We start from the raw sequence: 219,219 nt of genomic DNA on the forward strand, positions 1-219,219 counted from the left end.
TGGTATTTTAACTAATTTAATTTCAAGTGACGTGTTTAAGTGTTTGTTGCTGGCGATGCCTCACTGAATAAAACATTGCTAGCAACTACTATTAAACAGAATGGTTGTTTTAGAATAGGGAACCAGAAACAATACATATTGCTCCATTAACTTTTTAATGAATAGGCAATATAATAGCATTTGGAAGTACATATCAACAATGAACTGAATTAGATTCGTAACACAATTAAAGTTTAGAAATTAAGTTTCAACTTTGAAATTGTAAATGTCAGTAATTCTAAAATGTCAAGTAATAATTAAAAATGGGATTGCATGAGCTGAGTAGTTATACACATGTCAATATTTTGCATGTTTTTTTGTTTTTTTTTGCATGATACCCAGCTGATAATTCCAGATCAATAAAAAAATAAGGCACAAGGACGACTAGAATCAGATTTCCCATTGTGAGCGAGGCAAAGTTTTACACGAGCATAAAATAATTGCAACAGTTTAAAACAAGTAAGAAACAACTTGCAGCTTCTTGCAACAAACTTTAATGATAGTTGTTTTTTTAATGGTTGTTTTCTCTCAGAAGATTATCCTTGGTCTTTGTTCTTGCTTCAAAGTAAGTTCCAGAGTGTTCAATATGAGATAGTGGTATATATTTAGCCTAGGCAGTTTTATGAGGCTAATAAACTGCCTTCAAAGAGTTATATGCATTATTATTTCATGCCACTTGAGTGTAAGCTGGAGAGCGCATGGTTTATTTTACTTCAAAACGAATGTAATGTTTGTTTGTTTATGCAGTCGCATTAGTGATAAAAAGTATATTCAAGTCCTTTGTTTACCGTAAACAATGCTCAATGCGCACTTAACATATACACTTATACTGAAATACACACAAGACAGTTAAGTGCCGTTTTTATTTATTTGTTTTGAGAAGTGTTATTATGTACTTGTTTTGTGAGGAAAAAGGCAGTGTCTGGTATGTAATTATCGCAAACGCACACTGGACTGGGGTAAAAAGGTTAGGTTAGGCATGATGTCATTTAGAATCATTTGACCAAGTTGTTTCTTAGAAAGAATGATTGACACACAACCAGAAAATTGTGATAGAAGCTGGACCTATGTCTGAATCTCATCTCATTGTGATTAAATCAGAAATATGTATGTATGTATGTATGTATGTATGTATGTATTATTATTATTATTAATAATAATAATAATATTATTAATAATATTATAATTTATTATTATTATTAGTAGTAGTAGTATTGTTAATAATAATAATAATAATAATAATAATAATAATAAATAATAATAATAATAATAATAATAATAATAATAATAATAATACATTTGTGCAGACTTTCCTTTTTTAAACCCTTAAAATATGGCACATCCTGTCTGGCCAAACTGATTACCTTATATTTGCACAGATGCAAGCCCACCAAAGCAAAGTTTTGTTTTTTTAAGTTGATTTCATGTTTTTAAAAACTAAAAGCTTGGCTCATCAAGTGAATACGAAGACTTACACTCACAGATTTGCAGTACATAGAAGAGAGAGAGATCACTACAGTAGGCTAGCATTGTAGTGAGACAACGTGCCTCACAAGTCTTTGACACCATCAACCAGAAAGTCTTAACTTTTTTGACAGGTGCTAAGCAGTGAACTCCTCTATCAGAGATGGAAAATGCCACATAGTTGGAACAGAAAAGGAAAGGAACTGGTTCTCATTTCTGAGTAAGCATGTCCTTGAAACGGGATCCAAATGTCTTACTGATTGTTTGATTAAGACTTCAAGCACCTTCAAGCACCTTTAGGCTAATTTGAAATGACAGTTTTTATTCTGAGGCAGGACTAAGATAGGCAAAAAAGAACCTTCGCATGAAGAGAACCTACTTGTCGGAATGAAATGCCAACTCACTTTAAGAATTAGTAAATTGACAAGTGTCAGTCCACTTGTGTATGTGTTATTTTATATATATCTGATGTTTATTAACAATTGCTGATGTATTTAATGCTATATATATATAGCACTTTTAGATGTTCTACAAGAAAAACGCTATAAAAATGATTGATAAACAAATATTCAGATTTATTTGTCTTTCTTTTTATTTGTTTAAACCTTGTTATTTCATTAATTTTATGAATCTGTTAAATATATATATTTTTAAAATTATTATTTGTTTATTTAGCAGACCCCTTTATGCAAGGTGACTTACAGAGACTATAGGTGTGTGAACTATGCATTAGCTGCAGAGTCACTTACAACAAAGTCTCACCCAAAAAACGGAGCACAAGGAGGTTAAGTGACTTGCTCTAGGTCACAAAAAGAGTCAGTGAGTGAGCTGGGATTTTAACCGGGGACCTCCTGGTTAGAATCCCTTTTCTTTATTTTAAGTATATCTTGGATCTTGTGCTTATGGTGATTTTGTCTCTTTCAAAGTCTCCAGGCCAGAAATAGTTGGGTGCGTCTTCACAATGGCAGTTATTGCCCCTCATCTAATGTGATCTACTTAATCATTCTTTTTTAGGGGAATTATCAAAAGATCTCAGAACCCATCAGAAAGCTCACATCACTGGCAAATAATCGATCTGGCCAGCACACAAGTTTGAATTTTTATTTCCTTTTTTCAGGCCCTGAAACATCACCATGACTACGTTTCGCTTTGGACAACATGTAGTAAAAGCATCAGCAGTATTTCTTCAGAGCGAATTGTCTTTCGCTCTAGTTAACAGAAAACCAGTGGTCCCTGGCCGTATCCTTTTTTAAAAGCACAGCTTAACCCGTGTCTGCTAACAATCAAGACAGCTAAATGCTGACAGGCTTTCCTTTCCAAACCATGGCTCAGGTAAGATGTTACTTTCTTGTTTCTCGAACAGTCACTAGAATTCAAGCAATGGTTGCTCAGCAACAGTTTCGTTTTAAACTGATCTTCTGAAAGGGTCCTATAAAAAGGTGTTTACAGAAAGTTGTGGAAGCAATCGAATGATAACTGTAAAATGGGTTTTAATTTGAAGTTTCAGATGAAGCGTTTTAATTGGCTTGTGTCTTGAATTCAATTGAACCATTATGTATAACTAGAAACTGGTTCAGTTCATGGAAACTAGCAGAACCAGTTCTTGAAAAAGCTGCATTAATTATTCACTGATGAACACCCATTTCTTCTGTTAAATTCACAAACAATCATAAATACATGATTTGTATTATTATTAATTATCTTCTTGTTCCTTTGTTATACTTATTTTTTATAGGTAATTGTTTTTTTTCTAGAACTTAATCCATTCTGTTTATTTTCCCAACCAAACTCTATATTGTGTGTTAATATGTGACATATCAAGCTGCTGTGAACACAGGGGTGCACATATAGCACTTTGGCGTTAGATTCTAGCTCCAAGGTACCTCATATAGTGAAAGCAACATTAAATTATTACTTGTAGGCATTTTTAATTTTTTTTTAAATTGATTCCTCAGCAACTGCAGTCTACTTGGGTCTAAACTACTCACATGACCAACCTATACTCATACACAGGAGACAATGCTTGCATTGTGTGGGAAGTTGTGATGGGGCTTGATCCCTGAAACACTGAAAGAACACCAGCTTTCATTTAGAGGTTGGTCCAGGGCTTTAAGAATGGCATTCCCATTGTACCCTTAGTGTAGTGCTTACAGAACAACACAGCATGCACTCACAATACACACCAAACTTTAAAGCCCTTTAAATGAGAAATGAGACAGTCAGTAAATTGGTCTTTAGTTTAACTTGTTGTGTATGTGTGATGGGGTGCCCTGCCTTTGGCATTATGATGTGTGTATTTTATTATATATATATATATATATATATATATATATATATATATATATATATATATATATATATATATATATATATATATATATATCCTCGTATCAGGAGAGGAGCTTAGGAGGATATTATTATATTGAACTAATACCAAAACAAGGTACAATACTATTGTAAATCAATACTATAATAATATACTTGATTATGGTTTTGTTCCATGTTTGTCTGTTTTGTTTTGGCCCGTGTGACCTTTTGTTTAGACTGTTTATTTTGTTATTTAATAAAGATACGGCTGCGGCCGTTTTAGCCCCGTGTCAGTGCTGTTTATACTGCTTCCTGAACTGATGTCACTGCACACGCACACCATTCTACCCATCCTGCCACAATGTGACATAAACTATGAGTTGTCAGGAAGCAAGCAGGTTTTATTTTGCCACAGTAATTCTAAGATATCTAGTTGGGAGAACAGAAAATGTATATAATCATATTGTTTTTTTTTTTTTTTAATTTTATTACTCGCTTTACATTTCATAAAAGTTTTGAGGAAGTTCTGATTAGTATAGAACTGCAAATAGTCTGTATTCTTCAAGCAAGGCCACTTAGGCTTTTTCCTGAAATTATACACTTATACACTGGTGCGTCTTATTCATCTGTTTTTACAGTTTGTGCTATTATATAATACTTTTATAATATCATACTTTATAATACTGTCACGTTATTAGAGTTATATGGCTCCCTTGGAAGTCGGAGATCCTTTCTTGTCACAAATAGTTTTCATAACTTTGTGTACTAAATAAATGTCCAATTATGTGTTTAAATTGTAGAAAATAAGACATTGGGGCAGGCCTCAATTAAATAATATTGTAGAGGTGAGGTGTCAGCTAGTCTTTAAATAGAAATTCCAGTCAATAGAATGTCAACGAGGAATACAAATACTTGGAATTTGAAGTTTCCACTAAAGCTTGATAGATGGGAGGAATGTAATATAATGCCATTGCAGAAAACACAGACTAAACAGCGCACAATCTGACTGTCATTTAAAATATTAATGCCCTTTTTAGCAAATAGTGTATGCTAATCTGTACTGTGACAGGCTGGGAATTGCTGTGACTTTGGTCTAGGCTGAAAGAGCAGCTGAATAAGAAAAACCCACATCTTGATTTAGCCTGGAAGTGGCTTTGAATGTGACAACTTGCTCAGATAAAAGAAGGGGATTGTGCTTATATTATAACATATCCAACCATTTGGGGAAAGAAACTCTACATTTCGAAGATCTTCAGGGCTTGCTGTTACAGTAGGGCTTTCATACTGTCGCTTTCTGAGCTTGTCAAAAAGCTGTGTCTCAGGTGATCCATTCCAAATCAGTCTGAGGCTCAGAAGTCTATAGCAGTTACATCTTTATAAATAAGTGTAGAACTGCTTCAGAACTGCAAACCAAACTGGATAAAGTGCAGTGAACCCAAAGCTATCTTGTCTTTTCATGTCCTGTTTTTATATGTACTAATTATATGAAGTACATTTAGATGATTTACCAGAGCTTATGTAATATATGTGTATTATGAATATTACCATGTATTAAAGTTAAGCTCATGTCCACTCATCAGAAATTGTGATGCATGTTTTCTGGTTGGTATGGCTAATGAGGTTGTTGCTCTTGATTTAACAGGATTGAATTTTATGTAGAACAGATTTTTACTTTGAAGTTTAATTGGAATGTATCACAATACAGTCACTGATCTAGATTTTGAATACATATGGGGCCAATAATGTATTTTTAATAGAAATATCAAAGAAAATAACATTGTAATAATAATTAAAAAATATTGTACTGCTTACTGTTGAGGCTCACACATACATAAAGGGAAGTGCATTTAAAATTCTGTTATCATGAGAAAACAGAAGATTTTTTTTTGGTTTGTTTCTGTATTCCAGGGAGGAATTAGCACATCACATAGAGGGTGCTATCTAATGAATGGTTTTTGAATTAACATTAAGATGAACAAAACATGAAATGCCTGAATTGAGTTTTAAGGGAACCCTGTTGTTATACTACACTTACAATCCTAGGCACAGACAACAAAACTATGTTAGCTGCAAAAGTTTGCTTTTGGCTGTGTTTAGTTTGGCTTTGAAAGAAAATATCAAATATAACTTGCTTTTCCAGTGCTTAGCCGACAGGCAGACATGTAAAGCTGTTTTGTTTTTATGTCATTTTCTAAGAACTTCCAATGACTGGACCTGTTGTCTTCTACAACAGTGGGATATGTAGGAATGTTATGAGAGTAAAAACACTTTTAGTTTAGCACATTGCTGTTAATCTATGTCATTTTTAGAGATATTTGCAGTTTTCACAATGTTGTGTATCTAAACCACTGAAAATAAGTAGTGCCATGTTAAATTAGCATATGGCAACAATTTTAATAAAGCGATCACATTAAGACAACCAGGAGTTATAACTTTGATATGAATATTTCCATGTATTAAATTCCAAATGGATATAATGTATTATGTTTGCTGCTTGGTCATCTAAACCAACTGCAGAATACACAGGATCTTGCAAGGACTGTACTTTTGTCAGTTGAATGTTATGCATGTCATTGTGAATTTGTTTTCTGTGTAACTATCAGAATTGTAACATGCATTCCTGGTTTCAGTTTACATGCATAGGTAGCATATGACCTGCTTAAATATTAAAGCGTAACCTCTACAGAAGTAGTTTGGCATTATGTATGACTATTTTCCTTTCCACTAGCAACCCTGGTTTTAAATCTCCAGTGTGTTTGATGCAATGCATACCCAAAAGTTTCTGCTATGCATTGGAGGCAAATTAGGAAGACAAATCGACAGTTGCTGTCAAAAGCTTTTTAAATTTTTTGAATTTCTACTGTAGTTTTTAGAACTTCAGGGGCATACATGAAAATAACCTCGTTCCTGTAATCTTCGGTCCATTTTATAGTACAAGTATATCTAAATGGGAATCTTCTTTCCCTGGATTAAAATAAAAAAAAGCCAGGTTAAAAAGGTGAGTGCCACAGGTTACCTTTGAAAGTGAGGTGCACCTCAGGATTGACAGCTGCTGCCATGATTAAGATAAATAACTTTGGTCTGATAGAGAAGCTAATTCGTTATTAGAAAATAAAGGCTTTCCACTTTTGATTTATATAATAATGGCAGTAATTAAATTGACCTTTTTGTTTGTGTGATCTAAATCATACTGTATAGTGCTTCACTGCTCAAACCACACTTTTAGTCTTGCTTATTTCGGCACTCTTGTTGGAGATGTGGACACTATTCAACAGTGTATAAAGATGCACAGGGCATTTTTCAGTGTGATTGAAAATAATTATTGTAATGTAATTAAATATAATAATAATTGTTGCAAAAACTGGAATTTTCTTTGATACTGGTGTTTTACGTATACTTCTGGCTACACAGGCCTCAATTAGCACTAATTATGGACCACCTAACTTTAGTAAATCAATTTCAAGATTATTGCTGAGAGACTCTTTAAAGATATTTTTAAGACAATAGACAAGGTCATACCTGATGACACCTGTTGAAGTAAAACATTAGTAGACAAAATATGTACTGAAATAAGCAATCAGATATCACAGACCTGCAACAATAACTTTGTTGAAGGAGAAAGTTTATTGCTATCTTTTACTAACAGAGCCTAAAGGCCCAATTTGAATCACAGGGCACGGTATTAAGACCATGGCATAGCCTGTTAGAACCTGATAAAGGGGCACTAGGAGGACCCAAACAGCTGCAATCAGGCAAGTGATTTTGGCATCATGTTTTTCTTAGAATTTTTACACCTGGCTACCACCAGCTGGCAGCCGTTTCTTTGGGGAGTGTCATTGTCATTTTCACGTAACAGATTTTGAGACAGGGGAAAGGTTTGACTTTGCAATCCAAATGAACATCCTCAAAGCAGGTCTTTTGAAAGAGCAAACACTAAGGAAGCTACTGAATATACAGTAAATAAGCCGCTTGTGAAGTACACAACCAAGGAGACAATTTAATGTATCTTAATAAAACAAGTTATATATTTGAATTAATTAAAAAATATTTATCGGTCAATTGTAATGTAAATGTGTAAAATTATAACATAACATTTCACTGTATTATATTTCTGGTACAACACACACATGGAATTTACATTACAGTGTCTGTTTTGTACCTTTCAGAATTATAGATTTCAATTTGCAGATAGATTGTGAATCTTAAGTACAAGAATACATACATTAAATCTATTTAAATATGTAACATTCTGGCAGGACTTTTAAAATTAAAACAAATAAACAACACAATTGTTAGCTTCCATTGCATGCCTTAAACTACCACAACTGTATAAGCATCACCTTGGCAACCTGCCATTATCTGTGGACTCACTAAATCAAAATTAGGGCAGTACATCCACCTAGAATTAAAGGATAAAGAATGCAACCAGAAGCATCTGTATTAAATAATTAGGTAATCCATGCACTGCTAAGTTTCCCAAAAACAAAACACAACTATTTTATATTTAAACAGTCTGTGTTCTATCTGTATTAGATTGGCTGTGGGGTGGTTCATATTCCTTTCTGCATGCACTGCCTCATTGTCCTTGCTTTTACCTGCATTATCTTGAGCAAGGATTGACATGCAGAGTAGGTTCTGTTGTCTGGGTAATTAGAGTTTGAGCATCTTGGCCGAGATGTGGTCATATATACACTGTACTGTACATAACAAATGAAGCTGAAAGCCTCTGTGTGGAGAGGCAGCCCTAACAAGTATTGTTCAATATTTTTACATTTTCATCATCAATGTTTTTCCAGGTTCTAGGGTTGTGTTCATGTATTTTCATTTTATATTAGATATTGTAATAAGAACATGTTAAGAAACTATAATACTGAAAATACTGCTCCTGTCAATTATATTATTCGTTTTCTGTAAGTATTTGCCATAATAATTAATGGATGTAGCTTCCACAATGGTCCTTAGGTAATACTATAACAGGCATTTTGTGAAAGGCAGAGCTTCTAAATTACATCTAAGGAATGACCTTCCAGAGAGCCATTTAATATACCCCTGTCATACTTGAACATAGTTATTATTCAAGCAGGACCAGTAAACATAGTTTCATTTACTGTATTTTAATTTTCTGTTTTCATTTAGTTTTTTTTTTTCAAAAGGAAAGGAAATGTCACGAGATCATACTTTTTTTAGTCACTTGCAATAAAATGATTGTCTTGTAATCAAAAACCCCTCTCAAAAATGGGATTTTGTTGCTGCTCAAAAAACAGAAAAAGAGCATGCGTATGTATTAGAACAATATGTATTTAAACAGAAATAACTATACAGTTAATTGTTTTTAAAACTGAAGAGCGTGAGAGTTGAAGAGTTATGAAACATGAAAAACAAATTCATTCTGACATGTAGGTTTAATGCATTATCTTTTTTTACAGTAAGCCACCAGTTTTCATTTAATATGATATTCCAAAGACATGCTTTCTTCAATTTCAAGTAATAATAAAACATGAGCATTTGACAGTATTCTATTTGACTTATATTTTTCCAGATACAGCTTTGTTTTTCTTTGTTTTATTGTAATGACTTTATTTGTATAGTATGAGAATTGGCCAGCAGGATTGGATTTTTTTTGTGGTAAAATGGTTCTCCAGTTCAGCTTCAAGCATTAAGAAATGTTGTGTAAAACCTTAATTAGCATTGTGCATGCAAACTAACCAATGAATACTAAGTCAAATGAATATTCTCCCTGCAATGACCCCATCTGAACAGTAGGAAAAGCTCACACATGAGAAGCACTAATAAGGATTGTAATTGAGTGTGACACCATAACGTTGAGTTGATTATTAGTGCATTATTGCAGTGCTGTGTTACTGTGTTTCAATACACTTGTATATATTTTATGCAAAGACTTGAAATAAAACCTTGTGTTATATTGTACACTTTGTGTATATATGATAGTTGACTAGTCTTTCTTTATGATGTACCAGTTTCTGCAGGTTTGCTGACAGGAGTCCATCTTAGCTCCATATTTAAAATAGGGATCAATGGTTCAAAAAGCACGAGGCGTTTTCTTGGTTATGTGTTACTTTAATGGGTAGGGACTTTGCAAAATCCAGCTGTGATAACAGCAAGCAATGGGTGATGCAGTTATCCCAACAAGTAGCTGTTCCCTGGCTACTTGAGTGTCTTGCTACATAGGTTTGATTGTAATTACTCTCTTAGATGACACCATGTTGCAGCATGTTTAAGATTGCCAGTTGTAAAAAGCAATTTTGATCAAAGTGTCATCCTTCCCTGCTATCAGAGAGTGTAAATAGGAGTTAGTAGTTTAATCACTGGGACTTTTAAGCTACCTACTTAAAAGTATTCAAATGTTTTAGGTATCCTGTTGGTCATCTGCTGAGCAAAAGAGCCTGTTCATACTAAACGCTATGCTGGATGAGACACAACACTTACTTTTGCAAATCAACACAATAACTTTCAGAATATTCCTTTACAATATGTGCAGTATGTGGTTCAGCTGTGTTTCTACAATTTGGCATTAACAGAACCTTAACAAGGTCTAAGACAGTGCTTGGACTTTGCTGACTGATTTGTTACATGGCTTACATGTTATTTACTACTGTATTCATTATCTTATTTTTAAGTGTAAAATTAGAATTGGCTGGCAATGCAGTCATAAATGGGTGAATTACTGGTGGTAATGATGTTGATTAAAGTTATATCAGTGGTGGATGAGAGTAAATGAGACCGTCTGATGCAGAAGCAAAATTAAATAAACAGTGATTTATTTTCTCAGTTGGGGATTATTAATTGCCTTGATGAGCTTGTTGACCAGGATTTCTGGAGATAACACAAACATCAGTTTGATAAAGATCCAGTATCTGTTGTAAAGATGAATGATTGAGCATATGTTCATGTTTGGTAGTTTAATATAGGGAAATCCACTTACTTTAGAAAGAAACAACCGAAGAAGCCAGTAAAGAAATCAGCTCAGAGGGTTTTAAGCTGTTACTGACAGAATATTTCAGAAAGTGTCTACTGGCATTTTTGTACCTTTCCAATGATTTATGATGCCTTTTTGCTGCAGCTTATCCAGTTGACAGTACAGTTATCAAAAACTGAACCTGTACTAAAACAAACAAAAAAAAGTTAATACTTTTAGTTTTCTCTAAATCCTGTATGCAAGTGTCTTGTATTGATATTTTTCGTATGATTAGGCAGAGGAGAAAACTATTTATAAAAAATTTTCAGCAGAAATAAATCTTATCTTATTGCAAACAATAAAGTTATTATGTAAATGTTTATGTTTCTGCATAACATCAAATGCTAACATAATGATGCATAAACTAAACCAACTAAAATGAATATGGAACTTTTTTTAATTGAATACATTTCCAATAGTTGTTTCAGCTTAACTTTCTGTTGACTTGCTAGTTAAAACAATATATGCAGTGTATGATAGGTAAACAGAATACAGATCTTTCTAATATTCTTGATTCAGTGCAAACTAAATATCCTAAGAACAGTTGTATTGTTGGTGTGTAACTAAAATGATTACAGAACATTCGAGAAGCATATAGTTCATAGCCCCGTGCACAGGAAATACACTCACAGCAACCAGGGTTTCAGTGTGGACCCAGAGAAGACACTGCAGTTGCTGTTGCCCCAAGTAGCCAATTATACAGCCCCCGTTGCATAATTAATATCTTATCTCTGAGTGTGTATGTTGTGCATGTACAGAGGACCTGAATCTAGAAACACATTGAAACATATGCAGTAGGTATGCATTAACTTTAACTGCCTTTGGGGGTGAAAAAAAATCTTCGAATGCATATAAATATTATCACCCTTTTCTGCAATGTTTCTTCAAGATTAATTATAACAAGGTGTGATTCAATAATCCTATTAAAATGTATTCCTGACTTTGAGTTAACCTTGAGTGAATTATTTTCATTCTTCCAAAGGTGTTGGATTTGGGCACCTTCAAAAGGCATGAAGAGGCTGCTGGTATTGAAACAAGCTTAACAAACATATTTCCGATAGACGGAAGCATGTATTGTTAAATTGATCCCAGGAGTGCATTGTTTCAATTCTAGTTCATGTAAGAGAATAACATGCACCTTGTTTAATTATAACAGGCATGAATTTATTAATTTATGTGTGGGTTGTGTGCTATTACAGTTACTTGAACAACACTACAAAAAAAACAATTAAACGGTTAGTTTGGAAAAAAAAAAAAAAAAAAAAAAAAAATATATATATATATATATATATATATATATATATATATATATATATATATATATATATATATATATATATATCCCCCGGTTTGGTCAGGCTGCAGCTTAAAATGTTCTTTGAATATCCAGCTGTCAAACCCACTCACTGCCTCCTCTCATTCTATTTTCGAGCAAGATGATATAAAAAGTGTAAGGTTTGACTTGCACTGTTTAAGCACTTTCTGAAGTAACGTGTTAACCCTAGTCACAATCAATTTAATGCGCTACCATATTTAGTTACCCGTCTGATAAAGGAATCATTATATTTGCAAGGTACTGAAAAATTTTACAATTAATGTGTTACTCGCCAACACTGGTTATAGTATTCAATATAGTGTACTGTAGTGTTTTTGGTAGGATAGTATGCAAGGGGTACCTATTACAGAACGTTGCATACCTTCCAAGATTCCAAGATTTGTTGCAAAACGTTACACAAGAAATGTAAAGCAAGGCTGCTCAGTCATGAAAATTATACACGAGATGAACATTATTCACACTCTAACCCTTACCAGATCCTCAACCCCAAGCCAAAAGATTATGGGTGGTAGCTATGGAGATTGAACGAACTGGGGTATAATGAAAGATCAATAATTTAGATTATTAGATTTCATTAAAATCATAGGCCCTTTGCAAAGATTTTGTAAAACAAAAATCTTATAATAGCTTTTATGGTATATTAAATATTACATGACTTTGAGGGCAATTTGAAAGTCACATTTGGTGCCAAGACAGTTAATAGCTCCCAGTGACTATTGAAGGACTATATTTTTTTTATTGCTATTGAAAGTGTGAGAGGAAGTCACAAAGAGATCATAAAAGATAATATGAACATGAAATGCAGCTATGTTGTTGAGAGAGCAGTGCAAAAATGTATTTACTGAGTCTAGATGTAAAACACAAGAAGAAAAAAAATGTTTATGATTCATTTGCATATAACATTAATGAAAAACCAAATCATTTACTATCATAAGTGTAGTCAAGTGAAATAAAGTGTTTATGAAGTATTTTGTGCAATAAAAATGTATTTTTCACATGTTTTACAGCTGTCTGGTCTACTCTAAATGCTTCAGGGTTGATTTATTGAACCTACTGTATATCACGCCAGGATAAGACATAATAACATCAAAAAACAAATTTAAAGGAACATTTTAAGCTATTTAAGTAGTATTAATGCCTAACCCTAAACATAACCATAATGCTGACCCCAAATTTAAACACATTTGTATCTGATCATAATCATTGGTTTCATAAATGTCAAGCCAGATTTTTCCATATAAGATGTCAAGCATAAAGTATTCTGCCCCCACAACAGCTTGAAGCGCTTGAAATGCTGTATCCCAGGCTGCAGAGATGTGGCTGATAATATGCAGGGCAGCTGAAACGCAGTACAGTGACCTGGTAATTCCCATTAAGTACCTTTCAAATAAAAAAACAAACAAACAGGTAGTAATAATTACAAAGTGGATGCCAGACTGAGCATAGGCAATTCATCATACACAACACACACACTGATCATTGGTACTCGCTTTGCCTCATTGGCTCAGACAAGAGATCCCAGTCTCGTACCATTGGCCAAGATCAAATAACGTTACGTTATTAATAACGTTATTTGTATGTCATAAAAAAAAGGTAATTTGCACTGGTACTAGATGACTGATGCAGAAATGATTAACAGGCATTCAAATTATATTTGTAACAATGCCGCCAATAAAGCCAAGCGATAAAGAAAATGAACATGTAACCCATTTGTAACCCTAACTGCCTAGTTAAAATAATTTAGTTTAAGTTGTGTTTATTTTATTTTATGCTCTACAGTGATACAGTGTTTCTAACTATCCGTTGGGTTTCCAAGTGGTCGTGACTGGCAGTAACACATTTAGCATAATGTCTGATCCAGGTCTTTCCTTAATCTTCTGAAATATTGGAATACAGCATTCTGTTTAAACCATGATGTACTGTTTGATGTGATATGATTTACATTGTGCTGTTACAGATATACACTCCACTGTGATTTTATAGTGTCTTCAACCAGGTGTTTTTGACATGTCTCACTTCTACAGTATGTCTCGTTCCTAACCCTAAATACATTTGCACATTTCTCCTATTTTAAATGTGTACACAATGAAAGTCATGTCTGCATATGTCAAACCTTGTAAGCCCATTGTTCCTCTCAGCTACACTTGTGGTAAAGCAGTGAAATATAGTGCTTTGAGTAAGCGGTTGGATGGATGGTTCATGGATCACTGTGTTTCTGTTAGAAGGAAAGCAAAGAAAAATCAGGTCATTAAGTATGCTGAAGGGCTGACCTTTTTATATTCTTCCATTTTTCTAAGACATGTAACTGTATGAAATGAAAGATAAACACAACGGTTTTGACTGATTGTGTTTGAGAATAATAGATTCATTATAGTGTAGACTTTAAATTGGATTGCTCAAAAAGTGGCTTCTCATGGGCCAACATGAAATCCTGTACAATTCTTGGGGGGTATCTTGAGATAAGAATATCATAATCCTCATTTGTATACGATGACAGCATAACACTACATATGATATGGAAAAAAATATAAAATCTATTATTGGTGCTTCAGTTAGTACTAAAAAGATTGATAAAATCATAGAGTGCCCCCTGCTTTCTGATCGAATACATTAGTATACCATAATGTTAGATTGGATTGATTGACAAAAACAGTAAATGTAGTAATGCCTGGCACTTTTTTTTTTTGTTTAAACAGCAATCAATAAAAGTTGGTGACCTGGTTTTAGTTTTTCCGTTAAAAGGAGTAGTTTGCCTCTGTGCTGAAGTACTGCTTTACAAGGTTAGTGCTCTAATCTCACGTCTGCCGATTTAGACTGGTATCATGCTGGGAAGACCAATAAATCAGCAACCTGTCCCTATTTCCCTGAACAATTTCATTTTGTTTCTGGAGTAATGTAAGATATTCAGAATCAGTCATGGTGCCTTTAGTATACATTTATATGCATACTCATTATCCAGTAAATAATAATTAGGGGTAATTTATAGGTTATCATATTCAGTATTAAACCTGATAACAAGAAATGGAAATGATGTAATTAGAAAGAGCATGAATTAAGTTATTTTACGTTTACTTTTGTGCAGATAGGACTTTTAGATTACAAAATTGAAATTAAACAAACCATGTTTGTTTTTGAAAAATTTAGAGCAGTCTGATGCAGAGGTTAGACCTTTAGACCTACAACAAACACCAATTCTCAAGGGCTTTATACAGTAGAATACTCTGGTAATGTTTGTGGTTTGTTCTGCGGGGGGGAATTGTGGCCTGTTTTACACCACTCAGACAAACTACAACCAAACAACTAAGACAGCACCCTCAAGTTGTTTGATTCTCATTTTGCAACATTAACTTGGAATGTTAACTCAAAAGTTATTTACTGCCTGGTTTAAACACTTTGAAAATATGCCCCTATGTTCTTTAAATATCTTGTATTGATGAATAGAAAAAAAGATTTTAATAAGCAAGACACCCCGCAAGTACAGTGTTACCCCAAATGTTATCCATTTACTTGCAATGCAGAATGATTAGATGGGTTATTTGTTTCAATAATGGTAACTACCAATTCTGCCACCAGTACTACATTCAATAAGATGCTAGTCCTCATTGTTATACTATGTATTGAGTTATTAAAACTATGTTTTTCAAGTAGAAAACTAGAAAAGATCTAAATGGTTTTCAACCTAATTAATGCAAAGCTTTATGCAACTTCTGCAACCAGATGTGTAGCCCGATGCACTGACGTGACCAGGATCCTTAGCCAAAAAAGAACAAAAGCAAGAAATCTAAGGTCATGAAAATTAAAATATCTTACTGTACTGATTGCTTAACCAACACAATACCATGACTCATCTGTCCTTGCCTCCTTGTAGTACATTCCATAATGAAGACTACTTCTACTTACAAACTCGTCCAGATGTGCCACTGAACTTGATGCCTCTGCTTTGTCATGAAGTGCCAACGGTGAGCTGGTCAAGAAGGGATTTTTCCAGATGAGCTATAGCTGGATTTTTCAAGGTTATACTGTTTCTATAAATTAGAAAAAAACATTGAACAAAACAATCGGAAACACAATCGTGATGCAGCCATTTGGCTTTGGAGACACAATTACAGTGCATAATGCCATTTAACTGTTTAATGAACTCCCAACAAGTCAGTTAAATACACATATCTGACCTTGCTGACAGTGACTGATGGATTGGAGCTGTGCGGCAGAGTGCTATTAGAATGTCAAATAACATCATTATTCATAATTACCAGGAATTATTCAGGTGAAATAACAAATCTAATAGAAAACAATTCACTGTGTGTGTGTATGTGTGTGTGTGGGTGCATGTGTGGGTGCATGTGTGTGTGTGTGTGTGCATGTGTTGGTGTATATGTGGGTGTGGGCTGCTCGCTGGGCTGTTTTCATCAAATGCCAGTCCTCCAAGTGACACCTTGAGAAGGCAGGAGATGTATAGGGCAGGAGAATGAGCAATTAAAATGGCAATAATGTGATTAATGTCTTTAAGCATTTGTCGCCTAAGATATAAATCATGTAACCGTAATCGCTGTGGTTAATAGTAATACCACATTCAAGGCTAGAAAACACTATTCAGTGTGTTTTGGGTTGAAGAAGAAGAACAAGAATTGTGTTCTGCACAATTAAATGTGAACTTTGGAGAATTAATGATGTTAAAATTTTGACTATACTAAAATACTGCCAAATTATAGCCCAAGGTATGACTTTTTTTAGTACCAGTTAAAGTCAAAACTGTGTAATGTCCGTTTTATGATGTGCTGTATTGCTAAAAATAAAAAAATAAAGCAACATGTAAAAAATAAAATAGAAACATCCTGCGATTTTAAGTTTTTCATTCAACATGGCACCTATGGGGAGAATTCATTAAAATCTAAGCAAGCTTTAATGTTAACAGATTTGTAGTAGTTTTGAGTAAGCAACTGTGTACTTGCAAGATGAATATTGCATTATGGTTTACATAGAGATACATTAACATGCGCTTGTTAATACTGAATACAACTGCATACTGCATTTAATTCTCCACAGTGTTAAAACTTATTGATGTTAAATATTTACCATTCATTTATATGCTTTACCATTTATTATCAAATTAATTTAATAACATTATTGCTGGTTCCCCATTCAAAGTGAAGAAAATCTGGTTTTCACTTAAATTGGTACGTTACCTAAGCGAGAACACTGAAGTGAGTTTCTTCTGCAGCATCTGTAGCTTAGATACCAGGAAGCAGCAGAAACTTTATCTGGAGTGGATTTCAAATCTTTGCATATCTGTTTTTATTACTCTCTGAAATGTACATTTATCTTTGCACAGGGATCAACAGAGTGTAAATGATATTTATTTGTGTCTCAGAGCAAAAATAAAATCTACAGACATAATAAGTATATACTAACTAGATTATTAAAACTGTTGAAAATCGGGGGGGGGGGGGGGGGGGGGGGGGGGGGGAAGCTGTTTTCATGGTATTTTGGATTTATTTGAGGAAAATGAAACAAAATGAAAATGACAGAAAATAACCGTGAAATAGAGCACACTGTAGTGAATTAGTGAGGAAAGATGTTTCTTCAGTGAGAAATGTACATTTAAAGTTAGTTTATCTCAACAGAAATGAGAAAAAAAAAAAAAGAAAGAAAAACAGCATCTACGAATATATATTTTATTTTTGCCCCTTTGATATTCACAATGTTCATTTAGGAGCCAGAACTAAGAGGACCTCTTCAATTATTATTTTTGTGATATTAATGTAGATTTCAGTATTCCATTCCTGCAAGTTTTAAAATGGGTTTTCAGAACAAACAATGCAAGCAGTGAAGCCCAATTAAAAGTTTCTTGTGAAGAGAAGTTAATGTCAACATAGAAGCTGTTCATTCTCTGAATGGACAGTACAAAAGAAACAAAATAACCTTGAAATAATTGGGGTCTATACGAATAAATAAACAAATGACTAAATAAAAGGAAGAGTTTTGTTTCAACCTCCGGAGTTTGAAGAAAAGTTGGAGGTACCAACTCAATGTCATATGAAATGTAGCAACAAGTTTAAATCTTGAAGACCTACTGAAAGTACATTTGCCTGCTGTTCCTATTGTCTTCACTGCTCCATTGATAGTTTCATTTGGTGCTTTTTGGAGTGTTTCAGCATCTCTGATTTTGGCCTCAACTCTCAAGAGGTCTACATGTGCCCAACTCAGTGAGTGAATGTGCTACTGTAGTTTATAGCTACATCCAGTGCTTAACACTGAAACTGCCATTTTCCTTACAGAACATTCAGGAAAAACACAAACTTAAGGCAAGTAAAACATTGACAAGGGACACACATCTAATTTAATCTAGTTTACCAGTTTGCAATAGCATGCTAATTATACATGCTTTATTCTTCCTAGGCTGGAGTCACTGCTATGTATAAACTACAATTTTCCTGGTCTGCAGCAAACTGATGGCAGTAAAATTAATGGCTTTTAAATAAATGGCAGCAAATATTGGGCAGAACCAAAGCACTTTCTATGTAGTCATTCATTAAACTGACACTTATTAACACATGATAATAGAATAAAAAAAGAAGATTACTGTATTCAGAAATGTCATAATATGAATTGTATTCAGTTGACACACAAAATAAATGTATTCTCTGACAACTTCCTGGCTGCATTTTTAGATAATGCAGTCTAAGATGATTATTATTTTTATATAATTCCAATGTCATGATTGGCTTGTCTAATTGTAGTCATCCATGTTTGGTGGCAGTCAAGAAAAACCTGGTTACCAGGATGCAATCAGAGAATACAATATTATTCAATAATTAAAATGCTTAATGAGGCCACAAAATGTAGTTGGATCGCTGGCCATTGCAATTAACAATCAGCTTGTGGCTAATAAGTAAAACTGCAAAGCTGTCATGCTTGAATTGTGGTAGCCGTGCTGCCTCTCTGACTGGTACTCAGTTATTGTGGTCCAGTGGTTAAAGAAAAGGGCTTGAAAGCAGGAGATCCCTGGTTCAAATCCCTGCTCACTTGCTGACTCACTGTGTGACCTAGAGCAAGTCACTTAACCTCCTTGTTCTCTGTCTTTTGGATGAGATGTTGTAAGTGACTCTGCAGCTGATGCATAGTTCACACACTCTAGTCTCTGTAAGTCTCCTTAGATAAAGGTTATTGCTAAATAGACTAATAAGAAGAAGAAGAAGAAGAAGAAGAATATAAAAGTGAAATCTCTTGAAGGCAAATGTGAAATTACGTTGACTGCCACGTAGTTACTGAAACCAGTGACAAGTGAGCAGAAAGCAGGGTTAAGACTCTCTTAGCCTGGCAGTCTGAGTATGAAGAGCAATGACAATTAAAGACTCAGAGCAAGATCAGTGACCAGCTGTCTGCCTCTGAACAATGCTGATTATGTACAGTAAGTATTTTGACCATTGTTGAGACAATATATTTTGTTTGTATTCTTGCATGTTTCGCGTTTTCAATTAATAGATTTCCCAAACACTAATTCAGGCTCAAATCGGTCCCAATCTGTACGGATTAATGGGGGTCTAGTGTACTCACAATTTATGTTCAGTTTCCAAATATATTGATAATGTTATGCTCACCAGGTGGTCTTTTATCCAGTGGCGCCAGTAATAAAGCAATATGGTCATTGTCCATTTTTCCCGTAGTATTCCACTGTCATTCTTCTTATAGGCGGAACACAAGTAACGCCATGTCTTCAATATACAAAGTTATAAACAGGGGAGTGCTGTAATTCTTTTAAATAATATTTTAGTAAATTAATTCCCTAAAAGATCTCTTTGAGAACATCTAACTATGTCTTGAAACTGTGAAAGCTGATACAGTTCACAAAGCAATGTTAAAATATACCATTGGAATGAAAATACATTTTTAAAGCTGAAAAAGCCTTGGCCTGTTCTTGCCAAACGAACTGAAGGTTTTGAGGCGTTCACTTAATTTAATGAGGGATCTTTAAAGGCATTCGTATCCATTTAGACAGGAACAGTTCTAGCTTTTGGTCAGCAAAGGTTAAAATGTCCTTGCTGGGTTGTTACAGAATAATAACCACAGCAAGAGAGGCCTGAAGCTTTATATGTTCAGCAGTGGCAGATCAAGTCATGTAAAGTCATGTAAAGGTATGTAAAGGTATGCCCCTTTCAACAACATACTAGCTGCAATGCCTTCGACACCTTCCAGAGTGCCAGGCAATATTAATTGTTTTTGGTTTGGAGGTTGAGAGTAAAATTCGGACAGGATCATTAGGAGGTGGTATAGTAAATGTTACCATGCCAGCCAGACAGCCCAAGGCACAGTTGGTGTTGCCAATGCTGAACTAATACATGTATAATGCAATTAAGGAAAGAGTGTCATCAAAATATAATCAGGACTGGTAGATTGTAGGAATGTGCAATTGATCAAAAAAAATGTCTTTTTGCCACAATCTCTGCTCTTAAATAAGCTTGTCAGTGGCAGAAAGAATGGCCAGAGAGTATAAATAATTGTGGCTGCCTTTGATTTTAATGATTAAAGGTAACATTTCAATGTTGTAAAAGAACAAAACATAAAGTAAACTTTACAAATAATTACGATTTAGTTAAATTAAGGTATTTTTATTTGCCCAGTATATGTAATTCTTTACTATAAAATATGCATTTACTGTGAAAGCTATCAGTCCTTCTGCATTTCAAATATTAATGCTCTTATGAGAGCCTGCACAGCAGAATGACCTTGGGTCATTTTCATTTTCACAGTTTAAAATGATGGAAAGGCTGTAATTTATCTTTTTAACTTTTCAAACCTGATCGTTTTACTCCTTTCTCAGATCCAGCGGGAGATTTGTTAGCCCTCTGGGAGGTCGCAGTACAGTAACATACTGCGAGTTATATAATGTAATTTTTGAATGAGATGATCACAAAAAAGAATGTGATCAAACTGGACATAAAGGCTGTCTGCGCAATTGAGAAATGCGCTCCAGGCTCTTTTGTATAGTTATTAAGATACTGTGATGGTAAGCTCTTGCAGTGCAGTTTGCATCTCGGCCACTGTCTGTGCATTAGGTTGACTCACCTTATTGATCCCAGTGTTTGCGTCTGATATACCGGCGCCAGCAGGGCTGCATCAGTGGTGTCAGAGAACAGACAGACACTCCAAACAAACTGAAAGTCCTGGAATGGACTTCAGACTTCCAGGTGAGAATGTGGAGTGCCAAATAAAGGTGTTGTTATCCATTGTAATTCAAAGATAATTATAATCATGTTTCAGCTGAGGTTGACAAATAAGAGCCAACACTCTTTTTGTGAAAATGTTCTTGATATGGCAGTGTGAAAATGAACTCCACTTGACTGTCCACTCACAAAAAGGCTATGTTATGCCGCAGGCTAATTTTAAGTATGCACAGCACGGGTCACAGAACTGGGCAGGAATATGTTGTGCACACCATGTCAAAAACCATATTGATGACGCACATTGACATACAGAGAAATACATTAGCATTATTATTTTACCCCCCTTTAGGTGCACTGAGAATATTTCAAGTGAAATATACAGCAGCAGCAGCAGCACTTGACAAGAAGAAATCTTGTCCCCTTAGGGTTTTTGCTCCAAACATAACACAAGCAAAGCTGGCCCAATGTAAAGACTGCCCCGTTGTCACACTTTCTTTATTGGATAATCCCAGAGGTGAGACACTTATATTTAAGGGTCACAAAATACATTTTCAGAGCTGTAGTTTTACATAACATCTTGCTTTTTATTTTTTACTGTACTGAGGGGTGATAGCAATTAGTGGAGCAGTATGTTGTATGGTTTAATTAGTTATGGTTGGTATGGTCTCGGTCTCAGGTCCGTGCTTACACTTGAGCTTTTTCTATCTGGAATAATATAGAACTAATGTTTCAAATGAACAGTTTTTCTAACATAAATCATGTATTTATTAGAGTAGGGTTGTGATGGTTTCGGGTGGTGGTATTAAGCTCTCATGTTTACAACATTGAGATTGAACCTATTATAACATGCATTGGCATTTTAATGAGAGAGTATGCAGCTTTGATAAAGCATTATAAAACATGCTATGACATGTATAAATGTTGGCTGGGTTTAACAGCAAGATTATACATTTAAAAAAAAAAGGGGAAACATCTGGGGAAAAAAACAATGGTACAGCCACTCTGAAACTTTATTATTTCATTGCCAGCCAATTAGAAATACGCTGCTTTTCTTACAGTGCTTGAAGTCCTTTATTAAGTATCAAAAGCAGAATAATTTTGCCTTTGTAAAAGAAGCATAGTTTTTAAGTGATGAACATTGATTATATTTCAAAGGTTCTGATAGGGAAACTTTTGTCTAGGAAAAAGATAAATTATGTCTGGATTTTAAGATAAATAGTTTTATGACCAGTACATTTGTAAGGCTGTAAATCATTAAGGAGACAATGCTAGAATATATCTAGCCTTTTATTTTTTAGAAATGAAAATATGTTTTTTCATTAAGCATTTCTGAAAGTAACAGTAAGCAAGACAACAATACCAGTATATCTGTTTACTAAATAATACCAATCATTTTAGTTGCTGTAAAGCTTTTATTTTAAAAGGTTGAACCTAAATTGAACCGTAAACTGATCACTATTTTTTGCAGCACTGACAATTAAAACAGGATATGCTAATAAGAAATAAGAAGCTGGTAATAGGCAACTACTGTCAGAGTATTTAGATTTTTTTTAAATGTAATTGTTATTCCTATGAAGCATCAATAGAAATAGCACTATATAGTATATTAATCTTACAGCTATAAAATCTTTGCCCGTATTATATGTAAACCAGTTTTAAAACAGTATTGCAATTCTACCGCGTTTTATTTTTCATTGCATAGATAATCTGTGTTCATTAATCTTTTCTTTTTTTAATTCTTCAATGGGAAAAACAATATTACACAATAGAGCAGATATCTGGCAGACTTGACAATGTGTGTTTCTCTTGGAACATTCAAAATGTACAGTTAATGTTCATCAGGTTTTTCAGATATCATTATTGATTTTATATATACTTTTAAATCTTTTTTTTAATTTAATTTAGTAATCGCCAATTATTTTTTTAGGCTCACCTCACCACTACCACCTCTGCGCTGACTCGGGAACTGCGAAGACGAACACACGCTGTCCTCGGAAGCGTTTGTCTTTCAGCCAGCCGCAAGCCCGCAGGCATCTGGCCAGACTACATGGGTCACTTGTGTGCGGTGAGCCGAGGACACCCTGGCCGACCTAAGCCCTCCCCCCCTGGGCAGCTCTCGGCCACCTGGGAGCACCTGTCTATGGTCAGCAATAGAATAGCCTGAACTGGAGTAGGCAGTATGGAGAATAGCTGACCAGTTTTACTTGTTTGCTGCTCATAAAAGTATATATGAGCCAATTTACACCTTCACAAGACGGGCAATTTTAAAATCACGTTTCAGAGAGTTGTGGAGTCTGTTTTCAACCTTAGTCACAAGTCGACACCAACAGTAACGCAGACTGACTGAAAGTATGACAGCTACGACCACTTTGCTACGTCAAAAAATCTGCAAACAGGGGTGGTTCAGTCCTTCTGGCGCACTTGTAGAAGTGCCTGCAGCTGACGTACGGCTTTTGTCTGCGAGAGAAGTATCAACCAACCTTTATACTGTTTGTGGTATTATCTTATTTCATATAGAAGTGGCTATTCCATTCTTGCTCTAAGATAACCTTGTAAATATTCAGAGAGAGAAAACTCTTTGCAAGGTTAAGACTAACACTATACCCATGTCGCCAGTATCCCAACCAGAATGCATGTATTTATTAATAAGATCATAGCTGCATGTAATTGGATTATTATGTATAGCATTCCCTGTATAACTTGGATCGCTGGATGGCAAAATGTTATAGTCTTTACAGTGTTTATTATCTCCTTTCCTTTCCCAACAGAGCTGTGCAAATTATTTATTTACTTATTTTATTTATTGGTAATCTGGTAAACTCAACTGACAATGAAAAGTAAGTCTACAGCCTCTTTGCGCCAATACGATGGTAACAATGTCAGCACACCGGATGAGAGGAAAATAAATAATCTTCCAATTGGCTTTTAAACACTCAGTGCGGAAGTGTTAAAAACAATAAGGAGTATGACTAACGAGTATTCTCAACAACCCTAATAAGCATCCTGGTGACAAATATCTTTGAATGTAAGTGCTGTCAAAATGTAGTTCAGAGCTTGTTCGAACATAATTCAGTTTTAGACAATCACATTATTTAAACACAGTCGATGCCAGGATACACAGTGGTGTGGTGGAAAGACGTCTTGCTGGTTTGAGTTTCAAATAGACTTCTGCCAGCCTTGAGTCAGCTGCCAGTGTAGACTTCTCTGCCATAGAATTAAACATCATGCCACCGGTTGGCCAAAAACATTCTAAAATCATAAGCTTCTGCTGCATGGATTCCTGTGATAAGCTGGTCATAAATGGAGGGATTTGTGATAGGTATTAAAGAGCAGAATACATTTGTGCATCTATTCTACTTGACATAATGAGCAGAAAAGACTATATTTACATACCGCAGCAGGAGTCAAAGTTTGACAAGATGCAAATAAAATGCTATTACCATAGTTTATTCTTAGCACTAAGCATTCACCAGTTAACTGCTGAACACATTAAAAAAAAAAGATGAGGGCAAAAACATAATAACATACTGGAGTGTTTCTTTAAAATTGTTTCTGTCATAGAGTCCTCTTGCAGTGTTACACTATAATTACCAATTTGATCTGATAGCTTGTCTTTACTGCAGTGCAGTGCTGGGAGTCTTGAAGAATTAGTCTTTTAAAATGAATTTTGATTGTATTTGAAAAATAGGATTATATTTACTCAAAGAAACGTTTACTCGTCTCATATGTTTGTTCAAGAAACAACAGTTTATCTATGGATATCTAGCTTGTTTAATCAGCAAGTTTAGGGAGTACATTTTTATGTACAAGTTGTTGCTTGTTTAATCTACCTTTGTAATTCAACATTAGTTCCTAGCCCTTCAAAACATGTGATAAATGTTTGGAAGACATTGGCAGCGTTTACATGCACAAGTCATAACAGTTTTCCTCACAACCTGTTTGCTGTACTTTTCAGTAAATTCGTTGCTATGCAGTTCTGATTTAGGAAAAAAATTGTCTGTACCCATGCAGATTACTCAATTCCTAGTCTTTTAGGGGAGGGGCTATTTAAATGTCCATGTCTGCTTACTAAATAGGAAAAAAATGACTCTGAATATCGTGGGGAGAGCTTCATGCATTGCAAAGAAGATGAAAAACATTTAACAAGAGAAATTAATTCACATATCGCGCACATTCTGAATTCATTTCTACAAGTTTTACTACTTAGAATTTATATTTGTGTATGCGTGTGTGTTTGTGGAACATCTAAAGTTACATATCATTAACACTTGAACTGCCTTTTACAATAGGAGATGATTAACATATGCAAAAGGCTCAAGATTGTAGCACAATGAGCATACAGTAGCACTGTTATTGTGATAGAATATTTAATTGCAATTAAGATACACATCTGGAATAACTGAGTGAAATCTAACAACTTTTAGATAACATTTATCTCAGGAATGTTACCAATTGGGATGTGCTTATCAAGCTCTGATTAGAATTTCAAGAAATATTGCCTTGTGTTTTCTTAACAGTTATAATGTTCAGAACCCAAACTTGATGTTGGCATTATGCAATACTGTGCTTATCTTTGTAAAAGAATAATGTATGCTTTGTATTATAAATATATGTCATATCATACCAATCTATAAAGTATATTTGGTTCAACAGATTTTTCAACTCTTCCATAACCTTGATTTTGAAGGCAATTTGCTCCCAGAGCCCCCTCTAGCAAGGGGTTTGATAACTGTCAGACTTAATAGCAACAAAGCAACACTGTTTGTGTGCGAGTCCAGCCATTGCATGTCAACAACAGCAACAGCCTTAGCTAATATCAAGAAGGTTGTGTTGACAGAAATAATAAAAACATGTTTTTATTTACACTCGTTTTAGCTGTTTAGACATAAAGAACTCAAACATATTAAAATACACAGTAAAGAGTAACTTTTGTTGATTAGTTAAACCAACCAGAAACACGTTTGTAAATGCAATGGAGAAGTGATCCCTATTATGACATAACCTATTCTTTTCACATGAATGAAACTGAATGATCACAAAGACAAGGTTATATTTAACAAAGAGGATTTGTCCCTCTAGGCCAGATTTAAGCCATCGTGGCATAGCAGTATTTAGGGCATCTACAGCATTCTTTCCTCCTGTTTCTGACCTCGGCATAAATGGAAGGTTTCGTTCTGCATTGCTGTCAGTCCCTTACTTTGTAAGAAAGTAATCTACCCTTCAATTTTTTTTAAAAGAATGATGGTAATGGTTACCAGTCTTAACTGACATTGTAACCCATCTGTCTTTTGATGTGGAGCATCTATACACATCGGGATTGCCACTCAAATAAAAAGCTATAGGAAGAGAGAGCTGTGTAAAGGACAGGATTTCTCGATGGAAAAGAGTGAAGGACAGAGTTTTCTCAGCAGAGAAGTGTGAATGACAGGGTTTTCTTGATGGAAAAGTGAAGTACATGTTTTTTCAAGGATCTGAAGGATCTGCTATACCCGTTGCCTACCTAGTTTGATTTTTCTTTTTTTTTTGATCGTATACGTTTTTGATTTATAATAAACCAGCTAGAGTTAGAAATGTATTTTCATGTGCAAAACTTGTGATTTAAAATGGAACCAAGGGATCTTCAAAAGAGAATATGGCAAAAGCCAAAAGTAGTTTTTGTCTTCTTGAGATGCTTGGCAAGGGTAAATCAGAAAAAAATTGTGTTGGATCCTAAAGCTTTGTGTTTGCAGTCTAAAGAGACAACGTTCCTAAAAAAATGAATGGAAAGATTTCATTTTGGATTATGGCAGGCATAAGGAGAACCCTGCAGAGCAGTAGCAATTTAACCTTTATAAAAAGTGATTATGGGTGAGCTTTGTGTTTACTGAAACTAGCTTCGGATAGCAGAGCTTTCAGCAGAGGTAGCAGCAGGCTCATCCTCAACAATGCAGGGTCTTGAGGGAGGACTTTATATCAATTATTTGAATGCATTTACTTCCGCACAGAGCTTCAACTTGAGTATATAAAACCTACTGAAGATGATCTTTTTCTCATTGTTTTAACTGGGACCTGGTAGACAGAGAACACATATTAATGGAGCTGACTTGCAAGACCGCTGGGATCCGTTACAGTGCAAGATATTGCTCACAGATAATTAACCTGAACTGTTAATCAAGTTTAACAGGTTGTGCTTAATGAATCAAGACAAGGCATCTGCTGTGGCCAGCCAAAATCTAATCTGGTTAGGGACCTTAACTCCAAGTGTAGCCCAACGCACAGTGGGATGTGGTCCAATGCATTATCTTACTGGTGCTGCATCAGTCTTTGATTGTTAGCTTCTGTTGACAGGAGAGTCAGGAACCCATAGGGAAGCTGTCTTCAATTCCTGGGTTAAATAATGGTGCTGGAGACAGTTGCTGTTCTTCTCTTTCTAGTTTTGTTCTTTTGCTTTTTACTTGTTTAATCGGATCAAACTTTTAGGAATAGTGTTCTTTCTAATAAAACACATGCACGCACCCACATACTTTCTAATTTACATATATTACAGTTGTGTTATTTTGTACCGCAGTCCCTCAATGATACTTTGGCTGCTGAAATCTGCTTAACATATGACTTCCAATAATAATAATAAACATCTTTATTTTTATATAGTGCCTTTCATAGTGGACCACCATCACAAAGCGCTTTAAGATACAAGGCTATGGTGTGTGAACTATGCATCAGCTGCAGAGTCACTTACAACAAAGTCTCACCCCAAAGACGGAGCACAAGGATGTTAAGTAACTTGCTGAGGGTCACACAGTGAGTCAGTGGCTGAGGTTGGATTTGAACCATTGACCTCCTGGTTAAAAAACCTATTTCTTTAACCACTGGACCACACAGCCTCCTACTGTCAATTTCTGATCACTAGTAACCCCAGTATATTGTACACATTTCTGTCTCATAGAGGATACATGAAAACAATTAATAACAAAATAAATACATAAATGATTAGATCATTTTGTAAGTAATTCAATATTTTCTGTTAAATCTTTTTGTTAAATACTAGTAGGTTTTAGGAACAACTAGAAGCTTTTTGGTAAATACTGGTTAAAGGATTTGGCACATTTCATTTTTATTTACCTATATTTTGGATTTTCTTTAAAAATTGTACTTTGTCTGTAACCATTTTGTGTATTAGCTTGCTAAAATATTAAAATAAAAAAATAAGTTGCAGAGAAATTTGAATGCCTCATTAAGAAATCAAATTAAGAACCAACAGTGTTTCTAATTATTTTGTTGGAAATGTTTGTAGGTATTCAAGCTGTAATTTCTATTCGATAGTAATCCTTGTAACAGTTGCTCTGATTCATTTCGCCCTGATGAAGGCTCCACCCTCTGAAATGGTGGCTGTCACTAACGCTATACTCAGAGGAATCAAATGCAGTACTATCTGGTCATGTTATACTGCTGTGGACTGTGTCTTAATTTCTTACTTACATTTCCTTGGAATAATTAATTTCAACAATGATGAGGTTTAAACTGAACAACTACCTTCAGTATGTTTTTCTTGGTATTTTTGTGTCTGTTCGTAAAATAGATTCTTACCGAAACACATTTTCCTCAGTTTGATTATAATTACCACCCTTGGTGGAGCCATACCCTCGACAACAAGTATATAGTAGGATCACCTGCACATATGAAATATGCACATTATGTTTTTGTTTTGTTTTGTTTTGTTTTTCCTTAGCAAAAGGTTTTGAGGTTTATAATGTAGTATGCTGGGTCTTATTGTGGTCCTGTTAATATAAATAAGCGAGCAAGTGCTATAAATATGTTTTTGGAGATTGACTTTCAATCACTGGAAACACAGGCATAGAAAGGGGTTAAAACCTAGAAACACAAACAATTAAGCTAGGATTTACAAAGAAATTATTTTAAAAATCGTTTTTGCATCATTGTGATTGCAATTTTTTCCATGGCTCCTGTTCTGCCTTCCATCATTGCTTTCTTAGACAGATGTAAGGATAGACTGCAAGGTGAACATTTTCTCTGAGGAGCAGTTAGGGGCTCTTGCAAACATTATACCAGTCAACAGCTGTAGGGATTTTGGCATGCCATCAAACTCACTGTCCTTTTGGCCCACTGCATACCTGAGACATGCTAATTATGCTGTTGTTTAGGCAATAGGTTTAAAAAGGGCACTGGATCATAATCAGTTACATCTTGAAAGGCTTCCTTTGACAGGCGTTATGAGATGTGAATAAATTATGAAAATAGCTGTCATAATGCCTGTTTACTTTGGATGACAGATATTAGCAATATTGGTGCTTAGCAAGCACTTCCAAAAAAAAAAAAAAGAAATTAAAATGATACCAATGCTGAAGGGCCAATTTATTCATATAATCTAATAAGCCAGTGACAGTTATGAAAATGCATACAGTGTACAGTTACTCTGTCAAGACAGCCATTTAAATAAATGACTAAAGTACATCAGGGTTTTGACCAAATGACTATACAAAGTAATTTGGCCAACTGACTAAAAGGTATAGTTGCTTGGTCAAATGCCTGGTTTAACAGAATGACAGTTATCCAAGACAAACACACACAACTATGAATGACCTCAAAGTGGAAAAGTAGCGTACAATATTTTACAATGGAATTGTTTTTTTAATTCTTTTATAGAAATAGTATTTTTATTTTTATTTCCATTCTTTTTTTCCTCATTCCTAATTTTTTTTTGTGGAGTTTTATTGCTTGACAACATAAACAGTCATTATTTATTCACATCTCATAACTGCTCTAGAAAGAGTGCAAAGAAGAGCGACCAGAATTATTCCAGGTTTAAAAGGCATGTCATATGCAGACAGGCTAAAATAATTGAATCTATTTAGTCTTGAACAAAGAAGACTTTGCGGCGACCTAATTCAAGCATTCAAAGTTCTAAAAGGTATTGACAATGTCGACCCAAGGGACTTTTTCGACCTGAAAAAAGAAACAAGGACCAGGGGTCACAAATGGAGATTAGACAAAGGGGCATTCAGAACAGAAAATAGGAGGCACTTTTTTGCACAGAGAATCGTGAGGGTCTGGAATCAACTCCCCAGTAATGTTGTTGAAGCTGACACCCTGGGATCCTTCAAGAAGCTGCTTGATGAGATTCTGGAATCAATAAGCTACTGAATACATATCGTTTGTAAACTTTCTTATGCTCTTATATGGAATTGAATGGCAAAAGACAGGAACTCAGCACAACCTAAAATCTACCTTGGATAAGCTGATTTCTATTATACATATTGGTAGCTGTGCTTTTTAGTTCAGTTTCGCAGGAGGTGGCATATCGACTGTCACATAACCGCCCTGATCAATTAACCGCCTCGCTAAATAAATAAATATCAAAAGTAGGCTACGTGGCAGCAAATGCAGCTTCCGCGATGGAAACAGAAAGAAAGCGTTATAGCAATCAGCCTTATGGTGCGTTCCCCTTTAAGAGAAGCGGGCTGTGTGCGTGTGTCAGTCAGCTGCGTGTAGCAGTGACGTTTCAATACACCAGTCGAGAAAGCTTTTTTTTTTGTGCAATGCGTTTATATGATGGAGCGCACGCTTGCAGATATTGACAGGGTGTAGCTTTTAAATGCATTTGAATTAGACAAAACAAGCATCGTAAGCGCAATGCTTACCGACCGTTTGTTTAAAATAGCCGAAGCGATATTCAAACTGAGCTGCTGATCGGCTGTTGGCACTATCCAAAAAGAGCGCAAAGTACCGTGACAAAGACTTTAAGAAAGCACGACCATGAGCTAAGAAAGAAGCCGTCAGCTCCACCCCCCTTTTCCCTTTTTTTACAGCTTTGCGTGGAGATGGTTTACAGCAAACCGCATAGCAACACTGTGTATTTGTAGCCTAATTAATCTCGTTTTCGTTTGCTTACTTTTAAAGCCAGAACTGTCCCCATTTTAAAGCAGTTTGCGTGTTGTTGTTGTTCACTAACCTATTTATGGATGAGTAAAAGCTTTTTCTATAGCTGTTCGCAAATCCGACTTTTTCACATACCTCAGTCCACTGGGGGTCGGATATGCGATGTTTTACTGTACCAGTAATTTTTAATCTGGACAACACCAAGCCAATAAATCAAATTTCTTTTGTGACTGAATCAAGATTCAAACCTCTCTTCAAGAGAGTAATAGCATAGATTTAGTGCAGATTGCTTTTTAATACCTCCCTTAGAAAATAATGTTTTTATATATATATATATATATCTTGCTACTGCTTTTTCAAGCAGGAAGTTGAGCCAGAAATTTGAACAAATCAATTTTAATATCAGTACTGAAATGTGTATTTCTCAATCCTTTTGGATTTGATTCATAACAATAAAGTTACAACACAGAGATTTCTAAAGTAAAAAATACATGTTTTTGGGTCATTGCAGTATTTTATTTTATACATTGAAAGTGAAGAACATTCCTAGTAATGTTAATAAGGGGTTCAGTAAGTCCTCAGGATCAGTGATTTCCTGGGGGTTGCAGGAGGCATTTTTAATTGCACAACAGTTGGTTTACTGTCTGAGGGTCGGTACTGTTCATTTGTACTTGGAGTCGAAGTTATTGTCCCATGACTACTGAATTTGAGAATATGGGCTAAACATAACCATAAAAAACTGCCATGGTTCTACAGGGCAGAGCAGATGGGGAAATGGGGTAAACTATTAGATAACTTAGAAGGCAAAAAATGAAAGATAATAAGAAAGTACTGTCATTTTTGGGTTATTTCTACATGCTACACCCAGGATGTGTGTTAAGTATGACACAAGCGGTATGTCTGAGTGCATTTTACATGTATATCATTATTCAAAGCCACATGAATACTACCATGTTTTTCTTGCAACAAAAGGGGTGCATTATGCTGTTGTGTTTGTATTGTGGACCTGTTAACATGTCAGGGTTTTGTGTGCACATTGTCGAGACTCTGGATTTAGTTCTGGGTACAGTTATTCAATGCATGGCACCAAGTGCCACATTGTTCCGCTGGTGCAGAGCAGGCATTACAAGAGCATTGTGTAAGCTGTGGATACTGGTAATCGCCATACTCTTTGTTTTGCACAAAGTGGATTTTGTGCACTGTGTCTCATACAGTACAGTGCTTTTTGTATTCCTCAAGAGCACTACATTGTTTAAGAACTTTTGGTAGTCTTTTGGTAGTGTGTCAGTATTCTGATGAATGCAGTATATGTTAATGCCCCCTGATCCTCTTCTGGTCCTCGGTTTGGTTTATGTTGTGAAACGAAGGGTCTGCTACTATGGTCTTACAGCAGTAGCTTGTCCCTTGATATTGTCATGACCCGATCACATTGATTGGCTGTTATCTGAGTGCTGTAACCTTGATTGATGAATGTATTCAGAAGGGCATTTATACGGTGGCCCTTATCAGCAGTGCCTGAGCTGATGCAGTTGTAATGGAGTGCTTGACTAAAAGTGATGGACTGTTTGATGTGCTTCCCAACCTCTAGAAGTGTGAGGTGCATTTGAAATAGGAATGCCAGTAAGACCACCCTGGTAAAGAATTTAAAACCTTGCAGCTGTCTTGGTGTGTTTGATAAAGACATGTAAGCTGTTTGTAGTCTGTCAGTAGTTGACTGTACTATAACCTTAATAAGTTTGGAATTTCAGATGAATTGAAGTAGGACAGTTAAAGAAATAAAGCACATGAGATTACTGTAGTCTTTCAGCAGATAAGAGAAACTGCTCTTATTTTAAATGTGTTAGGATCAAGTACAATTTACAATTTGGATGTTCTTTTACATTAGTACAGTGCTCTGTTTTCATATTGAAGTAACACTGAAACACTGCATTTGGTTGCTGAATCAGTTTTGTAATGAGACACAATAAAACATTGCAGATGGCTTCTACTTTAAGATATTGTAAATCTGTCCACTGAATAAGCTTATTGAAATAATACAGTGTTGCTCTGTACTCACTTAGGAACCTCTTTATTCCCCTCCAGAGACTATATTGATTAGATATCAGGAGTGTTGCTGGTGTGCTAGACTTGTATCGAAGTGTATAGTGAACGTTGAGAAGAATGGGAAAGTAATTGACTGCGACAAAACAAACAATTTGTGGATCTGTTTGAGAACATCATGATTGATGGCTGTTTTTCGTGCAAATTCAATGGCCGTCCTAAATCCTAAATGAGCTTTCTTAGTTTTCTAAAGTGGCAGATACTGGATACTGTACAGTGCTGGATGCAACACGTCCTTATAATTCATCAAGCAGTGTCTTCTGAAAAACCTGTAGAGGGCAGAGCATTTCACACGTGCTGAACATTTAAATACATTTAACAGTGTAAAAGTAAAGTATTACTGAAAAAAGAAAAAAAATACATTACAAATAGCATTAATAGGATACAAAAGTTTTAACATTTTATTAACTGTTTTTAGCATTCAATCTGGGTACATTTTAAAACGGTCATAAGTTAAATGAATGTATATGTTTCCAATATGTTTTCAACACTGTATTTATTGTACCACAGCAGGCGGCAATATCTTATAAAATCTTTCATTTTGGGTTTACATATGTGTGAACTTTCTCATTATTTGTATTTATTTAAAAAACTGCATTTATGAAACACTGGATATTAATATAAAAAGAGTTTATCTTTAAGAGAATGGCTTGACAGTTTAGTGAATGTAAACTTTTATTTGTTGTTTCATATTGACTGATAAAAATGCAATTACCCAAATATTGGTAATGATTTCTTATTTTAGAGACTAATAATTGTGTTTGTTTTACATTATTGTACACTATTGGCATAGTAGCTAGCGGGTGATCAGTATAATAATGTGAAAGCAAAGATTGACTGGCCAAGTAACAAAGTGTAAAACCATATTGGGCTCATTTATAACATTGTACTGAACATGAATAACAAAGAGGTCACAGTCGTGTTAATGAAATATCAATTCTCTTTGTTATTGGTTTATGTTGGTGTTTGTTTAACTACAGTGAATGGTGTATAGCTCACAGGACTGTCCAGTGAATATTTGTACAAATAACCAATTGCTTTTGACTTTTATTAGTTTGTGAAAGCTGAGGAATGAACAGCATGAGAGAATGAAGCACTTATGTCCACAAGCACAGGCTATCACAGTGTCTGAACCCGTCACACCAATGCCTGCCATGTTCCATTTTTAACTCGGCATGTTCTGTTGTGATAAATTATGTTATTGTAAACTAAAGTATTATTCAACATTGGCACAACCCCAATATATTGTGTAGATGGGATTCAAACTATATCAAATACAATCTGGGAATAAATGGCAGATTGGTATGTACATGTTACTATTTCCAGGTAATCCATTACACGTTAAAAGCAGTGATGAACCAGTTAAAACTGCATCCACTGCTGACACCTATATACTCTTCAATCAGCAGTTGTGCTGCTATTTCTAGTATTACAAGTAATAGGGAAAACACAAAGCTATTTCATTAAAAAAATATATATATTTTTAAAATTATTTATTTTTATTTTTTCAAAATGTTTATTTCCAAATGTTGAAATTATTACACCTTGCAAAGCTTCTGAAACCAATAAGTGGTTAACAGTAGGATAACAACTTTAATAAAACTTGTTGATTTTACAAATTCCACCTTGAACAAGTAAAAATGGTGTGACTTAATTTTGCTTAACAATTTCAGTGTTAATTATCACAAGACCTACTCTCTGAACAGCGAAATCACAGATTGGAATGTGTTTTATAAGTAGGACTTCTGATTTTCGGTTTTAACTGATTAAAAACCCCCGATACAAAAAAGAAAAAATGAAATCGTGGATAGCCAATAAACACCAGAAAAATTCACATTGACTTTACCCTTTTCCCATTAAAAAATAAAACATACTACAAAAATAATAAGAAGTACATTTCCCAGTTCTTGTTGTCAACGTCCCACCTTTTTGACTTGTATCTGTCATTGATTCGTTCTGAATACTTTAAACCCGCCAACTACTGAGTGACAGCACATTCCTACATTTCCATTGTAGACTCCGCTTGCAAGATTTAAAAAGCGATTACAATCAAATGGAGACATGTTAATAGGTTTAAAGCTGTATTATAGTTAAGATACAGAGGATTTAAAACAATTGTGGTGAAATGTAAAAATAAATAGCTAAAAATAAGCACAAAAAAATACAATGAACAAAAAACAAAAGCCCTATTCATAACTAAAACAGCTTTTTTTTCACATAGTTTTGTGCCATCAATGCGTTTCTTAGTCATGACCAAGAAAGAAATAAACAACCGTTCTCTCTGGATCCTGCGAAGGGTGAGGACAGGGCAGGCTGACCTGCTTTAATGTGGCTGATGGAAATCATAAAGGCAGTTAAACCTGCTATGAAGGGCAGACAGAATAACTCTGGTCATAAATGTGTTCATTGAAAAATGAATGGATCTATTGCTTTTGTGTTTCACTATTAATATTCTGGATTGTGCACTTGTGTGTGTGCAACAGGGTTCTGCTGTGAATAAACAAACACGGCTACTACTTTGCAGGGACCAAAAAAGCTATTGTGAAACATGGAACTCAAAATGGTTAAATGAGTTTTGTGAAGATGTTGACCTTGATATTATTGGTCTGAAAAAACTATGTGGATTTGACAGGTAGGCAGCATTTAATTGGTGCATTCTACATCAAAATGTGTGCATTATATACACAAGGATTTTTTATTTTATTTTTTATTTTGTTCTTTATTAATATACAATTGAGAGATCTTCATTCAGCAATCCAGTTGATTGGGTGTCCTGTTTTGTAAGAATGATTTACAAGGGACTATACTTTTTTTTTTTAAAAGCTTTGCCACTGTTTGTAGATTCTGAAATAACAACAGGAAGAGTGACTAAATGTGCATTAGTCGCATGTCCGAAAGCAGGTCTGTTGCCTTCGGCTATGCTTGTTAAACTTGGTGCGAGTTAAAGAATTTCAATCAGTCTGTAAAGCTGCTGAATGGTTATAAAGGCCACTGGGCAAGCAGTGTATTTCTCACATTTAAAAACTTTTAAGGACTGCATGGGCTTAGTCTTTGCCATAGTAGAATGTGAGGTAAGGCACAAGGTGAAATTAAAGATCACTTCACTCACAAAGTTTTAACCTCAGAACTGACCTTTATTATTTACAGATGGTCAGAGTAGCATTAACAGGGCAGATTTTGTCTGTGGATCCCTTAATGAACAACAGTTAAGTGTAGTGGTGGATGCAGGAAAGACAGCAAACTAAGCCAAACTTTTCTGATTAAAATACAGGAACTTTCAAGGAACTGTTTAAAAACAGTCCTGTCCTGGATTACCTTTTGTTTTAATCTGTTGATCACTTACCATTCATCTGAGTTATTAAAAATACTGTACGTTGAGTCAAGATTTTTTGATATAGGTATATAATAAAGCACAGTGAACTGCAAAATAACCTTGGGAAATCCGTGTAAACTGTGATTAGGTTACCATAAATATAAAAAAAAAATCATAATATAATAATGATTGCATGGTTGCCTTTTTTAATGTAGACCACATTTAACATTTTGGTGAAAGTCCCTTTAAAAAAACATATAACATTGAAACATATCAGAGTTAAGGATGCATGTTACTGCCTTGTCAGATATCCATGGTGGATAATTTGTTATCTGCCTTGAGGAAAGGCTATGAGGCATGCGTTATCCAAAACACTTCTTAGCTTCAATACATGCATGCTTTCACGTAGTATTTTTGTGTTATAATAGGCACTATTTTGTTAAACTAACGTTGTGTTTTGGTAAAACAATATCTAGCCGAAAGAAACATGTATAAAGAAAAAAGAGAAAGAAAGAAAGAAAGAAACTTATCAGTACTTAAAATTTATAGACTTTATATAACTTTATAGACTTAAAATAAGTACTAGATGCTTGGGGGTTGTTATCTGTTTGTCTGAGAGTGAGAACAACAGTGTTTTGGTCACTACAAATCTACCCTTTATAAAATGCCATAACAGTGGGACAAATAATTAGAAAACCACTCAATTCCCTAACTCTGAATTGTGTTCTTGTCATACTAACTGCATTTTTCATCCTTTTAACTCAAAGTAATGGCAACCAGATTAAATGCCGCTATTGAAGAACATTGTCTGTGACATTGATAAATAGTTATTTCAAATTAACTTCATATAGTCTTCTATAAAACAAACACAAAAAACTTGTCAGAAAATGGAGACAAAATTAAAGTAAAAATCATGTTTCTTGTTTCAGAGATTTTTTTTTTTACTTACAATATGTACAAATATTGGATAACTACATATTTTAATTTATAAACTGTTTTTATACACACACAGGGTAGCATTTGTGGGAAATAGATTAATATGGCTTAACATATTATTTTGTTTTAACACAAAACATTTTGCAGATCAAGTTAGCATTCAATTAGAGACTTCATGAACTGTTGGTAATATTGGGCTCTTGGTAAGCATACAAAAAAGATAAAGTGATAGAAACAAGTGTTTGATTTACTTAAACTTATCATTTTCCAGAAAAGCAGGTAACGTAATTATCTTGCCCAGAGACGCTAGCGGTTGTCTAATGGAAATGGATACTGTTTTGATTCATTATTTTGGTCTGTGCATTGTTAGGATCTTTTTAAGATTGAAGGGATGCAGGGATGTGCTGAAGGAGTGCTTTATTGCCTAGCAAGTGAATACTTGTCTCAGAGATATCAGTTCTTAATATGCTGTGAATACTGGGGTGGGGTGGGGGGTGGGGGGGTTGAAACATTAGACCTCATAGACAGAGCATGAATATAGCAGATATAGTGCATATCTAGTATTCTACCTCATACAAATACCATAATAGGCTATAAAGAATTATTATAATCTAAGAATACTGTGCATCTCATATATAATGTGCAACCTGTATAAAGCATGCAGAAATTGTGCTGAAATTTGTGAAAGTGTGTGTGTAATTTATTCCAGTTACAGTATTTGTTTACTTTTATAAGCAGATTTAAGCAGGATTGTTGTTTGCAGAGAACATCAGTTTATATTTCCTTTTATTTTCTTAAAAAGAATAAAAACATATCTTTCTGAGCAGTCAATGCTTCTAGAACTACTATAAACTCAGGGGCATATTATAAATAAAAGCATTTCAATGTATCCAACAATAACACGTGAATAGCTGCACTGGTCAGGTGTAGTGTAAATAAGAAAAAAGCCATCTTTGATACACACAATGTATCTCATACACTTTTAGACTGTAATTTACCAAACACTAGGGTATATTTTATTATGTCTTAAGTTAAATAATGTTGACTGTTAATCACATATTTTCTTCAAATAAGCATACGTTGGAATGTAAATCTTCTCTAGTACTGTATATGGCATCTTTCTGGGTATTTTGCACTGGGAATTAAAACACTATAGCATAGTCAATCTGAATCTGTTTCAGTTTGTAGCTTGCCTTTTCTTGCTGGCAATGCACTTGAAAACATGCATCTTGACTTATTTTAGGGTATTTTTGTTCAGCCTCATTTATTTGCAGGCAACTGGCTGTCTTTCAGATCTTTAACTTCCCATCTCTAATGATTCCTTTCACATTTTATTTTAATGAAGCTGCAAACCACATCATCTTATTCTTTATTTTGTTGTTGGGTTACTAATGATTCCCATCCATTAAGTAAATCGTTTTTGTAAGTAATAAAAATGCAGTACATCAAGGTTGTCAGTCCTGCTATGATGTCTTCTTGTCTTTAAGGGGTGTGCCACATACAGGGAAAGTAATGTTTCAAGGCTAAATCACTTAAGTACCAATATGTGGTGTGGTAGCTATTCCCACAAAAAGTACTTGATGATTACCCACCAAGCTATACCTTGTACATTTAAAATGGCAATTATTTAGATGTTTTCCATGTGGTGGGCTTTAAGCAGAGGGGTTCCAGTTACTCTGCCATTAAGATTAATAAGTCATTATGATCTCAGAAACTATTAACTAAACAGAGTTAGGCAAATAGTTCTTTGGGTCAGAACTCAACCAATGTCTCACTGAACATTGACAAACATCATATCATATCATATCTTCATAGTGATACAGTATTTCCCATTTGCTTCTCTCAAAGTTTCCTTCATCACATGTTGTCGTTTCCACTACACTGGAATGTCAGTTCAGTTCTACCCCAGCTGGAATTAAAGCAGCAGTTTCTCTGATTTTCATGAACAGAAATTTCCATAGTTATTGAGTTGTCATAAAGATTTTGTTGAAATGTGTCTTTTTGTGCATGTCATTAACTTCCCAACAAATTCCCCATCTATGTAGCTGAACTGAAGCACATTTACTAAGATTAAAACAGTTCTGGGTGGCGAGTTAACATCTGAAATCACAAACAAATTACTTCAGTTGCAGTTCTATTAGGATCAGATGAAATAGGTTAATAACAACCAATCCCCTTCAAGTGTATTGGATACATCATTATATTAGTATAAGAAAAGGCTCCTTATTGTATATGTGGAAAACAGATTTGTTCAATAAGAAATGCCGCTATTTAGCATACTATTTTTTTTGTAATGTGTTTTGGATAAATGCGTTATGTAGCATTAGAGGAATAAATCCCTCTGCATGTAAAACTTGAGAGATGTTAAGTGCATTTGGGCTTTTTTATTTATTTTATGTTTTTTAGGTATAAAATACAAATGGTGCATGTTGGAGAGCTGACATAGAACTTCCCAAATTCCAGTAAATAATAATATTTAGGTAACATGTTTTACAGTTTCAAATGAGTATGTTAGTAACACACACCCACTTCCATGGCTGCATAAATATCAACTATATATCAACAATATGTACAGAATAGTAGAGACTAAACCATGTCAATGAATAGTTTTATAAACATGGGATAAGTGGTAATTAATAACTAGATGTAAATATTAGTACCATGGTATAACATCTATTACATTGTATTAAAAGCACTGATTTTACGTTTTTGTGTTCTCAAGATGCATGTAAAAATCGAAGTGTGAAACATCCATACATCCCCACTGTCTGATATGGCCAAAAATACATGTTAAACAATGTTAATAACAAGTAGCATAAGAAATGGACACACGTGGGACTTTCTCCACTATAGCCCGGTCGATTAGGATTGCATCCCCTGATAAGGATAGAAGATATGTGACTATAATAGTCTAGATACACCTGCAATTTCAGTGTATATTATGTGTAATGTAGTGTTGCAAAGAAGTATAGGTATCTACTAAATTTGGTAATAACTAGGTAACTGCCAATGGTTCTTGCTATTATATGGTACATACTGGTGTAATACGTGTGTTATTACATGGAAATAAACTGTACCATGCTAGTGCCATGTAATTACATCTGTAATCTAAAGTGCTACTAAAATCAAACTTATTTTAGACTTGGCAGCAATTTGTAAAATTAGGTTTTATGCGTGATTGTGAATAACACCTTGTGTTAAAGATTTCTTTAAAACAAAGCGCTGTCTCATCGGTTTGATATACGCTTTCATAATTAGAACAATTTCAACATAGTACAGTAATAATGACAAGAACAACAGACCAATACAAAAAAAATACTTTGTCAAATCAAAATTGCCCTCTTTTAACAATTTGCGGTCCATTTATTCAGCGCTTGCTAGGCGCGTCAGGTCTAATGTATTTTCACATACGCTGTTTAAAAGATTTTTTTTTTTCAGAGTATAACAGGTTTAAAATGCACTGCATCACAAAAGGACACTCAGTACTGCATTTCCAGCCAAGCCCCACCACTTGTTCGCTGTATTTTTCACATACCTCTTCATAGTCGTGCATACTGATAAATCGTCTCCTGATCACTTGTTTTATCACCAAACTCCTCAATAATGCAATCCAAGTCGTTATTTTATTAATATAAAAAAGCTCTGCAAATGTCTGTGATATTCTTTGAGTGCTGGATGCGGAAGCAACTATCTCCTTTGTTTGTGTCCATGTTATCTCTGTGGTGTATTGCTCAGGCTCGCCCCTTTTTTGGGGGGGTCGTATCGGTCTCACTCGGCCATTGAAAGGTTTTCTCTGCTTTTTCCGGAGAAAAAACAACTAGAGACCTGTGCCTGACGTCTTTTTGATAATGTCAGACAGGGTCTGACATCGGACTGGAAAGGGAAAATTGTAAAGCATTCAAAGTGGAAACTGAACTTGAATTTCGGGTGAAGGGGAATGGGTACTTCCTGTTTGCACATATGTGCTTTTAGCCCAGCTTCTTAATCTGTGTTATTCTACTCCCATCTAGCACCTGATGTAAATTGCAAGCCACAGAGAAACTTCTGTAGAAGTCTTTTCCAATCTATAAATGGTGATATTGCTGTCATCCAAAAGTGATTTACAACCTTGCAAAGGGTTTGAATCTATCAGCAAATATACGGTATGTATTGGAAGAAGAAAACCAGTGTATCTCCACTTGATCTACTACAGTGTTTATCAGAGGAATTCCAATCAGGTACATGTATTTTGGGGGAAAACATGCCATCTTGTGTCTGCTCAAGCAAAACTAAATCCATGAAAAATGCATGCAAATTACCAAGACCTTAAACAAGTGTTTTAACTCTGAATCAATTTACTTGAAACAGTGCTAATTCTTTCTCACTGCTGGGTATAAGAAGTACAATAACAAGTGCACACACATACAGAGGGTCTTTGTAATTGCAGGATTCATTCATCTGATGTAAAAATCTGTACAAAATGAGAGGTTTGATTATACCCAACGGCAACCCTTGTAGTGCAGCATATGAAAGACAACTTTGTTAAATTACACATTCAAATCTTTACCCCATTGCCTTCCATGGTATTAAATATTGATAGACATACAAGTCTATCCTGTCGATATTGGATAAAAGATGCAAGAAATATTTCATGGTGTGCTTTTTCTTTCTAACTGTTGGTGATTGCACACATACTACTATTTCTATAGCAACAGGATTCTTCTCTGAACAGTTTCTAATGAGAAAGGGAGAACTACAGTATCTGTTAGCAAAGCATTGTCATATTTTGTTAATGCACTTAAGCTTTTTTTATATATAGTGAGGAGCTTTGTTTACATGCTGTTATATTACACATTACATTGTGTAGTACTTGCTACATTTGGACTGTTAAATGCAGTAAACACATACCTTTTCACTAAAAACCTTAAAATAATAACAGGTAGAAATACAAGAAAGGCTCATGTGTTTTTCATACACTAGGAAATCCTACAACCCTGTTTTAATGTTGCGTCATTTGTGTTTTATCATTTCATCAAGACTGTATAGTGTGTGTGTGGCTGTCGTGCAGCTTGTTCAGAACACCGCCGCTAGAATTTTGACTAAAACAGGAAAAGTGAACATATTACCCCTGTTTTGGCCTCTTTACACTGGCTCCCTGTGCAGTATAGTATTGGTTTTAAGATTGTGTTGTTAACTTACGGCCCTGAATGGATTAGCACCTACTTATTTGCAAAAGTTACTGACCCCATATCGTACAAACCGCATTCTGAGATCACAGGATGCAGGGCTGCAGGCTATTTCTAGGGTTAACAAAAGCAACACTGGAGGTAGAGCCTTTTCTTGTAGAGAAGAGAAATGATCAAATGCTCTGCCTTCGTTTGTCAGGGAAGCTGAGACTGTTACAGTTTTCAAGTCAAGACTAAAAATGTACTTTTATAAAATGGCTTTCTTATCTTAGTGGGTTTTAGTGTAACTTTAAAATGGCTGCTTTTGTATTATTATGTGTATACTGTTATTTAAATCTGTTGTTTCAATGGCAGTTGTATCGTGATTTGTTCTATTCTTCTGCTATGTACTGCACAGTGCTTTGCGATACGTTTGTATAAAAAGCGCTATACAAATGCAATACATAAATATAAATAAATAAATATAAAAGCACCATTATGATTTTCTTTTTCATCTCTGTCTATTCCTTGCAGCTCCAATGTCCCTCCTCTCACTCCCATAAGCATTTTTTACAGAACAAAATCGAACTAAGCCAAATGAAGTGCTTCTGAATTTTATGTAATACAAGATAATATTTTATATAATATAGTAAGTGAGTGTGATGGTATAACTGCCAATTTCAATTCCATGGGCTCCATCTAGACACAGTAATGATGGACTCCACATCAAAGTAAATGGAGTGGAAAACAGGCCCTAGCTTAGCATGGATAGAGTGAGACTTAGAGCAAACTGACAAGTTGAAAATGTTCACCTACAGCATTACCTAAATGAAGCGTCAATAACATGTGGTCCTCTATGCAAACTATTTAAAAACGGAAGAAAAATGCTTGTGTAATGGAAATATAAATACATGCATATGAAATAGGATATGATGAAGGCCTTCATAGACAACCTGTGGCCCAGCACGTTGCCTGCAAATATGCCTGTGGTCTTGTAATGTCATTAGTATACTGTAGGCACATATGGAATTTAGCTTAGCTAGTGCTCAGTGCTCACTTCAATTCATTTCACAGAATGGTTCCAATAAGCAGAACATAAAAAAATAAAAGGTAAATGTCTTTAGTCAGATTATTCTGAAGCAGGTTTTATTCTCATCAGAATATACGTTGAGCATTTTGAACTCAGCTCAATAATGTACTGAAGCAGAACTCCTTTTAACTCCTGCACAGGGACTCTTCAATTGATAGTTATATGACTGATATTCATAATGTTTTAACAAGGGGGTTCAGTAATCCTCAGAACAGTATCATGGTTTACCAAAACAGCGGGGCAAATGGTCTTCCTTTTAAAAAAAAAAAAAGATTATCCATTCAAGAGAGTACATTTCTGAAGAAGGCGCGTCTTGTTAAAACTAAAGCAATCAACACTACATCAACAATATATTTTTAATCAAATATGCTGGGTCCTAAGTTGCTCAGTGTTCAAAAGCAACCCCTTAGAGCTACCCTGAAACATACCATCCCTTATACAAAGACTCCAAATGTATGTATGTATGTCACCGTCGTTAGATATAGTATGTATATATCAATCTTTTCCTTCTGGGAAATAGCAGAACTGTGTGCTGTGAGACAGGTAGGGCAAACTGTACATTAGTAACTAGGGGATACCCTGACCCTTTAAAGTTCAGGTTACCATGATAGGATGCTGAAAAAATGCAGGTTAGCTAAGAACAGATTAATTGCAGGCCTAGATATTAGTGATGCCATGTTATACATTGTGTGGCTGAGATAATTTGGAAATAGTTGTATTTGAAGAAGATTTTAATTTCCGATGCCCAATTTGAATTTTCTGTCATCATGATTGCTAGGGTTTGTGAAGATGGAAGCACAATTTTCTCTTTTACCAAAAACCTGTTGAACTTTTTTTGATTGAAGCTACTGTATCAATCCTATAATTTTAATTGTATCCAGAGGTTTGATGCATCATTTTTTTTTTGTCAGATTGTAATTTGTATGTGCTAGCTCTAAGGAATCCACTTTTAAAGAATTTGCATTGTTTATATGAAATGTATAAGAGAATATTCATTTTGGTTAAGCCTGGAAAGTACATTGGCAAAAAATGTATGACGGATTGCCAAATCAAATAACTTTGTAAGAAAATGTTCTGTTGTGATATATATTTATACAAAGCACAAGAAGACATAAGCATCTTTTTAAATTACTTAAAAAAGATTGCAAAGTGACAAAGCAAAGTTGTCTGTGCCCGCTTCAGCTCTCCTGCTGGCCAGATGCTGAAGCAGACAACTGCAGGTCTGGCCTGGTCCTCCACAGGCTGTATTTGTTGATAAAATGGAATAGTTAAGGAGAATAATGCAATGGCAGATTGCTAGAGTTGGAGTTGCTAGTTACTTTTTGTTGTGTTTTTTTTTTTTTTTTTTTTTTAGGACCACACTGCCACTTGTGATTAAAAAACAAAACGATAAGATGAAAAACGAAACGAAAGCCTTTAATATATATCAGTGACTGGTTCATGCTTATGGAGATGAAGTCACAGAAGGGCTCTCAGCTGGAACATTTGCCTACATTTCTATTCATGTCTTCAGTGAGAAAACAAACAAGCAGATTGCCTCGGATGCAAAGCATGTGGGCTAAGTCCATGGAGAGTGTTTTTTTGTTTTGTGATTGAATGCCGGAACTTGTTGTGTGAAGAAAAAGTCTAATGGAGGCACAGCTGGCACAACTTAAAAAAAATGTAATGATATAAATCATGCATTCTTTAAGTTTCCCTGTCACAATCACTCTGGTTTAAAACAGCAGATATATTTCATGTGACATTTTTAATCCACAATTAGCAACATTACTATGCTGCTGAAAACATGTTTTGTAGACTGCCAGCTAAAGGCTTGTTGACATATCTTGTGTGTTAAAGAGATCTGCTTATAGACAATGGTTAAACTCCTGTTAAAACCAAATAGAAGCTGTAAAAAGAATTAAAGACATATCTATATTTGTACGTTAAGATATGACATCAGAAAATACTAATAATTTAACAAAAAAGTTAATTGTGATTTTTTTTTTTTTTTTTTTTAATGCACCTGATAAACATCCGAAATTAACAAAACTGTTACTTTCACAGCAATTTAAATTACTGTCAGTGACAAGCTGATGTTTATGAAGTGCCTAATGAATTTTAGCTGTGATCTAAACCTAAACCTTCCCTTGGGCCTGTGTATAAAATGGAGGATAAAGTTAGACATCTGTTAGTGTTTGTTTTTGGCATACGTTGGAAAGCGTGGGTACAAAGCAGTAGTAGCTGGCTCACTCATTTTCTAGAAATGAATCAGTAGTACTGTACATTTTCAATTCAAGGCAAACTGAGCTGATTATTACCTGATTATTATCACTTTTTTTGAAGGTCACACATGTTCTGACTATGGCCAGCCTTGCTTAGCTACTTGCTTAGACAAGATCAAAATCCAGGATGGTATAATGCAGGCAGTGCTTTTGTAGACTATGTATAGCTTTCAGTAAAATCTGTATAAGCTTGTTTAGGCCATAATAATGTTTTGATCATTGTTATATATATCATATATATATATATATATATATATATATATATATATATATATATATATATATATATATATATATATATATACCACCCACTTGATATATTGCGGGTGTCAGGGTCCAATATAAATCCGCTGTATATCAAGGGCTGTGATATAGCGAGAGACCCATAGAAAAACAAATAGGCTAACAAATAAATACTGTACAACCACTGCCTTGTTTTAGCATGGGCATCAGGGTCCAATATAAATCCTCTACGCAAACCCACTTTTTCTCATTTTTCGTATAAAAAGCAGCACACTGTTTTAATTCATACTGTGGAGGGTAACTGCTTCTCATCAGCTTAAGTCTCAAATTAATTTCATGACCCTTCCTCTCCTTTCTCAAATGCCCAAACCGCTGCATTGAAAGAATCCATTCCCAACATAGGAGGCTTGTTGCTAGGGAGCCGACGTCACTGCCCTGTGACTTTAGCTTGTGCATTGCTTAAAAAACTGCTTCAGCAAGTAGATATTTAATTTGCTTTGTGTTATTGTGCAGTGTGTGTGTATATGATAACAATACGATATTAATGCTTGGTTTTTAATTGTTCTGTATATTTTTGTTTGTGATGTGCAGTGCAAAATAAAATGAACAGTAATTCTAAGGCTTGTGTAGTTAGAGTGTAAAAATGGGGAACCAACTCCAGGAGCGCAATATATCCAAATCCGCAGTATATCGAGGGGTGACATAACGAGAGGTGTGTGTGTATATATATATATATATATATATATATATATATATATATATATATATATATATATATATATATATATATATTACACAAAGGCTAATACATTTTCTGTGCAGGTGGATATATCAACCAAAGGCTTAAGTGTATTAGATCCAACTAATTTGTTTTTTTATTATTAACTTTTTTTTTTTTTTTTATTTTTTTTAAAAAAAAATGACACCAATTACAATTCTACTGTACAAGCCCATAAATTTGGAGAAGATTTGGAGTAAGCATTACTTGGACAACAGTACAGCAGCATGTCATCAGCAAGTGAAGCATTTTACATTTAATGTGCATTTTTTTTTTTTTTTTTTTTGTGTAGCAAAATGTCTTGGTTTTTTGGGGTTTTTTGGGGTTTTTTTTTTTTGGTTTTAGCACAATTCATCTTCTACTTTTGTTGGTCTTTCTGTTCTGACAAACACATTTAGAAACATGCCGGCTCAGAAGGCAGTTATTGCACAAACAGCTACACCCTGCACATGCTGATTGCACAGTGAGCAGAAGCCAACACAAGATGTCAGCTAAAAGGAAGTGGTTTAACATTAGATTTCAAGAGCTTAGCATCCTGAAGCGTTCTAATTATTCTGCCATGGTTCGTGACTGGCAGTGTTTGTCATAGCCTTATTATTCCAAGATGTTAACAAAAAGTATTGGTTTATATGAAAACATATATTTTAAAAAGCATGTTTCTGAACTAAAAGTGTTATTTTACTGTTTAGAGCAATTATGGCCAACAGGAAGGTATTTGTGTGTTTATATGTCAATGGAATGCATGTTGGTTTTGCTTTATTTTCATTTTTGATGCAGTACATTTGCTTCTGCTTTTTTCCTTGTGTTGCGTGGGGATATTTTACAAGCCTCTGCTGAGGAGGTCTCAGGCAGGTTATGAGGGATTACGGTCAAGCTTTAATCTAATCAGTTTGCAAAAAAATGTATACTTTGCCCAAACTGCTAACAAGGGAAAAAAATGGAATTATAGCATTTCAGAATTCTATCCATTTGCTTGGTATTTCTTTGTTACTCAGCATATGCAATATGTGAGCAGAGTGAGACTTGGTGGCAGAAGTGCCCGGGATTGACGGGGAGTTTGTCTGTGATGACAAATGCTTGACTGTAGCAGGAAATGATGAGGTGCCCCAGGGAAACAACACCACCCTCTTGAGCGAGACCCATGAAGGGTTTATGACCTATTTGAATCCTGATGAATCATCACTGTCTTGACCCTCAGGGAATCAATTGTCTGGAAGACTTGCTTCATCAGTCTTACCAGTGTGCTCGGAATCTCTCTCATACATGAAGGGCTTAGTTGTTTGGGCTAAGAAAATTGTGACACATTAGAAGCCTAGGTCACATCTTAAGTAACTGAAGACATTGCCCTGACCAGTTTCTGTGTCTGAAAAATCTAAGTGCAGGTGATTGACTGACCCTTATGATTCTAGAAATGTAAAATTATATCCTGTAGGTTCACATTTTTGTCTCTCTAATGAATCACAGATTGTTAGAAGAAGAAGAAGAAGAAGAAGAAGAAGAAGAAGAAGAAGAAGAAGAAGAAGAAGAAGAAGAAGAAGAATTATTTCATAAATCTACACAATGGCATCTGCTATATTAACAATGCTCACAGTATTCTTTTCTATCCTAGAATGAACATCTTGTTTATCTAGATTTCTGTCCTTGGGCAGACATTTATCTAATTAAATCCATGTGGCATTCAGCTGCCACTATAAAAGAAGCAGTAATTTTCCCTGGTTGTTTTTAATGTCTTCAAGATGAAAGAAGCATCACAGTGACTAGATAATAGATGGATCCCAACATTGTGTGTTAAGGGCTTCAATTAACTAATCACCCCATGGTTATTAATCAATGTGTTATTTTTATAATTTCAAATTAAAGGCTCTGTTCATGTTTGTAGCCGACACTGGGTATTCTTGTACCTAACCTTTGATTTGCCTGTCTAATAGACCTGCTAAATATCAACAAAATGAAAGAAAAAAGAAATCCAGGAGAGATTAGATCTTTAAAGGGAGGTACAATTCTCTCAATGTCATTGATGTGTTTTTTTTTTTTTTTTTTGGTTGGTTTTGCTTTGTTTTGAGAAATGAATACTATTTCACATGCAGTATTTTTTTGAAAAAATGAACGCCATTGAATTTGTATTTAAAATGTAAGTAATTATTTGTTATGCCGACCATAGTCTTACTTAGAGGTCATGTGGCAGATTCATGATAATACTTTGAGGTTTTTTAGACTGTGACCTGCAATAAAATGGAATACAGTATATCTATTCTAGGAAACAGAACATTTGGAAATCTCATTGCAGTACAATTTTGCTGAATTGCAGGTAATAAAGATGCTGGGAAATTTTCTTAGCAAATATGAATGAAAGGATTCGGAACCACCAGAAAACTGCTTTTCTTTCAATTTGGAATGGCAAATTTTACTAGGTATGAACCACTAGAGGATTTTCTTTAATTGTCTTTAATATGATTTTATACAGGTACAGTTATGGATGCATTAGCAATTGCACACGCTAAGCTGTGACATGCATACCCATTTTCTTTTTACATTTCTTTACAGTTCTTGTTAATCTCCATCAAAGCTCCTGTCTTCATCTTTGCAGCTGTTGGTCTTCAGAATTGTTTGTTGCTATTGACTAGAAATTGGTTGGTCTGGAGTGGATAGAATCAAACCATTCTGGTTTCTCTCACGAAAGAGCATAACTAAAAAACAAAAATCCTGAGAAGTCAGATTTGGTTTTGAAAACAATCAAAGCTTACTATATTGGAACAATCTGTTGTTATTTAAACGAATACCAAAACTATTCTTCTGCATGTGTCCAAAAATGGTCATCTGAGTTGTACTTAAATACAATTAATATCTTATCTGTTTTTTGTCAGATAAATTCTGAATACAAAAACCTGTAAAAGAGAAGGAGTCTATTTAAAGGAAATATTGTCAAATTTCATATGAGGCTATTCTAAAATGAAATGTCTCAATACCAGCTGAATATTAGCCTCACTGTATAAACACATTCAGATATAAATACTGGGATGTATGTGTCTATCAAAATGAAATTTGTCTGTGTCCTTAGCTGGGCGAACAATGGTGTAGCACCTAATGTTTAATGGTGTAATTATTATTGTTGTTGTTTTTTGTTTTTGTTTTGTTTTTTAATATAACTGCCTCTTTTCCTGATATCATGCTACAGTATATGAAAGGCTACGGTATACATCATTGGACAGTTATAGCTGACACACTAACACTCACGCGCAATACCCCTGTAATACATAGACTTGTTTTGGTGAAGCTAGACGTTTACATATCATTTACACACAATATATTAATATTTAAGTTTAATAACTCTTTATGTGTTCAGTGTAATTCTCTATTGAAATATTTTACATTTTTAAGTTGATTCATTGAATACAGATTTGATTTTGGTTAGGAAGTTTCAGCAATAGGAATCTGTATGGAAGTCCCCGCCAATCATCAATCTTAAATATTTTTTAGGAACCCTATGTTTTCACTTGTATGTGCTAGTGCCATTTTAGAGTCATGCTTAGAGACTCAGCAACATATGTTACACTTGCAGTTTATTTGAAAAGTTTTGGTGTCTTACTGATACAGTCTCAGTTGAAGCCCCGTGATTAATGCTCTTCCATACTAGATGAAATCACAAATTTAACATGTACTGTAGGTTCTGTATCTCAATTTGGGAAGTGTATTTGTTGAAGCTTGATAATTGGGACAACATGAAACGCATAGCTAAATTGGAGCTATATTCATTTATTTTCATTAGTGCAATGTTTTCGCTCTGTTATGAGACTCCCTAGGAATTGAGACAATCAGATTTTAACATCTGCATACTTCCTTGAAACATTTGTTTTCATTTTACTGTCAACTCACGCTGGTTTTTCACAACCAGCACAGCCAAACCAAATTAAGAATGTAACAGTATTTTGTAAGACTTAGACTTATTATCACTTTAGTGTCAGGATTATAAGTAATATTGCCCTCCCTCACGCCCCCCCCCCCACCTCCATGGATGAGCGTTCTACCGTGTGGCAGTTGTCCGCAAAAAGAGTTAACCGAAGACAAGAGTGCTAATGAAAGTCAAGGTCAAGTACCATAGAGCCTGCATTGCAAGGGCACTATTGCTATTAAATAGTTTTCTCATTATTTTCTTTAAAAAAATCTTTAAAGCCTAGATTTATCTTGAACTTCTAATGATTCGTCGGGTACAAACATTTCTATTAACTGGTAATAGATGCACATACATTGTACAGTACATATCCAAAATGTAAAACTAAAATAAAGGAATACAATAAGATGGAAGTCAGCAGGATCTTAACAATGGGCTGATTCACACTGTTGTATTTGCATCATGTTGTAACTCATAATCAATCAAAATTATTATTATTATTATTTATTATTATTATTATTATTATTATTATTATTATTATTATTATTATTATTTTATTATAAGAATGATAATCTGAACAGTACTATTGTCGTGTGCCAGGACCTATGAGGCAGGATAAGAAATACAGCTCACACTAAAAGCAACAGTCAGGCTGACTGGGCAGTGGCAAATACTTGATACAGAGCACACATCTGTAAACAACGATACACTAAACAGCACCCACACCGAGATCTCCCACCTGTCTCATAGTATGTGACCTGCAATCCTCCTGTTTACAACTCTCCTGAGTCAACATGCACGCTTAAAACTTTTATTAGCTTAGTACTTAACACACTCTGGCTTCTTGCCATATGTATTTCTAGCCCATTTCCATAGAACCATCTTTATTGCCAGTACACACCAAAGCACAATGCTTTGATTTTAATAGGAGTGTTAAGTGCAGACCCCTAGATTATTACAAAATCTAAAGCACTGGTAACTGTACTTGTATATGGGTTAAATTGTGTGAGTGTCTTTGGACACAACAGAAGCAGTATGCTATAACGCAACCCATTATAGTGCGGAATTGGTTATAACATGGTAGGGTTGTGGCTCCCATTTCCCCCATACAGTATTGCAAACTGTTTAGAAAGTATAAGTTTGCCTCAATTTTCATAAAGGTTGTCTCAGGTTGATGAAAAATGTTAACTCCTCCACCTATTCTCTAAATTCCCACATGAGGCTAATGCACCACAGTTCTTAACAAAAAGCATTCTTCAAAGCCATTACTCATTTCAAACACAGTAATTTGAACAGTAAGCTCTGAGCAACTATGTATCTGTCTATTTCTGAATGGATAAAAGCATACAGTGTTGCATAATATATTTTAAATGGCACAAGAAATTGTATGAAAGTGCCGTACGTAAAATAACTTTTCTTGCTTAATGGAAATTATAGTTTTGTCACCAAATCTGTTTGATTTTCCTCGAATTTCACCAGTCACACTGCTTGGTCTGCTCCTTATGTCTTCAAAATGCCATCTAAACCCATGTAAAGCATACTGTAGACATATCTTTGCAGAAAATAACGTCACCTGAGTAAGTAAAAAGTGCAATATTACTATTGCTGATGTTTTAGAACACCAGTGTTCTCAACTTCATTTGTTGTCTAATTAGAATTCATTTTGAAAGATGTGCAATCAAATTATTTTTGTAATATGCATGAGACTTTCCCAATTACGACATTCTTATAGAAGAATAAAATGGGGAATGGTGTAATGCGCTTTTAAGATAAGTAACAGCCTTTGGTGCTGAAGCCTTGCGTCTGCTTCTCAACATAAAATAAGAAGCTTCTCTGATTTTACACCGGAAAGGTTTTCAACTTTTCTAAATAAAACCAGAAGACAATAATAATATTGAGCCTAAAAGGCATACTGATGCAAATGAGTATGTGCGGTTGATGTTTTTAATTACAGGAAACTAATGCAGGACCAGCAGTACAGCATCCTGAAATGTAATATTTTTGAAAGGAAGCATTGTAATTGGTCTACTGGGCTGTTATAATTTAGAATATTACAAAGATTTAATTGTCTTTTGTAATAAAAACAAACATCAGGAGTTTGGCAGTTTTTTAGCTGTTTATATATTATATATATATATATATATATATATATATATATATATATATATATATATATATATATATATATGATATATATTATATATGGAAATTATTTATTTTACTGATCTATTCCAGATTTTACTGATTTTACTGTGGAGATAAACAAATACAATAAAATACCTATGAACTTTTAAGGGGGCATTTAAAGTTACAGTACCATATGGTAATGTTGTATGGAAAACATATTATTTTTTGTATATATGACATATTCCTACAGGATGTTGTATTTTAAATAGATTTTGTTATAACATTAGCATGGAACTAAAAAAAAAATCTATAATAGAATAGCCAGAGATCAATTTAATAAATGCCACTGTAGTTTATCTGTATCCACAGTGAGAGGAATAGGGTTGGACACTGATTTTAATTGACTTTTTTAACGATGAAAATAATTTATCAAAACTTGGAGCCAATAATGAGGACCAGAAGAAGCACTCCCAATATTGTGTAGCAAATACAACCGACTGGTCAAGCTAATTCAGTTTCAGACTTTCTTGAACTACACCAGGGAATGACTGCAAAGCTCTTTGTGAGAGAAACTAAGATACATTGAGATTGACAAATGCAAATGACATTGACTGGTTTCAAAGCATGCTGATTTGACTTTCAAAACCAAGGATTTGAGACTACAGTAATTTGTCGTGCATCCGCCCATCACATATCGGCCCTAACCATTTATCCTCCATGACCACGCTACTTTCAAACAAACCCACATTCAAGACTTTTTTTTGCTCCAACACATTAATGTAGGTACAGTATTGTGCATTTAATTTCTATTGTAACTTAAGTTTTCTACTTTTCTGGGGTTTTTTATTTTATTTTATTTTGTTTGAGCAAATTGACACTACTTGCAGTTTTTTTTTGTAAACTTATGCATTTTGCCACTGTAAGTGTATACATTAATGTAAGTGTGTACAACACTAATACCCTGTATCTTTCTAAACAAGGGATATAGGGGATCCTCCTAATGGAAGCTGAATCTCAAAACAATAACTTTATGAACATAGTAATTGTTACAGCTGTGTATAATGGTATTTAAAACTGAATTAATTTATCCGCCTTTTACATGGCTGCGCTGACTGGTCTGACCGTATTTGGATATACAATGGACTACTGTATTAAAATCAGCTGAAGGCTGTCATAGCCATAACCAACAATAATACAACTGCAATGCAAACTCTAATGTTGTGTTGATAGTTGTTCTGCAAACACAAGTATAATGAAACTACAGCTAAGACCAAAAGTTTTGCATCACCCTATAGAATGAACTAATTTTGCATGTGCATGTGATATAAAGCAAGATTCATACATTGTCATGTCTACTGTAGAAAGTAGACCATCTACCCAATTGTAGTGTATCTGCAGGTGAAGTTTCTAAGGAATGAGGCGCAAGCAGATATGGAGGATGGACAGCATAATTAAAAGGAATATATTGGGTAGGAGTGAGAGGAAGTAGGACTCTTTGGAGATAATGGGAATTATGTATATAGGTATTTTAACATCCTTTTATTTTAATTAAACAAACTACTAAATTCCAGGTAATTGGTGTAACTGAAGAATCAATGAGTCATGCTGTTCACAGACATTGTGCAGTCTACACTATGGGCTCTGTCAGGTGATTTGAGCAGCTTCATGAATGATAGATGTTTGTTTCAAAGTTGTCACTGCCTTTCTGAGAAATGATGTGTCATAATAGAAATGATTCTCCATGTTAAATAATAAATTGGCAAAAGTACTTTGCTGAATCTGTCATTAATATATCCTTTACTTTCCCTTGAAACGGCCTGTGATGAGTCAAAGGGATTTCGGTCTGTGATTCAGCCTCCCGACAGTAAATATCATCAAACCAACTCGGGACTTCCCTTACCAAGATCTCGTGACCATGGCAAAAGTTATCTTTTTGAAGGGCGGCACCTTGGTGAGGGGCGGAAGTACGAGTATGTAAATTCCAGCCACTGGAGTCAGGTGAAGGATAAGGACACTTGTCAGTTGGGGATCGGTGTTCCACTGACTACAGAGGCGGGACATTACATACTAAAGAAAACGTACTATTGTGTTCGGGGTTGGTCTGAAAGTAAAATAGGCGGAGTAACGGGAGGAGGGAGAGACTAGTTTGATGCAGCGGGATTTTTTTGAAAACACTAACATTTCTTTTGTCTTTTTTTTGTTTATGTATGGTTCGCCACGAAGACGATTAAAGACGAGTTCTCACGATCTGTTTTGGATTTCACCCCTGCACTCCTTCCCTCACACCATTTTGTTTTCTTTTGTTATTTAATTATTTTGTTGTGTATAGATAATAAAAATAAATTATTTTATTTCTGTACACATAAATTACTGTCTGGACATTCCATTTAATACACTCTCGCCTCACACGGCCTAATAATTAAGAGGAGGTAAATGGCGTTATATGCAACTCAGCTTACTATAACCTTGAGGAGCGGCTCTTGTAAATAAACCATTTATTATATGTATTGTTGATTGGCCACCTCATTCCACTCCATTGTGAAAAGCAAATGTTTTAGCATTTGAACAGAACACAGGACGATATTTATGCACTAATATATATTCTTTTTTTTTTTTTTTTTTTAAAGCATCGTGCTAAATGAATATTATGAAAACATTTCTTATTAACTTTTCCCCACATATAACGTGATATACCAAAATGCCTTTAACGTTGCTGATTGCCTCTGCTTAAAATGTTGCTGCTCTATTAACTAACCACTGGCCATCAAGCAGAGATACCATTTTCCAAGAGGCACTGAGAACCCAATGTATTAGTATGCATATCAAACAGGGAAGCAACCACATTGTTTCAAACTCCATGATAAATGGATGACTGGAGACAGAGCCCTGTTAAGGCACCAGCTGTGAGGAGATATTGAATGCATGGCAATAACGCCCAATCCCATATGGAGCAATGTCATTACAGCAAGTCTTTAAGTGATCTTAGCAGTCAAGAATAACACATTCTGTAGAAGCCCATTCCTCAACTAATTCACCTGCTGATTTTCGTAGAACTTTAAAGGTATACTTTTGATATGCTTTGGGAAGTCTAATTGACAATAAATACGCACGTGCCATTTTACAGTTGTACTGATTGCCTTGTTTGGTGAATATTATGCGTCTGTAGTGCATGTAAATGCTCATTGTGTTTTACTAATATGTAAGAAAGTACAGTTTAAACTATCTTTGTTCCACACAAGGTCACATTGATTAGCTGTTGTAGAACGAGACTTGAAAGGGAATCTAAAGATAATGCAGTGCATGCTAATTGGATTGTAAAACGAAAATTTTTAAAATAAACTGTAGGTCAAAACCTACAGAATACTTGGATAATAAGTTTTATACCATGCTGCTTCTCTCCATCCACTTACATGCCTGGCTATTAAACTACTGATACTTTCTTCCATTAATATGTTTGGACAGGGTTATAGACACATTTTACTGCAGGTCAGCTAAGTATTACATTATATGTGTCTTACTTTTGAATCTCAGCAATCAGATTATATCACAGACCAACATGTCTAGGCTGTCAGCTTTCTCAGCTTGTCGGTGTGGAGCGACTGCCTAGTCTCTGCTTGCATTTGAAATGAAAACAGTGTGCCATAATACATATTTAATAACTGGCTGTTTATGATCATAATGCCATATGTTGACAAACAATAAATCCTATGCAGATCTTCTGGCACAGTAGCAAACAGTTTACAGTCTACCAATAAACAATAGACTAATTCTACAGGTTATATAAAGGCAATATTGTTTTGAAGTTTTTACCAAAGCATTGTAAATACAGCTGGGCTGGCTGCATTATTGAATGATGATTTGAAATTCATAGAAACTGGCTTGTATAAATATAAAATAAGTAAGAACAACTATCAAAATAACAAAACAAAGGAACACATGTATAAAGATAGTTATTATAGTTATTTTCTTTCTTGTATAGTTTGTTTTGGGGGGGGTCTGACAGACATCTAGTTTCTAAATGGTATATTCCAGCACTAACCACAATTTATTTTTCTTTTGAGTGAGTATATTAAAGAGCTAACCCAAAGTTAACTGCCTTTATCTAAATGATTTTGGAGTAGTTTGCATACATTTTCATTTCAGTAGCATTTTTTCTATTGATTTCCTTACAACACCAACTATATCCTAAAGGTACTTATTGATAAAGTGTCAGGACCAAATACCATGTTACCTCTTTAGAAATTGAATTGGGATTTGTGGTAGTTCAGTGTTTGTATTACCTGCTGCCCCTTTTTAATTTTATTTTTGCAACCATTTGAATTATTTTAACAATGTTGATTATAAAAACATTCCTTCTTCTTCTTCTTCTTCTTCTTCTTCTTCTTTCTTCTTCTTCTTCTTCTTCTTCTTCTTCTTCTTCTTCTTCTTCCCAAAACCGGACTACTCAGTGGAATAGATGTTTTGTTACAGTATAATGTAAACATTGATAACAATTTAAAACATTTCTATAATGTCTTTTATTTTTCTGAACAGCTGAACACTGAATTCCCCAAATAAAACTCTGAGAACTGTGGATGCCTCAGACTACTATGGATTTATCAAAGAAAACCAATGATTTGTCAAAGAAACCACAGTAATCAACTGCTCCTAAGCCTATTTCAGAGTCAGTTTTATTTTTGATACATCACATGATTTGCTAAAAAGTGGTAGACAATCCGTAACATTTTGGCAGGTGGCAGTTGCATTGTGAATGATTATCAGCTAAATTATTCACTACCCGCAACACCTAAATAACGTGCGATCAACATGCTTTGAAACTTTGTGATTGCTATTCACTTCATTCATAATCAAAATGCGATGATCACACATTATTTCGGTAGTGTGAGGGAGAATTTTTTTTTTTTTATGTGTGTGACAACTCGAAGTGATGAATCAATGTTCAGATAATCAAACTTAAACACTGTCTGTTTTATTGTCTGTTGTTATTGATGGCACCTGTACTGTATAATCATGCAAGTATATGAGTATCAGCCCTGCACGACTCAAGGTTAGTGCATGACATGGAAGCTAAGATTTGTGTATATTTACTCTAGTATAGTATGCTGTCATTGTAACAGTGATAAAACCTTGTAGGTGGATTTCTAATACATTGTTAGGTTTTATTTTATTTTACTTGTTTTAAAATAGTCTTATTTATAAGCACATATGCCTCTCAGCATGAATATACAGTAAATGTCTAGAAGATGTTTGGGCCTGTCACTGAATAAGTAGTCCTTTGCTGCCAAGTGAAAGGTAAAGTAGCATCCCTAGTCGGTTTCCATATACCCTGAGGTACCAAGTATAATTAATATTATTAAAGTGACTGCCAAAACACTTCTTCTCAACTTGAAGATGTAACCATGCTTTTTCAGGTCTGAAAGAAGCATCAGTCTTTTAGTAATTTATAGGCAAAATGTGAACCTCTTAAAATTGTGCCTGGTGATATTTGTTTTAATTACTCCCAACCAATGTTTTGATGAAAAAAAATATATAGCTTGAAGTGGAAATTTGAACCATGACTTACTTTAAAGTTAAAACAAATCAATTTAAATGATTTATCAGTGGGTTTAACAGGCTGCTTCATGGAAATACGTTGTTATAGCACATTTATTTTATGAGCACAGCAGAGTAGTTACTGATAGCCTAATGACTGGAAAAACCTAGTCACTGCAGACCGATGTAACTTGTCCCTAGGAAAGCCTGTTGAAAATGATGACTTTTTAACATGAAGAGCAATTGGGAACCACATCTATAACTTTACAAAAACAGCTAAATAAAAGTGAAATATTCACAAAACGAAAGACTGTAAAATGTATACACTACATGCTTTTCATTCACTGCAACTTTCCTAGTTTGCAAATAACATGTTTTAGTCTGTTTGGTGTACTATTGCATTCAATATTACAATGACTTCTACTAATTATACTGAACTTAAAATAGGAATTTAAAGTACATGTTTTGTCACAGGATTTTCTATTGCCCCCTATGATGTAATCATTCTATGTGGATCGGATGTTCCTTCTAGAGTATTAATAATCCATAAACAGAAAACATCTTGAGATTCACAAGTCTTGTTTGGCTGTAACTAAGGGACACTATTTGTTCTAACTGGATTACAGCCCTGAGTATGCAGTAGGAATTGTTGTCTAAAAAACCCTGCATATCCTGTTTATGTTACGAAGGTGATAGTTATCATCTTATGAAGCCTGGAGGCTGTTAATGCAAAATGAAAAGCGATATAAGTCTTTAACTCTTTTTACCCGTGACCCACCTTGAATGATGTTGGAAATTTCATGACCCATATTTTTTTAAAACAAATCTCCCAGCAAAAACCACCAACCTAAAATTACCCTATTCACACTGTCATAAATATGCTATATTATAAAGGACAAGAAAACATATGAATAAGTAGTTATACCTTTATACAGAGAAATGGGTTTCTTTCACTGCTACTGAAGTTACAAGTTAAAGTTACACTGCTACTGGTGACACTAATGCTACAACTGGAACTGGTAAGACTGGTGCTGACACTGCTGGGACTGGTAAGACTGGTACTGACACTGCTGGGACTGGTGCGACTGGTGCTGACACTGCTGGGACTGGTATGAATGCTGATACTAGTACTAATACTGATCAGAGTGCTGTGACTGTATGATGCCATGACTAAGAAGGCTTTACTTTAAATATAGAGTTTGCCAATCCTCCTATGACCTGATCTATCGAAACACTGTAACACTTCCTCCCGGGACACCTCCTTGTGTCTGTGGACATAGCAGGGCAAGGCCATTCAGTCTACTTTCACCCATACTGCTGCGAGACCAATCAAACACATTGAAAGGATGCACTGTTAAACTCTTTCTACGTCAATTATGCTACTCTTAAAAATTAAAATAGGTACATTATTTTAAAATAAATAAATAAATAAATAAATCTTTACATATGTTGTTGTACTTTTTTTTTCTTTCAAAAAAATGTACCCCCTTCAACTGCCTCAATGTATGCTATGCCCCTGGTATGCCATAGGTTCTTGATTACGTTTGCATGGTCATCTTGTTTCTTCAGTTAGAATTCCCAGTAGAGCATTGACTTGTTTGCATAGGGTGAATTTAATAATCATGATAAAGAGTAATGTATTTGGTGCAACCAATTAGATGTCATGAAGCCTAATTGCTAACAAGTGCTGTAAATAGTATGCAATCCTCCATCTGTGGTAAAAGAGCTCCCTGTTTACCCTTGCAACCAACCTTCGTTGAATACAAAGTGTACAATTCTAGATACAGGTGTGTTTCTCATATAATGCACTGCAGACACACATGTTGTGGTTGCTAAATTATTCAGCATGTTGTAATAAATCAGGCATTACCACCCACCCACCCCCACAAAAAGAAATTATCATTGGGAAAATAGCTTTTAAAGGTTAACTGCTGCAACATAATAAGAGGGTGGCAGATGCTGTAATTCCAAAATCTGTCCACTGCAGTTTTCTGCCACATTGTTCATTGGAAAAGTGGTTCCAAATTTATTGACCCATTACATTTAAAAGTAATGGATGACTTTGTCATCATTTACACCAATGCCTTGTTGGGAGAGTGGTAAAATGTAATCTGTCTCTCCCTCCTTCTCCCCGTCTTTCTCTCAAGGTAATAAAATGTGAGTCTGCAAACTGCAGAGACTAAACTATTTTTGGTATACAAAAAAATGTGAAATAGTGCAGGTTCTTTATTATTATTATTTTATTTTTTTTATTGTATTTCCCCTAGAGTTCAGATTACACACATGAGAAACCCTTTTTTAGTGTTGAGGTGATTTGATTAAAATATATTTGTAGAAGACTATACAGGTTGAACCAAGTATTGACATTTAGAAAGTGTTCGATCCGTGTATTTTTTGATGATCTTAGGGATTTTTTTTCTCATCTGTAGCTCATATTTTAGCCAAACATAGTGAGTTAGTTACAGCTTTTTAATTAAAGAGATGCGATAGCTAAACACTTTAATTATTTAGTATGTCTTAGACATACTGTCTGTCTACACAGGGTGAGTATTAAAATAATGAAAAAAAGAACTGCTTATTACACAAGTGCAGACTCCTGCAAAAACCATAACAAATGTAAAACATCACAAGTTTAAAACGTACTGTAGTTGGGCATTGCATGCATTTAGGTTTTTGTTGTAATTGTTCAAACCAGTTGCATTCTTTTTTTATGGCAAAATTATGTCTTTTTTTTACTTATTCAGAGGTATTTGTTATGAATCACTATACAGTAGTTTTGTGCATTAACATTTATTGAGCATTGGTGAATGGAGCATACACAGCAAGGAACAATAATAAATCCAAACACATTTATTGCATACAAATGCAGCGTACAGAAAAGGCAAACCTACTGCAAAAAACAAGTTTGTCAAGTATAGTAGTCCCTCTAGTTACAGCACTGAATGTTCTAGAACTATCCATGCCTTGAGCTTCTGAGCAATCAACTGAATCACTGCATATTATTTTTTAACCCTCCCTGCTGTACTTGGTTGGAAATTGACCCTATTATTGGTGAGCCAGCAGGAGGGGCTGGTATAGTTACAACACAGTAGTAACCACTAGCATTCGGAACAGTATCAACTGTGTAAATACAATTTCACAAAGAGGTAAACTGGCACACGAGTTAAATGAAAACAATCATGCATCAGCAAAAAAAAGCATATGTCAAATTCCCTAATACTCAGGTGAAAACTCTGTACATGTAAACAACACACATTTGTTAATATCAAAATTGCTTGAATGAATGACTCCAGGCCATTGCAGTGAATAAACTGTGGAATTGGTGGCTGTGATTGTTTTTACAGATTAATTTAAAATATTACAGAACAAGATTATGCAGACTATTCCACACAGTTTTTTTTTTTGTTTTTGACACCTGAACACACAAAAGCAGGTGTTCAGTTCCCAAACTCAAGTTTGATGATTGCATTTAAAGTATGTTTAAAATCATTGACAGTGCAAGACATTTCACTTACTTTGGAAAGAATGAATAAAATCCTGTTAAATATATCACACTTAGCAAAAAAAAAATAAAATGCAATTAGATCGCACGTACGTCAGTAGAGAGGCAAAGGCATCAATAATACATCGTTAATGATTTGAAAAACTGACGTCCATTTGAAATACTTCCCCAGAGACCAGGTTAATATCTCAATGTTGCTAAGTATGCATGTGGGAATAAAACAACAAGCAAGTAATGACCCCACGTTAATATTGTAAGTGGCTATATTCTCCTATTGATAAAAATACTGGACAGGTTGTTGGAACTATACTTAAACAACAGAATCGTGATATGGGGGCATTTTCGTCTAGTGCTGTAGTTGACCGTGTGAGAGGAGGTCACTACTGTACAGACCAAGGTAAGGCCAGATGCTTTAGAGAGTCATTTTGGTTAGAAACTAGTATGACTATTGTAAACATTTTAAATAGAATTTACAAATCTACTTTACCTTTTTGAATGTTCTGCTTTCTTTCCATTTCATTCCATATGATTTAGAAGCGCAAAAGGAATAAAACATCCAGAATGGTACAATCATTGCTAAAGTAATACTGTTAAAGTTGTATTTATTGGCGTGGGAATGCACTTTTACTCCTGCAGGGATGCTAGCGGTTTTTAAATGTTTTTTTAAATATAATTAAAAATTACAACAGTAGGGACATGCTTGTAAGCCAGGTTTTCATGTGTATTTGAATGAAGCCATACCCTACGTTGTGTTGTATCGAGATATTTTTGAGAAACCATGGTATTCATCTTGCTGTTGTCGTGTTTCAGAATATGCTAGATACGACTACAAAATAATCTCTGTGATCATTTTCCACACATCCCTGCAATGCAAATGCACATACATTTCCATCCAAATACCCGAAAGGTGTCCATTTTCCAAACGAGAGATCAGATTGATGACAATGCAAATCACCATTTTAATCACACACATATATCTACATTTAAACATTTAAATAATATATTGAGAAGCATATACATCTTAATATAATAAGATTCAAAGCAACATTGCTGATTATAAACCTGAGCCCCGACTGCTTTCTTCTCATTTTTTTTTTTTTTTTAGTCTACAAAAAGGCATTCGTCAAAGACTCTTCTCACAGTAAAGGTCTGCCTTTGGAGGATTTAGTTTGCATTAATCATTTTTAATGGAAATGGGCAGGAAATTAAGTCTTTAATTCAAAATGTTCTTTGAAGTCAATTTTTTAATGGTTGTTTAAGTGTAGTGTGTGACCACTAAGCTAATATTCTTATATAAACATAACCTATTCTTCCCTGAATAGGTTTCCAGTGAAAGGTTAAGTTTTCCTTTCTCATTTAATTAGTAATAGCCATGCAAATTCATATACATGTGAGAGAAGATAGTATGGTTATATTTTTACATAATGTATTTTAATGAATTATTTTTTTATGTGTTGCTTCTTAGAGCTATACTTGTTGAAGTTATGGATGTACTAGTTGTTGAGATTGATGTGTACAGACCCAGTCTATATTTTGTTGATCTCATGTGAAAGAAGCTACAGGGCCAAAAGTGCTGGTTCTTCCTACAGGCCTCTTATTGGTCAGTAATTACTCATTTTGGTAGCTGTAATTCCATAAAGAAAACATTTCCCCACAAATAAGGTTAAAAAAAAAACAAAAAAACAAAAAAACATGTGTCTTCTATTTTCCGCATAATGTATGAGCATACTCACATAAATTAGAAGTACTGGCAATGCGCTAAACGTGTCAGTTTTAACACCACTGACACATGCCAACAATATATTGAGATGGCTTATTTTTAGTAATGGCTTCCTTCTTGCCACCCTGCCATACAGGCTACATTTGTGTTCTGGATATTGTTGACTGATTCACATTTTCTCCCATCTCAGCCATTGAACCCTGTAGCTCTTTCAAAGTTATCGTTGGCCTCACAGTGGCATCCCACTCCAGTTTCCTCCTTGTCCAGCTGCTCAGTTTTGAGGGTCGGCCTGATCCAGGCAGTGTCTGGGTGGTACAATGCACACCTTCCATTTCTTGATGATTGAGTAGACTGGGCTCACAGGGATATTCAGAGACTTTGATATTTTTTTGTACCCTTCTGAAGTGCTTTTCAATGACTTTATCCCTTACCTGCTTTGAAAACTCCTTGGTCCTCATGGTTGAGTCTTTGCTTGAAATTCACTAACTGACCAAGGAACCTCACAGAGTGTCTTTATTCTGAAATCATGAGAACCACTAATATTGCACACAGACAGAGGCCATTCAACTAATTGTGTGGCTTGTTAAGGTCATTTTGTGCAACTGAATTCATTTAGGTTTGCCACAGCAAAGGGTTTGAATACTTATGCAATCATGACTTTTCCATTTTTATTTCATATTAATTATCTATTTACTTCTTTCTTTTTGTTTTTGCTTTGAGTGTGTGGAGTAGGTTGTGTATTGAACACATATTAATTCCTACTTCAAAGTGTCATGACTGCAAGCTTTAAAGCAACATAATGTGAAAACTGTGAGAGGGTCTGAATACGATTGCAAGGTACTGTATATTGTATGTCTTGATTTCTGAATAGGATCTTTAGTGTTTTAATATGATAACAAAAGACGCATAGAAACATTCTAGTCCATTTCTTTTGAGTTGTTTCGTGCTACTATAGTTCTTAAGCCTTAGTGCCTCAAGTTATGAATGATATCTTTGGTCTCTCAAAATTGAGAAGAAACAAATAATGTAATTTTTTGTATAGAACATACACCCTGTATATACCACACATGGCTGAGCACCTCTTGTATAATGTGTATCTCTTTTATAATATGCACCTTTTGTATTACCCTGTCAAAACACATTAGTGCTCTACCCTGTGTATATAATGTGCAAAGTAAATATAACATGCAGTGGTTCTCATATTATTTGTAAGAGAGTAAAATACAGGATTTCTTCTTTAACTGCAATTTGTAACAGAATCTGTTATAACGTCTTGTTCAGTAACTGTGGATGAAACTAATGGAAGTGGTTTGATTTCCTCAAAGCTTAGTTCCAGCTGTTTAAAACATAATACAAAACTACAGTTTATGGCACAAATGTGTCCAGAACCATTGACCTCTACAAAATCTACTGCCCTTGGGTATAGAAATCTCAATTACTGTAGACCACAACATAGAGGTGGCACCACAGGTCAGTTGCACTCAGCACAATCGCAAAAGGTTAATAAGTTGGCTGAAAGGGATAAACGTGCAATTTCTCCCATGTAATCCGAAAGCATGGATGTTTAGCCCAGAGGTTAGAAGCTGGGTGTCTTTTCTCCAAAGTTAGAAAGAGGAAAAAATAGTGGAAAACCATGATTATTTAAATACAAGTACAATATACTGATTGGATAAATAAATAAATATATTAAACCACAGGGATTACATTGCCATTACTCCTTGGCATATTTAAAATATGTCTTTAATTTTGGATATATTCTCTTTTGAGCCCAGGGTGGGCAGTACTGTCTTATAAGTAAAATCCTAAAGTTGATAACAGTGGCACCATAAACAAATGAAATTCTAATAGTATTATTTATTTTTACAGTGCTCATATCTCACTGTGATTGATCATTTAAAGTATACCACAAATTTGTATTCCAAGAGCAACAAATCTCATCTACTTTAATTTACATATTCTAGTTGGAAAAGAAAGATAAATATAAAACCCTAGGCATTAACAAGAAGAATTTTAAACAGAATTATGGATCTCTTCAACTGAAGAAATGTACATTTATCAGACACAATTACCCTTTTAAAACCTAGGTCCATAGACTAGTACACATAAGAGTCAGAAAATAATTTTATTAATGAAATCTGGAAGAGCTTGTAGTGTAGTCAATACTTGTGTTTGTTAATAGGTGCAAAATAAGTTACACATTTTAAATACATGTATATTATCAAAAAGACATGCTCTTTTACAGCAGTGTTGTTGATTTTCTTTCTTTCTCGTGTGTGTGTGTGTGTGTGTGTGTGTGTGTGTGTGTGTGTGTGTATATATAATATATATATATATATATATATATATATATATATAATATATATATATATATATATATATATATATATATATATATATATATATGTTACTCCTAGCAAAATCAAAATGTGATGGCTTTACCATATGATAGTTGACCGCAACGGGAGTTATGCATGCCGAAACGTGGCTAACGAAGGTCAAGGTCAACTATCACACAGTAGAGCCACCATCGAAAGGGCACTATCGCTATTAGAAAATTATTTTTTACTTTGGTTTTCTTTTTTTTTTTTAAAAAAAAAAACACCTTAAACCTACATTTACCTTGAACCGTGTACTGATTCGTCAGGTACCTTTCCGCTTAGTAAAGACGTTCTAAGAAAATAGTCCCAAACATTTTTTTTTAATAAAAAACATGGATGACATATTTATAAAGAGAAAAACAATAAATTGTTATTTTTATTAACTTGTTAGGGTTTTAAACCCCTATTTATAATCAACACATTGCCTTAGGGATGAACGGAACAATTACTGAACAGTCTGTGTACAAGTCTGAACTGCTAATACAACCTCTCATTAAATACCACTCTAAAATGCCTCCTAACTCACCATGTTGCTACCTTAAGTCAAAGCCTTTCTTTCCCGAATCTTTCTATGAATGGAGCATCTTTACTGAACTGTCCACGTCTCACTTTGTTGCTTCTTATTAAATTTACTATGACTGTGCTCCAGTCGAGCTGAAACTCTGTGATTGGCTGTCGACAGTTGCAGGTACAGGATTGGTTGCTTTCGTCGATGCAAAGTATTGATTGGCTGGTTTTGGTTGATAATAAAATTAATTTGGACCAATTCTGTCTTTGTTTAGTATTTACTGTCCTGTAGGTAGATGTGAATTGCTCTTACAAATATAGCATGTCAAAAAGAAAAAGGCAGCATTTGCGTATATTGATTTTAAATTTGATTCACAGTTGGTGGTGAGACGTTCCAGCGAGCTTCTACCATCTATTAGAGCCCGCTAGAACTGGAAGCTGATTAGCTGACTGTACCGAATCATTGTATATATATATATATATATATATATATATATATATATATATATATATATATACACACACTGTATGTGGAGTTGTATATTTCTGCCTAACGTTGCAGTCAAAGAAAATGTTTAAAAATAGTACAGGGTATGTCTTCCAAAGGCCTTACACATAACTGTTCTTGACAATGACAGCGTTTTTGCAGATGGTGTGTGGACAGACAAGAGGGGTGAAGTGATACAGATCTAATGAGCGCTGCGTCCAAGTCTTTGTCTGTTCCTGAGCTCTCTGTGGGATTGCAGTAAAAGGAAATTAAATCAGTTCTTGACAGTTATCTTCACCACATCACCTGGGAAGGTATACATGAGGTAGGACAGGCATTGATAATCATTAATCAGCTTCCAGAATAAATTTATTTATGAAGAGTCACAATCCACTTGTGAATACGTTTTAATTTACATATAATTTATATAGTATAATCACATTCCTGTAAAATAGGGCACCATCTAAATTAAATTTAAAAGTCAAATATATTCTTATGGTAGAGTTTTCTTTTAAGTGTAACTTAAAATAACTGAAAATGAAAACCTTGAATTCACACGATATTTATAAACAGGAAACAACTTTCTTTTAATTTATTTTTAGTTTAAGAAGCTTGGTGTGCAGGTTTAAGCCTTTCACCTAATTTAATTGCCATATTTTTCTCAAAAGATGTTCCAAACTGTTTGAACACTGCCTACCCAATCCTCAGTCCCTCACCCAGAAGAGGAACATACCCACAGCCAAGTTGTGCACGTGACCTGTCCATAAAGCTTTACTCACTAGTACTGACAATCCATCTACCTTTATCAGGTCTGAATGAAATATATTACGTTTTTCTTGAAGCACATAAATCTTTTTATTTGTGTTTGCTAGTTTAAAACAGCCTTCACAGCTGTAATTATTCTGTTCCATAAGACTAAAATGGTTTACACTCAATTCACAACCTTTTAGAAAACTAATCAGGATGGTAGGAGAATTAACTGGTTTCTATTGGAACGTACCTAGGACTGAGTAACATATGTATGTGTTAAGCAGACCATAATACGATTGGTGAGGTGAAGATTTATTTTACGGACACCAAAAGTTAAAAGAGGCGGCTGATGGTTTGGAAAGCAAATTACAATAGCCCGTACAATTTATTCAGAGGAAAAAATGGAAAAGGCGAATTTACTTGGGCAAAGGAGTTAGGATATAAACTAGCAGTGCTGCCCTTTTCCCCCTCAGCTTAGAAAATTGAATGGCTGTCAGATTTCTGCTGGCAGAGTAGTTGAGGATATTGCTCATGTATTTGACCTGTCACAGGAAAGGTCAGGCCTGATCAGAGAGTATATTTTTAACAGACAAGGGAGAGTAATAGAGAAAAATGGTACAGCATCTTTGGGAAAGAGAGACCATCAAGTGTGAGTTGCCCAGTGCAGCTGCCTTACAAAATCTTCATGGTAGACCTATTGGGTGCTTTATAAAGGCACATGCAACACTGTTAACTTTCTGCCTTTCTGCCAAATAGACAGCTTTACAATTAAATACAATAACAATTTTAAGAGCACATTGGTAGGCAAAGCCTCTCAAAACAGTACATTAACAAGCTAAAGAACTGCTCATTCAGTAGCGATGAAAATGTATCTTCATACATATATCTTAATCCTTTTTGGACATATCATGTCTGTTGATGACATTCTTTACACAATCCAATTGTTCTACAAAATTATGAATCACCTACCTGCAGTTATCCAAAGTTTGATAAATATACAGCCTCAAATGGAACGCTGTAGGGTAATTAGACTTAATTTGATTTAATTTGTAAGGTAATTGGTATATTCATTATCTTAAGACTGTTTTGCCATATGTTGTTTTGTTCCTCTGTTTATTTAGTTAGAATGATTTCATGTGTTTTTGAGTCTAACTACTAGGGTCAGGATGCCTGTTTCATAACCAAAGATGTTATCAGCCATTTCTGATTTGCTTAACCAAGTTAACAGCTTAACTAGTTGTTTTAAATATAGCGCACTGACATGCTTACTATGCTAAAGCATTGTAGGGAAATGAAAAAAAAATAGTTAAGCTTACCAGCAATTATTCTTTGCTGACGTTAGAATAATAATTATAACAATATTTGCTGATTTTTGTTTTTTTTACGCAGACTTGTCCATGGTTATAGCTAAACTTAAAGTAAATAATCAATGCTGTTCTTATACATTAATGTATCTATACATGGTGTAACCATGAATTATAAAATTATGAACAGTGGTGCATTCAGTGGATTGTGATGATGAAATTACATTTTAAGTTAAACAAGCATAAGAGTTTTGCTTGAGTCTGTTCTTTGATCTCTGAAATTGCTGTTAGCTTTTTTCTTTTCTTTTTTCTTTTTTTTGCTGACAGTTCATACGGATATGTGACAGAATACAAGTGACTGATACATGTACCAGAATGTTAAATATCACTACAAACTGGTGGGGTTGGTGGTTGGCTTACAATTGGGATTCTTTTGGGACATTGTGACTGACTTGCTTAGTTTCCTGACAAGTGCCTTTTAGTTACTCTTAATTGTTTGGTGGACATTAGAACTATGGTGATTAATAATATGATTCACCTTCATCTCTTGGGCTTGTGAACAGTGTGTGTTGATCATTATTTTCACAAGCAGTTAGATTAACAGCATTACAAATGCTAATTTAAAACTTACCATATTCAATTTTTAAATAAAAAATAATTTATATATTGTTCATTGAAGCAATTACAAAGTAAAAATAGGCACATTAAAAGGGAAGGACACTTAAACATCTGTTCAATGCCCTAGGTGCCTCCATTAGTACACCCTCACCTGTGTGTTGAATATGCAGACATTAGAAAGGAATTGTCAAAGGCATCTGCCTTGTTACAAGTATTTACATGCGTATAATTAATCAAATTCCTGAGATAGAGTTTGACCGATATGTCCTGTCATAAACATTGTAAGCGTTAACACATGCTTATTATAATTGCATTATTTAACAGGATACTGTAGATCCACTGAGATACAGCTACATTATATTGTCAGGGATATCCTATCTTCTACATGGCTTATAGACATTGAACATGTTTTGGAATCAGCCAGAGCATGTCTGAATGTTTAACTGTATTAAAAATGACCCAGGCCACCTGTTATTCTTTCAATTATTATTTAAGTAAAACTATTCTGGATCATCAATAATATATATGTTTATTCTCCTGTTACATAGCACATCTACGACACCGAAGTGATTTCATTAGAAAGTATGTGGTGTTGTTTTTTCTTACAAATAAAGCTTGGACTCTCTGCTGTGACATCCATATGCCTAATTCAATTCTAGCCCAGCGAAGCCACGAACACGTCTTCCACTCTACCTAATCTTGCTGAAGGTCTAAAATCCAAGTACAGGTCAGCCCCAGCTGTGCAGTATCCAAACAGGAATGGCTGCATGGCAAGTGGGTTATTAAAACGGAAAAACACAGACATCTTTAAATGCATCAGTATAGCAGAATAACACCACATTTTAGTTTTAATATTAGTAGTTAACAGATTGTAGTTAGGCTAGATAGGTGCTGTTGTATCCAGATAGACAATTAAGTATATTTTAAAGAAGTTGAAATCCTTATTTTGTTTTAAGTAGCTGTGTGGCTTTATACAAAACTTCATTATTAAGCAGTGACTAAGAAAATAGTAAGGCAGGAAAACAGTCCTTTTCTTGGTATTAAATCTTGGCCATACTAGAGATAAGAGGGGATTAAGCTAGTCCCTAAAGCTAAGTGTTATTTTTCTTATAATACAGAAAATAGTCAGGCTGTAAATTCAGATATATATCTCCATTGGAAAATTCATGTGGCTTAATGTGAAATGCAATTAGCATTTTTTTTTTCTCTTTCAAGGGGCAAAAAAAAAAAAACCCCATGAGCCTGAAAATGCAATCTGAACGAATTTTAGTAAAAATCCAGACACTACTCCGCAAACATCAAATGTGATTCCTTTCTTATTGGATTTGCTTTAGTTTGAAATGATGCATTGAGATTGAAGCTCTAGTAACATAATAGGTTTTGTGCCGAACTACCTCTATGTTATAGCCTTAGGTAATCCCAGCTCTTTACAGAATACTTAAAAAAAATGAACCTCACAACACATTTAGAACTTTACATGTTTTTTTTTTTATCTTGCCCAGATCAAATGCATTTGAATTTAATTTCACACACCGTAAACCAATGCTAATATTGTGCATTTCATAATTATCAAGTGAAAGACCATTTGTCCTGAAAATGCCTGATACAATATCTCGCCTGTTTTCTTATTTTACACTTTCCCCCTTTTTCCTTGGCCACGCTAATTCTTTGTTACTATTCCAGCACAGGGGACTCAAGTTACGATATTACTAGTAATACTTTTTTTTGTGGTTAATTTTAAATACTTTTTTGTTTTTCTATCATAATAGGATCCCTTGAAACAGCCGCTGAGCCAGAAAGATAAAACTCTCTTTAAATTCATATGCATATTTTACATGTCCCTTTACATAACAAAAAAACAAATTATGCATTCATAGGATATGTGCATGTCAATTTATAATGAACACTATTATTAAACATCTCCATAAGCCTGTTCTTCAACAGCTGAGTCTTTAAACCCAGGGCCAGATTAACCCATCATGGTGCTCTACGCGAAGCCAAAGTATTAATGGCAAACCTGGCAAGTGTAGGAAAACGAGGCTCTCCACTAGATGCAGACAAGAGAGCAATTTGATTCTAGTTTTTGTCAGTTGCCAGATCCCGTCTAAAATCCATCAAGTCAGTCACTTTTTACTGCATAAATTCCATCTAGGCTATGCAGAATATTTCCAAGAACAATCTCTGGGAAAAGCCTTCCAAGCTGGACCATGTCTCCCAAGCTCGCTGTGCTTTGTCTACTTGGCTACAGAACAGTATTGTTAATAGACATTTGTGTTTTGATGCTTTTCACTGCCATCACATAAGGTGTAGGTATATGTCATTCAAGCTGATTGGGAAAGCCACAGATGAGTAAAAAATAAATAAAAATACCATCCTTTATTTTGATCCAAAATCATGGAAATTTTTAATTTTATTTACGTTTTATTGCTAAAATGTGCCTTTTTTTTAAACGACTGGCCTTAAATATATGGACAGTTGGCAACCTTAAGTCGAATGCAGTGAAAGTGGCTTACATCTTTCTCAGTCACCAATACAGCAAAGCCAGTGAGCTTTCCTTGCGTTACTGTTGGTCGGAGATGGTTTATCACACGCTTCATTAAGAAAAGGGTTTTCGACAGTAGGGGGCTTTCAGCACCGATTTGTAACTATTTCTAATGCCCCTCCCCTTTGCCGCTTGCATTCTTTTTCTGCCCGTTTTGTGTGTTTATGGTTTGCTGCCCCCGAAAGAGTCGTTGTTTTCTGTATTCAAGCGAAATCAAACTGACTGACCTGGAATTTACTTGTGTCGCCGTGCGAAAGTGAGCAAGAGAAAGTTCCAGGTCATCCAATTTGATTTTGTGTGAACACAAGTGAGATACACTGGCCCTGAATATCAAAGCTTTTCCGACCATCGGGGAGCGCTTTTGTGGCAGGGTTGTAACTGTCCGACTGTTTTTTGTGTTCCGAGCAAAAATCGAAAATTGCCAGGAAGTAAGAGAACAGTTGCAAAATCCCAATTCCGACAGCATGAGGAATGTTATGCAAATTAAGTGTGTACCTAATTAAAATAGTCCCCATGCTAAAATCTAAAGGGTGGTCGTAACCTATTTCAATCAGGCTCCGTCTAAAAAATAGTCTGATATAGGTGCAATGACTCTGACTACTGTGCCAATGGAGCCCAATGTGCTGCTAGAGATTGCTGCAATGTTAGAGGACAAAAGAGATAATGTAGCTGCTATAATACAATGAAAAATAAACAAATATTTAAATGACTAAATAAACATATAAATAAATGAATAAATAAGTGTGTGTGTGTGTGTGTGTGTGTGTGTGTGTGTGTGTGTGTGTATATATATATATATATATATTTTTTTTTTTTCCAACATTTATTTATTTCTATATTCATTTATTTATGTATTTATTTTTTTGATTTTGGCATACAATGTCCTCAATAAACGAAACTATAATTTAGTACAGAACACATTAAAAAAAATGTGGCTTCATTAACTATTTGTTTTAAATATTGCGCCTTGACATGCTTGCCATGTCCTGATGTACTTGCTTTATTATTTGCCTACGCCTTAACCTGACCCTGCTTAAACCATAGCTTTGTTTGCGTTGGTTATGGTGTTAGAGAATATTTGTTCCCCCTTATTTTTTGTAACAAAGAAATCTTTATTTGCATGCAAGTCTATGTTCATGCACTTTCAACTACAACCTTAATTTTAAGACCACTTTCCCGAACCCTAACCCTAAACGTAGCTCTAAACTTGCACCATCCGGTCCCTTCTGACAGGTCCAGTCTCACCTACAATAATACATGACAATACTCGCATTTACTCCCATTACACATGCATCATTTACATAAGCATAGGATACATAACAAACATGCATGCAACAAATCTTCACTGGTGGGAACAAATATCAGTTTCCCTGGCGGTACAAATATTCACTGAATATTGGTTCCTGGGGAAACAAATATTCGGGGTAACCAATATTTGTTTGCACCTGGTTTACAGGTGTTGTGGAAAATGTAGAACCTACCAATAGTACAGTCAGATTAAAAATACTACAGCAGAAGTTGGAAAGAAAGACAAAAAAAAAAACAGTTGGAACCTTTTTTTGAAAAATAACAATTGTTCCTGTTTCTGCTTATTCCAAGAGTTGTCTCACTGTGAATATGCTGTCATTATGTTCATATTTCACAACCCACACATTTCTGTCTAGTGTTTGTGAACACATTTTACCAGGGTGTTAGCCACAGGTCAAGATGAGCAAATTACAATGTGTTAGTATGATTGAAAAACAGCTCCATCTGTGTTTAAAATCACAATATACATGGAAGTACTGTATATGGTGAATATTTATCGTAGAATTCATCTTTTGGTCAATAATAAACAGTAAAGGTAGTTTGTCTTTGACTATGGCTTCTCTGTATGCACAGTACTTTATTTAGACTATATGCAGAAACACAAAGACTGATGTTGCTCTTGGCTGTGTTCCATTCGGTTTATCTTTTTAAAGGTCATGCTATGCTTGCTAAATAGACTGCCTTTGCTCAGACAGAATTAGGGCTTTTAATCTTGACATTTTTCTACTGATCGATTAATCATCCGATCTACAATTGGTTAATCACACCTGTTTACTAGTGATGTAAAATTGTATTGAAAGACAGTTACAAGTAATACAACTTATTAACATAGTGGTATTTACTGCCAATGTTTTATAATGCCAACTGATGTGTGTGTGTGTGTGTGTGTGTGTGTGTGTGTGGGTGTGTGTGTGTGTGTGTGTGTGTATATATATATATATATATACACCCACACACACACACCCACACACACACACACACACACACACACACACATACTGTGAACAGGTCAGGGGGCCTGCACGGAGAAAGGTGAGTTTGTGGCAGGGATGCGGTTAAATTCCCTCCTGCCAAACGAAATTTATTTGTTAATTATAATTGCCAGTTGGCAGTTATTGTAAGTTAGAGCCAACTGGCAGGTATAAATAGTCAGCAGCCAGTCTACTCGAAGCTGTTGAGTAGAAGGAGGCAGAAGAGGCATTCTCTGTTTCAGAGTAGCCATTCTTTTTGTAAGTACTGTTCTACTGTGTTACTAATTGTGTGTGTAGACCATGTTGTTGTAATCCGGGAGATGGCTTAGCCGTCCGATTGTACAGTCTAGGAAACCTATGTTCAGTTTTAGTTTAGTGCTCTAAAATGGAGCTAGGTGTTTGTTTGGTTTTTATTTTTATTTTGTGTAAATAAAAAGTGCAACCACATATTTAAACCCAGGCATGTGTTCGACGGTCAGTTTTTGTGCTGGAAAAGAGCTCAGAGATGATCAGCTTCGTTATAATACTTACATATACTTACCGTACATGTAATTTTAAAATATTTGCAACTAAGGTAGTACTCCCGTGAAAGTAAAGCACCGGTGACCAAAGGCTGCAAGTTAATTCTGAGACATTGTGAAATATTGGGTATACCTTCCAGCAGCCTTCGGCCAGGTCTTTAGAAGTACCAAAAGATATTCCCTATAACCAATATACTCAACCTCGCTGATTACCTAAGCGGACTCCCTTCACACTGTGTGCAAAGGGTTATGGGATATAAAGAGAGGTTAGGAGAAGTTCTTCTATTGAGTCAATGGAGTGGTGTTGGACTGCACTGCTTTGAGCTGATTTTATCGATTATTTAATTATTGGAGCAGTGTTTTATGTAATTAAATATAAAGAGAACTGTGAATTTCGCAGTCAGTCAAGCTAATTATTTAATGTATTTCACATGATATTTCTGTACTGTAATATTAAAAATAGTGACTGCAGTAGCCTAAGTACATTTGCATTAGTACAGGAACATAACATGCTTATTACCATACTACTGAAGTAAATAAAGTATTTTGATACATGTAAATGTGATACTGCAATCATACAATGTTTTTACACCTGTTCAAGCCTTGCACTCTGCCATCAAGTGGCCAAGTAGTGTTTCCAGCAGCTATTCTAAGAACTGCATATTTTAAGGTTATAAATGCACATTGTACTTACAGTACTGTCAGTGGCAAACTTCACTTTATTTTACTTGAATGTACTGTAGGATTAAACTTTTTTTTTTTTATAATCTCAATTATAGTCCATAGTAATAAAAAAAAGTGTAATATAAAGAATTGGCTTGATTGAAAAAAGTTATTCTATGTAACTTTATTTTCCAAACCAAGCCCAAATCCATAGAGCCCATCCACAGCATTTTTTTTTTTTTTTTGTATCTATCCACAGTCAAAGGAACACAACAATGTGTCTGTCTCCCTCCACCTGCCTTTTGATTTCAAGTATATAGTGAAAAGCTGACAGTCCCACTGGAATTGAGCAGGCTGTATCCTTATGAATTACACAGAAGCAAGCACCATGACATTGGACCTGATTCAATGAAGGACTGTAAATGGGAGAGCCAGTGAAATATAAAGAATTGGCTTGATTGAAAAAAGTTATTCTATGTAACTTTATTTTCCAAACCAAGCCCAAATCCATAGAGCCCAGGTTAAGCACAAATCAATTGTGTTGGATAGATCATCACATGAAACATCAACCATTCACCAGCTAGTGTTGGACCACAAGGAATTGTGACATGCTAAAGAATCAAGTAACATTGTATTATTATTATTATTATTATTATTATTATTATTATTATTATTATTATTATTATTATTATTATTATTAGTAGTAGTAGTATTTTAGCAAGGGAATAAAAAATGATTTTTAATATGTTTTATGGCAACATCAGGATTCTGGCCTCTATTCTGCAAGGTTTCTGCTGGGCTTGACTGCAAAAGCTTTTACACCCACTCTGTTTAAGACCACAGTACTTTCTTTAGATTAAACATTATTTAAAGTAATTGTAGGTAACAAAATTATTACATACATCTTAGCCATTTTACACTTCAGCTACATAGGTCTTGGATGTGCAGTTTTTAAATAAACACATGTTATAGTGCACGTGTATTTTAAGAAAAAAATATGATTTCGGGTACTGCTTTAGGTTAAAAGAAAGCTCTCAGTTTCCTTATCTTAGGATATCTGTTTGCCCTTGCACTCCCTGGGTCATTTCACCTTAGCACGGTATTCTAGGTCAAAGCCTATCAGTCAGTAGTGGAGCAGCTCATTAGATATTGACAGAAAAATCCAGTAAATGGGTCGGGATAATTCTTTAACTTCGTGTAGTACCAGGTGTCACATTTGTAAATGAACACATATCTTTGACATAGCATGTGTTTCTTTCAAAACTGCACATGAATAGATGTGTAGACGTGCATGGTGTAGCAATTCTGTGGAACCATTCAGTTACTTTAAGTGAATCTAATGATATCAGTAACAGAACCGTCATGTGTTCTAATTTACACATGTGAACAGAGTGAAAGATAATAGGCAGTAACACCTATCATTGAAACACTGCTTCTTTCAGAAAGCCACTTGTATTTGAAACCAAACTGTTTTACAGTAGGACCAATGCCTTCTAAAAGCCTCCAGTGAACAAACCCTTTATTAGATTAAAGGTAACACTGTCTGTTCTACATTTTAATTAATTAACCTGTGTAGACATGTTACTTAATGATCTGCTTCAGATAACACATTTATATTTTGATATAAGCGACATGTATTTCTGGTAGTATTTTCTACCCATGACTAATATTAAAGTAAATTTAAGTAAATGTGTGTTACATTGATAAAGGCATTACTTAGTCTACAATACTTATTGGCGCATTTTTTGTATGATGGAATCGTTCCCAGGATTTATTTTGTTCACTCCAGTACATTAGGTTGCTTTTAATGGTAAAAGAGGCATTCAGCATGGATTTTATTTTTTAAAGGGTTAGTTTGTAAAGATTATTCTATGTTGCTAAATTATTATTTTAAAAAAAAATGTACACTGCTAACCTCATTTTGAACTAATTGTGATAACCTTGAATTGTCAGTTTCAGTATTGTAATAAAGATATATCTTGTTGGTTTGGTGTGCTGTTATATGCTCCTTTTCATTTCAACTGATTGATTTTGCACCCTGCCTGTTACAATACCTGTTTGGAAGGTAGATACATTGTACTTGGTTAAGTCATATGGGGCCTAGTTAGCTTTTTTACTTGTCTTTACACTCCTGCTGCAGTGAAAATTTAAAGCATTAGGATAAGCCCACACGAAGTCAGCATGGGAAGCCACTGATCTCTTAAGCCATTCATTGTCAGATGGACAAAAAGCAAAGGAAATGGATGATTAGAGCAGTCATTATACTGTCCCGCTAAACTTGGCTGTGGTGAAGCCTACATTTAAATAGAATAAGAACCTCTTCATTTTTCTGATGAATCTTTTAAATACAGCTTGCACTGGAAAAGTCCTTAACCTCTAAATATTTTAACAACCAGTAATACAAATGAAATGTCACCAGTCTGCAAAGTTTATGAAGCAAGTTTCTACATGTTATTGACTGTGTTTGTTTCTGACCTGTGAGCGTAGTTTCACTTTCTGAGGGCACTGAAGTGCTCATCGGCAGTGCATGGTAGAAAAGGTTTGATGTATGTCTTGCTAACATAAAGAGAGTGCAGTATATCTCTTCAGAGTGTTCATTAAAGCATGTAGGAGACCAATAGGTTAATAAGTAATGTTAATACTCAATTTATAATAGATTTACAGACACGTCCTTGAACTAAACTGGTTCCAATAAGACTGTAGGTGCAAAGGGATAGGGCTTATTTAATACGTATTTTTTTTTTTTTTTTTTTTAATTGCTATTATTTAACTCTGTGATGCCCGTTGGAAAACCTGTTGATAGATGATTGATGTCCTCTGTACGTGTATTGCATTAAAGGGTTAACCAATTTTAAGCCTACTTCTCTCGCAATTGAAGTAGACTACAGGACCACACTTCATTTTCAAGGTGATTTAGTGCGGGTGAGCAAAGCGCACATTTTGCTCAGAAAATGTGTGAACTGTCTGAAGAGTCAGAGGCATTAAGTCCTGATAGAGGAACAGTCTTTACTTTAGCTGAACTATCTCTGCTTGGTATTACACAGATACCAGACTTTGCTTTATAAACACAAATTTTAAAATGACCTTCATAGAAAATCATAATTCTAAGGGTTTTATAGAATTCTTCTCTTTTTTTGTGCAATTTCCTTGAGCAATGAATGCAAGCCCGTTTCTGCTACTGACTCGCATGAGGTCACATAGGCTAAAAAGCTCTTAGTGGCTCTTTTTTCCCCTGCCTCTTTATCTAATCATTTTCTCATTGGGGATTAAGGCTTTATTTGAGGATGGATATGATTGAACACCTGGGAATTCGGAAACTAGCTGAAAAAACTTAAGGTTATAGTCATGTGGTCCCATGTTGCAGAAATTAAGCTGAAGTGTATGACTTTATTTTAAGTTTCCCCTTAACTAGCAGTTACAGGATTCAATTGGCTTTTTATGGGATGCTGCTTCTATCTGAAAAGGAAAAGAATACAAAGCTGCTCAGTGTTATAGGCATTGTCAAAGCATAAATTGGGTTTCTCACTCTAAGCCATTAATTTTCCTGCAGATTCCCAAGATATTTGTCCCATTCCATGGCAAAAAGTTTAAAAACACTTCCAGCTGTTGCATTTATCCTTTTGATGTTTTTCAGCATTAAGGATGATAATGGCAACTGGTTTGTCGGTATCATCCTTGAAATCTATTAGATATTTTGTTAATGGATAAACCGTCACTTTTTTTTAACTGTATGATTCAAGCAATTTCAACTAGCTTTGCCTTTGTGTCGTAACTAATATGAATCTGTTGCATGTAATCTTAGCACAGCCGGAGACAATTGGAATGGTTTTTAAATAGGCCTGTTGTGATTTAATAATGGATTTCTAATGTGAAAGACAAGAGGCCCCTCGGTTTTGAGAATATAGACCTCCTATTTTCAAGTCTCCTCTTTCTGCATGCTTTCTTGAGTGACTTTAGTGGAGGGAAAGTCATGACAACTTTTAGACAAAGGTAATTTATACAGAAATTAAAAACAAAGTTTTATATGGCAGGGGATATTTTAGTTTAAAAAAAAAAAAACAATATGAGACTGGGAAGACAGAAAACATAAAGATATTGTTTGTGTGGTATTATACAAAATGAAAATGCATTACTACCAACATAAAGTAATCTTGTGTGGTATTCGATGAAAATATTTTTGACAAGTTAATATACAGCAGTATAAGATGCTGCAAAATGTCAATCAGTTTTCACATAACTAATATACAAGCGAGATCCTAATGACATGTATTGATATATATATAGATCCTAATATATATTATATATATATAATATATATATATATTATATATATATATATATATTATAACACACACACACACACACACACACACACACACACACACACCCACACACACACACACCAGATTGGAATTGATTTATTGGTCATATGTCTGTTAAAATAACTAAATTCTTTTACTGAACAGCTGGGCATCTGTCTTTTCTTAATGTTCTAAACCTCCCTATTGCAGCACAACACATGAGCAGCAACAGCAACAACAAATAGCAATTTTGCTTTCTTCCACTACTTGCAAAGCATAATTAAATAAATAAATGTATGCAGAAAGATCATCCTACTTGCCCTAAGTTGTCTGTAAACTTCAAAGGCAGTCTTCTAAGCTGGTGAATGTTCTACAGCAGTATACTGTCTTAATACCAGCTGTATATTGGCTTTTATAGTTTTTTCCCTAAAACAGAACAAATGTACACCCCAAGACTAAATATGTTTAAAGAAGTAGACAAAAATTTGACTTCAACAACATTGTTTGAATGTGCCAGAATGGTATTATAACCTGTGCTTTGTACCAAATGTTATGCAAATTTGAGTGTTTTACAGTATACCCTTCGATGCCACAGTCCTGCCCACCTTAAACATAATTTTATGCTTTAAGCACTGTGCTCGATTGCAGATTGACAGCCCCTTGTTAATGTAAGCCTTTGATATTAAATATGTAAATAGAATACTTTTGTTTCAGAAGACCAAGTTTATGTACCTTTACTTTTAAATTGCTGCTAATAACAATAAGAAATCTTTTGTGACTTTCGTGTTGTCTCTTGTAGGTCACATATGGTGTTTGCCATCCCAAAGCCAATTAATGCCTATTAGTGTTTTGTGATTGTATTTCTGAGATGCATGCTTCGTAATAGATTTAATTATGCTTTGAAAGATGCCTTATTTAAATGGACATAGTAACTTAGTATGATTGTCATATGCTGTAATGAACTGCAAGAAGTAAATGAGGTATTTAATATACTATTAGCTACTAATCTGCATTCTTCCGAGACTGCACTTTCTCTTTTAAGTTCTATGTTTAAATATTGATATATTTTTTAACAATTTCAATATATCACTGCTGTCAAAATGCATAGAAAAGTAGATGAACTTGGGAAAGTGGCTTTTGAGTTTGCATTCTACTGACGACCAATAGAATGAAACCGACATACATTAACTGTTTCTTATTAAAATCATTCCAGCAATTTGCAAGAGGTAGTTAACCTTGACCTTAATTTATATAAGTAGTACAGTTTCATTGTATTAGTAAACTGATTGGTGAAATGTTGGCTGCAGTTATCTAGCCAAATGTAAATGTTTTTTTTTTTGTTTCACATAAACTACAGTAGGACCAAGGTGGAAAATTGAAAAACATGTATAATAGAAAAAAAAAATGTATTCACCACTGATTAACCTTTTAAGATGACAAGCACGTCCAGTGTGAGAGAGAGAGAGAGAGAGAGAGAGAGAGAGAGAGAGAGAGAGAGAGAGAGAGGCATGGGTTAGAAGGCATAGGCAGTGATCACTTTTCATTCTGTTAAGTATTTTAATTAAAAAATATTACCGTATCTCTATTTTTCTGTGAAGATTTATGGAACTATTTTGAGTTTCTAAAATCAAATGTTGTTTACACGTTCAAGCTGCGTGGTTTAAAGATATCCATTTAACTCAAACAGTGAAGATTTCATCTCATGAATTCTTCACACCACATGATTACACGAAAATCTCAAGCTCAGGCTAACACACAATTATGATAAATGCATGTTTATGTCATAAAATCAATAAAATAAGATAAATGTACATTTCCTCAACTAAAAATAAACCTCAACTTAAAATAAACCCACTCAACCAGTTGGCCTACAGTAGTTGATCAATACTGCTATTTATATTGTGCACTTTAAAAACAAAACTCTTAGAGTCATTTCTCTGAACTAATGAATCATGCCCTAAAAACTCAAATTCAATAGTCTTATTAATTTTGTATTTGTCCAAGAAATGGAAAAACAATGAAAATGTAGTTGTCCGTACCACTTAGCTTAGATTGCACGTATGGATCTCTACTTAGACCTTGTATAATAAACATTTAGCTCAGTTAAAACGTTGATTTATGAAATTGCAAGAGATATGGTGAATGCATGATTGTATATGTCAGGATCCTACTGTACTTTAAATCTGACATGTTTTATTGCATTTATATCACCCCCAGTGTACAGCTTATTAGGTTTACATAATTAATGCACTTCAAGATACATCTGTCATTTCCTACAATATGACCTTTTGTTTTATTAAGATTATTTAACCGTTTGATGATATTCAGATTAAATGCTCTCTTGGTTATTCCCAGTTCCTGTGCAAAACATGTATTTTTGTTGTTTTGCAGGATGTATTCAGCTGCAATCCAGACAATAGCAATTATGCTAAATAAGTTATTGCAGTACCTATAGAGCAAGATACACCATCAGCAAGTAATTGGATTGTTCTAACACTACACTATATGGGTGTTTTTTGGCAATAGATAGTTAAATAATAGTGAGCGTGAACCTTTGGCACAACAATAAATTCTATTAATGTCATCAATAAACCCTGTCTTACATAAAGAAGAAACTGATTTTTTCAAAATTGCAGCAAAATAATGAATGGTAAGATCCTATTTGGTGAGAAAGCTATTCCCAAAGAAAATCTGCATGTAAAGATACAATAAAAGATGCTGCATCCTGCTTTTTATAAAGCATTAGGTTGACTGCTGTTGCATACACCTGTCCCTGTTGTATCACTATGCCCTTGATGTTTCAATGAACAACATATAACGGTTCATAAAGGAGTGGTTCATTGTGTGTGCAATGAGACATGGAATAATTTTCTTTAAGGATACATCTAGGTAATTGAGTCAATGATATGTTGAACTGAACCTCAGTTATTCAAATGTACATTACCATTATGATAAAGGATCATCGTTTATGGCATTTGTTTTACACTTAGTTTTCTCACCACGGATCCACATCCTAGTTAGCACATTATGGTTATTCTGACAGCCAATAAAATACTCTAAGCAGCTGCTGTGTAATGTCCTAATGGCCTTTATGTAAATGTTTTGAGATATCAGTGTTAGTAAAGCTTTAACATCCATGAATTGGCTCCAGGAAACTTATTGAGATCCCAATGAGATATAGATCCAAAAAGTAGGCTGTATTTGTTATCCAGTTGAGTCGAGTGCTGTAATTCTAGGATACATTTACAGTGTCTGAGGGATATAAAATAAGACTTAGGATGTCTGAAATTTTCTTTTGGAGCTCTTTCTTTCATTCCAGATTGCACACAGCACATATATTTCTCGTACGTCACTGTAAAAAGAGTTAGAACATCTGTACTTGTAACCCAAAACAATTTAAATGGTAACTACTTTGGCTACCTAGTGTTTTTCTCAATTGGAAAACATAAATAAAAATCATAATTTCAGTGTTTCTGAAGCATCATCCATCCATCAGGTATAAGGTATTCTCTTCTACTGTTCTTTAATATATGTCTATGTTCAACAACGCATTCAACAATCAACAACGCATTGCACGTGCAGCATAGCATCTTCACTGAAGTGTTTTGCATTTGAATTAAAAAAAAAAAGCAGCACAACAAGTCCCCCCAAGGGTTTAGCAATCATAGGGACACAGAGTGCCTGTTCAGGGGTTGAATAATAGACTGTATGGCATGGGATACAATTGGAGTTGTACATTGCCACAGTTTGGTACGCAGGGTTTGGGTTGGGTTGCAGTGGTAAATCAGAGGTTCTAACAAAATCATACGCATGTTGTTTCTACTGCTTATAGGACTTAATGAGGATGCATGCCAGCAGATATCTATTGTGAATGTGGATTGTATGCTAAGTACTTCTATACCACGATGGAATTCTATACAGAAACTCCCTTTCTATACCTACAATATATCTTCCCGGAATCAAAGACGCTCATGTCATTTTTTATGAGCAGAATATGAAGTTGTCTGAACATTATATACATCCTTGTAGCTTTTCTGATATGATTATTTCTCTTTCAATTGCAATATATCTCAAGTGTATATTGCTATAATATATCACAGTCTGACATTGCGCTGAATAATCTCCACATTGTACCAGTGCATGTATTAGCCCCCCGTGTAATGCTTTACTTGCCCTTGTGTTCAATAAGGGTTTCTAACTAAAGTGTAATACACATCAAACAATGTATCAATGTATTTCAAAGAAATAGACAGCATGCTGATGTAACAGTCAAGCATGTTTCCCCAGTGGATAGTGATATAAAGAGTTCTTTGTTGTTGTTGTTGTATGTGTGTGCATACTGTATGTAGCTAGCTGTTCATGAACCATGAGAATGCATACACAGTCATAGTGAGATATTAAAACATTCTATTACACAAACTGAAGAAGACACAAAAACTCATCCAGAAATAGCCTTATGTGAGCCAGAAATTGCTATTATCATAACTGAATTGTATTTTTTTTCTTGGAGTCCCATGGTGTATTCACATTTTCAGGTTTCTGGGCTCCAAATACAAATCACGTTTCACTGCTATTGTTACAATGTGAAAACTGAAGAAGATCATTACACACCTAATGATCCTTCCAAACCTGTATGACCAAGGCCAGCAGCAGAAACAAACTAGATCAGGATGGTACTTTACTCCTGGAAGCATCTTGTACTGTGATGGGATGCACTCACAAGCTGCACCCAATAAAAAGGCTGAACAGATTGTAATGCAGGGTGTCTTCAGCAGTCCCTGGGACAGTTAAATGTCTAGGTTTTTGTTTCAGTTGGCCTAAATGTATATATTTTAAAAACCTGCACTGCTTGCTAGGTTTTTTCAACATTGACAGAAGCAAAACCCCAGGCACCAAGACATGCATCCACTGCTTTAGATTTTTACCTGCTCTTACTTTTTTTTTCTCTTGGTGGTGACATTTGTATTGTTATTCACACAGAAAAAAATGACCTATATGGTGAATTAGTTTTAGTCCTGAATATGAAAAGGGAAACAGTTTTAGCTAAATGGATTTTGTGGTTTAACTTAAAAAAACAAAAAAACAAAAAAACACTTCAAGCCAAAAATAGAAGAAAATTGAAGGAGGTCTGCCCCATTGGAAATATTGCAGTTTTCACAGTCTCAGTTCATCACCTGGGATTGTCCACTTCTTGTTGTCAACTGAGATAATCTCATCCTGTCACAGCCACAGTTTTTGCACACTGATGTAAACTGCTGCGTTCTCCTTAGTTGCTATGATATAGATTGTGTCACATCTGAGTGACTGACATGTGGATGTGCTTTTTGGATAACAGCCAGGCATGTGATTCGGTGTAAGAGAAGATCTTGTAGGTGTTGGTTTGGTGCAACAACAAAATTGAAAGGTTGCATTCGATCACATTTTAACACATTTTAAATAGGCTGATTCATGTCATGAATGGGTTTTAGATGACAGTTTGTGTCATGTTGCAAAATTGAAGACACAATTGGAAATTAACCAGGATAGGAAGAATTTATCTAAGACCTTTATTACCCAAAAAGCAAAGCTGAGCGGTACAAACTGTTCAAACTGATTTGCATAAAATAATGTTCTTCTAAACAGAGACTCCTTATATGTGTATTAACTTACTATAAATCACAAACATGGGTATACTCAGATACTACTATTAAACCGAAGTATGTTCTATGCACGGGATGACATCTATACACAGGGTAAGAAGAAAATCAGTCTCACGGATACTTGAATGTGGTTGTTTTACACATATTCATATTGCTGTATATTTAGTTTGTCTGGTGTCATTAAGTGACAAATTAAACAACTTTAATTGTTTAATTTTAGGTTCATTTTAGGATCAAGCATAGAGGACACAGCTTTCTAGGGGTGAATTAAGTATACAGTATAAGTATCGTCATACAGAAGGCTTTCAGATATCAATCCCTATTGTCAATACAAACACAGCTAAGTAGCTTACACAGATTAAAGGCCACACTGCTTTACTCTATTTGTTTCAGCTGATCCTAAAGTTGATTATTTTTCCCATTGGTTGCCATTAACCCAGCAGAAACAGCTTGGCGCTTGTTTTTCAGTATCAGGGAAAAGTCATGCTACATAAGTCCCCACATATCAAAAGATGTTGTGCTGTTCATAAACTTGATGGGCATTATAGTGAACGGGCTGTCAGTCCAAGTTCATTGGTCATTCTAAACAGTTACTTGCCTTCAATTACTCCTAGATGTCATGAGAAGAAAGAGAATTTTGGAGAAGTCTTATATCTAGTGGCTCTTGAAAGGTGATTGCTTTTGCCTCCTGTCAGTCTTGCAAATAAAATTATTCCTCAGCTCCTGATAATCCTGTCTTTTTTTGAAAGGAAGACAAAAAGAACGTCTGGTGCAAAGTGCCCTTAGAATTAACAGCGCCATTACACTGTGAATGTAATTTCTCTCAGAGGATTTGAGGTGATAGATAATCATTGTTACCGGGCTGAACAATAAGAGCTTGGAAACTGTTTGAGTGCAAAGTTTCTGTGAGGAGTTGGGTAGCAGGTAACTGTTTTACATTTTGCACTGTAATTTAATTAAAATCTCAGGTTGACAGGGAGTAGAAGACTCATTTCAAAGATACAAAAAGGCTTTTAGATGTTCTTGTCCTCTGTAGCTATAAACATCCCCAATCAGTTATCAGTCACCTCTAATCGCACGCAGACCAATCAGTAGTTGTCTTTTCGGTTGAAGGTTTTTGGTTTCCCAGTAGCAGTTAAATTCTAGGATACAGATGCTCTAACTAGTTAAGAATCCACTTTTGTGCCCCTTTAGAAACAGTGATAAATCTTTGCTGCACACTATTTTATGACCAACTTGCTAACTGCACTAGGGTCTTTACATGGTGCCAATTTATCTCATGGTTTGCATAAAATAATGTTCCTATTTTATTTTTTAATAGCTCTGGATAAAGCGGACACACCTTGTACAAAGAAAAGGTCAGTTACATTACCAGCTGGTTTATTATCAGAGAAAGTATTAATCTTAATATATAGTATTAGTATTAATATGGATCTGCTGACATGGCAGGAAATGAACTAATCCAACATACATTATCACTACAGTAAGCCAAACTTATTTTGGGGGGGGGGGAGGGGGGGGGGGGGGGGGGGGGGGGGGGTCTGTTTCTGTTAAGTAATGCCGGGATCCAGAACTGTTTAATGCAAATTAACAGAATGTCCTGTTGTAGGATCAGGAATGTATCTAAGATGTTCACATTGTCTGTAGTGTATTGATGTATGTTGCTAGTTTAACATTTATGTCAATCAGGCATGTTCTGTATTTAGGGACCTGTGAATGAAAGTCTTCCATATGAAGCCATACATAAAATCTCAATGGCCCAGCTTAAAAGGACTTATCTTGCCTGTCAGAGGGACTTTAACTATCAATTAACTTAATATATCCCAACCTATTCATATATATATTATATATATATAATTTTTTTTTTTTTTTTACCTAGGTCGCAGATCCATTTTAACTACACAGTTGTTACAGTCATCATAGAATGATCATCATATCAATGATCTCTTTAACGTCTGATTCATAAATATTGGCCTCATATGAAAAAAGCAGCAACGTTACATGGTAATGTCTGTGATTGGTTGTATTTCTTCCTAATATGTTAGCCTGTAACAGTGGTGGCTCACAAACTGAATGTCTTAGATGACATTCAAAAGAATGTCATCCTTCATGCTGTTTAAAAGGTAGACTGACAACAAATCGGATCAGCATTATGGCTTCATTTGTGCAAATGAAAAGTACTCCCTGTCCTCTTTTAAACAAGGATTTCAGAAAGACAGTATGATACAGTTGTAAAACCTGCATACAGTTTTTTTTTTTTTTCTTGGTCACCAGCTTCAAAATGGGTAAGCCTTGTATAAACTCTTCGGGGTCTCCAGTATTACCTTTCTTTATTTGAAATAACTCACATTCAGTGAAACTAAATGTTGCAAACATTTTGCCGCTCACAACCATACAGCTTGCCTGCGGCAGTGGGACAGTAACCTGAATTACAATTTTGTGTGTCAACGATATTCTGTGTTAATGGAAGAAAAAGGAAGATAGAGTAAAATGTGGCTACTGTGATACTTTGAATTTCCTGAGCGATGCCTCAGGTAGGATTTTTTTTCAAGCAGATATAGAAAATACAGCATGGTAAAAATTGCAAATGGTACAGCTGATGTTATGAATTGGTTGTCTCCATGGTGATAAAGCAGTCAAAACATTGGCTAAAAAGATCCTCAGCAGTCTATAATGACTGTATAAACATTAATGATGATTAATGAGTTGAATATTTTTTTCTAGAGTTATATATCTAAGTCAAAAAAGTTGTAAAGCCATCATAGGTTTGCTCTGTATTGCATATGTCATATTCTGGGAATCCAAAATGCTCTGCACTCTGAGACATTAAGAACCAATAATGACTCAGTCAGAACTAATGATCTGTGGTTTCAGTGGGAGGCCGAACTAATGGCTCAGTAATGTCAAACTCACCATGTGTTGCCAACACAGTAATTCATAATGAGAAACTGTATTATATAATATTTAAATAAGCTATTTTTTGTTTTCAAAACAAACTAACATTTTTATAAACTCAACTGCTGGCAGATATCACAAGGGGCTTGTGAGCTGTTGGCATAACTGTCAGATATACAGCATATATTATACTCTATATTATACAGTACTCTTATTATTATTGGTAGTTGTAGTATTAGTAGTAGTATTACTCAACTATTGCTCAGTACGCAGTCAGTACACACATTTCTTTTTTTAAAAACGACAATTTCCCAGGTCAGCAAGGGGGTAGTGCTAATAACTGTGCCCTTGCCCAAGGCGCTGGTCGTTATTTATGCACTGAAGGTACAAAATACTCTCTTGTGTCATTACTCTTTCAGAAAACCAACTAATTGCTCTTGATTTGCCTAATTGGGTTATTTTACTACCTACTACTGAATTGGATATCAGCTTAGTTTGGCAGTTTAATTCAGGTAATGACAGGAGGAATGGCATAAAAGTGAATGTGCCTAGAAAATTGATTTGTTGTAATGCTTAACCTTTTGTTCTTATATTTTTTCTCCCTCTTTTGTATTATGAGCAGCATTGCTGCAGTTGCATGAAGTATACCAGTATACATTTTTTTTATAAAGTAAATGTTTAATAATATATTATATTGGAACCAGAAGACAACCTAATATTCTGTGTCTAACAGATCCTGTTAATGTGTTTACTTGTTTTCAGGACATGTCAGCAATCTTTAGCATGTATTGGAATCAGAGAATTAAAGTGTTTAATAATAATATAATTATTTGTTGTTTTACCTACTCTATATAAAATAGAGTGTTAATTAAGGATTTAAAAAAAATAATAATACAAAATACAAAGCATGTGGTGGGGTTAAGGATACCATCCTGTTAACCACTTACCCAAGCGTTTTCATATTCATCAGATTTCATGAAAGCACTGCATTAGAGGTTCCTTTGTTCTAAGCAGATATTTACCTGAGGGGAAAAAAAAAAAGATTCAATTTGCAATGTAAAAGCAATCCTTCTGCCTTGTGTGTGTCATATGTCGTCTAACCTCCAAGTGGATTAAGTCAAGGAGGACAAATAACTTTTATAGCTAATAATGGAGTCACACTAGAAGGTTTATAATAGGGCACACAGGTGCATTTCTGTGACTGAGAGCTGGGAGTGACATGTACTGCTATATTAGTTTTAAACAATATATCTGTCTAGTCTTTGGCTGTCGTTTTGTCGGCCTATTATTTGACACAATATATTTTAACAGAATCAATATTGTGTTTCCTCTTTTGTCTGAAGCATTTCTGTAAAATGCTTTTTTTTTTGTAAATTCCATAAATAGTTAGACACACCAGAGGTGTAAAACAGACTTTTTTTGTAATAAATAATTTAGCCAGTGTTCGCTGAAACTGCTTGCTGAGGAACTCTTTTCAGTAAACTGTTGGACACAAAACAAAAATAATCTGAAAAGCACCAGAGTTTTTGTCACTTGGGATAATCATTGTACCGGTTTTATTTTTCTGAAGCACTGACTTGGGCTTGTAAAGCTGTACACTTCAATTTAAAACATGTGCTTAAATTCATTCAATTATTATTATTATTATTATTATTATTATTATTATTATTATTATTATTTTAATCAACAGAATTGTCTTCTTTATAAAGCATGTGTGCTGTAAAGTGTCACACCCTATACCATCCAAAATCACATTCCACTAGATTACTGAAAACACAATTAAACTGTGTTTAATCATGATGTAACGGTATTTGATTTATGACATAAAAGAATGTAGAAAATGGAATTGCGAGGATAGCAACTCAGAGAAGGAGCCCATTGTATTGAACAAAAGGAGAGCTGAAAAAACAAGAGGCATCTTCAGTAACACCAGGGTTCAAATGTTAATGTAACCTATTGGATTTTGAATGCATTTACCATTGATTATACCCTTTACTCATTTGCTGTCAAGTTAATTTTACACAAACAGAAATGCTCTGTAACCCGCGATATTCATCAGTACCTATAGCAGACTATATAGGGGAAACATTTTATTCTGTTTTTTATTCTACCTGTCTTGTTTATGTGGTTTGGATGTGGAATATGCTATTAAGTGTACAGGGCTTCACCTACTATGGTAAATAGGCTTAATTTGTGCAAGACAGGGAAACTTTTTGGCACACATGTCCAGAATATTGAACCACAGATTAAATCAAGATTTTTTTTCATCCATGCAAAACCCAAGCGATGTTATGACATGACTCATTGCTATAGACTTTTGATTAGATTTTTCTGTGATTGCCGGCAGTTGCTTGTGAACTCTGGGGTCGTGAAACCCCAGTCTTCCTTTCTTGCCTGGTGTGGTTGATTTAATATTAATAGAGCTTCCATCAATTCTGGTAATCAATGTTAAGTCACGAGCAATGTGAACAACGTAGTTCCAGTGCATTGCAGAAGCAAACCGAAATTCAACACATAGTGTGCATTACGTAATGCCCTTTTATTTTAAAAGGCCTTTATATCTCTTGATGAAATTGAGGAAACCAGTGTATGTCTAGGTGTCCCTTTCTTTTATATGACCTCCATTGTGGAAAAAACTACTGAGCTGGTATCTTTGGAGGAATGAATAATGTGAAAAAAATCACGTCTGCCACTGACAAGCCTTGGAGAAGAACATAGACAGTTACTACAGGTCTCAATGTGTTATGCGCAATGTGTGTTTTGAATTAGTTTTTTTTTTCAATGCCATATAGTATCACATTGTATAGCATGTGTAACATATTTTCTTGATGGTATAATGAATTTACTTTCAAACGTCCATGCTGTTCCTGTACATTTTACCCATCTGATAAATTGTTAAATGGTTTCTTTAGGAGCATGGTTGCTTAACACACAATTACACTAGCTCTCAATTACTGGCTCTCTTTCCCTATTGATCTTATTACCCAAGGCATTGAAACTAAAACAAGATAAACAGTAATCCTGTAGGTACAGTATGCGAGTCTGATGCAAGCCTTGTCCTTGGCTTTTTATTTAATGTTGGACAGCAAGTATTTGCATTTAATCGAAATGGTTCTACATTCTATAGCAAGAGCAATCGCACTGCCATTACTTTCACTGGGAGTCCAAATCCTGTTATCCTGAGATAAAAATGTATGGTGCAGTTGGGATAAACGTTCATTGATAGCTTAGCAACAGCGTCTGCCACGTTCCAGTTGACTGATTTGTTTGAATTCAGTCAGCACAACTGATTTTAAAAACCAGGACTTTAAAAAGGAAATGATGGGGTGCATTCAGTGTACCTGAGACATCAATCTCTCGGGCTGGTGTAACATTGTATCGACTAGGAAGACTTATCTCCTAGGACACTAGGTGTGCCCTGTAGATATCACTTAAGTATAATGTAATGTATTCTTTTAGATATCATCATTTTTATTTTTTTGTGGGTATGATTTTTCAATGGAGGAGTCTTCTATTTAAATGTTATAATAAATAGAAAGTACTGTATACTGTGTACTACAGTCTGACAACATATTTTTATCATTGGGCAAATGAAATTTTTCTGCATTTGTAAAGTTTCAGAAACCGAAACCCCCCTGGGATTTGTAGTTCTCTCTCTCTCCCTGTACTACAATTATATCTCTCTAAGGTGACCTGCATTCTGTACTGCACAATGTCCTGTAGAATGATTTGTTGCTGGAAATAGATTCTTGAACATATAAGTAGTCAATATATATAATATATATATATATATAATATATATATATATATATATATATATAATATCTATTTTAATAACACATGAGCACAGTTTGACCCTAAGCTTCAAATCAGACCAAATGTTTCAGCTTCGTCAAACCATTACCAACTTTAAGAGCAACGAGAAAAGGGCAAAACAACTGTAAATCTGACTTTGCTAGTGCAGTGCCCTTGAAGAAAAAGCAAGTAGATCATGTGTGTCACTATTTGTGACTGCAAGTTAGACATGGTGTTGAGAACACAGGCATTAATCCTCTACAGATACTATTTTGTTTGGAGGCAGACATTTTGGCATGATGTTTATTTGTTGTTTCTGTTTTCCATACACAGATGCACATGTGTTAGATGGCCAGCTACTGCCAGGTATACTCCTTGGTTTATATTTATATGTTGTGTCTTGTGCGTGAATTTACTCTTTGCTTATATTTCAAATCCACATAAAGAATACATTTTGGGCAGATAAACTCGTGTTCCCTTTGGTTCTGAGGGCATCTCACAGATGGTGAGGTCTTCAGCAGTGTGAAATTAGTGAAATGTCAGGCTACTGGAAATGTAGTGGTGTTGATTCCAATGATGTTTAAATGTTCCATGAAGCGGCCTGCTAAATCCCTTTTAGTTTCCCCAGAGTAGAGTTGTTGCGTTTCTTGCAGATAATGCAGTATGCTATTCTTTTAGCAGTGCATGTAAAATGTTAATTGATGTTGAATGATGATTTAGTGCTTCAGATCTCAGTTTGGGCGCTAATCTGTTTATAGGTAGTACATCGTGGTCTATTGCATAGCAATGTGCCTTTTAAAAGTTCCCAGAAGGATGACTCTCACTTACAAGTCTGTTTCAAAAAACGTCTTGAGAATAAACCATTTGAAAGTTTCAGAAGACAACTAGGTTTACATTTTTTAATCAAATGACATTTCTTATTTCAGAGGCACACAATGAAAGTTGCTAACTTGCTGTCAATAAAGCTGACATTGGATTTTGATGGTTCATTTTTTCCGTTGCTGTGAATGTGAGACATCAGATTCCTGCCACTGAAATGCCACAGCGTTTATAATAATGTGTACAGACTGCTGATAGGTTTTCTTTTCATTTCTTTTCTAGTAGCAGTGCCAATGACAGCTTGGGTGACAGACTTGCATTTTATCAATAAAATGTGACAATTCTTAACTTCTTCCAGAAAGAAGTTTTTCACAGTTCTGTCTTTCAAGTATTGTGACAAACGTCAGTATTCCTGTCTTGAATAGAGCTTCTCTTCAAAAGGTGAAACCTTATATTGCTTATGTCATTCACTGCATTTTTTATGATTCAAATGCTCATCAAGATTCTAATTATCATGACTGAAGAAAGGCATTTGGTTTATAGAGTCCATGTTTTTTTTGTATAGATGCATTAACATAAATACTGTTTTTTTGTATTTGTGGCAAAAGTGCCCACTTTTGTGTATCCTCCAGTCATTATGTATCAAAAAATTGGTTTTACATTGAACAAGTTCACTGTGTCCAGTTCTAACTCATTCAAATGTAAGTACGAACATCCAGTGCAGTGGTCATTACTTGCTAGATAACTGAGAGTGGCATTAGGTGTCTCAAGCCAAAGACAAATACCTAGACAACAGACAAGGCCATTTATCTACAGATGATGGCCACTGTGGATGATATTAGGCTATTGTGATTATGATGTGTTTTGGGGTTATATGTGGGTCTTGATGGCTTAGGCTGCTTTAAAATGAATTTTAAGACCTGAAGGATAATGACCACCATTCTGAAACTTATTGTCTGAGACAATCTGTGAGGTTTAAACATAATTTGCATCCAAGGGTTACATGATGTGTTTCTAAACCATTGGTTTATAATATTATATTGGTTTGTGTTAATGCAAGCTTATTTATATGCCTCTCTGCAGGATGAATGACATTTCTAAAGTAGTTCTTATCTTATAGGAAGATGCTTATCTAAGTCCTGGATTTATATTGATTTACTTGCTTTGTAATGAAAGAGTAATTCTTATCTAAACCTTATAGACATTTCCAATTCAAATGGGTGTATCTCTCCTTTATCAAAACTCTTGATACTCTGATAATTTGTGTTATCTCTGTGGGGCTTTTCTGTGCAGTCCAGAGATATACTTGCAGCAGCTAAGCTTTGTATTCAGATGCAATGATCCTTTTTAATACAGCGTAACCCATAAAATAGTTTTGGTATTCTGAAATGCACAACCTTTTCACTGTGGCTCATGGTCGGTGACAGGTTGGGGGAGGTAAGTAATGACTGTGAAGCCTTGAGACAACTGCATTCTTTTCCCTTGGTCTATAGTATAATGGCATTTTATTTTACCAATAACTAATACTATCTTTTTTTTTTTTTTTTTTTTTTTTAGATTTTTCTTCGTCAAACATTATTATTATTTATTATTATTATTATTATTATTATTATTATTATTATTATTATTATATGAAATCATGTACATTTCAATTATATCAATTCTATTTTTTCAGTTATTCCTACAGTATACTATACTACACTACTTAAGGTAATTTGAAACATAACTAACATAGAATCTGCATCGTACAGTTGAGGATGTGCCTCTGCAGTGCATATTAGCTTTGAACATTCCAGATTACAATCCCAGTTTTAACAGGGAGACTATGTAGGACTGTTCATGTCTTACTGTTCTGTGATGGCATTTCAGGGGTGGTACTCGGTCCTCCAAATGTTCTCTGAGTTACAGGCCTATCTCGTCAACAGGCATAATATGAGGCAAAACACTTAACTTTTCATTTGCTTTGAAAGAAACACATATAACATAGGTGTACAATAATAGAGTTAAATTATAAACGTGTTGTTTTTTTGTTTTTTTTAACAGTCTGCTCAGTTATCTCCTTATATTTGGGACAGAGAGAAATAGAAGCTTTTGGCAGTAGGGTTACTAATAAAATGTCAAATGTTAGCCACCCCTGTTCCACACCACCTGCTAAAGAATACACCTTTCATGATTTTTAAATTGTGATGCAGTGAGTTTTGTAAGAGCCCTCTGCTGCATGCACAGTGAAATCCCCTGCCAATTTAAAGGTGTACAGTACCTTCTGTTCACATATTGTATTTTTTTCAGTCGTACGATAAGATAAACCCCAAGAGAAGATATTACTCGCATTGCAGTCTGAAGAATGACTTTGTTCGTTTCTACTGTTGCTTGTTAAGTGTGATCCAATGTGTACGGTCTCATCGTTGCATGAAGACTTGCAGAACACAATTTCATCTGTTGCAATAACCCTATCCAGTGGTAAAATACTGAATCTATGTATCTATGTTACAGCACAACTTTACTCCCAAGATAGTTTGATCTGACAGGCGTACATTTGCAGTGTAACCAACCACAAAAAATAAGAAAAAAGTATTTTGAAATAAGTTATATATGTATGGAGATTTGCTGACCAAATGGTAATTTTCTACAACCCCTGGCAAATCCTTATATGGGTGTGTTAAGCAGACTTAACCATGTGTAGTTTGTTATTGTTAAACTTTAATTAAGTTGTTTTACAATACTGAATAGAAAAGCATTGTATATACAAATCAAACGGCTTGCATTTTGTATTGGGAGCATAAAACAAAGTTTCTCGATTTAAAAAAAGATAATTTATCTGTAAAGGTAAAACCTTGCCCTTGAACATTGATATAGTTTAGTTGGAGAAAAGGGGTTACATATTAGCAGGTGGAATGGCATTTGGTATTTTTAAAAGAATAAAGCATAGCCACCAGAGCCAAGTATGATCAATAATCCATCTTAAAATGTGGGGAGCGGTCAACGTCTTGTGAGTTTGACTTAAACAGTAAGTACATATTAAAAGAAAGACTCTTTTTGATTGGCCTTCTCCTTTTTGCAGCTCATTATTATATTTGCAGGATTTTTTTTGTCTTTTCGTAATATATATATAAAATATAGGATTATATATATATATATATACTATATATATATGTGTGTGTGTGTGTGTGTCATATATTTGTTCATTGTCAAAGGCATCAATAGACCCAGAAGTCTATAAAAAATAAACAGCTTCAGAACCAGCCATGCGGCTACACTGAGAAAACTAGGAAGAGAAAACATAAGTGGCAGATGATGGCTTTAGGGAGATATTCTCATACTTGGTTGAAATACCCAATTTGAAATTTAATGTTAGTGGAATTTCTCACAGTAACTCTTAACGTCAAACTGACGTTTGTTAATAGGCTAGATCTGACAGACAGATCAATGTCTAATATTCTTTGATCATAGCTTTCCTTTATAGAAAAAACAAATTCCTGCCATATAAGAAGATCAACAAAATTGGAATAATATGAAAAAATTACTGAATCAATCTCTGACTATTGCTGGAGAATAGGAAGCACAAGGAAGTAACATCGGTGGAGTCTAATAAATTGATCTAAACAGTAGCAGATCTCAATTCTGACACTGTTGAAATCATACAAATAGGAACAAACCTCCTCTTAAAGATACAAAATACACTTCTTGTAATAATATCAAAGGTGGTGATATTCAGATATGCCACAGTTTAGATCAATTAAGTACATTTTAGTATAGAAAATACACAATAGTCTTTATTTCTTTCGATACTTTGTTTCCCAGTGCTTTGTACTGCACTTGTTTCCTTTAACAAGCTTGGGTTCAGATGTGTTGGTGTGCCCAATCAGATCAGTGGAGCGTTTTCATGATCTTCGACCAGAAGAGGTGGCTGACCTATTCCAGACAACCCAAAGAGTGTCCAGCGTGGTTGAAAAGCACTTCTGTGGCTCCTCACTGACTATTGCTATTCAGGTATTTTCTTCATACATGTTATTAAAGAAGATATGAGAATGGTTTATTGCAAAGGAATGATAAAGCATTAATAAAAAAGTTTTTAACAAAGTTAGGCAGCACAACAAGGTAATCAGAAGGGGTATAACTAAATACATATGTAACTAAATCCAGTGTCTGATTCTTGCTGGCTGGCAACGGTTTTAACACTGGAATTACTGGAATGGTCATTTTGATCACGGTTTTTAAATATTTCTCCAGAGCAAAGCTCTGCCCTTTTAAATTGGCAGGGATGGGGTTAACTTCCCCTGCCTGCCTGGGTTTATTATGTTCAGGTGGCTGGGGTTGATTAGTTGATTAGGTTAATTAACGATCAATCAGCGCCCAGCCACCTGATATAAAAGGAGGCCTCTGCTTCTCATTTGGGAGAGGGAGCTTTTTTTTTTTGGTGTTTTAAATTTTTGAAGGCATTGCCCAGCCTGGAAAACTTTATTTTTGTGAGTTTTGTTTTTTTCTTTATTTATGTTTGAGTATCTGTTATTTTGCCCTTGTGCACTTTATTTTTGTGTTTATTTATAATAAAATTGTTTTTTTTTTTTGAACTGCAGTCTGTATCTGGGCCTCTATCCACTCGCCAGCCTGCCACATTTGGTGTCAGAAGTGGGATAGCGCCACCTAGAGGCTCAGAGCAGTATTTATTTTTTTTTTTGAAAAAAAAAAAATGGGAAAGAAGAGCAAACAGCGGAAAAGGCAGGACAAGCAGCAGCTGAAGAAATGTAAGCTGCTGCAGCCACCGCTGGAGGACCCGGCCAGCCTCTTCCCCTGGTGTTCCTGGTGCGGGAAGGAGGACCATCGTTGGCGGTCCTGCCCAGACGTGCCACCGGCAAACTGGTGTGGCCGGTGTGAGGAGGACGGCCACAACTGGGCAGGATGCCCCTACAACCAGGCCCAGGAAGAGGTGCAGTGTTCACCCGGGCATCAGGGGCCACCCCACTACCTCCAGCACCACCACCTTCACCACCGTCCCAGGAGATCTGGGACTGGTTGATGCACCCTGAGGCAGACCTTGTCCACGATCTCCCCATAGTTATCAACACGCTGTGGCGTCGAGATGGGGAGAGGTGGGAACAGTGGGAGGAACAACACCACCCACTCGTCCTTCCCAGAGGTTGCCCTCATGGTGGTTAATTACCTGGCGGTAGACATGGGAGATCCACCGGTCACTCCAATAAAGAGAGGTGAGCCGCCTTCCCGAGAGCCAGAGAGGGGTGAGCAGCCTGTGCCGTCGCTCCCAGAGCCAGAGAGGGAGGAGCCGCCGCGCTCCCAGAGCCAGAGAGGGGCGAGGAGGAGCCGTCGTCCCCAGAGCCAGAGAGGGGTGAGCTCGTCCCAGAGCCAGAGAGGGAGGAGGAGCCGCCGTCGCTCCCAGAGCCAGAGAGGGGGGAGGAGCCGGCGTCGTCCCCAGAGCCAGAGAGGGGTCCTGCCGTCGCTCCCAGAGCCAGAGAGGGGTGAGGAGCTGCCGTCGCTCCCAGAGCCAGAGAGGGGTGAGGATCTGCCGTCGCTCCCAGAGCCAGAGAGGGGTGAGGATCTGCCGTCGCTCCCAGAGCCAGAGAGGGAGGAGGATCTGCCGTCGCTCCCAGAGCCAGAGAGGGAGGAGGATCTGCCGTCGCTCCCAGAGCCAGAGAGGGGTGAGGAGATCTGCCGTGGCCTCCCAGAGCCAGAGGAGGAGGAGATCGCAGTCGTCCCCCAGAGCCAGAGACCGGGAGGAGGATAGCGCAGGGAGGAGGCAGGACCGCCGTCGCTCCAGAGCAGAGAGGGAGGAGGAATCGCCGCGCTCCAGGAGGCGAGGAGAGGGAGGAGGACTCGCCGGCACTCCCAGAGCAAGAGAGGAGTGAGTGAGGAGCTGCCGTCGCTACCAGAGGATCCTCCGTCGCTCCCAGAGCCAGAGAGGGAGGAGGATCTGCCGTCGCTCCCAGAGCCAGAGAGGGAGGAGGACCTGCCGTCGCTCCCAGAGCCAGAGAGGGAGTGAGGAGCTGCCGTCGCTCCCAGAGCCAGAGAGAGGTGAGGAGCCGCCGTGGCCGTCGCTCCCAGAGCCAGAGAGGGGTGAGCCGCCTTCCCGGGTGCCAGAGGGAGCCGCCGTCACTCCCAGAGCCAGAGAGGGGTGAGGAGCCGCCGTCGCACCCAGAGCCAGAGAGGGAGGAGGATGTGCTGTCGCTCCGAGCCAGAGAGGGAGGAGGGGCCGCCTCCGCTCCCAAGGGAGCCGGGCCGCCGCCGCCGCCTCCGCCAGGCCTCCGCCGCCTCCGCCACCAGAGGGAGCCGGGCCGCCGCCTCCGCCACCAGAGGGAACCGGTCCGCCATCTCCGCCACCAGAGGGAGCCGGTCCGAGTCGCCGCCTCCGCCACCAGAGGAGCCGGGCCGCCACCGCCACCCGAGGGAGCCGAGGGGACAAAATTGGAACTCTTGGGGGGAAGGGGGGTGGGGGGAGGGGGGGAGGGTGGGCCGATTGCGGCCGGTGTACGTTGTACATGGGGGGAGGTGTGTGGCAGAGCAAAGCTCTGCCCTTTTTAAATTGGCAGGGATGGGGTTAACTTCCCCTGCCTGCCTGGGTTTATTATGTTCAGGTGGCTGGGGTTGATTAGTTGATTAGGTTGATTAACGATCAATCAGCGCCCAGCCACCTGATATAAAAGGAGGCCTCCGCTTCTCATTTGGGAGAGAGGGAGCTGAGGAAGCAGGTTGGTGTTTGTTTTGTGGTTTTTGGAATTTTAGAGTCAGTGAAGGCATTGCCCAGCCTGGAAACTTTATTTTTGTGAGTTTTGGTTTTGCTTTACTACCGGAGCTGTCATTTTGCACCAGGGTTACAGAAACTTGTGGAGATATAATACATTATACCTAGTAAAAAACAGTGGGTTTGGCTTAGTGCACATGCGATCAATCACATGATCGAGCTACTGAACTGGAAAGCTTCACATTTATTTTGAATAACTACAGCAGGAGACTTTTTCAGGTGTAATTTATTTATCAACAACTGGACAAATATGCATTGTCTAGTAGAAATGAACAGACCAACACAACATAGGACTGCATAGCAAGTGTTGCAGTACTTTCAGGAGTTATCGGAAGACGAATCTGGACTCGAAAATGCACCAGAGCAAGACTGTGGTGAAACTTACTCTAGTCAGAGTGAGGTTAGTGATAATAATGACAGTGAAAGTGATAACGAAGTTGTATACATTTTGGGACAGAGACAAACACAACCACAGCTATGGCAAGTGAGTAGTGAGTGCACTGCACATGTACAGAAGCAGCATATCAGTGTTGATTGCACAAACTAGACTCCACAAGTGTTTTGGTTTTTTTTACATTCCACATATTAAACTGTTATACATTTCCATCTCTTGAACAGTTGTACATTCCATCTTTTGAACATTTGAACAATAAACATATAGAACAGTTATACGTTCCATCTTTTGAAGTTGAACAATCCACGTTTTGAACAGTTGTAAGTTCCATCCTTTGAAGAGTAAGTTCCATCCTTTGAGCTTTTGAACATGTTAATAAACCACTTTTTTTTAAAATTTAGTTCTGTTGTGCATCATTATATTATATTGAAAAACAAAAATAAAGTTATGGAATAATAATGTATCAAACCAGCTATTGCAAGACAGGAGACAGAAATTACCGCCAACAGAGTCGAACTCAGGCACAAAATAAAAGACTGGTAAACACAAAACATTGTATAAAATAAAAGTCAAACAAACAAATCTCAGGCACTGCAATTCTCTACTGCTCCACAGAGTGTCTAAAGCACCCACTGCATCCCAAAATTCAGCTCTGAACTGCTGAAACCACCCCATTTTATAGCCCAGCATTTGTATAAACATGCAACATTTTAAACCATGCAACCAATCATAACCCCTTCCAACACTACCCCAAATCTCATGCTGTAACAGGTGTCCCTCACGTGTACCAAGTAGGCTGTAAAAAACAGTGTCACAAACATAATCCTAAAGGAAAACGTATGTATATCTTGTCAAGATGCAAGGTAGAAACTTGAACTTGTTAGGGCACAACTTGCAACACAAGGTAGGAGACTTCTCATTCAAGGTAGGAAACTCAGAAAACTTGTACAATTAGTTTGGGGAAAAAAAATTTAAATCAAGACAAACGTAGGAAGTATATATAATTTGTTGTTTTTCTTCAATACCTTATTATTGCATAGTTTGGTAGTAAAGTTCGTCTCTAGCTTAGAGGGCGGTTGTATCAGCTTGAGTCCGTGTTTATTTCTGACCATTTGGTTTTGTAACATATGTTAGGTTCAAGTTTGTTTGTTTAGAGTCGTGACGTAAGAGAGGCGAGGTGTCTCACCGATTTCGTGGGGACGTAGGTTTTAAGTCGAGACTGGACGACTTTGGTCGACGGGTTAAAATATCCGGTCGTAAACATATTTGTACGTGTAAAATTTGGTCGTTGTGAGTATTGGGGAGGTTGTGATGGGGTTTTTTAGGAGTTTAACGACATGTCCAACAGGGAGGTGAGACAGTGGTTCATCCGACATTTTTGTCACAGTGTTGTATTAGGATTTCCTTTTGTCTGGTTTAACACAGAACAGTGTTGCAGCGTCCGACGCAACAGTAGTTCTATATGTATTTTAATGTAGAGGTTAAAAAGACCACTCCAGTAGTTCTAGGAATATATGTATGTCCGATAGTTCTAGAGCTATGCAGCAATGTGAGTCAGAAACATGTACTTGCCAAGTCTACTCGAGGAAGCCATTAAGTGCATAATGGATTTATTGTGTTACAGTACATGGCAGGGTTCAATGATGGAAAAAGATACCGTTGTGTGCCCCAAGCGCTAAAGAAAGAACAGACATAAAACACACATGGCCAATGAACAAAAATGCATTCTTGTTTTGAGTCATTGTGTTTTATAAGTTTTATCATCAGAGCACCTTCATTATTTTGTATTTGTTTCCCTCTGCTAGCACATATTCAAACCCTATGTGTGGGTTGGACCACACTATGTTGATTCTTGTAACATTTACAGCATCCGAGCAAAAGTGGGTTTCACAGAATGTGGTAATATGTGCGTCTATTAATCACACACAGCCGTCTTGGGGGTTTGCTATCAGTTGTACCTTTTGTCTTGGTAATAAGTTTTTTTTTTTCTTCTCAAACATTATTCACAAGAATGCTGTTACATGAACAAACTAAAATAGCTTGCTTGCCTTTACACATAATTATGTGTAATATCTGTAATCATTCTGTTCAGCTAATGACTTTTTTTATAGCCTAGGAATTAATTTAATTCTATGGAACCTAAATTGTGTCACCATTTAATTTTTTTTTTTTTTTAAGTACCAAACCAGTTATTTTTTTTTTTTTGTATTTACCGAAGGATTACATTTTAATTAGTATGCTGCCAACCATAAAATGACACAATGGCAAAACAACCAACCACTGTGATAATGGTAAATTCTAGTTTTATGCTGTGTTACCATTAGATATAATAGTATGCTATTACAATGTTGGTTATTTTGTGAGCGACAATAAAGATCGCAACACCAGACTGAAAATATCATCCTGCTTTGTTGCTTGTGCTATGTTTGAAGGACCACAGCAAACGTATGGAGCTACATTCTATGCAAGGACCGGGTAGATAGTTGCCACATTACGTCTCAGAAAGTGAGAATTACAGTGGTTGGTTTCAAATTGGGTTCTGATGCAGTATTGCCTGGAAAGCAACAAAAAAACACCTTGCTACAAAAAAAAAAAGGTTTGGATAGTTTTCAAGTATTTTTTCTTGTGAACATGTCAACCTTCTCTTTAGCACACATAATTCCACTTAATGTTTTATATATTTGATGTTAAAAACACCAAGAGGTGAATTTTAGCCTGATTACAAACCCAGATTAACACTAATCTTGGACTGCCTTACCTAAAATAACATTTTGTAATCCAAAATTTGGGATAATCAGAGCACTTTTTGGAACATTAATAGTCTGCATAACACTTAAAGTATATAAGAAGACAAATTTACACTACAGTTAGTATTGTATATATTTACAAAACGACTGATCAGTAAAATTGCTAGCCATATTGTCAACATTTATTACTTCAAATTGCTATTAGCACATTTATATTATTGGGCACCTTTGTCCTTTTTTGAAAAATGTTTTTATCTTTTTATAAAAGGACAATGTAATTATAACTTGTTCTAGCACAGCAAATAGTACATTGACTAGCAAGATAAATGGTGCTGCTAAAATTAAATTACTTGAAATGTTCATGGAAGATTTCAGTATTCCACTTCTTCCATTGTCTTCTCCTAACTTCATAGGTGAAGTCAACTATTATCAAACTGGTTGGAAACTTCTGTAGCTGTCAAAAGGGTAGAAAAGGTTTAACGATGAATATTAATAGAAATCCATTTGGCCCATTAAAAGCAAAGGGTCGCTTGAAAAGGTTTCCCTATCATGCAGTCTGCAATTCAAATGAATGTAGGAGCAGATTCCAAATTCATAAGAGCTCTGGGAAAGGGGTGTGATTCATCTATAATTAAAATGGGTTAAATTATTAGAAATATACCTGAATTCCTGTAGTATCTAATTAATCTTATCTTTTTGTCCCGCAGGATGGCCCAGAGGCTGGACAAACTGTAAAAGTGAGGACTTAATACTCTTCCGATACATTTATTATACATGTGTGCCATAGTTAAGAGAGTATTGAATAACCATTATATTCATACTGAAGTCACACAATCTTTGAGACACCATAATGAAAGTTTTTTTTTTAATTCTTTGGCTATAACTTTGGAATGAACTTGCAGGGTTTTTTCACATTATTTGACTAAAATTAACCTGTCCTTGTACCCAAAGGAGCAATCTTGTTAAATGTGAAATAAAATAATTAGGAATCTGTAGGACAGATCATTTATCTTGAAGTCTACGCACTTGACACCTCTTCATATGCTGGGGTTCATTTTGCAAAACATGAAATGGTGATAGGAAGACTGTGTTACTGGGTAATTAAATAGCATGGTTTCTAAAGTTATGCATACCATTGCCACTCCATGAAAGGCTATCAGGAATGACATTGATTTACCTACAGTTTGCCCATTAGTGAACAGAAATTGCCAATTGAGATGAAAACAAATTGAAAGCCGTTTAATCAAAGGCTTTGCTTGCTGGCTTTTAAACTAGGTTAGTATGGGCCTACTTGTGCAAGCTTACAACTGTTCTTAAATTAGGAAATGAATGACTGAAAATGATTTGAAAGGTTTGCAGGACTGAGTAGTCCGTTCAATGTGTACACAAAGATGAGAAGCAGCAACACACTAGTGTGTTTTACCTTTGTCTTTTTTATGATTTTTAAGCAGTTGTTTACAATGTTTGAATTAACATATTGTATTAAATGCCTGGGTGGGTTCTCTCAAAGAACAAAAGGTCTTGTTTTTTTTCATTTCTCAGAATGTAATCTTCCCTTCCTCTTGTGAACATGGGAAAGTCCCTCATTCAGCCTTTCCCATCTCTGCTCTTGTCTTGTTTGAAAACTACACCAAATTAAAATGTTCACATGCTAGTTTTAGGAAAACTTAGTTCTGTCAATTACGTAATGATTTTATAGCATACCTGATTAACAGAAGTCTTCAATTATAGAGCTATGTTACTGTTCATTTGAATAGAATGCATTAGGATAGGATATATTATTGCCACCTGCCTACAGCATAAATAACTTCTTAGCCAGTTTCTGAAGTGAGTCTGAAGAATAACATACAGGTTTGCTGGTAGTCCAAGGCTCTTTTATTAGTACACTGAGACACTGAGGACAGTACATAAATCTATATAAGTTAGCAAACGTACATGACATACTCATTTTAAATAAATGAATAGCTGTTTAGCCCAGTGTTCTAAAGCCTTTACATTTAGTTACCCTGCTTGCATCGTCAGGGAGCATTTGGGACACAGCAAACCTGTTATTGTAACTCAAAGTCTTGATATGTTAATATTCCCTAACATACATAAATCTATCAGTGTTTTGTCAGAATAACAACACTAGCCTGTATAACATTCCAGTAACTATCTACAGCATCATATATAGAAAAGTAAACATGATTTTTGAAATTTTTTAAAATGAAAATGCAACTTTTTTTTTTAATGAGCACAAGAAACCTACACACAAGCCTGACAGTTAAGATTAATTGATTTATTTTAAAACTGTTTAATAGCTTGTTAAAGGAGAAACACATTTGAAGATTTTTTTTTTTTTTTTTTGTGGGGGGGGGGGGGGGGGGGGGGGGGGGCGATGGCAATGTTTTTAAGAGTCCAAAAAGGTTTTTCTCACAGGGCCAAAAGCCTAAACCCAAATTAGTTTGGGGTGTTAGTGTTGTCCCAGTTGGGCTGTGATTCATATGCCAAACAGCTCTGACAGATACAGCCTGAATTAGCCATTCATCCCAGCCAAGGATGTACTCCTGGGGATGGTGCAGAACACTTTAGCACAGGCAGGCACTTCACCTACATGTATTTATTCTGCCTGATTGGGGCCATGATCTTCTTTTCCATTACCTTCCCTCTTACCTTTATTAGTCCTTGGCAACACTTAATTCAAAGTGACATTAATTGCTAATTGCACATCTAGTTACAAAATAATTAAATGTTAGATGTAAAACTACAGTGTATCGTTTGCCCTATATAAACACATGCTTATAAATTAAAAGCTCAGTGATATTGGCAGCCTTTCTTTTGTATTTGCATTTAACCATATATTACATTCCCTCTATGTGAATTGTTTCTTTAGTGTGTTAAGTTGTGTCCAGTGTTCCGGTTTTGACTGCGTGGACATATATCCCATCTAAACAAACTAAATGTTTCACCTCTCTCTAAATGTCAAGTATGTGCCTCAGTATTATACTTCAATGAGAACTGCAACACAGGACTACTGCAACACAGCTAAGAATTGCTTACAGGAACAAAGCTTAAAGCTTAATACAAATTAGAAATCATTAAACAAAAAACCTTGTCACCACAACAACACATTAATATTAATCACATGTCCTTGTTTAAAAAAAAAAAGTGTATTTATTTATTTATATTTTCATACTAGAAGTTCTAACCGCCCATAAACTAAGTGGAGTTTGTTAGACAAATTATAATTTTAATTGCAGCCATAATTGATTATACTCAATGTACTCATTAAGTTCGGAAAGATATGAAGCAACTTTCAAGGTCATTATAGTAGTAGGCTTGTAATTTGTGATAAGCTGGTTTATGAACATCTAATTGCTCATTCACGTCAGTCTAGCTGCCACTTGAAATCCTACAAAATCTCTCCATCCAATTTGCTAAAAAGCCCATGCTATTCCTAGGTCACATTTCTTATGTAAATCAGTGGCCACTGATAACATGCATATGTTTGCAATTATTATGTAAGTCAGGTGTTTAAGTTTTCATAAATATGCAGTGCTCTGAACACTTATTAACCTTAGGAAGAAAATGATTACCTAAACTATGATTGTCAGATGCATGCAATATTTAAAATAAGATTCTGCCAAATTCAGAAATTGAATACTGGGCACAACATCACTGCAATGTCTCCCATAAGGGGAAAAAAGCAATTTACTATAGAATCTAAATGTACCTTAAATGTGCACTGTATGTAAGAGGTACTGTACCAAGAAAACTGTAACACTGTCTATATATACAGATTGTAATCTCTTTGTGTCGTATGACCTGTACCAGGAGATTGTCACATCTTTAGTGTGATTAGACAAACTTTTCAACAAAGGTGTTTGTTGGTGTCTTTTGAGTTTAGTGGTGCTAAATATAATAAGAATCAATTTGCCCAGAGGGTGTAACCAGAATTTAAGGCTTGTGGACAAGTTAACAAATAAGGGCAGAAACTAGTGGATATTAATACTATCTTGTTTCAAAATGATAGGCATGGAACTCGGATTGGTCTGAACTAAAACAAAAAAAGATTATTTTTGTTATATTGTTCCAGTTGAGTAAAACAGATTTGGTAAAGGTACAGGTAGCAGTGAGATGGTCCTACATGTAGCTCGTAGTTAGGCAAGAATAAAAAAATAAACTTTTACCACATATGTAATGTACAGTATTTCCATGCTTTGTGTAAGACCTTGATTGACCTTGGATATTATTATCATTGCCAATTCAGATAAATATGTTTTATAACAAATAATGTTTGTAGGTCAAACATCATTTCAACTGTAAGCACAGAGAAAGACCAAACAACAATGATGCAGCTATTTGGGATATGCAAATGTCAACATTATGAGAGCCAGTGAAATCACTTGAAAATGAATACTAATATTGCAGAACATCATACTGCATGAAGGAAAAGAAAAATAATGTGAATGTTCATGTAAATGTACTCCCTTTAAATTGGATGCAAAAAATAAACATGTATTTGTATATTTAATGTACACAGGCAGTAAGTAGAATAATAGAAAACAGAACACAAGTTGTTTATATCTGAACTGCGCAGGCAAGAAGGAAAGCCTCAGGCTAAATTTATTTTCTTCTGTATTTGGAATAACCATGTTGAGCCTGCCAGGTTGAATTTTGCTTTGATAATGCACACCAGGGGGGAGGAACTGTTCATTAATTACATACCTTTTTTAAATTAATGTTTCTGCCTGATTGATAAATAATACAGATCAAATTAACAAGGAAGTTCCCAAGTTAAGGATTGCAGAGTAATTGTTTTTGCATTTTTTTTCCCATGGCATTCTTAATTGGGGGTGGTTGTTGTAGCCAAGTCAATAAAGTAAGATATGCTCCAGTACTGACAAGAGCTCTGTAATCCCCATTTCATTATGAATCCATCAGCAAGTCCATGGTTGAGTTCATAGCTAGAGTCCTATTTAAAATTCACAGTTAGAGAAAAGCAGTGTCTTTTAGAAGAATTACTCCATAAACTGCAAGACCTGCATTTGGTCCAAATTGCCAATGAATCACTTGGCTATGTTATATTTGAGAAGCATAGTCGATAACATATTCAAAAAGCTTTTTACACCCCAGTAGATAATCCAGTACACCTACAGACATGTTGCTGTTAAACTAGACCCTGTTTCATTTACTGATTATGACTTGACCTGGGCTGACTTGATAGAATTCTGTTTTCATTTTCTTTGTTGTCACTAATCCGATTTGAAAGCATTGCTCTTTTTAATGAAACAGTTTTACTTGTATATCGAAAATGAAACAACCAGTCGTGGTTTATACAGAATGTATATTCTGTAAATGTATTTTAATTTTTTCAATTTTTAATCTAAATGAGTAAGACATGGCCTCATTTTCAGATCACAAGTTAATGTGTTTGTCTTCATTTAATACTTATTGGACAGATCCGTATAAAAAAATGTTTTGTTCTTCTTGGTTCTTGGGATGGGCACAGGAATGAATAGCAATGAAGTTGGCCTTGCTTTTATGGAAATGCTTTAAAAAAACACTTTTAAAATGTTCTGAAACTACTGGTCAAGATTCTAATAAAAACTCACTGTGTATGCCATAGATCCAGATAACTTCCGTCATCACAAAGGGTCTATCAGTGGCCACTACCAGTAGCCTGTGGTTAAGAATCTGATCAGGAACAGCAAGCTGGAGCTTGATCTCCGAATGCATTTTAGATAGAGTTCTAAAAAAGTTACCTTCCAATGTTGTTTTAATCATTCTAGCAACATTTTACACACAAAATTACAAATCATGTACTACATGATCTCATCTAATGTAATCAAATCTAGCCACTCTGCTCAAAGAAGAAGCGATTCAAGCCATGGTGTGGTTGTGAAGCCTGCAACAGAGGCTATTACAAATGCAATATACAGCATAGGATGTGATTCCGTAGACCTTACTGCAAATGAAAAATTAACTCCACTGAGTTTCTTGAGGTCACTGTGAGATGCTTAAACTTTTCATTTTCGGCAGCTCATATTTATTCCCTTAAGACATACTAAGATTGAAAAATAATTACCCAGGAGAGTCAAGTGCAAATGCAAATGTAGGATTTAGGAAGCCACATAACCCCCTATAATCCTGTCAGTTTTGCTACAAGTTATGCTCCTATCAAACCTCATTTCCCTACACCTAATTACTAGAAAAAAAGAATACAGGAAGAATGTACCTGCAATATTGAAAAGAGGTTTTGCTGCTTTTTTCCCCCTCTGATCAGTAGAGCACTGCAGACAAAGAGCGTCACACTTGTTCCCTTGTAGACAGTGGTTTAAGAGAAATATTTTTAATTGGATTAGGGGAAACACTTTATAGATGTCTGATATGTTTTTTGGTAAAGCTTTATATTGCGTGGCATAAGTTAATATTACATAGATATGCAATTGAATATGAAATGAATGTTAAATTAATATTTAATAGATATGCAATTGATATTAAATTTACGTTCAATTATTCATTTTTACATTCCATTAATATTCAAATCAGATTAACTGCATTTTCAATTAAAAACATGTAAACAATGGGAAATAACTATGTATTTTCAAGGGTAACAAAGCATAATATAAATGGACGTGATATGCAAATTGCACGTTCAATCGACATTTGGCTAACATTTAGCAAGAAATCAGCTATTGCATATTTATTAAATATTATTTTTTTTGTTATATAAGTTTTGAATTAGGGTGCCAGTTGTGGTGGCTCAATGCAATGAGCCTTGCCATTTGTGGTCTGTGTCTATACTTCCACATAACCAGCATCCATTATCTTAAGGAAATGTAAAATATAAGTATTAAAGCTGCATAAAGTCTCTCACAGCCCTGTTAAAATTGCCAGTGTACTGCCATGCTGCACATACTTCTCTAGTTTTACATTCTATATACCCCTATCAGAAATTGTTTGTATCCGCATTGCCTTGGAGTTATGATACTTTAGCAGGTTTCTAATGATTTAGAATATGTTACATTGTTAACTTTCCTCATAATTGTGTCAGATGGAAGTAACATCATAAAAACCATCCAAATGGAAGTTAAAGGATAATCCTAAAAAAAAGGAAACTACCTAAAATTTAAATGGGCAGCAAAACTGTAACTTATGAACAAGAAAATAAAAACAGCAAATATAAGTTTAGTGACCCAAGTTAAGACATTCAGCAATGTTCACAGAAAGATACAACTCATCCAAAATTATATATATATATATATATATATATATTATATATATATATATATATATATATATATATATATATATATAATATGTGTTTTGTATTTTTTTTAAAACAGACTTAAGAGATCATAAAGCTTTGGTTTAAAAAGCTACAGTACATAGGTCTCAATTGTGCAGTTGTGTAAGAAACACTTTTTATAGCAAGCATGCGTTTTCATTTTTAATCATGGTATCAGGTATTGCATTAGCTTAAAGATGGCTCTCGGTTGCCACCTCAGAATCTGTTACACTTTAACTTTCTATGTAATTTCACCTCAGCAGTGTCTTCTGGTTCAAAGCATGTTACTAGCTGACAGGCTGTCAGTCAGCAAAGGAAGCAGCTTGTTGGTTAATGACAGGGAGGAGGACATTGAAGGCGTGGAGACAGCTTTACCCTTCAGGAACAAATTAGTGCAGTATGATCTGAAAGCATGGCTTGCAAACAGATATTTAATTAGCCTAGTGCATGCCAAGTATCACGTTTTCAAAATAAGGTTTATTATAACGCAAGACTTATGTAATGAATTGAAGTGAACAACAGGTATGATTCATTGAATTGTTTTGTAAGCCACAATCAACTTTGCAGGCTGTGGAGAACTCTAGTCTCTGAGTTGCATGAACTTGTTTGACGCACCTGAACTGTAAATCAGACACATTTGATGGCTGGATTTTTTTCAACAACAGTACAATGGTGTCGTACTAAGAAACTAGAAGAACCGGGCTACTAGGTTTTCTGAAGGTATTGAACGGTGTTGTTTTGAAAGTATTGTCCTTGAACTGTAAGTCATACATTTGTGTATGTGTTAGATTGATTCCAACACAGCAAACGAGACCCAGATAATGAACTTATCTCTTAGATGCTGTACAGTCTCAGTCCAGAGTACTGTGCTCTCTGTAACAAATGTTATCATGGCATTTTCTTATCGTGGCATCACCTCAACACAGCTGCAGTTAGCCTGGAAAATACTGAGCTGTGACCCAGCAAACCCACATTAAATTGAATTCCTGTCGTAAGACTGGAAATTAATGACCATTACGTTTCTTTCACAATATAAGGGGAAATTAACCATTCTTAATAGTGATTACAATTTAACTTTAAAAACGTCTCAGAGCTATGGTACTTCAGCAGGTTTCTGTTAAAAACCATCCTAATGATTTAGAATCTGTTTCAACGTTATAACCGTCCTACAAAGAACAAAAAATAATTATGGTCATCTTCGTATCTTTGGTAATGCCAATGCCTGAAAGCTCAGCCCCTTATATTTCTTTAACTTTATTTCCATTATACATTTAAAAGCCTATGTGTTAGTTAAGCTTGTTAGGTCAGTCCTCTGGTAACAACATTATTGTCCCCTCTAGAAGCCTTATTATTGTTTATAGAAAAATTTTTTTTAAGAAAAACACAGCTGTTCCTGACACAATACATTTCTCAGTCTGTCTTAGCAGACTTGCTCTAAACAATATAAATAGCAGAAAAACAGCTTCTCTCAGTTGTACAATGTCAAAAATAATTAATAGATCTGTTTGCATTAGCTTTGGTATATCTTTGTTTAGCCTGTTTTTATAAAAGACCGACAGGCCTGCAGTATTATTCTCTACTTTATTTCGTCTCAGGCAAAACCTGTAGAACTATTAGGCCCTATTCATTAAACAAAAAAAGAACAAAACACAAAATGTGATAAATTTCATCTTTTTGGGAGAATGACTTAATGATTTTCAATCATGCAGAATGACTGAAATGTTAGCTTCAACAAGGCTCATTTTAGACTCCCTCTAAAAACACCTGTGCAAGCCATTTAGTCACTCAGCTAGGACAATATTTTGTATAATGCTATGTAAGTGATTTCCTAGATTAATTGATCTATAGAGCTGTACATGAGACCTTCAAAAGTGGAAGATCACAAGTACATGTTATGCTTTGTGTCATAGATTTAAAAACATGTGTTAATGGCATTATATACTACTGGACTTTTTACGACTTGGCCTGGCTTTACAATGCTAACACTTGATCTAGGTCATTTTGAGCTGTATAACCTGATATTGTAATGAATTATTGAGGTTGTGTTATGTTAACAAGTTTTTTTTTTGCCTATCTCTTACAGTAACTGATTTTACAGATTTACTTCAGACTCCTACTTTGAGTTATTAGGATGGCTAGATGTCAAGAAGTGTTCGATGTCTCTTTAAATACAAATGATGATTTATTTATTGGGTGCAGAATATTCAAGTGTTTTTTTTTTTTTTTTTTTTTTTGCATGTTGCTTAAGGTAGGCTTAGCTAATAATGTATATATTATGTAAACCGAGTAATTAAATACAGATTATATTTTGACAATGAAGGGGCTTATAGACCACGTTATCTTTTTTGTAACCTTGGGTAAGCAATGTTTAATGAACAAATGTAATGAAAAATGAATGAAAGCATGTAATTATGCAAACAATAGGCTATACTGCCTACGCAGTCCAATCTTTCCCTGGTGGAAAACAATATATTAGTTCTGGCAATTATTTGTTTATTGTTGGTCAGTTGGAAATGCAGAGATATTGCAGAAGTACTATTATAATTCACTCCAAAGCATGACGATTTTTAGACATTTGGAGCAGGTATAAGTAGGGTGGGCGAACAGAGCGTGATCATCTGCATTGCCTATGGGAAGAACTGTGTGCTGCAGCAATTTTGAAATCAATGTAAAATGATCTCAGTAATCATCAATCAAAAAATATTTATGTGTGTTTGAGTAGTTTTAAGTTTATAGAGCTCTAAAGTCACTACATATTGCAAGAGACAATGAAACATATTAATTGTAATAATAATTTCTGAAAATATTACATAAAGCTCACAAAATATAATTCTTAGGATTGTACAATTCACCTAGGCACAAAAAAACACTTACTTGTCTAGGTGTATTTTATTGTATAGCAGTTTATTTAAGACAAGCTGTAATGGCATTTCCAGACTTGGCCGCGGTGCACTCAGTTTGGTTTGCGAGTTACATATTTAAAAAAAAAAAACACACCGACTTCATTGTACTGCACTTACAAATGGCATTAAAATAAATTTCATAGATTTTAATCTTTCTGAATCTCAGTTTTCACATTATTCTAACAGTCACAACATTAAAAAATAACAGTTTTAAATAAATGTTTTGGGCCGGTATTTAGAAAACGAAACCAAATTCGCACACATCCATGTAGGACCCTTTTCAGGTCCAGAAGGAAGCTATTCGTCTCATAGACCCCACCTCCTGAGGAGAGGGGTTCTACTCAAGATATTGTCTGGTACCCAAGAGAGACGGTGTCTTTCACTTCATCCTAGACCTGAGATTCCTCAACAAGGAAGGAGAGGAGGTTCCAAATGCTGACACACCATCACATTCTCCAGTCAGTCCGGCCTGATGACTGGTTTACCACCATGGACTTACGGAACATATTTCACATTCCCATTCGTCCGAAGCACAGTAAGTACCTCCACTTCGCCTTTCAGGGAAGCGTTTATGAGTTATACCTGTGCATTGTACGACGTACTTGGGGCTCCAAGTGCGCATTTTTTGGCTACCCAGTTTCTCAAAGGCACTTACTGGTTACGCCCTCCCAGGAGGGATGTTTTCCCCGAATGGAGCCTTGAAGTTGTACTGGAGGTTCTCACGAAGGCCCAGTTTTGAGCCTGTACACTCCATATAGTTGAAGTATCTGTTTATGAAGACAGCCTTCCTCTTGGCTATCACCTCCGCAAAGTGAGCCAGTGAGCTGCAGGAGCTCTTGCTGTAGCTCCTGTATGTGTATTTGGGATGATGGCAGCAGCATGTCATTGCGTACAAACCCTGCTTTGCTCCCCAAGGTGATTACAGCCTTCCACATGAATCAGTCTGTGGAATTGGAGTCTTTCCATCCACCTTCGGCAGAGGATAGGAGATTGAATTTCCTCTGCCCAGTGCGGGCATTAAGGTGTTACATGGATAGAGCAAGAACTCTTATCATGCTGACCAGCTCTTTGTCTTTTACAGTATTTGGACCCTAGGACAGCCCCTCTCAAAGCAGCGAGTGTCACATTGGATTGCGGACACAGTCTCTGCGCCATATAGCGGTGCTGGCTTACTCTACTAGAGGGTTGGCTACATCTTGGGCCCCTTCAGAGAAGCCTCGCTGTCTGACATATGTACGCCATCTAGCTGGGCTACCCCGCATACATTCTCCATGTTCTACTGCTTGAATGTGGCAGATCCTTCTTTGCCTTCAATAGGCATGAGAGTCCTTGAGGTTGCACACTCGTACCACTAACCTATCGTTAAGCGATTCTGGCGCGTCCCTCGTATGCTGCCGTTCCTTTTCCCTCTCGACGGCTCTGGTATTCATTTCCCATACTTAATGTTTTGGTGGTCATCTTCGAATTGAAAGGGAATGTTAGGCTACTTACTGTAACCCTGGTTCCCTGAAAGAGAAGATGACCACCAACCACAAGGTTGCGTCGATCGCGGTCACAGGTTCGATGTAAAAAGATGAATGGTTTTCCGTGGAATGACGGTTTTAGTCCCTCGGTAGGCGGGACCTAGGGCGTCATCCCAGGAAGGGGCCTATTGGCAACTCTGCTATAGAGAGCTCAATGAATACCTACCAATAGGCAGGCATATCCCATAGGTAACGTTTTGGTGGTCATCTTCTCTTTCAGGGAACCAGGGTTACGGTTAGTAACCTAATGTTTTCTTTGTTGAAATTAAGATTTATTAAATCAGTTGTTGTCTGTGCGTAACTAGCGGGTGAGCTTGCTAATGTTTTCAGGTAGAATGATAAGACAATGTTCCACCATCTGACCACAGTGATGACTGATTTATGACCATTGATGGAACATGTTGTAAAATGAATTATCACTTTTTGTTTGTTTTTTTTTCTTTTTTGTTAGTAATCTTTAAATACTGGCTCAGTGGAAACAAAAGTGCTCAACACCTTAAAAAAAAAAAATGTCAGTTTCAGACTTCTCATGGAAAAATTGATTGTAATTTAACAAAAGAACAGTGACTAAAATATATTATTTCAGAAGAGTGATGATTTCCCTTTGAATTACTCCTTAACCTATGACTGTTTGAGTGACAGCATTGAAAGCTTTCTTTGTAAATTGTAATACTCACATTGTGTCAGCCGTGTTTTAGAAATCCAGCCATCATCAAAGTACAGCACAATGGTTGACTGTTATGCTGTAAAATGCTTTCATTTGAATCAAGTCAAAGTTAAAAGGAATGTTCAACTCTGAATGTATTGGAGACAATGAAACATCACTTGTCATTGTGCTGTGTTTATACTTTTTCAAAAGTCTCAAAACATTAAAATCCCAAGGCAATAATCAATAGAAGTCTCTGACACTGAATTACCTTAATGTGTCTGTTCAGCATTTTTTAATACATACAGTATTGTTTGGATCGCTTACCTTTGCAGGGCTTAAAGCAAATAAACAACCACAGCAGTACATGTTAATAATTGCAGATACAAGGGAGGCAAATCAATGCCTTATGTGTTGTTTATTCATTAATATACAGCACTTTGTGACAACTGGACACATTGTACAGAACAATGGTTTATAGTTAACAATACAATATACATATTAATGATTCGTTTAGTGGAATTTCTATTATTTATTTTGTGTCAGGGTAGCTTGGAGTTTGTATTCTTTTATTCTTAGGTTGTAATAGCACATGAACTTCTGTGTCTATTTTTTTTTCCTCCAATCAACCCGTGAGTAGTCACAGCAGTGGTTTTCAATCTAGAATTACGGACACAAGAGTTGATTTTGCTTTACATTTTGAACTAACTACAGTATTACAGTATTGTTCATTTCTATGCTGTTTTCATAAGCACGTTTCAGTATTTCAATGGTGAATTGCAGACATGTTTAGAAGATTCTAAACGAGGCTACTGTGCTGTATATAATGTTTTACTAGGCTGACATTTTTTCATTATCTCATTTTGTTTTCCAGCATGTGCATGTCCATGTACTGCCAAGAAAGCATGGAGACTTTGAGAAAAATGACAGTATTTATGATGAGGTAAGTGATACTTTGTCTGATGAATCCAGTGCTATTTTTAACACCAAAACAAATGTTGTGTTACTGGTATACATATTCAAAACACTTACTGTACACAAATTAATCAGTTTTGTGACACAGAAAAACAAACTAAACATCAAACGGAATGTGATGCAGCATAATAAAACACTACCCCAGTGAGACTGTCAGTACATACACTGAAAGATATAAGTAAATATATTTATTATACTTCTTACTTATTTAGATTGTCTTTCTTGCTTATCTGTTTTTGTGTGTATTATATATTTTTTATTTTATTTTAATTAATTAGTTGGTTGTTATATTTTAAAAAAGTACTGTAGATTAAACTATACCATACACAGTATATCATTTTTGAAATGGCTTATAGAGGACAACGGGTAACTAATGTGTCCCAATGGAGTTTAACAAGAAGTAGACTGCTCCTTTATCAGTGTAGAATTATGGGAAATGTTAGAGATTTCTTTTTAATTTGCATTTTAATTCATCCGGGTATTCTGAAAACAGTTCTGCAATTCATATTCTTCAGATGACATATTCTGCATACAAAAGACTTGCTCCACTTCACGGAAATGTATTATCCAACAGGTATCACAGCTATTTAAAAATAATAATCATTGAACATTCTTCTTGTTTCGGTCCCCTAAGTGCATTTATATTATACAGCATATATTTACTTACACATAATAGGCTTCTTAGCAAAGCACTGCAAAATTCATATTTTTTTTCCTATCGCCAACATATTCAGGCTTACTCTTTCTATGCAACACAGATTTGCTTTGTTTCGGGCGTGGTTTGTAAATATACATGTATAAGTTTTTCCCTAATAAAGCCGCTGTTGTGCATTTAGCCTTGTTAAATAAATTGTTAATGAACAGAAGAAGCTATTGATCTCCCGAGGACCTGAACTATAAAGTAAACAAAGCTAATCACCAAACCGTTTTGTTAATGGTTATTTTAATCATTGCGATTGCCCTTCTTGGCAGCCCGAGCCATTAGGCTGCCGAGGTGGCAGGCAAACTATCAGAGTGAAATTGTTCTTCTTATGCTGCAAATGGCACTCAAGAGTACAATTCCATTTGTTGGTTTATATAGACATAAAGCTTCATTACTTTAAGCTGAAGCAACGGAATCCTAAAAAGTATTCTTCCCAGTTCATGATGATGGCAGGTTATGCTGTACGCAGCATCAATTTATAGGACAGGACTTTGTCTTAATGCGATCATAACTTAGTTAGAATATATGTGTATCGATGTGCTTTCCTGTTATTTCCCCTCAGCTACCACACCATTGCTGTACTTAACGCTTATTAAACAACTGACCTTCGGGGAACTGCCAGACTGCTAAAATGTACTTTTGTACTGTAATTATGGCTTCCATATTCTCTTTTGGGGGGGACTGTACAGTAATTTCATTTTATCTTGCGCTAAATGTATTGCTTGTGAAGGGTGTCAGAATATGCACAGTAATCTGAATTACACGTGATGTCAAATGCAACATAAACACGCTTGTTACATGTTAATTACATATGTGTTACATGTGAATAACATTGTAAAAAGTGGACTGTTACAACAAAAACATCATATGTGCTCCATTTAAATAACTTGTATTAGTTTGTAGGAAAGCAAATAATAGTGGAGAAACCATTTAGACTCAGACTAATTAGCATTTTAGAATATGTTCTGTATGTTTCATATAAAGCAGATTCTACGAGTTGTGATTTATTGTGTTATTTAAATTTCTTTTTGCATATGAAGCATATCTTGGGATTTGTTTCTCTCAATAATAAAAAAATAAAAACTCTCAATAAATGTATATGAATGAGGAGGATGCGCAGGGCTCAGGTGTTAGCTGGGAATTGATTTCAAATTATACTGGTCATGCATATAAACACAGAGTGGTTCATGTCATCTCAAGAATGCACACCACTGTGGAAACAAATGGGGGTCTCATCGAGCAACTACAATTTAGACATGCAACCCTTATGTCAACCATTCAGCACCGTGTTGTTCCCTTAAATTTAGTTTTTTGTCACTGTTTAAGTGTATTTTAAACAAGCATTTGATACAGCCTATCGCTCTAATTGGGATTTCTAAAGCCTTTTAATACCTACCTACCTGTGCATGTGGACCTCAATTAACTAAATGTTTTCATTAATTGGATAATAAGCCAACCAATCAGGCTTCTCAGCAGGAATCAGGGAGACAATTTTCACTCAGGAATAGGGTTTTTATTGCCAACAGTAATAACAAAAAACTAAAAAGGATACACTTGTCACACTTCACAATCATGGTATCTGCTGAATTTTGAATTTTGTTTGCTTTTCTTATTATTGCTAAAGCTTGTCTTCTGTTAAATCACTCTGTTTTTTTAATGTATTTGACTGTATTCCCTTCCAAAACATACTGTTGTGAAGCAGCAATAGTGAATGTATTTCTGACATTCATACTCAATAACACTCCTCCAAGGTTACATTCATTGCACATTTAAAGGTTAAGAGTTTTCCAACATAAGTATTTTGACCTTTAAAGCAGACTAGAAAGCACACCGAAATAATACTTAGCACTGATAGAACACAATCTACCATCATTATTAAACAATCCTTTAGAGCCTAGTATTTACTGTACTATCCTGCTACTTGTTTTAAGACCTGCAAATGATTACAGTCCTGAGTGTAGTTCGAACATTGCAGCTTGGTTTACTTCACTGTATTTTACAAATAATTAAGAAATGACCACAATTAAATGGTAGTGCTCTCAACATGGATTTCATGCAGGTCCCTGGGTATATGTTGTTAATGGCCATTTCATATATGCATGTGTGTGTCCTGTCTTGCATTACAAAATATTTTAATTATATATTCTTGATTCATATGCAATTTTTAAATGCAGTTAATTTACAGCAAGGGGAAATACAATTAACTATTAAAAGCATGAGTATATGGCGCACCCTCTGTATTAATGTACCCCCTGTCAGTAAAATGTATGTGTGTTTGTATGTGTGGCATGGCAGGCACAGTCTTGAGCAAGTCATAAGAGACTGTTTTTCAAGTGTGGCAGTGTGATGAAACAAATAAGAGAATTATTACAGTCTCTGCTACTAAGTACAACTTTTAGCCACTCCTAATCACCCCAGGCCAGTCTTTACATGTGTTAATGTTGCCTGGCCTCAAGGAGCTAGCTTTGCTCCATGGAACACACACTTTCTCATTATAGCAGTGTAATTAAAAGAAAACACTGAGATGTTGCCAAGTCTTTTTTTTTTTTTTTTTTTTTTTTTTTTTTGCTTAGCACTGCCTCAGAGATCACCCAGAACTCAATTACTGACTGTTATGCTTGTTAGTAAGAACAATACTGTTCTATGATTATTAGTTGTAATAGTGTTGTTTTCTCCACCAGAATCTTGTTATTTATTCTTCCCCAGTCCAACTCAATAATACTCTCTGTAAAAGTGCCTGGGTTAGCATATGTATAAACATATTGATTCATATACTGCTGTAGGGTTTTTGACCCTATGCTCTAAAAAAGCCTCTGCTCTTATAGTCATTATTTCTAGGCTGCAGTCCCATCTTTCACTGGTCAAATTCCATAGAACTTATAATTTAAGAAGTTGTAATCCACTAGTAAATGCTAGTAGATATGCTTATACAGTACATCAGAGTTTCCCATTGGTTGGTGGTTGGGTGGTAATTAAGACTGTAGGGGTTACCTCATTATTATAATCTTCTGATTATTATAATCTTCTGAGAGGGATAGTTATTTCAGGCAGTAGGAACATTCCTTTGTTTATCATTGGCTCAGAGATTTCAGAGGATGGAACCCCAAGTATGAAAGCAGTTCACTCTGTGACAATGGCTGCTAAATCTTATTATCTCACCATCATAACTTGTTGACTATAATACCTTTCTGAGGTTTTACACTTTGGGGCAGTGCAAACAACTGTGGTTGCAAAAACCAAATTGCCTAGCGGCCAGGCAATTATTTTGCACTGTGGCCTGTGTAAGTTTAAGAGCAATGGAAATTAATCGACACGCTCAAATAATGAGCCGCGGTCATGATAACCAGGGTCGTAAGGAGTACGCTTGTGCATCGGGCTATATAGCGTCCACACTTACAGCCCAGCTTAGTATTCCAGATCCCTGACCAATTCCAATTTTAAATGGATTAATGATGGCAAAGTGCTAATTTAATAGCGGGTGCAAAACACCAGGTGAAAACCATTCTTTACACATGCCACATTTTTTGTGACTGTTAAAGTCCCGCTTTACGGCAGCTAAACACATTTTTTTAGCAGCAATATGGGTGTTTCTCAGCCGCAAGTCACTTTGCATGTATCCTTACATCGGCCCCTTTGTCTTTTCAAAACAATGCACAGTTCCCCTAACTAAAGGGTAATTTGCTGAGTTTGTGGAAAAAAGGCCTCCTGCAGAGAATTCACCACTGCTTGTTGAAAATGTACAAATCAATGTAAAAAAAAAAGTTTGATAGCCAGATTAGTCTCTGAAATTGAGCTTCCTTTCCTTTACTTGTGCCCCTTTAGTCCAAGGTGGCCTTGATTGAAAATGCATTACTGTATATTCCCTCCCGTCATCATATTAGACCCAATAGCACTTGATGGCATTGTTCATTAGATCGTTATCAATGGTTTTCCACTGTGAGTTCTCAGATATTAAGACAAACCTATCATAGTGTTGCAGTGCTACAGAGCTTGTTATTTTTATGTGATTTATTATCCTCACAGTGGCAATGCTATTAGTGAACATAGGGTGAAGAAGGAAATGTAATGAGAAATATCAATGTATCCTCATGTCTCTGCCTGTAGTGACAGTCAGTGATCCATCTCACTGACATTTACCTTGTTAACATTTTGATCAGAAGGGAAATTTGTCATTTTTCATGGTAAACAGTATGAGTTTTTACAAGAACTGCAGATAGATTAGGAAGATAAAGAACCCATCTCACAGTTCCTCGTACCAAATAATCAGCAATGTTTTAGAAAAGCAACCATTTATGGCCAAAATGTGTGGTGTAACTTATCTTTTTGAAAACTAGGCCAACTGGAGACGGCAGGATAGTTCCCTTTAGTAGATTTTTTTAAAGGCAGTCTTAAACAGAGGCACTAACAGATTGAGTAGCTAGGAAATGTTATGGTACTTTTAGTTCAGTTAACTGTGTTAACCTTTATCACAATTTAGGCAAAGTGGACACGTTTTCCTACCACCGTACTTCACCTGTATTGTATACACTTTGTTCATTTATCTGATTGCTGTATTTAGAGGAACAAAGAAACAAATACCGTACAGTGATTCACCACATGCCCTACAGCAAGACAAGGTGAGCAGTTCTATTACCCAGTCCATAAGGCTTTGGTTTGTCAAATGTATAAATAAGATTGCCATAATCTAGTATTGACAATACTTACAAATTATATAGTTGTTAATTATTCAAATGGCTGTTATACAGTACTGATCCAATTGAACAGAGCAAATGGAAATGCCATAAATTTAGTTTTCTGTAATAGACAAAAAGACTGGTTAAGTGTAACAACCTGAAAATGTTCTACAGAAGATTTGAGTATAGTACTGAATGTTTTTACTAAGAAGCAAAATGTGATCAAAGGATACCAAGTGGTATGCCCCCTTGTTATTTATTTGTACTGTGTTGTGTTGGCTCTCCCAGAGATGGCAAGAGACAAACAGTTTGATATGCAGTAATGGTCATGCTTGCAGCCCGCGAGCCATTGTTATGTTTGGATACCTGTCTCCTATTGAATGTGTCTAATTACTTCTGGCAGCTGTTTTTATTTCAGTTCGCAATTCAGAGTTAATGCCACGGTGGAATCATCTGTAGATTAAATGTGCCTGCTCTTTGGTGGGGGAGTTGAACTCCAAAGGAGTAATGTAATAATGGAACTAGCTCCTAAGAAAGAGGCAGATTTTGATGTAAATGTACAGTAGTTAATGATTTATACTTTTAAACAATAATACAATCAAAGAGGACAAAGATGCAAAAAACGGATTTGCTGGCCTTACAATGCTATTTATGTAAAAATTGTTATAGGTATGTATTATATCTGCTATATCTAGCATCATACAGTTACTGTGAGTCATAGTTATTTTTATATAATTGTGTTTGTAATTGTGCAGTGTTGTTTGTTTTGTCATTAGGGGAGTAAAAATGTAACCCTATTAGTCCTGATCAGATATAGGTTCTGTGATGCTTAGACAATTCACACACGAATAGTAAAAATGTAATTGATATACTTTGCATTGCTTGTGTTGTGGTGTGTGGTAGAGTAGATTATGCTTTGGGTGAGTCATAAAGATTTCACCAGAGTCTGTGTCAGATTCACTGTTCTGTATATAATGCATGTACGTTTATAAAGAGGGTTATATTGTTTTATATTTCAATATAACTTTCAAGGCCACTAAGGTAGTCTGTGAGTACTTCTGTCACTCCAATATGTACTTCTACTCTATATAAGTGTCATTAATATTGGGTAAACTGTTTGATATATAATAATAATAAAAAATAAAGAAAAACACAATGACAAATATACTGTACCTGTCACTCTGGGAATCTAGGATATTAACAGGAAAACCAGGCTGGTCTCTTAAAGTGCAGTCTGTAATAAATGATCAGTTTAAAATAGCAGTAGATAAACATCACTCCCAGACGGCTGTTTATATCCATGTGTGAGCCAAAGGATTACTTACTTACCTTTGAAGTTATGCTAAGCAACTCTCTCTTATCATGAGCATCATGTTACTGACTTCTTTATTTCTTGTCATGCTGTAATGGCCTAGATATGCTTCAGAACGCATGGTGGGCAACCTTCCATGTGAGAAAAGCCATTGAAGCTCACGCTGTGTCAAGAGCTGTTGAGAAAACACTTAAAATCCATATCAGTAGTCAAAGTTCCAGTGTCTGGCACCACAGAAATTAAATTCAGGCTCACCAGCCTTCCTATGATCTTTTTTGATAGGGATGGGCAGAGAAATTAGTTCTAATTTCATCATTCTGAGCCATGACTCAAACAATTACAAATTAAAATCTTTAGGCAATGTGATTTGGTGAAAAGGGCCACATTATCTTAAGTGCCAGAGCAGATGATTCAAGCTAACCTTTGCAAAAAAAATATTTCTGATTTACTTCAACTTGACATGAGTATATATATATATATATATATATATATATATATATCATCTATATTATATATATCATATATAGATATATATATATGTATAGCATACTGTAGTTTTGCAGACAGTAGTACCACAGATACCAATTACGTTTTCTGAATCGTTTCTCACAGCTCAGTTTAATTGACTGTGATTTAATTGCAGAGACCATATGCAAATACTTTAGTTGAATTTCCAGAAGCTAGATTATTGTGGAGTGTAAAATGTGTAGTTTGTGTCTAAGTACAACTATATTTAATTATAAACCATATGCAAATGCTTGTTACATTTCCCTCAGGTTTCTTTTGAACAAAGTTTTTCTTTGTTGTTATGTTGATTTGTAGTGAAACACCTACACATTTAGCAACTTCGCCGTTCCCAGGTATGAATCCATCCTTGTGAACTCTTCACTGGAATACTTCGATGTTGCTGAACTTGTTTTCTATTTTGAGCAGGCTTTCAGTTGCATAACATTGTGCAGTTAACATGATACATACAAGCTTACTGCAGTCAGGCTATAGAGTGTTTGTAAGGCCAGATTCAAAATAAAGTAAAAACACAAATGTAAAACACATACATTTATGAAACACGTGAATACACTTTCAATTTCACAAGAGTCTGATTCAAACCCAATCCGTCAGTGGTGAAGGGTAAAGGTAAACTATTGGCTGTGTGTGTTGAATCAAATGCGCGTTGACTTTTTCTTATCAATACTGAGTGTTATAGTTTAATATTTGAAGAGTATTCATTCACATAAGACTCTTATCAATTGTCAGGCAGCAGTTACTTGAAAATAGCTCTAACCCTGAACACCTACTTAACTGAAAGATAACGTGAACATTAGGTTTTCAAGGCATATTTTAACATATTGACCTTTGATTTTACTTCTGCACAACATTTTCTTCTGCTTAATTTAGAGATTATTCAGGGCTGATTTCAAAAAGCATTTTGCATGCTGAAGTTTGTTGTTTCCCATTGTCATGGCAGCAAATTAGGCTTTTGAAAAACTTTGCCAAGGCGAACTCTGAAATAACATTTTTTGCTTGCTGTTTTAAACCAAAAAAAAATGTACCCTGACAGATTCCACTTAAAATTGAAAAAATAAATGGTTAATTTTTCTTTTTTTTTTTTTGTACTGTGTTGTCTTATTGTGGATTACTAATTTTTATCTTTTCCTTGCACTGTTTACATTTGTATACTCTAAACCCATGTAACTGCCCATTTCTCCACATGATTCAAACTCACACATTTACTATGAAGTTGGTAACATGAAATTTGCCCACAGTGGAACATATAGGACCACATAGTTTACATTTATTGATTAGCTATTGATTGTAACATTTTCTGGTGATTGATGCCAGAAAGTTTTAAGATGCATCAGTACAAAATTACACCATTTTGAACATTTAAGCTCTACAAGAGTTTAAGAGAGTATTTATATAATTTTGTGGGAGGAATAACTTTAAAACCCACTTAATCATTACTGTTTTCCATAACCCTCTCACTCATGTCATCCACATTCAGGGGGCCTGCCTTAAGTACTACATCTCCACTCACAAGTGCTATTCAGATTGCATTTTCTAATTTCTTGATAAAATCATTCTCGCCTAACAAACAACGTTAACTTAAAAAAAGTGTAGCAGTACATGTGAGTGGATTTCAAAAGTATAACTAAATTACAGATAAGAAGAGAACAACTTTGCATGACAGTATAGTGCAAAGGTTTTCAACCTTTTTTTATAAACTGTACCCCTTCTGTCTGGAGTTTTCAGCTGAAGTACAATTACAATTTTCAGTCGACGGAACTGTACTACAGTTGCAATAAATGGAAGAGTAATGTGATTAACACATTTCTTTTTTTCCTGTTTATTTAGTCTTTAGTTTATGTCATAACAGTTTTGCAACTGACAAACTGCTGGTTTAGGACAGAATACCAAACAGTAGGCTTAATTCTTAAAACTTTTAATTACATGTCTTTGGATGCGTAGGAATAAAAGGTGGTATTTGGGAATTTCTTTGGAAACACTCATATTCACTTTCTATTCAGCAAAGCTGTTATAAATAATAGAAAACAGTCTGCACTGTAAATGTTCATCACATTACCATTTACTTCCCATCTCAGCATAATTATGTGTGCCTTTTAAAATGTTTACAATATCAAAACCCCAGCGGTACGTGTACCCCGGGTTGAAAACCCCTGGCATACTGCATGCAGAGACATCACTAGGCAAACATGGCAGCCATTTCGTCTGTCAGCATGAGTGAATTGCCTAATTTATATTTCAGTGCCAGTTGCAATAGGTGAGCCCACTAATTCTCAATTCACTCTAATCAGCCTCCTGCCTGCATTCTAGCCAGATGCAGGCTCATGTCTAATGCAAGCGCCTTTCCACTGTGCCACCAGGCTCCCAAGTGAAAAGCAAACCAGAATATGTAATGTAGACTGCAGGTCATTGCACCACAACACCTGCTGACGTTTCATAATTACACTGTACAATAAATTGAAGAACTCTATAATAACAGTTACTGTAGTTTTACATTGCCAGGGATTGCTTTGTAACTGTGATTTATAGTACTATGTGATAATGCAAATTAAACAGTAGCTGTTTACAGGAATGCAGGTTGACCATCAGAAGCATACAGATTGGTAGAAGTCTTCAGTCTCCAAGCAAGCCTGTCGACCTGTCATGACATTGATTTTAGCACCAATAAAAAAAGGCTGTTGTGCAGATTTAAAGGTTTTTCTGATTAGTAAGACAGGTTTCTATTTTGTAATGCAAGTTGACCTATGTGGTATCAGAGAAGAGCAGCTTGTTTTATTTGCTCAACACTTGAAAGCACTGTTGATGGAACCTTTGTAATGGATTGAAATGTGAATCTACTTGAGGTTACTAAAAAAAAAAATATGCAGAGAAGCATTTATTCAGCACTAGGGTTAACTTCTGTTATTTTAAAGTAACCCTAAGTAATAGTTCTTGCAGGTAAAATGTTACTTTTATGGCACACAATATTTCACAAAATAATAAATAAATAAATCTAATATTTAAGTTGCATAATATGTTAGCAGTACATTTTGACATTTCTTAAATTCTGCTCTAGTAAAAATGTGTAAATTCTGTAAATAAGGTATTTTCACAGATTACAAACCTGCAAAATTATAAACTATCAATTATAAGAATTTGCATATAAATGACAGACTATCAGATCTTCAATCATTATCACAGGATGACGGAATTAATCAGCCGTTAAAGACAGTAATTAAAAAAAACAGTTTTATGTTCGGAAGTAACCTATGCATTATTAATGATGATAACTAACAACATGTTTTAATCCCTGGGGAAACCGGAACCTCACGCAGTCTACTTGAATTGCACAGCAACCCAAAGTAGAAGCAGTGATTATTATGACTGAAAGATGAAAATACAGATTAGAAAAAAAAAACATCTTATAAGGTCTTATCCTAGCTGGAACGTGTGCAATGTCCACAGGGGTTTTATAAACCTAGATTGATTAAAGCCATGTTCTGTCGTCTGTAATTCCCAGGACACACTGTACTGCCCAAAACCTAGCCAGCAGAAACCAATTCAAATTTCCTTCATCCGATAAAACAAACCAAAAGTACCTTTGAATTAAGTAAACTGACAGTTTGTAATGGGTCAAACATGTATTAAAGAAAGGTATTGAACAATTTCAAACATTGCTCATTTTGCCAGTTAGTGAAGTGCACTGCACACTGGACACTTTATTAGGATCTGTAATAGCTGGCCATCAATGTGGCATAGACTCCAAAAGGTGTTGGAAGGTATCTCGAGGGATGTTAATCCATTTAATCATTAATATTTCAGACCTGACAAGCCTCTTTAATCCTCGTCCTTTATCCATCACTAATGGTTTGCGAACACGTTCCCTTTGTTTTTTTTTCATCAGAGACCCACTGAAAATTGATGTCTTGGATCAGCCTACCAACACGACTGTCCTTGCACCCACTGTGTGTATATATGGTCAGTGTGTTTGCTTATTTACATTCATAGGCACTTTACATATTGGCTCTTTTTACAATTTTTTTTTCAGCCTGTTTCTGTTCATGATATACAGACCCTTTTCTTGTTTAAATATTCTCAAGTTAAACAACTGCTTCCAAGTGTGGGTGCACCTTGCTAATGAGCAGAATAGGAAACAAAATAATGTCTTATATTTGAATAGAGTGTGGTATTGACTACTCTTTTCTCCATTGTTTGTGAATATGCTTTGTGCTCTGTTCTCCTCTTTTAAAACACCCGTACAGCAAGTTTAGCTTTACTCTTAAAAATAAGTAATATGTGTGTTATCTTTTGAGAAACATACCTGTTTAAATCTCCACTGGCCATATGTTGTGTTAGTTGATAAGGGTATTGTAAAACAAAGATGCAAATAATATAATGAATACCATATAATGTGTTACATTTGTCAAATAGACACCATTGCCAAAACAAGTGTAGCTCAGCCTAAGGGTTACATGTTTTTTCTATGGGAAATAAATGTCGTAGTGGGGGGCGATTTGGAGGTCGGATGTTTTTCTTTCATTAAATCTACAACAAGATTAAAATTAAACACTAAGAATCGAAGAGGCCTAGGGACTAAGATATGTTAAGAACATTACAAACCAAATATATCATTAATTGAATGATGATTCATTCTAATTACCAATTATAATTCAGGATTATGGTGTTGGCTTTAAACATTAGTATAAGTAATGTCATTAGAATTTTTAATGAAATTCCTTTTGAAAAAATGATATTAGGGTTATAATAGGATGCAACCGGTATGTGTCGTTCACTGTTACACCCTTGAGCTCAGATTTCTCCTTGCTGACCAGCTATACCAAAGACGTTTAACAGAGTGTAATTGAATTACCAAATTAGGGTTAGGAATTACTTCAACGGATAATTGTTCAACGCCAACTGAAAGGCTGGTTTACAGTTTTATGTTTTGGAAACAGTTGTGATACGTGTCTTAAATGAAAAGTGGATTTTATCTTTTTTGTCAATGAATAATATTACTTGCAGCTGTTTTATAAATATGTAACATCTGCATGTTGAGAACCATAACATACTCAAAAATCAACAATGACGTTATTGTTGCTTCATAATAAGTGAAGATATTTTATTTAAAGTGCATTGCATGCAGTATAAACAGAAATAATGGAAAAACACCACAGCATTACATTTAAAGTTGAATGATGACATGATGGTGTCTGTTGTCGATGATGATGAAAAAGGTTGATGGAATTACTGAAATGGCCTTTTTCCTCTCACTCTTTTCTTTCCCTGTGTTTGCTTGTTTTATTTCAGGGTTTTGGATGGCTAAGTGACAGTGCTGCCTCCAGCTGCACCTGTCCAGGGTCATATCTTCCCAGCTGTTGGTATCGATGTTACAGGCCTTAAGATTTTGTTTAAGGGTGTGATTTTTGCCTTCCACACTTATGATTTGATACCTTTTAAGGGCTTCTGTATTGGAGGTTTTGTCTTGCTATCGGATTTTGTTGATGGATCTCAGGGAGCGCTGGTGAAACTGCTCAAGTTGCTTGAGGTGTCTGCGGTAAAGTGTCCATGCTTCACACCCGTACAGTAGTGTGGGCAGTACCACTGCCTGGTACATTACATTACATACTGTGGGAAAACAGCATAATGTTACATTTTAAGTTACACTGTACAATACTGTACATTAAAAAAAATTACACAGAAACGGTACGACTCTGCAATGTTCTCCCGTATTCATATGTATTTTGCTGCCATCAAGAGTTAACAGCTCCTGTACTGCACAAAGTACGTGTAAGATTCTGTTATAATGTACAAGAGATTTGAAAAATTAAAATAAAATAAAAAAATGATAGCATTTAAAATGTCTTGCTCACAAACGTTTCATATTTTACAGTATGTGTCTTGCGGCTCTTGGCCATATGAAAATGTTAATATCCGGCGCATAGGGTCAGGAAGTTTGGACACCCCTGACCTAGAATAATAAACCCTTTTTATTGCATTATATACCTTTTCTTGCTTTCAGTATTTTCACTTACTGGATTCTGACAAGTCAATACACAGCTTTGAACGAGCCCCCCTCCCTCCCCAACGTTTTAGCTAAGAGATCAATTTTCACCATTAATAACCATGTGCAAAATAATGCCTAAGGGGAAATATCGCGGATCACGTGAATAAAAAAAACTGCTTTATGCATTGAATGATTCAGGGTTAGGGTTATCTTCAGTTCAGATAACAAAGGCGTGGAGTGGTTCGGCGGTTTTGGGTACAGACTCTGCAGTCTAATTGATTACGCTTTCCTGTTGTTAAGATACAGTCCATATTTTGGATTATTTTATTATTTTATTTTATTTAGACACTGCAAGAGATTCTAAGCCACTTTGGATTTTCATTTATTATTTTGTGTTGTATTTTCACACTGGACACTGCAATTTCTTACTTGCAGAGATTATAGCCCTTTATTTTAGTGGACCGAAAATGCCATGTATATTTTTTTTAAATGTAGGGACATTTATTTTAGCGTTTTTCACCTAGAAATGTGTTTTTCATGGTGTGATTTTGTATTGGACACTGCAACTTGAAAGTTTTATGTTTGTTTTATGAAAAGATTTGAAATGACAAAACAGTGGACGTAGCACAGCAGCTTTGACTTGTATTTTGCCAGTCATTAAATCTGTTAACTGCACTTCTTGATTCTTTATTGTGACTGTGTGCTGTGCTCTACCTCTACATTTTAAGCATGCCTAATTGTAAATGTAATCTATCTATCTAATGGTAAATATACTCCTCCTGCAATACTGCCTTCAATTTCGACCCTTCCTGGGTCAACGCCCCCCCACCCACGTTTTTGCCTTAATGACAACTTTTGCATGGTGCACCTCACTAATGAGCAGAATAGGGGGAAAAATTTGAAAAATATTTGAATTCCAAATAGGGTACAGGCCAACTAATTCCAAGCTGATAATGTGCTGTCTACCAATGAAGCCCGAATTTACAGCTGCTACAGTAAGTGCAAAAAAAAAACATAATCACATTTAGATTTTGCTATTATACAGACTCCATTAGGATTCAGGGTGGAATCAATAATAGCTGCTTCTAGATTTTCATTTGGTTTAAATCTATCTTCTGCAGAAGCCAGTACTCATTTACTCAGTGATTATGTTCACAGATTATTCATAGTCTGTGAAGCAACATCATTCAATGTAATGACAAATCTCAACTATTACCTGCAGCACAAAAAGAAAAACTGCACATATTTATAAGTGTTAATATGATTTCTCCAAACATACAGAGGCAACCAATGCACGTACAAATGAGAAAAAGACTACACTGTGCACCCTGGCTGTAATTGATGACCATTTTGGATGACCCTTTATAGGTTTCTGCTTGAAAAAAATACCTGTTTTAATTTAAATGCACAGAGCTCTAAACTTGTGTATATGATGGGTTTGTAAATCGTAAGACCTGCAACATCAGAGAGGTATTTTTTTCTTAATGAACAGGACAAATCAAGTCAACATTTCAATTGGGCGGGTATTTTTAGGTAAATAAAAAATAATGTTGTGGTTTTTCAGGTTTTCCAGAAAGCTGTAGCTCTCCTGTCTTCCAAAGCATCGGCAAGCAGTTTTATTTAGATTTCCACTGTGTGTTGAGTTACTGTTACATGTTAATTCACCACTATATTAATTAACACAGCACTACATGAAAATGCTTTCCATTGCTGATGTTACTGAACGTGTGTTTTGTCACAACATCCCACAATAGTATACAAAATGTGCAATACCATTAATGGGTTTTTTTACACTTTAAACACAACTGTGATTTCCAGTGCTAACAAAATACATATACAAAAAACTAATAAGCAGTGCTGATGCTGAGTGCATGACTTCATTTATTTAAATTTAGATGTTATTGATTATAACTGTGTGCATGTGTGTGTGTGCATTTGCGGTAAAAATCTCAAATACATTGTAAGGGACAGGGGGAAAACGTGTGCTTGAGTGAGATACAATTCATCAGCTGAGTGAACAGAGACCTGCAGACAGTTCTAGACATTATTTATTTATTTTTCACTTATATTTAGATTTGTTCAAATAAGATGGGAAAATTCAGGCAGAATGCTTATATTACATTAATAATTAAATCTGCTGCTGTCACCACACCACATTATTTGGTGAGGTATGTAAGGTCTTGCAAAGATACAGTATACTGATATTGTTTATGATTTAGTAATGACGAATTTGCTAAGCGATGGGATGCAGAGATGAAACTTGACAAAACCGAAGTGCTTTATGTTATTTTTTTACTTATTTTTTTTATATTTAAGGATTCTGGACAATATATTTATGACAGTTCATTTTCCAGACACGACAGTATTTTTAAGTTACCTTTGTCTTTGTTTTACGCAAAATAATAACTGAATTATATATCTCTAATCCAATATGCTTTTAAAAAGATGTTAATTACTAAAGTAATACATTCTGTATCAATATTTAATTTCAAAATGTCAGTTTTGTACATATTTATGAAGGCATTGATTTATTACCAGTGTACAAATGCTAACAAACAGTATGTTTGCTGTTTAGAATGACCTTTCAGGGGAACCTGATACATACCCAGTTAAAGGGATCTGTGAATAAAAATGCTAGGCCTATTTCCTTCAACACGTGTCTTTAATAGTGGCGATGGTGGCATAAAGGCAGCTACAGTACAGTGGTATGAGCCATATGAGTATGGTTATAGGTACAGTAACATTTTCATACCAATGGCCACTCATTATAAGAAACATACTATGAATAAAATATGCATTGTATTCAAAATGATGTTTACAATAACTTTGTAAGATGTTAGAATGATCATATAGAATCATTCTAATTGTACTTCCCTAATCCTGGCCACCTAGGGTTATAGCAGGTGAAACTGGATCGTAATTTTTATTTCCGCTACCACTCATTTATGCTGTTGTGTTCTATGCAATCACCCCTCCTCAGCAATGCGATCTTCAGTACCAAAATAGCTTCACTGTGAATTTCAAGTTCAAATAAAATATGGTAAAAGGTATATGATTCTTAACTTAAAATCAATTCCATTTTCAAAGAGAAGTTATAATTGAAATTATTATAAAAAGAGATCTGAAGACCATAAACTAAGGCTTTTTAGACTGAGGTACACTATCATAACTCGATAGAATGTATTTTTTATTTATATTTATAAAACTGTACAGCATAAACAGATTGAGAATATTCTGGGAAGTCTGTTGTGAATATACTTTTGACAGTCGTGAGGTAGCACTGATGTAGCTCTGTGCTTTTTTCCTGGTTGGCATTCTTTTTTCTTCACACTTAGTTTCATTGGCTCTTATGTTATTTGTTCTGAAGTTGTGCAGTAAGCATTGCTTAACATGAGATTTGCGACAGGATTACAGGAGATAAGAACGTGATAAGGGAGCCTTATTCTTTGTTCCCCTGTGATTTTTTACATTATCATAAATTCTCTAACAATGTATAGTGCCTTTGAGGATTCATTCGCATGCTCTTTGTTTTGAGCAGTGGAGCAGTCAACATATAACATCAAACCAAATCCCTCAACACAATTTAAGTAGCAATGTTCTTTTGCAGTTTAAGTCATGGGCTGAAATACATTTCTTCAACCACACCAGAATTACTGCATTCATGATTTTCTTTAGATATCCATGGATGCACATTGGACCTTTCCTCTGAGACCATCAGCTACCTTTGCATCTGTTGTTTACCCGGTTCTGCATAATATAACCTACTGAAGCGTGTCATCGCTAAACTTACTGCAAACTGGATTGTCAATCATAACAGCCACACACAAAAGATTTTAATAAAACTTGTACATGAGTCACATCATTCGTCGCTTGTTTTCTTTCAGTTAGATATATTGATATCTATGCATACTTCACTATTTAAACAGTCTTCTGCATTTTATTAGGCAGTTCATGGATTTATTTTGGTGTGTGTGTCAGTGAAAGTTGCTCCTGTTTCAGCATTGTTTGCAGACTTTCTTTCTGATAATGCCTTTCGGTGATATTGATCATTTACCTCTGTGGTGGTCCTTTTGGTGTCCTGTTTTTTTTTGTCAAAATGAATTTCCTTGTCAATAATAGATTACTTTTTATATGTTTTTATTTGTGTCTGTTTCATAATTATTCAGGTTAAACTAGAATTAGCTTTAATTTAACAGTTAAACTTTGTTGGTTTTGTTTGTTATTTCCCAGTGTGTTTGTTAAGTTTAGAGCTCTTCAGAATTTTTCTGAAGTGGTTATATTGATGAGTTGATTGATGGCATTTACAAAGCCACTGAGGATTTTAGTTAAGGAGATATCTCAGCTGGCTGTTCATGTAGAACATTTTAGGTTGAAAAAAATAATAAAACAATTCTAAAAGGACCAACAGCTACAGCTTGACATTAATACTTCTAGGGGAGTAAGAAATGTTTCAAATTCAAAGCTTTCTTGCTTTGTTAAGCACTTCTATTCCCAGTGCCCCCCAGTGTACATATAGATAGCATAAAGCTGACAAAATAAGTACAGTAAATCTTATCTAATGTATTACCATCCCTTCATGGGGCTCACATTTCCCCATTTGAAAGAGGCACCATCTGTGTTACATAATTCTGATATTAATAGAATGTGTGATAGTCACTTAAGTTTATATTCTGTACAGGGAGGAAGGAAATATGTATATCTCATTAGTGAACTTGTAGCTGTCTTGAATTCTGTCCATCTCTCTCTCTCTCTCTCTCTCTCTCTCTCTCTCTCTCTCTCTCTCTCTCTCTCTCTCTCTCTCTCTCTCATGTTTTTCAACACCTTCATAATCATCACTTCAGTGGCATGCACTGGTAAGAAAGGTAACATGAGCTACAGCTCAATTAATGTTATTTTGCCAAGCCAGTGGGTCTGTATTTAGTTAATACCTTACAGGTTTCCCCAAAGGTTTCAGGGTCTGAGTTACAACACTTTTTGAGGAAGTGAAAACAAGTAGTTTTAAGAACTAATTAGTTGTCAGTACTTGAGAGGCTTGACATGTTGTTATGTATCAACAAGGCCATGGAGAATTGTCATAATATATGCAACTCTCTGGGAGTGTGACCGGAAGGTTTGGTGAACTACACTGATTAAATGAAAGGGTCAAAAGCAATGACAAAAGATAGAAAACTACAGAATCTAGAAATAATGCACTGTAATTCAATTCAGCTTTCTCTTTTAGCATAGTGCATTGGTCTAGGAATCTGGAGACCAGAGATCTATTCTCAGTTTCTACCTCCTGTACTGTGTTATGGCTACTGCTGTACCTTCCCAGCAGCTTTACTAATTTCCCAAAATATGGTAAGTATTACATGGAAATAATCTACATCACAGATATTTAAATAAATGTGTATCCTTGGAGACAGGTTTTTTGTACTATAACTTTGCATGACATTTTAAAATAACTTGATAACAACAGTAATGAATCATTTATATGCAGTCACAAACGGATGAACTGAATAAATGAGGATGAAGGTCTTCGTTATTGATAAACCGTGTGACACAAGGATCATTTCTACTGGCAGATATTATAATCTAGTTCAAATGGGTGGACTATAGGTACTGTAAATGGCATTTTTTGTGACAGACTGTGGGGAAAGTAAATCATTATTCTTTACCTTTGCTTTAGAGTAAGACTGCAAGAAATTATGCAGTCGGCAAAAGAAATGCAATACTATTACAAAGTGATAATACCAGATGAACATCAACGGTAAAAAATATACGTTTGAAAGTCCTGTAATAAACGTCATAGTGTATCATTATGTTGGCACTTAAGGTCTGTCCAGCTTTTATGTATTACCAGAAATATAGTGAAATGGACTCCATTCTTGGTAAACTTAATTTAGCTGTTTGCCAAAATAAATGAACATGCAACAATATAATGTATTGTGTCTCAAGTGACTCTAAAGTGTACATCATTTCAAAATGATGGTTGAAACCATTAACCATTCAAAGCCAGGTAAGTACACTGTAAGAACTAGTGACTACTAGTAACTACGGTGCAGGCCATTTCTATGTAATTACACAATTATACCACCAGCAGTTTCAGTACAAGAGCAGGAGCCACATTATTGCCTGCTGATGTAACCTAGTAACATCATTAATCTAAAACTGAATGAACTTTACCTTGAGGTTTTTTTTGTTTGTTTGTTTTGTTTTTTAATCAACAAAAAGGTAATATGCCTCCCATGAAATGACTTAAATTGTTGTCATGTGTGGCAACAACTGTAAAATAATATATACAGTATAAAATATTTCATATACTGGTACATGTCTAGACTTCCAATCGTGTCTCCCATATGGAAAGGTGAAATAGCTGATTGTGTTCACACAGATTGTAAAATCACTTTTGAATTGTGAATAGAAAATCCAGCAATAAAATAAGAGTGATTTCCTCATCTTGGCTATGGAGATGGTTTTATTTTAACATGGGCATGGAATGAGTGAATCTTAATTTTTACATAGATTTTATCTTTTCTGTGCAACCTTGCCAGGTAAAGTTAGGTGTACTTGTAATAATGTGGAAGACTTATAAATGAAACTCATTATTTTGAAGAGAAACATATAGTACGAAAAATACATACAAATGAGAACTGCACAAACCTTGCAACATCACATAGGTTTCAGAAGAGTTTTCAGAATAATTTAAATCTCTGGAGGATTACGTAATTAATGTTTGTCATTTCCATGCAACCAGAAGCCTGATAGTTTTATCGGAATTCAACATTTTGTTAACAATGCAGTAGTGAATAAAGCACAATATTGTCTGAACTGTACACAACTGACAGAAAAATTTGCAAAGAAATGCAAGTTTTGTAATGCTCTTTAATTAAAAATAAAATACTGAGCTGCTAAATACAGATAAAGCAGAATAATCAGTTAGAATGTATCTTTAATTTTCTTCAAATGTTTTTCATGGGAGGAGAGTTCTCCAGTATATAAAGAGAAGAAAATCATTTTAGCTTAACAGCCTCAACAGTTTTAGAAACATTTAAAAAAAAAAAATTAATTTATTTACAGAAAATAAAAAGTGTTACTTTTTTTAATTAAAATTCTTAGCTTACATGAAGTGTGAATATTGGCAAACAAGCATCAAATAAATTATGGAGCAAGAGAGGCTATAAGACTGAAGAGTTGATTATAAGACTGAAAATGATTTTAATGGGAAATTGCGTGTGTAAGATGAAAGACATTTGTTTCCTTTTGTATCATTTTTTACATAGTGTTTGGAGTAAACAGCCATACAGAATACAATTACATCAACCTGTCAAGTTGCACACATTTTTTTTTTAAGCATAACCATGATTGGTTTGACTGGGCCTTTGCAACAATTGGACATGTCAACATAAGACTTCTCCTGTAATTATGGCACTGTACATTTTTATAAAATGCATGACGATGTGATGTTTTGACTTTAGGTCTAAAATACAGGCTCATGTCCCTATGTTAATGGTTCAATACATATATGCCTTAAAGATGGAGGCAGCAGTGAATTTCTAAGTATTTTTAGACATGCAGTCTCATTGGATCTCACCTTCCTGGACATCAGGAGACCTCATCGATTGTCGTGCGACCTTTTCCAGGTTTCAGGGTCAACCAAGGCTAGGTGATCGATAATTGACCCCTTAAAATGTGTTGTGAGAGAGGCACTAATTACACCGTGTAACACTTTTTTTTTTTTTCTTTCCTGGGTAGTAAGTGTTATTTCCTAATTGCTTATGCCTCAAAAGTATAGAAAATGGCTATTATTCCCCACAAACTTTGCTTTTGTGACCAGGACAGTGATATTTCAAAATATCACTATTTCCAATGGGAAAACGGGCAAATGTGTGTCTTTTCGTTCACATAAAGTCAGAGAAAAAACAACATATGAATCCAAATTAACATGTATTTATACTAAAGTAATACAAAGATGACTACAAAAGATTTAGAAGTGAGTAGTTTTTCGAGATTTACGATTATACTGTATTTACAGTCTTTTGCATGAGCTTTATTAGAATGATGCTTACCAGCTTGTAAACCTTGCTAAGGATTGTTTCAATAGAAGTGAATAAACAGCCTCCAATGTACAGTCAGGTTTCACTTTATTTGACATGCTGTATGTATTACTAGCTATCGGTAACTGCATTATGAATGGCACATGTGTTATTGCCATGCGTACCATTCCATAATGGGCAGTATACCTTTGGATCTTGGTAGTGATACAATTATATTTATATAGTGTGTGTGGGAGGGAGCTACAGGATAGTGTCAGTGTTAAAAATGGATTGTGGGCACCTGACATTCAGGGCAAACATGTTCTACTCAAACTTTAAAGCAGTAATTTGCCACTTGAAGTTGTGAGAAATTGAATCAGTTGTTTAATAACCTGTGGTAACCCCATTTCCTACCCGGTTAACACACAGCATATAGTAAAAGCCCCAGAAGTCAACCAGGCCATATTTTCATTAAGTAATGGTCAAAATGTCAGGAAATGTAGATTTCTAACGTGACCCTGGGACTGTTGCCTACCTACCACAACATCTCAACCCATTACAGTTTGTTAAATTGTTCTGGATGAATCAAGTTGATGGGCTATCTCTAGCACAATTCTTTTAAGATATAGCTTCTTTTAGTTGGTGTGGCAATTGAAAATAAAGCATGCTGTTCTGTTTGTTGACCTTGTATGCTTTAATTATACTACAGCATCTAGTTTCAGAGATACAGTCAGATGGGTAATCCAAATGGAAAGAAAGAGCAGATAGATTCTTTCTATATGACTATCTCCTAATGAGTACACGTTACATTCCACTTGGGCCTAATCAGCACACAGGGGATTTGAAGGCTTTTGACAAGCTGCCAAAGGCTTGCAAAGAGCTTGAATTATTTTTATTATATACTTTTTTTTCCTTTTTTAGTAATTCATTGCTTTGACAAGTTTGTTAACTTGGATACTAAAAAAAAGAGGCAATCTGTTTATATTTCTGTTTTCAAGGCTTGTTTTTCTTCGGCTTTAGCAGGGTCAGATTGCCAGCAGGCATAGCGTGTGTCAAAGAAAAGGAATTGGAACACTATTAAAATTATTTCCAAAAAGCAGGTGCCTGTATGGTAATAAAACAAATATTTTAGTTGCATATACTTTTTTAGAAGATCTGTTTAAGAAAAAAAAAAAAAATGTTGTATGACACCGGTACCATATTTATAAATTGCAAAGATTACTAATGCAGCATAATCTTTGGGTATGCTAAATTCACAGTAGTATAAATACCATAGCATAACACATTTTAATTAAGAATACAATTGCTGTTGTTGACAGGTCTTCAAACAACAAAGAGCTGTCTTTACATAGACTGGTTATAAACAAGTTGTCTATGATCTGTTAAAACTCAGTTGTAATTGGTAATGGTGGTAACATTATTTTGGAATGTGTCCTTTGTAACTTTTAAAATTTGATTGATATTTGCCTGTAAATGATTGACTGTGATTGTGTGCTGTGTCTCTAAAACAGCGTGTACTGAGGCAGCCTACACTTCAGAAGTTATGTACAATAGTATGTTAAGTTGTTTCTATCACAAATGGCTAATATAGCCAATAATTGTTTTAGACAGTTGGATACAAGCGTGCTATAGATACAGTTCTCCCTACAGTGCCAATATAATTGGACCTTTGGGAATCAACTTGAGCAACATTTCTTTCACCACTACAAAGAGACCTTTTTTGCAGAGATTAAGGTGCCCATTTCCAGATATATTTTCTTGTGCTAACATTGATATTAAAAGTGATCTTCCAGACAGGTTGGGTGGCACAGTATATTCATCCTGATATAGACTGGTGTTTTCAGCCAGAAACGTAGTGTGGGGTCTGCATTTAAATAGTTGGTATAAAATGTCTTGGTTGACTGCTTTTTAAATGTGCCACAGGTTGGATTGTCTGAACATGTTGCATTGCAGCTGCTGTAAATACAGAACTTCAATCTGCACATCGATATTTGTTTAAACAGCAATGCAATTCTTTGCTTGACAGTTGTAGTCAAATCCATATAACTTTTTCAGAATATAACACATAGACTGCTGTGTAAGCCTTTGTCTACTACCCTAGGAAAAATACAATAGTGTATTACAGTATATAGCCTGAATGTAACACACAACCCTTGTACATATTACACATATATTCTCCTAAACTTTGTGAAAGTGTGTACATTTTATCAGCTGCATTAATTGATGTATATCACTGTAGGCAGCCCTTTGCACTTCACTTTGATTTAGGCAATGACTAATGATACAGTGAGAATACTGTTGATTCCATCTGGCCAGACCATTACAAACAAATGATGTGGTGGTTAAAGATTTAAAAGGTCTATTTATGCTCCCATTTTCAGTAGTTCATGCATCTTTTCTTTTGTGCCATTGGGAGGCATTGACTACTATAGAGTTGCAGTTCTCTTAAACAATGGGGTGGCAAATTGTGTCTTGTAAAAACTGTGATCCTGGCTATTTCACAGGTTTCAATAAAATTGTTTAACATTCATATATTCAGTACGATCCTTTTCAAGCACCTGGTATTATATTGTTGGGAGCTTTATTGCATTTAAGAGATGTATTAGCTTGAATTATAATTGTGCAAGTTGTTTTCCTTTAACTGGAATGGCTTCAAGTATTGTTTCATTAGTGATTTATGTTGAAATACTTTTCAGTTTAAGGTCAATCTTAGGGCATGTCCTAAAGAAGGTCTTAAGCAAACTGTAAAGTTTTCTGGATGATTTTAATGTAAAAGTCCTTGGCTAAAGAACAATAAATCAGATTAAAAGGTTTATCTGAAAGAGCCAAGAATACTGTACCAGAATTATCTGTTACCTCTTTTCATTCTACTAAATAAATATATATATATATATAAAAAAGAAACATTATTATCAAGCTTAAGCTAATTAGACTAATGCTGGATAAGTCTGGCATGCCAGATTTTGGTAGGTAATTATGTATACTGATTAAAAGATGTTGCTCATATAGAGCAGTGAAAAAAAGGAAAAGTGCATTTAATACAGCCAGTGAATGTACATGATTATGAAGTCAAGCACATGAGTGGTGACAGATATACCCCACTTGTAACAACCAGTTGTGTGGCAAACGAGTGTTGGGTTGCAAGATAGTAATGTTGAACTTGGGCCAAAACGAGGCGCTTGCTAGATGGGTTGTCTGTCATGTTTGTAGGAGACAACACAAACTCACCCAACATTTTTTTTTAAATTGTTAATATGTTAATATTGTTAAAATTGTTAATATTGTTAAGATTACAATGGAAGCCCATATTATTCATACAGTATAATGAAACCTGTCTGATCGGGAGAGCCCAACCCTAATCACAATGCATTCATGTTGGTATGAGATTTAACATGAACAAGTGTGGAGTTCATCATTAAAAAAATGTTTACTTCATACTACATCAAAAGCAAGCGCTTACCATGTAATTGTTAATCCTGGAACTTAAATGGTTTGTATTTCTGTATATTCTGTTCAGACATGCTTTCATCTGAATGTAAAGGAGCGTGCGCACTGGACCCGCACTGCCCTGCAGTCACCGCAGGCCACTGCTTACACTGAACACGGCAGGGTAGTGGCAGGGGAAAGTCAATGGGCGATCTGTTGTCACGGCTGCATTTACAGTGATTTTTGGATGCCAAGCAACAAACAGTAAATGCCAGCGGGAAGGGAAAACTCTTTTTATACAGAGGTCGCAAAGCTTAGTAAAACATATTTCAAGTAATGAGGATAGTAATAAGAATAAAACCTCATTTTATCCCCCCCACCCCCCACCCACACACACCATCATAATCCCCCCACAATTACCCCAAATATCAAGCAATTGCGTTTTTTAATATAAAATGAACACATGTTGCTTTTAAAAATGGAGATATGTTCTTTCTTTGGTGAGTTTTGTCTGGTTTGCTGGGTATAGACAAAGAAAGGATAAGCTGAAGGCATCATTATACATTGATACTATTGAGCATTGTCATATACACATGATTAAAAAATGCAGCTACTGCCATCAATCAGAGGTACTGAGCATCTGACAACACAATTCCTGGAACAATGAACAGCAAACAAAAATAGATAATTGCGATTGCCCTGCTCTACCGGAGAAAGAAAAAAAAATGTAAGATCGCTGTGGGTCCATGACATCGCCAAGAAAAGAAAAAGGTACGGTGAATATCATTGGCTGATACAGGAGCTCCACTTTGATTAAAGCAGATTTCAAATCTAATAAATGTTGTATTATACAACCCTGGAAAATCCTAAAATCAGAACAACAAGCTTTTCATCCATTTTATTTATTTATTTTTTATTTATTTATTTTTATTTCTTTCTTTTGCATTATAAACTTATTTGTATATACAATTATAATATAAATGAGAGCGAGAGGGAGAGAGTGAGGGAGAGCAGAGAGAGAGAGAGCGAGAGGTAGAGAAAAGGTACATAACAATTATTTGTTTTGGTCTCTAAACTCCTACCTACCTTGATTGTTTAAATGAGAGTATTTTGTAGATACTAAATACATATACAGCCTTGTTATCCACCTCCAGTCTTTTCTGAAGTTTTATAATTTTTCTGGTTTTATGTTTCCTTGCTTTAGTGCCAGTAATGGCTACGAACAATGAAGAATTCTCCTAGGTCAAGGCAAACTCTCAGTATCTGTTGGAGCACAATGGATCCTCACGCTTGTCTTTTTAAATTCTTTTGTACAGACATGATTATATGATGACCTAGAGCATTACATTTAAAAGCTATTAAAATAAGTCAAGGTTATGACTTCAATAGGCAGATAACTTATTTTTCCTTTTTCTCATTACTTGAGTGTTTTGCAAAATGTCAAAGAAGAGCCAAGCAATTTATTATATTCCAGTGAAGTTCTCGGTTGATATTTTTTATAATTGCATACATTTACTTGTGGCAAAAGTAGTCACACTGCATGATTTCTGACATGACCTGACATTTTAAGGGTACATTAGTAATAGCAGTAGACAGATGTCTGCAACAAAGCATTTTTTTTCTCTTCATCTGTTGGTCAAAGTCCAAAGACCAGAGCAAAATATTTTTAGAAGTATCTCTGTGGTTGGTTTGATGCTGTTATCAAATTATTCCACAGTGTCTTTTGATCAATAGTGATAAAGATAAGAAAATTACACTGTTTAGAAAAATGTATATAAATAAGGATTACAGTGTTATTTAATTATTTTACTTTATTAATTGACATTCACACGTTAAAGCGAGGCAACCCGTTAAAAACTGTATATTTTGAAAAAGAAAACATGGACATTTAATGCACGTCTGTTACATTATTAATACATTCATTCAACACATCATATGATTGGAAGAACTGTGTTAAATCTATTCATGTACCTATTCCCCAAAAACAACATTACATCCTGCATTGTACTGTTTAGAAAAACGTAGACAGTGGTTACTAAGTAGGCACTGTTTTACTTACTGCTGTTTTACAAGACAGATGTCATTTTCAAGAGAAGCATAGGCCTATCATTTCTTCTTCATTTATTAAGCCAGTTGCGTTGTGTGTCGCTTGAGGACAGGAGCAAAGTGGAGTCCTGTTTTTTTCTGTCACTGGAGAGTGAAAGTGACAGTATAATTCCTTCCTACACTGCCTGTCTGACCTGACCTGAAATAAGGGACATTGAGGAAAGACTAGTAAGTGCTATGGTCAATTAAGGCCGGCCAATGTGTAAAAAGCAACAGTCATACCAAGAGTAGGAAGTTCGGGCGTGCCAGTGGCATCTACTGAACACCTACTGTGGATCAAGCATCTTTTTGTCTTGCTGGAAATATAGTGTAGGTGTGCATTTGATCACACTGGCTCTAATTACTATAAAGAAATGTTGACTGGCAGCTAAAATAAATAGCTGCTTCTGAGCTAGGTTCCAAAGCGTTATAGCGTTCCACATCCCCATTTGTTGCTACAACTGTTTAAATAACATATCTGTCATTTTTCTTTTTATTGTTAATATCCTGATAACTTTTTACACTTACAGTTTTAAAGTCTGTCTCAAAGCTCTTCAAAATGGCCCATACCGTCAGATTATTGCTCACATTGTCAAACAGGTAACACAAGAAAAAGGATCCATGATGTGGTACGGAACAGAAAAGCCAGAGCACTTGTTGTGTTTTATTTTATTTTTTTATTGCTCTTGCAGGAGTGATTTAGAGGACAGATCTCAAACCCCAGTGCACTAGAATGACCATTTTGAAAAGAGCTTTGAAACAGACTTTAAAGTTATGTGTAAGAAGTTCACTGCTATTATGCATTTATATGATGTTTTATAATGCTACAGTTAAATGTTTTATTACACTGTATTAAGGTTGTCTGTTATAAATGCATAAATAATCTAATTGCCTACTATTGGTTTAAGCATAAGTTTAGTAATTTGAAAGTGTATTGCCGGTTGCATTGCCAGGAGATTCTAGGGTCATTCAATGAAACACATGCAGATCATCATTGTCTGAATGGTCTGTTATACTGTTATTAGTAGTGACAAGATAACATGTTTAAGCATCACAACAAGGCAGTGTTACTCCAGCATTAACCAATTTATCTTGAAGTTTAACATATACAAACATGTTATGCTTTAAAAACTAAACTGACATTGGGACTATATCTGATTTGAAGGCATTCACATGTCAATCCTGCAACCATGTACTGTACCAATGCCGCGATATATATATATATATATATATATATATATATATATATATATATATATATATATATATATATATATAGTAATTAATTCCTGTTTAAGAGTGTACTGCAGTGTTCATTGGACCACTGGTTAGCTTGAGGTGATAGCATGTCAAAATGAATTGATAGGATGAAGGATAGACAGATGTAGAAAAGAGTGGCTTCTTTATTATTACTGGCACAGTCACATTGTTAGCATGACAGTAGCATTGATGCTGCCAACTCTAAGTGTCCTGCTGTAGGGTGATTAATGATGACAGGAGGCTGGCAGCACAGGCACGCTAAACACCTGGCTGCAGATGTAGCCTGCAATGGAAGAGCCTGTTAAAAAACAAGCAGCCCTCCTGACAGTAGACATCTTTCACCCTTTTGATTATTTGCTTTTATCCCGAACACAACTGCATGAAGACACGTGTGGTGCAAACACTGTTCTTGTTTGTATCCAGCGCTAGTACTCTTAATACCATTACAATGCAAGGTGCTGAGTTATTGTTTTGATTCTCAAAGCCCTTTGCTCAAAATGTTCATTGGCACTAGAAATTTGGTGTAAAAAGCTTTGGCCTTTTGTCTCGTACAGCCAAACTGTGAGAGGTGTGAAGTGATGTGTCTGTTGCTATATATGGTGTTGGGACATGTACATTATATGGTACCATTCAGAAAACAATCGTTGGTCGTGTGTCTTTTGAGCTTTCCTTAAGCTAAAACAGATATAGTTGACTGTAACACTGCAGTTACTGTACTGCAGCTGCATTTAGACACCAAAATGGGTCAAACACCACAGAATTAGTATTACAGTTAACGTTATTCTGTCCATGCATCTGGAGAAGAAACATCTGACCTTTAGTCCAAGTCACACAATACAAGCAAGTACAAATCAAAGTCCAGCTTACAACATTTCAAAATAATATATCCTCCTGAGAAATAATTTGATATTCTCCCAACCCCCAAACGAAGCGGTGATAGCAATTCAACGGAAAATGTAACAGCTTTTGTATAATAACATAAAGTTGTTCTGTCAGGCTCACTGGCATTCCAACACAAGAGGCCATAGCCAGAAAATGAATGCTACTGAAGATAGAACATTGCAGGTGTTTCTACTGTTTTGAATAATCCAGGCTGCCAGTCTTTAGTTTGGTGGGAACAGAAGATTGAAGAGTAAGATTGTGGTTTATTTTATCTCAAAGCCTAAGGTCCTTTCTATCAGTAATGCTGTGCTTTGGCAGAGAGGTATCATATAAGTAGCCATTTCTATTCATCAAAAAAAAAAAAAAACTGGAATGTGATAAACAAAGATGTACTGGCTACTGGTGCTATGAAAAAGTGTGTGTGCTTAGCAACACATTGTAATTCATGGAGAGCCTAGGCCTGTCATTTTTACTCTTGACTAAAAGCTTTGTGGTTTAGGCTTTATTATCCAGTTGGTACATTTTTCTTTTTTAACCCTTTAAAGGCTAGGCTTTTAATAATCTCTTAGTAGATTGTTAATAATCATTCTTTCATTGGCCTGGTACAGGGGATACAACTTCCATTACTTTCCACAACCGACCAAGAAGAGTTCATATTGCAAACCTACACTATGGCAGCCCATTCACAACAATGGACTAACAGTCTTATTGTTATTCAAGGCTGATCTGTAAGAAGATACAATGGGCAGGATTTTCAAAGGGTTGTAAATGAAAACTCCAGTGTTAATCAATAAGTCGGTATTTCATTATAATCGTGTGGATGTGACTTCTGAAATTATGTTGATTTACAAATATCTTAACAAGTAGTGCTTCTTGAGACTGTTTCTTTTGTTTGAGTCGGAATTTAAAAGGACATCTGTGTTAATTGTCATAATTTATCAGGAGTTAATTTACACTTGGAAAAGGAGGGTGTTATTTAATGAAAGAGTATATAACTCACCTTGAAACAAAAATGTAACAGACTGTGTCTGTGACACCAACGATACAGAGAGAGAGTGTACAGCCGAACCATGGTTAATGTGTTATAGACTACCTAAATAATTCAATATTTGTAGTTATGAAAATATTGAAGCCTTGTCTATACTTGTGGTTATGAATGAGATGTATTCACTTGTCTTAATCACCTGTAAACTTACAGAGCGTTTGTTGTATTGCTAAAATGATATACCTTTATTGACACACAGTGTATTATTAGAGAAATTATCAAATCAACTGTAGCTGAAATCTGGATACGTACATTATAGGACAACTGACCTCTACTGTAGATATTATTTGAATTATACAAATGGTAAATACTGAAATCTTGGTATAGAAAATGGCATGCTAGATATTACAATTAAGTTTTCTTACAGGCAACAGATCATTGACCCCCACATGTTATGTACTATGTACACTTTCACCTTCTCACGTCTTTATGCATGTAAAATGTTCTTATAGTACTCCAACCAAGTCTACATAGATGGCTTACCCCCCCCCCCCCCCCCCGTATATAGTAAGCTGTGGCAAAATATCCTCCAGAATGAGGGTAAATGACAAGTGAGGTTTTTTGTTTATATTTTATCCATGCAGTCCGATTTTTACCCACACGTCAGATAATCGTAAGTCTGCATTTTATATGTGAAGTGTTCTAAATGAATGCACATTCTCAATTGCACAATTTTAAATAAAGTTTACAAATTACACACTAAATAATATTTCCATTATTTTTTATTTCCATTTGGCTGCTGCTCGCTGGTGGGAGTGCCTCCTCCCTGTACGCTAGTAGTTTTCGTAACAGCGAATTATGCTTCCGTTCATTTTTCTTGATCTCATTAACATGCATTTTGATTAACAACTTCCCCTTAGCTAATCATTGAGACAGGAAGTGATGTTCATGCGACAATTAAGCGTTTTAACAAGAAATGCGTTCACTAACTACCTCATTGACTCAGTTTCAAAGTATTAATGGATTGATTAACAAATTTTGTTTAAATGACTTGTTACTAAAGCTGTCGTTACTATACTGCAAGTTTGACACAATAACAATGTTTTTAACCCCCCCCCCCCCCCCCCCCAAAGTGTGTTATAAATATACATATCTCTGACTTTGGTAGACTGATAATAATGTATTGGGTTTTATAGAAAAAAAGACACCGAGGTCAAAAAACAGTAATTTCCCCTGGGAGAAGAAAATGCATAATGGGCAAAAGCCTGTCTTTGATAATGCATTGGTGTCTCAGGAACTGTGATTAATACTATTAGAGATGAAACATAATACATAATCTTCGTTAGTCAAATGAAAGGTTTTGGTGGTGCTACTGCACGAAAGCCCTCTGTATATTAAAAGAAAGAAATATAACAGTATTTGCATTTGCTTTGCATCCACGGCCACTGCCAAATGAATATTAAAACAGTATCAAAATGTGAATCTTTGTCTGGTTCAATTTCCTTCTTTGTCAGCTACAATTCATTAACATGCTAAGAGTAACTATTTTTACAATCTCGATAATGGAAAATAATGCCACAGGAAGAACATGTCACAATGGATGTTTTTCCTCTGTGATTGCTGGTGCATTGTAATGCTCCTGCATAAATTGTTACAAGTGGGAAATTGCTCTTATAATGTGCACTTAATGTCAGCTTTCTTGCAGATCACCAGTTAAGTAAGATAAAAGATATAATTTCTTAATAATAAGTAAAAGGGTTTCTTGGTTCCTCGGCATGATTCTCCTTGTAACAGTTCAGCGATACCCTCATCGTCTCCCTCTTCTTGCTCTCCTGATGTGTTGCATGATGTATTTCAGATATATTTGTCATATTACTATTTTAATAAGTGTTTAGTTTCCCCCATAACTGGTTGTATTATATATTCTAATTTGTTATACAACAAAAGTGCCATTTGGTCTGTGAATAGAAATTGAATTTAGCCAAACGAGTTCTTCACCACAATAATAAGGTGCAGCGAGAAAAGTTAAGTGTAATTTATAGGGATAGTAATGTCATTATATACATTAGAATCAGCTGCATGACACTAACCCTTTGTTATTAAACTAAATGAATATGCATTTGTATCTTTAAAGTCTAATATTTACTTACTTTATCTAGTAACAAAATTAAAATAATGATTTTTGTAATTTTGTTTGTAGTCTCTGCTCAAGAAGAATTTGCAGCATGTTCAGTGTTCAGTGCCTTCGATATTTACTCTTACCCATTATTGACTAGTTTATTCAGATATTTTTCTTCTTAGCCCTCCAGTAGCTTTGACAGGTCACATCTACTGGTTTTGCTATAATAAACACGAATCCCACTACTTGGTGGTTAAACAGTGCTGCCATAGTGTTTGCTTTTTTTGACATTGCTTCTGCAGTTTACATAAAAATCAATAATGGGCAGACCTCCCTTTAATACTTAATATAACCTTAGGTCAGTCAGGACAAGTCATATGTGACTGGACATGTACTTTATCCAGAACATCTGGCTTGACCAAGGTCTCTAGTTAATGTATGGTGGGACCATTCATTTTAAAAACGTACTACAGTTTATCAGCTGCAGACTTTTAGGATAATAAATACCTTTTACGTAATATAATGCCAGCCTATGTAAAAAAAAAAACAGGAAACGGTTATTGCTGGTAACTCATGTTAGAGATGCCCAAACAAAACACACAAACAAATAAAATGAGAGGTGAGACCCTAAGAAAGATGAACGAAGATCTGGTTTTCTTGTTCCAGTACATGTTTTCAAAAATGGCCAATATTTCAACAGCAACATTGATTTATTTACTCTCACGCTTAAGGCAGACAAGGATTATGCAAAACTAATAAGACAGCAGACAAACTACAATACTTTTATTCGTACTTCAGGTCTTTATTGATTTCACAGCTTCAAAGACAATACACTGTCAAACAAGGCAAAAGTGAAAGAAACCACCTCAAATGTTAAAAACCATGGTCTTTTATTCATGAGGACACCTTTATAAATCGAAATGGTTTTGTCAATGAATATAATGCAACTCTTTTCCTAAGATTACTGTTATGTGTATTAATTCTAACACAGGTACTTCAGCAAATATTCCCAAAAAAGACACACTCTGCAAAATGTAAAACAAAAAAAAAAAAAAATGAAAATGTGTGTGAACAAATTGGTTTTAGAAGTAGCCCAATCACCTGTGTTTTAATGGTGTTACTGTGTCAGATGGGGACTGTATCATGTATTTGCTATTCTTTGTGTTATTTTTCCCCTACTCACTGAGAAATTGCATGCACATGCAGAATGCTTTTGCTGGTCATGGTGGGAATCAATTAGTACAGCTTACGCTAGGCTTGATTACAAATGACAATGTGAAATATTACACTCAGTTACGTCATGTATCTTTTTGCAGCTCCAAAAGCATGATAAAGAAGCAGAAGACATTCCTGCCAAGTGGAGATCAGAAGAGGAAATGGCAGCGAAAGCAGATGCTCTGAGGAAATATTTTAACTAGATTCCACCCCAGTAGGTTGAAGCTGAAAGCATTATACAGTGAACTGCTGTATAGAAATCGTACTACACCATGCATGATTCAAGTCACACTGTAATTCAACAATTTTCTTTGCTGGCTATTAAATATCTAAGACATCTGAATTGCACTCCTCGAACCAGTCACAAACTACTGAATATATGTATTATTGTCATAATAGGTCCAATTCCTTATGAAAAAGGAACCACCCTATACGTAAAATAGAAAAGCATGACAAACCACCAAATTGTTGCATTTAAATAATGTGGGGGTTTGTGTGTGTGTGTTTGTTTTTTGTATCTATCAAAAACAAAATCTTTAAAATACAAAGCTTTCACATTTTTTTTTCTTCCTTCAAGATGAAATCTGTATTTTTAATCATGTCAAGACATCCTCCCAGTTTTGAGAATATTGCGTTTTGAGAACTGTTAAATATTATAATGTAGACACTAATGCACCCTTCCTGTTTTGTTTTTATTTGCTACCAGGACATTCAGAAATCAAAATTGGTGTGATCCAGTTATGCAAGTGCAGAAAACTTTCTATTGTATGCGACAAATATAAAGCTGGTCGGTGTAACATGTATTATACTTTAGGTTCCATCAGAATTGAGTTTCTATCAGTGTGACTGACAGTTTATATTTAAAGCCGTGCAGTTTTTGTTCCTTGTGTTTTGTAACTGTCTGAAGTGATTGGTGGAGACAGGTTGTTGCTTAACATTGGTTAAAGCAATATTCTAAAACATGAATAATGCTGCGCTGTGTTTCCTGAACTTACTCACATGCGATCTTAATAGGCAGCAAGGGACTTGTTACTGTTTATATGCACACCACAACTAATCCTTCCTCTGAATTAATCCATTTGAAATATTTTGAAAAGCACATATCATTTCAGGTTAGCTGCATAAACATTTGGTCCATATCCTTATTTTTTGGATCTTGTACTCATGTGCAGATCAAACAGAATGTAATGTGCTGTCAGATGCATTTTAGATTTGTCTAGGTTTTCAAAATAGGCAGTTGTATAGAGCTAAATGTAAAAATAAATGCAATGCACAACTGTCTGGAAGATCTCTGTGTTGATAGAAACCATTGAATAAACAGGTGCATGCACAGAAAGACAATGCCTATCTTATCTCTTTAAAATACGCAGCGTTGCCACGTATTGCTTTTGGGTTGTGATTCTGAAGTGCATTGCCTATCCATCTAGAGTTTTTGATATGTGCCATGCTTCTTAAAAACAGACAAAAAGCAGTATCTTCAACATTCTGCCAAAGTACGCAAATGAGAACAAAAGCAAACCATTTACAAATAGGCTATAGGGGAGATGTACTGTGCAATGCCCATGCTTTGTGTCATTTTCTTTTCTTTGTTTTCTGTGCGAGTAACAAAATGGAAGTGGTTGGTTTTGAAACGAGTCCAAAGTGTGTACATAGTCATGATATAGGAGGTTGAATGTCATCAGAATTTCAACATGCACATTTCAAGATAACTCACCATTCTATTTTGTTGCTCAGTAGACGCTTTCTCACCTTTCAGGAAACTCGCATAAAACTACATTATGTCTGGACATGCTCACATGTGCAGTAAAGCTTTAGAGTAGTATTCCTTTTATACACCACATCTTAACATTTTCTTCTTGAGGTGGAATGTTGATTTCAATTTACATGGGAACACTTTTTTTTGTTTAGTTTTTGTTTTAATCTCCACTGGATTTAGCAAATAAAATATACCCACATACAGTACATGTTGTATAAATGTAATCTTGACATATCTTCCAGTGCTTTATTCGTGAATTATACATGCATTACTGATCATAACTCATAAGAAACAGAACTGTGAGACCACAGGGGAAAAAAATGGTTATGTATTAATGGACATTAAGTGGATTAAAATGGTGGTTTAGGAACTTATCACAATTCTTGGATCATGTGAGTATCATGTCTGAAGTATAAAGTGATTATAAAAAAAAAACAACCGTGGAAGAAAACTGAAGATTCCGGACTGGTTCTGGATAATATATATGCTTCTCAGCCATGCAAATTGGATGAACATAATCAAGGTAGCATTATATCATGTGGCTCATAAAATACAGCAGCTGCTAAGGGAATTTTGCAAGGCTCATTAAATCAAATGTATTGTGGTAAAGGAGACAACAAGGGTGGTAGAGATTAGAAAGAGGCGTTGTAACAGGTTTCACTCTCTGTGATTTGTGTTCATAGCAGCAATGCATTTGTTAGAAAATAGCTAGAAGGGATTTCAGAGACCCAGTTGGAATGTAACAGAAGTTAATGGATGCTGAATAACCACAGATGCAGTGGTGCTTGTAAAATCTACAGTACAATGCTTGTTATCTAGCCCTCTGAAGTTTATCAGCTATGCAGGTGCTTCTTCCAGGAATGGTTTATTAGGATATTTAGTTATCTGCTTGGCAAAGTAGACAGTAAAATGCATTGGGAAATGTATGCATTGTAATATTTAAACTGCAGGATGTGTTTTTTTTTTTTTGGGGGGGGGGGGGGGGGGGGGGGGGGGGGGGGGGGGGGGGGGGGGGGGGGGGGGGGGGGGGCGTAGTAATTTGGGGGTAATCTTCGAAGCAGGTTGATAGCTACAGGAAAAACAACGAAGGATTAATAATTCAGTGGGTCTCATGCTAAGATGTCATCTCTTGGTTTCAAGACATCAGTCTTCACTAAACCATGATGTTTAAATGAGTATGCTCTGCTGCCGCTCTGTATAAACTTTTCAAGGAAAAGTGTTTACTTTATAAATACAATATTATATCAAAAATAGGCAGTAGAGATGTAGCATGAGGTGGCTTGGTAAATCAATGCACTAGTCTGTTGCCTCTGAGGGCCTTTAAAGGCTTCTAGTTCACACCTTGTTATTTCATTTATCGCGTTTCTTGCAGTATTTCTAAATGTAGTGCTAGTGAATGTTCAATAGTATTGAGTAATAGGTCAGAAGTAGTAACATTGTGTCAATGTATTAGTCATTGGACAATAGTTTACATTGCAACTATATGCAATAAATACATTACACTATTCAGTATAATAACCTGTTTCAGAGTCTCAGGAATGGCATTGGTGGTGGATTGGTTCATTAATCTTTATTGAGGTGCAATTCCAGATGTTTTGCAAAGAACCTCACGTAAAATTGTACCGTGCCGCCTTGTATTCTTGTAGCCCATGCCATTGTTCCTCAATGTGATTACAGTTTACTGTACAATAAATACCCCAGCCAATTTGCAGCATCTCGGGATAAAAGTGATGACAGTTTTGCCCTGTGCAGTGAAAGAGCAAAGCTGTTGAATATCTTATCAAACTGCCAGGAACAACGCGTTTGATCCAGAGATGATGATGTCGATGACATGGTGTGGTTTAAAAAAATAAAAAAATAAAAAACACTGTCAAATATTGCCATGGTAACATTTTCTTTTAGAATCCACAGACAACAATAAAAAAGCATTTTGAAATGTTATTAATGTATTTGTATGGATATTGATAAAAAGTGAGCTTACAACATGCATTAAAATACATTTTACTTATAAAATTTACATATGTAATAAATATAATAATTAAAATACCAATGCTGCACTTACAATGCACTGGGAACTGCATGTATTTAAAAACTTTTTTTTTTCATTCTGTACAAACATTGAATTAAATTTCAGCAGAGAATTAAACTAAATAAAGTACCAAAGTAAATCATTTACAATTACTGTAAAACAAGAACATTTCGCGAGCAAGAAATGTTTGCTAATTTCGCATTTATTAAAAAGCTGCAAAATTAACGTGCCGTGAATATATATATATATATATATATATATATATATATATATATATATATATATATATATATATATATATATTATTCATACATGTGCCGTCCATTAAAAGAAAAAGAAGCGCAAATATTTATTGCACCAAAAATGGACCTTGAAGGCCTTTAGCGAAATTAAGTTACCGCAAAAGAAAATTGAAAAATTATGTTGACGGCATAATAGCTATCATGAAGTCCAAGGATGAAAATTGTAAAATGTGGCTTTACAGAGATAAAGGCTTAAATTTAGACATGTACTATTATGCTTACCAGTATGTACAGTACATGGAGGGCAAAATAACAAGAGCACATTTGCTTTCAGCACAGAATATAATTCACTGTTTTTCTCACTCATTTTAATAGCAAGTATGAAAAGCTTTAATTCAATCTTTAAAACATATTGCATATAATTAGCCATTTAAGAAGTTTTTGAAATAAACTGGATATGCTATTGAATATAAATTAGACGGTTCAGACAGCAATCATGACAGGAATATTGCAAGCACCATTATTTACTGATGTATGGTTTAATTGCCTTACTGGCTTGGCTATAGACCTTAATGACACTCACATATTACAGAAGATTATGAGGTCAGTGGAATAATGGTACAATCAATCACTTTTATTGTACCAGAGGGCGCTGTAAATAAACACTTAAAGAAAAATAAATAGTTTTGATTCAGAGGGTGAAATGAATAAAACAGACATTTTTTCCAACTGCCTGCTACTCTAGACTAATCTGCTAAACTCTTAATGAAGCCTTTTCCTGTGAAGTTTACGATCAATAATAGGCTTACAAGACTTGAACAGAATTAGCAACTCATTAAAGGCTATTAACTTTGCACCCCGTAATGAAGTACTTAAAAGGACTGTGCTTTCATACAAACATTATCTCCTCATCCTCTGTACTGTACAGTGCAAACACATCTTTGTTTATTGATTGTATTATTATGATCTGTATTTGATATGAGTGATACATTAAGTGAGCGTAATTGTGGTCTTGCATTTAAAAGGCATTCTTTCCTGTTAATGAGCCTGCGTGAGGCATTTGATCATTTAAGTAGATGGATTTGCCTTTCATTCTACTTTTGGACAGAATAAATGCAATTAAAATTAATATTTTACCTAGAATGTCTTTCTTGAACGTAAAACCCCAATGTACTGTACATCACACCAACCCTTTCAAAAATGATTGTAATTATAAGAACTATTTACAGTATAAAACTGCATTCTTAAACAAGCTTGAAGCATTTTGGAAGAAAGCCCTATCTTTACTAGGTCTGTACTTAGTTTGTAAACTAGTCCTCAGGATATGTCTAGAAAGTTGTGGGAAATGATATCGCATCAGCATCAGATTACCATGCCTATAATGACTTCTTCATCATATACTATAGCCCTAAGGTGATGCAAAAAAAAAGAGAAAAGATAATCTTGTTGTCAAATCCTCCATCACTATTGTGCTTAGAATTGGCAATTTTTGCAATGGAGTGGAAGTTTCCAAAACAAACACTATGGCAAAATCTTAACAAAGCAAGACAGGGGATAACATTTTCACTGGCAGGCAATGATATTAAAACAGCAAGACAGTAGATAACATTTTTAACTGGCAGGCAATAATATTTTCCAAGGTTTAGTATTGGAAAGGGGTACTGTAGAAGGAAGCACAATATCCTTAAATGTACTTTATTTTCTTATTCACACACGAGCCTCAAAACTTTCCAAGGATGCAATATATAATAAATGAGTCTGAAACTGCAGGCTTACAGATATAATATGTATGTTATCAGGCATAGATTTCTCCATGTCATCAAATGAAAAAGTAGTTTTTTCTTTAATATGTGTCTGTGGCAGAGCAAAGCTCTGCCCTTTAAATTGGCAGGGATGGGGTTAACTTCCCCTACCTGCCTGGGTTTATTATGTTCAGGTGGCTGGGGTTGATTAGTTGATTAGGTTGATTAACGATCAATCAGCGCCCAGCCACCTGATATAAAAGGAGGCCTCTGCTTTTCATTTGGAGAGAGTGAGCTGAGGAAGCAGGTTGGGGTTTTTTTTGGTTGTTTGGAAAGTTTGAATCCAGTGAAGGCATTGCCCAGCCTGGAAATTGTTATTTTTGTAAGTTTTGCTTTTTGTCTTTCTTTGTGTTGAAATTGCTTTGTTTTGGCCCTTGTGCCCTTTCATTTTTGTGTTTATTTATAATAAAATAGTTATTTTTTTTGTACTGCAGTCTGTCTCTGGGCCTCTTTCCACTCGCCAGCCTGCCACAGTGTCCTATTAACCATTTCAGGGACCGTGATGAGAACCATCATTATTTTATAATGTTTTCCAATGTATAATGTATTCAACCAGGAAAAAGGTCAGTGACTGTGACAGAAATAGAATGATCTTTCGTGGTAAATCTCCTTCCTGACCTGTGAGGGTGCTAAGTAATCGAAACAGAGTACCCTGGATTGTTTGGCCTGACAATTCATTCCCAGGGTTAAAAGGAAGTCAGTCATCTAGAAAGGTGGTAGAGAGTCTGTGCACTAACTCATTGATCCGGAAGGGAAACAATGTGGCAGCCGTGGGTTGGAGGAGCAGCTGCAATCGTTTAGCAAGGAGTCATGTGTGACGGTACAAAAAGGGAATTAAAAGATGTAATCTGGTCCTTTGTTTTGGTTAAGGAATCAACCGGAAGGACCTGCGTTATATCGTGCGTGAGTGTTTTGTTTGTTTTGTCTTCTCTCTAACTGTTACTTGTTATTTAGTAGACAGCTAAACTCATCCGGAGATGTCGCCAGAGGTTAGCACAAAGCCAGACATGACTTCTCTGGTTACCACAATTAATTGTATTTTGCACCACGAGCACTACACCACTCACACAGGACTGGTGACCGTGTTTGAGTATTGTGCGTGTACTATTGACTGTGTTTATTATTTGGAACTGAGACTGACAGAATTCCTGATTTGATTTACATTTGTTCAAAATTATTCTGTAGACAACTAATACCATCATTGGGGTTACAACTAGAGTGCAGTTTCTGAGAGTAAAAGAAAAAAACACAAAATACTAAAAAAATCTGCTTTTATGATTGGTTGTGAACATTGCAGCAGAAATAGCTGGCAGTAATTTAATTTAAATGACCACAAATGATAATGCCGTGCCTGGAGGTGAAACACCTTCCCAGATGCCTCTCAATTCATCAGTCATTGAGTCAGATGAGGTTGTGTTTGGTCAGATCAAGTCATTATTTCCCACTGAGTATGAAAATAATGCTGCAACAGAACTTCTGGTTTTGTTTGCTACATTGTTTGTTGTTTGCTGTCACCTGGTTGATTTTATTCAATATAATATTTAAAAAAAAAAAAGCTTCCCAGATAGCTAAAGGATATCTCTTGTGCTAATGTACAGTACATGGCAACAACCAGGCATTTACTCAGTGGATATACATGGGTTGACACCAATTACCTGGCATAATACCTATAGCAAAGGTTTTTAACTACATGAATGGCATTCCAAGAGATACACCGACCCTTTTTTAAAACCATGCCTGCAAATGCCAAGCTATTGATATTTCATAATGTCATGTTTTTACCATGAGGATTTAATTAGGACTCACTGAAGTTGTGAGTCACTGCATAGTAGTGTGTTGGCAATAGCTGCTACTTAACAGAAGAGTCTAAAGCACAGGCTATTATTGAATGTCATCATTACTTGATCTACTGTTACTGGAATCAAATAATTAAAAAAAAAAAAAAAAAAAAAAAAAAAAATGTCCAGAAGATACTGCCGTAGTCCCTTTTGAAGGAAATGTTTGACATGTTATATTGAAAACCTCTTCAAGGTATTGATGGAGAAACCTGGCACTTGAGGTATTGTAATGGGATAAAGCTAAATGTAATGAGGCTAGATATTCAGGAGATGTGAGTTGCACTTGGGCAGCTGCAGGGATTTTTTCCCCTTCAATGCTGCCCTGAGAAAAAAGTTGAGACTGTGAGTGAAATTTAAAATGGGAGTTGCGGAAGGAAATGGCTGTGTTTTTTCTCAGCTCTGGAGGAGGAGTTATAATTATGCAAGTCCACCTAATAGTGCAAAATTCAAACAATATGTTTTTTCACAAATCACAATGTTGGTGAAAATGTGTTGCATGTGTTTGACTTAAGACAAAATTGCCTGGGCGGGGCACGGAGACAGTGTGAAATGTCTTGAAAATTGTACCACACGATTACTCAGCCTGTATATTAAAATGCATTACTATTATATGAGTTCCTTGTTCTTTAATCATGCAGTAGAATTAGATGATTCTCACTGATTTACTGCCCAGTCTGGACAGCCTTGCCTTGGTTTGCTATTATTTTAATCTCCTCTTCAGTAAACTTGCCCTCTCTATGCTTTTGAACACTTTTGTCAATACATCTGCATCAGCTGGGTTTAGTCTGTATCAGCGATTCATTTACGGTTTAGATTAATTTAAATGTAATAATTTCTGCAGCCTTGCGGTATTAGAAATTTACCCATAACTCTTTTGAATTTCACAGACTTGCGAATATATACAAGGTATTCGTAATGCCAGCAGAGTTGCGTAAAATTTGCACAAATTCACAAAATCTTTGACTATATGGCCCAAGGTTATATAGCCAAGAAAGTAAAGTGTCCCTTTAAATGTATCTATCGATCATACTAGCAAAAAATAAAATGTGCTTCAGCACATGACATCAGGCCAGTCTCCTATTTAAACTTCAAAAAGGTGATGAACTTTACTTCTTTCTCGATCAACTCCCTACCTGGAGGAACATGACATCTATCTGTCTCATCTCCTTCAGAGAAGGAAACGCCGAACCCCTTTCTCTTCCACTGTTAAAAATGTGGTGATTGCTCCAGTGACTGTTATAAATCAAATCAAGGGTTTTGGAAAGAGCGTCACTTTAAAGACCCTTTAATGCAAATGACTAATATGCTTTCACCTCTATTTCCATTAATAAGGTACAGTAATGTGCAAATCAACCTTGAAAGCTAGATAAACAACACCAAGCTTTTCTTTCTCTTCATAATGCATACATTTTGTAGAGTCCCTTGGGGACTGTGTGTTCATTTCTCTTTTTAAACAATGAGACAGACTGAAGGCCTCCAGAAGGGAGTCATGAGATAGAAACATGATTAATAAGATAACTGGCTTCAGAAATGTGATCTTTCTACAGCTGGTCTGAATTTACAATTAGATCAGAGATTTATTTAAAAAAAAAAACTTCACCTTGTTGATTAGATACATCAATAAATCAAGGTTCTTGTGAAATGAAGGAAAATGCGTTTTTAGTCATGATTGTCATTCAATGTCAAGGAAACGAGAACCATGGGAACAACATTGTGCACATACAGTAGAAAGCACAGGGAAATCTTTCAAAATCATAACTGATCAACCTGAAAGAGTGTGTTTGCAATGGAAAATCTATTACAAAATCACTAATTCAGGGGGTGCAGCCCTCGCTGACATTTTTATACCGGCCTCATTACAGAAATTCTATTTTGCTTAGGCTTGCTCAGTCCCAAATGATAGATATCCTGGCGCTTTATAAAACATGCCAAATATCCACAAGTGCAGAAACAGTGTAAATGACAAAAAAGCATACACAGAATGAGATAATAAACAGAGCCGATACTTTGCAGATTCAGAGGGTTGAAAGTATTTATTTAGATTGTAGTCAGAGAAAAAGAATGATAGAAATGTTTAAAAGACAATCGGAAACTCATGCAGAACACAGACGGGCCTGGTTTTCAAAACACTCTTAATCATACATAGCTTTAGAAACCATAGTAGCAATATACATTGAAAAAGGAACTAGACAGTCAGCATCCTTTTGGATTTAAATAAGTTTATCTTTTAATCATTCTTAAAAATAAAATGTAATTAGTGTGCAAAATCAATTAAGCCCTCACTGAATTGCTGTACTTCAAGTTAAAAAAAAAATGTAAAAAAAAAAGACACACACATTGAAATTCTGAGTGTGGTTCACATAAACGTCGAGAAGCTGAACTAGGAAGCAGGTTCCCACAGGGTTATAGAGACTCATATACTGTAGCAGGCTAAAATTCATAAATGCCCAAGTAGTTTCAAAGAGGGATTTAGTAATTAAAAATAAATTAAGTTAGAGTAGTGGGGAAAGGTCCAGGGAGGGCTTGCTTGCAATTTCTCAGCAACTAATGAAGGCATTTGATTATTTAAGCTGGTGCCAGTGAGGAGTCTGTTTTAGACAGTGTGGTAACCTGTGCTGTTAAGGTTGAGAACCTGAACTCCCAGCAACCTGACCCAAGTGGGAGGATGTCATTGCTGTTCTAACATTATCTAGAAATTGATGCAAAAGTTGCCAAACCAGAGGTATTTGTACAGACTGGAGCCCAGTATATTTATCCCATGCTGTTAATCAGTCTCTCAATGCTGTCTTGAGGAATGTTCTGCTATTCTTAAAGTAAACGCCTCCCTTGTGGTAGGGAAGTTGGGCCTGTGGATCTGTCCATTCCGACTGACAAATAGGTGCAATGTGAAGGCCATGGATAGACATCAAAATCTTATACATACTAATTTATAGTACAGGTGTGTGCAGTGCATTCTGCAGTGTGCTGGGAGTGAAGATCCAAAACTGTTGGGAAAACAGGACAAAAAGGGGTTTGAGGATTTCATGATGTAACATTGGGCTGTGATTTCTAATAGGGACACAATGCAATGCTTCCATTGCATTCAACTCCTCATTCAATTGCATTCAATGTCTATAAAGTCATTTACTGTGATGATCTCAATTGTTGTTGTCTTATTTTTTTTTTTTTTTTTTTTTTTGAATGCTACTTCAATTTTAGACAAAAGTTTCACAGATACATGATGTGTTATACTGTGATGGTATACTTTCTTTTTTTATTGCACTGGTATTACAAATACAATAGGAAACAAAAACCCTCTATGTATCCCTGTAACTCATTGAAGTGTGCCAGATGTAACGTTTACCAAACAGCTGTGCAGCACAATCTTTTATTGTTTCAGAAAGATTCCAAAAACTGACATATATCCATTAGGGTGAGAGGGATCTGGAGGGTACCTAATACAGCCCTGTGATCTTTTGGCTGTTTTTTTTTTAATGCTGCTGAAATCCTCATAAACACAATGCCACGCGGGAATGAAATAAGTACCACTGTGTCTGTGATCCTGGAAAACCAAAAAAGTGCAATATTGTCTTTTGGATTAAAATGATTCACAGCCTCAGTTAGTAGTGGCACTATGCTTACTTTAGATCCAGATTTTTGTCTTCTTTCAGAAATAACTTTTTTTGTTTTGTTTATTGTTTCATCTCATTTTCCTCTTTGGGGTTTGCTGCAGGGTTACCTCACAGTAAGTTTTAAGCATGGAATAAATTAGACATGAAATAAAACAAGAAAAACATATTCAAACAAACACCCCACCCCACAAAAAGTCTAACTAAGCCATGTGAGAGCACAGCTTAATAGTGGAACCGCATGGGTTTTTACGCAAGATCAATAGCCCAAACTCATGCAAATCTGAAGGGGATTATCTCATGAAAATAAGAAGCAATGCTTAGGTAAGTCAGATGTGTCTACATTGTTGCCCATTCTGTTATCATCAGCCTGGATAAAATGAAAGTTGGTTTTGGAATACATCAAAACAAGAAGAAACTTGAGAAACAATTAACAGCAGAACGTAGTCAAGCCCTTATAATACCAGCCAACACCAGCACAGGGGCACTTTAATAATTTATTGGAATGCTAAGTGTTAGCTAAAATAAATTTTAAATACATAATAATGAAAGTGCTATTGCTGTATATGTGGAATTGGTTAAATAGCAATGTATTTATTATAAAATATAAATGTTAGAAATGTAACTCGCCAATCATGTACTGACCTTTGTAACTCGGAACCATGTTTTACATTTGCTTTAGTGAGACAGGAAACCCAGGTATTAATGGTACATTTTCATTCATTAAAAGTATATAAAAATATATATTTATAATACTCACTAATCTACCACTGCGTAAAATTAATCCCGTCATGATTTTTTCAAAATCCTTTTTTTCTTATAAATATGTACAGCTTTATATTGGTAATTTTACATTACATTTTAAAGCCCCCGTATTAGATATAACTTGGAGTAAGTTGAATGCTTAACTGGGACCATAGAGTATAAGTGTACAAATTCCTTTCAATTTTGCACTGACATAGACCCACAATGCACACATTGAGAATAAAAATAATGCAGCAAGAGAGTGCCTAGAGTATAAGCAGGAGCAAAGGAATGTTTATACATATACTTTTGCTATAATTGGTCCCAACTGCTCTATTTTTGCAGTCAATCTCTCTTAATGGGGGGGGGGGGGAGTTCTGTGCCCTCCTAAGTATCTGATTACTTGAAGCTGTTTATATATATCTTTATATAGGGAAGGCAGAAAGAGTGCAAAAGGAGTAGGGTGGGATGCTTAGGCTCGGTTAGGAATACCCAAACTATCTGTACCAAAGCAATGTGAGTATAATGTCAGTGCAATGTTTATATACTGCACTAAGGAATTCAAGGGTATCCAAGAGGAACCAGAGACTCATTTGTCCGCTTAAAGCTTCTTACAGTTTTGCATCTTATGCAAGTCGCTTCAGAAATATTGTCATGGCCATATGCTAACATCTTAAAATTTCTGAAGTGTTGCTATCGACTGTACATTTCTACAAAATTCATTAGTACAAGTGAAGCAGATAACAAAATCATGTCTGTGACAGGACACCGTAATGAAGGCTCAATTCGCAGCTACTGTACAGCAAATCAACAGGGAAGACACAATTGGTCCACAATTCTGTTATCGGCTTGATCCAAACAACACCCTCCCTCAAAACCAACCAGTCAAACTCCCAACCCTGTTTCAGTTCTTTCCGCACCAGCCAATCCACTCCCTGCCTGCTTGAATGACGCCCCGCCTCCAACAAGAAGTTTCGAGTCAGACTCAGTACTGCATGGACTATTCAACAATTGTACATGTCCAGATAAATTATAGTGAATGTCGTTTTTTTTATTTTAATTATGTTAGGGACTATTTTCCTCATTGGAATGTAACCTGGCAAAATATCAGGGTCAAGGTAAATATAGGTTTTAAAGGTTTTTTTTAAAGAGAAAATAAAATAAAAAATTGTTTTCTAATAGCGATAGAGCCCTCTCAATGCGGGCTCTACCGTGTGGTAGATGACCTTGACTTTCGTTGGCGCCCTCGTCTGTGACTTGGGGCGCATAACTCCAGTTGCAGTCCTCTACCACACGGTAGAGCCCACATTGACGGGCTCTCGCTTAATTAGTTACTGGCCAATGCCATATGGGCACACTTGTCTTGTTATTAAACTAAATCATCAGAGCCAAGTCACTTGTAAATTATTCTGTTCATGCATTACTTGATCTGGCAGCTGAATTGTTAGGTTCTTCCTGTTATATCCAACGCTGTTCTTAAAAACCATGGCAGCATTTATTCACAGTGCTTGATGACCTCTATAAAAATTAAAATTTTGCAGCTGGCTGCAATCTCTCCTTATCTTATCTGCCTGTGTCTTTCCCTAGTTAGACATTTGTCAAAAAACAATTTTGAGGCTGAAGATGATGGATGAAATAATTACATGAATACCTGAAAAACAGACCCTCTGCTTCATGAAGCCGGGTGCAGGATGCATAGTATATTTGAGCTGCTGATTTAAGGGATCTCAATGGTGATCAACCAATGGTTTTGATCAGTCAATACTTGTATTTCTCAGATTTTTGAGGCCATACATGGTCATATGGGTTTCCTCTTTAAAAATAAGGACTGGAGGGAATGTACAGTAACATGCAAAATGAAAACAAGAGGATTTAATGCCATGTCTTAAGCATGTGGTTCTGTTATTTAAAGGTACGTTTGACTGGGTAGAAAAAACGAAAAAAGGGGTAAGTTTAAAAACATATTCTGGTTTAAATGCATAATGCAAATACTTAAAGCTTCTTAATCCTTGTAAAGTTACCTTGACTGTCCATTCATCATGAGGACAGTGTCCAGACACAGCACTTTTATCTATTGATTTCAATTATTTTTGTACACCGCAGTTACCTATGTCAGATAATTCACATGTCAATGATGGAAGGAGAGCAGAGACAGCAAATGCATTAGATGTCATTGTTTAATGATTAAAATAACAAATGAGAGCATGCTGTGTTGTTTTTCAGGCTTCCACACTACTGTATATTACCTATTCCATTTTGAAGAAATGGATGGTTTCACAGGTTTCTCTCCTGTTGATTAGCTTATCCATCGTATTAGACATTTCATTTGGGGCTCACTAAACCAATGATTTCCTGCCCACACAACACAACTAGTATTTTGTCAGCTACCTTTTTCCTTAAACATCCATTACCTCTGATTTGTCTACTACTAATGAGAAAGAGAGAGTTCTACAGTCTGTAACTAAGTATATTGCAGTGTAGGGTTCATTTTCCTCTTAATAATAATAACCAGACCGTCTTCTTTAGGTGAGTTCAATCAAAAGAGTTGTATTCAGGAACAAACAGATCAAAAAGTAATACAGGATACAGCAGCAATAGCAATGGCACGGCAAGTGAACTCATGGGTCTCACAGGAGGGAATATGAGCAACAGAGCTGACTGCAGCTAGACTCACAGGTCTCACAGGATGGAATATGAGCCTCAGAATATCTACTACAAGCATTAATATACTTAGCAAATGCTTGCCCACTGGGAGTGGAACTTCACCTAGAGGGAGTGGAAATCCGTTACTTTCACCAAGCAGAAATGTAGAAGCAGAGGTTACAAAATTGCATTCTTACAGCAGGAACCCAGGGTAGCTGTTAGCATTAGAATGTAATGCATCTTTACAAGGAAAAAAGATTCCATTCAAACCCAGATTTCCCAACTTTAAGCAAACACACAGTAGATTGTAAGTGAAGAAACTTAGTCTGTTTTCAAATACACCCTTATAAAAGTTTCCCATAGTAACAGCATAGCAAAGCGTAATAAAGCATGGTAAAGCATAGGAAAGCAATGTAAGAAACAGTGGGGTGTGGTAAACAAAGGTAAATTATGGTTAATACATGGTATTACCATGGGAAAAGCATGGGAAAAGTGCAAAATACCATTAAAAAATACCATGGTAAACATGTATAAGGGCATTACAGCATTTCCCTGGGATTACAGGTAGAATTCAGGTTCGTTATCAACATTACACTTGAGACCTGATCAGATATGATTTGTAAAGGTGCTAAAATCTCCTTTCTAAAGATGTGACCCGCATCATTTATCCTGGGAAAAAGAGGCACAAAAAATGCTTGAACATATTAAAAAAATGCAAATTAAGTCAGACATATTCTCCCAAAATTGTAGTTTTTACCAATAGCTATAATTGCTGCATTCCTGACTTAATTATGAATTTATTATGATTATAATATATAGGTATTGTTTTAATTCTAAGCTCTTCTGTAGTATTCTATTTGAATGAATATGAGTTTATGGCCATTGTTTCAAAGTGTTATATTATTGAAATATTGTGATCCACATAATTACTGTAGCTATTAGAAATGCATAACAAAGCTACAAAATCTTGCAGATATACTATATATGTGTGTGTGTGTGTAAAAAATGTCAGTTACTTTTCATCGTAAATGAATAAGCAACAATGTAAATCTAATGAGAAATGTTCAGGCAAATGTAAGTTTTAGTTTGATTTTGTAATTTTTATTTGAATTGAAAAACGTGCTGTTTTACAGGCATGAATGAAACTGATGCCTTACTCTGCAACCCTCCACAGCATTGCCCTCAAGGCTACCCAAGAGATATGAACAATGAGATATAAACAAAAATAAAATAACGAACAAGGATCATAAACACACATCAAATTCTATTGGCAATGCTGGATTCCCATACAATTGCAGTTAACTATAAACGATTGCCTTGACATTTATATGCATTTTTAGGGTATGAGATTTGCCATTCTTGCAACATTTGGAGAAGGTTCCTTTCAGAAGCAGGACAGCTACAAAGATGATGATTAAATAAAATGCTAACCTTGTAGTCATTTCTCAAAGGAATTAGTGCAATAAAAACTAGCTGATGCAAAGCCAAATTATTTTCTGGCAGATTGGGCCATAAGGAACAACTTGATTTCCATTCAGATAGAAAGCTAATAGAATTCAATTTTTTTTCTCACTCTGTTCCAATTGAAGCCAACCTTAGGTGATTGGTTGATGCTTTAGGGATTCTAGACTTGTGAGAAATAGACAAGACATTATGTTATATACACATTTTATTTATTCCTGGTCGATATGCATGTCAATGTTCATGGATTTTATGTTACTGAGTCTTCTACTGGGAAAATAGATTTGAAGCTTTCAAATTCGGTCAATGATGATGATGAAAACTGAGTTGTTTTTAGAATTAGTTTACAGATTTGCATGCTAGCTTTGAAAATGAACAGCCCTTGATTTTATTTATATTATACTCCTATATACATTACAGAAATGAATGAATGGGAGCATCTAGAAATCTCAATAGTTTAAATATAAAAAGGAAACAATTATGAAGAAAAGCATGTGATAATGTAAAAATATTTTGTACATTCTATAGAGAGCAGACCTAATCTATCAAAGTGTTACATTCAAAGAGATTCCTTTAGTTTGTAATATAGGTAATTTTGCTTAATAATAAAACACCAAGTTCATTAAAAATGTTAACTACAAATTAATTACAGACATATTAATGCTAACAACCTGCACAATCATTGTTCATAAAAAATACAGCGATTAATTTGAAACTTTACACAATGAATCACACCATTCTGATTACACACATTGTATTATGTACTAGTTAGGTGTTTATACCGTGACAATAAGGTGTAAAAACATAACAAAAACACAGGTATTCATTACAAAGTGAGAAAGATATGTTTAAACAATGTGGCCATTTGATGTGTTTCATATAAGCAGGCTCACAACAGAATACCTTTTCATGCCCTTCACATTCTACATTTAAAAATCCAATCGGTAAAGGAAGACACCAAATTTTAAAAGGCCAGGAGCTAAAGCTGATGCTGACTTCTGGTGGAAATCTAGAGCCCTTATCAATTTTACAGAGGTCACCCATGCCAATCATTTTCCAGGAGCTTCCCGTGGAGCAGTTGCCTCGTAAAATAGCTGCAAACTCAATATGTAATTGAGTTGAAATCTAGCAGACATTTAAAGATAGATGCACAAGAATAATATATTTTTTTTTTTATCTCAGAAACTTCTCAGCACTATCAAATACTGTATGTATTTTCAAATAGCAACTTAACATTTTTGATTGACTGTTATTGATAAGTTATAGTTGAATAATCTGCGTCAGTAAAAGATCCGCTCATCAAATGAAGAAACAGACAAAGTTAATTCAGTGGTGGTACCAGTGTATATTGACTGCATATCACCAGTCAGCTAAGTACAAAACCGCCCTATAGACAGCTAGGCAGCAAGTCTGTAGTGAAAGCTAACTACACAGGAGTGCCTTTATATACATAGCAAACGAAACAAGACTGTGTGAATCTTATCCTCGTGGAGAATGTTGTCAGGGATGAATAATTTGAAAAAAGTATATAAATTCATGTTGACCTTTAATTTTTAGTTTTTAACATTTTTTTTTTTTACAGGCGTTAATAAATTAAAATGCTCTTACTAGTCGTTTAATTCTGTATCTGTAACATCCATCATAGTTGAATTACTTGGAGGATGAAATATGCATACAATACTGTTGCTGGTAATGCTTCACATTTGACCCTGTCACTATGCCAGATTTTATTTTCTAATTTATTGTTAGAGAATAATTAACATCAAGGATATAAAATGCAGGTGCCCTGTGCTGTGAGTCATACAGACACATTGCTTGCAAACATCTGCCAGCAGAAGAGCTGGAATGTAAAGAACCTGCACGATGAGGCAGCATTGCAGTTCTTCAACCATGAAAGGTTTCCAAACATGGATGCAGTATAGTCCAATCAGTTATGAAGCAGGAGCAGAACTAATCCATTCCACTTGTATTATTTTATTAATTGTATCTTACATTTTGGAATATGCACTGTAGTTACATGTTAATGTCACTGTATGAGTAATACACATCTGACTGTGGCCAAGCACTATAAGCACCACAGGTCTATCACTGAAAGAACAGCAAAACCTGACACATGCCTGGCAATAAAGGTTTGAGTTTGTTTCTCCCAATGGGAGTGTGTGTTTGAGAGCTTGTGTGGTGTAATAGAAAAGTCCTTGTCATGAACCCTGACTGCTTTCACCTCTGACATCTGGTTCAAATCTGGCCAGCTGTTTAACAGGTGTGTAAATTCCGTTCCATTGCAATATAATTCCTAAAAATTGGCATGGGTAATGAACTACAAACATCGCGCTGCACTGTATATGGTGTTTTCCTGAGCAGCTGCTCAGCCTTGTAATCAAGCCACTTGGCATGAGTGCTATATTTTTTAAGACCATTTTACATTGTCTCTTAGATGATTGACATAGAGATATTCCAATGTAGTATACATTTAAAAATCCCTGGCCCTTAAGTATGAAAGTACAATTGCTGTACAGTACATCTGTTTGAAATTGTATTGAAGTCTGAATTAAAAGTTGCATTTTTGTTGTTTTCCTTTTGAAAATAATTCCACCGCAAATCATGCTTTTCCCCTACATGTTATGTACCTTGCATTTACAATTTGCCATACTTTTCTACTATTACCACAGTTGTCATTCTTTTGCCATGCTTTCACTGTGCATTACTCCTCTCTGATTCGCTTCATGGTAAGATTTTATAAGGGATTGACTGCAACTAGAGAATAACCTTTCCTTTCATCACATTATACAGTGCATGCAGACTTAAGGTCACTCTGCCATCCTATAAATACAATGACAATAACAACTGTATTTTTTGTGTTATATTTCCCCTTAAATCACTGTTGCAAAACATAAAGCTTGGTCAGCCACATTTTATTGCTGTCTTTGTTTTATGTGCCAGTGGTTATCAAGATGCTGTCAAACCTGCCCTCTAAGTTTCATAACCCTAAATTAGCTGTTTCAACGTGGCGTGGAATGTTTTACTGCCCCGATCCTGGCCTTGCATGATTTGCTGAGATAAAAGGCAGCCCTTTAATAAAGCCCATAAGGTGCTAGCTTGAGCCTATGTCTTTGACTCAGGCCATCTCACTGTTATTTCTGAGGAATTTTCACATCCAGACAGCCATGGGCAGCAGTGTGGCGGAGTGGCACTGGACTCTTGACCGGAGGGTCGTGGGTACAAGGTGGGGTACACCTGCTGTACCCTTGAGCAAGGTACTTTACCTAGATTGAGCCAGTAAAAACCCAACTGTATAAATGGGTAATTGTATGTAAAAATAATGTGATATCTTGTAACAATTGTAAGTCGCCCTGGATAACGGCATCTGCTAAGAAGTAAATAATATTAAACGAACACCAAGTCAACCCCTGGGTTTATTTTTCATTTATTTCAATTCCATGTACAATCTCTTAAGCATGTATTAAAGATGTTATGCAGTTTAAAAAAAAAAAAACACATTACCAGGTGGGTGCTGTGTAATTAAACAAAAAAGATTCAAGTGGCATACCACTAGAGGTTTTATCAAACTCAATTTGTTTTTTATGTTTACCATGACATTGAGATATTGTTAAGCTGAACAAATATAATTTTCTCAGAAATTGCAACAGGGAAATGTAACACCAAATGTTCAGTCAATAACTTTTTATTACTGCTGTATTTACTTTTCAGCAGCAATCTTTAACCTGCATACTAAAATACTCTGTGTGATTTTACTGATTTATCAACTGCTGATTAGTGCTTTTGATTTGAAATGCACTGCCTTACAAATGGCTTTATTTAATTAAATCTGTATGGGAATTTAAATTACTGTGTTACGTGGGTGTTCTATATTTTCATTTTATTATTTTTTTCCCTTACCAGTCCAGAGTATGCCGATTTCACAAGTTCTGACAAACCATCTGCTGAGAATTTAATTAATGTATTAATGTCTCTTGTCAAACTTAATCATCAGCTTCTGCACTGATGACCCATGCTGGTTATCAGTTATTAAGCAAATACATGATACAATATAATGCAGAGAACATTTTTAAAAAGCATTGCTATATGGCATCTTCCATGTTGAAGCATCTCTGTTAAGGCATTTTTTTGAACAGCAACATTTCTGCAGAAGTCTTTCACCTAGATTCAAAGTTATGAACAGCCACCAAGGCTTCTGCTCTGTGAAATGCACCATCTAGACACAAATCAGCTGCAGGCTGTAACACTGCTGGACTCCAGCCAAGGGACCAGTAACAGTGCAGACTTCAATTGATGACGAGGTGCATGAGGGATGGTAAAATCAAAGTGAATGCCACTGAGGGGCTTATCAATGATTGGGTTACACCCATCCTTCTCAGTGTGGCTCTCATTTGTTCAATTATCCAAGAACTGTTCTTTAATATTTTATGACCCAGCTTTTATCCAAGACATTGCTACAAAAGCACTATGCATGGGCTCTGAAGAGTAAAACATTATGAATAGACCCCACGATTCTCTTCCGTCTGCTGTCACATGGGCTATAAAATGAAAGTGTCCACTACATTTTCCATCAGTCATTTTAAAACTGGTGACATTCTTCTGAAAAATGACACACATACAGAGCTGTCATTGTGTGGCAAAAATATCCTCATATCTTCCTTAATGAGATTTTTATTGCTGATGCAAATTTTTCCCTGAACTGCATTTTTGTCTGGGGAACTCTGAATTATATGTTATCTACTGGCGTCTGATAAGTACACTGGCTTTCACACAGTGCACATGGGAAAATGGCACTTTATGGTAAAAAAAAAGCCATTTAAGTCTGTTTTAATTAGCTTTCTCCTGTAAATATGCCGTTATTCTTTGTGTTCGGTTCTGCGGTTATATTTACAATGGAGGCAGATAGCAGTAATTATTTTAGGCTGTACTCAGTCATTATTCGTTAATGTACTTACATAACTGTGGAGAAATTAGGACAGACATCGCCTAGATTTTCTCTACTAGAAATGCACAATTTTGATCATATGTAGACTGAACTTTATTGGGATGCTCAATTTTTTCATGTTCCATGACCAAACTAGGTTACAAATAATAAACAAGCTTTTACATCTATTGAGATGCAAACTTCACTGTTATGCCATTGTAACATTTGTTTCTTAGGCTACTATGTGTGATCAAAAAGAAGGAACTTAATTAGCTATCTAGGGAGAAACATTTAAAGTTGGAAGTTTGCCGTTTTTGTTTTATAAACAGGGTGTCCAAATCTACTTCATTCTGCATTTTATTTTGAATGCAGTTTTAATATAGTATATTAACAAAATCTTGCATGCAGTTTTTTTTTTTTTTTTATCATCTGTTCAAAGTTTATGTATGTCTTATGGAAACTAACGTAAGGGATTTTGTTATACAGTTTTACATAGTTTGTCACTGTCCAGATTTCTGTGAATTTAGCGTTTATTAAAAATCAGAGACAATGCACACAGGCTACTATAAAGCAGATGTCATGAGAGCTTGCCCTCACAGCTTTGCAAAAAGCCAAGCCTGAGCCTTGTCCAAAAATTGTGTGATGGTGTTGTGATGTGGGTCTTTAGAGGCAAAATGAAAGGCTAGTAAATGTGCATGTCCTTAGCAAAATGTTATTATACAGGCGCTTACCCCTCACCCCCTTCTTTCTTATAACGGTTTGGTCAGTGTTTTAGAGCAATGCCATCTTCCTGTAATAATGTTTACAATGCATTTCTTCCATTGCCTAATAGAACTCTATTAAGAGGCAACTGATGTCTGGTGGTGGAAGGTGTCTGGAAGGTAAGAGCTAATACCAAGGTTATGATTAGAAACTGGTAAACAGTGTCTTTTATTGTTATTTTAAATCTCTAATCTCTTCTATTTACCTTTTCATTGTTTAGCTTCCTTTCCATTTGGCTTCCTTAATGCTTGACACTGTTCAGTGTTCTGGGCTCATCTACCTTGTGGCAATGCCCTGTAACAAAGCTTCTTCAGGTAACTGACGAGATGAAAGCCTTGGGGGGGGGGGACAGGAGGCTCAGTGCACATGACTGTAATACAGCTTGCTGGTATCTACATTTGTCTGTGATTGGTGCTGCCACTTGTTTAGCATGCAACCTGAAATTAATGTATGTTCTTAGGCTGTAAGACTTTTTAAAGGTCTATTAACTTTAATGATTGAGTTGGCTTCAGTGAGACTCCCCCCCGGGGTTTCCTGAGCTAACTAGGTATTTGTAATTTTAACAAAGATCTAACACTAATTAAAGTAATTGGTGAAATCTGACACCACCACAAAATGATTGCTGTGACACCACCGCTGACTTTCTTTATTATTTAAGAGCTGTCCCGTAGTCTTTTTTTGACTTCAATGTTGAAGCAGCACCATCTCCTCTTTACTATTCTCTTATATTCACATGCTTAGCGTTCGGGGGGTTACTGTAGTTATTGAGAATGATTATGGTGTTTGAGTGTTCTGTTATACAGCTCCCTTAGGGAACAAGTCATTTCTTTTTTTAAACCTGAAAGACCTTTAAGAAAACAAGCAGGAAGACAGAAATGACCACATTTATTTTTCCAGACAGCCTCTTAGCTTGAAATATATCTGGATAAAAACAATTCAAGGTAGGTGAAACGAAAAATCAGGCATACTAGAGTGATGCAATGAGTCAGAACAGTGTTTTGCGAATAAGATCAGTAGTGTTGAACCCTGCATTCTGTGCTAAGCTTATTTGTGAAAAGTAACCTTTTTTCTAGTGCTTTTGTGGATGACTGGTGTTGGCTGAGGTGGTATGACAATGGATTTAATTAATTGTGCTTTATTTGGTTTGATAGGTACTGATCTTTGTTCTGTGTGTGCGCAGGTCACAACAGGGACACTGATGTTAACACAGAATTGATTGATTATTGAAATATTTATGAGTTGTTAAAGAGCAACTCTCTGAAACAGAGCTTCTCAGGTCTTGACACTGACAGCAAAACCTTGGGCCATGTTTAGCCACATGACTCTTCCAACAATGTGTACAGTATATATAATTTGGACATTTCCAGACATACAAATAGAGTCATATTGTTAATTTTGGTTGTAAGCAGTTTTCCCTGTACAATTATTGCTGAGGATGGACCATTGAAAAAAGAAAACTTCTACCCAATAAGTGAGTGACTATCAAAACAATGATTTAAGAGTTTAAAAGAATAAATCAAGTGAAACTAACCACCTGAAATTGTTTATAATTAAACTTTTTTTACATAAGCACTGTTTAAAGAAAAGTGCAGTTTCACAGAATCTTGAATTAATTTCCTGAGCGCAACATGTGTGCTCCATCTGCTGGAGAAAAAGAGAAGTTGCATGTGGTACAGGAGTATATTACAGTATTTGACTCTATCGGGGATTGAATACTGAACGGGTGGCAATCAGGTAAGAAATACTGTATGTATTTTAGACTTTTAAATTGTTATCATACATTAGATATCACTGTAGAGTAAATCTGTTATTATAAACAATGCCATTTATGAGGTTGCTCAGAGGTCAATCTTCTCTTAAGGAACAGTTTTCCCACAATTGAAAAAATCTCAAAAAAAAATATATAAAAAATATAGCTGAACTAAAATGCCAGTTTCATATCTTCACTTTCATATGATTGGATAATACCTGCAGTAGATAAATGGACAGAATAGCATACCAGCACCTTAGCAGTAGAAAGAATAACACTCAGGACATACTTGAAATACAATTATTATCAAGGTTTTTTTTTTTCTTTATGGCCTGATTCAAAGTTGCAGAAGAAAGTGGAAAGATGTGTTAGGGAGAAGGGGGGAGTGTCTGGAGCAGCAGGAAAACTACCTGACACTTGATTAACATTAGCTCGCCAGCAGCAATGACAGTTCTATACAGAGTGGGCATGGCAGCCCCGTGCTGGGGTTCATTCTGCTTATTATATAGATTCCGGGTTACAAAAAATTAGCAATCTAAATATGTTAATGAAATCAAATAGAAGTGCTGGTAGCATTAGAGATTAAAACAATCATTATGTTTTAATCAATATGTTTTGAAAAGGCAATGGAATGCATATAGACTTCAAGCTAGAACATATCCAGGATCACATCCCGGTGAAAGGCTTGAACATACCTTATTGTCATGAAGTAAATCATATGCAGCTAAGTAAAGGCACACTAGAACAGGTTAAACATTATAAGCTTGAAACACATTTTAAATATGCAATGAAGCATGACAGGAAAATGGCAATAATTACAACTTTATTCTGCAATCAAATGTTTTAATTAGATTACTAGTCTGTAAGCGCACTGTGAGTAAGGTCTCAGTAATAGCAGCTTTAAATATTGGCTGTTGTGATGAACACATTCAGTTTGCTCAGAATATTAGGTGTCAAAAACACCAAAAGGAAATGTCACTTTTAATTCATAGCTGACACATTCATGTTCTTTTTTATTGTTTATTTTAAGTCACAGGAATCGGAAACATTTTAATTAAAAATGTTCTTTTTCATGGCCGACTTACTAATTTGATATCAAAGGTGAACTGCATCCTAGTGATGGCAATCATGTAGAAAAAGCAAAATATTATGTAAAATGCATCTCGAATATTTTTTTTTTAGATTAACTCACATGGTAGATGCCCTTTTCCATACATGTACAGTAGGTATGGTTTGGGTGACCTATATGCCTCTTATGTATGGCCACTGTTAAAGGCACAATGCCAGTATCACCAAGGCTGCCATGGAGATTCATTGATCTATGTAAGTAAGAAATTACCCACGTCAGAGTGTGCTGTAAGAAATATCTTACCTCAAGTAATGGTAATCACACAAAACAGAAGCAATTAACAACCTTATGGGATTCTTCTAAAATCAGATACACGTTTTAGGGGCTCAATGAGCCGTAACACATGTACAATTGCAAGTCACAGGCAATAGATTACAGAAAGTCATGAAACATCACAGAAAACAGAATAGCTCTATTGCATGTACTCAGCGCCTGCTCAACATACACAGCACAGCTGTTTAGACTCCTGTGCAAAGCTTCCTTCAGGAATGTAAAATACTAAATAAGGCAAGATACAGTGAAAGGGCTTGTCGATAACGGTATGCTTGTTCCAGTTTAATGTCTGACACCCCTGAAAGAGGACACCTAGACAGGTTGGCATTTCATGTTGGAATGATACTCTGCTTCTTCTAAGAAAGCGAGTTCAAAGTCCTGTCATGAGGAAGGAATATATCTTTTAAAGCACTGTCACTATCATCCAATAGTAATGAACCCAAAGCCTCCTCAAATACAACATGTCAGGTCCTGTCATTGTTAGACTTCACTTGAATTTGTCTTGAATGAATGATGCCAGTTGTAAAAGAGTGGGATTCATGTAGTGTGTGAAGAATGATCAGTTATACTGCAGATGGTTTCATAAAAATAAAAAAAATCCCAGAGAGCATGACGTAGAAACTGGTTCGCACACTATTGTTATCACACTATTGTCTTCGTTATTCTCCTGTATAGCACAAAATACCAAAAAGCCTACATTGTTGCTTTTTATTGAAGACAGTTCAAGGGCTGTGCTTGGAATTCTTGTTGTGATGTGTTTTGTCCCACTGCTTGATAAATTAAAGGAATTGATTTTAATCTCCTTTTGAAGCATGTATCAATACGGACAAATCTCAGTTTCTTAAAGACAACATAATAGCCATTGTATTTACATGCATTTGAATGAAGTGGATAAAGAATATTTCGGACAAAGAAAATGTTGTTCAAGGTCTATTTCTTGTTTTCCTTAGCAGTACTGTAGGTCAATGTGAATAATTCTTCTTTTTTATTGTGCAACATTTTTATTACTATTTCTTAATACAATCAAAATGTGGTTTTTTATGCATCTTTAAATTACAATAAAATAGTTGTGTTAGAAACTAGCTATTCCTAAGAATAATGCAAACGCAGTTACTTCTCCTATATGCTCAGGTCTGCAAAGCCATGAGCCAGGTAGCTTGACTGAGCGTAGGATTTTTGCTGAGGTGCAGAACTTTAAAAAAGCATGAAATCCTAATGAAACCAGTTTCTGTGGTGTGTGAGAATAGCTCTCAGTAGCGCTCTGGACTTATTCAAAACATGGGCTGCTTGGTTGAGTTTTAATCAGGGTCATCTCCTACATCCCACTTATGATTTCAGAGACATGTAGCCCATTAAAGGAGGAGAACAGTGGTTTCAAGTTAGGATTTCTGTATCTTATTTAGGACTTTATCTGCAGTGCACAAAGGTATTGCATTGCATTGGTTTACCAATAACATGATTGTATTAGTTGCTGTAGAATTACTCTTAATAAAAAACATATTGTAATACATACTGTAATCGAAAACCACCAAAACAATTTGTTTTACTTTTTCTTAACAGTGGGCTACTTTATATATATATATATATATATATATATATATATATATATATATATATATTATATATATATATATATATATATGATAGATGTTTCTGTACAGTGTTTGCTAAGACATACAATACTTATTAGGGATATATTCTACCACTGATATATACATTAAAAGGCTTAAAGCATCATTTATCAATTTATCAGTTGAAAACATGCACATGCTGACATCTAATTTAAGCTTGTTTTGGCAGAGTTATAAAATAAAGGGGTGCTTTAATCCTGCAACAATGGGTCATTGTAATCCCTAACCTTCTTATCTGATTGTTCCCTTTGAGAAACCCTGTCTTTTTTCTAGCCTTTGGTTTTCAATTACACACTGCAAAGTACATGGGTCACATAAGACCTGCCAGAGATTCTCTCCAGGGTCTTACAGCTGACCAGATAAAAGTGTCAGTGAGTGTATCAGTGTCATCCACATCAGCACATAGTGGATACTGACAGCTGTAAAAAAATACCCAAATCAAATCCTTAGGCAAAGGAGTACCGCTACTAAAGGTAAACTTGCTTTAAGTCTTACAGTGTTGCAGCCAGTGTAAGTAATGTATGTATAAAACTTAGTGTCAGTGCTCCATACATGGATGCACGGTCACCTGGGAATCCGATGCAGAGACAGGACTGGGTGAGAACTTAATGCCCAGTGTCCTATTCACCATGAAAAACCATGCCCTTTTCATTTAGCAGCCTTCCACTGTAAGAGTCGGTGTGATATCATGCCATAATATTTTATAAACAGTTCTCATAATCCAAAAGATGTGTGCAGTGCACGTTTACTGATTTCTGGCATTCTAGAATTGAATAAGACAGCTTGCCCTCAAGCTGTTGCATTTCTGTATCTTGCAATACAATTATCAGGGACCTCAGTATCCTGTAATCACACAAACATGATGACTGTTTAAGTCGGAGGTTATATTCCCAGTTGCATTTTAGTGTTCAGCCATTTGTTCAGAAGCAGGAACAAAACCCAGCTGACAAAGAATGCTGACTGCAAAGACAGATATATAGAACATTGCTTCTAGGAAAGGTATTTGTATGCTCTTTAATGAACTGAGGTAATGAGAAAAAATGAAGAGGGGCTGTACATATAAAAGTTGTCTACCGTCATCACTGCAGAAACACAGTGGGGAATGTATCTAACATTAGAAAATGACAACTGCAGACCACACGCCATCCATTCCAATTATATGGGACATGTGCTATCGTGCAGGAAATAAAAATAATGGAATTCATGGAATACGGTCCAATTTATTTCTGAACTGTTGAACATCATTGGTCATTCCTCTGTGTTCTTAAACTCAATACTCATTCCTGATTCTTGTTTAATGGTACTTTCGTATACATACCCAAATGAAAACACAGTGTTCAAACAGAATCAACACGTAACATGTCATACAAAGTTACTGCCTGATGAGATAATAAAAAAAGAACAACCAAAGATCTCAAAACACACCAACAGAAGCAGTCTTCAAGAGTTCAGGAGACTAGTGACATACAAAGGTCGTGTCAATAAAAAAGAACATCAATCCAGTTCATACTATTGAACAAAAACAAGCAGTAAAGGTTGCAGTTTGCTAGAGAGCATAGTAACTGGTAACAAGAATGGAACAATGTATAACGAGCGTCCTAAAAAATAATTTTAGCATAGAAAGTGTTTGTGTGTTGATCCAGAGTACAGCAGTTTAAGCTGGGGTTGGAACTGGAGAGATTTGACTGGAATTTCTGGCTCAGCTAGTCCAATCAGATTTTAGCCCAAATGAAATCAATCACCAGATTTTAACTTCTAGGATCTGATTTGAAAATAAATGAAAACAATGTAAATCTTACAGACTATATCGCTGTGAATGGGCTGACCCGGACTGACCCATACCGTCCCTATTCAAAAAGGAGACACCCACAAGATTTTAAATGAACAATTTGTTATTGCATTTGACAACAACTATGCCCATGATAAAACATAATATCATTTGGACCATGGCCTTGTCCATTGGAGCTCGATAGCCGCCCCTATACGCTGGCTGAACTATGATGTAATGTATATTGAAGAATGATAACTAATGCCAGTGTGCAGGACAAGTGGAACTCTAGGACACCTTCTCCCAGAACAAGGCACACTGCAAGGTGGAGGCAGGGGAGGAGAAGGACCAAACAAAGAAACAACAAGGAGGCTTAGATTAGAGGATTATTTATAGGAACAGTTTGATTACATATGTGATTAGTGGGTGGATTCTCCTTTCAGGAGCACAACATAGATTCCAATGAAGATATATTTACAGCATTATTTGGATGATTAAAATTACTTGCATGATGAAGATCAGGTTAAGGACACATAGAATGTGCATTTACATCAGAAAATAAACCCACCAGAAATGAAATGATAGCTACATGACTTTGGATACAAAATCCATAGCAGTTTTGATCACAAAAGTTCAAAGCCTGTTAAGGATCTCTCTGAATCTTATACTGTATGTGGTGTGAAATATTTGCCCTATCTTCCTAAAGAGTGACAGAGTCTATGTACTGTAGACAGCATTTCAGTTCATCTAATATATTGGCAGCGACACCCCTGACAAAGTGTTAATGTGGACCATTACCACAAGGATCCAGAGCAGGTTATTTTATTCAAACCTCAGTCCTGTTTTTCAAAGTTTTGTAACAATTGCCTATGCGTGGTGGATATCTAACTATAATGGAATAATTGATTCATTTTTATTCTTTCTTAACTGCCATTTCCTTCTTGAAACCTGCCTTGTGTCCTAACATGTGGCACATTTGGGCTCAAACGAAGGACAGCAAGTGCACTTTCAAATTTAGAACATCAGGATAGAGGGTCAGCTTTTTTTTTTTTTTTTTTTTTTGTACATTCAGCATCCAAATACCACCCCACCCCTCCTTCAGTATATCATCAAAGGAACCAACACAATTAATACAGGGCTCTGTTTCCAGGGCAATGAATAGAATACAACTTTATGTCTTGATATATTGCCACTGCACGCACTCGTCCTCCAGCAAAGCCTAAATATGGTGTCTCCGCTTCTTTGCTTAACAGTACCTGACAACCTGGTTGACATCTCAAAGAGTTTCATAATATATTCTTAAACCTTTTGGCATCCCTTCCTGCCCCAGATCTCATGAATAAAACACAGATCCAGTCAGCAGCTTTGGCAGGGAGGAGCAGCGAATTCCATCGATCACTGTCAGTTGATTGTTTACCAAGTGATTTCATGTCCTTTAATAACTGTGTTCCTCTATAATGGTAAACAGGTATGTTGTGCTGGGGCTCTGGCATTTAGCAAACATACATCTTTAGGAATCATCAAGCTTCCTGTTAAATGTACCGTTCTCTCTCCTTGTGTGGAAAATGCTTTGTCCTTGTATAAAGATAAAGGGCACCTCCCTGATCTACTCGGCTGTACTTTCTGCAAACAGAAAGAAAAAAAAACACACATTTGGCCAATGAAGCATTTTATGAGGTACCAGTATACATAAATATGCATGAGTCTGTCAGGAGCGCTTACTGCTTTAAAAGTAAGCCAATAAAAGAAGTTGGTTGTTATTTTGAATGCAGGTTCAAATAATGTACTGTATGTGGAGTCTATGGTTAAGTTTATCTTGAATTTCCAAGAACAGCAGTTATTATTGTTAATCATATAGCTGATAACACAACAGTTGTCAAAAGTAACCTGATGGTGTGCAAAGGAGAGTGTGTCATTATGTCACTGTCTCACACAAATACCCAGGCTGAAGAAGCAGGAGGAAAGCAGCTGTAGAGTTGTAATGGGTTTGTCAAGTTAACAGTGCTCTGGAAATATTGCTTTCAGGGGACAGCACTGTAAGAGACTGATTCCTCTAATCCTGGCCGCACAATGGGCATCATGACCAGTACTGGCTTGGTACAGGGCACCCTTGTGATCTGTTTCGTTCGAAGGCTAGCAAGTGAAAAACTACTTGTGCCTCTCTTACTCCCAGCTATTCGTGATAAGATTGATTATGGTTGATCACTGTGTGGCAGTCGTGTGTACGGTATTCTGAAGTCCATTGCCCCTGATGGAGGTGCAGCGTGATGTATGTAACTTAACAACACTCTGTGGGGGAGATGTTGGTACATTTGCAAAATCAATTGTAAAGTGAATGTAAAACAGATTGCCAAAAAAGTTAAAAAATGTGTTTAATATAGAAATGCTGCCATTAATACATGAGGCATAAAATGATGTATTGCACTACCTTGCCTCCAGAGGCTATAGCACAACATTTACATTGCTGTTCTTTAATAATAATGATAAGTACTTCATATGTTCATGTAATGGGCAACTCAAGCCCTGTTCAGATACTGGTATACTATGGTATTATAAATACAGCCTTAAGCATTATAGCACCTACAGTCTATGTGTAGCATCAATATATTAAAGCTTGAAGTAGAAAAGGGATTATAGTCAGTCCATAATCCTTAGCAGATGTAAATTAGTACTGCTCAAATTGAGATATTCGAGTCTTGAATGATCCAGCAAAGCAATTGAATACTGTGGTTTGAGATGTATTGCAGAGTTGCAATAAATGCTCTCCTTGAGGTAATATATTTAATTGGGTGTTCTCTCATTACCCACAAAAAAAAAAACCTGAAAAATACATCATTTATTTCTGAACTACAATTTTGAAATGGGGGGAAAAAAAAATTGCGATGATAGAATTTTTTTTTGTTTTTTTTAAATGTAGTAGTCGCCAATTATTTTTTTTATCATTTTCTCCCAATTTAGAATATCCAACTATTTTTAGGGACAGCTCACCGCTACCACCCCCACGCTGACTCGGGAGGGTGAAGACGAACACACGCTGTCCTCCAAAGCGTGTGCCGTCAGCCGACCACTTTTTTTCACACTGCAGACTCCCCATGCAGCCACCTCAGAGCTACAGCATCAGAGGACAACGCAGCTCTGGGCAGCTTACAGGCAAGCACGCAGGCGCCTGGCCAGACTACAGGGGTCGCTGGTGCGTGGTGAGCCGAGGACACCCTGGCTGACCTAAGCTCTCCCTCCTCCCAGGCGGCTCTCAACCAATTGTGGTCCACTTAATTTAGTGGTCACCAATTATTTATACTGTTTTCTCCCCAATTGAGTAATGTTCAATTATTTTTAGGTTCAGCTCACCGCTACCACCCCCACGTTATTTTTATAAAGTTACTTTTTAACCTGCCTTTTGTAAATGGATGCCATCCTGAAAGCTTGATGGCTATACAGTGTGCTTGCCAGTTTAAATTTCCAGCTGTTGCTGGGCCTGTGCCCCAGTTCAGATCAGGATGCAGCATGGCGTGTAAACACCATTAATCACACAGCAACTGGAAATGGCGGGGGTGATGGGTGGTGAGGTAAAGTTAAACTTCAGAGTACAGGGTGTAGTAACTGCAGCAACAGATTTTGTCAAAATGGAAGGTCACCTTTAACCCTTATTTGCTAAACATTTTCCACATAGCTGTTGGAGCAAAGCCATCTGTGTTACTGTTAAGAGGGAGATGCTATTTTAAAAGTGTCTGTTTCACAATTTATGGAGTGGCAAACCTTGAAATCAGTATTTTAATTATTTCAGTGCAGATCAATGCCGAATAACATTCTTATTGTTGAAGGTTTTCTGATGGATGTTTGTGTGACTTTCTAACAAGGTTTTTTTGTTTTTGTGAATAAAATAAAGCATTGACTTTCAAGAGTGTAGAAATCAATTGTATTTGTGCTGCCCTGAGCCCTCAATCCTTCATCTAAAAAGCATGTGGTATGTTCCTCCCCATTTCGTCAATGAAACATGTTCTGAATGTACAAAGCCGAACCTTCAACCTCCAGGCACAAGGTGTCTGTGATGCTGATTTCTGTAATTTCTAGTGAGGAGTTGAACAGCATTTTCTTACTGGAGGGTAACTTCTAATGCTAACAATTTATCTAAGATGGCATGGTTGTTTAAGATGCTAAATTACGTTGGCTGCTGTATGATGTGTTTTGTCTCAATATTTCAGTCAACGTTTCAGCAACAGAGAATAAAACATGTAGCATGTAGTCAATCTTTTTTTTTTTTCTGTCTCCCAAGTTTAAATGCCACCTACTATCTTTCAGTTCAAGATCTCTATTTGGTACAGTTTTGTTGTTGCTTAAATTGGTACCTTGTTCTTAAGTTCTGTATACCTGTTGTTTATTATGAAACACATTTTGCTCCCCAGTGATCATGTACTATCATCTCAACCTCAGCAATGTGTGTGTGTTGATGTAGGAAAACATGTGTTTACTGTCTGTTAACATATTGTTACCTTTACATGGGAAAGGACTGGCTAAATGTAGTCGCATCTCCTGTGAGATTTACTGTCTCTAAATGCATGTGTAATCAATCATTTTGGATGGCAGTCAATTCGTTGATCTTGCCTAGACAAAAAGGATGGTACTGCAAGTTTGATTTATTACTGTTCCTGAAACTTGCAATCTGCATGTGTCAAGTGTAAGTTTTCTTAAATAGGTTTATAATAAATACAACTCACTGGAAATAAAAAAGTCAAGGTCAAAGTCCATACCATGGATTAATAAACGTGTGCATGGCTACATTTTCTGTTAAGGTAAGGAATGACTCTCTCTTTACCCAAGAGCTTAAAGCAACCGCGTTTGAGCATAACTGGACAAAAACAAAAACATTCTGAGTAGGTTAATATGATTAACGATTGATGACCGCATGGCTGTCCTTGTATTTAGGTTATGGATGTCTGGCAGCATATTTAGGAGTTGGGAAAATCAAGTTAGCCTTAAACTGATTGCATGTTTAGTTGAGTAGGAAAAGAAATGAATAAAATAACATCCTAATTGATAGATTCATATGTTAATGTGATAACATGAATAATTGATTATAAGCAGTGTGGCTGGTGGTTTGAATTGTGGCTGCCCTGTGGTTCTGTGCGTCTACCCAGCTGTAAATTATAAGTAGGACTTAAATGGAAAATTAAAGATCAGACACCTTATTAAATAACTTGGTATCTGTGGTAAACCACATTGAACCAGTCAAGAACCAATTCATAAACTATTTTGGAATGATAAAACGATAAGCATGAATTGTAATTCCAAGTGACCTAAATTTAGGATATAGGGTTATCTGGTGCAACTGCTATTGTGGAATGACTTTTATGATGATAATCTTTTGCATGCTTCATCTTTAATGGTGGGACGAGTATCTGTTCAGAAACTGCAGGATACTCAGTACAGTGAGCCTATGTATGGAAAACGTGCAGCAAACTCCCCACTCCGTTGTTTTCTATTTTTTGCCTTTCCCAACAGTTGTGTCTTGCTGGCCTTGTTGGGTGGTACTTGTTCAGTGGCAGAGCTACACATACACAGAATGTAGATGTTAAGGGGTAAGACAATGGCCCCTATCTATAGAACTCTAAGAAACACATTTTGCTCCCCAGTGATCGTCTAATATCATCTCAACCTTAGAAATGTGTGCATGTTGACGGTGCATTGTATTTATTATAACCCTATTTAATCCATCTCTTAAATTCCCAAACAATGTTCTTTCTACAGGGCTGACTAGAGGGATTATGAGGAAACTACTTTAGATATAGCTACTGGGGCTACATTGCAAAGCAAAATGTAATTTTAAAGTGTTCTACAGTGTCAATTACAAAAATATACTTGCAAATATCAGTCTTTTGGAAGTTTAGCTAGAAGCTTGTGCAGAAGGATAATAGTTTGTCAATTTTAATTGGATATTTACTTTGGTAACAACTAATGTCACAGTTGTACTATTATAGTTAAACTAAATCAACTGTCAATGTTTATCTTGAAGGGAGGACAAATTCACCCATAACTCTATAAATCCATTCCAAAAATGAATTGGTTAATTTTATCAGCTACAGTATACCCATGCTGGTATAGGCCACATTTGGATTTCTACAGCACCAGTGAATCTATCTCATTGTTAGAGGTATGGATTGGTGGTTGATGCAATCCAGGGCTATTCTCTGGTGCTATAAAATGCTAAAAATCCAGCTGTTGAGCAAATCCAACCCAAAGGCAAGTAAACAAATGTTTTAAACTGAAACTGAAATCCACATTTTCAGTATAGCCACAGTAAGCAGATTATTCATACCTATTCTTGATTTTAATTGCCTTCTTTCCAGATGTAGCCCTCCAAGTCAATTTATTTCCTAGTTGTTACCTGTAATAAACTCGTCTCCTTGTAGGCATCACTTATGCAGCAATCTATGAGGATCCACCTACAGTACCAGCAGATCCTTCAGATCCACGCCTCTACTGTGAATGCATCTTGTGAGACATGGGCTTCAAGCTGTGCTCGAGTGATCGTGTCATCACTTATTAGGAGGGAATCTTAGTCTTTATTATGTTCTCTTATGAATAAAGAGAAATAGGCCTGGAGTGAAAATGTATTGCATTTATAAACTTTCTTCCCCAAAGTGGAAAAACAATATAGCATGTACGTAAAATCAACCTTATATAGTGTAAACTCAAATGAAAGTGGGCCACTTTATTGATTAAAGTCTGAGTCCAGAAAAAAAAAAAAAAAAAACATTAAAAAACTAGTAGCAGCCAAAAATAGCAATTTGTTAATAGAGGAAAATAGACCCCATTAAAGTCAATGTGAATAAAAAACAAATATATAGGTTTTTAGGAAAGTTGCTTTTTTTTACCCGCATAATGTTTGAAATAAGCAGTCAAAGCCAGCCTGCTCAATTAACCATATCTGTCATTAGCAAGAAAACTCTTCCATCACGGTCATTACCATGTCTCAATCAAGTTTTACCTACATTGAAAGTTGATACAAGTTGATTAAAGCAATACTGATGCAAAAGCTAACAGCAAACCCCCAAGCGTTCACTTAGTTTGAGATTGATCCATCATTAATATACTCAACCAGTAATGAGTTTACAGAGGATAAAACATATATTCATACTTAACACATTTCCTAAATTATTATGTCAACCATATAGATCTCTTTCAATACTAAAAACCTACATGTGTAATGATAATGTTAAATATGAATAATAGTTTATAAAAGAGGAGCTGCGCCTTATTCATTTTATAACTGTTCTTCTGCTTCAAAATACATTTCTACAAAATCAGTCACTCATTGATCAAAATATGAAGTCTTCTCTCTGGCTTTCAATAAAAACACCAAAATCTTCTCTGAAAAAGGAATTGATTTTTAATACAAATAATTGCTCTTCTGTTCTTCTGCAATTTATGTTCTTAACAAATTCAAAGAGACAAGGTCCAGAAAGATTTATTTTAGTTCTGTGACGAATGCAAATGCAGCTTTCAAATTCCATGACCCAGCAGAAATTACTGTCAACTATCTGACCAGCTGAGTGATATTGATTCTTCTGTTTCCATGACAACGCATTAGCAGGTACAGCTGCATTCTTTTAACCGTTACTACTCTCCTAGAGAAGGACTTTTGATTTCAGTTTTACTGTTTTATTTCATTCCTAAGTAATTAATTTGATGAAAAGCACTTTTCCTAATTAAATAGCAAATACACACACAAACAGTTGGATATTTGCTCTTGGTATGGCAAAAGCATGCATTTAATGGATTAATTTACATTTAGAAAATGCATTTGTGGTGCCCTAAATATGAATGGATTCATAATAGCAAAACGATTTTCATTATTATCAGTATTAGAGGATTAATGTACTACCTCTGTTAAACCAGAGCTTTTAAAGTAATGCTTTGGAATAGTGAATACTGTAAAGAGCATTCCTGTTTTAATCCTTTAATTCTACATATATTTAAAGAGTAAGTAGCAGGGTTCCGAAAAATATAGCGTTGCATATCCTTGTGTGTTGCTACAATTCTTTAAATAACATACCTGTCATTTTTCTTTTCATTGTTAACATCCTGACAACTTTTTTACACTTAGAACTTCAAAGCTCTTTTCAAAGTGTCTGTTTTAGTGCACTGATAGCGTAAGGTTTATTGTGCATGAATAGCTTTGAAACCGACTTTAAAGTTATAAGTGTAAAACATTGTCAGGGTGTTAACAATGGAAAAAAAAACACAAGTATGTTTTTTTAACAGTTGCAGCAACATGTGGGGATGCATAACGTTGTATTTTTCGGAAAAGTTACTTGATCCTTGTTACGTGATTGGGATTGGTTCTGGGGAAAATGGGGATCATGGGTAACTGTAATCAGGCCTGTGTCAATTCGCTATCTCTATACAAGCAATTCAAGTTTGTGCTATTTTCATGGTTGAAAAAGCTCACTACAACACTCCCTGCAACAATGCATAATACTGCTGTAAAATATGTACAGGGTATATTTGCTTTGTATTTATTTGATTTACAGTTGACTGTTGATATCGTAAAAGTGTAGTTAAAAATAATGCAAACAGTACTGAAAGTATATATATTTTCCCAATATCACAGTTCTGTGTTGCTTTATTTGGATGGGTATTAGAAATACATACTCATATTATATATATATATATATATATATAATATATATATATATATATATATAATATTATATATATTTTACATATGTATTTATTGTGGTAAAAAGATGTACACATTAAGTGCATTGTAACTCTGCATAACAACATTGTAATCATATGTAAGAACAAGTATTTACTAAATAGAGACACTTACAGTGTAGTGTTACCAAAAATGGGACTGTATATATTTGTTGATGATTTGTAGGGTTTTGTGCAAGATGCGTGATTATATTCTTGCATGCCTGAATGTTGCAAGAAACTAAAGAGCATTAATAATGTACAGCAGAAGTTTTAACAAAAAGTTGTTTTTTTTTTTTCTGTACTTCAGCCAGGCCTGTGTTAACTTGCCTATCCCCTGCTATTTACAGATACTGTAATAAAATGATGGGATTGATTTTAAAAAGCAGGGTGGTACTGTGAGTGTGCAACACATCTGTGGAACACTGTATACCGTATCCACCACTTACACCGTCCAGCCTTATTGCGGACAGCCGTTTATATCAGACAAATATAATTTGCCATTTGCCATTCCCGTTGATTTCAGTAACAAAGGCTTTGTTTATACTATGTTTAGCACGCTGTATATTTCAGGCAAACTCAGCTGTTTTGATCTCGTTATGTGCCATTCACATAGATTTCAATAGCAAACGCACTGCTTATAGTGTAGTAATCACTCTTACTAATCCATCAGTCAGCGTTTTTCACCTCGTTACCTTGTCATTCTCATAGATTTCAATTTTAAAAAAAAGGCAGCACTTTACTGTAGTAAAAGCTTGACAGAGCGATCAATCAGCTGTTTGCACCTCGTTACTGATTACCCCTGTACTGTACCTTAGCTATTTAATCCCTGTACGCTGCGTCGAAAAAAACAGCACGGACTGCAACAGCAAGCAAGCATGGTTGGAAAAAGAAAAGGGAATCTTTTCGGTCCTGCTTTGCTGTAATATGGCTGGCAGTGAAAAATGTGACCTGTTAGTGATTGGCACCTCACGTTGTTTTAGAGGCGTTCTCCACCTGCCTGTTACCGTGCAAACAGAACCACCTGGATGACTGGGGATTTGTTTTTTGAATGGCTGCGTAGGTGCGTGCTGCGCTTTTAACACTGTCATGCTATCACAGAGTTCTTTGCTAGAAATAATTTACAGTAATTTAGCCTAACTGTACTGTACATGTCTGCTTTACTTTTTATTACATTCAAAGGTTTTAATAAAAAATATATTGCTTTGTTTACTGTACTGGCGATCGGGGGACATTTTGAATGTCAGGTTGTTGTGTGGGAGTTTTCTACGGGTGAATCACGTTAACCCAAACGTAGACTCTTTACGAAATATATTATTTAAAAGGAAGAAGATCTGATTGTTTTATTAGATTCTGCCATTGATCATCACAAAACAAACACAAATGAAATAACTCACAATGTGCAGAGAAGTTTCTGAGTAGCTACTGTATGTGACGCCCTAAATATGACGTTAGGTCAATGGATCGGTTGTTGCATCTATGCAGGACTGATATTAAATATGCTTAAGCCTCTTGGGATGTCTGCCACTGCTTATGCGTTATGAATGTAAAGTACAGTAGTTATACAATTCATAAAGCCACAATTCCCATCTCTTTAGAAACACAGTAAATTGCAAGTCCCGAAATGTTGTCATCAATTTAGAATCACATTCCTATATCTGTATATGTCTAAAAAATGTTAAATTAAACAAATGACTCACTGAAACATAAAAATGAAATCCTCAAAAGCAGGTTGAATGTAATTCTAATCTCAGCTCTTCACTTAGCCTTAAATGCTTGGACGTTATTAGCACCTTAAAATGTAATTCTAGGCTTTCAGCTTTTTTATCTTGGCATTCAGAAATATTAATATCAGTAATCCAAATGCAACATTTTCTCTAGGATATTTAATCCAAAAACAGTATGTACTGTATGTTATCTAAATTACTTGAAAAGGTACATCTACATGTCCTTTTACTTATCGGTCATGCTGCACTATTTGACAGTAAATATTTTAGTAATGTTTGCATTAACCTACCTTTTTTTATAGAAATATATTGATCATTCGAGTTACTATTTCAGATCAAATTACATATTTTCTAGGGATCTGTTCAACATTTTTAACTTCAGAAAATACCATACTTGGAGAGTTGACCAATTCCGTATGCAGGTGTTAGTCAGATATTTGTTTCCTTCGAAGATCAATGCTGTGCTTTGAAGCCTGACTCACTCCCTTTTTCAGGCAGGATTGCAGACGGCAGTATGTTGACCTTTCTCTTTCCTCTCAAAATGTGTGCAAGTAAAATACATTGTTGAGTAATGCAGGGCCTACAGCTGCCATACCAACTGACATTCATAACAAACAGCATGGCCTTAAAACATGTGTTAATTATATTATATTTAGACTGAAAGCAAATAAATCAATACAGTAAATCATAACAATAGAGTTCCCAATGCCAATCTCCCCAAAAACAACCTTCCAATCGCTGTGTCTCCCACGAGTCCACCAGCAATCAGAGGTATAAGCTAAATATCCGAGCTTAAAACACTTCCTAGTACTAAGATCTTCAATAAACAGACTTCCAGCCCGGTGCTATTCCCCTTCCAAGGTGTCTTGTCTTCTGGCTGAGTGTGTCATCCAAGTTGGCAAACAAGAACCAAGGACAGGATAGAGGTTCACCTCAGCTGCAATCAGGCTAGACCTGCTACATGGACACTTAAAAAGGAAAGAAGGCTCCCCCCAACTAGCTCACCTGGTAAAAGCACAGCTGCATGGTGTGCAGGGTGTGCCAAATAGTCAGAGGAGCACAGGTTCACATCCTGGCTGTGCATAGTCTTTGCTGGGGATTTCAAGGGGGAACATTGTGTTGGCTCTGGGGCTCCCGTGGGTTAGGTAGGCAAAACCAGCAGGGATTGTTTTATCCTCGTTGCACTACAGAGGACCCTACCAGGCGCCAAGTGAGCTCACACAGACATCTGCAGGGCTGACCTTTGTCCTTCAGAGGCCGGTAGCTCTCTGACATCCACCTGTCAGGTACCTCTGCTTAAAAGATGAAACTTGCTTGGTCATGGGATCAGAGAACGCGCACTAAATCTTAATTTCTCATGAGCTGTATGGAGAATTGCTGTGGTGAAAGGAAAAATAATATGACATTCTAAATTGGGGAGAAAATCAGGGGTAAAATAATTGGGCACTCTAAATTTAAAAAATCAAATTTAAAAAATGAAAAAGCAACGTCTTGTATTCTACTTTCAGCTACTAAGTGAAGGACAGAGAGCTGCTGAGCTGCTTAGCTTTTGTTATGTCAAGAGCGAGAAAATTAATTACAAGTCAGACACTCACACTTTCTGAAACATTTGTGGGAGGAAAATTTGATTAAAATTAACACCTCTGTCGTTGGAGTGAGGTTTCTTTAATTTCTCAAAGGAGCCTACCTTCAAATTGGTAAACTTTCATGTTTGCAATTTAGATCAGGATCGTTTCTTTAACGATGAAATTTTGCCTGTGAGGCAGCTTCACACTTTATTAACAGCTCAATCAGTGCCAAAATGTAAATAATTCACCATAAGCCACGTCACAAATTGCAGCCTGCATACAAAACCAAGCTCAATGTTTAATTGACTGTTTTGGGGAAAATATAATTATTTTACAACTAAATAATTCCACATTTAAAATGGTAACGTTTCAGTTCTTTTCATTATTACATATATTGACTCCCAATCTGCACACTCTATACAATGGCTACATATTTGAAATTTGAAATTATTTGTGTTCTTTAAGAGCAGCACTGTAATTCAAATGGTAATTTACTGAAAAATCATTCTCTCCTAGGATCATCATGTCTTTTTTAGATTCTTGTAATATGATTATAAAGGTGACAGAGCACTTCTAACTGTATATAGTTCCAGATAATGAGCAGTAGGTGACACAACCAAACTCGAGATTAATACCAGAAATCAATCCATGGTGTCATTTCACAGAGGGGGCATCAATCTCTGAAGATTAGTAAAAATGAATTGCTCCTGAAGAAAACATCTTGATAATGAACTTTATAATGATGGATGGGTGACAGAGTTTATTGAACAAACCGAGACATCAGGTTTGCAGTGAGATACAGGGCACCGGTGCAGGCTGCTGTATGTGAAAGGCTAATGTTTAGTATAGCAACATGCACATTTATACATCACAAACTTTGTTTGTTTTTTTCAAATAAATGTGCAGTTGGAAATACAGTGTTTCCTGTGCACTTCCTTGAAAAAAAAAAAAAAAAACATTAATGACCTTAATTTAGCCCACAACTGTTTATTGTTGAATGGCAGCAGGTTGAAATTAAGGACTGTCCTGGGCAAGTGCCAATTTATGATATCTGTGTTTTTATATGTTTTAGATAGTCCACTACACTAGTCTCTTTCAAAGCCCTGTACCATCATTAATCTGCACAACATTTGTGCAAAGTGCACAAAAAAAGTGTAGTTTATTTTGTTAGACCTAAATATGCCAACAATAGCAGATGGTTTAGGACTGAAGGTCACAAGCTGGAAAACCTCTTGGTATTCACCAGCAAAACCACACAGCTCTGTTTTGTGAACCTTATTCCTAACCTGCAGCACTGGGACTTCAGAAGCAAGGTGGTATTTCAGTTTCAACGTTGATTAAAAGCAGGGCTAGAGCCATTCATGAATATTAAAAGCTGAGCACAGGCTGAAATATGCAATATAGTCTGTTCCTTTAAGTTTATTGTCTGCAATACTGCATAACTGGAGATTTAGTTCATGCCTGGATTGACCAAATGCCATACAGTGCAAGCAAGCAAGTGGAATATTGTGTATGACCCTGATCTTTTGGTCAATGAATATATATTACATTTTGCAGAGTTGTATCACCTCAAAATGCATGTAGTAGTATGTAGAATCTTATCAGCCTAAGACTGTCAAGAGCGCAGCTGTTGCTTTGACAGAGTATTTACCTTAATAGTAGCTCTTCATGTTTCAATTCAAAACTACCCAATACCTAAATACCAGGCTGTTATTTCATCATCTTTGTACATTCAACTCAACATTTCCAAAAAACATTTAAAAAAAAAAAAATCCTGGATGGCACTGCATTGTCTTTGTCTGTAATTACTCTCTAATAGCCCAATAATTCTGTGGATGGTTGTGTAGTTACAATGCAAGTGTGGGGCTGTGTGCTGTAACCACATTGCATTTACAGTTAGTGATGTAATATTAATGTAAAACACCTTCAAGTGGATGACATTGATAAGCAGCAAAAAAAAAAAAAACAAAGCAGAAGGATTACTAGACCCTTTAGAATGCTATGCAGGGGAATTGATGTGCTTAGGGTGAGCACCTGTTCAAAATGCAAAAACTGGGAAGCTGACATTTTTTATGGGGGGGGGGGGGGGGGGGGGGGGGGGGGGGGGGGGGGGGTATATTTACATATTTTATACTGTATATTTAATAACAGGATTTCAAAATTCAATATCAACTTATCAACTTTGAATGTTTCTTAAAAACATCTTCATCCTTTTCTACATGATGTATAAAAACACTCTTGATGAATCATTTGCACTTTTCCTAATCCACGTGCATGACTGTTATAACCCATTCCTCTCTGAATTCTGAAACTGGTGCTTACTTTTTTTCTGGAGTAGGCCTTATAGGTTACTCCTTCCTTTACCGACGTATCACGATCAGTGTCACTTCAACTTTTAGTCAGGTATTGCGCATAAACAAAGAAAACACTTAAAATATTCTACAAATTATATTTTGTTTGCTGTCGCCAAAGCAGATCAGTGTCAAGCTGTTGGGGAACATGTGATGTGAGTGTAAAAAGTCATATGATACTGGGATTAGATAGTTTCATGTCTTAGATTGGCTATCTAATGTGTCAATCATTCTGGGGCTATGTAATTCATTGCAAAATGACGCGGCAGGGACGGGGCTTTGTTCCAAACACATATGCTATAGTTTGACTGTGGCACTAAACTGGAAGATTGCAGTGTCTTGTAATCCGGAACAAATTCTGTCCCGGAGGCGTTTAATCCAGGACCGGGACTTGATTTTTACATTTAGGAACTGTCCTGTCCAATTAGGGTCACCAAGGGACGGGTCACCTAGGTGTGCTGTACCCCAGCAAATGTTAAAATATCTTCCCAACAGATGGTAGCAGGGTTGCAAAGAATTGTGCGGTTTAAGAGTTTGACTATAGGTCCTGAGTGGCTCACATGGTACAAGCATAGCCGTGTGGTGGTACTGCACAGGTTCTAGTCTAGTAAAGCCCCTGTAAAATATTTATATCTATTAAACAAATGTATTTTTTTGTGAATTCTATTTTTTTTTCTTTGTGTTAGGATAGGATTAATAAAACATGTTTTGCTGGGTTAAATAAATACAAATGAAATACCATTCTGGATCATTCCATGCAATCCCATTACTGTATCTTTCTTTCGCTGCATGCATTGCTGATAGTCCTGTGTATTTAGTTAAGCCCTTTACTTGTCTCTTATCATCTTGTCTTGTACTTATTTCCTGCACCTTCATACATGTACTTATTTGTTTTTTTTATAATTCCTACCATGATAAGTATTACATTGGTTTCCTTAGAATTCCATGAATGTAAAAGAAGGTGCCTTGTCTTCTCAATGGGTCACTGAGATAAGTAGCTGGTCAATCATAACCAGTTTTATTTGCTTGACTTCTTTGCAAATCAAAGAGTGATTGTAGAAAGTGTTCAGTTAATTGTCGTCAGCCTGCTAACATCATCATATTTCAAAACAAGATATAACAAATGTGTTAAAAGGATGTTCATTACAATATCATTATTAAAAATGCACTACTGCCTGTGATTTTTACTGAATAAGAAAATATCAGGTCACTTAGTGGACAGGTAGTAGGGATCATGAATATGTCTTAAGCCAGCTCATCATATTCTGAGTCTACTAGAGAAAGGTTCTGAAGCATCTAACGACAACAGAAGGAAGTGCATTTCACAAGAGCTTAACAGGTACCAGTTAAGTTAATGGTAAGGTACCTGGATGTATCTTGCTAAAGTGATAGTTCAAGATTCTAAGTTGACAGTAGGAATGCAGGATCCAATATGCTGATGATTTGGGAAACGATATTTAGCAATCATTGTATACTACCAAATAAAGTTTTGAATAAATAGCTTTACTTTTGGGGTTATAGAAAATGTGTCATCTGAAAAAAAGACCTCTGTGTGTCTGTGGCAGAGGAAAGCACTGCCCTTTTTAAATTGGCAGGGATGGGGTTAATTTCCCCTACCTGCCTGGGTTTATTATGTTCAGGTGGCTGGTGTTGATTAGTTGATTAGGTTAATTAATGATCCATCAGCGCCCAGCCACCTGACATAAAAGGAGGCCTCTGCTTCCCTCATTTGGGAGGATGGAGCTGAGGAAGTAGGTTGGTGGGTTTTTTGTTGGTTGTGATTTTTCAATTTTCTAAATCCAGTAAAGGCATTGCCCAGCCTGGAAACCTTTATTTTGTACATTGATTTTTTTGTCTTTTTGTGTTTCAATCCCTTTGTTTTGGCCCTTGTGCCTTTTTATTTGTATCTATTTATAATAAAAGTATATATTTTTTGAACTGTAGTCTGTCTCTGGGCCTCTATCCACTCACCAGCCTGCTACAGTGTCCCTTTCAGGTGTGTGTGCATGGTGTCCTTTTCTTCATAGTTTATCTTTGTAATGATGCTCTAATCTCTGGTGACTTGAAGTCCAGTTCTTGGCTGTTGCTTTCGTACAAGGTCATGCTGCAAGTTCTGTGATTTTCACAGTCTTTTGGTGGAACCTAACCAAAGCAGCATATTTCAGTGACACCTGCAAAATGTAAACAAGAATGTGGGTTATACTTGTCTTACTGTCAGCAAACTTGTCTGGAGTGATGACTGTTTTCAATATATTGTGAATCATGACCTCTTCTGCCTGTGTGAAAACACTGCATTATACACTAGCTAAAAGTCATTGTTTAGATAGGCAGGTTTAAAATGAAGTTTTGTAAATGTAAAGATAGTATTATTAGTATGAGGTGTTGCAGGTTGCATGTCCTACCATAGCTCCATACAGTTGCCATTTTCAATTACTTGAGTGAATTTAGCTATTGTGTTACTTCACGCTCATATTGTGCTGAAAAGCACATCAATTTGCCGGTGAAATCAAAAGCAGATGGAAAAACTAAATAGCTTTTATTGATTTTGATGCTTTCTGTTAACAATAATCCACGGTGCTGAAGGTGGGAGATAAGGTTTGTAACATAAACAAGTCAGTTTGACAGAACTGAGCACTTTAAGATTTAATAGATGTTTTCAATTTGGCACATTCAGTATTTTAATTTACTTCAGTCACTCTGCATATTTTTCAAGGACTCTGCAGCACTTGTAGTCGTTTATTTCAAAAGTGTTCATATTTCAGCTGGGCTTCCAGCTATATATTTTTTTTAAATGCACCACTAGTTTACAGACTCAGACAATGTAGATGAGGCAATTTCCCTAGTGTTTGCTACATTAATGGTTTTGAGTTTTTTCTATATGTAGGTTGTTAATAAGAATAACCTCAGGGGCAATAGCAATTTATCCATACATCAAGCTTACAGTGGTTTTGACTGAAACTGATAGCCACTAAGCCATTCCAGATAGATTTTAATCTGTTATGTAGCGACAGTGTTTCCCTGATGGCTTGCTGTGTTAATTCAATGCATCATATCCTATTTAACACTATTACCCAAAAGCAGACGTGTTAAAAGTTTATAGTTCCCAAGTCTCCTGTACTGTGAAAGATAAAGAAAGCGTATTTTCTATATTAAATATGTCAAAGTTAAGCTCCTTTTTTTGTTTTGTTTAACTTAAATAACTGTCTGTGTGTGAAGTATGCATATAGCAATCTGTTTAGCCTTTCTTTTTGGTTTCTTTTTAAACTCTCTGAAATCCAATGCTTCTTGACGTAGCGACAGCTAACTTATCATTGACAACCGTAAAGAATAAGAATTGCTTTCCTCCAACACTCGCAAAGTTTATCTATGCAACATACTGTATAAAATAAAGCAAAAAAATATATTGAAATGTATACTAAGCTATTGTTAATCGTATCTGTGTTGAGAGGAGTAAAAAAAAGATTCAGCTTTAATCCGTTTGTTACAGCTAGTAAAAGCTACTGTGTCAGATTTGACAGAACAAGTTTAAAAACTTAAACATATAATTAGCAGGGAATGTATTTTTTCATATGAATTCAATGATCTGGAATCATGTAAAGTAATGTGTTATGGCTGAATAGCTCAGACTGAGGATTTAAGAAGAAAAGCACTGTAGACAACCAAGGCATTGGCAGCCACATGACTCCTACTGCTGATATACTGAAATAACATACTACTATTAGTGATAGAGTATAATAGCACTTGTATACCAAAGTTAATTGTAAAGGGGGAAAAAAATCAAATAAAACTAATCAACTTTAATTCACAACTCACACTGCTGGTAGTGTGTGCCTGGTCTCCTCTGCTTTAGGAGTCTGATTTGGCTGTGTGCATGCCATACATAATAACGTATTCAAGTCACTCCATAAAAATAATAATTAGGAACCCTGAGACTGTGATCATTATTAGTACAAACAATGCTGGCTTAAAAAAAAAAAAAAGCCAACAAATTTGCATTTGTTTTCAACATTACTGTTTTAAGATATTGGTTTCATCTTTTTGTTTTACGTCCTAGAGAGCATTTCTCAGCTAGCTTTCACTTTGTTACCTAACAACATAATAACAACAAAGGAGTTTCAAAGAATTAATTGTCTGCTCCTTTAGTTTCTAGAGTTTGACAATACAGGCAAGCTAATTTCACTTGCTGTTACCATATTAATGGCCTTTGGTTTTTCCTCTGTGTGTGTTGCTAATAAGACTAACCTCAGGAGCAGATGCAATTTATCCACCCATTCTGCTCACAGTGGTTTTGACTGGTACTAATGGTTACTAATCCTCTGAGGTTGTTTTTCATCTTTATCGCTTCCTTTTTGTGTAGTTTATTATTTTACACTGTCAAGCATTATACAGGACAATTACTCAGCCTAATGGAGGCCTGAACTGTTCTAAACTGCAGTTACATTCCATTTTCTCCTGTTTGTGTTATTACAGACGCACGGGAACGCAAAATCCCTTTTCAAATTAAAAGCCTTGTCATTCACTCTAATTTCAAGCCAGTGAATTATACAATGTGGACATGGTAATCCCTAAGTAGGTGGCTGGTATTCATTTGTAAATAGCTTAATACATATTATTATCAAAAAAAGAACACATCAATTATTTCTTAAAACATTGTGATGTTCAGCAGGATGCTCAGGTTAATCTGTCTAATCTGAATCGACATGATTTAAGATGTGTATACTTTATAGCAGTCATACATACAGTCATCCCTTTAAAATGTCAGACTTTGTTTGCAATCGTTCTCAGTCGTTCCGTGATATGTTGCTCTGATGTTGAGTTATTGTACAGTCATTGTTCTTCTCTAACTCTTCCTTTACTTGGCTTTCATAGCTTTGCACTTGTCTGGAGAACCCTAAGAGAACAGCTGGCACTGAACAGCGTTCTGCCATTCAAATCTGCACAGAGGAAGTAGGTGTGGCTAGCAGATTTAGTAAACAATCACATGATTTGAATGGCAAGAGGAAGGCTGGCCAGTCTAAGCACTTAAAGTAAGTTCAAAGCCAGGCACAGTAAAGATTGGTTTAGAGCAAGAAACCAGAACCACTCAGAATGTTTTCAAACATACAATAAAGAAGTGAAGAGGGGGGGTAGCTTCAGAAATTAGAACCAAAATCCCTCTGACAACATCAAAGTAGCTCTCCCCCATCATAACTGAAGGACAACAGTCAGGGTTAAGAATAGCCCAACAATTATACAATAATTTATTCTGACAATTAAGGACAAGGCCAGAAAAATAATGTACCAGCAGTCAACCACCTGAGGAAAGATACAGTAGTAAGCACACACCTTTTTATTGAACAATATAATAAGTACAACCTTTTTTTCAATACTAATTTTCCTAGACATCTACTAGTGACTTAAAACAGCTTGAGGGCATTTTTTCCCTGTCCATACTGTGAGAAATCCCTCAATAATACAGTGTATTATTTGAAACTGTCAGATTTTCATGCATGACCATTATTGGTATTTCATACAGCAATGTTAAAAATATATATAAATAATGCAGTAAGTTGGAAATTAGGACATATGCTTTGTAAATCAAAAAAGGGTTTACCCCTTCATTCTGGCTGCTTCCTTCATTTTGGGTCAGTTTTGAACCTACTTCAAACAGATTCAGCAGGAGTGGAACATTTTCTGGGGTTGGTTTGCCTTACCATGCTAGTCAGACAGCAGTCAGGCCAGAATATGACCAGTCAAGCTGAGCTCACCCCCCCCAGGTTTCAGTAGCTTGAAAACAGCAGATGCTCAGGCTTGTTACAAAACAAAAAAGAAAAGGTTACTGGCTAGCCAGTGGGAACAGAGGGTTGTTGCAGTGAGGTGATCTTGAAATTGGGGATCAAACTATAATTGGTTTAAAAAAATAAATTACACAATAATAATAATAATAATAATAATAATAATAATAATAATAATAATAATGTATAATCCAATAAAATGTTGATATACAATATGGTTGGCCTATTCTTTTTTGTTTTCATTCTGAAGTAAAACTATACCTGGTTATCAAATGGATGAGACAAACCAATATACTGTACAGGTGATGCAGGGAAAATGCATTGCAATAGGTAACACTTGTTCTCTCTTGCCTTCAATGCTCTTGAAGCCTGGAATCTGTTATTAGCTGTTGTCTAAATTGCTATTCCAGGTTTTTCACGTCATTTTATTCGTATGATTCTGTATGACACAAGCATCCATAATATTTAAAATTTACATCCTAGCCTTGTATTTAATGAATTTTCATTGTTTTTTGTTTTTTTTACTGTTTCTATTTAATGTACTATGCTCTGTATCTTACTGTGTTTAATGTATTATGCATTGTTCCCCACTATCTTGTAAAGTGCTTTGTGTGTATATATATATATATATATATATATATATATATATATATATATATATATATACACACATACATACGAACAACCCCTTAAGGCAGTAAAGTATGTGTTTCTAATACTTTGATTTAGCAATGGCAAAAGATTCTTGGATCTCAAGCTGATACAACAGACTAGTACAGCTCCTGATTCACCTCTGTTAGCTCGGTTGTCACTTCCTACTGAATTCTGGGCTCAGGGTGGGTCATTTGTAACCCGTTATGATGAAACCTTAACCAATATTGCAGATTGCCCTCCAACTGACAAGTAATGGCTGCTAAACCATCCAATAGGTGGCAGTTAGCAAGCACGCAACATGAAGGCAATGACTGACTTCCTTTGAATTTAATGACCATCTGCATCCTCTGCAAGGTAGCTGTGAAAATGCAGTTTTGTACAGCAGAATGTGTCCTGTGGATAGATGGACAAATAAGCTTTTTACTGGCATTCTTTAAGTTAATAGCAAGCTATCGTAACCTGTCCGTGCAGTTTATAGGCATTTAGAAAATATGTAACAGCCCTCTTGAATAAAAAGGGTTTAACTTCTAAATATGGGGCGTTTCTTTTTTGAATACCATATTTGAGTTAATGTACTGACCTGATGAATTCCTGTAGAGTAAAACAAAAAGCATTACGAGATGCTAAGAAACACATTTACTATCTGTGACTTTCATGCACATGCATTTTTTTTCTGTTTTTTCTAGAAGTAAAAAGAAAACTCCACGTGCCATAGCAATTACTTTCAATTAACCTTTCAATAAGCGCAAAACACCTTTGTCTCTCACCAGTATTATTTTGACAGATTAATTGATGTTCTCAGCTGTGCACAGAAGTCTAATCAATGTATTGTTTTAAAGTAGCCCAATAGATAGCCTGGTTAGTTACAATGTTGCTGTGCTGGGAACCTACTAATGAGCATCCACTGTTCTTATAAGACACCTAATCAGACAAAATAATCAACTTTACATGTTTTGTCAATGTATTTTGTGTTACATAAAGCATTTTGATTATTTATTTTAATTTTATTTGATATAGCTGTTTTTTGGTATGTAATTCTTTAGCATGAACGTACTTGTGGTTAACATTTTTATTTAAATTTTAGAATTTTTTATACCTGGATTTTATTTCTGTGCTGGTTGCATCTACAGGAAGAAAAGGATCTGTAAAATGTGTATTGCATACTCGTGTAGTGTCAAACAGCCTGTTCTATATTTGAAATTTGATAGTATGTTATGTTTTCCACCTACCTGATAGAATGTGCCAAACCTGCTATTTGTCTCATTTTCTTTGAGGCTTGTAATCACGGATTGCTATGTTGCAGAGATTCTGACATGCGTGTGACAAGCAGAAATACATCTTCATGGCCCTTTATTTTGATCCTCGTTCCACTCCAACAAACAATGTATGAGATTTAATCGAATTAGCCTTCTCTGTGATTTAGACATTTCCCCAAGGAGGAGAAGAAGGTTCCTTTCATCTTCACCCAACGATCTTTCCATAGTTTTACTTGAAAAGCATGTCGGAAACAGACAATGAAATGCCCAAATGTTTTTTTGTTTTCTTAATGTTTAAACTGATACCGAATGACTTTATTTTATGCATTCTGTCCTTGGGCTTTGAACCACAGTAAACATGTTGCTGGGTACGTTTTTTTTTTTTTTTTTTTTTTTTTTTTTTGGTATGGCAAAAAACTAACAACTCATCTCCCAAAATGGATTCTTTTAATTAGCAGTATCCAAAGAGGCACACAAGTGTGTAATTGTTTTTCTTTGGTTTTTTAAATCAAGTACCAATTGACACATTCACAAAGAAAGTGTCAGTTTTTCAGACATTTACAAACTGTGTAGTTTAATGAACAGTTACACTTGTAAATGCTGCTTTTGCTAATTAAAGATGAAATCAGGTTGCGTTTTAGTGTTTCTTGAGATGAAACACTAACACCTGTTTTAGATTTCAGCATAGAGATAGCACCCTATACCTACATCATAACAACTGCTCATGCATGCCGTTTGTCTACAAATAATGAGATTGAAAGCAAACAGCTTGTCAGTTTTGGAATTAAATGTATTTTTTGTATCTCTTCAGTTTATATTAAACCAATTGGAAAATTTAATTTAGTTGCTTAAACAACAAGGGTATTCACTCACACCCTTTATTTAAATCTTCTTTTATGCTTCAAAATACAGATACATTAACTACACTGTAGCTGCACTATACTTTTACTTACATTATTAAATACAGTTATCTACAACAATATGATAGACTTGAAAAAAAAGTGTCACCCTTACAATCACAGAATTGTGTACAAAGAGCATTTAGTAAATATTAGAAAATGTATTTTGAAGTGTATTGATTTCCTTCAGTTCTTAGTTTTGTCTTAATCATTTGAATCTTAAAAAAAAAAAAATCAATAACTCATATCTGTTGTGAACTTTGATTTGCAACAGTATACAGTATAGGTCTGAAATGTACATTTTTGATAGAAAGACCAGGTTGAAGAAATTTCCGGTTTTTTGCCTTATTTTCATAAATTCTGGTACTATTTCAGACTCACTTCACCTCGTCGGTAACTTTGTGGTCGCTCATGCTACTGGCTGCCAAGTACGTCAGTCAATAGAAGAAGCAGCAGCTGGCAGTTTCACTCTCCAGGAAGTGCAAACAGCAAAGACTTGTGCAATTATTTTGGTAGCTACTTGTGTAGTAGGAGAGTAAAGACTGCAATGTTAAATATTTGTATTGAGAAATGAGAAATATTCATATTTTTTCTCTTCTGCCTTTATGGGTCTTATTTTGATTAGGGGTTTAAGACTGTTTTGAAATTATATGATTTTACACATGTGACTTTGAGATGAGGTGGCTTTCAAATAATTTTCCAAATTAGAAAAAAACGGAACAGGTTTTATGGCTCAGTAAATACGATAGTATTGAACGTTACGAGCCATCAAGTAGAGCTGAATCGACTTACTGATATTACTTGAGAAAAATGGATTTGAAATGGCATCTTGTAAATAGATTCCTATAGCAACCACACTTTTTTATAGATGTTTTGAGCTTATCAATAAATAAGACTAATGGCCTGTCATTGCATGTTTTGTTTTTTTTCCTGGAGATTATACACAACTTTGTCAGGATGTGTTTTCTCCTGGGAATTACCTACATACATGGTTTCTTTGAACAAGTCTTACCTACCACAAAAATGTAAACTCTTTGTTATGTACTATTTCTATCTTTCAAGGTAATAAAACATACAGTAGAGTAATGGAGGGACAGACATTAAAAGTAGCAGAGACAGAAAGATGAAAACCACTGCCAGCAAGAACTAATCCAAGATAGTATCTTCAAGCTATTTGTTGCATTGACTTGAAACTCTGCCTGTTAATACCACAACAGATAGGCTTTGGTAAATATTCTTTTGTGTTGGCTGCCCCTCATACTTGAAATATATTTGCTGATATATAAAAACTGCACCTCTGGCAGATTGGTCTTAAAAGCAGGTTTCACAGATTTTTATAGAAATAGGTTATTTTTATGGGCACTTTATTGGCCAAGGCTTCCTTATCCAGTATTTTTAACTCAACAGCTTATGCATATGACTGAGTCATTGTGCCTTGCAGGAGGTAATGTACATGAAGGTTACGGGATGGTGTTGAGTGTATTGCCCCTGTTTTGAAAGGTAGTGACACATTTCTGTTTGCCAGTCCTTCGAACCTGCTGTACATCAGTTAGGACCGGATGTTTTACGTGACATTTTCAGGATAAATCTAAGGAAGGAGACAAATGTATGTCCCTGGCCATAGTGCGAGTCCAAGACCTTGATACAAATAGGGTTATATCAACAAAGATGAGTTGTGTGTCTGGGGTACCTCAGGAGGCCACAACAAATGTGAATAACATAATCCAAGCCAAGTTTTTCTGTTCTAAATGTACTGTATTTATTTTTTATTCAACATATAGCATATAAATATATATTGTAACATGCTGCTTTATTGCCAATTCTATCTCCTATTTTAAGCTGATATATAACCAATTTCTTCAGATGGGCACAATTTATTAAGGGCTTAGAGAGCATTTTTTTATGTTACAGGCAATAACATGGGTCATAAAGCAACACTCTTTCTAGGGAATGCTTTTAGACCAGCTACAGTACAAATCAGCTGAAGTAAGCTTTGTTAAAACACACATTTCAGAGTGTAATGACTGGTATTTTATATTCTGCTTATGTTTATTTATTAAGCAACTATGACTTGGATTTAAACCTCCAGTAAATTGTATACAAACAGCCAAAACCCAAAAAGCTCATTTTGGGGAGTGGTGAGAAGCACTTTTTTTATTATGCACAGATGAAAAAAGATCTCTGCACAATGCCAACCAGTGCCCCAATGATCTAACTGAAGTGTCTTTGAATTGTATTTTCTGAGGCAGAGCAAGGAGGGGATTAAAAATCTTTCTTGCCAAATACGTGTATTATTTGTTAATTGTTTGGTTTAATTGTTAATTATTTTGGCAGTTGGCATAATAATTGTTAATTAGAGCCAGCTGCCCATACTTGTTACTGTGGGGCATATAAGCCTCACAGTTTGTTAATTTGGGACTATTGAGTAAAAGGAAGCAGTGGGCTGTGTGCGCTGGGTCTGAGCAGTCACTGTAGTGCGTACTAGTGTGCAATTTGTTAAACAGTGTGTTTTGTTTTTGTGTTGTGGGGAAACAGTTTAGCCGTCCCATTTTATAGTCAGGGTTGTTTCCAGAAGTTTAGTTAGCGCTCTGAAAGAGCTAGGTGTTTATTTTGTTTTCATCTATTTTGTATTATTAAAACTCTATTTCTGTGGGCTGGGTCTCATTTTTAAAGAGCAAACGAACGATAGCAAGAGTAGCTTTCTCACACCTCTTTACAGCAAAGCTGGTGTTTCAACATTTACGTATGGGTTTCCTGCTACCAATGCCTTTTCTTTTTGTTGTTTTAAATTCCCCCTCTGGCGTTTTTCATTTCTATTGCATATTAAACAAAGATTTCATTCCATTTCTGTTTTGTTTGATGTTTTATTACCATTTCGCGAAGGTTGAATGTTCTTTTGATTGGCAAGGCCTTTTTTTAATATAAATTAATATTAAGCTGAATTTTCTTACTCCTTTTAATTAAATGAAAAAGCTAGAGATTGATAAATACTTTGCATAGTTTTTTGATTAAAAATAAAGGCAAAAGAAAAAAAACCTTTTCAAAACTGAAACAGAGGTCAGCTGGATTCCAATTAACAGCCTCGGGTAGGAAAATCCATTACGGCCTATAATACTGGATAATAAAGAATATATTCAAGCAAGTGGTATAAAACATGTGCCTGAAGATGTCTACATTATAGAACAGAGGTATTGCTGATTACTAATCGTCACTGTTGTCCTAATTAAGGTCAGGGGATATTATTGTGGAAAATACAATAAGTAGGCCAGTCTTTTTCTACCTCTATTGAAAGAAAATCAGGTTAGAATGCCTGCTGTGAGTCACTGCAGTAGGACACCAGGGTATCTGCCATGGCATGGAGAAGCTTGGAAAAACAGAGGGGAAATATGTCAAAGTAATTATTAAGATGAATGCCAAGCTAGGCCTTTTTACCTTAGTCACTCAGTGCCTGCACCACAAGCCAAGACTACAGCTTGCATGCTCCAGCGAGCAAGACACACAGGAGTATAATGGGTATTACAGGTTAACAACATTAGGCAGTAGAATGATAATCACCCTTATCCTTCTTCTATGTCATTTTGGAAGTTGTTTCCTTTTCTGGAGAAGTGTGATACCCTTTTTCCATGTGAAAACATTTTATGTGTATTCTTTCATTTTTTAAGTGTGAGCGTTTCTTTGTGCTACCGACTGCATGTTATATACAAGGTGCACATTGATTCAGTGTATTCTATAAAAACAGTGGTGTTTTCTCTCCACAGGTGTGAGTTAAACAAGGGATTTAACACACAGGTTATCTCTTCTGCAACACCTTTTCTAATTTGCATTTCTGGTGAGAAAATGCATGAACACATTTGGCAAAAGAAATTATGTGGATGGAATTTTGAAAGGCAAAAAGGTAAGGTGTTAGTCAAGTTATTCCCATAGGCCTTCAATTTACTGTGGAGAAAATCCAAACTTAGTCACTCATTACCTATGAAAGTCTTTCAGAAGATGTTTGTCAACAATAACACCCTTGATTGCCAGGAATATGTATTCAACAGAGCAGAAGAAATCAAATGTTAATCATGAACATCCTCAGATATTGCTGAGGTGTGGTATGCATTATAACCCCCCATGGTGCTGTTTATTAGAACATACCACTGTAGATTAGGAACAGATCCATTTTAATGGGATTGTGAGCCCTATTTAACATTAAACACAGACTGACAGGATTCAAGAGACTCCCTTCCATCCTCTGTTATATAATACCATTACTGAATTGCAGTTATACATTAGAAAGGGGCAGGAACATTTAACCCTGACTCAATCAAGTGTTACGCTTTGAAATAGACTTTGCTCATTGTCATTAGTTAAGATTTACAATCGCGGGGGTTTCAGTAAGCAGAGTGTGAATGCTAACTTTCAAGCTGCTGAGGTGTCACAGACCTTGATGAAAAGCTATATTACATAAAGTAACCTGAGGCTTTTAAAAAGTCTTCTGTTTCTCATTACAGTGAGGGATAAGAAGTTTTTTATTGTTAACCCATTTACCACCAGTATGTTTAAGCAGGTCTGCATTCAGACTCTTCCTTGAAATATGATTAAAATATTACACACATCAAAATGATCAGCCAGACATCTGTACTGCATCAATTTAAAACATCTTTTAGCAGCGGCATTTTGAACTCCACAGAAATTTTGGACAAACGCAACCCCACAAAAAAAAATAAAGAAACAAAGTTTTTGTACATGCTGTTGCTTAAGTGCAAATTACTCAATAATTCCTGATTAACATGCTTTCCTTACTCTACGAAGCATCCATAAAGTGTAATAAACAGTTTTTCCCAACATGGGGTTTGTGACCCACCAGTAGAGCGACTCTAGAAATGCCATTGATTTGTACTTGTTATTATTTTCTTTATTGGCTCTGATTTCTCCTTCATCTGGCCATGAACTGTAACTAGAAAAAAAAAAAAACATTTATATGTGTGTTTGTATGTAAGGAAGAGAGAGTAAAAGAGAGTATACAAGCCACATTTCTCACTAGTTCCGTCTAAATTTGAACTCAGAATGGCCTTGGTATTCATTTCTTTTGAACAGCATCTATTTTTAATTACTATTCAGTTTGAAACCCCAGAGGGTATTGGCTAGAGCAAGAGATTGATTCAGATGTAATGCTCTTGTTAAAATTACATTCTTGCCTCCAGAATGCCTTCTTCAGATGAAAGACTCCAGTCCAGCGTTTAGAGAAAAAGACTCATTAGGTGATTACAGGGCATTCCACAACTGGTGTCCAAGTGCACTGAACTAAAGAGTTCCTTTAATACTTTCTTTACAATTAGGCAACATATCTGGCACACTGTGGACTTTACATTTTTATGGGCCAGTTGTCCAAGGTATCAACACACAAAAAGGTCAGTGACTCACCTACAGTATTATACTGTACTGTAATAAGACCACTACCACTTAATGTAGAGGGTGAGTCATGCCATCAGGAGCTTGGTGGTTCAAACCCTGATTGCGCTAGTTGCAGATCTTGAAAGCACTGCATTCGCATTTGTCTTGTTAGGAGGGCACTAGTCAGATGCCCAACATATTTCATAGTGAGGTTAGTTAAATTCAGTATCCTGACAACATCTGTTAATTCCTGTAGAATTATCCTAACCTGTGTCCTTGATACATTTTAGGGTTTTTCATTAATTGAACAGACAGATATATCTATTACCAGTCAGACATACTGTATTTTATTCCCCTCAAAACAGATTTTTTTTTTTTGCTGCGCCCAGCAAGGCAACATATATTACTTCATGCTGTCAATGATATTGTTTCCATCTTGTGTGTTATTCAGACCTGCTATATGTCAGGACCTTTCATTTCACCTGTTTGGAATTACTTATCATATATTGCAGTCAGTTTCTGGAACAGTATGTTATGCTCAATGATTTCAATTATTTAGAGGTTCAGACCTTCAAAAATAATTGAAATCCAGCGCACAAGTCAGCTGTTATTTAAACCCTTTATTATCCCCATGTGTTAAATATTATTAGTTGTGGTAAAACTTCATGATTAATCTGAAGCTGATGCAGTTAAGAATGATGAGATGCCAGTCTTTAGTGGTGTTTTCCCAAATGAAACAGTTTATGTGATGTAGTTTGATAACATCTTTTGTGTATCAAGGTGAGTTGCTGCAAAATGTTATATTAGCTACATCATGTTTTTGTATGCAGTTAAATAGTAAGATATGATAATAGGATAACATGAGAAGGTTGTTAAAAAGAAGACTGCTTGCCATTGAAACAATAATCTTTAGCAATGCTTGAAATAGTGTTCACAGGTACAGGTTGATTACTATTTTGTAAGATTGGTAATGGATTAATTGCCATTTAGTCTTCTAAGCATTCCTAAATTAAAGCCCTGTTACCAATATGTATCATCTTTGAACTTGATTATTGTATGAGATGAACAATTGGTTTTTGCAATAAAGTTTGCTTGATTTAACATACATAAACACACAGTCCACAGAGGCAAGTAACATCTATATCCTTCAGATGTGTATAAGATCTGCTTTTGCATAGTGTTTTTGTTTGTACCAGAATAGTAAACCCATTGAGCATGCACCGTACATCACAGTCTGTTCCACACAATTCAAGCTTCGTCTTATCTTTCAGCGCTCATTCTCTGTATGTTAGGAAAGCCAGCATCAACAACAATATACAAACATTGTTGGTCAGCTTCAGACAGAACCTAGGAATCAGTCTTATTTCCTCTTTTCTTATCTCCTAACTGCCTGTTAGCCAAGATCTTCCAGGGTCAATCAGTTTTTGTTGCTGAAACAAGCTCTCTCGCTCTCTCTCTCTTTCTCTCTCTCTCTATATATATATATATATATATATATAGAGAGAGAGAGAGAGAGAGAGAGAGAGAGAGAGAGAGAGAGACAGAGAGATATAGACATTTAAGAAAGTGTGCAACTCTAACATGTTACATAAAAGGGAAAACTTCTGGATTCACACAGACTAAGATTTCATTTCCCCATGGACTGGACCTGGAAGACAATGCCTCCTTTTAGGATTCGAACTCCACAGCTGAACTGTCTGTCACAGTGTTCTTAGAACATTCATCTGTAGGTCACTGGGGAATTTTCAAACTTAAATAACACCAGATGTGTCTACCATGCTATCTGAAGAAGGTAGAAGCCAAAGTATTGTTGCTAATTATTAAAATAGTGAGTTTTCTGTTAGATCCTGATTCTCCCTGGATATAGTTGTCTACCACAGTCTAATAAAATAGAGTATACAGTATACATTACCTGTATAGTTGATAGAGCACAGATTTGTGTCGGCTTTATTTCAGCTTTAGTAAATAATATAATAATCAGCACTTGTCTATGGTTTAAACTAATCCAAAAAACAATGCCTGTGGACGTCCTGACTACTTTAATAGTTTTAGCTGTCATCTTCTCCCCTTTTTAAATTTGTGGTTGATTATATTGGTTGGAATTGGTGGGTACATCAGGGCACAAGAATTGGGCTTCAGGTATTGCTGATTTAATGGCAATACAAACCGTGCAACAGTTTTATGAAACCCATCCCTACAAGGTAAATAGATGGTGGAATTTAGAGAACATACTCTGACTGTGTTCTGGAATGCTGTCAGTGTTCTACTGGTTAAATGTACAATTTTGTACAAAATTTCATCACAAGCTTCTGCCACTGGCACAGTATCATAAAAAAGAAGGGGCATTTGTACTGTGAAATAGCTCTTAACTAAAATATCCAATACACCAATAAATAATGAAAGATTACAAAATATGTTTGTTTCATTTTTCTTTCCTTAATATTCTGTGTGGAACTGAAACCAGCACCACACAGTTATGAAATGAATATGTTTTCCACCTGCTATTAATCAAAGGGCATATTCAATCATCCCTGGAACAAAGAGCTAAATAATTTATGAAAGCGCAGTGTTTAATAGTACAATTAATTTACAGAACATCACAAGGGATATGAATTCAGGAATAAAGGGCATTTACATTATGGACAAGATTTTAATTCATTGGGTATTTTTTTTTTTATTTTTATTAATTATAAATGTTTCTACAAGAGAATTTTGTCCTTTAATGATGTTAGGGAAGGTAATTATATTTTGCCTTTTATTCTAGGCATTAGTTAGACTGCATCAGGAGAACTACCTTTTTAAATGTATCTCAATATGTACACCATCCTTGAAACAGCTCATCAGTGAGATTGTTTCTCCAATATTTACTCAAGCCAGGTTGGTGTATCTACAATAACTGTAGCTATGCATGAATAGAGGTACAGCATGGTGGAAAAGGTGTATTTTCAAAATGTATTTGAACAGAAATTGAAAGACTTTAACAAAACACAGCACTTTCAGGACAATACAAAACACTCTGGGGCTTAATTAGAACAATCACATGGCAGCTCATTCTGTTTTCATTTAGGATCTTAGTAATACTGATTGGGTCACATTTCTGTTTTGACATTTCTGCACACTTTGACTTACAGCATTAAATCACTTTTAGTTTGTATACTGTTATACTTTCATCAGCCAAACAAATGACTGTTTTTAAAGCACAGCAGTGAGCTGCACGGATCCTTGTACTTACGAAGCAGCGAATCCCATTATATTTTCTCTTACACTGGGGGTTTATACCTATTACAGTAATTGGCTGAATCCAACACTGTGGAATAACTTGGAGATAATGTATTAACCTGCAAAGGAGTCTGATCGTTATTGACTTAATTTGTAACGGAATTTGTATCTCCAGTATTGAACAAATTGCACATTAAAGACATGTCTTTAATTATCAGATTCCAATCGTAACTTCAATCATAATTCCAGAACCAAACAAGCAACAGACTGCAACCATAAATATTTCCTTCCTCAAATCCCAAGCTCATTAACAATCAATTTCTCAAGAAACTCTTTGTGAAAAAACAATGAGCATGTTTGTGATTCTTTGTTGCTTTATTCTCACCTAGGTAATTTTATATATATATATATATATATATATATATATATATATATATATATATATATATATATATATATATATATATATGTGTGTGTGTGTGTGTGTGTGTGTGTGTGTGTGCATTGCACATAGCAATTGCTATCTTGTCTGTGTTTGATTATATTGTATGATTGCATTATTGGTTGTAACAAGAGTAGGTGCAGTCTGATTTTGAACTATTTAAACTATAGGAGAATTTAACAGACACCACTGATGGTGATTGTGGGACACTGCAGCTGTATAGCCAGGATTGTAATTAGTGTCTTAATTATACTTTGCAAAGAACACAAGCCCATTTATAATTTGCAATATATTTGACAAGGGTAGATAATGTTAGAGAATCTAATTTTCATCTGTATAGTTTAACTAATTACCCAGTGATAATTTGATTATAGAGGTCTTTATGTAAACATAATGCTAGCTCATTTTTAATGCACTGCCTAGATTTTTTTTAACCAATTACTTTGGCGATGGCTTGAGATATCATTTAAAACCTTTCTAAATTGGATGCCAACAGATGCGACTCATTTTACCTCTGTGGTAAAAATAAACCAAATGAACAATTAATATAACCCCAGATACGGTATTAAATGCATTACAGGAAATTGTATTCTCCTTGTATGATGTTTAATTACATGGTTTCAAGATGAAAAATGAAATGTTAATGACGATGCTTCACAAGATAATTTGATCAATCCAAGGGAAAGCATATTATTTGTTACAAAGTTGATGGGTTTTTTTTCAAGGAAGAAGAGTACCAAGTTATCAAAGAACCCTGCTGTATCATTCCACCTGAAGTGACTCCTTATGCATTATTAATGCTGGATAACAATATAAAATAATCTAAGAATTCAAGCTTAAAACAGATTGACTCTAATGCATGTCTACCAATATTGAAAAATTAAAAATAGAAAAGAGATTGCAAAATATAACTTTAGAGTCAACAGCAAATATTGGTGGCAAATATTGTTTGTTTAATAGGTTATATGCAATTTGGTTCATGCTGGCTTATCCATAAAAATAAATATTGAGATCCATTAACATGTGCAAACACCAATAAAAGCTTTCTTTAGCTGCAGGACTACATTCTGTGTCATTTTAAACTGATTGTGCTTGGGTTAGTTTAGTTACCTTATACTGAAGATTTGTTTTAGAAATTCAGTAATAGAGTTAAGTCTGCAGAGGCGACAGACAACTTTTTTCTTTAATTAAGTAGAAGTAAAGTAAAGATTTCTGAACCCAGTAAAAGTTATTAATCCAGTAGTGTCTCGAACAGATACTACCCTAAAGATGTTTTCTGGTAACTTACAGTTTGATCATTATGTGGAATGAATCCTAAATTGTATTTAAAAAATGTGAAACCTATTTAAAATCTAAGATTTCCATAATCTTTGTAGTTTAAGAAAAAGACATTCGCTGTTGATTTGCTTCAGTAATCATTTGCAGAATGCACAAGGCCGTATTTGCATAAAACATAAATTAGAATTTTTCTAAACAGATGATATAGAGGATATACATTTATTAAAAAAAAAAAAATCATAAAAGAATCTTCAGGCTTTTGTTATGCAATGTCTTTACTTCTGACTTCTGTATTTCTTTCTCTATACTTTAGGGGTAAGATTAAACTGAAGAAATGTTTTATTGAAACTTTTCTCCTGTTTCCAAAGACTGTTGTCAAATAATGTAATACCAATTTATTATTATTTTTTTTAATATAATTGTATGACTGGAGCAGAAGACAGGCCAATAGCATCATGAATGGTTCTACCATTGAGCAAAAGTATTAATCAGTGCCTAATATTGCAGAACAAGTATTGTTGCAGTCCAAAAGGTTGGGATATATTAAAGAAATCATGCATTGCTAGTTAAAATAGAAGATATTAATCTGTCAAATCAAAGAACTGGAGCAGTAGACATGTAGACAGTAGATAAAGTAAAGAGAGAATATTACCACCACACACCATGATTATAAGTACAACTGACTCCTTGAAAATTTGTCAGTTTAAGGCACTAATTAAATGCAATGCAATGATCACATATATCAGGCCTCCAGGCATTTTCTTTTGTCAGCTTATTTTAAAATTCTCCTCTGCAATGCATTACCTCTGTCACGTTATTACATGTTATAGCTGAAAATGGAGGTAATCCAGAAGATATGTGAAAAGGGACTGTGAGGAAATCGAAAAAGAAATCTCCTTGGTTGTCATATTTAAGCTTATCTTACTTTTGGAGCTTAGCCACAGAATGACTTTTAGAATATAGGGAAACAAATAAAATAGACATACTTTTTTTCTGTACCTGTTGAATGCCCTTGCTCTTTACAGACTGGCAAACATTACAGGCTTTGTCCTAATTCCAGCAAAGGACTTACTGTGAATTGCTTTGACGGGATTCAGGATATTGTCCTAATAGATGCTGATTTGGAAATGGGCCACTTGCAATTATCAGTGAGCTATGCTAGATTAAAGGCAATGGTGGTACAATTTCAACCCAGTGTCTCTGGCTCTATGGATTTGTAACTCATCCAGTCTGTCCATCTGGGAAGCAAAAGCATGTAGTTTTGATGAGAAACTGGGGCCAACCGACCAGCTGTGAAAAAAAATAGATTACTCTTGTCATTTTTCTGCAAGGTAATTTAATTTGCCTGCAGTATATATATTATATATATATATATATATATATATATATATATATATATATATATATATATATATATATATAATTTCTTGCAGTTGCATGACTTGGAGGAAGGTGTAGAATGTGTGTAATTTACATTTAAAAGTTCTTTATGAGCTCACCAGTGTAATTCTGGATCATTGGTTGTGGATGACAGTACAAAAAGGCAGTAAAGTCTGTGGTGGAGGCATGGTGAGAAATAAAGATGTGGAACTAGTGAGCTTGTTCCTGCTAAATGCACTGCTGGATGTTTGTAACGCAATATACATCATCTTTAAGACAGTGCTGCCAATGTGTCATATTAGTCAAAACATTTTGATGTAATATTCCCATCACACAAGGGACTGTGGTTCACAGTGTAGACTATTTCATTTTTAGTGAAAGGGCAGATTTGGAGTTGAACCAGAGAGCGGCAGGCTTTGAGGCCAAAATGGAAGAGTTCAAATCCCATTATGTTTTATCCCGATGACTACAGTAGTTAATTTTCAAGATACACTGTTCCAAAATAAAAGTAAACTTATTTGGGATACTTTTTTCTTTAAAATACAAAAATATGAAGTGAGTGTTTATTTTTCTGATGTATTTTTAACAGTGCATGTTTGTTGCCAGCCACCTATGGAGAAGTGAGAAAATAAAGCAGGGAGCTTGATCATGCAGATCATGCTGTCAGCTTGCAGATAGACTTTGCCAAAAGATTAAAAAAATAAAAATAAAAGTGCTATTCATAGTTGAAATTTTAAATTTTCTATTAGAACATTTTCTTTGGGTATGACTTACAGAGCTAAAACCACCTGCAGAAGTTTGTCTTCATTCAGAGAGGCAAGCAGACTGGCAGGAAGATAATCAAGTGTGTTGTGTAGAGCTAGGAAAAAATGATTGCACTAACTTTTATTGTAAATGTGACGATATTAACCAGCATACTTTCAGAAATATTGCTTCCATAAACTTGCAGGGGTTGCCATGGAAATTAATGTTACTGTAACTGTGAGAGTCTAAAAGACAGATTATACGTACAATATGAGGTACTACTGATTGACAGGATAATAATATAGACTGCAGAAAGGTATTATAAGTTAAAGAAAAAAAAATCTTCTTACAATGACTGGTAATATGGTGAAAGTGGTCTTAAGGATCTTAAGATGATTTATTTATCAAGGCATTATAAGGAAGTAAAATACCATAGCCAGCTTTAGACTCAGATTCTGCTAATTAAGCTATACCATCTATGAGTTGTGGTCAGAAATGTGAATGTCTGAAAACAATACCGAAAAGTTAAGTACCTTATTGGAGTTATGGTGCTTGTGCTATACATAACCTAGCAAACAAACAACCTGAAAATAAAACTTTAGAACCTGTGGTCAGCATTTTCTGTGACAGTATATGTGAGCATTATAGTAGGATTGTGGCTTTGACTTCAATGCATTTACAGGAACTTTATTCTTCAAGAATGGCCCCAGGTCCTGACATTTTTATAGCATCCTTAAGAAACGAACTATTTTATTTCAAATGTCCAATTTCTTGCAGCATAGTCAAGCTTTTATATTCTCTTCTCAGCAGTCCAAGAAAATCTCAGCCCCTAAAATGACAATCTTATATCAAACACAGTCCATTTGCATTAACATTGGGCTACATTTCTTTGTGTTTTCTATTTGACTTCTGTAATGACAAATACAGTACAGTACTCTCGCACAGTCGATCTGCTTCAGTCAATTACGAACAATTACGTGCTTTACCAGACTGACAACAGCTCTCTAAATCCATAACTGCCCTCAGTCCTATTAAAGCAATTTATGACTCAATATTGGTATGAGGAAATGAGGAAGATATAATGATTTTATATTGGTATCCTGTTTAGATGGACAGGGAAAAATATCTAGCTCAAAATACTATAAACAATAATTTCTTACAGTGTTCTTGTTTACAATGATAGGGCAAGGATGTGTTGTCTGTTTCCTTTCAAGTACGAAATGTAACCATTACCGTATGGGTATTTACCTCCTAAGCTTTGGTATAAGCTTTGTATACCAAAGCTGCTGTCTGAGCCAGTGACGGGGTCATCTATTTCAGAGAACCAGGGTTATGATAATAACCTAATGTTTTACCACATGGCATGCCTGAGTAGAAATGCAGCAAGCCATCTCGTAGGTGCAACAACACCCTGATGGTACTCCAAACTTTACCAACATGAATACTGCCATGCTTATTATTATTTTCAAGGTCAGTTTTTCTGCAAAAAAGTTCAATTAATGTCTTGCTGTACATGGCTATGTGGATTGTATTTCACAAACTCAATAACACACAGTGCCCTGGGCACCCTGCTGTGCTAAAACCAGCTTGCATGAGTAAAACTGAAATACATCCCACGCAACACAGTAATATCTTTTTGAACAAATATCAGTGCTCCATGTTTTTTTTTTTTTTTTTCTAAAGAAATATCCTCTACACGGGGCTCAGAAATGCTCAATATTAAATATATTTTCTATATATTTTCTGTTTGAGATACCTCAATATTGAATCTAAAATTGCTCATGATTACCGAACCAATTGGTTTGCATGTTTACCCAATTTTGATATTGGGCTTTTCATTTAATGACTGATTCACAACTGAATATATTAAACCAGTCCGCCACTACGTTGGAAAACCATAAAAATTGACCATTAAAGAAAACATTCAGATTCAAATAAAATTTCACACAAGAAATGAACAGCAATATATTATTATATATTGCTATAGCAACTATCACTGGCAGGAAATGGGATTTGCAATGTCTTATTTTGTATATCTAAAAAAATCATATTTAAAAAATGAATTCTGTATTTGTATATGACAGTTTTAATACATGTAGAATTATTTCAACTTATTCTAAATGAAACATACTAGCTCTCTGAAATAAAACAAAACTATTGTAATTTTCCTGTTTAATTTCTCAATTGGGTCCCACCCAACCAAAAATTAGGACAAATTTAGATAATAGCTTTTCAAATGTATATGAATCACCTGCAATATGGTGTTTAAAGTTGCTTTAAGCTAGTATCAGGCTGTGATCGATCTGTCCAAAACTAAAAACTTAAATGTATCCCCCTGACACAAGTAGGGGTCGTTCAAGCACAATAAGGTGAACTATACCAAGCCAGATTTTCTTAGTAGCCCCATACGAGTACAAAAGGCCAATGCTGTGCTCCCTGTGGGAACAGAAACTCGGCAGGACCAGGATTTGAACCGGTGAGCTCTTGATCATATGGCTCACCCTGCACTCCTGCGTGGATGGGTCTTCCTGGAGGAGTCGCTGGGGATCCCATTTCTGTCTGTGCCATGAAGTTGGAAACAAAAGAACAGATGCTGATGTGACCTGTGGTGTCTGAAGAGAGATTCTTTGTCTCCATGACAACACTACTTTACTACTTAGCATTCACATTCTGTAAGCACAAAATAGAAGAGGTTGGGTGATATTTTTAAACACCTCTTACTTAAGAAAGGTATACTGTCAACATAATAGTAGTACAGTATTTCATGTTAGATTTCAAAATGTCATATTTTTAAAAAAATGTTGTCAGTTTTTCCTGAAGTATATGGAAAACTACAAAGTGGTATGTAATTCAATATGTTAGCGTAACATTATTCAGCAAGTTTCATGCGATTTTATGAAGCAAAATTAGTTAATTCTATAGAGTGATGCAAAACGTTTGTCCAGAGCTGTATATCGACAGTGGGAATCTGGCTGTGCAGGGTTTGGAGTTATTCCTTTGATTTATAAAATAAGAGTTTATTTTTGTCTAGCCCTTGCAAGTGTTAAAAAAAAAAAGAAAAGAAACTCTTGATTATTTTGTAGGAGTCTAATCATTTTTAGTCTGCCTGGATGTCACAGCCAACAGCAAAGAGAGATCCAGCCCACACTTTTTAATGACACCAACGAGAGAAAAGCCAGCGCTTTAGTGGCTTATTAGAATAGGTCTCACCTTGTCATTTCAAAATCGAATGTGAGTATCTCTGGAAAGCAAACGGGCCATGCGATGCTGTTCTATGTGTGAACTTCATACCAATCAAACCTGTAATTCTGTTTCTCAGAATTATTAATTACCAAGGATCTTGACATGCTGTGATTGAAAAGCCTTCAGCTATATCAATGCTGAGTTATGAGAAGATCTCCCTTCTGAATTGAAACAGGTAGGAATGCTGCAGGCATTTAAAGCTGAAGTTAGAGCATGCCTGCTGAATAAAAATGACTATCATCCCAGAATCAAGTACTGTATTTTCAGAATGTCACTTTTACACATATCACCCTTTTAGTAGTTGTAATACGTTTAGCTGTCTTCTTTCATACATCCATTTCTGCATCCAGTTTTACAGCTTGCAATTTTTTCTTGGCAGTGTCTTGTTAGAAGCTGTATAGCTTATACTGCCAAACTGATAACATATCTTCAATAAATGAGTATATCTTCATAATGGTATATGGTGACATCCCCATTTCATTGATATATTTTCACTAATATGAGATGCTTTTCCGCACTCTTTTTAGTGCATTATTTTGACTCTAATTGAATAGTACAGAAACAACAACTAGGTGTCATGTTGCTTTTGAATGCATTCATGTTGGTCCGGTCTTGCCAGGTAATCAATACAAGTTAAAGCTGAATTAATTTAGTATAACTGGAATTTATTACTACAAACTGCAAGTCAAGCTTTTGAATTAAAACTAATATTGAAAGTTATAGGTTGTATAGAAATCAATATTATTTAAAGAGCATTAAAAACTCTAGGACTGTATAGTGCGTGAAATGTTTCCATTAAGTGTAAGTTACAGTTACGCTAACTGACACTTGTGGCCTACCAGCAGTGGATGTAATTCAAAAATGACCTTTTGGGATAGCAAATACTGAGAGACAGACTAAATGATTTCTGTTCAGTGCTAATGATAACAAAGTATGTGCCACCATTTGATTAATGCATCTTTCACATTCACCGAGGCAAAGATCATAAAGAAGCAATTTCCCTATGAAGCTGCTCTGTCAAATTGTGTAAAAGCTGCCAACCATGCAGGTTACATTTCACTATTAGAATTTCATTGCAGCCAGTGGTGGGTAAATGTGGCTTTAAGAGCATAACAACTCGCTCATCTGTATATATGCTTCTACCAAGTACACTGAATCCACATCCCGTCAACCAAGGTAACGCAGTCACCTGCAAATGACTTTTTAAATGGGCCTTAGGAAACAAAAGGTTATGTACTTCATTGCAGTTGGGAATGGTTATTACTATCAGATATCTTTTTAAGATGACTATTTACATGTTATACAGTAGCTGATATCTGAAATACTAATTGTGAAAATAATCACCGACGTATTAAAAGATCATCAGCGATTTGTGCCATAATATAGACGCTTTGGCCACAATACTGAAGGCAATACAAGCGCCAGGCTTCTAAAGCTCAATTTACGTGTTGTCATATTTGAAATGCAATTATTTGGAATCCTGTGCACGCCATTGCCTTGTTTAATATAAATAGTAAAGTTCACAAATGACCAGCTATCTGCTTCGGTGTGACAGTCTGGCTTCGAACTAGTAGCAGAAAGCGCTATCCCCGGAAAACGAAGGCAGCATATAATATCTTGGCGATTACCTTGGATTGAAACAACGACCTTACAACAATAGCGTACCAGGCAAAGTCAACAACGAACAGGTGACTAACTAGCGCATGCCCCGAAGAAGGTTTACTATAGAGTCTCGTAACCATAGAAACGCGGTGGAGTTTTCCCGGGGACCTGTGCGGTTTGCTCTGTTCTGTGCTCTAATTGGCTCAGATATGTTGTGAGAAGCATGGCTGCAGAAGCAGGTAGGTTATGAAACTTTTTTTATACTTGTATGTATTAATTGTTATGTGTATTCATGACAAAGCGTAATTGTATGTTGAAGATATGTAAAGATTATGATTTTTTGTTTGCAACAAGTGCGGACAAAACTGTCATTCTGTACCGTAGCTGGTAGCGACTTCACTTTACACGAGAGTTATAGTATGTTCTGTTGCAGTTATAATGTATACAATTACGATTTATTTTATTGTTCAGCGTTTCTTTGTGTTATATTATATTCTCAGGACGAAACAACAGTTAAAACGTGCCATAAGTATTAATAATTTAAGTAAGTTACTCTTTCAAGTTCATTATAGTACGTTTCTCTTTGTTGTTTCGCCACCGTTTGAGTTGTACACTGTGTCTGTGTTTACACAAGTAAATAAACAGTACAAAAATTAAGTTGAACATGAAGGCAATTCCATAAAATAACGGTCACTTTACCATGGAATTGCCCATCATTTGAGTTGATAAAGTGACCGTGACCATAAGAGAAAAAAAACAAACAGTTTACAATTTTAAAAACTTGTGTCACCCACTTACTAATAACATTTTCAAGAGAAAAAAAGACACATCGTTTCTAGTGATTGGAAATGATGAGGTTTAATAAAACAGAATGTCACTTCCATTCCATTTTGCGTAAGGTTTTTGCACATTTTGTATAATTAAAAAACATCTAACTTTCCCTGCAACGCTAATTTAAGATG

At 35.5% G+C, this 219,219-nt stretch overlaps 1 protein-coding gene across 2 annotated transcripts; it reads left to right on the plus strand.

Moving 5' to 3' along the window:
• Positions 1-2,629: 2,629 nt before the first annotated feature.
• On the plus strand, positions 2,630-150,220 carry LOC121329317 (bis(5'-adenosyl)-triphosphatase-like). Of its 2 annotated transcripts, XM_041274868.1 has the most exons (5): positions 2,630-2,742; positions 97,143-97,288; positions 103,901-103,930; positions 116,410-116,478; positions 149,792-150,220. In XM_041274868.1, the coding sequence occupies exons 1-5, from the start codon at positions 2,637-2,639 to the stop codon at positions 149,891-149,893; spliced, it is 453 nt and encodes a 150-aa protein (XP_041130802.1). In that variant the 5' UTR covers positions 2,630-2,636; the 3' UTR covers positions 149,894-150,220. The 2 variants fall into 2 exon arrangements, with proteins under 2 accessions (XP_041130802.1, XP_041130803.1); XM_041274869.1 differs by lacking the exon at positions 116,410-116,478.
• Positions 150,221-219,219: the final 68,999 nt, after the last annotated feature.

Source organism: Polyodon spathula, chromosome 16 (assembly GCF_017654505.1).
Source record: "Polyodon spathula isolate WHYD16114869_AA chromosome 16, ASM1765450v1, whole genome shotgun sequence".
NCBI classification, from domain to species: domain Eukaryota; kingdom Metazoa; phylum Chordata; class Actinopteri; order Acipenseriformes; family Polyodontidae; genus Polyodon; species Polyodon spathula.

What these genes read in the sequence shown, in the direction of transcription:
- LOC121329317 (XM_041274868.1), top strand. Translation starts at nt 2,637, where the DNA reads ATGACTACGTTTCGCTTTGGACAACATGTAGTAAAAGCATCAGCAGTA. An exon ending in AAAACCAGTGGTCCCTGGCC is followed by an intron (nt 2,743 to 97,142) that starts GTATCCTTTTTT and finishes GCTTGGGTTCAG; the next exon opens with ATGTGTTGGTGTGCCCAATC. An exon ending in ATGACAGTATTTATGATGAG is followed by an intron (nt 116,479 to 149,791) that starts GTAAGTGATACT and finishes ATCTTTTTGCAG; the next exon opens with CTCCAAAAGCATGATAAAGA.